Below are 247,065 nucleotides of genomic sequence, written 5' to 3' on the forward strand. Positions count from 1 at the left end.
GCTCCTCCTCTGCCGGTCCTGGGGGAGGTAGAACCAGGACAAGGAGATGGTGGTCTTCAATGCACTGTCCCCCAGGGGTAAGGCCTGGACTGGGTTTTCAGTAACTCAGTTCCTCTTCCAGCTAACTCCTGCATTCCTAGGATCTGAGAAGAAATGCTAATATTCATGGGTGTGTGGGAACCTGGGCTATTGTTCACTGAATCCCATCATCAGTTGACCCGCCCTTTCCAGCAAACTAACTCCAGAGGTATAGCCTGTGTTACCAATAAAGGGTGGCAGGAGGCATGAAGCTGGATGAAACTGCCAATGGGAACAGAGACCCTTCGCTTTAGCCCAGGAATGGATGAGGAAAGATGAAGTCCTACTAGGATCAGAGAGAGATCTAGTACCAAAGGGGTGGAATTGGAGAGAAGAGAGACCTCACCTATGACCAAATGATGGCAGAGGGAGGAGGGCGCAACAGGTGAACAGGTGCTATGCGTAGCCAGTAGGGATGGACGTAACGGTTGCCAAGAGACAGAAGAAATTGGACCACAACAATTGCTGGTGATATTTCTGGTTCTCAAAGTCACACTATTCTGTTTGTACTTCACCCTAGTCCTATACTGAAGTCCAGAGCCATAGCAGGAACTCAGCCACCCATTCTGGGTGCCCAGTGTAGGGTCTTCTCAGGGCCAGGCTTTCATGGAAGAATGAGGGCAGAGGCAGCCGATGAGGTACGGCTTCCACTCGGCTGCAGAGGAATTAAGGAATATCTGACTCTTCTGGGATTCATCTGCAAGCTCCCCTTTGTCCCCTGCTGCTTCTACTGCATTTTTTTCTGTTGCACAAGACCCCTCCCTTCTTCAGGCAGAACATCCAGGTTATGGGAAGTTAAGCAGATTAAAGTTGCTATTCTACTAAACAATGGACAGAAATAGATAACCCTTAATTATCCACAGAAAAGATACATGAGCAAGAGCAAGAGGCAGGAAGATGAACGCATAAAGTGGAGCTCGAGAGAGACAAAGGGAATGAAAGCAACAGACATATACTGATTGAAGGACAGATAGAAAGAAAAAGATTTGCTTCAGAGAAGACACAGAGACGAAGAGAGATGGAGGGCAAGACAGAATCCTTGGCAGAAATAGAGAAAGTCTGTTATAGATGCGGAGAAGAACGAAAATCATAGAATTGGTTAAATGGTCATAAACAAAGAGGACAAGCAAAATGGAAATAAAGGCTGACAGGAAGGGATCCCCAAGGTGGAAGGTACAGATAGTCTAGACAGTGAAACAGGGAGAGTGAGTGACAAGGAGGAACCACCAGACTCCCGGGAGACAGAGGTAATAGTGGCTGGTAGATTAGCACAGGGAGACGAGAGAGAGGTGGAAATAGAGATGAGGGGGATGAGTCAGGGGAGCTGAGAAGCAGAAGAACAGAAGGTGGAGGAGGCAGTCAATGGAAAGATTCATTGACAGAAAAAGCAGGCAATATGTTGAGTTGGAGACGGGCAGAAAGACAAAGGACAAACAGCTACAGTGCACAACACAGAGACGGGTTGACAGGAACTGAGAGGCAGAGACTGGTAGGACGATGAGAAGTAAGCATCGGGGATGTGAAATGACAGAAGAATAAGCAAAGGGACTGAAGAGAAGCACAGCAAACGGGGGTGGGGGAGGGCAGAATGGTGAAATAAACATCCAGAGGAAGGAACAAGGAAAAGGAGGGAGCACAGAGATGGAGAGAGGAAAAAGCATCGTAGAGACGGGATAAAAGAGAGAGAGGGGTTGTGAGATATCCCCATCAGAGAGTCATTAAGACCAAAGCACAAAGGGGGGAAATGATGAACAGAGACTGAGGAGAAACTGCGACAGTTGGAAGTAAACGCAGGCAGAAAACAAGAGCAGAGGGCTTGAATGTAATCAGACTAAAACCAGAGATGCAAAGGTGTGGAAGCTGAGGTAGAGAAACGAAGCAGAATTCTGTCAGAGTTTGTCCTTAACGGAAGTAGTATCTTCAGACCTCCATCTGCCATTTTAACCAAATGCCTTGATTAACGAAAACATTGTTTTCAGCTTTCAAAGAAAAAGAAATGTGACAAACCCGTGGGAGGAATCTGTTCCCTATGTGTTCATGTCAATATTGATTCATTCCCAGCCCTACACCTTTTCTTTTGCCACTGCCATGAATTCATGGTCCAAGTGAGTTCCCTTCTTGGGAAAACTTGGTAGTATCTATGAAGGGTGCCCAAGAACTTGACCATTAGGGAAATATGGCTATTTCTGTGGGTTAACTAGTAAAACCCATACAGGAAGGGATTAGCTACCTGTGCAGGTAGGACATAAGTGGACACTTGAAGAATTCGGGATCCCACACAAATTTCCATCGTGGAGACCCAGTGAAACTTCAGGAAGGCAGGACTGGGATCGTGATTATAATTCAGTGGACGTCTCATCAACTGGACCAGTTATAGATGGTGGACCAGATAGAGATGAGATGATGGGAATCAAAGAGCAATCGTCAACTGGGAGCCTGGAAAAGAGAAGCTCAAAACTGCAGAGGTTGGCAGATGCTGTGTTTGGTACAATGAGTTGGGTCACCATGGTGGTGCTCTGTCAGACCTCACCATGGCCCAGTGAAGTGGTCCTCAAGACTGATTCCATCCATGCCTACTGAGCTACTGGCTAATGAATTCTGTCTTCTGGCACAGGGGAGGGGCTTTCCTGGATGGGAAACGTTGGTATTTTATGGTCTCAGAACACTATCCTGATCAAAAATTAATAAATTGCTATACAAATAATAGCATCAGTCTTTTGTGAGTATGGTTACTTTGAGTCACTTTTCTTGGCTCCAGTCGTATCCTAGTTTATAATGCATGCTGGATCATGGAAGATCCAGCATTTGCTGTGAGAAGATCTCTTGGCACTAACTCTTTGACCTACAAAGCCCTAAAGTGGGGACTTCCCTCATGGCACAGTGGTTAAGAATCTGCCTGCCGATGCAGGAGACAGGGGTTCGAGCCCTTGTCCGGGAAGATCACACATGCTGCAGAGCAACTAAGCCCGTGCGCCACAACTACTGAGCCTGCGCTCTAGAGCCCATGAGCCAAAACTACTGAGCCCACGTGTCACAGCTACTGAAGCCTGTGCACCAAGAGCCCGAGCTCTGCAACAAAGAGAAGCCACCGCAATGAGAAGCCCGCACACCACAACAAAGTGTGGCCCCTTCTCGCTGCAACTAGAGAGAAAGGCCGCACGCAGCAACGAAGACCCAATGCAGCAATAAATAAATAAATAAATAAATGTATTTTTTTTTTAAAGCCCTAAGTGTTCTAAGATCCTCTACTATGAAAAGACAAATCAAATGTATTCAGTAGAATGGATTTAGAGCAAGAGAATGGATTCAGACAATTTATAGTGATTCTCAAATGCCAAGAGTTGAACCCAAAAGAAGCTTTTAGCTAAATTTATCTTGAGTTAACAAGAAAATTAGGGAATTCCCTGGCGGTCCAGTGGTTAGGACTCCGCGCTTTCAATGCCAAGGGCGAGGGCTGGATCCCTGGTCAGGGAACTAAGATTCTTGCAAGCCACGCAGTGTGGCCAGAAAAAAAAAAGAAAGTCTTTTTTCTTTTCTAAACAGAAATCTCCATAACTGAATTGTCAAAGCATTGTTGTATATCAAATCTGTGTTTGTTTGGCTGAAGATTAGGAGCCCTCACTCTACAGGAGATTACACAAGGAAAGTTATTCTTTAAAGAACTGTTCCTTTATTGAAGTAAAGTATTTGTTTAGTATCTTTAACTTCAAGTCATAGCATCCTAGGCTGAACATGTGTTGTGCTCGTACCTCACGAGGTACCTTTGGATACCTTCTCTCATTTAATCCCACACAATACAGACGCAGCCTATTTTTCAGATGAGGAAACCAAGGTAATTTCCTCAGGATTACCTAGCTAGTTAGTGACAGGGCCTGGACTTAAGCCCATATGTATGTTTATTTTCTATGATAGCACCTGTGTCCAACATCTGCTACTTTTACCTGCCTAGCTCCTCTATCACTCCCCCTTCAAAGGGCATGTGACTCAGGCGTAGCCAATCAGAACACCATATCCTCTTTCCCTGAGATGAGCTCATGACGTAAGCAAAGCTATGAGTTTCAGCACCTTGCCGTCTGCTACAACTTTTGGCTGAGATGCACTGTGTGCTAACATTGCTAGGCCAGTAGGTTGATGTAAGACAGCTTCCCTGAGCATGAAGCCAAGACAGAAAAAGAGAATTCAAATATGGAGAGAGATTTCTAGCATCATTTAAATATCTGGATCAAACTCTGCCTGAAGCAAGAACTTCCCCTGGACCATTCAGTTACACAATTCAAACAACTCCCAGATTTGGACTTCCCTGGTGGCTCAGTGGTTAAGAATCCGCCTGCCAGTGCAGAGGACACGGGTTCGAGCCCTGGTCCGGGAAGATCCCACATGCCGCGGAGCAACTAAGCCCATGTGCCACAACTAAGCTCTAGCCTGCACTCTGGAGCCCAAGAGCCACAACTACCGAAGCCTGTGCGCCTAGAGCCCGTGCTCCACAACAAGAGAAGCCACCACAATGAGAAACCCACGCACCGCAACGAAGAGTAGCTCCCACTCGCCGCAACTAGAGAAAAGCCCGCACGCAGCAACAAAGACCCAACACAGCCAAAAATAAATAAACAGCTCCCAGACTTGCTTGAGTATGAGTTAATTTTTTTCGCTTGTAACAGTGAGTCTTTATTAATACATCACCTTCGAGATTATCTTACCATTTCATTTTTTTTAATCTTTTTTTTTGGTGGGGGTTGTGCTGCTCGGCTTGCGGTATCTTAGTTCCCTGACCAGGAATCGAACCCAGACCCCAGCAGTGAAAGCGCCAAGTCCTAACCACTGGACCGCCACGGAATTCCCTTACAGAAAATTAAAGCCTAGAAAAGTTAAGTGACTTATCCAAGTACACCCAGCTAGTTTGTGGCACAGCCAGAAGTAGAATCCAGGGATCCTTCTTATACACCATTTTGCCCCTTTCTTTATGGGAAGGCTGAGGAATGGAGAAACTTCAAGGTAGAAAGTTGACAACTGAACATCAGTCAAATCAGATAAATTGCGTCTGAGGTGGTATTTATAAGTCAGGATGCTTCTTCGGTTGGAAAGCCAGACTTCTATTCACCAAGTATCGTATCGATTTCTGCACTTTTCAGGAATGCAGTAACCGTGCAGGGCAGAGGTCCGTTTCGGCATTCCCCTGCAGACGTGAACAGTGTTAATTCAGTGTTGAGAGCACATTCGTTCCCTGCCTCTAACCAGGTGGGGGACAAAACTTCCCTGGCCACACCTTCCACAGGAAGCAGACAAGGAAGTGATTCTCAGACTGAGTGAACTCTTTCAACTGAGATAAGAAGGCAGGCCACGTGGGCTGCATTTAGAAGTAGAAGAAAGGGAGTTCATTCTTGTAGTGGAAATGATGGGCCCTGCGGGGGTTCTTCCCCACCTACCACCACTCAAATCCCCCCAAAACAGGCTCTGGGGTAGTAACTGACATTCCAGGGATGGTAAATGATTCCTTTGGGTTAGACTTTGCCCCCTCGCTCTGGCCGGCCTGCCTGTGCCTTTGGAAGGATTCCTTCACCTCCTTGAACTTCACCGGTTGGCACTGCTAATCCCAGAGGCTGAGAGACTGGCACAGAGGCTCTCTCTGTCCCGGATCCCAGGTCAGGGCACTGCTAGAGGACAGAGAAGCCCAGGAACAGGGATGCCACAATTGACTGCTGCTGCACTGGCCCAGAGCAGCACCGCCAATCAGCCCTTGTCTCCCTCTCCTCGGCAGCTTGTCCAACCATCATTTTCCTCAAGCTCCTGCCCTTCCGTCCCTAACCCTGGCTCTTCCTAGAATCCAAATATTTCCACCCTGGCAGCAAGCAAGGGTGGGGGACTGGGGGGATGGAGGAAATGGCGGGGGGAGCCTAGCCTAGGGCAGCTGCATTTCCTTGACATATATTGAATTTTAAAAATTCATGTGAACTTTGCATTCTGCTTCAAAATCTTTTCCTATCTATCTCTTTTAATATAAAATAACATTTGAAATAACTTAAAAGTATAATACTTGAATTTTTTTTTAAATTTTACAAAATGTCAAGTGAAACTGTCAGTTTTATGATCCAGGAAGATGTGACATTCTATTTTGTGGCTCTAACTATTACTGGCACACTCCACCTTATTTCTCTTTTCAACAAGTATTTATGAACATCCTACTATGTGCTCGAACATAGGAGATATAATAGTGAGTAGACAAGTCAGGGACCAGGCTACAGGGAGCCTGCAATGAGGATTTTGTTAAAGTGGAAAACTGGAAAAATTGGAGTTATCCAAAGGAGGGATACCAGAGGTAAGGGATGTAGAAACGGTTCAGCCAATGACCCACAGACTAAGAATGAACTGACAACCTGGAGAGGAGGGGATTGTTGCATCCTGACATCCAAGGGATGTCCAGCATATTTCCTCCCAGACCTGTACCCTTTCCTGTATGCTCCTGGTCTGTGCACAGCACTGCCCTAAACTCACTGTATAAAACAGGAACTTAAGAATCATCCTCCAAAAAAAAAAAAAAAAAAAAAGAATCATCCTCAAGCCATGCCACTCCACCTCCCCCACCCCCCAACAAGTCCAGTTAATCACTGAGTTCAGAATGGCTTTCACATTCATTCATTCCTTTCCATTTCTTTTATCCCACCCTGGTTGTAGTCACCATCATCTCTACCCTGGGTGGCATGATGATAGCCTCATGACTATTTTCCACTTAGCGGTCCGTCTGTGATTTTTTTTTTTTTTTTGCGATACGCGGGCCTCTCACTGCTGCGGCCTCTCCCGTTGCGGAGCACGGGCTCCGGATGTGCAGGCCCAGTGGCCATGGCCCACAGGCCCAGCTGCTCCGCGGCATGTGGGATCCTCCCAGACCAGGGCACGAACCTGTGTCCCCTGCATCGGCAGGCGGACTCTTAACCACTGCGCCACCAGGGAAGCCCTGTGATTTTTTTTAAAAAAATAAATTAATTTATTTATCTTTGGCTGCGTTGGGTCTTCGTTGCTGCGCGCAGGCTTTCTCTAGTTGCAGCGAGCCGGGACTACTCTTTGTGGTGGTGAGCGGGCTTCTCATTGTGGTGGCCTCTCTTGTTGCAGAGCACAGGCTCTAGACGCACGGGCTTCAGTAGCTGTGGCACGCAGGCTCAGTAGTTGTGGCACATGGGCTCAGTAGTTGTGGCTTGCGGGCTCTAGAGCGCAGGCTCAGTAGTTGTGGTGCACGGGCTTAGTTGCTCCACGGCATGTGGGGTCTCCCCGGACCAGGGCTCAAACCTGTGTCTTCTGCACTGGCAGGTGGATTCTTAACCACTGCACCACCAGGGAAGCCCCTGTGATTGTTAAAATACAAATTGGATCATGTCATTCCCCTGCTTAATACCATCCAGTGGCTCCTCCTTTATTAGGTAGGGGCATAATTCATGATATGACCTGTAGGCTTCTTCATGGTCTCCCCTTGTCTACTCTCCAGATTCATTTCATGGTAATTTCCGTTTCACTCTTTTTTGTGTGTGTGCTACGCCACATGGCTTGCAGGATTTTAGTTCCCTGACCAGGGTTTGAACCCTGGCCACGGCAGTGAAAGCGCTGAGTCCTAACCACAGGACTGCCAGGGAATTCCCTGTTTCACTCTTTGTGTGCCTTTATTCAGTTTATAAAATATGCTATGGGGGCTTCCCTGGTGGTGCAGTGGTTAAGTATCCGCCTGCCAATGCAGGGGACACGGGTTCGAGCCCTGGTCCGGGAAGATCCCATATGCCACGGAGCAACTAAGCCTGTGTGCCACAACTACTGAGCCCATGTGCCACAACTACTGAAGCCCATGTGCCTAGAACCTGTGCTCTGCACGCAAAAAGAGAAGCCACTGCAATGAGAAGCCTGCGTACCGCAACGAAGACCCAATGCAGCCTAAATAAATAAATAAATAAATAAATAAATAAAATAAAATATGCCATGCTCCTTCCTTTCTCAGGACCTTGCACAGACAATGCCCAGTGCCTGGTAGGCTATCCATTCTCCCCTGTTTCCATCTTCCTGGCTCCCCTCCTCCTATTCCACCCCCTTTATCTTATACATTCTCACTTCTCAGTGCTCATTTCCAACATTTCTTTTCCTAAAGACATTTCCATGACCCTCCCCCTACAATTAGGTCAAATCTTTCTGTCTTCATTGGAAGTATTTATTACGAGTTTAATTGAAGGACCAATTATGAGCACTTGAGGAGAGCCTCTAACATGAAATATGTAGAATATGAAAAATGGGAAAACACAGAGAAAGCAAAGACTATTCATGGAGAATAAAACTTCAGAAAAACTCATTATTTTCCTCAGAGAGATAAGGGAATATATCATAAGCATGAAATAATATACTACCAAAATTTAAAAAAGAATTCAGACAGAACTAAACAGAGTATATGAAATTTAAAAGTGTGATATTGGAAATGAAAAATTCATGGAAGAGTTGGAAGATAAAGTTGAGAAAATCTCCCAGAAAGAAGATATTAGGGACAAAAATGAGACAATCATGGTACCAGTCCAAGAAACCCAACATCAAAATAATGGGAGTCCCAGAAAGAAAACTGAGGGAAAAAAAAGAAAAAAGAGGACTTCCCTGGTGGCGCAGTGGTTAAGAATCTGCCTGCCAGTGCAGGGGACGTGGGTTCAAGCCCTGGTCTGGGAAGATCCCACATGCCTTGGAGCAACTAAGCCCGTGCACCACAACTACTGAGCCTGCGCTCTAGAGCTCGCGAGCCACAACTACTGAGCCCACGTGCCTAGAGCCCGTGCTTCACAACAAGAGAAGCCACCACAATGAGAAGCCCACGCACCGCAACGAAGAGTAGCCCCCGCTCACCACAACTAGAGAAAGCCGACACACAGCAACAAAGACCCAACACAGCCAAAAATAAATGAATAAATAAATAAATTTATAAATAAATAAATAAAGTTGTTTCCTGAAGATGGAAATTCCTTCTTAAAAATAAAATAAAAATAAAAAGGAAATCATCAGTGAAATCATGAAAGAAAAAGTTCAAAACCAAAGAACACGAGTTGCCATATTGATGGATCCATGGAATTCCCAGAATAGTGAAAGAAAGTAGATTCACATCAAGCAACAACAGAATTAAATTTCAGAACATTGAGATTAATGCTTCAGAGCGGAGGGAAAAGTTATGTATAAACACCGGGAATCAAAATGACATCGAACTTCTAAACATCACACCAGAAGCTAAAAGGCAATGGAGTAATTTCACCAAAAATTGGAAAGAAAATTATTTAAAAGTAGAGTCTGTTACCCAGCCAAACCATCAATCAAGTATGAGGGCAGAATAAAGGTATTTTCAGACATGCAAAGTCCAAAAAACGTTATCTTCCATGTACCCTTCTCAGAAAACTGCTAGAAAATACACTCCATCAAAATGAGGGAGACAATCAAGAAAAAGGAAGAGGGAACCCTCTTGTACTGTTGGTGGGAAGTAAATTGATACAGTCACTATGGAGAACAGTATGGAGGTTCCTTAAAAAACTAAAAATAGAACTACCATATGAGCCAGTTATCCCACTACTGGGCATATACCCTGAGAAAACCATAATTCAAAAAGAGACATGTATCACAATGTTCATTGCAGCACTATTTACAATAACCAGGACATGGAAGCAACCTAAATATCCATTGACAGATGAATGGATAATGAAGCCGTGGCACATATGTACAATGGAATATTATTCAGCCATAAAAATAAATGAAAATGAGTTATTTGTAGTGAGGTGAATGGACCTAGAGTCTGTCATACAGAATGAAGTAAGTCAGAAAGAGGAAAACAAATACCATATGCTAACACATATATATGAAATCTAAAAAAAACAATGGTTCTGAAGAACATAGGGGCAGGACAGGAATAAAGACGCAGACTTAGAGAATGGACTTGAGGACACGGTGGGGCAGGGAAGGGTAAGCTGGGACGAAGTGAGAGAGTAGCATTGATATATATACGCTACCGAATGTAAAATAGATATCTAGTGGGAAGCAGCTGCATAGCACAGGGAGATCAGCTTGATGTTTTATGACAACCTAGAGGAGTGGGATAGGGAGGGTGAGAGGGAGGTGCAAGAGGGAGAGGATATGGGGACATATGTATACATAGAGCTGAATCACTTTTTTTTTTATGTTCATATTATACTTTATTTACCAAAATAGGACTCAAGCTGAATTTGGCCTGTGGGCTGTAGTTTGCTGACCTTTGCCCTAGAGCAACAAATATGTAACATTAGGTGCTGGACCCCAGTGAAAATTGTGTAGCAGCTTTAATAAGAAGCCCATTTTAAAAACTTTATTTGCTTTCCCTGGAGGCAGCCCTTGTCATCTTCTTGCATATCACTCCAGAAACATTCAGTGGCTAAACAAGTGATATCAAATATATTCTCTCCATTTTTTTTTCTTTCTTTTTGTGATAAAATATACATAACATAAAATTTACCATCTTAACCATTTTTAAATATATGTGAATCACTTTTTTGTACAGCAGAAACTACCAAAACATTGTAAAGCAATTATACTCCAATAAAGATGTAAAAAAAAGAAAAAGGAAGACCCAGATATAGAAAACAGGAGATCCAACACAGAAGAGAAGAACTTCACCGTTCGATTGGTGAAGGGGAATCCTAGGAAGAGAGCTGTACAACCAGCAGAGAGGGAAACTGATATATACTACAGCAGGTCACAAAGCTCTGGGAAAGCCTTTTTTTTGAGGAGGAAGGTGAAATTGATAGACTACCTTATATGTCTGAACATTTTAAAAGAGATTTAAAAACTAATGAAGAGCCAGAGGAGAAGTTGGCAGAATCCATAGAAAGCTAAGCAAATGCAGCTATTAACTATGGGCAAAACAAACAGTTGCATAGGAAAATAAATGTAATCATAGCTTACTACTTGAAAAAGCTGCAAATCTGTGGGTACCATCTGTATAGACAGGCATAATAAAGTTTTTTGCATGATTTTTATTTTTTTACATTTTAACTTCATGTAAATTACTGAGGACAGAGAGAAGGCAGTGGGGGTGAGGGCACTCGACAGAGGGGTGGGAGAGATAATAATTTAAGGGGGGTGGGGACTTCCCTGGTGGGTCCAGTGGTTACGACTCCGCGCTCCCAGTGCAGGGGGCCCGGGTTCGAACCCTGGTCAGGGAACTAAGATCCTGCAGGCCACAACTAAGACCCGGAGCAGCCAAAAAAAAAAAAAAAAACCAAAAACAAACAAACAAACAAAAACTTAGAGGGAAGGGTGAGGAGAGGTGCAGGTTTCCTCCCTGTAGCCTGGATCCTTAGCAAGGGGTAGGGCTGTATCTGAAGACCTGGGAAATAAATGATCATCTCAGAGGCTGGGCACGTACTCCAATACTGTGTCCTTCACAGAAAGCTGGGGAGGGTACACTAGGTCATGGCTTTTAGAGCCAGACTACTTGGATTTAAATCCCAGATTTTCCACTTATTAGCTATGTGGTCTTAGGCAAGTTACTTGACTTCTCTGTGCCCCAGTACCCTCACCTGTATAATGGAATGATAATAATAGGATTATCATGAGAAGTAAATGAATTAATGTTAATGTGCTTAGAAAAGTGCCTGGGGGGCTTCCTTGGTGGCGCAGTGGTTAAGAATCTGCCTGCCAATGCAGGGGACACGGGTTCGAGCCATGGTCCGGGAAAATCCCACATGCCAAGGAGCAACTAAGCCCGTGAGCCACAACTACTGAGCCCGCGTGCCACAACTACCGAAGCCAGCATGCCTAGAGCCTGTGTTCCACAACAAGAGAAGCTACCGCAATGAGAAGCCCACGTACCGCAAGGAAATGTAGCCCCTGCTTGTGGCAACTAGAGAAAGCCCACGTGAAGCAACGAAGACCCAAGGCAGCCAAAAATAAATATATTAATTAATTAATTTAAAAAACACAACACTGTAAATCAACTATAATTCAGTAAAAAAATAAAAATAAACATAAAAAGCATTTTAAAAAATAGTGCCTAATACAGAGTAAATGCTATATAAGGGCTAGCTATTATTACTGCATGCACAATTATGTAAATATTGAGTATTAGTCTCACCAAAAGAATAATGTAATCATACTGAGAGGGTGGGGTAGTGGAAGGGTGTACATGTGTATGAGAGGCCAAGGGGAGAGTCGGACTTCAACTTTTTTTTTTTTTTTTTTTGTCTCGCCACGCCGCTTGCGGGATCTTAGTTCCCCAACCAAGGATCGAACCCACTTCCCCTCCATTAGAAGGCGGATTCTTAACCACTGGACCACCAGAAAAGTCCCTACTCAAACTTTCTGTGTCTGGGTTTCTCATAAGTAAAATGAGGATAATAATACCTATTTTGTAAGGTTGTTTTGAGGGTTAAATTCGCTGATTTATTTATTAACTTTTTGTTTTGAAATACCTTTTAGGCTCATATGGAAGTTGCAAAAATAGCACAGAGTGCATAAAGATAAACATAAAGATCGATGGGATAGAACTGAGAGTCCAGAAACAAACAAATGGTCAGTTGATTTTTGACAGAGAGGAAAGAGTGCCTTTTTAACAAATGGTGCTGGAACAACTGAATATCCACATGCAAAAGAATGAATTTTGACTCCTATCTCACACCACACACAAAAATAAACTCAAAGGGAATCATAGACCTACAGGTAAGAACTAAAACTATAAAACTCTTAGAAGAAAACATAGGATTACATCTTTGTGACTTGGGTTAGGCAATGATTTCTAAGATTTGACACTGAAATCATAAGCAATAGAAGAGAAGATTTGATGAGTTAGACTTTATGCAAATTAAAAACTTTTTTGCTTCGAAGAATACCATCCAGAAAGTGAAAAGATAATTCAAAAAACAGGAGAAAAATTTTGCATATCATATATATGACAGGGAACTTGCATCTAAAAAATGTAAAGACAACTCAATTTTTAAATGGGCAAAGGATCTGAAAAGACATTTCTACAAAGAAAATATATATGTGTTACAACAGGGATGAACCTCAAAAACATGCTAAGTAAAAGAAGCCAGTCACAAAGTGACAAGAGTCACTATTCTATGATACCGTTTACATGAAATATCCAGATCAAGCAAATCTGTAGAGACACAAAGTAGATTAGTAGTTGCCTAGGGCTGAGGAGTAGGAGGTGGGAGGAAGTGGGGAGTGAGTGCTAAGGAGTACAAGGTTTCTTTTGGGAATGATGAGAATGTTCTGGAACTAGGTAGAGATAATTGCACAATTCTGTAAATATACTAAAAAACATTGGATTGTATACTTTAAACAGGTGAACTTTATGGAATGCAAATTATTTCTCAATAATGCTGTTTAGAAAATAGTACGGAGAGTTCCTGTGTACTCTTCACACACCTGAGAACTTCTTACATAACAATAGTAGGACAATCAAAACTAGGAAATTGACATTAGTACAACAGTATTAATGAAAACAGACAATATTAGAATTTTACCAGGTTTTAGAATAATGCCTGGCACATAGTGGACCTTATACAAGTGGTAAGGACTTCACTACAGTGACGATGATGAACATCATAAAGATGCTGCTGCACTTTCTATTGCAGCCAGGTTGATTGGCTGGCTGTTTTCCTAACATGCCATGCTTGTTTCTCTTTCTAAACTCTAACCCTAGTAGTTACCACCACCTGGGATTTCTTTTTCCTTCCTCTTTCTCTACCTCCTCAAATCCTTCATATCCCCCACCTCCATCACATTTTTAATAATGCTCCTCTCTCTTCTTTGAACTATATGAACCTCCACACCAGCCGGTATTTGCCTGGACTCTCCTTTGCATATTTCTCATTTTCTCTTTTGAGTCCCAAATTCCCAACTAGACGAAGAACCTGTATGGGTTACAAGTCCTCTGTATCCTCCACAATAAACTTGGTGTGAGTTCAAACAAACTTATCTGTTAAGTCAGATTCAAAGTTGTTATCAGAAAATAGAGCAAGAGGCATGAAAATTAAAACAAGGCAGGAGTTGGAGGGCAATTCAAGCAGCAAGACATAGACAGAGCCTGAGGGAGTCAAGAAGCATTTATAGGGTGTTCATTATACACTTCATAGGGTAGTCGTTGCCAGAGAGAGAAAATAGGAATGGAGAGGGAGGCGGAAAAACACCTGGCAATGTTGTTCCCCAAGACCTCTTTTACTTTTGTAGGTTCATTGACTAACTCCTCCTTGACATGATAGGCAGGGTTATATACCCTGGCCCCGAATTCCCATCACAGGGCATTGTGAGAGCCTGGGTTCTCGTCTACCACCCAGTTTCTTGGGGAGCTCCTTGAGGTTGGCTTCCCCCTCCCACCCCCCCGCCTCCGGCGCCCCCACCCCCTTCCCCTCTTCACCCCCCAACCCAACGCTTGATACAATAGTAGGCATTCAGTAAATGATTGTTGAATGAATGAATGAATGCATGAACAAAAGACTGATTGACTCGGAGTTAGTACTGCACCTCAAGTCTACATATATGAGACTAGACACAGAATAATGTGCAAACTTCGACAAATTTAGTAAAACTCTGGAAGCTTGGGCTTCTGTCGGACGGACGCGAGCCGCTGCTGAGGCCCCAGAGACAGCTCCAGAAACGCGGAAGGCGGGGCTTGCCCCTATTCCGACCACACCCCCTCGCGTCCAAATATTTCCGCCCATGGATCCGCCCCCTCCGGCACGAATCGCAATTCTAATTGGTGAGCTCTCTAATCCGTCTGAGCACGCCGGCGCCTATTGGGTCAACTGCTGAAACCGCGTCGCGCACTTCCGGGCTTTAGCAACGCGGAGCGGACGTCGGCTTGCCGCCATTGCCCTGCAGGGAAGCGGCTGTCTGTGTGAGGGGCTGTAGGGGTACGTGGCGGGCTTTAAGGGCCGGGCTGCGGGAGGCGCGGCTGGGGTCGAGCTGAACGGCCGGAGGGATCGGGCCGGGCTTGACGCACTCTGAGCGAGGCGGAACTGCAGGCCGTGGGTTTCGACGTGTTCCTGCTGCCCCTCTTGCGGGCCCGGGCCCTGTCGTTAATTTTTTTCTTTCGCTGCTCCCCAGATTCTCCGGGTATGGCCGGAGTATTTCCTTACCGAGGGCCGGGTAACCCGGTGCCTGGCCCTCTAGCCCCGCTGCCAGACTACATGTCGGAGGAGAAGCTTCAGGAGAAAGGTGAAGAAAGCGTGCGGGAGCGGCACCTGGGGGCGGGTGTGCGCGTGCGCGCAGCGGGTTTGGCCCCTTTCCCCGTTTTGGCAAGTGTCAAAACATTAGGTGTTAGTGCACTTATTGGCCCCCATTTATTTTTTACATCTAATCAAGTCTCTAAAACCATCTACTTAAAAAAAGTAAAAGCGTCTATTATTTGCAGGCACTGATCCAGACAATGAGGATACAATAGCGATACAGACAAAACCCCTTCCCTTACAGGGTTTAAGTTGCAGTGAGAGAGATGGACAGTAAAAAAAAACTTTAAGGGCTTCTCTGGTGGCGCAGTGGTTGAGAGTCCGCCTGCCGATGCAGGGGACACCGGTTCGTACCCCGGTCCGGGAAGATCCCACATGCCGCGGAGTGGCTGGGCCGGTGAGCCATGGCCGCTGAGCCTGCGCATCCGGAGCCTATGCTCCGCAACGGGAGAGGCCACAACAGTGAGAGAGGCCCGCGTACCGCAAAAAACAAAAACAAAAACAAAAAAAAACTTTAATTATGTTATGACAGAAATGCTAGGCAATGATAAATGTGATGAAGAAAAAAAATAAACCAGAGCGAGTAGACAAAAGAATTGTCAGGGAGTGCTTCTGCCGGGTGCCTGCCCTCTGTCATACATCCTGACAGGAGATTACCCTAGGGCAAGAAGCGGGGGTGGTTAGGCTAAGGGTGTGCAGTTCTTTAAACTGAGGTGTCCTTGTAGCCCGAAAATGGCAGCAATTGCAGGCCAAGCGCTATGCGGAAAAGCGGAAGTTTGGATTTGTGGATGCTCAAAAGGAAGACATGCCTCCAGAACATGTCAGGAAGATCATTCGAGACCATGGAGACATGACCAACAGGAAGTTTCGCCATGACAAAAGGGTGTACTTGGGGTAAGGAGCATGCTGGAAGTATTTCATTTGGAGTTTGGCCCCTTTCCCTTCTCCCTGTCTCTTACATTTCAGTCCTAGATAGCTGCTTTATCATTTTGGGACTTTAATGTTCGGTGACAGCTCATCTGAGTGGTTATCAAAGAAGGGAGAAAATCACTAGAATTTTGTCATAATTTCCAGATCTTCCAGTTTTGCTTTTTTTTTTTTTTTTTTAGGTAAATTAATCTTTATTGGAGTGTAGTTGATTTACAACGTTGTGTTCCTCCTGTACAGCAAAGTGAATCAGTTATACGTATATATATATATCCACTCTTTTTTAGATTCTTTTCCCTTATAGGTCATTACAGAGTATTAAGTGGAGTTCTGTACAGTAGATTCTTTTTTTTGTATTTTATTTTTAAATTTATTATGGTCGCGCCGGGTCTTAGTTGCAGCACACAGGATCTTTAGTTGCAGCACATGGGCTTCTTCTTAGCTGCGGCATGCAAACTCTTAGTTGCGGCATGCAAACTCTTAGTTGCGGCATGCCTGTAGGATCTATTTCCCTGACCAGGGGTCAAACCTGAGCCCCTGCGTTGGGAGCACAGTGTCTTACACACTGGACCAACAGGGGAGTCCCAACAGTAGGTTCTTATTAGTAATCTGTTTTATATATAGTAGTGTGTGTATGTCAATCCCAGTCTCCCAGTTTATCCCTCCCCCACTTCCTCTTTGGTAAGCATAAGTTTGTTTTCTACATCTGTGACTCTGTTTGTTTTGTAAATAAGTTCATTTGTACCACTATTTTTTAAGATTCTACATATAAGCGATATCATATGATATTTGTCTTTGACTTACTTCACTCAGTATGACAATCTCCATGTTGCTGCAAATGGCATTATTTCATTCTTTTTTATGGCTGAGTAATATTCCATGGTATAGATGTATCACATCTTTATCCATTCATCTGCCGATGGACATTTAGGTTGTTTCCATGTCCTGGCTATTGTAAATAGTGCAGCAGTGAGGATCAGGGTGCATGTATCTTTTCGAATTATGTTTTTCTTTGGATATATGCCCAGGAGTGGGATTGCTGGATTATATGGTAGCTCTGTTTTTAGTTTTTTAAGGAACCTCCATACTGTTTTCCATAGTGGCTGTACCAATTTACATTCCCACCAACAGTGCAGGAGAGTTCTCAGTTGTGTTCTTTATTGCCCTGATTTTTTTTCCTGATCTGGGACTGGAGCTTTTAATTTGTCCTGTTGATGCTTTGATAAGATGTCTCTATCTTTGAATAGGTTAAAGCCAAGAGCAGGACACCTGTACATTCCTGTTTCCTGTAATTCCTAAGTGACCAGAATCTTCAGGTTCGGGGGTAGTTAACTCCTGAGGTCTTTGTACTCTTGTTTTTCTGTGTCCCCAAGGTGGGTGAGTACAGCTACAAATGCCTTAGCAGATCCCTTTTCCATTTTTACACAAAAATGTTAGCCACCTGGGCTTCCCTGGTGGCGCAGTGGTTAAGAATCCACCTGCCAGTTCAGGGGACAAGGGTTCGATCCGTCGTCTGGGAAGATCCCACATGCCATGGAATAGCTAAACCCGTGCACCACAGCTACTGAGCCTGTGCTCTACAGCCCGCGAGCCGCAACTACTGAAGCCCACGTGCCTAGAACCTGTGCTCTGCAACAAGAGAAGCCACCGCAATGAGAAGCCCATGCACCTCAACGAAGAGGAGCCCCTGCTTGCTGCAACTAGAGAAAGCCCCCGCGCGGCAGCGAAGACCCAACGCAGCCAAGAATAAAATAAAATACAATAAAATAAATAAATAAATAAATAAATTAAATAATGTTAGCCACTTAATGAACTGGTCTAAGACAGCTGTGGAAGTTTTATTTCAAAAATATTTTTGAGATCTGTGCTGTGTGCCAGGAATATAGCAGTGAACAGGAAGTAATGGCCTTTCTGGAGCTTATAGCCTAGTGACATAATAGACAATGGTTAAAGTAAAGTGTGGTAAATAGTTTATTATTTTTTATGGAAAGCTACGGAGAGAATAGACTGTGAGGTAGCCTAAAAGCTGTCTGTTAAGGGAACAGCTGTTGATTTAGAGGGACTGAAACCCAGTATTGTGGGACAGTGATGTTTAAGAAGCAAAGTGGCACAGCTGGAGGTGGGGAGGCAGAGTTCCTGGTCACAGAGGGCCTGTGTACTAACTCTGGGGGTTTGGACTGTAAGACTGGTTTTCTGTGGAATGTGATACTGTGCTACCTTGTGGCTTCTCTGCATGGCACAGGTAGCAGAACACCTTGTCACTTCTAATCATCTTTCTGTTGTTGCAGTGCCCTAAAGTACATGCCCCATGCAGTCCTCAAACTCCTGGAGAACATGCCTATGCCTTGGGAGCAGATTCGGGATGTGCCTGTGCTGTACCACATCACTGGAGCCATTTCCTTTGTCAATGAGATTCCCTGGGTCATTGAACCTGTCTACATCTCCCAGTGGGGGTGAGAAGGGCTGGAACGTGGTGTGTGGTGGTGGTGGTTGTGGAGGCAGTGGGTAGAAACCGTTATGTGACATTGTCGACTTCCAGGTCAATGTGGATTATGATGCGTCGAGAAAAAAGAGACAGGAGGCATTTCAAGAGGATGCGTTTCCCCCCTTTTGATGATGAGGAGCCGCCTTTGGACTATGCTGATAACATCCTAGATGTTGAGCCACTGGAGGCAATTCAGCTAGAGCTGGACCCTGAGGAAGATGCCCCTGTGTTGGACTGGTTCTATGACCACCAGCCATTGAGGGACAGCCGGAAGTGAGTGATGGTTGGAGTTACCACTCCTGTGAGGGTTTTGGAACTCTGAGGGTTTTGGAACTCCAGAAGGGGTCCTGGGAGAGCAGTGGGTAGTATGGCTTGGCTAGCTAGTATATCTACCTGACACGGGCCTCTTTTTTCCCTAGGTATGTGAATGGTTCCACTTACCAACGCTGGCAGTTCACACTGCCTATGATGTCCACTCTCTACCGCCTGGCCAATCAGCTCCTGACAGACTTGGTAGATGACAATTACTTCTATCTGTTTGATCTGAAGGCCTTTTTTACCTCCAAGGCACTCAATATGGCCATTCCTGGAGGCCCCAAATTTGAGCCTCTTGTCCGAGACATCAACCTACAGTAAGTTGGAGAGAGTAGAGATTTTAGGCACCTTGGGTTAAACAAAATCAAGTCCTTTTTTTTTTTTAATTTACTTATTCATTCATTCATTCATTCATTCATTCATTGGCTGCATTGGGTCTTTGTTGCTGCACTGGGCTTTCTCTAATTGCGGCGAGCGGGGGCTACTCTTCGTTGCAGTGCACAGGCTTCTCACTGCGGTGGCTTCTCTTGTTGCGGAGCACGGACTCTAGGCTCACGGGCTTCAGTAGTTGCAGCCCACAGGCTCAGTAGTTGTGGCTCGTGGGCTCTAGAGCACAGGCTCAGTAGTTGTGGTGCACGGGCTTAGTTGTTCCACAGCATGTGGGATTTTCCTGGACCATGGCTCGAACCTGTGCCCCCTGCCTTGGCAGGCAGATTCTTTTTTTTTTTTTTTTTTTTTTTTTTTTTTTTTTTTTTTTTTTTTTTGCGTTACATGGGCCTCTCACTGTTGTGGCCTCTCCCGTTGCGGAGCACAGGCTCCGGACGCGCAGGCTCAATGGCCATGGCTCACGGGCCCAGCCGCTCCGCGGCATGTGGGATCTTCCCAGACCGGGGCATGAACCCGTGTCCCCTGCATCGGCAGGCGGACTCTCAACCACTGCGCCACCAGGGAAGCCCGGCAGGCAGATTCTTAACCACTGCAGCACCGGGGAAGCCCCATAAAATCTCATCTTGATCTTTAAGATCCCATTGTAGTTTCCAAACTGCCCAACTAGTCTGCTCATCTTTGATTTTGCACCCTAGGGATGAAGACTGGAATGAATTCAATGATATTAACAAGATCATCATCCGGCAGCCCATCCGCACTGAGTATAAGATTGCTTTTCCGTACTTGTACAACAACCTTCCACACCACGTCCACCTCACCTGGTGAGAGAGCTAGAACCCAGCTGGGGGGAAGGAGAGGTGGGCGTTTAGGTTGGGCCAGGGCAGGAGAACCTTGGCTGACTCTTCTTTCATTTTAGGTACCACACTCCTAATGTTGTGTTCATCAAAACAGAGGATCCTGATTTGCCAGCTTTCTACTTTGATCCTTTGATCAACCCAATTTCCCATAGGCACTCTGTCAAGGTGAGAGGAAGGGACGTTTGACCTCAGCTCTTCAAGAGAGACTTCCTGTCCAGGCAGAAGCATTACTAGATAAAAATTCAGCTAGAGGGAGACATGTTTTCCATCCTTAAGTGTTCCCCTCTAGCTGTAAGCTAACGTGAGAGTTTGGCACTTGGCTCAGACCAAGTTATTGGTATTAACTTGTTTCTATGATTATCCATTTGGGTTTTATCATTTCTCTTCTGGGACTCTTTGTGGTCTTATTCTGGTCTGTTTCCAATGTGTTCTTTTTTTTTTTTTTTTTTAATCCTTTATTGAGCTGTAATTCACTACCACACATTCACCCATTTAAAGTGGATAATTCGGTGGTTTTTCGTTTATTCACAGACTTGTGCAACCATCACCACAGTTAATTTTAGAACATTTTCATTTCCTCAAAGAGAAACCCTGCACCCATTAGTAGTCACTCTCTTTCCCTTGAATCTTCCTTGCCTAGGTAACTGCTAATCTGCTTTCTGTCACTGTAGATTTGCCTATTTTGGACATTTCATATAAATGGAATCATACAGTATGTGGTCTTTTGTGGCTGGGTCTTAACACTTAGCATAATGTTTTTGATGTTGATCCACGTTCCATTACGTTCTTAACATGAACAGATCTCTTTCCCCAAGCCCAGTTTTTGGAGCTTGGACAGGAGGTGATTGCAGTATTCACCTCTTCTGGTATTGGGGGGTCCTCTAGGAGACCTTTTGCTGGTGAGCCAGTTGGGGTGTGAGGAGTGCTGCTTGCTTTCCTGGTTGGCCCTGCCTTGTTCTCTGCTGCCTTGGCCCTTCAGGACTTCTCTTGTCAGGCACCTCAGTTTCCATGGCAGATGTAGCCACTGTACTTGGCCCCAGAGAGTTTCCCTCTGATCCCAAGTGTCTGCCCAGATCAGCGGGAGCTAAATAAACCCTCGGGGGTTCTTCTTTCAGAGTCAGGAACCATTGCCAGATGACGACGAGGAGTTTGAGCTCCCAGAGTTTGTGGAGCCCTTCTTGAAAGACACACCTCTCTACACAGACAATACAGCCAATGGCATTGCCCTGCTTTGGGCCCCACGGCCCTTCAACCTACGCTCTGGTCGCACCCGCCGGGCCCTAGACATTCCCCTTGTCAAGAACTGGTAAGGCTTCTACCTGGGGGGATAGTAGTGGATGTACAGGAGGAAAGACTCCAGCTGGGTGGGCGTGCAGCCTTTAGCAGAGCGGCTGGAAGGAGAGATGGGCTGAGCTCTGGTGGGCTTGTTTTTTCAGGTATCGGGAGCATTGTCCTGCTGGGCAGCCTGTGAAAGTGAGGGTTTCCTACCAGAAGCTGCTTAAGTACTATGTGCTGAATGCCCTGAAGCACCGGCCCCCTAAAGCACAAAAGAAGAGGTGAGGTGCCCTAGCCCCCCTACTCAGACTTTTTCCGTTCCAGAGATAATCAGGAGTCTAACTCTCACTCCTTATTCCCACCCCAGGTATCTGTTCCGTTCTTTCAAAGCCACCAAATTCTTTCAGTCTACAAAGCTGGACTGGGTGGAGGTGGGGCTACAGGTTTGCCGCCAGGGCTACAACATGCTCAACCTTCTCATTCACCGTAAGAATCTCAACTATCTGCACCTGGACTACAACTTCAACCTCAAGCCTGTCAAGACGCTCACCACCAAGGTACCTGCATTGGACCTTAGGGGTCTCCTGGGCTGAGGGATAGACTGGCTTTGCTCTGGCCTCTAAGGAGGGCATACATCCAGTCCAGACTATTGCTGACAAATGTTGTTTCTGTCCTTGGCCTCTTTTCCAGGAACGAAAGAAATCTCGTTTTGGGAATGCTTTCCATCTGTGTCGAGAGGTTCTGCGCTTAACTAAGCTGGTGGTGGACAGCCATGTGCAGTATCGGTTGGGCAATGTGGATGCCTTCCAGGTGAGGCTAGGAATTCCCAGTCCTGGCTCCAGGTGGGGAAGCTGGGTGAAGCCTGGGCTGATCGTGGATCTGGCTCTAGCTTAAAGCCTGATGGGGCAATTGTGTTGCAGCTGGCAGATGGATTGCAGTATATCTTTGCCCACGTGGGGCAGCTGACGGGCATGTACCGGTACAAATATAAGCTGATGCGGCAGATTCGCATGTGCAAGGACCTGAAGCATCTCATCTATTACCGCTTCAACACGGTAGGACCCTGCCCTCGTATATTCATGTTCTCAGATCCATCTTAATTTTTACATCTAGTCAGGACTCTTTCCAGGCACCTGTTTGGAGAGAGGCTTTGAGTGTTTCATTACTGCCCTCATCTTGTGAATCTCAACACTTCCCCTCAAAGCCCACTTTTAGGTCTAAATAGAGAATCTCAGTGACTGGTTTCTTCATTTACTCCATTTTAGATATGGAGGTCTCAAGAGTTTTCCCATTTTTTCCCTTAACTGCCACACATGTGCTCTTTGCCCCACCTCTGCCCAATTTTCTGTTGTTGTCTGAATGAATTGCTAACTTGTATTCTTGACTTCTGCTTGGAATCCTAGGGCCCTGTAGGGAAGGGCCCTGGCTGTGGTTTCTGGGCTGCTGGCTGGCGGGTCTGGCTGTTTTTCATGCGTGGCATCACCCCTTTGCTGGAGCGATGGCTGGGTAACCTCCTGGCCCGGCAGTTTGAAGGTAAGTGGTTTTCTCCGTGTCCAGCTTCTCCCATTATCACTTCAAGGGTAGATCATGTGTGTTCCTGTTCTGTCCCTTGACCTTGTTCGAGACTGAGAATCCCTTCCTGTTGGATTGCCTCTAAGACCCAGTCTCCAGTGAGTCTGACCTCATATTCTGGGTCTTGGGCTTCGCTTTGGGGCCTTGAGGCTATCGAGCATTTACAGGATGGAAATTCCTCAGAAGCGTAGTTCTGAATATCTGGCGTATCTTGTCTTGCATGTGCTGGGCTTTGTTTATACTTACTGATTTCATTATAACCATGGTAAGCAACAGCATGAAGGTAGAGACGCTTATTAGGAGCAACAAATCTTGCTTTTACTCACTTTCACTTCTAGGCCGACACTCAAAGGGGGTGGCAAAGACCGTAACCAAGCAGCGAGTGGAGTCACATTTTGACCTTGAGCTTCGGGCAGCTGTGATGCATGACATTCTGGACATGATGCCTGAGGGGATCAAACAGAACAAGGCCCGGACAATCCTGCAGCACCTCAGTGAAGCCTGGCGCTGCTGGAAGGCCAATATTCCCTGGAAGGTGGGCGTCTCCCCAACTCCGAGGAGGCATAGACATCATCTTCCTGGGCTCAGGATTACCACTTCTGGAATGTCTTAGGGGGCCATGTTGCTCCCATCACTTTCTCATTGTGCCTTTTGCACTTCTAGGTCCCTGGTTTGCCAACCCCTATAGAGAATATGATCCTTCGATACGTGAAGGCCAAGGCTGACTGGTGGACCAACACTGCGCACTACAACCGAGAACGGATCCGCCGTGGGGCCACTGTAGACAAGACTGTTTGCAAAAAGAACCTGGGACGCCTCACTCGGCTCTACCTGAAGGCAGAACAAGAGCGGCAGCACAACTACCTAAAGGTTGGGCAGAGTAGGCTGGGCTTGGTGTGTGGGGGTGGGCAGGAGGGTGGACTGCAAAGTTGGGACCATACCTTGCCCTGGTGGGATTGGGCTATGGTGGGAAGCTAATTCTCATGTCCACCTTGCAGGACGGGCCTTACATCACAGCAGAAGAAGCGGTGGCAGTGTATACCACCACTGTGCATTGGCTGGAAAGCCGTAGGTTCTCACCCATCCCATTCCCCCCACTCTCCTACAAGCACGACACCAAGTTGCTCATCTTGGCCTTGGAGCGGCTCAAGGAAGCTTACAGGTGAGAAGTAGAGTAGACAGGCTCCTGTGGGGAGGTGAAGGGGGGAGAATGGCATCATCGTCAGAGTCCAAAGAAAGAAGGCCTTTCTGGAGATGGCTTCCTCTTGGTTTTCCCTTTCACCTTTACTCTCGCCTTATTAGTGTGAAGTCTCGGTTAAACCAGTCGCAGAGGGAGGAGCTAGGTCTGATCGAGCAAGCCTATGACAACCCCCACGAGGCATTGTCCCGCATCAAGCGTCACCTCCTCACACAGAGAGCCTTTAAAGAAGTGAGTCAGATACCCCCCCCCACATTTTCCTTTGGCTTTGTGATTCATTCGTGGCACCCAGGGTGGCAGGTTGCCTCAGATGATTGGTGGGTTGGTGTGAGCCAGCTTCCTTGTCCCACAGGTGGGCATTGAGTTCATGGATCTCTATAGCCACCTGGTGCCAGTGTATGATGTGGAGCCACTGGAGAAGATAACTGATGCCTACCTGGACCAGTACCTGTGGTATGAAGCTGACAAGCGCCGCCTTTTCCCACCCTGGATCAAGCCTGCTGACACAGAACCACCTCCTCTGCTTGTTTACAAGTGGTGCCAAGGTAAAACTTTTCTGGGATTGCCCTTGAGGAAGGGAGATGAATTAAGTTCTGTGGGAAAATTCTCATCCAGTCAGCATAATTAGTTTACTCTCTTGGTGCATGGTACCCAGGAAACGGTGTTGATGTTACGTTGAGCACAGCTGACTCTCCTAGCAATACAGATGAATGAATAGAGTGGTTGTGTGATCGGGTTATGAATGTGAAAGCTCCTGCAGGCACTAGTTCTGAAAGGGAATTTCTAACCTGCTGGAGACCTGTGTTTCCTACTCCTCAGGCATCAATAACCTGCAGGACGTGTGGGAGACAAGTGAGGGCGAGTGCAACGTCATGCTGGAGTCCCGATTTGAGAAGATGTATGAGAAGATAGATTTGACCCTGCTTAATCGGCTGCTGCGCCTCATCGTGGACCACAACATAGCCGACTACATGACGGCCAAGAACAATGTCGTCATCAACTACAAGGTGTGTCTTGGGGGCAGGGTGGCAAGGAATTGGGGGATGGGTGGTTGGCCCACTGAGTTGGGATTTGCTGGGGGGAGGGCAAAAGAGGATGGGCCCCGAGAAGCCTGGGACTTGGCCATGGTTAAGAGTTGTCTTTCTTTCTAGGACATGAACCATACGAATTCGTATGGGATCATTAGAGGCCTGCAGTTTGCCTCATTCATCGTACAGTACTATGGCTTGGTTATGGATTTGCTTGTGTTGGGATTGCACCGGGCCAGTGAGATGGCTGGGCCCCCTCAGATGCCAAACGATTTTCTCAGTTTCCAAGACATAGCCACTGAGGCTGCCCACCCCATCCGTCTCTTCTGCAGATACATCGATCGCATCCATATTTTTTTCAGGTGAGGGCTTGCCTGGATTCTTATCCTTGCAGGGTGTTGAGGTATATGCCCAGCTTCTGGAAGCAGCTCTTGTACCTTAGTTGACTTGCTGCTGGGTTGGGGCTCTAAAATGGGATGAAGTCCTGTGAGTAGGGTGCAGGTTGGGGGTGGCCCCCGTCTGTGGAGCTGTAGGCCTCATGAGATCCCAGTGTACTTGGCCGTCAGCAACGCACCTTGTCTGGTGTAGGTTCACAGCAGATGAGGCTCGGGACCTGATCCAGCGTTACCTGACAGAGCACCCTGACCCCAACAATGAAAACATCGTTGGCTATAATAACAAGAAATGCTGGCCCCGAGACGCCCGCATGCGCCTCATGAAGCATGATGTCAACTTGTGAGTCTAAGTTGGGGCTGTGGGAGCTGGAATCAACCTGAGGGACCCAGAGGACAATTAGAGGGGATTTATAAGGTGGTGTCCTGGGTGGGAGGGTGTACTCTGTTGGGATATCATCAGTCTGGCCTTTGAAGGGAAGTTCCTTCTAGGAGACGGATGTGACCCTGTGTTCTCTGTGGGCAGGGGTCGGGCAGTGTTCTGGGACATCAAGAACCGTCTGCCACGCTCAGTGACTACAGTTCAGTGGGAGAACAGCTTCGTGTCCGTGTACAGTAAGGACAACCCCAACCTGCTGTTCAACATGTGTGGTTTTGAGTGCCGCATCCTGCCTAAATGCCGCACCAGCTATGAGGAGTTCACCCACAAGGATGGGGTCTGGAACCTACAGAATGAGGTACAGCCTGGAGCGGGACCAGGGGGTAGTAGGAGTAGCATTACCATGCCTGTACATCCTGCGTAGGTGGGGGTGAGGTATACTGCGCACCTTTTCATTGTCAGTCGGTTGAGCTCTGTTGGGAGGGTAGGGCTCAGTGGTGTTTCTTGTTCCTGTGGCAGTTCCAGAGATAGTTAACCTTGACCTTATGGTTTAGGTTACTAAGGAGCGAACAGCTCAGTGTTTCCTGCGTGTGGATGATGAGTCAATGCAGCGCTTCCACAACCGTGTGCGTCAAATTCTGATGGCCTCTGGCTCCACCACCTTCACCAAGGTACGTACAGCAGTAGTGTCCTTTGTCTGTCTCACATCCCTTTCAGCTCTTCCCTCCTTTGCTCTCCTTTCTTCCCAACTGTGTCCAGTGTACTAGTCTCCATGCTTTATGGTACAACAGCTTAGAGTGTCAAATCACCTCACAGTTGTTTCCTGAGAATTCCCTGTAGGAACTCTACAGCCTACTTCTGTGTAGTTGTGATGATTCTAAGTTAAGGTAAGGGTAGAAATTGGATTTTTAAATTTGAACAAAAATCACCATTTTTGCATTGTCCCCAGGCTTGTTATCCAGGTCATACAGTTCATCTTTTGACCCGTCACATAATGTGCATGTTAAAAAGCAAGTATAATGAGCTATATCTCAGTGTTTATTTCCCCTTCAGTTGTTTCCAAAGGCCCAGCCGAAGGCAGCTGGAATTGAAAAAGAGTAATCTGAGGATTTGTTAACTGTGTGTGCTTAAGTTTCTGCAAGGTTTAAAAAGTCGCCTTGCTCTTTTCCTGCTGCCTTTCCATTCCACTAATGGGGCACATGAATGTCCTGGCTGATACTCTCAAGAGCATCAGTAATGCCAAAAGGAGAGGGAAGTGCTAGGTTATTATTAGGTTGTGTTCCAAAGTCACTGTCCAGTTTCTAACTGTAATAATGAGGCAGGGTTACACGGGTGAATTTGAAATCATTGATGATCACAGAGCGGGCAAAACTGAATTTCACAGGCAAGTTAAACAAGTGTAGTGATGTGATCAGCCCCAGGTTTGCTGTGCAACTCAAAGATCTAGAAAAATGGCAGAATATTCTGCTCTTGCCCCATCAGTTTGGTTTCATTGTACTGACAACTCAGCTGGCATTGTGGACCACAAAGAAGCAAGACATAAAAATACACAGGGGGTGTTCTTTTTCTAGGAACGTAGTACATACATAGAAATAAAATGCCTCAGTGGATTAAAAAATGCGTCATCCTGGTTTCTCTTAGAATAACTCTTAGCTGTAGCATTTTCTCTCCTTCTGGCCTTCATATCCCTTTAAATATGCAGCATATAAAGAAGGTTTCCAATTTTTTAGTAATAGTTCTGTTAAGGATACATTTTTTTAATCTTAATATTCCTTACCTAAAGTCCCTCATGATACATTTTTGAGTATAGTGCAGGGAAAAAGTGTTTGTCTTTTTAGGTTGGTGTATATCGTCCAAGAGTCAGATAACAGCAATTGTGTAACTCATTCATTCCATTTGTGTTTGTTGATAGCCACTGTGTTCCAGACGCTACACACACACTACATGTGACATACAGTCTCTGCCTTCCAAGAGCTCACTACCTAGTTGGAGAGACAATGCATAGTCAAGAGAACTACAGTACAATGTGTTTATAGAGCTCTTGTGTTACTTGGGAATCTCTGAGAATCCTCAGGTTCATGACTAGCCCAGTCTGAGAGAGGAAGAGAGAAGGACTTCCTGAATGAAATAACATGTGAGAGGCAGGTGAGGGAGAGCATTCTTTCAGCCAGAGGTATGAAGAGGTAGCCAGCGTGGTACATGTGAGGCCATAAAAAGTTTGGGTTTACAGCAGTAAAACTGTGGAGGAGATGGAGGCTGGATAGGTAAGCAGAGCTAGATCATGGAGGGCATCACCTGCCTTGTTAAGAATCCCATAAGGGGGGACTTCCCTGGCAGTCCAGTGGTTAAGACTCTGCGCTCCCAATTCAGGAGACACAGGTTCGATCCCTGGTTGGGGAACTAAGATCGCGCGTGCTGCATGGCGTGGCCAAAAAAAAAAAAAAACAAAAAACCCATAAGGGTCTTGAGCATGGGAGTGACTTTTTCAGATTTCCGTTCCGTGTTAGGTGGTTCACTTGTGCAGCTGTGGGGAAGATGGATTCAGAAGAGGAGGAGGAAAGATGAGGTTTGTGGACTACTGCTGAAGTCCAGATAGAGATGATGAGATCTGTGAACGTATGCAGAGGGGAACAGATTGGATAAATAGTAGGTACAGTCAGCAGAGCTTCATTTTGGTGAAATGCCAGAGGGAAAGGAAGTCAAAATAACATTCAGTTTTTGGCATGGGTGGCTAGCCATCAACTGGAAGACTACAGGAAGAAGAGCAGGTTTAGGAGAGAAGACAAATGAATTTAGTTTAGGGTATAAAAAGTTTGACGTTCCTGAGAACATCCAGATAGAGGTTCCAGCAGGCACTTATTTATATCGTATTTCTTCAGTTCCAAAATAAATATATGTGTGTGTGTATTTAGTGGTACCTCTTAGATTTGATGAAAAGCATTATGAGTTTGAAGCTCCAGGGAGAGAAACGAGAAAGTAAGAGCGACTAGGGGCAACTTAGAGGTTCCTATAGGATGTCCAAGTGGAGATAACTTTGGGATCTGAAGCTTGGGGAAGATGTCCGGGTTGCAAATACAGATTTAGGAGTCTGTCAATATAAAGGAGATGGTTGAAAACTCAAGAGTGAGTAAAATTATCTGGGGAAAGTGTAAGGAGCGAGAAGAGCAGAGGGGTGAGTTTGGAACCGTAGGGAACACTGAGCAGCGTGGCCAGACTGGGAGAGTGCCGGGCCATGGATGCCAAGCCTGTCAGGAATTGGGATGGGCACTTAGCAGTGTCAGTTGCCTAAGTGTGTTTCAGTCAGATAAGGCCTGACAAGTATCCATTGGATTTGGCAGTCAGGATGTCATGGATGACCTTAGCAAGAGCTGTTTCAGAAATATCGGGATAAATGCCAGATTGCAGTGGGTGAGGCTTTATGGGAAGTGAGGGAGTGGAGACAGCAAAGACTGTCAGTTTGCCAGAGCAGGAGGAAGAGGAGGAGGAGGAGGAGGAGGAGGGACTTTAGACGCCACCTAGAGGGAGTTAGAAGTCAAGGCAGGTATTTTTAAATGGGAGTGATGGGAGTATGTGTACAGTAAGGAGCCAGTAGCGGTTCAGAGTGCAGCAGAGAAGCGTGGTAGGTGATGGAATGGTGTCTGCTCTGCAGGGATAGAGTAAAGGGAAAGCAGAGGGAAGCATCCTCTGAACCTAGTAGAACGAGGTCTGCATAGTTGGGAACGTAGATAAGTTTAGTGGGAAGTTATAACAAACCTTGCATTTTTCAGCTTCACCTGGGCTGGAGTGAGGGGCAGGGGGTGCTGGACGTGAGCACAGTGGTGAGGGTGTGATTCAACTGTTGAAGAAACTGCACTGAGGGTTTTAAGAGAGTGAAGACAACTGTGAGTGAGTGTGGGCTCTTCCCAGAACTACTCAGCTTCTCAAGCTCTCAGCAACGGGCTGGAGAAGGTGGATAGATTGTAGTGCTGATTTAGGACTAGGGTTTTGCCAGAGGGCTGTTGTGGAGTGGTAAGGGGTTGGATGCAGGAGAATCAAGGGTGCTGGCCCCTATTGGAATCCTGGATATTGGGAGGGAGAGAAGGAAGAGACCAGAAGAGGCCAGTGGCCTTGGGAAAAAATACAGGGATCAAAGGAACATATGTGTGAGAGGTAAGAGCCTGAGTAAAGGAGGACTGTCAGAGGTCAGGTAGGCAGTTTAATATAGTCCTTAGAGTAACGGGTTCTGGAGTCAGACTGGGTTTAGTCATAGCTCTACCACATTACTCTTGGGATCTGGGTTAAGTCACCCACCCACTCTGGGCCTTAGTTCCCTCATCCATAAAATGGGGGTACTGATACGCTAGCTAGCTCAGAGGGCTTTTGCGACAAATGATGCTTATAATAAGCTACATTACACAACAGATTTTGTAATAAATGTTTGCTGTCATTGATTAGAGGCATCTCACAGACTATGATCGGATAGTACAGTATTGGAATTTGTTTCCTGAGGTGTGTTAAGGTAAAGCAGTTCTTGTAATAAAATTTCTTGGTCCTCCAAGGTTGATAATAGAAGGGAAATCTCCAGTAGGGCTAGAGGTGGCTGGACCTTATGGCGCTATTCTTGTCCTTCCCCCCAGATTCACTTGTAATTATTACTGATGGGGGCACTTTAGGTGCTACCCCCATTCTTGCTTTATGTACATTCAGTGCAGTAGCCCAGGCTTCGAGCCAGGACTCCTTCAGTCCTAGTAGTAGCTATGAAATGAGACTGGAACATTTAAACAAGACTTTGATATGGGCCAGGAATAACAGAAGGAAAATAGAAATGTACCACATTAGATCATCTGACTTACAAGGTGCAGCCTACTTAGTTAGCTTTAGCTTATGAAGGACTGTAAGGCCACCTTCCTGCTGAGTTCCCTGTCTTCCCACAAACAGCATTCTCTCTGTCCTTCACCAGGGAATCCCTTTAAGCATGTGTAGATGACTTAAAGTCTAAAACCAAGAGGAAAAGAACATCTTTGCCTGGCAGTAGATGTATTTCTCTGTTCTTGTTTTGACTTTTATTTTACATTATTTATTTTTTGAAAACTTTGTTTTTTTTAGAGCACCTTTAGACTTATAATAAAATTGAGAGGAAGGCACAGAGATTTCCCATTAACCCCTGCCCCCACATGTGCAAAGCCTCCTCCATTATCAACATTACTCACCAGAGTGGTACATTTTTTTTTTACCAAGGATGATCCTACATCGACACATCATAACCACCCAAAGTCCTTAGTTTACCTTAGGGTTCACTCTTGGTGGTATATATTCTGTGGGTTTGGGCAAATGTAGAAGAACACATATCCATCATTAAAATATCATAGAGAGTATTTTTACTGCCCTAAAAATCCTCTGTTCTCTGCCTGTTCATCTCCCCTGCCCCAGCTATATGTTTAGTTTTAGATGGAAAAAATTTGTTGTCTAATGTACCATGGTTCAAAAGGACACAGTAAAAGTTCCCATTAATTTTTTACTAGTTATGTTTTCACTTACAGTAAAAAGAAATTAAATACTAACAGAACCCAGAAAACACCCAGAATCCCATCATCCTAACATCAGTTTTATTTTCCACATTCCCGTCCAAGTTGGTCATGTGCCATGATGGGCAGGTTATATGAATTGAATTTGGGTTTTTTTTGGTTTTTTTTTTTGTGGTACGTGGGCCTCTCACTGTTGTGGTGTCTCCCGCTGTGGAGCACAGGCTCCAGGCGCACAGGCTCAGCGGCCATGGCTCACGGGCCCAGCCACTCCGCGGCATGTGGGATCTTCCCGGACCGGGGCACGAACCCGTGTCCCCCGCATCAGCAGGCGGACTCTCAACCACTGCGCCACCAGGGAAGCCCCTGAATTTGTTTTTTTTTATGAAGACTTAATATGTGTGAAGTTCTTACCATGGTACCTAGTACATGGAATCACTCAGTGTTATTCTCTTTCTTGCCTCCCCTCATCCCCAGGAACTTAGGCTATTCTTAAAGGAATGTGATACTCCTTGGGAATTCATACTTACTCCCTAATGGGAATAAAGCACTGGTAACTGCAGCAGAACTGGAGTGTTCTGTGATACAAACCATGCAGCATGTGATTCTAGGGACCAAATACAGTCAGAGAACTTACTAAGACTCGGAGTTGTCTTACTGAAGTCTATTTGCTTTATTCCCAGATCTAGCCCATTCTGGTCCCCAGCTCTCCGCTCTCGTTGCTAGAGGTCTGTTGCCTTGGTTGTCTCATCCTGAGCACAAGCTAGATGCTCAGTTTTGCTTTTGTGATTTGATTCTGGGTGTTACCTCATCCAGGAGTCACTTCATCCTGCCTGTCTGAATATTATTTGCTCAAGGCTAATTCCTGTGATAACTCCAGCCAATGTGATCTTTCACTTCAACAATTGCCTAGCAAATGTATTCCTTACCTTAAAGTGTTGATTATATCGTTTGATATTTTGTGGTTGCTCTCTTTTTCAAAGATTGATCTTTTGGTTTCACTGATTTTTTTTTTAATTTAATTAATTTATTTTTGGCTGCGTTGGGTCTTTGTTGCTGCACGTGGGCTTTCTCTAGTTGCAGTGAGCGGGGGCTACTCTTCATTGCGGTGTGCGGGCTTCTCATTGCAGTGGCTTCTCTTGTGGACCATGGGCTCTAGGTGTGTGGGCCTCAGTAGTTGTGACGCATGGGCTTAGTTGCTCTGCAGCATGTGGGATCTTCCCGGACCAGGGCTCGAACCCGTGTCCCCTGCATTGGCAGATGGATTCTCAACCGCCACCAGGGAAGCCCAGTTTCATTGATTTTTATTTTTCTCTTTTCTATTTCATTGATTCTGCTCTTTTGCTTACTTTGGGTTTAATTTGCTGTTAGTTTTCTAGTTTGTTAAGGTAAAAGGTTAGATGATGACAATTTTGGACCTTTCATTTTAATAGAAATATTCAGTGCTGAAAAATCTCCTTTTAAGCACTGCTTTAACTGCATCCCTTAAGTTTTTTTTTAATTAATTTATTTTTTATTTATTTATTTTTGGCTGTGTTGGGTCTTCGTTGTTGTGTGCCGGCTTTCTCTAGTTGCGGCGAGTGGGGGGCTACTCTTCATTGAGGTGCCCAGGTTTCTCATTGCGGTGGCTTCTCTTGTTGCGGAGCACGGGATCTAGGCACGCGAGCTTCAGTAGTTGTGGTACAGGGGTTCAGTAGTTGTGGCTCGTGGGTTCTAGAGCGCCGGCTCAGTAGTTGTGGCACAGGGGCTTAGTTGCTCCGTGGCATGTGGGATCTTCCTGGACCAGGGCTCAAACCCGTGTCCCCTGCATTGGCAGGTGGATTCTTAACCACTGTGCCACCAGGGAAGCCCTGTATCCCTCAAATTTTGATAGGTTTTCATTTTCATTCAATTAAAAATGTTTTCTAACTGCCCTTGTGAGTTCTTTTTTTGTCGTTTTTTGTTTTTTTATTTTTACTCAAATTATATATGTTTTTTTTTAAATTTATTTATTTTTGGCTGCATTGGGTCTTCGTTGCTGCATGCAGGCTTTCTCTAGTTGTGGTGAGCAGGGGTACTCTTTGTTGCAGTGCGTGAGCTTCTCATTGCGGTGGCTTCTCTTGTTGCGGAGCACAGGCTCTAGGCACACGGGCTCAGTAGTTGTGGCACGCGGGCTCAGTAGTTGTGGTACATGGGCTTAGCTGCTCTGCGGTATGTGGGATCCTCCCGGACCAGGGCTCGAACCCGTGTCCCCTGCATTGGCAGGCGGATTCTTAACCGCTGTGCCACCAGGAAGCCCTATATATGTATTTTTAAAATTTGTTTTATTTTATTTATTTATTTGGCTGCATCAGGTCTTAGTTGCGGCACGTGGGGTCTTCAGTCATGGCATGCAGGATCTTTCAGTTGCAGCATGCGAACTCTTAGTTGTGGCATGAATGTGAGATCTAGTTCCCTGACCAGGGATCAAACCCGGGCCCCCTGCACTGGGAGCATGGAGTCCTAGCCACTGGACCACCAGGAAAGTCCCTCTCTTATGAGTTCTTATTTTACCCATAGGTTACTTAGAAGTATGTTGTTTAATTTTCAAATATTATTTGAGGGGTTTTCCAGGTATTTTTCTTTTATTAGTATCTAGTTTAATTCCATTATGGTCAGAAAACACTCTTTATGATCTTAGTTTTCTCAAGTGTATTTAGACTTGTTTTATGGTTTAGCATATATGGTGACTGTCTTCGTGTGCACTTGAGAAAGAATCTGTATTCTGCTTTGTTGGGTTTTACAAATGTCATTTAGGTTTAGTCAAGTGATTGTGTTGTTCAAGTCCTTCTATGTCTTTTTTTTTCTTGTGTCTATTTCTATCAATTACTGAGAGAAGATTGTCATAAGTCGTGGATTTATTTCCCTTTTTAGGTTCCTCTTTTTATTTTTAGCTTTAGAGACACCATTCAGTTTGTTAAAGACATCCAAGCTTATAACATGAAGACACATGACATTTTTCCAGAAATTTATATCTTTTTTGAGCACAGAAGAATGTCTGAAGTTCAGACTGCTCTGGTATCTTTTAAATATTTAGTCAAAGTTGGGCAAAGTATAATTGGCTTGGCTTACAGGTGGAAAACCAAGAAAGAGTCATCAGGAGATTAGCAGGCTTAGGGGAGTAGGGAGCCATCTCATTGAGACCAAAATGCAAACTGACAAACTTTTTGTGCAAGAACCTGCATATGGGTGATGACCAAGGAGTTGTGCCAGGTGGAATGCTGTATGATGTACCTGAAGATACAGCTAGAATTAGAAATGAACTTTACAACTGATGCACACATAAACATTTCAATAGATAGAAGCAACTCTGTTGACACCCCAGCAAGACATACGTATTGTTCATACTGTTGGGCATAATTGTATAATTTTTTTTTTGAATCTTATGCTTCAACAGGTCCATGATTTTTTGTGTCATATATTTTGAAGCTCTGTTATCAGGTGTATAATATATTTATTATTTTTTTAAAGATTTAATTTTATTTATCTCTTGCTGCGTTGGGTCTTCGTTGCTGTGCGCGGGCTTTCTCTGGTTGTGGCGAGCGGGGTTGCTCTTCGTTGCCGTGCATGGGCTTCTCTTCACAGTGGCTTCTCTTGTTGTGGAGCATGGGCTCTAGGCCTGCGGGCTTTAGTTGTGGCGTGCGGGCTCAGTAGTTGTGGCGCACGGGCTTAGTTGCTCCATGGCATGTGGGATCTTCCCGGACCAGGGATCAAACCCGTGTCCCCTGCATTGGCAGGCAGATTCTTATCCACTGCGCCACCAGGGAAGTCCCTAAGTATGTAGTATATTTAGAATTATTATATCTTCTTAATGAATTGGCTCCTTTATCATCATGAAATATTTCTCTTTATTCCTTGTAATATTCTCTGTTCTGAAGTCTACTTTGTCTGATATCAGTAGTGCCCCTCTAGCTTTGTTTTGTGTGTGCATGGATGTCTTTTTCCATCCTTATACTTTTAATCTGTTTCATTATAATTAAAGTTAACTTCTTATAGATTGCATTTAATTGGTTCTTGCTTTTTAAATTCAGTTTAACAATCTTTGCCTTACAAATAGTCTAAACACTCCAATTAAGTTTAATATGACTGTCAATGTCGTTGAGTTTAAATCTGCCATCTTGAGGGCCTCCCTGGTGGCGCAGTGGTTGAGAGTCCGCCTGCCGATGCAGGGGATACGGGTTCGTGCCCCGGTCTGGGAGGATCCCATATGCCGCGGAGCGGCTGGGCCCGTGAGCCATGGCCGCTGAGCCTGCGCATCCGGAGCCTGTGCTCCGCAACGGGAGAGGCCACAACAGTGAGAGGCCCGCGTACCGCAAAAAAAAAAAAAAAAAAAAATCTGCCATCTTGTCCTTTGTTCTTTATTCTGCTTTTTTCCTCTTTTCCTGCCTTCTTTTTTATTTATTTTTTAAACAGGAGAAAATCAAATGAAAGTTTCATAGCATATATATGTGGGAGAGACCCAGGAAAACTGAGTGACTCATTTTCCTGCCTTCTTTTGGATTGAGTGGGGTTTGGGTATGATTTTAATTTATTTCCACACTTCACTTATTAACTACACTTCTTTGTTTTTTATTGGTTGCTTAGGGTTTACAGTATATATCTCTGGCTTACTGTGACCACTAGTCTACTATCATGTTACATATTGTACGAGAACCTTTCAATAATATACTTTCATTTTCCTCCTCATTCTTTGTAGTGTTTGTGTTTTTTTGTTTTTTTTTTGGCCACGCCCCACGGCATGCAGGATCTTAGTTCCCTGACCAGGGATCAGACCCGTGCCCCCTGCAGTGGAAGTGAGAAGTCTTAACCACTGGATGGCCAGGGAAGTCCCTGTAGTGTTTTTGTCATATGTTTTAACTGTACCTGTGTTATAAACACAGTGATACTTTGTTACTGTTTTGGCTTTAAACAGCCTTTCTATCTTTTACAGAAATTACAAAATGAAAAAAAAATGTCTTTTACATTTTACCCACATACTTACTATTTCTGGTGTTCTCCATTACTTTATGTAGATCCAGGTTTCCATCTGGTATTGTTTTCCTTCTGCTTAAAGAGTTTCCATGAACATTTCTTGTAGTAAAGGTGTACTGGCAATGAATACACTCTGCTTTTGTTTGTCAGAAAAAGTGTTTATTTTGCCTTCATTATTTTTTCTGCAGCTTTACAATGTTGTTAATCCCATCTGTACATTTTAAAGTTTCAGATATTGTAATTTTTATCTCTAAAAGTTTCATTTGGATCTTTAACATCTTCTGTTTCTTTCCTCATTATGTTCATGTTTTTCTTTATATACTCAAGCATAATTATAAAATGTTTAATAGCTGTTGTAAGGTCTTTGTCTACTAATTCCATCATCTGTTGTTTCCAGGTCTGTTTGTACTGATGGATTTTTCTTCTGTTTATGGGTAATTTATTCCTACTTCTTTGTATGCATCCAATTTTTGATTGGATGCTAGAAATTGTGTAATTTATATTGATTTATGGATTTTGTTATATTCCTTTAAAGAGTGTTGGGTTGTGTTCTGGTGCACAGTTCAGTAACGTGGTTTAATTTGATCCTTTTGAGGCTTGCTTTTAATTTTAAGCTCCTTGGTTATAGTGAATCCAGAGCACCCTTTCTTCTGGGGCTAATTTATCTCCACTACTAAGTTGATAACTTTCTATGGACTATACCTAATTCCCATTTATTACGAAGTTTCTGTATGGCTCGCGGGAACACAAACTGTTGTCAACCTTATGTGAGCTGTGGGACTTGTTCAGCTTACTGATCTGGTGGTGGTTCTTTCTTTGACCTCGGAGGTTTTTTGTTTTTTGTTTTTAACATCTTTATTGGAGTATAATTGCTTTACATTGTTGTGTTAGTTGCTGCTGTATAACAAAAAAATATGAAATGCTTCACGAATTTGCATGTCATCCTTGCACGGGGGCCATGCTAATCTTCTCTGTATTGTTCCAGTTTTAGTATATGTGCTGCCGAAGCAAGCACGACCTCGGAGTTTTATAGCCTGCAAATGGATCCCTTCATGGGTCTTCAGAGATCTCTCTCTCTTTTTTTTTTTTTTTTTTTTTGTTGTGCTGTGCAGCTTTTGCAGTATCTCAGTTCCCTGACCAGGGATTAACTGGCGCCACAGCAGTGAAAGCCCAGAAGCCTAACCACTAGGCCACCAGGGAACTTGCAGATCTCTTTCTTTTTTTTGAAGTATGACTGACTTACAATATTATGTTAGTTTCAGGTAAACAATGTAGTAATTTGCTCTTTTTACACATTACAAAATGATCACCAGGATAAGTCTAGTTACTGTCTGTCACCACACAAAGTTATAATATTCCCTATACATCCCTGTGACTTACTTATTTTATAACTGTAAGTTTGTACCTCTTAGTCTCCCTCAACTATTTCACTCATTCCCCCACCCTTCCAAGTATCCATGTTGTTGCAGATGGCAAGATTTCATTCTTTTTTATGGCTGACTAATATTTCTGTGTGTGTGTGTGTGTGTGTGTGTGTGTGTATACATACCACATCTCCTTTATCCATTTATCTATCAATAGACATTTAGGTTGCTTCCATATATTGGCTATTGCAAATAATGCTGCAGTGAACATGAGGATGCACATATCTTTTCGAATTAGTGTTTTTGTTTTCTTCAGATAAATACCCAGGAGTAGAATTGCTAGATTGTATGGTTGTTTGGTTTTTAATTTTTTGAGGAACTTCCATACTGTTTTTTATAGTGTCTACACCACTTTACATTCCCATCAGTAGTACGGTAGTACACGAGGGTTCCCTTTTCTCCACATCCTTGTCAACGCTTGTTACTTGTCTTTTTGATAATAGCCATTCTGGTAAGTGTGAGGAGACAGCTCATTGTGGTTTTGATTTGCATTTCCTTTATGATTAGTGATGTTGAGCATCTTTTCATGTGTCTCTTGGACATCTTTATATCTTCTTTGGAAAAATGTTTCTTCAGCTCCTCTGCCGAATAGACATTTTAAATCAGGTTTTTGTTTTGTTTTGTTTTGTTTATGTTGAGTTGTATGAGTTCTTTGTATTGGGTTGGCCAAAAAAGTTCGTTCAGGTTTTCCCATAAGATATTATGGAAAAACCTGAACGAACTTTATTGGCCAACCCAATATTTTGCATATTAACCCCTTATCAGATAATATTGTTTGTAAATATCACCTCCTGTTCAGTGGGCTTTCTTTCTATTTTGTTGATAATTTCTTTTGCTGTGCAAAAGCTTTTATTTGTTTATTTATTTATTTATTTTTGGCCGTGTTGCGTCTTTGTTGCTGCGTGAGGGCTTTCTCTAGTTGCATCCAGCGGGGGCTACTCTTCGTTGAGGTGCACAGGCTTCTCACTGCAGTGGCTTCTCTTGTTGAGGTGCACAGGCTTCTCACTGCAGTGGCTTCTCTTGTTGAGGAGCACGGGCTCTAGGCATGCGGGCTTCAGTAGTTGTGGCTCGTGGGCTGTAGAGCACAGGCCCAGTAGTTGTGGCACACGGGCTTAGTTGCTCCAAAGCATGTGGGATCCTCCCAGGCCAGGGATCGAGCCCGCGTCCCCTGCATTGACAGGCGGATTCTTAACCACTGCGCCACCAGGGAAGCCCCTGTGCAAAACCTTTTTAGTTTGATATAGTCCCATTTCTTAATTTTTTGTTTCCCTTGCCTGAGGAGATATATCCAAAAAAATATTCCTAAGACTAAGGTCAAAGAGAGTACTGCCTGTGTTTTCTTCTAGGAGTTTGTTTTTTTTTAAAATAAATTTATTTATTTTATTTTTGGCTGCGTTGGGTCCTCATTGCGTGCTTTCTCTAGTTGTGGTGAGCGGGGGCTACTCTTCATTGCAGTGCACGGACTTTTTGTTGCAGAGCACGGGCTCTAGGCACGCGGGCTTCAGTAGTTGTGGCTCGTGGGCTCTAGAGTGCAGGCTGAGTAGTTGTGGCACACAGGCTTAGTTGCTCCGTGGCATGTGGGATTTTCCTGGACTGGGGCTCGAACCTGTGTGCTCTGCATTGGCAGGCGGATTCTTAACCACTGTGCCACCAGGGAGGTCCCTCTTCTAGGAGTTTTATAGTTTCAGGTCTTACATTTAAGTCTTTAATCCATTTTGCCTTTATTTTTTGTGTATGTTGTGAGAAAGTCCAGTTTGATTCCTTTGCATTAGCTGTCCGGTTTTCCCAGCACCATGTATTGAAGAAGCTGTCTTTTCCCCAGTGTATATTCTTGCTTTCCTTGTTGTAGATTAATTGACCATAAAAGCATGGATTTATTTCTGGGCTCTCTATTCTGATCCATTGACCTATGGGTTTGCTTTTGTGCCACTACTATAATGTTTGAGTACCGTAGCTTTGTAATATAGTTTGAAATCAGGAGGTGTGATACTTTCTACTTTGTTCTTTATCAGGATTGTTTTGGCTATTCAGGGTCTTTTGTGTTTCCATACAAATATTAAAATTACTGGTTCTAGTTCTGTGAAAAATGTCTTTGGTATTTTGATAGGGATTCCATTAAATTTGTAAATGGACTTGGGGGTGTGTGGTCATTTTAACAATGTTCTTTTTTTTTAATGTATTTATTTTTGGCTGTGTTGGGTCTTTGTTGCTGCGCACGGGCTTTCTCTAGTTGCGGCAAGCGGGGGCTACTCTTCATTGTGGTGCATGGGCTTCTCATTGTGGTGACTTCTCTTGTTGCAGATCATGGGCTCTAGGCACATGGGCTTCTGTAGTTGTGGCATGCGGGCTCAGTAGTTGTGGCTCACGGGCTTAGTTACTCCGTGGCATGTGGGATCTTCCCAGACCAGGACTCAAACCCATGTCCCCTGCAGTGGAAGTGCGGAGTCTTAACCACTGGACCGCCAGGGAAGTCCCTCACCAAGTTCTTACAGTTTTCCAAGTACAGGTCTTTTATCTCCTTGGATTGAGTTATTCCTAGTTGTTGTTTGGTTTGGTTTGGTTTGGGGGTTTTTTTGGTTTTTTGTTTTTTAGATTTTTTTTTTTCCCTTGGTTGTACCCTGCAGCGTGTGGGATCTTAGTTCCCCAACCAGGGATTGAACCTGTGCCCCTTGCATTGGAAGCGTGGAGTCTTAACCACTGGACCACCAGGGAAGTCCCTGGTTTGGTTTGTTTTTTTGATGCAATTATAAATGGGATTGTTTTCATAATTTCTCTCTCTGATAGTGTTCAGAAATGCAATAGATTTCTCTATGTTAATTTTGTATCCTGCCATGTTACTGAATTCATTGATGAGTTCTGATAGTTTTTTGGTGGTTTCTTTAGGATTTTCTGTGTATAATATCATGTCATCTGCAAACAGTGACAGTTTCACTTCTTTCCAATTTGGAATTTTTTTTTATATATATATATATAATTTTTTTTTTTTTGGCTTCATTGGGTCTTTGTTGCTGCACGTGGGCTTTCTCTGGTCGCAGTGAGCGGGAGGCTACTATTTGTTGTTGTGTGAGGGCTTCTCATTGCGGTGGCTTCTCTTGTTGTGGAGCACGGGCTCTAGGCCTGCGGGCTTCAGTAGTCGTGGCACATGGGCTTAGTTGCTCCGCGGCATGTGGGATCTTCCCAGACCACAGCTCAAACCTGTGTCCCCTGTATTGGCAGGCAGATTCTTAACCACTGCGCCACCAAGGCAGTCCCTGGATTTCTTTAATATCTTTTTCTTGTCTGGTTGCTGTGGCTAGGACTTTCAATAATATGTTGAATAAAAGTGGTGAGAGTGGGCATCCTTGTCTTGTTTCTGATCTTAAAGGAAATTCTTTCAGCTTTTTTTTTTTTTTTTTTTTTTTTTTTTTTTGGCTGTTCCGCATGGCATGTGGGATCTTCCCTGCGCCACCAGGGAAGCCCAACTTTATGTTCTTATTGAAATAAAATTCACACTTTTAAAGTATACAATTCAGTGGTTTTCATTATATGCATAAAATTATGCAGCCATCACCACTAATTCCAGAACGTTTTCATCACCCCACAAAGAAACCCTATACCCATTAGCAGTCACTCACTCCCCATGTCCCTCCCTGCCCCAGTCCTCTGGCAACCCCTAATCTACCTCCTGTCTGTATGGATTTATTTCTTCTGGACATTTCATATAAATGGATCACGTATGTGACCTTTTTCGTCTGGTTTCTTTCACTTAGTATAATGTTTTCAAGGTTTATCCATGTTGTAGCGTACGTCAGTATTTCAGTCCTTTTCATGGCTAAATAATATTCCATAATATGGCTGTACACCATTTTGTTTGTTTATTTGTCAGTTGATGGACATTTGGTTTTTTTCTACTTTTTGGCTATTACGAATAATGCTTTTGTGAACATTTGTGTACGCATTTTTGTGTGGACATATGTTTTTATTTCTCTTGGGTATATACCTAGGAGTAGAATTGTTGGGTCACATGGTAACTCTGTTTAACCTTTTGAGGAGCTGCCAGGCTGTTTCAATGTGGCTGCACTATTTCATATTTCTACCAGCAGTATATGAGAGTTCCATTTTCTCCACATCCTTGTAACTATCTTACAGCCATTGCAGTGGGTGTTAAGTAATATCTCATAGTGATTTTGATTTATACACACTCTCCTAATGACATTGAGCTCAAATCTTTCTTGAGAACTAGGGAGAATATAACTAATTATATCTGGTGGTTCCTAGACACACACCCTTTCCCTGCAATGGCTTATCTATAATTTACTTCTTTTTCACTGTCTTCAGATTGTGAATAAGTGGAACACAGCTCTTATTGGCCTTATGACATACTTTCGGGAGGCTGTGGTGAACACCCAGGAGCTCCTGGACTTGCTGGTGAAGTGTGAGAACAAGATCCAGACACGAATCAAGATTGGCCTCAACTCCAAGATGCCGAGTCGCTTCCCCCCTGTCGTGTTCTACACCCCTAAGGAGTTGGGTGGACTTGGCATGCTCTCAATGGGCCATGTGCTCATCCCCCAATCTGACCTCAGGTAGGACTTGGCTGACAATCTTGCTAGACCCTGAGGGAAGGGGATGTTTCTTTATTTTCAGTTTTTATTTTTTCTCTAATCTTGGTTGTGTCCCCAAACAGGTGGTCCAAGCAGACAGATGTAGGTATCACACACTTTCGTTCAGGAATGAGCCATGAAGAAGACCAGCTGATTCCCAACTTGTATCGCTACATACAGCCCTGGGAGAGTGAGTTCATTGATTCTCAGCGGGTCTGGGCTGAGTATGCACTCAAGAGACAAGAGGCCATTGCGCAGAACAGGTGGGCATCCAGGAGGGCATAGCAGTCCTGTTGAGGGGTGTGACCTTTGAGTCCTGCCTGGAGGTCAGAAGTAGAGCATGCCGTATTTTTATGGAGTCAAGGAAGTAGGTTGTGTGTCTGACCCTGTTTATCCTTGGCCAGGGAGGAATGCTGAACTCTTCATATGAGTATTTGTTTAACTTTGATTTCCTTGGCAGACGACTGACCCTAGAAGATCTAGAGGATTCATGGGATCGTGGCATTCCTCGAATCAACACCCTCTTCCAGAAGGACCGGCACACACTGGCTTATGATAAGGGTTGGCGCGTCCGAACTGACTTTAAGCAGTACCAGGTACGTGGAGGGGATAGTGGAGAGATTTTCCCTGAATTAGGAGAGTCTGTGGCCATGCTGGGAACCTGGGGCAGTGGGCACCCAGAAGCTTCACCGTACCTACCTTGCCATCTAGGTTTTGAAGCAGAACCCTTTTTGGTGGACACACCAGCGGCATGATGGAAAGCTCTGGAACCTGAACAACTACCGTACGGACATGATCCAGGCCCTGGGTGGTGTGGAAGGCATTCTGGAACACACTCTCTTCAAGGGCACTTACTTCCCTACCTGGGAGGGGCTTTTCTGGTGAGGATTCTGTTCTCCCCTTACAGTGACCTCTCACATGTCACAGCCCTCTGAGCTCATCCCTCATGTGCTTTTGTGTTCTACTGTGGTGTTTCCCACATAGCCGCCCCAGGAGGTCAGCAGTGCTCTGGGGGATGGCAGGACGTCACTTTACCTGGTCTCTTCTGCTTCCCAGGGAGAAGGCCAGTGGTTTTGAGGAGTCTATGAAGTGGAAGAAACTAACCAATGCTCAGCGATCAGGATTGAACCAGATTCCCAATCGTAGATTCACCCTCTGGTGGTCCCCAACCATCAACCGAGCCAATGTGAGTGTGATTGATAGACATGGGAGATGGGAAGCTAAAAACAAGTGTTTCTACTCCCTTAATTATGTCCTGAGAACGTCTCGGTCTCTAATGTCACTCTCTTTTTCCTGTCAGGTATACGTAGGCTTTCAGGTGCAGCTGGACCTGACAGGTATCTTCATGCACGGCAAGATCCCCACACTGAAGATCTCACTCATCCAGATCTTCCGAGCTCACTTGTGGCAGAAGATCCACGAGAGCATCGTTATGGACTTGTGTCAGGTGGGCTAGAATTGAGGGGAGAGGATGCCACAAAAAGTCAAGTCAGCTCTCTCTTTTGGGTATGGGAAATCCACCCTCAGAGCTTCAAGGATGAGACTTCTGTTGTGGTCCCAGGTGCCACATTATCTTAAGTTCTATAAGCCCTCATTCTAAGTGGGCTTCCATAACTAGTCATAACCTTTCCACCTTTGCCTCCAGGTGTTTGATCAGGAACTGGATGCACTGGAAATTGAGACAGTACAAAAGGAGACAATCCACCCCCGAAAGTCCTATAAGATGAACTCTTCCTGTGCAGATATCCTGCTCTTTGCCTCCTATAAGTGGAATGTCTCCCGGCCCTCATTGCTGGCAGACTCTAAGTAAGTGCCTTATGACCCAGCCCTAGGCATCTGAGAAGCTTAGTTTTACTATTCTAGCAGAACTACTTTAGAAATTGTCCCTGGCTGCCTTTCTTTTTAACTTGAAACAAGTTCTACCCCTGATTCTCTTAACACCCTCAGCCAGGTCTGCTAATTCTCTGGTGGGTCTTGCTGATCTGAAACAGGCAGAGGGGTTGGTTTTGAGATTTAGACGTAGTGATTGAGAGTTCTTGTGGTTCTGGGGATATTGGTTGTGCCATTGTCTTCCTGGAAGCCTAGATTCCTGACCCCTTTCCACCCTCAGGGATGTGATGGACAGCACCACCACTCAGAAGTATTGGATTGACATCCAGTTGCGCTGGGGGGACTATGATTCCCATGACATTGAGCGCTACGCCCGGGCCAAGTTCTTGGACTACACCACAGACAACATGAGTATCTACCCTTCGCCCACAGGTGTGCTCATTGCCATCGACCTGGCCTATAACCTGCATAGGTAAGTCGAGGCTCAGAAGCATGTATTGATATTTTTCATCAGCCCCACACTTTATTGTATTTATTTATTTATTTTTAAAAGATTTATTTATTATTTATTCTTATTTATTTTGGGGCGCATCGGGTCTTAGTCACAGCACGCGGGATCTTTGTTGAGGCATACAGGATCTTTTGTTGTGGCACATGGGCTTCTCTCTAGTTGTGGTGTGCGGGTTTTCTCTAGTTGTAGTGCGCAGGTTCTAGAGTGCGTGGGCTCTGTAGTTGTAGCATGTGGGCTCTGTAGTTTGCGGCACGCAGGCTCTCTAGTTGAGGTTCGATGTTGAAGATGGCCCCATTGAGAGGCTTGGTGGTCAAGTTCCCTTCAAAGGTCTAAGGAATGAGTGAGAGCTCAGTAGATGTGGCGCACAGGCTTAGATGCCCCGTGGCATGTGGGATCTTAGTTCCCGGATCAGGGATGGAACCTGCGTCCCCTGGATTGTAAGGCGGATTCTTTACCACTGAACCACCAGGAAGTCCCTTAATTTTTATTTTACATTGGAGTATAGTTGATTTACAATGTTGTGTTAGTTTCAGGTGTACAGCAAAGTGATTTAGTTATATGTATACATACATCTATTGTTTTTAGGATATTTTTCCCATATAGATTATTACAGAGTATTGAGTAGAGTTCCCTGTGCTATATACAGTAGGTCCTTGTTGATTATCTACTTTATATATAGTACTATGTATATGTTAATCTCACCCTCCTAATTTATCCTTCCCCCCTGCCCCGTACTTTAATATACACGTGTTTTTTTAGTTTGCCCAGGTGAGGTGAGGTTGGCCGTTTCCTCCACTGGGGTCACTGACTCTTTCTTTCCTGCCTCTACGTACATGAGCAGGCACTCATTCTCAGCCTGACCAACAGCCTTTTCTTCCTCTGTAGAGTTGCAGTTTGCCTTGTTCCTGGGACTGCCAGCCTGGTCTTAACCTTTCTTGCCTCTTCCACCCTCACAGTGCCTATGGAAACTGGTTCCCTGGCAGCAAGCCCCTCATACAGCAGGCCATGGCCAAGATCATGAAGGCAAACCCTGCCTTGTATGTGTTACGTGAACGGATCCGTAAAGGGCTGCAGCTTTATTCATCTGAGCCTACTGAGCCCTATCTGTCCTCTCAGAACTATGGTGAGCTCTTTTCCAACCAGATTATCTGGTTTGTGGATGACACGAATGTCTACAGAGTGACTATCCATAAGGTGAGAGTTAGATGCAGCATGTGGGTGTGGGGCTCTGTATATGCCTGTGGGAGGGTGGCCGGGCAAGTGTGTACATATTGCGAGGAAGGCGGGCTGGTTGTGTCTAGACTGTGCTAACTGATGTAATCATTCCTTAGACCTTTGAAGGGAACCTGACCACCAAGCCCATCAATGGGGCCATCTTCATCTTCAACCCACGCACAGGGCAGCTGTTTCTCAAGATAATTCACACATCTGTGTGGGCTGGACAGAAGCGTTTGGGGCAGGTGAGCATGTGAGAGGGTAGAGAGGCTGTAGAACTTGGCTGCCTCTTACTCTTTGGTATGTGGGGGGGTGTGTATGTGAGAGAGAGAATCTCCTGTTTCTCTCTTTGTAAGATTTAGGACATCTCATTTAAACTTTTTTCCTGAATTACTTAACTTGGGAAGTGTTCTTCTATAAGAGGTCCAAGAATATTTGAGGTCCTTCATTACCTAGGAGTTGGTGTCTCTGCTTCCTGACTCTCCCATCTCTAACCTATCTTGAAGAGGGCTATGAAAAATCATCTTTCTAAAGGGAACAAGCACTCTTAAAATGTCATTTTCACCAAATCTCATCTCCTCCTCAAAGCCTTTGGTAGCCCCTTTCTTTTTGCTGAATTAACTTTTTGGTTTCCTAGATATCTGCTTAATATCTGGTTGGCCTGTAACATGTCCAGCCACAGTTCCTCTTCCTCTGTAGCGTGTTTCCTCTGGCAGTCAGTCCAGGATCCTGATATCCCAAACCCTGATGAGCATCTCCACCTCTGTGGCTTTGCTTATAGGTCTTTGCTTCTAGAATGAACTCTTCTCTTCTGTTAATCACTGTCTTACTCATCCCTTAAGACTTCTTTATTTGCGCAGCTTTTTATGACCTTTAGCCTTAATTTCCTTTGTCCCTGACATAGCGTGTATATAATCAAATACTAGCTTGTGGTATTGTGTGAACTTTGTCTGGCCAGCTAGGTTGAGACACCCTTTGGGGCAAGGCCATTGGACGTTTTTTCTATACCTCTGAAGTACCTAACATTCAATAGCAGTGTGTGATAGAAACATAGTCTAATTGTTTTAAGACTAGAATTTTTTGTTCTAGTTGACCTGGGAGGGTGGAGACTCAGTTTCCATGTTCTTCTCTCTTGCTTTTTAGTTGGCTAAGTGGAAGACAGCTGAGGAGGTGGCTGCCCTGATCCGATCTCTGCCAGTGGAGGAGCAGCCCAAGCAGATCATTGTCACCAGGAAAGGCATGCTCGATCCATTGGAGGTGAGAGGTGGTGAATGAGGTAGAAGGAAAGAGGGCTGAGACCTGCTGGTTCTGTTTCTAAACTTGGACTTGATCTTGACTCAGGTGCACTTGCTGGACTTCCCCAATATTGTGATCAAAGGATCAGAGCTCCAGCTCCCCTTCCAGGCTTGTCTCAAGGTGGAAAAGTTTGGGGATCTCATCCTTAAAGCCACTGAGCCGCAGATGGTTCTCTTTAACCTCTATGATGACTGGCTCAAGACTATCTCATCTTACACGGTATGAAGCCACCTCACGAGGAGGGAGGGTCACTCTAAGAGGAGTGGGTTTGGGGTCACAAGAAGGTCCTGTGCCTTAGCTTTTCCCACAGGCCTCTTACGGGGCCATTTTCACATCTTCAGCCTGTGCATGGGCCAGTGACTCTGCATATCACGTTGACTCATGGTGAGGGGAGCACCGTAGGGTTTGAAATGGGTTCTTGGGTCTCCTGAAAGGACAGGGTGGAGGAGAGGGGAAGAACATCGAGCAGCTGGCCTCCTCCCATGCTGCCACATCTCTCCCCAGGCTTTCTCCCGCCTCATCCTGATTCTGCGTGCCCTGCATGTGAACAACGACCGGGCGAAGGTGATCCTGAAGCCAGACAAGACTACGATCACAGAACCACACCACATCTGGCCCACTCTGACTGACGAGGAGTGGATCAAGGTGGAGGTGCAGCTCAAGGACCTTATCTTGGCTGACTATGGCAAGAAAAACAAGTGAGCAGTGGTGGGGATACAGATGAGAGATCCAAAAAGGGTAAAATGGGTGGCTCAGTATATGCCTTCTGGGGTTTTTGCAATATTTTAAGCTCAGAAGTTTCTCAAGAAATTGTCCTAGAGATGCCTATAGAGGAGAGGTAGGTAGGCAGTGTCTTCAGATGGTATAGGAAGTGTCCATGTCTCAGGGCTCGGGCTGACACTTGGGCGCTATTCCTCAGCAGAGGCACTGTTGTCATTTTGAGCAGGGCGTTTCCTTACTGTCCATACATTACAGGAAGTTCTAACATCCCAGACCCCCAGGTACCACAGCTAATAACACACACACACACACCTTCCTTCTCTCTTCTTCCTTGTCATTTGGCAGCCAAAAATGTTCACCCAGTACGGGTGCAGACACACCAACTGTGATTGAGAACTTGTTCTAGGATTTCCGTTTTTGAGAGTTTTCCCAGTTCCAGGGCACATTTTGTTGAGGAAAAGTGGGAGGTATGGATGCTGAGCAGGTTTGAGCATGGCTGAAAGGTGTACAGGCACAGGGCCAGCCTGGGATGTGACAGATCTTATCCGTATTAGTGTATCTCCACTTCACACTTCAAGTGTCAATTGAAGATTATCTGGGGTCAGAGTGTGGGCTCCCCTGTCCCACCAAGCTGTACCTTGCCATTGGGGCATAAATGACCAAGGGGAAGGGATCCTTGTGGTGTGACCCACACTGTCCCCACAGTGTGAACGTGGCATCACTGACACAGTCAGAAATTCGAGACATCATCCTGGGTATGGAGATCTCGGCACCATCACAGCAGCGGCAGCAGATAGCTGAGATTGAGAAGCAGACCAAGGAACAGTCACAGCTGACTGCAACCCAGACTCGTACTGTCAACAAGCATGGTGACGAAATCATCACGTCTACCACCAGCAACTATGAGACCCAGACTTTCTCATCTAAAACTGAATGGAGGGTCAGGTAGTGTGAGGGGCAAGAGGGGTAGGGATGGAAAGGCCTATGGTTCTACCTGAGGCGCTCAAGTTGAGAAATGCCGACATTCCCTACCTGTGTTTAGGGCCATCTCTGCCGCCAACCTGCACCTAAGGACCAATCACATCTATGTTTCATCTGATGACATCAAGGAGACTGGTTATACCTATATTCTTCCCAAGAATGTGCTTAAGAAGTTTATCTGCATATCTGACCTTCGGGCCCAAGTGAGTATGTTTGTTCAACTAGGCCACAGTGTGTGCCAAACATTTTAGGTGCCTAAAACTTCCCCGAGATTTCCTGGAACTGGAGGTGCTGGTTTTGAAATTGATAGATGAGTAATTATACAAGGATAGCCAAAGCAGGGAGGAGGGTTTCGGCCCCCACCAGATACCAAAACATTATAAAGCTATGGCAACTGAGAAATGATGTATTTTGGGCCTAGAAGTTATTGGAAGAGGATGTATAGAAACAGATTCATGTGTATATAATAAATGTGTTGTATCACTTGAGGATCCCACTTCATCTGTGGGATTAAGCGTGCCTTATGATACTGAAACAGTCAGCAAAAGGAGGCTTGATCCCTGCCTCATAGCACTTAACAGAAGTCAAATCCAGGTGGAGTACAAATGTGAATGTAAAATACTAAACTGTAGTAGAGTATTAGAAGAAAATATTTATCATCTTAAAGTTAGGATAACCTTCTTAAACGAGACACAAAGCCATCATCAAAATTAATAATTTGTGGGCTTCCCTGGTGGCGCAGTGGTTGAGAGTCCACCTGCTGATGCAGGGGACACGGGTTCGTGCCCCAGTCCGGGAGGATCCCACATGCCGCGGAGCGGCTGGGCCAGTGAGCCATGGCCGCTGAGCCTGCGCGTCCACAGCCTGTGCTCCACAACGGGAGAGGCCACAACAGTGAGAGGCCCGCGTACCCCAAAAAAACAAAAACAACAACAAAATTAATAATTTGTGCGTGACAAAGGGTACCACAAAAGACAAACTAAAAACAGGAAGAAAATATTTGCGTAACTCTAAGATATAGTGGGTTTGGATCTAGAATAGGGAATTCTCAGAAGTTGATTTTTATAAAAGATAACCGTAGAAGAATGGGCAAAGGAGTATGAAGGTAGTTCAGAAAAGGAACTGAAGGTGGAAAATATATGAAAAGATGGTCAACTCTGCTAGTAATCAGGGAGAATCATATTTTATAAAACACCAACTTGTGGCCTCAGTTTGTGAATTTGAAGATTGTTAGTATCCTGTGTTGGGTGAGTTTATAGTAACACAAGTTTTCTTACTTTGTTCATGACAATGTAAAATTTAAAGTACTGCTGAGTGCTGGTTTTATAGATGTGTTCAGTTTGTGGAAATGCATGAGCTCTGTGCTTGTGTGCTCATTTGTTTATGGACACTGTACTTAAATACTTAAATAATCAACTGGGGAATGTGTGAGCAGTGCCGATTCCTGGACCCTACTCGAGATTCTGATGTGATAAGTCTGAGATGAGGTCCGTGTTTAACATTTTGAATAAGCACCCCCAGGCGTTTTTGATGCAGGAGATTCTGGCCACATTTTGAGAAACTCTGTCCTTGTTCTTGGAGAAGGGAATTAAACACAGGGCTCACAGCCCCAAATCTGGACTGGTACTAAGAATCTCTTTGGCTCTTGACCCCCTTGTCTCCAGATTGCAGGGTACCTCTATGGGGTGAGCCCACCAGATAACCCCCAGGTGAAGGAGATCCGCTGCATCGTGATGGTACCACAGTGGGGCACTCACCAGACTGTGCACCTGCCTGGCCAGCTGCCCCAGCATGAGTACCTCAAGGTTAGCGGGGGTGTGGGAGAACCGGGGCTTTCTGCTCTCAAGGCGGTAGAGGGAAGGCAGGGGTGTTACTCTCATGGGTGGGATTCCTGTCTGCAGACGGGGCTCTAAATAGCTTTTCACTGCTCTACCCATAGGAGATGGAACCCTTAGGTTGGATCCACACTCAGCCCAACGAGTCCCCCCAGCTGTCACCCCAGGATGTCACCACTCATGCCAAGATCATGGCTGACAACCCATCTTGGGATGGCGAGAAGACCATTATCATCACCTGCAGGTGGGGTTGGGCCGCCTTGGGAGGAAGTACGATGGGGCAGGCACTGCAGGCCAGGGCCCAGGAGTGGTGGCCTGAGCGCTGACTCTGTCCTCATTCCTCTTCCAGCTTCACACCAGGCTCCTGCACCCTGACAGCCTACAAGCTGACCCCCAGTGGCTATGAATGGGGCCGCCAGAACACAGACAAGGGCAACAACCCCAAGGGCTACCTACCCTCGCACTACGAGAGGGTCCAGATGCTACTGTCAGACCGCTTCCTTGGCTTCTTTATGGTCCCTGCCCAGTCCTCGTGGAACTACAACTTTATGGGTATGTGAGGCAGGGTGTGGGGTGGTGGCGGGGCACACAGGAAGGTGGGCTTGGGGTTAGGCCATCACCCGTAGCACTTGGGGCCGGACTCTGGTTTGGAGATGGTCCAGGACCCAGCAGGGTGAGGCAGGTGGACCTTGTCAACACTGGCCCTTTCCTTCTACTCCAAGGTGTTCGGCATGATCCCAACATGAAGTATGAGCTGCAGCTGGCGAACCCCAAAGAGTTCTACCACGAGGTGCACAGACCCTCCCACTTCCTCAACTTTGCTCTCCTGCAGGAGGGCGAGGTCTACTCTGCGGACCGAGAGGACCTCTATGCCTAGTTGTCTCCTCACCTCCTGCTTCAGACTCCCCAGAGGCTAGAGCCTTTTTACCCTCACAGACAAGCTGGTGACATTCAGCAGCTTGGCCCCTTTTCCCTCTATTTTGTGCTTATGTTGTTGACCTCGTGGTGACTGGTAATTCTGAACAAAGTATAATAAATTTTGTATAAATAGGAGTTTTTGAGGTTTTTTTTTTTCCCTCAGCTCGAATTCTGGGTGTAAGGATGGCAGAGGCCAGACTTGTTCACAGCAAGCTGCTGGACTGATCCTTGAGGCCCCCCCTGATATTCAGGAGCTATGGGGGTAAATATTCTCTAAACTCAGAGAACTGAAGGGGACTTGGGCCTTCACACTCCTTCTGCCATGACGACATTTGCCAATTTCCCTCCAGAATACTTGGAAACACTCACCGCTTTCCAACATCTCTCGGAGCAGTTTGCAGCTGTGGTGCCCAGCCTAGCCCTTTAAGCTTTGTGTCACTCTCAGTCTGTCTTGGAAACAGGCACATGGCTGGACAGTCGGCTGCCTCTGGTTGAGGCCAGTGACAGCTCTCCTACCTCTCACCTCTTGCCTGGAGAGTTGGCAGCCAAGTCAGGCCCCATGACTCCAGACACAGGGGTGGAGCCTGGTGTGGGCACTGTGGGGAGGGCTTGTCGAAAGTGACCACTTACAGCCCTGAGCCTCGGCTCCTGGACACCTGGCTGGAAGTTGGCTGTCCTGCTTCCTGTGACCTTGGGGGCTTGAACAGGACAGGGAGCAGGGCACAGACTCTCCTTCCCCAGCTTTTTTCCCTTAATCGCTCCTCCCTTGTCGCTTCTACCCCGCCCTCTACCGTCCTAAACTGCTTCCTGGGCCAGGACTGGTTGGCCTTTTCCTTCCCCAGTTGCGGGGAGGAGGGTGTCGCAGTCCTAGTCGCCTTCGGGGGACATGGAGCCCAGGAGAGTGGGGCCTGGGGCGCACTACTGGGGGCCTCGGGTGGCCGCGGGGTCGGGGACGGCTGCGGAGCTCGTGTACCACCTAGCGGGGGCCTTGGGCAATGAGCTGAAGGAGCTGGCGCGCCGCTTCGGGCCGGAGGCGGCGGCCGGGCTCGTGCCGCTGGTGGTGCAGGCGCTGGAGCTCCTGGAAAAGGCGGCCGTGGGGCCCGCCCCGGACTCGGTGAGTCACGGCGCCCTCCCTTAGCCGCCCGCGGGCTGGCGGGGCCCGGCCCTGACGGCGCGGCCTCTCCAGCTGCAGGTATCCGCGCAGCAGGCCGAATTCGAGCTGCGGCGGCTGCGGGAGGAGAACGAGCGCCTCTGCAGAGAGTTGCGCTCTGGGCCACAGGGTGAGTGCGGGCCTGCCGGGGCCCGGGGGCGGGGAGGCTCAGGGCCTCTCCCCGCGGGCCGCCGCTGAGAACGACCCTTCCTCAGAGGAGCGCGCTCTGCTGCGGCAGCTCAAGGAGGTTACCGACCGCCAGCGGGATGAACTCCGGGCGCACAACCGCGACCTGCGGCAGCGCAGCCAGGAGACGGAGGCGGTGAGGGCAGGGCGGGGCGACGTGCGGGGGCGGGGCTCTCCCGGCCCTCCGGCGCCCCGCCCACCAGCCCCCTTTGCTCCGCCCACAGTTGCAGGAGCAGCTGCAGCGCCTCCTGCTGGTGAATGCGGAGTTGCGGCACAAGCTGGCCGCAGTACAAAGCCAGCTGCGCGCCGCGCGGGACCTCGAGAGCGAATCAGAGCGGCGGCGCGAAGCGACCTTGGAGCCCGAGCCAGAGCAGGCGCAGGGCCAGGCCGCGGCGCCCGGGTGCGAGCAGAGGCAGGAGCCCGAGACGGCAGCCGCGAGCACAGGAGCCCCGGGGACCCCTGAGGACCGGGTGAGTGCCGGATGAGGTCAGAGACCGGTCCGGCACTCGGGAAAGGTTTGCTGTGCTGCGTAGTTAGGGCCACCGGGAAGTTGGAAGGTGGCACGAGTGTGCGCCCCCAGCCGGCCTCCCCCCCAGTCTCAGCCAGAGCACCGGTCTGGCATCTATTGTAGCGCCCTGGCCTCCCAAGTCTCCCTGCCAGTCACCCTCTAGCGTCCCTCTCCAGCCGAGGCGCCCCCCTGACCAAGCCTGTCCTTCCGCAGGCGGATGCCCTGCCGCCGCCAGGACGCCCCGCCAAGGTAGGGCAGTGCGGCTTCAGTCGAGAGGAGGTTGAACAGATCCTTCAGGAGAGGAATGAGCTCAAAGCCAACGTGTTCCTGCTGAAGGAGGAGTTGGCCTACTTCCAGCGGTGAGGGCGCAGGACAGGGGTCGGGAGGCTCGGGGGCACCACTTGCACCTGTTCCCAGGCCTTGGTTCACCCTCCTCATTCTTTGGGTCATCGACATATCCACGCTGTCGTGTGCCGGGCACTGTGCTGGGCACTGAAGGACGAGAATCACAAAGCCCCTGCCCTCCTGGAACTTCTTCCACATGGGGTGGGCCATTGCAAAGGGTCACAGCAGCCATCAAGGAAGTATTCCTAGGAGGGGTGACATCTAAACTAAAGTCGGCGGGTTAGCAAGGCAGAGTGTTTCCAAAAGGGGGAACAACATGCACAGGTACTTGGGACAAGACCTGCTCTTGGCATCCCCGCTGCTTTTTCTCTGCCCCTCCCCCTCCTCTGTAGGGAGCTGCTCACAGACCACCGGGTCCCCGGGCTTCTGCTCGAAGCCATGAAGGTGGCTATCAGGAAGCAACGAAAGAAGATCAAGGCCAAGATGTTAGGGACCCCAGAGGAAGCAGAGAGCAGGTAAGTCCCTGCCTCCATTCCCACTGAGCCTAGTCACCTTCTGAGCCTGTTGCCTCAGACTGTACCTGTCACCCCAATCTAGTCACACCTTGAGCCTGTCACCTAGCTTAGTCACTTCTAGAACCTAACCTGGCCTGGTCATCCCCTGAGCCTGCCGTCTTGAGCCCACCACCCTTCTCTCTGGATCGCACTGCTCCCACCTGCCATGCTCCCTGTACATCCTGCTGAAGAAACCTGCTAATTCTGCTTCTCCACAGTCAGTTTTCGGTTTCTTGTCTTGGCTGCATCTGTTTGTCCTCAGATGGGTAAGGCTGTATCTGCAGTCTTGTCAGGGGCCTGCTGTGTGTCAGGCTAGAAAATAAAAGCCTCAGGAGGGGGCTTCCCTGGCGGTCCAGTGGTTAAGACTCCGTGCTTCCACTGCAGGGGGCACGGGTTCGATCCCTGGTCGGGGAACTAAGATCCCGCATGCCGTGGGGCACAGCCAAAAAGAAAAAAATCCTCTAGTTGTCCTCCGTCTCCCCTGCTTTTCCTTCTCCCCAGCTTTGGGGGCCCTGAAGTCACATTGTCCTCCCCTGCCTGCTCCTGGGGGCTGCACAGAAGGCTGAAGGAGTCCCGCTGTCCCTCAGGGCCTTGACAAATGACCCTCACAACTCCTCTCTCCTCTGCCTCAGTGACGATGAGGATGGCTCATGGCTCCTGCTCTCCAGGGATAAGGGAGACCACCTCCAGCCCCCACCCCCTGAGTCCAGAATACAGAGTTTGTATGTTGGGGGAAGAGGAAGGACAAATGTGGTGGGAGTGGAGGGACCCCACCTTTCGCGCTCCACTGCGGCTCACCCAGCCACCTTGAGCTCTGAGCATGCCCGTCCCCTCCCGCTCCTCTGGTGGCCCCTTTACCTCCCCCTGCCTCATGCTGCCCTGTCGTCCTCTTGAGTCCCCTTTTTACAGCACCCCCTGCCTTCGGCCCGTATCCTTGACCTCCCTGGCATCCAGGCTCAAAGCACCTCTTGGCTCTCCCCCCAGCTTGGGCCTGTGGCATCGGGGTGGAACAGAGGCCCCTGAGGCTGAGGCTGAGGCCAGCATTGCAGCCACCCGCGAGACACGGGGAGGAGAGGAGGCTCCACAGCCACCCCCGTGGAGCCTGTGGGCAGCCTGACAGCCCCCAACTCCTGACCGGCCCTCTTCTGCTCTCGATGAATATCTTCGTCTGGGGTCTCAGCTGCCCCAGAGGCCTGCCTGACTTCGGAGTCTGTCTGGGGGTGGATGTGTGACCTCACATGAGGACAGGGCTCCCTCCTTCCCCGCCCTCCCCAGGCTCTTTTCGAACCCTGGCCTGAGCCAGGGTGTGACGGGGAGCTCAACCTACCTTCCTTCCTGTATGAATGTGCCAAGCCTCCGGGGCCAGATAAAAGTGCTGCTTCTGTGCGTTTCAGTCTCCCCATCCACGCAATGGAGAGTTGACTACCTCCCTCCCAGGTGTTTGTACGGATGGCCTAAGCTGATGTAATAAAGCAAGTGCCCGTGACACCCAGAAACTGCTCCATGTCTGTCTGTCAGTGGTCTGGCCCTGCCCAGCTCTGCCAGGAAGTTCCCCTTGGCTGTCACTGGCTGGGGAGGCTTCTCCCAGCGTGGACCTCCAGTGGGGAGTGTGACCTAGTGGACACCCGTGGCTCACCCCGTCGCCTATCCCAGTACCCGTAACTCACAGCCTCATCTTCCTGCCCCCTCCAGCCTGAGACCAGGCCCTGAAGCCCCCGCTCAGCCCTCGCCATTGGCCTTCCTTTTCCTTTCAGTACTCTGCTGTCTGGTCCTCTCTGCGCCTGCCCACCCTCTCAGGGAGGTGCCTCATGGCAGCCCGCCCCTCCGGCCTGGTTTCCTCAGGAAAAGCCTTGGGAGGAAGCAGGGAGGGGGTTGGGAGCTGTGGGGGCCAGACTAACCCAAGCCCTCCCACTGCACTGGCCGCCATGGGGCTGGGGCTCCTGTTCCCTCTGCTGCTGCTCTGGACTCGGGGGACCCAGGGGTCTGAGCTGGACCCCAATGGGCGGCACGTCTGCATGGCCGGCAGGTGGGTCTTCTGGGGGTCTGATGGGAGGGAGGAGGACACGAGGAAAGGGGCTAAAGCGAGAGGGGCTCGGGGACAGCCTGGAGGGTGGTGGGTAGTGGGGGCAGATGGTGGGATGGCCAGGGACAGAGCGAGAAGGGGTTGGGGACACGGGGGCTGTGACCCTTGGCCAGGCCTGCCCGATGGGGCTGAGGCAGCATCCCATGTCTCAGGGAGACAGTGATCCACCTGCGGAGCCAGGCTGCCCCCCGGCTGACCCCTCTCTGCCCCACAGCCCTTCTGCTGAGCTCCAGTGCTGCCCAGGCTGGAGGCAGAAAGATCGAGAGTGCACCACCCGTGAGTAGCCAGGATGCACCCCCCACCTGAGAAGGGAGCCCAGTGACCCTTCCTTCCTACCCTCCTGGGGTCTGTTTGCCCTCCTGAGCCCTAGAGCTAGGGTCTATGCTGTGACCCAACCCCCCAGCCCTGGGGAAACAGCTCTTGAGGGGGGCAGGCCACCGGGAGTCAGTGAGAGGGGCAGAGTGTCCCCTGGCCGCACCCCAGTCCTTCCAACCTGGGTGGGGTGTTTTTCAGCCATCTGCGAGGGGCTGGACGTCTGCCGGGAAGACGAGGTATGTGTGAAACCAGGCCTCTGTCGATGCAAACCTGGATTCTTCGGGGCCCGGTGCAACTCCCGTGAGTCCTGAGTCTCTCCTGGGGGACGAGGTTGCCGGGCAGGACTGGGGGAGAGGGGAGGCAGAGCATGTAGGAACGTAATCTTAGAACAGCAGGGCCAGAGTCCCTCCAAGCTTCGCTGAGGAGACTGAGGTCGAGACAGGAAGTGACGCACTCTAAGGGGATGTCCTGAGTCATCTGGTTTTTATCCCATCCACAGAGCCCTCCCACAGGTTCAGTTCTGGGCCATTCATCTTCCCTTTCAACTTCCGGAAAGATGCTGTGGATCCCCGTTAACTGCAGAATGGATGCATTCTTGGTCTCCCCCGCATACACCGTATGCACGTGTGGAGGGTGACTGGAATGTCCTCCCTCTCTGGCAGAAAGTGGGGCATGGGAGAGGGGTTGGTGCGCAGTTTAGCCAGAGGGCAGCCTGGCTAGGAGTCAGGGTTGAGAGGAGACACTGGGGGGAATGTGGCTTCTTCTTCGACCCGGATGGGCAGCATCCAGGCGGGGGAAGACACAACGGGGGAACCCAATGAGAGGGAGGAGGGGCATGTGAATGAAGGCACACCCACTTCTGTGTGACTCTGGGCAAGGCCCTTTGCCACTCGTGATCTTTAAGTGTGTTTTGGAATGTGGAAGTGGGAGGCTGGGCCAGTGGTAAGGATTTGTGTAGTTCAGAGTCTGGGGCAGGAAGTAAGCTGTGCCCCAGGAGGACAGGCTGTCCCCGGCTCTTGGAGGGCGGGCCCGGCCCCCCACCTCTTCCTCGTGGAAGGGGGTGCAGGGCGAGGATCCGTGGTGCCTGACCCTGAGCCCGTTGACCCCCTTTCTTTCCTCCCACCCCGCAGGCTGCCCGGGCCAGTACTGGGGCCCCGACTGCCGGGAGAGCTGCGCCTGCCACCCGCACGGCCAGTGCGAGCCAGCCACGGGCGTGTGCCACTGCCAATCCGACCGCTGGGGCGACCGCTGCGAGTTCCCGTGCGCCTGCGGCCCCCACGGGCGTTGCAACCCCGAGACCGGCGCGTGCCGCTGCGAGCCCGGCTGGTGGTCGCCCACGTGCCGCCGCCCGTGCCAGTGCAACCCGGCGGCGGCGCGCTGCGATCAGGCCACCGGCTCCTGCCTGTGCGAGCCGGGCTGGTGGGGCCGCCGTTGCAGCTTCCGCTGCGCCTGCCACGGCTCGCCGTGCGCGCAGGAGTCGGGCCGCTGCGCCTGCCGGCCCGGCTGGTGGGGCTCCGAGTGCCGGCAGCCTTGCGAGTGCGTGCGCGGCCGCTGCAGCGCCGCCTCCGGCCTGTGCACATGCCCGCCCGGCTTCCGCGGCGCGCGCTGCGAGCTGCCCTGCCCCGCAGGCCGCTACGGGCTGCAGTGCCGCGACAGGTGAGCCGGGGCGACGGGGGATGCGGGAGAAAAGGGAGGGAGGAGGGCGTGAGAAGGAAGGGGAGAGAACGGGTGGGAAAGGGGCTGAGCCGGCGGCGCAGGGAGAACGCTGCGCAGAAACAGACAAGGATGGGGTAAAAGGGGGAAAAGAGTCCCTCGACGCCCTGAAGTCCAGCCTCGCCCACCACTTTCATCCGCTTACTGTTAAACAAAATACTACTACTAGCAAGCTGTAGAAACAGATAAAGAATCAACATTGTGGCAAAAGGATTACAAGGTCCCTCTGAAACTCAATGGCTTTCAAACTGACCAGTTCCACCCACAGTAAGAAATGTTTTACCTCCCATCATATATAATATATGATGCGATATATATTAACTGAAGTAAAAACTTAACCGGACAACACACATATGTACACCGAAATGTTTTCTATTCTCTCTCTCTCTCTTTTTTAATACTGGTCAGGATCTGCTAAATTGATTTTATGAACTCCCTTCCTCACCCTACTAATGAGTCTGATCCAAGCACGTGATCCCAGATAATTAAGTCTCTGGAGGGAAAAACTTCAAGTAAGGATCAATGAGATCTTAAGACCAGATAAACCTTATTGGAAAAGTTGCTAAAAGAGTAGATCCTAAGTGTTCTCATCACGAGGAAAAAAACTTTTTTTTTCACTTTTTGGTATCCATATGAGATGATGGATGTTAACTAAACTTTTTGTGGTAATCATGTCACAATATATAGTGAGGAGGTCATTATGCTGCACACTTGAAACTTATACAGTGCTGTATGTCAATTATAACTCAATAAAACTGGGAAAAATGTAAGATAAAATTCTAGTGGTGAAAACACACTTTATGCGTTTTCATAATGCATAAAACGGCATAGAGGGTACACTACTGAGGACTGCTCATGCCAGACCTCCGAGATGGCATGGGTGGAACGGAGGAAGGGGGTAGGGGAGGAGGGGACACTGGGCAGAAGGCAAGCGGAGGCTGAGGTCGTAACTTGGCTTCCCTGGCTGGGCTGGGAGCTCCTGGTGACCCTGGGACCCAGGAAAGGGTGGGGCTCAGAACCGGGGGTTAAGAAAGGGCTGGAATCCTACTAGAGCCCACAGAGATAGTCTGCCCAGCCTCTTTGTTGTACAACATGGGGCAGCTGAGGCTCAGACCTGCCTGAGGGGCCCAGCTGGCGCTGGGAGGCTCTCTTAGCGTTGCATGTCCTCTTTCTCTTCCCAGCTGCGGCCACTGCAAGCAGAATGAGCCATGCTCTGCAGACACAGGCAGCTGCGAGTCCTGCGAGCCGGGTTGGAATGGGACTCAGTGCCACGAGCCCTGCCCTCCTGGCACCTTCGGCGAGAGCTGCAGGCAGCAGTGCCCCCACTGCCGGCTGGGGGAGGCCTGCCAGCCAGACACCGGGCACTGTCGACATTGTGACCCTGGCTGGCTGGGGCCCAGGTGAGGGGGCCAGCCTGCTCAGGGTGAGGGTATACCTTCCTTCTAGATCCTCCCCGCAGCGGCTCCCTCAGGGAGAGCTGCCTCCTCCCGCAACGCATACATTCACACAGCCCTGGGGGCTCGCCTCCTGGGGAAGACTGAGGTGCGAGAGATGGGTGCTGATGGGGCCCTGGGCACGGTTTTCCTCCAGCTCCCTCACCACTCAGGCTTCCTGCCCTCTTCTCGTCCAGGGATCTGTAGTCTGTCACCTACTGGGTCTGGCCTCAAATTCAAGGCCCTGTTTGCACCTGAGCGTCACTGCTGAAAAGTAGACAGCTGGGTCTCTGAATCTACAAGTGTGGGCACATGGGTGAGGCCCCTCTGTGGGGTCCAGGCCTGCCCTCCTCCCCATTCTGAGTCTTGCCTCACCTCAGGTGTGAAGACCCCTGCCCGACTGGCACCTTTGGGGAGGATTGTGGCTCTACCTGCCCCACCTGTGTCCGGGGTGCCTGCGATGCTGTGACTGGGGAGTGTGTCTGCAACGCCGGCTACTGGGGGCCCAGGTGAGGACTGGGGCCCTGGAAGGAGGCAGGGGCCTAGGTCAGGCCTCTGTGCAATCTGCTTCCCAAACTTCCCTCCCTGGGCTTCTCCATCTCCCAGATTCCCACCCAGCGTCCTCATAACTAAGAAGTTATTCCTCTTGTTGTGGGGTCTGCATCTTCCAAAGGAGGGTCAGAGTGACGCTTAATCTAAAAGGCCTGGCTCCTGAACTAGAAGTTACTTAGGAGGAGGGCGCCAAACCCCATTGTTGTTTCCCTAAGGTCTTCAGGTGGTAAAAACATAATCAGTGTCACTATTTCCAATGTCACGTTTTTCCCACCTGTAGGATAGAATGTAGTATCAACTGGAAGAGACCTCATGTTACAGAGGAGAGGACCGAGGCCCAGAGAGTTAGGGGCAGGGCTGGGGATGGCTCAGACCTCCAAACCCTGAGGAAGTGTCTCTGGATTCCATTGGCATCTAGTTTACTTCACATTAGTGCCAGGTGGGCAAGGGATGAGGATCATGAGAGGTGGGCCCTGACTGTGGCTTACACCCTGGGGGGCCTGGGAGCCAGGGGGCAGTTTGTGGGTGGTCTCTCTGGAAGATGGGCTTAGGGGCTAAGGGATTCTCCCAAACACTGCTAAGGGTACTTAGAATGTGGCTGAGAGGTCAGAGGAATCTGTGTGGGCATCATCCAGGGAAGTCTATATGGCAGGGGGTGGGAAGCAGTGCCCAGAAATCTACCCTCCCCTGTCCCCTGCCCACCTCCATGCCTTCTCACCCAGCCTTCAGCCTGTCTCTCCTGTCACCCCAAAGCTGCAACACTTCGTGCCCATCTGGCTTCCATGGCAACAACTGCTCTGTTCCCTGTGAATGTCCGGAGGGAAACTGCCACCCTGTCTCTGGGGCCTGCCGGCTGGGTAAGGTGGAAAGAGGGTACAGGGAGAAGTAACCGGGGAAAGAGTGGCCCTTTACATGGGCTCCGGGGCCTCATCACTTGCCAGAGAGGCTGGGCCCTCTTCAGAGATGTTCCCTTTACTTGAAATCTGTATGGGTGCTTTGGGGCCCCCTGAAGATGTGACAGAGCCTCTGTCCAGGCTAGCACCCAGGAAATGAGCGGACAGGGCTGGACACTGGGATGTCTCATCAGGCCCGAGAGCTGAGGGCAAGAGTTTGCGGAACAGGCCGTGGACCATCGGGAGAGGACAGACCAGTGGGGAGGCTGCCTGGAGGAGGGGTCCTCCAGGCTGAGCAGAGTCTACATCTCTTAGAAGAGTGGGAGGGGCCCAGAGTAGGTAATTCAGAGCTAGAGATGAGACGTGATGTATGGGAGACAACATGGCCCTGAATAGTTGCCCGTCCCTGGCTCTCCCTAGGATCTCATAGTCAGGATGCCGCCCTCATTGCGGGCATTCTTGTGCCTCTGCTGCTTCTCCTCCTGGCCATCGCCTGCTGTGCCTGCTGCTGCTGGGCTGCCCGGTTGGATCCCAAGGACAGGTGAACCCTGGCCCCTTCCTTCCCGATTCCACAGTTCAGGCCATGGGTGGAAGCAAGGTGGCATCTGGTTTCCTTTCAGGGGTGGGGATGGGCTGGCCTTGTCACACACGTAGGTCAGAGGTAACGAGGTAGCTGGCAGTGGCTGTGGCCTGGAGACACCAGGTCAGCCATCTGCCCTCCTCAGAAGCCTTCAGTGGGGGAGGTTCTGAGTCACGCGTGAGCAGGGGGCCCCGGGCACCAGGATGGCAGGAGGTAGAAGCAACGGGACAGCTCTGGGCAGGGAGGGGAAGAGACCAGGCCTCAGAAGGGAGAGTGCCATAAAAGCCTGAGCAGTGGTTTAGCAGAGAATGTGGCTTTTCGAGAAAAGGAGAGGCGAGGAGGGCTTTGAGCTTGCGGGCTGCTGTGGGGAAGCGGGGAATATTCCTTGCACAGGGCTTTGCTCCTTTACAAAATCTCTTCGTACTTCTCAGCTCCTTGGAGGCTCACAGCAGCATGGAGGTTTGGAGCAGGGCGCGTGGGGGCAGGAGGATTAGCATTCTCAATTCCCAGGAGGACACAGGCCCAAGGTGACCCAGCTAGTCACTGGCACGCGCAGAGCCCGTGGCCGGTTCTCTGGACTCTTTGTTTTGTCCTGTGTGCTCTTATTAGTTCACGCACTACCCCTTGATCATGTCCCCCTCTGTGCTGTGGGGCATCCTCAGACCAGCAGACCCAGTAGCCTCCCCGCAACCCTGGGGCATAGAGCCTGGAGGTGGGGAGAAGCCCCTCACAGGAAGACCAGGACATGTGCACAGACTGTCTGAGGAATGGTAATGATTGAAGCTGTCACTTCCAGCTTCGGGGCGGGGACAAGAGTGGGCTTCCTGGAGGTGGTGCCACTTCCAGAAAGATAGGTGAGCCGGGCTCAGCTGCGATGATAATAACACACTGCTGCATTTTGGGGCAGCCCCACCAGGTAGCTGGTGCTGTGCTGGGTCCTGAAAAAAGTTCTGATATATAGCAGTTGTCTCCATTTTATGGATGAGGAAGCTGAGGCCCAGAGAGGCAAAGTCTGAGCCACAGTTGCTGCCTCGTGACTCTGGAGCCACGCTGCCCTCTGCGACAGGCCCAGATCTCAGGGTCAGTAGTTTGGACTTTACTCTGTAGTCATAGAGAGTCACTGAAGTAGACACAGTCACTCTTGTCACACGAATCCCGGGACCAGAATGGTCCTGGCCCTTTTCTGCTGCCCCCATCCCGCCCCAACCGGGGTCTCCCTCACTGACGACTCTCCTGTGCCCTCAGGCCAGCGAGAGATGGAACTGCTATGTCCAGGATGAAGCTGCAGGTCTGGGGGGCACTGACCTCCAGCCTGGGCTCTGCGCTGCCCTGCGGTTCCCTCAGCAGCCACAAGCTTCCCTGGGTGACAGGTAAGTGGGTGCTGAGGGTCAGGGGCTGCAAGGGGACAGGGCTTCCCCGGGGGCTCTGCGCCTGACCTAGAGCCCCCCGCTCCCGCCTCAGTCTCGCACCATGATCCGGAGATCCCCTTCAACCACAGCTTCATCGAACCGCCCTCGGCCGGCTGGGCCTCGGACGACTCCTTCTCTACTGATCCTGAGTCTGGAGAAGAGGACGAGGGTCCTGCCTACTGCGTGCCACCCCAAGAAGGTAGCCCCCAAACAACCCACTCAGCCCCTGAGCAGCCCTGCTCATCACAGCCTCTCCTTTATTCCTTTAGCAAACGTGTATCAGGCGCCCGTTCCATGCCCTTCACAGCTCCTGGCAGTGGGATGCAGTAAAGAACAAGATAGATTCCTCCTCCCCAAGCCTGTCGTCTGGCGGGCAGTCATCAGACACATGTGGGACAGAGTGATACTTGCTTTCATGGAGGACATGCAAGTCGGGGCTCGGAATCCAGCCACGTCAGGGATGACTGGAGTCAGGGAGGATGTCTCGGTGTTAGTGGTATTGGAGTTGAGCCTGGCAGAATCAGTAGGAATTAGCCCTGGGAAAGTTAGGGAGAGTTGGGAATGATGTTTCAGGAAGAGTGAACAGTATACCCAAAGGCCCAGAGGTAAGAGGGACATGGCCATGTGGCACTGAAGGAGTTTTACCATGGTTAGAGTGTGACATTAGTGCAAAGTAGGGCGGGTGGTGAGAAAAGAGGGTAGAAGCAGTAGCATCTGCCTGAATAGGCCCTTCCCCTGCCTCTCTGCATCCTCACCCTCTCCCTTGCCCCATTTGGGGGGCCTCCCAGAAGATGCTGAGCTGGGTAAGCTGGATGGATTGGGGTAGCCAGCCCAGCTTTGGCCAAGCTCTTCTGTCTCCTTTGCCAGGGATGGTCCCTGCGGCCCAAGCAGAGTCACCAGAGGCCAGCCTGGCCGGAGGTCCCTTCCCTCCCCCTGAGGATGCCTCCACGCCGTTTGCCATCCCGCGCACTTCCAGCCTAGCTCGGGCCAAGCGGCCATCGGTCTCCTTTGCTGAAGGCACCAAGTTTGCACCACAGAGTTGCCGAGGCTCCGGGGAGCTCTCCAGCCCTCTCCGTAAGCCCAAGAGGCTCTCCCGGGGGGGCCAGCCAGGTCCTGAAAGCCAGGAGGCCGAGGAGTCCCCAGGCCCAGAGCAAGCTGAAATGAACGGGGCCCCTCCAGGTGCCGCCAGCCCCAGGGATTCAGCCATTGGCCGCCGCCGGCTCCCGCTTAGTGGCCGGACAGTGGCTGAACGTGTGGAAGCCATCGAGGGCAGTGTCCAGGAGAGTGCAGGCTCTGTGACCACAATCTACATGCTGGCAGGGACACCCCGGGGATCTGAGGGCCCTGTCCGGTCTGTCCTCCGCCGCTTTGGTAGCTTCCAGAAAGGCCAGGCAGAGCCCAAGGTCAAGAGTGCCATCCCCAAGCCTCCACGCCGGGCCCTGAGTCGGAACAAGGGCAGCCCCGGGCTGGCCTCTGGCTCTGCTGATCAGAGCTCCAGCTCAGCCCCAAGTGAGGAGCTGACTGGGGCCTTAGAGTCTGCAGGGCCTGGGCCAGAGGAAGTGGCCAGGGGGCTCGGGGATGGCATCAAGAGCTCAGGGAGGGGCCAGGAGCTGGTCCCTCAGGGTGGTCCCCTAGATCAGGATCCCCAGAAGCTCGCTGACGAGGAAGGGCAGGAGGAGCCCCAGTATGAGAATGTCGTACTCATCTCTGGACCACCAGAGCCCTGAGGACCTTGAATTTCGTGAGTGGGAAGACTGTGGATGGTGCTTAGGCATCCGAACTACCCCGAATTAGATTGTGTTTTGTGCTGGGAAAAGATCCCAGGGCCAGGAAAGACATGCTGGAGCCCCTGCACTTACACCGGGACATGTCAGAGCTGGAGGCCAGTTGGCTCTGGCCCTGGCCGTGCTCTGGGAGTGGGTCTGGAAGGCCTGGGCAGAGACCCCACAGGATGGGGTCAGGAAGGGGAAAGAGATGGCTGCAGGGACTTTTTCTCTGTTGTCCTGTACTCTGTTTGCCCCCAAAGGCTATTCTTTCCTTCATTTGCAAAACATTTTTCTGAAATGGGAAACAACCTAAATGTTTGATGCTAAAAGATTAATTAAAGAGCTTTTCCTTATGAAAGGTTCCTAAACAACCATAATAAATCAGGTTGTGTAAGAATATTTCATATGGGAGCATGTTCACATTATCCTGCTACGCGTAAAAAGTAAGTTTTCTTTTTACAAATTTTATTCCTTTTGGCCTCAGAATACATGTTTAGAATTCTTCCATTTTGTGTTTATTTTGTGACTGTTTTACAGACTTTTAAAAAAAAATGTATGTGCATAAAAGATATTTGAGGGAAAGGCATCAAATGGCATTTTTCTCTGGGAGATGAGATTGTGGCAGATATTTATTTTCTTCTTAAATTTTTGCATAATTTGCAAATTTTCTACAGTGAACGTTCTTTTTACTTTTCTCACTAGGTTGAATATTTAAAATTATAATAGGCAATATTCTTCGTTAAAATAAAAAGTACTAACATTATAGACGTGTCTAGAGTAAAAATGAGATTTCTCTTCTCCCCAGAGGATTCTGGGGGATGAGGGAGGGGCCAGACTTAATTTTCCCGGAATGCCTGTTGGTCTAGTTCTGAATACTTTCCTCACATACTTGTATTAGCCAGTCAGGAAATAAAAAGCAAGTCCCTCTGTCCCAGTGTGCAGAGAATCTCATGAACAGTTTAGATGCTTCCTTTCAAATGTTTTTCTGTGCGCATGAAAATAAAAGAACATACTGTTCTGCAATTTGCTTTTTTACTTAACAATATAACCTGGCTATCTTTTGATGTCAGTAAATATAAAGCTACCTCTTTTTATAAAAAATGGCTGCATGGGATTCCATCATGTGGAAATAACACAGGTTATTTAAACCGTCCCCTGCCTATGGGGATGTGGGTTGTTTCTAATTGTTTTGATACAATAAATGATGCAGTGGACAACTTGGTCTACATTTCCTTTTGCATCAGTGCTAGGTCTTCTGTAGAAGAGCTTCCTGGAGGTGGAATTGCTGGGTTATGGGGTAAGAAAATTAAACATTTGAGTATTTACTCGAATTGGCCCTCCAAAAAAAGTTGAATGGCTTTGTGTTCTCATAAATTATGTTGGCATCTATTTTCCCACACCCAATCTGATAGGTTAAAAGTGATATCTCATTATTTTAGCATGCACAAAATATAACTAAAGTAATAACATTTTTAATTCTTAAAAAGTTAAACTCTTTGTACAGATAAAAGTTTGGGTTTTTTTTTTTTTTTTGGCTGTGCCAAGCAGCTTATGGGATCTTAGTTCCCCGACCAGGGGTTGAACCTGGGCCCTCAGCAGTGAGAGCGCAGAGTCCTAACCACTGGACAGCCAGGGAATTCCCCAGATAAAAGTTTTTTGTTTGTGGGGTTTCTGTTGTTGTTAAGTATCTTCTTTTTTTTATATATAATGTTAATTTTTTTCTTTTTTCTTTTTTTTTTTATTATTCTTGGCTGTGTTGGGTTTTCATTGCTGTGTGTGGGCTTTCTCTAGTTGCGGTGAGCTGGAGCTACTCTTCCTTGTGGTGTGCAGGCTTCTCATTGTGGTGGCTTCTCTTGTTGCGGAGCATGGGCTCTAGGCACGTGGGTTTCAGTAGTTGCAGCATGCGGGCTCAGTAGTTGCAACACGTGGGCTCAGTAGTTGTGGCACACGGGCTTAGTTGCTCCGCGACATGTGGGATCTTCCCAGCCCGGGGATCGAACGTGTGTCCCCTGCATTGGCAGGCGGATTCTCAACCACTGCGCCACCAGGGAAGTCCTGTTTGTGTTTTTTAACTATCAAAAATGGTATCATTCATGCACCCAATGTTCACAGCAGCACTATTTACAATAGCCAGGACATGGAAGCAACGTCAGTATCCATCAATAGATGAATGGATAAAGAAGGTGTGGTCTAGGACTTCAGGTTCGAGCCCTGGTCCGGGAAGATCCCAAATGCCACGGAGCAACTAAGCCCACGCGCCACAACTACTGAGCCAGCACTCTAGAGCCCGTGAGCCACAACTACTGAGCCCACGTGCCACAACTACTGAAGCCCGTGTGCCTAGAGCCCGTGCTCTGCAACAAGAGAAGCCACCGCAATGAGAAGCCCGCGCACCGCAACGAAGAGTTGCCCCCTCTCACAGCAACTAGAGAAAGCCTGCGCACAGCAAGGAAGACCCAACACAGCCAAATAAATAAATTAATTAATTAATTAATTTTAAAAAAAGAAGACATGGTCTGTATACAATGGAATATTACTCAGCCATAAGAAAGAAGGAAATATTGCCATTTGCAGCAAAATGGATGGACCTAGAGATTATCATAGTAATTGAAGTAAGTCAGACAAAGAAAAATATCAAATGAGATCACTTATATGTGGAATCTAAAAAAATGATACAAATGAACTTATCTACAAAAGAGAAATAGACTCACAGACATAAAAACAAGATTAAGGTTACCAAAGGGGAGAGAGGGAAGGATAAATTAGGAGTATGGGATTAACATATATACACTACTATATATAAAATAGATAAACAACAAGGTCCTACTGAATAACACAGGGAACTATATTCAATATCTTGTAATACACTGTAGTGAAAAAGAATCTGAAAAAGAATACATATATATATTGGGAATTTTCTGGCGGCCCACTGGTTAGGGCTCCATGCTTCTACTGCCAGGCACACGGGTTCGATCCCTAGTCAGGGAAATAAGATCCCACATGCCATGATGCACGGCCAAAAAAAAAATATATATATATATATATATATATGTATATATATATAATTGAATCACTAAAAAAAATGAAAAAATAAGATCATTAAAATGTGAATTCTATGATTAGTCTAAGACTGAGCTTTTCATATCTTTAAAGTTATTTGTATTTTTCCTATGGATGATTTGGTTATATTCTTTCCCCAATTTTCTTTTTCTTTTTTTTTTCTAAATTAATTAATTAATTAATTAATTTTTGGCTGCCTTGGGTCTTCGTTGCTGTGCACGGGCTTTCTCTAGTCGCGGCGAGCGGGAGCTACTCTTTGTTGCGGTGCGCGGGCTCAGTAGTCGTGGCTTGCGGGTTCTAGAGCGCAGGCTCCGTAGTTGTGGCGCATGGGCTTAGTTGCTCCACGGCATGTGGGATCTTCCTGGACTAGGGCTCGAACCCGTGTCCCCTGCATTGCAGGTGGATTCTTAACCACTGCACCACCAGGGAAGCCCTTTCCCCAATTTTCAATTGAGGTGTTCATTTTTTTCTCATTGATTTATGTGCCTTTATATCAAGAATATTCTTTTTTATTTTTATTTAAAATTTTTAAAATTGGGATATAGTTGTTTTCTAATGTTGTGTTAGTTTCTACTGTACAGCAAAGTGGAGTTCCCTGTGCTATACAGCAGGCAGGTTCTCATTAGTTACCTATTTTATATATTTTAGTGTATATATGTCAATCCCAGTCTCCCAATTCATCCCACCCCCACTTCCCCACTTGGTGTCTATACGTTTGTTCTCTACATCTGCGTTTCTATTTCTGCTCAAGGATATTAATTCTTCGCCCAGTTTGTGATTGGTCTTTTAATGCTGTTTATAGTTTCTTTCTTCTTTTTCTCCATAGAAATTAAAAGTTTAAATTTAGACAAGTCTTTTTCTTTTTGACTTCTGGGTTTAATGTCATGCATAATGGAAAGATGGAAAGGCTTTCTCTACCTTAAAATCAGTGAAATAATATTCTACATTTTCTTTTAGTACTTTAGTGGTTTTATTTCTTTATGAATTTTTAATTGAAGTATAGTTGATGTACAATATTATATGTTACACATGTACAATATAGTGATTCACAATTTGTAAAGGTTATGCTCCATTTATAGTTATTATAAAATATTGGCTATATTCCCTGTGTTGAGCAACATATCCTTGTAGCTTATTTTATACATAATAATTCATTTCTTTATGATTTGCCAGCAGTGCTGATGTGATGCCTTTAACACTGCTGACAAAAAGACTGAAAAAAACCCCAAACCCAGGGAATTCCCTGGTGGTCCAGTAGTTAGGACTTGGCACTTTCACTGTCCTGGCCCGGGTTCAATCCCTGGTTGGGGAACTAAAATCCCACAAGCCACAAGGCTCAGCCAGAACAAACAAACAAACAAACAAAAACCCAGAATTTCATTCAAATTAGACTTGGATTCAAATCTCAGTTCTGACATACTTGTTCTGTGACTTTGGAAATGTTACTTAAAGCTTGTTTTTCATCTGAAAAATGCGGATGTGGCTATCTCCCAAGTTATGGTAGGGATTAAATGACAAAGTGTGTAAAGCACCTAGTAAATTTTTGACTCTCAATAAAGGTTCGTTATTATTGGCATTACATCATTCTCCCAGCTTTGAATCCTTTGTCCCTAGAAGCTGACACCTTTCTCCTCTTCATTTATTCATGTTTTCATTCAACAAACTCATATTGTGCATCTGCTTTGTGCTTTCTTCTGTATTAAGGGCTGGTTATACAATACAAAGCTGAATAAGACACAGTTCGTGCCTCCAAAGAGTTCATAGTCAATGGGAAAAGGGAGAGACAAACAGATGAACAGATCATTGTAAAACAAAGCAATCAGTGGACAAAGATAATGGAGAATATCGTGAGTAGTAGTGAGGGAAGGCTTCCTGGAGGAGGTGCTGTTCCAGAAGGGACTACGTTTGAGGGTCAGAGGTGAAAGAACAGCACCTGCAGGAACTACAAGCAATTCCATGTGACTGGAACATCTTAAGTCAGCCAGGATGGGGGAGGAGCCTGTGTAGGTCAGGTTGGAGAACTTGAACTTTATCCTGCAGGACAAATGGTAAAGAGTTTCTGAAGCATTTAAGCAGAGGTCAGATTTACATAGCTCACTGGGATGGAGTACGGTGGAGAGATGGATTTGAGCGGCTGAGATTGGAACCTGGATGAATAGCAGTTGCAGTCATGGACATACATGGGCAAATTAGATAAGCACTTAGGAGATATGGATTGTCTGGGTGGGGTCGGGGTGGGAGGGAGAGGGAGAATAACAGCAGGTACCGAGCAAGTATTTGTTCAAAAGATGGTTCACGGTATCTGACTTCAGTAGGTAGTGATGCTATTATCTGAAAAAGGATGGGAGGAACAGTTTTGGGGGGTGGGGGTGGAGAAAGTGAACTATTTCAGAGATGTGTTTGAAACAGTTTAGAAATGTGTATGGAACAACTGCCTGGAGACAGCCCTCAGGCAGGTGGCTCTAGGAGGGAGGGAGGGAAAGATTGAAGTTAGTCAAGAGACAGTTACAACCCTGTGAGCGGGTGAGATTAACGGGATAGGTAACCAGCCAGGATCCCCCAAGCCCACAATGTCAAGCGTGGTCTGAGCAAGGTTGCCAACGGTGGGTTCACGGCGGCAGGGGGCGCACTCGGACTCAGGGACGTGGAGCAGGAGGCTGCTGGGTCTCCCACAGCCCTGGGATGACAGGCCAGCTCCCAGAGCGTGCCAGAGAGACCAAGCTGAATCTGCGGGAGACTGAGGGCCCTGTGAGGTTGTTGGCCTAGTGCCTTCGATGGGGGAGATCCTCCAAATGGAGCTGAACCTCCAGAGCCTAGGTTCCATCTCCCTGCCCTGGCAGTTCCTCGGGGCATGTCCAAGTCGCTGATCAGAGCAGGAGCCTGGAGCCCTCCCGACCCCGCGCACTTTCCGGGAGATCTGACTTGTGCTTTGCAGTTTGGCGCTGCCCACCGCGTCAACCTGCAGGGAGAGCCCTAACCTGAAGGAGATGTCAGGGAATGGGGAGTAAGGGGGTGGAGGTGGTGCCGGGCAGTGGGAATGGGGTGGTCAACTCCAGCAGGGAGCACCAAGATGACCGGTCTGGGTAAAGGTCCCCGAGGGGACCAAGGAGAGAGGGAACGGGGTGGGGTCGGGGGGTCAGAGTCTGGATGCGGCACCCGAGGAAACAACGTTCTAGGAGGCAGACAAGCCCCAAACTCCCACTTGGGGATCCCCGAGGGACACCTTCCAGGGACCGGGCAGATGGCACCCAGAAATGGGGTCGGTGAATCAGGAGAGCAGGGAAGAGGCACACCATGCCTGGATAGAGAGGTCCGGGGATCGAGAATGCGCAGACAGCGCCTGGATGAGGGTTACTAGGGGCAGGAGAGCGAGGATTCAGGGCACAAAGCCCAAGATAGACAGGATGGCAGCGTTGCGTGGGGAGGCAATGGAAGAGGCGGGAGTGGGACGACCCATGCGGCGCCAGAGCATCGGGCGTGGTGCCCAAGGCACAGGAGAAGCTGGGGACGACGAAGCGGGCCGGAGGAGAGCGGAGTGCGGGAGCTAGGCTAGGTGCGCGAGGCGGACCGGAGTGCAGCTAGGGCAAGTCCGAGGGAGCCGGAACGCCGAGCAGGGGACCCAATCCAGAGACAGGGCTTCGGGGCAAGGCTCTGGAGAGGCAATGGGGCAATGCCTCTGGGGGTTCCCGGCCCGGCTGTGACTCCAGTTTAAAGCACCAGACCAAAAACACCGCCCAACGCAGGTCCCGGCACCCCCCCCAACTCCCTTGTTTGTCTCCTAGTCCGGCCGGAACCGGCTTCTGCTCGCCGCGGGGCGGGCGGGTGGCTGCTGATTGGATAAAGCCTGTTTCCAGCCCCCACTCAGCCAATCAGCGTGTGGCAGTGTTTTCATCTTGGGGTCGGAATAAAAGGGCTGGAATAAAAGGGGGGCAGAAAAGGCGCCGGCCGGGCCCGATACACACCAGTAAGAACCGGGTGAGCTGGATCCGGGGGACCTGGGCCCCGGGCTTGGGTGCTGGGGGGCAGAAAGCGCACGAGTAAGGGCGTAGGTTGAAGATGTGTGCATAGGAAAGGAGAGAGACTGAATGGATGAGGACCCGCCAGGAAAGAGTTGACGAATCGAGGAGGGAGCTGGGGGATGGAGGGACGGGGGTCCACTTCCATGGAAACGAGCTAATTGCCGAGGAAACGGCGCCGGATGGGGGTCGCGCGAGAGACTCGCGCCGCCGGTTTGAACCGGCTTCTCCTCTCCCATGCGGGGCTCGCGTGGCCGCAGCGCCTAGCGACCTAGACAGCGGCCAATGGCGCGGCAGTTCCTGTGCCGTCAGGCCAATGAGCGGGCCGTGGGCGGGCCGTTCTGGAACTCCGTGCGCTGATCTTGTGGTTCAGGGAGCCCAGTCGGGGAGAGGGTCCCCAGTGCCGGCGGGCGGGCGCCAGTGAGGGCCCCAGGGAGTGGCAGCCCTCAGGTATGCACCTGCCCAGGTATCCGGACCTCACGCTGCCTCCCTTGCCAACCCCCAGGCTGTGTCAATCCTTCTGGGAGCCAGGACTAAGTCCACGTCCCTGAGCAGGCGTTAGTCCCTTCTTGTTTCCATGCCTCAGTTTCCCTCCGAGTGAGCCGAGGGAGAAGTCTCCCTGTCTGGCCGGGACGGCTTTCCCGGAGCTTCGGGCAGGCGGACGAGCCAGCGGCGGAGAGGGTGGCCCAGGGCACGGGCAGGGCTGGGGCTTCCTTGCTGCGCGCACTTGCCTCCCGGGCCGCAGAGGGGTGACAAGCTCCGCGCGCTGCGGCAGCGGCCCGGGTTGGCCGACCCGGCTGCATAGTGCCGGGCGCTGACGCCGAGGTCTGTGCGCAGGCGGCTGCAGAGCCGGAGCCGGGCCGCCGCGCCTCGCCTCGCCTCGCCATGGCGCCCACCCTGGCCACTGCCCATCGGCGCCGCTGGTGGATGGCCTGCACGGCCGTGCTGGAAAACCTCCTCTTCTCGGCAGTCCTCCTGGGCTGGGGCTCGCTGCTCATCATGCTCAAGTCGGAGGGTTTTTACTCCTACCTGTGTACTGAGCCAGGTGAGCCGGGTGTTCGGACTCGGGTTGGTTCCTGGAGTGGGGGCTTTGGGAGAGGGGGGATGGCGGTGTAGACCCAGAGAGCAAGACCACCTCACTGCGCAGCACCTCCTAGTTAGCAAAAGGCCCATTTGATCCTCACCCAGTTCACACACACCCACAGTGTGTGCTGGGTACACATCACTGTCCCTGTTTTGTGGCTGAAGAAACTGAGTCTCAGATCTTCTGACTTGTCTGAGGCCGCACAGCTGTAGACTGTAATAGATCCAGAACCCCTAAGTCCAGGGTGTCCTTACCACCACCTGGGAACATGACTGGACTCTTCTCATCCCAGTGCCTGGCACATCACTTGCTTTGCAGTAAACATGTTGCTCTCTGACTGTAAGAAAGAGGAACTCCTGACTCAGTAGCTGGGGTGCAGCAAGAGAGAGGAAGTGGCTTGGCCTCCAGCCGGTGGAAGGTTCATCTAGAATCTAGATGTTTTTCTGTCAGGCCATCATGGAGTCTCTAAAGGGCTTTTCGGATACAATTTCTTGTCTGTTTTTGCTGCTTTATGATTTTCTAAAGGACATTTCCTCCCACAGGCTGTGAGAACATCTCAGTGGCCTTCTACCCCCATGGCTGGGGGGGGTGGGGGAGGAGAGAGGTAAGGAGGATATTTATGGAAAGGACACTAGGTCTGTCCTCTCTGCTACACTGTAATTGGTGTTGCTGAATGAAAGCCGAGGATGCTTGTCTACAAGAAATCTAACCCCCACCCCTATGTTCACACCCGATGACCTTGTGAAAGGATCCTGATTGCTGAAGGTCAGTGGGGTTCAGCCAATCAGTGGGACCCAAGTGCCTCTCACCCATTACCCTGCTACCCACCTTCCTAGGCAACCTTGATAGGAAATGTTTTCCTCTGCTCTCTGTCCCCAGCAGTGACTACCTAAGGGTTGAACTCAGTAATGTCTCTCCCCAGTACTTTTGTCAGCAGCCCCTGCCCAAGTTCCTTTGGATGGAGATAGCCCAAGTCTGACTCCCTGAATCACACCACTGGCATGCCTTTTTTAAAAATTTTTTTAAATTAATTTGTTATTTATTTTTGGCTGCATTGGGTCTTCATTGCTGCGTGCGGCTTTCTCTAGTTGCGGCGTGCGGGGGCTACTCTTCCTTGTGGTGCGGGCTTCTCATTGCAGTGGCTTCTCATTGTGGAGCACGGGCTCTAGGCACGTGGGCTTCAGTAGTTGTGGCATGCGGGCTCAGTAGTTGTGGCTCACAGGCTCTAGAGCGCAGGCTCAGTAGTTGTGGCGCAAGGGCTTAGTTGCTCCGCGGCATGCAGGATCTTCCCGGACCAGGGCTCAAACCCGTGTCCCCTGCATTGGCAGGTGGATTCTTAACCAGTGAGCCGCTAGGGAAGCCCAGCATGCCTTTTTTTTTTTTTTTTTTTTAGAGTTTTAACTTTGAGGGAAGAGAAAGCTTTAGACCAGCTCATGCTGCCTGTCAGCCCGTGTAGAACCCTCCCTGGTTTCCTACTCTGATCTTCCTAGAGATTCCTGAGCATTCCAAGTCACTAGGGAAGCTTCAGCTGGGAGAGGTTAAGGACAGGAGAAAGGGAGGGGATGCTGAGCCTGCCTGAGGGCAGAGAGTATATCACTTATAACCTTTAGCCTTTAGCCACTCAGAAATATTTCCTAATAACCTTAGGGTTCTTGGCAGACCTTTCCCCACATCAGCAAGAAATCTGGGGAGATGGGAGAGTCACTCAGACCTTGTTCCTTAAACAAGCTTTCTGCTTTGCCCGAGAGATGTTAGGAGATTAATGACTCTGGAAGGGAACAGATTGGAGTGTTAGGCGCCTCCTCTCCCTCCCTCTCTCCTCTCCTTGTAGATCATGACCCTTCCTGCTTGCCTCTGATGGATTCTTTCAGGCTGCACAGAGGGGTTAAAAAACAGAAAAAAGCATCATCCCCAGATGAAGCTTTTAGCATCTCATCCAGACTGGAGGACTATTGTAGTCAATTTTTTTTTTGACCTCCTGTGGTGTCAGAAGGTCAGATTCTAGGGTTTTTCCCCCCACATTGTCCACTGATTTAATTTATTTTATGGTCTTGGCGGCGCTGGGGCTGGTCACTTCATTCCTGCCTCAGCCTTGGCTTCTTCCTTCGTTGAAGTGGGAGGAGTCCCAGAGATTGTGCCGACGCAGTGCTGAGTTGGTGTTTAAGCCCTTGCCAGGCTTGCCTGGTCCCTCCTGTAAACCAAAGCGAAGGTGAAGGGTCAGGATTGTGGGTTGAACATCAACTTCTTATCCCGTGCCTTTGTTCCTGCCTCTGATTTTGGATTTTCTGACTATTTGGCAAACCCGCTGACCCAGCATCCGTGGCGGGCAGGCCTGCTGATTCCACACAGCTTATCTCTCTGGCCTCCTTGCTCCTTGTTTCTTGGAGTCTGAGTAACCTGTTGCCTTTTGGGGCCAGGAGTCCCTGTGTCTTGCCTGGCTGGGTGTGCCCGGAGGATTTAGGATCAAGATTTCTGCTTAGGCCTAATATTTTCATGCTTGGGGGACAGCTGAATTGCAGAGAAGCAGTTAGGCCATTTATTACCTTTATTGAATTAAGCTTGTGAAAAGCTGACCAGTCTACAGCTGACTGAAATGCAAATTTGTCAGCTTTTTGTTGCTTTTAGGACTGATGCTTTGGTTTGTTCTCGAAAGAAAATTTGCCTGAACCTGTTGAAAGGTTCTCAGAACTTTCTTGGGACTCCAGCCAGAATCCGGCCACAGACACGGTGTCGGGTTCCAGCATGTCGAGGTGGGAGAAAGAAAGAAAGAGCTGGGTTTTCCATTTCCCCTCAGCTCTTTATCCCTGTCTCCCGGACAGTCAGGATGGATGGCTGGGGCTGGGGACCTGGGGCTGGCACTTGGCTTTGCCTCCCCACTCCCCGCTGGAATGGACAGGAGACCGACTGGGTTCCCAGCCCCGGCTTTTCCAGAACTGTGTCCTTTTGGCCGCCGGATGGCCGCTGTCACCACCCACACCCAAACTCTTTCTTCATTTCCTCTGTCAACCAGTGGCCCACTTTGACAGGGTCAGCTCAGGGGGCTGGTGCTACCTGTGGATGTTTAATCTCCTCTTTCATCTGACCTCTTTCATCTGACCATTTTCTGAGGGGCTCTTCTGGGCGCAGAGCAATCCGGGCCCTTAGGGAGTCTGTAGTCTGCCAGCATCTAAGAGTCATCACACATAGGCCTACATGGTTCCAAGTGGTGGTCCGACCCCAGCAGAGAGCAGGGTGCCGGGGTGAGAGCCACTGCGGGGATCTGGTTCAACTTGGCTGGGGGGGGCACTCTGTGATATTTAGGCAGAAGCGTGGAGGGCCACAGGGGTGACTCAGGAAAGGAGCGGGCAGTGAGCCTCCGGGGTAAGCTGTGTGTTGAAAGAGAGGAGAGAAAGGACAGGCGGGCAGGAGATTACTGGAGATCTGGGAAGGGGCCAGGGCCCGCAGGCCCCTGGGGAGACTGGAGTTTATTCTCAAGGCAGGAAGAAGCTCCTGAGGCAGAAGAGCTGGTCAGATTCACCTGTGAGCCTCTCATGAATTGTTGAGGGCTTGCCACACGCCGGGTGCTGGGTGGGGTGGGGGTCCTGAAGGTGGGAGACGTGGCTTCTGCCCGAGGAAGCCACGGTCCAGCCCAGCCATGGACCCCAAGGCAGACCCCAGTTCTGTGCTCTTGACCACCGCAGTTACTCTGCTTGTGGTGGCCGGGGGGGTGGCACCCCTCACTGAAACAAAGCAGGAAGCTGGCCCCTGGGACCCTGAGAGAGCAGGGCCAGGCCTGGTCCCCACCAGGCCGGACCGAGGCTGCAGATGTGGACAGGAGATGGTCCGTGCCACTTGATGGCCCTCCCTTTATATGGTCTCCTCCCACCCTCAAAGGCCACTGGTGGTAGCTTTTGAAAACCCATCGTTTCACATTGTGTGTGTGTGTGTGTGTGTGTGTGTGTGTGTGTGTGTGTGTGTGGCCACGCCGTGTGGCATATGCGGGATCTTAGTTCCCTGACCGGGGATCGAACCCATGCCCCCTGCAGTGGACGCTCAGGGAGTCTTAACCACTGGAACACCAAGGAAGTCCTTTCACTTTTTTGCTGCGAATAGGACTGTTTTCACTCCCCCCAGTTTATTTTGGATTTTTTTTTTTTTAACTCGGTACTTGGGGATCGAGGTTGGGGCCTCCAGCCTCGGGAAGTGTCACAAAGGAGCTGGTGCCCTTGGCCCTCCCCACCCACCCTGCCTGCCTCCTTCCCATGACCTAATTTCCCTCCTCCACATCTGCTGGCCTTACCTGGCTTCTTGGTGTCCCATTAAGGTCCTGTCCAGCTTGGTTGGCTTTCAGGGACCTCATGGGAGCATCTTGGGGGCAGTCCCATTCTCACTAGGTGACATTAAGGGCCACCTGGCATTGCCCTGACACCAATAGCCTTGTGTGTCTTTATTCTCTCAACATTTTCTCTCTGAAATGCCTCTAACCCAGGTGATACAGCGTCAGCACAGCCTGAAGGTTAAAAGCAGGAGCTTTGAGGTCCGACCACCTGGATTCCAGTCCAACTTCCCCATATACTGTCTATGAGACCTCGGGGAAGCAACTTATCTGCTCTGACACTCCTGGTATCTGGATGTGGAATATGGGGTGAGGGTGGGATGGCGCTAGGTGACACAGGAACCACTAGCGCGGAGCACAGTGGCCAGCGCACGCCAGCACTCTGCGATCACAACGCGGGGGCTGGGCCCTGGCCTACCCGGCATGGTCCTCTGACTGTGTCCTGCCTCGGTTTGCTGTGTCTGAGGCTGACCTCTTACCTACATACCCCCTGCCAGACTGAGATGCTGCTTCCTGTTGCCGGATAGACTAAGGATTTGAGAGAGACAGGAGATCCTGGGGCAGAGACCATAGCAGGGGGTCCAGAGGCCTGCACTCTGGGGGTTGGGGGCGCAGCTCGGGTTTGCAGAGGCCTCCAACCCGGTGCCCCTTCCTCCCTTGAGCATCATACGGTCAGCTGTTCTGGTTTGTTTCCCTGGGGTCAGGGGAGCCCCCTCCTTGATCCAGGGAGGTTAGGGGAGCCTCAGGGGGACCACAGCACCCTCTTTTCTCCCCTGCTTTCTCTGTAAGGATTTCGTGTGTGAGTTCTGTGAGTGGGGCCGAACAGGGCAGGCATTGTTCTCTTCCCTGCCCCGGGTCTCCTCCTAAGCAGCCTTACGCCTGTTCTCTGCACACTCTGGACATGCCAGTTCCTTGCCTGTCTTCTTGGTTCACCTTCCCTGGCTGGGCTGGGCCGGGCCGGGCCGGAACGGGCCACTCTGGCCGCATCTGTAATAAGTCGGTGCAGGTGAGGCACAGAGCAGCCTGGACCGGGGTGAGGGCTGAGGTCTAGGCTGGGAGCAAAGGGGCACCCCAGGGGCTTGACACTTCCTGGGTGCTTATCTGTTTAGGTCTCTCTGGCCCACAGTGGCCCAGGTGGGAGCAGAGTGACAGAAGCAGCCTGGGTGTGACTGTGTTTGGGCATCTGCTGGATCTGTGATAATTCGTGTGGGCTGTTTACTGCCCACAAAGCTTCGGGCTCACAGAAGGTTTAGTTCCCTCTGGGGCGAGGGGCTCTCACGCTGCTCCCTGGGCCGATGAGAGGCCACGCGGGCGCCTCCACCCCCAGCTTATTTGTTGCTGGACATCACTGCCCGGAGCTAGGAGGGCAGAGGGCCAGGTGGCCCCGTTGGCAGGGATTTATGAGAAGGCTGGTGACCAGAAGTGTAAGGTCCCTGCTCCTGTTGTAGTGGCTCTAGGATGAAAGATGGGAGGGACAGATTCCCTTCCCTCCACTCTGACGTCTCTCCCCCTGAGCCCCCCTGTCTAGTTACAGGGTGACCAGATCTCTAAACAATTCAAGATGTTTTCGTCCCCATCTTCACTTAGAGCAAATCAGAGAGTCTGCCTTGCATATGTATGTTGCCTTGGGATTTCATCTCCTCTCTGTCTCGGGGGAATACGGTGGTCGTGTTTTTAGGTCCAGCTGTGGTCGGGGGAATACGGTCGTGGATTTAGGTCCAGCCGTGGCTCCTCTCTGGGGAAGCTAGGGGCAGAGCAGCCTGTGCCTTTACGCAGAGCCCGTGCTGCCTCGCTTCCTCTGCTGCCCATCCAACCATGGCTCCCTGCTTGTAGCAGCAGATCCCACAGCACTCCCAGCCCGGAGTGATTTCGTGTCCTCTAGCGCTCTCACAAGCCAGCGATCCCAGACCTGGGGGTGCCCCCTTCCCCCCCGTCCACTCTGTCGCACCTCTGTTGGTTTGCTTGCACCTGCACACCAACCTGGAGGTGGCCATTGCTTTGCGGACACCCTGTCCTCGCGCTTTACATTCCAGTTCCTGTTGCTGCCGGCAGAGCTGACACCCGAAACCAGTGCCAACCTGTGAAGCAGCCCTGCTTTTCCAGAAGTGGCCTCGCTGTGGACAAGCAGCTCAGGCCTGCTGGCTAAGGCAGTGTGTGTGACAGTTCTGAGCTGGATCCTAATGGGCTCAGATGACCTTGTTTGTCATGTGTTTTGGCTGCCAGCATGGTGGGGCATCTTTTGGAAAGCTGAGAGAAAGTGGTGGGGGGCGCTGAGAATCTGGCTTGTTAGGTTTTGTGTCTTTGGCTTCAGGAGGTTAACATTGGGGCTATAATCTCCTTCAATCCCCTCTGTCTTCAAGTTGGTTCCATGTGTCCTGTTTCATTTCTTCTCTCTTGATCCTTTTGGCCAATGTGATCTGATGCCACTGTTTTCATTCACTCAGTAAACAACTACTGTGTACCAGGAACAAGGGGAGGTGCTGGGGACACAGGTGACTAGAATACAGTCCCTGTCCTTCAGGGCCCCCAGCCCAGTGGGAGACTAGACATGAATTCACGCTGTGGATGAATGGTCAGTTACGAAACTCTGCTCCCAGTTAGTGTGTCCAGCTCTGCTGCCAGCCATTACCCCCATTCCGAGCCAACGAGAAGAGTAGTAATAGTAGTAATAACAACTTTCAGCTATTGTTTATTGAGCACTTTCTATGCCTATGTGAGCTCTAGAATGTTATCTGGATTTCTCTTTTATCTTCCTCAAAACTCTAGAAAGGTAGATGATTTTTTTATATTATGCCCATTTTACAGATAAAGAAACTGAGGTAGAGATGAAATCACTTCTCCAAGGTTATACAAATAGGAAGTGGAGGAACCAAAATTGGAACCCAGAGGCCAGGTCCCGGCACCCCACCCTCAACGTGCCCCCTGCAGGGCCTGTTGCGTCAGAGGCTGGCATATAGCATGATTCACCCAAGGTACATCTTTTCCCGTAACCTTGGGTCACCCCCAAGAGAGACCCGGGCAGTCCTTGCACACCTCAGATTTATAACCCTGGCGCCAGAGAGCCGCATTCAGGAGGCACGCAGTTATCTGAAGAGAGGTATTTCCTTGAGTCTCCCAGCGTGACCTCACCTCTAATCAGAGGCTGTTCCTCTCTCTGTGGGATTAGTCAGCATCTCTTAACTAGCAGTCCCCAAGACGAGAGGGTTCCTCCGCCATGTGGCGGCCTATCCTCTACCCTCCCACCGTCCGCTGCTGCAGCACTTTTTCCTCCGTCTTTTCATTGTCTTGGTGCCAGGTGGACTTTGGAGGGTATCATTAAGGACTGGGATTACAGCACAGGCGTGGCCACAGGGGACAGTGACATCATGACCCCAGCGAGAAAAAGAAGCAAGGTGCACTTCAACAAGTGAAAGCAAATTACTTGGGACTTTTCTTTTTTTTAACAAAACAAAAACCCTTCCCAAGGGATTCCATGACACAGTATATGTGGTGGTTGATGCTGTGAGAACATCGGGGAGGACTTAGCACAGGGGCTGTGTGTTTGAGAAATCTGCCGAACTGGGCAGTAAAGGAGGCCCACTCACCCTTCCCCTTGGTTGACCAAGGGCAGCGCAGTGAGACCAGCAGCTTGTCCTTCCCAGGTGGTCTAGGGTTGGCCTCCTGTATACTGGCTGCAGACTGTTTCCATGGACAGAGCTGCAGAGAAGGTTCTAGCCAGCCTTGGGTCCCACTCACAGCCCGGGCGGGGTCCCGAGGCCTACTCTTCTAGGTGTCGGTTACTCTAGAATGGGAATCCCAACCTGGGGCTCGTGGGTGCTGCAGGGGATGCCTGAAGGCCCTGAAACTGTGGACAAGACTTTGTGCATTTTCTAAAGAGCAGGAGCAGAGCTTTCTTTATTGGATTCTTGAAAGCATCTGTGACCCCCACACAGAAGTTAAGAATCTCTGCGTTATCGCTCCAGGAAGCTTGGGCCAGATAGACATCCCAGCCTGCTGGGGGGGTAGCCAGATTCAGCCCTGGCATTCCCAGTGGGCTGACTCTGGGTGGGCACCTGCCCCTCTGATCTTTGGAGATCGCTGCCACGACCCTGTGGTCAGGTTTCCCTCCCTCTACACACAGAGAATGTCACCAATGGCACAGTGGGGGGCACAGCAGAGCCGGAGCACGAAGAGGTGAGCCGAATGAATGGCTGGCTCAGCTGCAAGGCCCAGGATGAGATGCTAAACTTGGCCTTCACCGTGGGCTCCTTCCTGCTCAGTGCCATCACCCTGCCTCTGGGCATCGTCATGGACAAGTACGGCCCAAGGAAGCTCAGGCTGCTGGGCAGGTCAGTTCTAGGGGTGGGGGTGGGCAGGTGGGACCCCTGGGCTGAGATTCCCCACTGTGGGTAATCCTGGTACCTGCTCTCCGGTGCGCTGTGGAGCTCCCTAAATGCCTGCCCAGGATGGGCTTCCTACCCCATGTGCAACCAAATCAATAGCTGCTTTGCATCGTGCCGATCTGCATAAAACATCACAGGGCTCAGGCCTGCCTGGGAGGGTCTGGAATCGCTTGTCATTAAGAACACTGGTTTCCAGTCTTTCTGATCTTACACCTCCATGAGAAGAAAGAGTTTGAATACATATCTCTGATATAAGCACATGGAGCTGTCAGTAATATACACATATATCATTCTTAATGTTCTATGTGCTTTATTTTTTTCTCCCAATTCTATTGAGGTAATAATTGATGTACAGCCTTGTATAAGACATACATACAGCATAATGCTCAGACTTACATACATCATGAAATGATGACCACAGTAAGTTTAGGGAACATCCATCCTCTCATACGGTGTTTCATGTGGCTTATGATACATATACAAAAAAATATAAATTCAAGGGGCTGAGATTTAAAATTATAAAATAGAAAATTATAAAATTTCTAAAATTATAAAATTGTAAACTAGTATTTCCCTACCTCTGGTACCTTTGTGGGTCATCTTATGTACCTCCTGGGATGTGTTCCTGGGCTATAAAGCTCCAGATTGCCAGTCTCAGGGTCAGTCCACCAAGCAGCTGGCCCTCTCTGGCCAAGGTACTCCCCAAGCCAGTCCCATTGGAAATGAGCATCGTGCAGGGCAGAGGTTTGCAATGAGAGAGGCCTGTAGCCCTGAAGGGAATGAGTGGGGGACCCGTTTCATTCATTCTTTGGAGCTTAAGTAGACTCGGTCCCCAGGTTAGAGCCAAGCAGAGGGGATTTGGAAGCTGCCATTCATCGCCCCTTGCCCGGTCGGGTTCTGTCCATCCCCTTTTGCTGAGCGGGCATATGGGAGCCTGGGGAATGGATTGTGTCCTCTCTCGCTTCACAGCCTTGGCCCGCTCCAGTCTGGGGAATGGAGGGGGCAGTGCAGCGGGGTGTTTACCAGATCTGGCTTTGGGGCTTGAATTCCAGCTTAGCCACCTGCTAGCTAGGAGACCTTGGAGAATTTAGTTTTTGTGTTTGTTTTTTTCTAAGTATTTGAATACCTGTTTTTTAAAAAATGTATTTTATTGAAGTATAGTTCATTTACGATGTTGTGCTAATTTCTACTGTACAGCAAACTGATTCAATTATACATATATATACATTCTTTTTCATATTCTTTTCCATTATGGTTTATCACAGGATATTGAATATAGTTCCCTGTGCTATACAGTAGGACCTTGTTGTCTTGTTTTTGTTTTTCGAGTTTTATTTTTCTCATCAGTAAAATGGAGCCAATTATACTCCGTAGAATTGTTAAATTAAATGAAAGAATTATGTAAATTTTCTGAAAGCATCTGACACATAACAAACACCTCCAAATAAGCAATGTTAACAATAACGATAATAACAATGTACTGTTTGTTTCTTTTTAGTGCCTGCTTTGCTGTCTCCTGCTTGCTGATTGCATACGGAGCAAGTAACCCAAGCTGTGAGTAAGCTTTTCCTCTACTCTTTTTTCAGGGACTGGGGAGAGAGTGCCCAGAGGTGCTTGTAGGCCCACCTGCTCTAGAAAGCTGGGCCAGGCCTGGTGCTCACTGCTCAAATTAGAGGAACACCTGTTAGGCCTTTACCCAGTGACTTATCTCTGATGGGTGGCTGGATGACCAAATAATGGCCCCAAACAGAGGTCTGAGAGAAGCTCCCAGGGGATGAGAAACACCCATCTCATTGCCGAGCCAGGCCAGTCCCCGATGGCCTCATTGATGCCAACTGGAGAACTAGGCCAGCTGCAGGGGTGTGTGTGGAGGTCATGAGCTGAGCCCCTTGGGGCAGCCCAGGCCAGCACTTTAAAAATAACTTAGAAGCTGCCTGTTCCCTAACCCTGCTCAGGTGGAGCTGTTGCTGCAGGGACTTTTAGAACAAACACCAAAATAGGATTTGTGTTTCACCAAACTCTTATCCAGGCTCATCTCCTGATTCTTGGGTACCTGTATTTTTGGTTTCAGTGAAGCAGCTTCTCTAGGCCTCTCCCTTGCTGCTAAGGTTAGTGGAGAAAGGAGGAGGGGGATGCAGCTTTTGCAAGAGCCCAAGCTCCATAAAATAGGCAAGAGGAGGATGAGGCAGAGGCTGGGCCAGCTCCCCAGGTGTCTGGCACTAACTCCTGATGGCTCGTCAGTCACTCAGCTGCGTTTGTTCGGAGCCGGCTCCTTACCCAGCACTGGGTCAGGCCCCAGCCTCCCTGAAGCTCAGCCGTGGTTCCCCGCTTACGAGCTTTCTGTTTCATTCCAGCTCTCTCTGTGCTCATCTTCATCGCCCTGGCTCTGAATGGCTTTGGTGGGATGTGCATGACATTCACCTCATTAACAGTAAGTACCAATTTTTTTAGGAAGATCTCTAGTTCAGTCATCTTCTTGTGAATCTGAGGCAGCTTTTATTGGCTTTGATTTCCTTGCTTTCCATTTGCCTGCATCTGCCTGGGTATCCCAAGCAGTAGAGGGTCGTCGGTGGTGAAGCTGTGGCAGCAAAGCCAGCTTCGGCCTCCCAAGCTGGGGAGGTCCTGCAGGCAGAAAGGAAGGCAGCAGAGCGGGACTCGCGGAGTGGCCCGTCCCCTGCCTCCTGACCGTGACTGAGGGGCCGAGGGAGCCATGTGCCTAGAGAAGGCAGGACCGGGAGAAAAAACCTGCCACCTGCTTTCTTTTCTCATATTTTCTGTGGCAGCTCTTGCTAACAGTGCAACCTTAAAACACACCTCTCTTGGAATCACCCTGCCCCTAACTGTTGCTTTGTTCAGAACTGAATGAAAAACTCTGGGGAACACATAGGCTGCCTCTCTGCTGGGTTTTCTAAAATGCTGGGGCACAGGGAGCCCTTCTGGGGAGGGATCCCTTCTGCGCACAGGGACCCCTTCTGGGGAGGGTTTCTCAGGATGCTGAGCACCCTCTATGGTAGCACCAGAGCGCCACAGAATGTGCTTCTTTTGGAAATGGGAGAGGCTGCAGGAAGGTCCGGGTTACAAGAAAGTCAAAGAAGGAGGAAGAAGGGAGCTGTCTGCAGGCTCACCTGGTCAGGCAGGTGTGCCTTTCAGAGCTGGCCATTGGGAAAGAAGTGAGAATGCTAGGCTTTCAGAGAGATTTCTCTGTCCAACAGGAAGGTCTGGACTGTCTCAGTTTCCCCTTGAGAAAGTATTTATGAAACAATAACCTCCCATCACTATTTATTTGCAGTGCATTCACTTCTGCTTTCTCTTTCCACTAATGAGTCAGGAGTCATGCTGTTGAAGGACCCTCGTTTAGCTTTGAGGGAGCTCTGGGGACTTGCTGGTCTTCTTGTAAGGAGCTTGAAGAGCTACTGACATCTCTGTGACCCCTTCCTGCAGGCTGTGAGCCAGAGGCCAAGCCTGGCCCAGTGCCTCTTCTGTTCACCCTTACTGCATTTTGCTTTGTTAACTTTGTCCCAGTGGGAAGGATGAAGTGCCTGGGTCTGGGTCCATGGAAATGGAACCCTCAGTGGGGTCTGTGTTAGGTGAGAGAGGCTCGGCCCAGGGCCACATATGTGCTGTGCTTGAGGAGTGGGGGACACACACGTATCTGGGAACTCTGGTTGCCTTGCCCCTGGTGGTGTGAAGGAGATTGACTTTGTACTCTTTTGTACATTTTTATTTATTTATTTATTTTAAAGCCACTGTTTCTTTTCTTTTTAATTTTTTTAAAGGAACATTTATTTATTTATTTATGTATTGGCTGCGTTGGGTCTTCATTGCTGCACGTGGGCTTTCTCTAGTTGAGGCGAGCGGGGGCTACTCTTCGTTGTGGTGTGCGGGCTTCTCATCGAGGTGGCTTCTCTTGTGGAGCACGGGCTCTAGGCGCGTGGGCTTCAGTAGTTGTGACACGTGGGCTCAGTAGTTGTGGTGCACGGGCTTAGTTGCTCTATGGCATGTGGGATCTTCCTGGACCAGGGGTCAAACCCATGTCCCCTGCATTGGCAGGCGGATTCTTAACCACTGCGCCACCAGGGAAGTCCCTATTTTTATTTTTTTAACCAGGTAGATTTATAAAAAATGGATATATCTCCTTCCTTCTCAAATTCCCAGGGGAAAACAAATGTTGAAATTGTAAGAAATATGTTAGAACTGTCAAACGTACACAGATTCCGCTAAGATATATAAATTGTGAAGCAGGAGCCGTGGTTCTGTTTGTTTTTTGACAGTGTGAACACGACCACCTCTTTCATCAAAATGAAAAATAAAAATCTGGCATCACCCCCATTATTTGAGCCACACTATGCCTATGTGATGGCAGTTCTGAATTTCGGGATAAAAGAAAGAGATGGTCCTTGAGGAGTTTACGCTCTGAAATACAGAAAGGTGCTTTATTGTAATAAAGCCTAAGACAAATAGATAAGAACCACCACACCATGAATCCCCTTTAAGAAAGTCTTTAACGGGAATAAAGACAGAGACCTACTAGAGAATGGACTTGAGGATATGGGGAGGGGGAAGGGTAAGCTGGGACAAAGTGAGAGAGTGGCATGGACATATATACACTAACAAATGTAAAATGGATAGCTCGTGGGAAGCAGCCGCATAGTGCAGGGAGATCAGCTCTGAGCTTTGTGACCACCTAGAGGGGTGGGATAGGGAGGGTCGGAGGGAGGGAGATGCAAGAGGGAAGAGATATGGGGCCATATGTATATGTATAACTGATTCACTTTGTTACAAAGCAGAAACTAACACACCATTGTAAAGCAATTATACTCCAATAAAGATGTTCAAAAAAAAAAAAAAAGAAAGAAAGTCTTTAAAATGAGTTCATAGTTATTGTCCAAGAAATCTTTAGGGGAGGCTAGTAGGCTCATAAGGATTCTTTTTCTTTTCTTTTCTTTTTATGATTATAAAACAAAAAGTAAAAAGTCACTATTTTGGAAATATAAAATGTGGACTGTAAAATCCTATAAGTCTAACTTCATCAGTTTAGAATGTAACTCTTCATTATGAAAAAAATAAGAAAATCTGGATATACTAATGTTGCTCTTTTTAAAAGAAATACTGTTACAACTTGCCTTTTTCACTTAACAGTATATCTTTCATGTCTTTTCCTGCCAGTCCTTAGAAATCTACCTTATTATTTTAAACTATGGAGATTGGCCTCATTATTAAACAATTCCATGTTATTCTATAATATAGATGTGCCATAATTTATGTAACCAGCTTCCTGCTAATGGACTTTTGGGTTGGTTTCCAATTTTTCTGATTTATGATGCTGCCGAAGTGAACATCCCTGTACATGTATTTCTGTAAAATAAATTCCTGGAAGTGGGATTGCTGGGCCCCAGGATCAGCATGTTTTAAATTTTAATATAGATTGTCAAATGGTCTTCCCAAAAGGTTATACACAGATGCTCGCCTTCCAGAATGTCTGAGAGGTTTTCCTCCACACCCCTTCCAATACCCTGTTATTAATCTTGCAAACATTAGCCAGTCTAATCTGGTGAAAACTGATATACTATGATTTAAAATTTTTCTCTTTGTTAGTGAGATGGAGCATCTTTTCACCTCTTTTTTGTGATCATTTGTATTTCTTCTGTGATTGCTTCTTTGTGTCATTTGTCCTTTTTTACAGGGTTGTTTCTCTTTTTTGTGTGTGTTTTTGAGCACTCTCTCACATACAAAAAAATTAGTTCTCTTTCTGAGTGAGCAAGGAGTCTTACCCTGGGTTTTTTTAGGCCTCTAGGTGGTCCATGAATAAGCTTCAGGAGGGCTGGGCACTCCCTTGAGATTCTCAGCAAGCAAGCAAATTGTGTGTGTGTGTGTGTCTGCACGCGCACACACATGCCGTGCAGGTGCATTTTTCTAGAGGAGGGTCTGTTGCTTTCATCAGCCTCTAGTAGGTCTGTGTGAAGCCAAACTCACTGCAGCAGGAGTGTTCCTGTTAGCTCTTGGCTCTCCCAGAGGGAGGTAAAGGCTGCACAGGCCAGATAGTGACCAGGCAAGAAAGCCATCTGATCATCACCTGAAGCGTTTGGTTAGCAGGCATCTGTTTAAGGGAGGTTGGTGGCTTGTCCTCTAAGGTCCCCATTCTTGGATCTAGAGCAGAGGTCAGCAAACTGCTGCCCCCAGGACACATCCAGACCACTGCAGGTTTCTGTAAACAAAGTTTTACTGGCACAGAGCCACTCCCACTTGTTTCTTTTGTGCTGTGGCAGCAGAGTGAAGTCGTTGTACAGAGACCACATGGCCTGCAAAAGCTAAAATAGTTATTTTCTGTCCCTTTACAGAAAAAGTCCAACAACCTTTGGTCTAGAGGCACCAAGAAGCTGCTCAATCATAATTCCCTGTTGGAAAGCAGGGGCTGACACCCACCCCCAGCCCCTGCTCACTCCCCTTCTAGTTTCATGGCCCAACTCCCTAAGCACTTTTTTTTTTAAGGTTTTTTTTTTTTTAATTTATTTGTTTTTGGCTGCATTGGGTCTTTGTTGCTCTGCGCGGGCTTTCTCTAATTGTGGGGAGCGGGAGCTACTCTTCGTTGCGGTGCGTAGGATTCTCATTGTGGTGTCTTCTCTTGTTGCAGAGCATGGGCTCTAGGCGCCCGGGCTTCAGTAGTTGTGGCTCACAGGCTCTGGAGCGCAGGCTCAGTAGTTGTGGCGCACGGACTTAGTTGCTCCGCGGCATGTGGGATCTTCCTGGACCGGGGCTCGAACCTGTGTCCCCTGCATTGGCAAGCAGATTCTTAACCACTGCGCCACCAGGGAAGCCCCCTAAGCACTTTTTATGTCATCTGTTTCCTCCTCCCCACACTGCCCCTGGCCTGAGGGACCTCCTTGGGCATTCCTCCGTCCCGTGAGGCCTCAGATAAGGAGCCTCTCCAGAACAGACCCCGAAAGGGGAATGAGAAGCAGGTCAGTGAGGGCAGGGCGGGAGCTCTTGGGCAATGTTCCTGGGCTGGCCAAGGCTTCTGCTGAGCAGAGCTGAATCTCGTTCTGACACAGCCCAGGCCTTTGAGAAAGCAGAACTGTCAGGATCGGCTCCCGGAGACGCCGAGCTAGCAGCACAACGGTACTTTCAGTTTGGGTCTCCCACCCATGTTCTAATTGGGGAGACAGAGGAGCCTTCAGGGTCACCTTTAGGAGCTTCCTAAATCAGATCTCCTACAACAGCTCTGGGGCCATGGGTAATCACTCCGTAATAACTTGGGAATCTGGGGGGAATGTTGCCAGGGAAACCTTAATTGGGGGACTTTCTGAGTCCCAAGGGGTTTTGTGTTGCATGGGCTGTGGTATAAATAAACATGACCAGAGACGGTGAGCGGCTACCCCCATTGGTGAAGAGGGGGCCCCAAGTTGGCAGAATGCCTTTTCTCCACAGGCCTGTAGACCTCCCTACAGAGCCGGAGAGGTGTGTACTCATAGGTGATCCCGTCCCCTAGAGCAGAGACTGGATCCCACGCCAGGGGGGCTGCTTAATGGCTAGAACTGGCTTTCCCAGGTCCCTGCCGCAGAGGGCCCCGGGCAATGCGACACCCTCAGAGGAGGAGGGTGCGGGTCATTGGTGGTGCAGGGCACACCCCGAGGTGCCGAGCCTCAGCCTCCCCCCTGGACATCTGGACAGCACACTCTGGTCTGTTTGCTCAAGGCCTCGCATTTGCACAGGTCTTTAACTCGCTTCATTGGCTTGAGGAAAACACCAGCCGGTGGCAGAGGCGGCATCTCTGGGCTGCCATCCGACGATCCGGGGCCGGGGTTGCTTAGAGATGGGAACCAGATGCTGCCAGTGTTGTGAACACGTCATTTCCACTTCATTCCTCTGACCCCTGTCAGTGTGGGTGAGATGGGGAGTTCTGAGCTGAAACCCTCCCAGAAAAGTGATGACAAAATGTTGCCAGGGGGCTTCCCTGGTGGCGCAGTTGTTGAGGGTCCGCCTGCCGATGCAGGGGACACGGGTTCGTGCCCCAGTCCGGGAAGATCCCACATGCTGCGGAGCAGCTGGGCCCATGAGCCATGGCCGCTGAGCCTGCGTGTCCGGAGCCTGTGCTCCGCAACGGGAGAGGCCACAACAGCGAGAGGCCCGCGTACTGCAAAAAAAAAAAAAAAAAAAAAAAAAAAAAAAAAAAAAAAATGTTGCCAGGCTCCTTAATGAAAAATTTCTCTGTGGGCTTTCCCTATTTGATTCATTGAAGTCTTACTTTGAACCTGAGGAAGAAGCGATCCCACGGGAGTTGGGATCTGGGTTTGAAGAGAAATAAATATCCCTCTTCAAACACCTGAGAGAAGGGGTGGGAGAGGATTCGGGGTACAGCAGTGAAGCAAATGCCCCCTGGGGGTGTGTGTGGGAGTTTAGCATTCCTGCTCAGGCCAGGAGAGGGTCCCCAAGGCATCCTACGTGCCCCAGGTGCCAGGTGAGCAGGGCTCTCCCAATGCCCAGAGCCAGCTCTGCCTCTGGGTTTCTGTTCTGAGCCTTGAGAACCCAAAGCAGTCAGCTGATCACCATTGGCTTGGGAAAAATTCACCCATCAGAGCGCTCCACATTCTGGAGTTGCCCCAGCACGTGACTCGTTCAGGGGTGGACAACGTGTAGTGGGGACGTCGGGGATGGACCTGGCTGGGAAAGCGGATGAGGCGACTGGGGGTGTGGAGCCCCTCCTCCTCACCCCTTCAGCAGTGGAGCGGAAAGGTGAAAGGACCTTCTCCGGGTAGTGTGTGCCTGGAGCTGTTGGCTGTGAAGGGTTAGAAAAGAGCCCGGTTGGGCCGAGTCCGCTTGTCCAGACTGGCACCTGGATCCTGGCCTGTTCAGGTTGCACAGACCTCTGCGTGTGTACCGCCGCCACCTGAGGACAAGGCTCACCTCTGGAAGGGGCCTGAGGGCCAGAATGCCAGCCCCTCACCCACCCGGCGTGGCATGCGGCTGCTCTCTGAGGACCAGGGGGAGCCCCCAGCTGGTGGGCTGGGGAGATCACTGATTTGGAAAGTCGGTGCCAGGTGGCTACGCAGTGGCTCTTCTGTCCCGTCTGTCTGCCAGCAAGCCCCAGGCCTGAGTTGGGGGCCCCTGGGAAGAGAGACATCTTAAAGAGGGTCCTCCGAGGAGGACAGCCCACCCTCACCGTGCTGGAGCCTAGGCTTCTGGTGATTCTCATCCAGTAGCAGCGCTCTGTGGCCAGCACTCCAGGGGAGGGGCCATCTGCAGCTGCTGTTTTCCCCTCTGGGAAGGTCACACAGCCTGTTTACAGTGCAGCCCAGGGGCTGAGAGAATGAGTCACCACCGGCTCACGCAGGGATGGCCTCCCCATGTGAGCCAGGCCAGCACGGAGGGCCGGTTCTGCCTGGCTGAGCCCCCTCCAGCCCTAGTCCAACCCAAGGCAGCAGGGGTGGCGGTGGGAAGCACCCAGAGCCCAGGAGGGGGCCTGCGCCCCCCACCTGCAAGTGCAGTTGTGAGCCCAGGGTCAGGAAGCCGCCCCTGCTGAGTGTTTTCCCCGCATCTGTCATTGCAGTTCAGCTACAGCTTCCTACTTGGCAGAAGACATGGTTCTTCCCCCTCCGCCCGACCCTCAAGCCGGTACTAGGGCACTCTGCTCAGTACTCAGCCACCACTCACTCTATCACCAGGGCTTCTGAGTGGCCATTATGTGCAGCTGAGGTCAGGCAGAGGCAGAAGGAGAGAGGAGGGAGGGAGGGAGGGAAGGAGGGAGGGAGGGAGGGTCATGTGGAGACCAGTGGGGGAGGAGACTCAGACAAGAAGATGAAACAACAGAGAGTCTACAGCCAAATGCAAGTCCACCTGACTGTGTGGCCCTGGACTGTGGGGAGGTCGGCCAAGGAAGGTCAAGGGGAGAGAAGGAGGCAGGTAGGTCTAAAAGGAGCACTGGAAAGGATATAAGAAATCTCTAGTGGGGAGAGCAAACAGAATGCTTAATAAGGGACGCAGAGAGGTGTGAGAGGTAAGGGTAGTTGCCTTTGTCCCCCAAATCACGTGTGTACCCTTCAAGGGCCATGTGAGTTTTCCAAGACACAGAGTAATGCAGTGGCTATGCACGTAAGCTTGACCTGCTTTGAATTCCAAATTTGACCCTTACCAGCTTGGGGGAGTCCCTTGACTTTTCTAATCCTAAAGTTTTGTACCATTAAGTGAGGGTGATAAGTGACACCTGGGACTTCCCTGGTGGTACATTGGTTAAGAATCTGCCTGCCAATGCCGGGGACACGGGTTCGAGCCCTGGTCTGGGAAGATCCCACATGCTGCGGAGCAGCTAAACCCGCGTGCCACAACTACTAAAGCCTGCGCACCTAGAGCTCGTGCTCTGCAACAAAGAGAAGCCATTGCAATGAGAAGCCCACGCACTGCAATGAAGAGTAGCCCCTGCTCGCTGAAACCAGAGAAAGCCTGAGCGCAGCACCGAAGACCCAACACAGCCAAAAATAAATAAATAAATAAGTTTTTTTTTTTTAAGTGACACCTATCTGGTAAGGATGTTTTGAGGGCTTTTAGGATAATAATAGTTGCTATTATAATAATAATGCTATTATATGATTTAGTATATTAACATAACTATGTTACATCATTATATAACTTAATAACAAGGAAAAATCCTCTGACTGAGCTGCTCCTGGGCACAGCAAATGGGGGAAATTTCCTCTGGCAGGCATGACAGCTTTGGGAGGAAGGGAAGGAAGTAGCTTAAAGGATAAAACACAATTAGTATTAACATATGAAAAATAATTAATGCCCCCAGGGAAACCTTCTCGTCTCCTGTGCTTGCTATTTTGTGACCACACATTGACTACTGCCAGGATGTTTATGCTTTGGGTTTCTCTGGTCAGGGTCATCCTTGATACTGTTTTCAGAGAGATTTCATCTGACACAAATGTTAGGTAGTCCCTAAAAGCTGAAACAGACTTTGACTACCTATTTAAGCACTTATATTGGTTAAAAAAAAAAAAAAAAACCACCACGAACTAAGAAGTTAAAGGACAAACTAGGAAAACATACCTACAGTATATGGACAAACAGTGAGGGTCTTTAATATGTAAAGAGCCTATGCCAAATCAATATGAACAAATTAACATCCTCAGAGGAAGAAAGCACAATAGGAATATAAATGAGGAATATAAATGACTGATTTTAAAAACTGTAGAAAAAATGTTCAAAGTCATTAGCAATCAATAAATGTAAGTTTTTTCAATTTCAATTGGTGTAAGTTTTCTGGAAGGCAGTTTGGCACAGAGTATCACAAAAACTTAAAAATGTGTATTCTCTTTTGCCAAATGATTCTACTTTTGGGAATTTACCTTAAGGAAATCATAGCTATATGCTTGTATGTTTATCTTCAAGAATGTTCATTAAAATGTTATTTATGATAAAAATTTAAAAGGCTCTGAGAACATCAGAGAAATGGTTGCATAAATTATAGACCATCCAGAAAAGGAAATACTGGACAGTTGTTACAAATTATGTTGAAGATGAATACTAAATTACAAAATATTTATAATATATCAAGTAAAAAAGAAAAAGTTTATAAAATAATATGTAGCATATGATCCCAGTTTGGTTACAAAGCTATAGGTATTTATGGGAAAAAGATTGAAAGGAAATATATCAAAATGGTAACATGGCTATATCAGGGGAATTTTTATTTCATTCTTTATGTGTACTTTGTTCCAGATGTTTTACAATGGACACGCATTGCTCTTCTAATCAGGAAAAATAATCGTAATTTAAATACAAGATGTACATGTTGGTAAGAAAGCCACATAGTGTGGTTTGCCCTGAGGCTCTGTACACCCTAGGAATGGCCCTGCTGACTAAAATAACATGTTAGGGAGGAGAATTTTCAGGGTGTTGCAAAAACTGTTCCAGGCAGGGAGAGGCAGGGAAGCAAGGAGGGCAGCTGGAAGGTTACTGCCCTTTTCCAGGCATGAGGGCAAGTGTCTCATCCAGGACCAGATGTCAAGTCAGTCTCCTCTCCCAGCTTCCCATTCTTGCCTGTCCTGGATCCAGTTCTGGGGAGAAGGCTCCAGAAGATGAGGTCAGAGTTGCCCACTAGCCCCAAGCCCCTGTTGTTCTGTTCTAGCTTGGGTTAGGGTGGAAGGAAAAGGGCTACCTAGCAAGCAGTCTGCTCTTCAGAAGTATCCCCTCGCTCTGTCAAAAAGTTGGGGACACTCTTTTTACCCAAAGGTGACTACTCAACAAAAGCGTTTCCTGGCTTGACTGCACCGACTGGCTGTTGTCCTCCATCTGCTCTTCTGGTTGGGTTCTAAGCCCTCTTTGACCCCTTTCTTCCTCCACATGCCCTGGCTGGAGTGGCATCCCAGGCTAGAACAGTTTCCTCTTTCCATACAAGCAGAACTAATCTTTGGATTCTCCCTGGGGCAGATGTAGCCCCAGAAATGCCTGAGGCTGCCTTGCTGGAGTAGCCAGCGTGGCACAGCCCAAATATGTGAGCTCAGAAACCGAGGCATGTCCTCTGAACCACAGCATACCTGGGAGGCAGGTGTGCAAAGAGTAAGATTGTGCACCTTTAGTGCTCACTTGGATGTGCCTGGGCACCCATGAGCACATCACATTTCCTCTGTCTTTGGCTGGGGGAGTTTCCGTATGCTCCTTATCTCCCTCTGACCCTCTCTGAGAAGGCTGAGTTGACACAGGGGGCTGGAAGAAGAGCTCTTTGTGTGCTGGGGATTCTTCGGGTAGGCTGGAGAGCCACCCTGGCTTCATGCCATAGGATGGCTTTGTTGGCCATACACTATAGATTTATTCATGTTCCTTTTAAATCCTGGGATCCCAAAACATCTCAAGTCTCTTATTCATGTTTTTTTTTTCTTAAGAGTGATATTGAGACATAATTCACATACCATACAATTTACCTAAAGTATACAATTCAATGGTTTTTAGTCTATTTATAGAGTTACACAGTCATCACCGGAATCAATCATATCACCCCAAATCACATCTCTGTACCCATTAGCATTTCTTCCTATTCCTCCCAGCTTCTCCTACCCCAACCCTAGGCAACCCCTAATCTAGTCTCTGTCTCTATGGATTTGCCTATTCTGGACATTTCATATGAATGGAATCCTACAATTTTGTGCTCTTTCATGACTGGTTTCTTTCACTTAGCATAATGTTTTCAGGGTTTATCCATGTTGTATTGATAGCATGTATCGGTACTTCATTTGTTTTTGTGGCTGAGTAATATTCCATTGTGTGAATATACCACATTTTGCTTATCCAGTCATTGATGGGCATGGAGGTTGTTTCCACTTTTTGTATATTATAAAGAATGGGGACTTCCCTGGCAGGCCAGTGGTTAGGACTCTGCGCTTTCACTGCAGGGGGTGTGGGTTCAATCCCTGGTCGGGGAACTGAGATCCTGCATGCCACAAGGTGCAGCCAAAAAAAAACAAAAAACACTGCTATAAACATTCATGTACACATGGGCATATATTTTCATCCCTCTTGGGTATATATATACCTAGGAGTGAAATTTCTGGGTCATATGGTAGCTCTGTGTGTAATTGAGGAACTGCCAGAGTGTTTTCCAAAGTGGCTGTGTACCATTTTACGTTCCTACCAGTAGTGTAGGAGGGTTCTGATTCCTCTGTATCAGCACCAACATTTGTTATTATGTGTTGTGTTTTTTTTTAAATTATTATAACCACCCTGGGGGGTATGAAGCGGTATCTCATTGTAGTTTTAATTTGCATTTCCCTATGATTAATGATATTGAGTATCTTTTCATACGGTTATTGGCCATTTGTATGTCTTCTCTGGAGAAATGTCTATTCAGAAATGTCTGTTTGCCCATTTTTTTAAATAAATTTATTTATTTTATTTTATTACTATCATTATTTTTTTGGCCACTTTGGGTCTTTATTGCTGCATGCAGGCTTTCTCTAGTTGCGGCGAGCGGGGGCTACTCTTCGTTATGGTGCACGGGCTTCTCATTGCGGTGGCTTCTCTTGTTGCAGAGCACGGGCTCTAGGCGCACGGGCTTCAGTAGCTGTAGCACGCAGGTTTCAGTAGTTGTGGCTTGTGGGCTTCAGTAGTTGTGGCTCGCGGCCTCTAGAGCGCAGGCTCAGTAGTTGTGGCGCACGGGCTTTGTTGCTCCGCGGCATGTGGGATCTTCCTGGACCAGGGCTCCAACCCGTGTCCCCTGCATTGGCAGGTGGATTCTTAACCACTGTGCCACCGGGGAAGCCCTATTTGCCCATTTTAAAAATGGTTATATATGGTTTTTTTTTTTACTGAGTTGTAGGAGTTCTTTATATACTGCAGATACAGGTACCCTATCAGATAGATGATTTGTACAACTTTTCTCTCCTCTGTGCCTCTGTTTTCTTGATGGTGTCTTTGAAGCACATTTTAAATTTTGATGATGCCCCTTCTTCATTTTTAATTGTGGTCAAAACAGGCAGAAATGATGAGGGGCAGATAGATAAACACATTCAAACCGCCTCCGTTCAGCAACAGCAGATTAGCTTGCGGGCAGCCATCACGTGGTCCATGTTCAATAAAACCCCAAAATGATTCCAGACAAAGGGGGAGGGGAACGTATATTAGGTCCATATAAACACCTGAGTTCAGTGAAACAGGTTGGCAGATCCAGGGAGCGATTCTCAATGCCAGGGACCTTGTGGGTGTGGCTGGGAAGCCTTCACCACGTGGTACGAGCTCCCCTGAGGTTAGCAAGAGCAGCCAAGACTGCCGTTTGAGGAGGATGCACTTTGCCCCATGTCTGTTTGGATCCATGACCGAGTTGCCACATTATACCGTGTCTGGATTTGTATGGAATCACCGGGGGTTTCAGCTTTGCAGTCGTGTTGGATGGGCCCAGGACAAGCTGCTGTGAGATGGGAGGAGTGGCCTCACAGGGAAGACGGCCTGAGCCTTTCTTGCTGTTGCTCTTTCCAGGTGGAAAAGGGGAAAGCCCTCCTTGGACCTAGAAATTCAGACGCAGGACTTCCAGGCCAGCCCCCTCGTCCGCCCTGGGGGCTGTAGAATTGTGATTGGCACCTTCCAGAGACCTACTCTTCTCAGAACCGAAAGCAGCCTTTGCTGACATCTGGTCCTTTTGGGACACTGATATTTTTATTTATAAAATCATCTCATCCTCAAATAGATGCTTACTTCTAACAGGCTTGCTCCCTTTGAGGGTTGCCTCAGGCTCCCAGCTGTGCTTGCTGGTACCTCCTTGTGACCCTGCAAAGGTGGAAGGACCTGGCTTGTGCCGGAGAAGAGAGGAGGGATGCTTGCCAGCCAGGAAGTCTACCCGCTCTGTCCTCATGTGCAGAGTCTGAGTTCTGTATTACTCTCCTCCCCTTCCTTTATCAACCTCAGTCTGGGAAGAAAAAACTTTCAGTTAGCTGCGATTACCCCTGGACTGATGCCCCCGTGAATTACACAGGGAGGAGAGCAGATAAGAAATGGTGCCTGAGGATGCCGTGATTCTTCCCCTCCTCTTTCATCCGTCCCCTGTCTGTTCTCTCAGCAGAAGTCTCCCTTGCTTCTTATCTTTCAGCTGCCCAACATGTTTGGTGACCTTCGGTCCACGTTTATTGCCTTGATGATTGGATCCTATGCCTCCTCAGCAGTCACCTTCCCAGGAGTCAAGGTGAGCGTGTGAACTAGTGTCTGAGCAGAGGCCTCTTTTAAGACTCCTTCAGCGCTCCCAGAAGAGGGGAGTCATTGTGGGCGCTGGGGCCCCCCTTCCCCCAAGCCCCATCTGGGGGGAGGACGCACCTGGGCACCATGGGGGTAAGAAAAGAAACCTGCTGTGCCGGGGTTGGGGGAGGGGGGTGGGGGGGTTGGGAAACCCAAGCATATCACTGCAAGGTGTGACTGAAGGCTGTCTTTGCGTTTCAGGGCTGGGGACAGAAAGGGGGTGAGTGTTTGTCCCCAGTCCTGGGTCTAACTCTAGTCCCCCCACCCCCAGGTCTGTTGTTGTTGAGCTGTATTGCTCCCCATTGCCAGAGCGCAGCTCTCAGCCAAGTTGGTTCAGCTGTTTCCCTCCCAGGCAGGATTCTGAGCCCGTGGAAGTCACACAGGGTCAGGATGGAGCAAACACCTCACTGTTCATCAGTCCCAGTTCCTGCTCCAAATCCTGTTGCTCCTGAAGGGGCTTCAGAAGGGGCTTCTCCCTTCTGTGGCACCAACACCAAATAAATCCCCTTTCGTGAGAGGTCCAAGGGGGAGAGGCCATAGGGCAAGAGGAGGAGGAGTCACAGGAGGCGTGGGCCAGGGGCTTCCCTGGGGGTCCAGTGGTGAAGACTCCACGCTTCCACTGCGGGGGGCACGGGTTCGATCCCTGGTCGGGGAACTAAGATCCTGCATGCCACACAGCGCGGCCAAAAAACAAAACAAAAAGACATGGGCCGGCCACCTGGACATCGAGGTGCTTGGAGGGGCTGGGGCCAGACGTCTGTGGATTTTAGGGATCCTCGAGTTCCTGGAGTGCAGAGGTTCCCCCTCCTCCTCTTCTCCGTGTCTAACTGCTGTCCCCTCCCTGGGTAGCTGGGCTGCTGTCTACTCTGGGGACTCTTGTGTTGGAAATCAATGGCAATGATGACATTAACAGGCTTGCAGGCTTCTCACCTGTCAGGCCCTGTCCTGAGCCCTCTACCCGCTTGACCCCCACCTTGACACCATGAGAGTACATGCCAGTGTCACACCCATTTCACAGAGGAGCAAAGCGAGACTTCCAACTGTTCATTCCTTGAGTATTTTTTTGGCACCTACCGTGTGTATGCTTCAAGGTACTAGAGAAACCAGTGGACAAGGCTGGAGGTTCCTCTCAGGGAGCTGGCCTAATAACAGATGAGGAAATGAATCAAGAAGTCAAAAATCTCAGCCAGGGCTGTTCGCTGTGAGCCAGTGATGTGACAGTGCTGGATGGTCTGGGAGGGCCTCTCCCAGGAGGTGACATTTGGTCCAAGCTGGAAGCATTTGGTACAGGGCGAGCTAAGATTATTGGAATGCAGGTGCCTGACGACCAAACACCCAGGCTGATGGGGCCATGCCTCCCCTCGCAGCTGAGTGCAGGCAGAGCAGGACTGCTAGGTGCCCCTACCCACTGCCCGCTCCGGCTTCCTTCTGCTAACTCTGCCCCCTGCCCTACCCTGACTCCAACCGCTACCCCGTTGTGCCTCTCAGGTCATCTACGACTTCGGCGCCTCCTTCATCGTCATGCTCGTGGTCTGGGCCGGCTGCTCCGGGCTGGTTTTCCTCAACTGCTTCTTTAACTGGCCCCTGGAGCCCTTCCCGGGCCCAGAGGACATGGACTACACGTAAGTGGACGTGCGGTCTGCTCCCACCCCTACGCCGGCCAGGGGCCCTGGCAGCGCGGCAGACACTCTCCTGTGGCCTCTAGGGTGAAGATCAAGTTTAGCTGGCTGGGCTTTGACCACAAGATCACCGGGAAGCAGTTCTACAAGCAGGTGACCACGGTCGGGCGCCGCCTCAGCGTGGGCAGCTCCATGCGGAGCGCCAAGGAGCAGGCGGCACTGCAAGAGGGCCACAAGCTGTGCCTGTCCACCGTCGACCTGGAAGTCAAGTGCCAGCCCGATGCCACAGGTACCCGTGTGCGGCCCCCACCTCCCGAGCCTGCCTGAGCCATCAGCAGGAGCTTCTGAACCCACACCCGCACCCCAGCGGCCAGTCCAGATTTGGAAGCTGCAGCCCCCTCGGGGGGACCAGCGCCCGCTGAGGGCTTTGTGGGTACCATCTCCCTTAATCCGCATTTCATGCCCAAAGGGCCGGTGGCACCATCCAGCCTGCCTTACAGACGAAGGGTCAGCGAGGGTGAGGGACTCACCCAGCTTGTTTTGTACGGCTGGGTGACCTAATTCCTGCGTCCAGCCGTCCACCGCATCCAGCATGATTTGGTCGGCAAAGCAGGGCTCTCAGCCCCATGCTCCCAGCCCCTGGGTGGCGGGTGGGCCGTGGCCACGGCGGTACCGCCCGGTTCTCCCTGAGCACCCTCTTCTCCCCGCAGCGGCCCCCTCGTTCATGCAGAGCGTGTTCAGCCCCATCCTGCTGCTCAGCCTGGTCACCATGTGCGTCACTCAGCTGCGCCTCATCTTCTACATGGGCGCCATGAACAACATCCTCCAGTTCCTGGTCAGCGGCGACCAGGACATAGGTAGGTGGCCTCCAGGCCCCAGGGCGCAGCCCATGAGCGGTGGTCACTCCTGCCCGCCTGAGGTTAAGCCCGCTGCCTGGCTGTCTGGAGGGTGTTGGGCTGGGCTGGACCAGCAGGGCCATGTGATGGCAGAATCCAAGGGCCTGATTGTGTGTCAGAGCCATTTCATCACAGCCGGGCCCAACTGTCCTTTCATGTCCCCGTCAGGGTTTCCCGGTTTAGGAGGGAGGAGAAGACTAAAATAACTCCGTGTGTTTGGGGTGTGGGGGTGTGTTTTTTTTTGGGGGGGGGGATGTGTTTTTTGTTGCCTGAGGGGGACGGTTGACGTGTGTGTTTGTAAATGAAAACACTGCACAGAACGCGGTACTCCACCTGAGAGCTTGTTGAAAGACTATCAGTCAAACCCAAGGCCAAGAATTCTCCGGGAAACCGCAGGGGTGCCACGTGGAGAGGCTGGGGGCCGAGATGGGGGCTGGGTGACTGCGGCTGGAGACGGGCTCCTGGGCCTGCACCGGATCTGTGCCCTGAACTGGGAAGCAGAGCCAGGTGGAGCCTTCCTCGTGGGTAATCCAGTCCAGGCTTGTTACTTCTGGTAGACAGAGCTGATAACCCACCTGCCACTTTTCCAAAAGAACACACAAGCTGATTAGAGGTTTTGAGTCTACAAAGAAGGTCAGTACTTCCTCAGGGCCTGAGCTGAGTCAGCTTTAGTTATCCCTAAGCGGGACACACACATCTGATAAATCCTTTTTATTGGCTGTCTCATTGGTGTGCAACTTTTGGGTTGGTTTCCCCCCCGCCACCCCGGGAAGATCTGCCAGGCAATGTAAGTTTTTAAAGAGGATGAGAAACCCGGCCTTAACAAAAGGGGAAGGTGACAAAGAGGCACAGATAATGCAGGTTCTACTCCAAAAATGGGTGTTCGGACGTGAAGCAATGTGGAAAAACCCTATCATGCGCCCTTGCAAAAATTTGTAGCAAACGCAAAGATAGGAAGAAAAATAACCTGTTTAGCTTGGTTTCGTCCAATGATATTCCCCTATATTTCTACCACAGGAACCCTTTTATTATGTAACATTCATTAAAATCTGTGTGCCACGCTTTGGGGAGAGATGACCTATCGTGTCTATTTGCCCCCTATTGTAAACCCTGAGGCCCAGACAGGTGGAGACTCTGACGGGTACAGAGAAGGGCCCTCACTGGCCCTTGGAAGGCAAATCTCCCTGCTGCTGAGTCACGGCCTTTTACTCTCTGAGAACTCTTGCTGCCCAAGAGGCATTTTTTCCATCTGTTTCCCGCATTCAAAAAGTCAATTTCAAGAAGTAGAGGAAGTTGGGCCAGGAAATTCGGTCTGCAGCTGACAGGGCATTAGTTTTCCCCATCCTGCTCCTGTGAGCAGTAAGCCTGACATCACACACACACACACATGCACACACACATGTCTGGCTATCAGGGTCAGGGGGCCAGTAGGTGGACGGGAGACCAGCGCTGGCTCGTGAGATACTTGGGCTGGGTGTGGGGTGGATTCTTTGCCCTCGGAGGGGACAAGGGCAGTGAGGACCAGGTTCTGCCAGGTCTTCTGCACCCACGCCGCTTCCCCATCACGGTCCCCCGCGAACACCACAGGCCTGATTCACCAGCCCGCCTGTGACAAGGCACCAGCTGCACATGAGTGAGGCCCCAGCCGGCAAGAAAACGTCCGCAGACACCCGCGCTGGGCACTCTTGAGGGTCGGGGCTTGGTGGGAAATGGCGTGTGAGCTGGGCCCAGAGCTAGCCTGCCCCCGTGCCCCATCCCCCCGTAACAACCTTTGACATTTCTGCTGCTGACCTCACTCCTCTCTGCTTTTTCACTTTTGCTTTCTTGATGCAGTGATGGCTACCGGTAAGCCAGTGGGGGCGGGGGGGACGGGGGATTGTCAGGGAACACATGACATCCTCTCCTAGCCGGTCTCTGTTCAACTGAGAAACACCTCTCCTTGAACTCCAGACATCCCCCTCGGCCAGACCTGTGTTTGGGGGTGGGGCAGTCCACATTCAGCTTCTGTTTGTCTGAGAAATCCCATCGTAATTTTAAGGCTCTTTGAAGATTGAAGCCCTTACGTCAGAGCCCTTGTGAGTGGTGCCTTCCTGGTATATTTCTAGAGGCAGAAAACTGACGGCCAGTCACACACAAAACCTCAGTCCCAGGCATTGGTAATTTTGTGGTTCCCAAAGTCAGAGAGGCTTCCTGGAGCTTCTGGGGGAAGTCACTGTGACATACTGGATTTCATGAGCTGTTTCTTGGAAATAGGCGAGGACTTTGGAGAAAAGAAAAGGGTGGCCTGCCCCTCGCTCCGGCTTTGATTTCAGAGGTTAAGGCTCCCCTCATGACCCACAGTGACAAGGGGGCGGTTCTGGAGAAGATCCCAGAAGGGCTTGTGGGGTCACAGAGTCTGCCCAGCGCCCACCCCAGGCTCTGCCGGCAGCCGCCGTGACCCAGCCCGTCTTTATCCCCAGTGGGTCTCTACACCTCCATCTTCGGTGTGCTCCAGCTGCTCTGCCTGCTGACGGCCCCCGTCATTGGCTACATCATGGACTGGAGGCTGAAGGAGTGTGAAGATGCCCCTGAGGAGCCCGAGGAGAAAGACGCCAACCAGTGCGTAGGCGGAGCTCGTGGCCCGGGCCCCGGCCCCCAGAGGGAGAAGCCCACCGGTCAGGTGTTAGGCGGCATCCGGGTGGGTGGGTTAGGTTTTAAAGTTAGCAGGAGAGGCGAGAGGGGTCTGTGCTCAAAGCTGCTCTTGGCCTCGCTCAGCTCAGCACACAATTTGGTCTGTTGCTTCTGTAAGGAAAGTCTTTTGTATGCAAAACTTGGGGAAGCACGGAGCTCGAAGAGAGAAGGAGAGAAACCAGAGGAAGGTCTGTGCAGACAGCTATCCAACATCCTGCTTTTAGGGCTGCACTCCGATCCTTAGCACAAGTAGTACACCCGCAGACATCCTCAGAGCGGCCCTGTTTGCCTGCAAGGTCTGCTCCGCTGGGTGTGAGTAGTAAATGGCTATAACCTTAATACATGTTAATAGATCTGTTCATGACTGAGAATTAAGCAAGGGACCAGAGCCCTACTTTACAGAAGGGTTGGGCTCTAAGATCAGAGGATGAGTTAAATGCTGTCTTCTCTGACTCCACCTTAGTACAGTAAGCTCCTCTTTACTGTATCAGGCCCTGTGCCAAGCCCTTAATGCACAACATCTCAGGTAAGCCTCCCAACACCTCGATGAGTTAGACCCATTTTGCAGATGAGGGGACTGAAGCTAGGCGTCTGAGTGGCTTGCCTGAGGTCACATAGGGAGAAAGTGGTGGGTCCGGGCCTCCCTGCACATCTCTGAGCCCTTGGATGTCATACAGTTGTCCGTGGGGTACCTTTGTGGGTGTTGAGGCTGGAATCAGTAATAGTGAATTCACAGGGAAATAATTACAGAGAATGCTCTGTTATGTAGGTCAGGTCCTACAGCCAGAAGGCTGTTGGTGCCCATTCCAGTTCCATCTGCCGCATACTCGTTTCTCCTTCACCCCTTCCTGCCGCCCAAGGGGAAATCCACTCGCTCCCTTTTTTGGCTTATTATCTGGCTTAGTGTCAGCTCCCTGCAGGATTCAGGTGAAGTTGGAGCCAGTAGTGAAGGAGGCTTTGCCACGTCCTGACCTGGGTGCACTCCCCTCCTCCCTCCCCATCATCGGACCTCAGTCTTCACTGAAGCAGCGCAGGGTGTTGACGCCCATCTCCTCGTGTCTTCTGGCGTCCGACCTCTCCACTGAGGTTCACACTCCGCGCTCAGTCCAGGGGATGCAGTGGGGAGTGTCCCTCGTGCTGGTCTAGCCCCCACAGTCCCTAGCACATGCTTGCGGGTGGTCTCTGAGTCTTGCACTGTCCACAAGCTGTGACTCCCAGGACCTGACTTCCTGGGAGAGCCTATCCTCCAGGGAGCCCCCAGCTCCGGTGTGTGCTCTGCGTTTCCACAGAGGTGAGAAGAAGAAGAAGCGGGACCGGCAGATCCAGAAGATCACCAACGCCATGCGGGCCTTTGCCTTCACAAACCTGCTGCTCGTGGGCTTTGGGGTGACTTGCCTCATTCCCAACCTGCCTCTACAGGTGGGTATGGGGAGAGGGAGAAGCCAGGTGGGGTATGGGGTGATGAGACTGAAAGGTGCATGATGTCTCATGGAGGAGAGAACAGTGCTCTCTCAGCAGAGAACAGTGGCTTTTCATTTGTTTACAACCAACCAACCTATCAACCAGCCCGCTGTGATTTACCAAAGGGCCCCCTACCTGCCAGGCTCTGTACGTGCATGATGCTGGGAGCAAGCTGTAAATGAAACTCAGATTGCCTTTCACAGAAGACTCTTCTCTATGAAAGTATATCATTGTTCTTGGTCTTTAGGCATCTTGCATACCATGAATACCATCATCTTACCATTTCTGGAACCATGTGGTGTAGTTGTGTCGCTGCTCATTTTGCATGTGCTCAAACAGCTGAAGTCTGATGTCCAAAGAATTCTGGCTAGTCTGTGGCATTGGTGGGAACGTCTGCTCCTCCAGTACAAGGGAGCCGCAGGAAAAAGACCGACGATCCCTTGCCATCTGGGTTCAAAAGTTTAATTCCTTCTCACAAGATTTCCAGTGCCTTTGGAACCTGACTTTTGGCAGAGAGTTTGAGAAAGGTAGATTTTGTTACCAGCCTGGCTCCACCCTTAGGTCCACAGAAGTGTTCTAGTTCTAATCCCCAGATTTATGAACTTGGAAGGGACAAAAGTGATGGCGTTGCTTCCAGATGGGTGTGACCCAAGTCCAGATGGTATCTTGGACCAGGTCCAGGAGGAAAGCAAGAGTCCCTTTCTACAAGTGGCCGCACGTAGAAGTTCATTGAACACCCAGGTGTGCACCACCCACAGGTGCTACCATGTGTTTGTGCCGACACCGTGTGCAGCCAGAGTAAACCACCAGAGGCCCTACCAGTTCCAGATGGGAGTATTGCTGCATCCCTGGTGCCCTCCCGGCCTCCTGGTGGCGGCCCTCTCCGCAAGACCAGCAGACGCTTGCCCTGACCACCCTCGTCCAGTTGCGGGGCAATGCTCAGTGGGGACAGTCATCTGCTTTGTGTTTTATCCAGTTCTTATTGAAAAACAAGTTGTGAAAAGGCAGCAAGGCATTTGGAGTGGAAAGCAGAGCCTGCAGAGGGATGGGTGCACGTTCGGGCACAGACCTCTTGCAGCACCGCAGAGGGCAGCCCTCGCCGCTTCCACTGCCCATATTCCCGGAAACGGTCTTGGCTGCCGAGCCCGATGGCAGGGCTGTGTGCAAAGAGCAAACAAAGGGTCCTGGAAGCAAAGGAGACAGCTCGTGGCTCTCAGGAATCGTTAACAAGTGCTTGCTAAGCTTGCCAAGCTTGCCAGCAGTGACCTTTCCTCAGGAAAGCAGAGCTAGAGGGGAGGGGGACAGCCATCTACCAGTAGGGCCTGGTTGACCAGGCAGGGAGACCTGGGCCCAGTCCTCAGGTCCGCAAAGGCAGGAGTTGTGATTAGTGACCTCCCGCTTAGTGCTATGTCCATACGTACACTTAAGAGCAGACTCTAGATGGGGGCGGGATGGGGGGAGCCCTGGGTTTTAGTGTTTGCCAGTTTCCGCGGTGCAAGTGCTCTCGTTGTGGCTGATATCAACCAATACGGTGTCACCAACTGTGAAGTTGGAAAGAGACACAGTAACACACCATCATACGATATCGACAGTTGACTAAAAAACCTTAAGAGCGGGAATTCCCTGGTGGTCCAGTGGTTAGGACTCCGCGCTTTCACTGCTGAGGGTGCAAGTTCAATCCCTGGTTGGGGGACTAAGATCCTGCAAGCTGCGCGGTGCAGCCAAAAATAAAAAAATAAAAAAACTTTTGGAAAAAAAAAAAACCTTAAGAGCACGGCTAATGGTAAAACAGAATAAAATAATTAGGATGTGCTGGGTTTTGAGTATTCATTAACTTTGTTTTCAACGTACAGTTGACCCCTGAACAGCACAAGTTTGAATTGCGCGGGTCCACTCATACTCAGATGGTTTTCAATGGTAAATACTAAGTACCACGTGATCCGTGGGTGGTTGAATCTTAGGATACAGAACTGTGGATACAGAGGGCCGACTCTAAGTTATATGTGGATTGTTGGCTGCGTGGAGGGTCGGCACCCCTAGCCCCCCATGTTGTTTAAGGGTCAACTGTAATTTGTTGAATTGTACGTTTATTACAATTGAACTGTTAGTAGTGACTGTGTTTAACTTACAATCAGCTCAAAATTCTTGGCAGTTGAGGAGTTGGCCCTGGAAAGCTGGCACAAGCTAACTCCAGGGAGCCAATGCTCCCACTGCTCAGGACCCCAGGAGCTCTGGGGCAAGGGGACAAGGTGAGGCCCTCCATGTCTCGCTCAACACTCTGTTCTCCCTCCCTCAGATCCTCTCCTTCATCCTGCACACGATTGTGCGAGGATTCATCCACTCTGCCGTCGGGGGCCTGTATGCCGCTGTGTAAGTCCTGGGAGCTGTGGGCGGCCTGGTGGCCGAGGGTAAGGGAATGACCTGAGGGAGGTTCCTGGTGGGACCGAGGGCCTGAAGGGGGCCATCTTGCCCACTTGGGGTTCATCCTCTTGCCTTAGGTACCAGGGCTTCTGTTGGGTGTGTCAGGGGAAGGCCATACCTGGCAGGAGCAGGTCAGTGGGCAGACAGTTGGGTGCCCACAAGCCTTGGCATTTAACACGAAGTCAGTTCCCCCAGCCAAGGTGCCGCTCGTTATTGCCTCGGGGACTGCTGCTCAGCCGGGTTCTGAGGCTGCCTCTGGCTGCTCATGGGAAGGGCAGGGGGGCGGGTTCTAGCTGCCCACAGCTCAATGGTGACCTTCAAGTGGGCTTCAGCGGCAGCAGTGACGTGAATAACTGAGCCCAGTATGTGCCTGACAGATCCCACCCAGCGCCTCAAAGGGCTGGTTCTGTCCACAGCCTTCTCAGGCCTTGGCTAAAATGAAACCTGCCTCCTTTTCCAAGAGGCCACACATGCCTAAGGAACCATAGTTGTTCCTTCTCCTTGGGCCGGGCTTTGGCTCAAACACTGGAACCCAAACACCATCCACTGTCTCCCTCTGACCAAAGACTAGCCTGTTCCTCCAGCCGTTCCTTGCTGGGAGTCCTTTCTCACCTCTGGGGCCACGATGCCTGACGCGGCCCCAGAGTTGTGGCAAAATCTGGCGAAGATTTTGCCAGAACCCTCTCCCCCTCTCAACGGTATCCCATGGGGGTCATTCCAGGTCTGCCTGTTCCAGCCCCACCTACCCCCCAGGCCTGGAGGAAGTTGTGGCTGCCCTGGCAGAGTCTGAGGGACTCGTCCGAGGGCCGTGATGCTATGTTTCCGTGATTACACAACGCTTCTCTGGAAGAGGGTGCAGCCAAGCCAGGCCCAGCCTCCAGCCTGCACCCTGGGCCTGGTTCACAAGCTGCAGACTCCTGCTGGCACCACATTTTCCACTTGGCTTGGCCAGACACCCATGGGCCCCGGGGCCTCATGCTGGTCCAAAAGACAAATTCGCTTTGCAGAACTGCTCAGCAGAAAGCAATGCAAGGATGGACACCCCGCCGTTCTCTGAGGCTATTCCCACCTCTTCTCTGCCACCGGAGGTGCCGCCTGGGGCCACCAGCACCTGGGGCCAGGCTGAGAACGAGCATGTGGGAAGCCGGCGCATGGCCCCCGTGGTGACAGGTTCTCTACTGCCCTGGCAGGTACCCCTCCACGCAGTTCGGCAGCCTCACGGGCCTGCAGTCCCTGGTCAGTGCGCTCTTCGCTCTCCTGCAGCAGCCCCTGTTTCTGGCTATGATGGGTCCCCTCCAGGGAGACCCTCTGTGGGTAAGAAGGATTGCGGGGCAGAGGGTTATGGGCATCCGCCCCACTCTGCTGATCGGGAACTGGGAGGCATCACTCGGGGGCTTCTAGAACCCCGGGACAGGCAGTTTGGAACTTTGGTTAGGATCAAGTCAGGGACCCCTTGTGAACGGGCAGGAGGGACAGGAGGAGAAGAGTGTCCTTTCTGGACCTGATTTTGGGGTAAATCGAACCAAGTTGCTGTCCCTGCTCCTCCTGCCAAAGGCCCAGATTCTTAACCAGGTGCTATGAGCTTGTCCCAATCCCGGCCCCGCCCCTAGAGATTCAGATCAGTACAGTACAGTGGCCCGGCCCGTGGACAGCTGGGGAATTCTGTTGCTGGAATGTGGAACAACGGGCCCTCGACCTCTTGAAACTCCTTGTTTGTTTTTCCTCTCCTCTCCTGTGACCTTCTCCCCATTCCCAAACCTGAGAACGAGGAAGGGGCTGGAGCTGGACTCTGCAAAGACCACAGCCCCTGCCTGCTCCCTCCCTCCCTCCCCCTCCCCGCCCTTGACGGCGACTCTCGTCCCTGCCTCCCCAGGTGAACGTGGGGCTGCTTGTCCTGAGCATGCTGGGCTTCTGCCTTCCCCTCTACCTCATCTGCTACCGGCGCCAGCTGGAGAGGCAGCTGCAGCAGAAGAGGGAGGATGACAAGCTTTTCCTCAAGCTCAACGGCTCGTCCAACCGGGAGGCTTTTGTGTAGTACCCGCCACCTCGGAACTGTGGCGTCCCGCCCTTGCTTCAGTGACTCAACGGTGTCCTCCCCACCCCAGAGGACCTCCACGCACCCCTAGGATCCTGTCCTTCACCATGTTGGAGTCCTCGCTCCCTCCCAGGGCCCTGGTCCTGCCTCGGAGCTCTGCGGTGGAAGGACGGGAGAGGGCCCGGTCAGGCGCTTCTCCTGCTGGAAGCAGAGGCGCTCTGGACTGCGCTCAGCCACCCTCGAGGGGCCCTGGAGCCTCGGGGCTCCGTGGTGCCTGCAGGAGCAGCCAGGAGGACCCCGGGCGGGCAGGCCCTCTCCCCCCAGTGTGTCGAGATTCCGCCTCTTGCCAAAGCAGAGGAGTCTGCCGTCTACTGCCCACCACCTGCCCCTCGGCTGCATGTCCACCAACCACGCCTGCTGAGGACAAAGGCTTGCACTGTCTGTACCCGCCTCGCCTGGCCCCTCACCTCCTCCCCCGGCCAGTCTGAGCTGCCTGAGGAAGGAAGGACCCGCTTCCTGTTGTTGGTGCTAACTCCTTTGTGATTCCAGCCCCCTGTGGCCTGTCCTCCTGTTCGAGGCCTGTGGAGAAGGCCCCCTGGCCTAAAGCCTGGGGAGGGGATGGAGGGCTGGATGGTCACATGTGGCCCAGGAGCTGTGGTCAAGGCCGAGCAGCAGTCCCTTCCCTCCTCCCGGAGGGCCTGAGCCAGGGACACGTTTCCACTGCCACCCTCTGTCCAGACTGTGACCTGAAGGGAATTAAAGGGGCACCACACACACAAACACACGCGTGTGCACGCACACACACACACACACACACACACACACACACACAGCTGTTTTCGTGGGGGTGGAAGTCAAGATGTGGCTGACAGACGTGGAGGTCCAGGCCCGGGTGGGAAGGTGGATTTGTGAGAGACCTAGGGGTGTGTGTGCATGTGGGTTGTGTGCACGTGTCCTGTGCATGAGAGATGTGTGTGGGATGGTGGTGGGATGTGGGCGCTGGGGGTCTACCCTTACCCTCCCAGGGCTACCCCGAGTCCGACAGGCCCGCAGCAAGCCCAGCGCCCAGGAGCCAGCCCCGCTCAGGTTTGGGAGCTTGTCCCAGGCTGCAGGGCCACAGCGCCCCCTGCTGGCAGACTTTCCAAGGGCCCTGGAGCTGTTTACGTGAGCGAGGCCCCCTTTCCTCGGCCAGGCGGGCCTGGCTTTCAACCCACCCACCTTGACTGCCCTCAGAAATGTGTCTGAGGCTTCCTGGGAGCTCTGAGAGGGGTGGGTTTATATTTAGGTGAATTGTTTTGGTGGTGGTTTTTTTTTTTTCTTTTAAGTTTTATCAGACTCCTTTTTATAAAGCAATAAATCCATTTTCCTCCTGGTAGGGGATGCCCCTTCTAGCACATCAGTTAATGACTACATGTGCCTGTTTTGAGCTTGAGAAGAAAAGGCAAGAGAAGATTTTCTGCCCCAGTCGTACCCAGCGGCTCACCGTCTCTCTGGGTGTGATTGCTGTCTCGGGAGGGGCAGTGGGCCAGGAAAAGACCTTCCTCCCCCGCTCCACCCCCAAACAAATGGGGCTTGTGCAGACACCTTAGAAGTGTGGCCATCCCCTCCTCTGCTGCTTATCCCAGCCAGACAGGCTAATCCTGACCCCCTTTCATCCCTGCTCAGACTTCCTGTCACCAGTCAACCATGCTGAGGGTTCCTCCTAAGTTCAGGACACAGGGTGACCCCAGGAGAGCCGCAGGCTCAAAGAGAGCAGAGGCAGGATGTGGCGGAGGAACGGGTGGCAACAGGAAGGGGCAGGGGCGGGCCCAGGCCCGAGCCCCTTGAACGCACCTAATCTCCCTGGGCTTCACCCACTCAGATATTCAAAAGCAAGTATTTGTTTGAAACAGACTTTTTTTTTTTTGGTGGTAAGCAGGCCTCTCACTGTTGTGGCCTCTCCCGTTGCGGAGCACAGGCTCTGGACGCACAGGCTCAGCGGCCATGGCTCATGGGCCCAGCCGCTCCACGGCATGTGGGATCTTCCCAGACTGGGGCACGAACCCATGTCCCCTGCCTCAGCATGCGGACTCTCAACCACTACGCCACCAGGGAAGCCCTTAAACAGACATTTTTAAAAAAAGAGAGAGCCTGAGATCAACATTTCCCAAAGCATTCCTCAGCATGCTAGTTCTGTGAGATGTTAAGGTTATTCTCATTTTTTAGAACAGCGTTATAGTCAGATTCGGGAAATGTTAAGATGAGGTCAAGTGAGGTCGGCACTGGTGGGCTGTGCGCCTCTCCAGGGGGGTGTGGTGTGTGACTAAGGAATGGCTTTAACCGTCACAGCCATCCTCCACATGGGACCCAATGACCACGTGCAGCAGCAGCTCTCGGGTGCTGGTTAATGACATAGCCTCTGGGCCTTGCCTCTGACCTAGAGGGAAACCGAAGTCTACACCTTGCTAAGCCCCACCTGGTGGTTCTGGTGCCCCCCCCAACATTTGAGACCCACTGACAAAGGAGTGCAGTTTGGGGAAGCGCTGACTAGCATGGGCCCTTCCAGCTGGGAGAATATGTTGAGCTTGTACAGACATGGCCTGTGCTGTTCCCAGCAGTGCCCAGCCCAGCCGGAGTGGGAGCTGCGGCCTCTCTCTCCCACCCACCTGCAGGGTGTGTGCACTCTGGGGGAAGAAGCAGGCATTAAGAAACCAGAGTTCAGGGTGGGAGATAGTCTAGGGCCAATAGTGCGTGGAGACTAGAGGCATGAAAATGGGAGCAGGGTACCCGATGGGTTGGGTACTACAGGTGCGCCCCACTCCCTTGCCTGTCATTTTGCTCTGACTGTGTTGGGTTGATGGGTTATGTATTCTCCCATTACCATCACTGGATCATGCTAACAAGCCAGGAGTTCATACTACCCTCCCTAATTTTACAGCTGGAAAAATTGAGGCCCAGGGAGGTGGAGTAACTTGCTCAAGGTGAGAGCCAGGACTCACATGTGGTTCTTAAGTCATTGGAGCAGCCAAGGCCCTCTAGGTCAGGACATTCCATTCAGAGCAGCAGCCCCAGGGGCCACCAGGCCTTGAAATCAGGGCGAAACAACCTGAGGAAGGGAAGCAAACACAGGTGAGGTGTCTGTTTCTTGGAGCCAAGAGCTTCCTTGGAGAGAGTGGGGTGAGCTCTACTTAGTAGAGTCATCTTGGCCCTAGAGGCTGATGGTACTTGGGGGAGCAAGTCTCTGGTCGCCCCAACCCCTGAGAGGAGTGCCCTGGGGTGGGGCAGGGACCACATGGGCTCGGCCCTCCATCTTCCTCCTCATTCTCCAGGCTTCTGGTGGGAAGGAGCTGGAAGTCGTGTCCAGCCCTGCGGGCTCAATCAGAGTGAAGAGCGTGGCCAGGCCGGCCTCAGGAGCATGGCCCCGAGCCCCACTCCTCTCTAGCCTCCCTGCACTTGAGTCCAGGTGTTCCTTTGTGGTTAGCTTCCTCCAAGCCCTCCTGGCCTCTGCCTGTGGCTCTCGCTACCTGGGCCTGTACTAGGGAAGATTCTCACCCTCGTAAAGGCCATAGATGGGGCTGCAGGTTGTGAGTTCCCTTCTGTTTCTCTTTTTGTTCCTCTTGTACCCGGTGTCAGCCTGGTGAAAACTTCTCCTCAAACCCTCCTTGTCCTGGCCCTGGGCTGTGCAGTGTGAGGAGGGCATCCCACTGCCCTGGGCCCCAAGCACACTGAAAATGGGGAGCCATCCAGTATTGGGGGTACATGTGCAGGACTGTCCCAGACAGCGGCACAAAAAGCCCAGTGGAGTTTTTGATGCATTTGCACATCAGCCTGCATGAATTTATACAGATACACACCACCAGGGGCAGGTGAGGCTGTGGACTCCCTATGGTAAGGGGCTCCTGTCGGAGAACTCTGAGAAGTCTTCTCAGCAGAGTCAGGCTTCCGGGGCTGTTTAATACGGTGCATTCTCGTGGACTCTGGGGCAGTAGGCGCCTTATCTGTGGGGTTAGGATTAGGAGCCCCAAAGTGAGGGGATGGTTTTCCACAGGCTGCAGCGCTCCCCTGGGGTGGGGGTGGGGTCAGGGTGAGCCTGAGGGCTCTGGAAGCCTGTACCACCCAGGCCCTGACTCATGCCAAGCCCTGGGGTGAGGACCTGGTGTCTGGAAGGAGGTGCAGTGTCCTCCACGTGGGTGGCCCGCCACAGAGCAGACCTCTCCCGCCGCTGGCACACAACCACTGCCTGGGCCCTTGGTCTCTGCAGGCAGCATGTCCAGCCCCGAAGTTAGTCTTTCTCAGCCTCCCAGGCAGATCCAAGACCAAACCAGGGCCTCTGGCCGCTCCCAGCCCCTCAACCCTTCCCAGAGTGAGACCATCTCCCTGTGCTGAGGAGGCTGTGAGGGAAGGGCAGAGGTTAGAGGCCCCACCACACATACTATCTCGTGACCTGAAGCAAGTCTTGAGCCTCAGTTTCCTCATCTGTAAAATGGCAGTAATACTCTCCCTGGGAGGCTAGGTGGACATGGAAGTCATGCAGCTGCACATTATTGCACCTTGCACTTAATAGGCACTTAACAAGCGATAGCATTATTTTTATGACCCTGGAGGAATGCAGAGAGCACAGGGGATGAGGACCACCCACACCCACCCTCCCCCGCCCAGATAACAGGACAGACTTTAGGCAGCTCTGACCGGGACAGCCTTGTGGCCAAGTAAAGGAAGTGAGGTCTGTTTCTGCTGACCCCTACCCCTCTCAGAACCCCCTCTCTAAGCAAAAGCCTTAAGCAGCTGTCCCCTTGTTCACTTTTACGTCTTTCACATTTTGTTAAGAGACTTGGCCAAAGCTTCTCAAGCTAACCTCTAACTGGTGGATATTCGGGCACTCTTGACAGTTTATGTTTTGTTTTGTTTTTGCGGTACGCGGGCCTCTCACTGTTGTGGCCCCTCCTGTTGCGGAGCACAGGCTCCAGACGCGCAGGCTCAGCGGCCATAGCTCACGGGCCCAGCCGCTCCGCGGCATGTGGGATCTTCCCGGACCGGGGCACGAACCCGTGTCCCCTGCATCGGCAGGCGGACTCTCAACCACTGCGCCACCCGGGAAGCCCTCTTGACAGTTTTATGCTGAGGTAGGTGACTCAGAGCACGGCTTGTAGGCAGCACCTCCATGCCACCTCCTCGTGAAACTGCTTGGCCGTGCCTCTGTGTGTGTGCGTGTGTGCACACGTGTGTCGAAGTCTGAGGTGTATTCCAGGCACGTCGAGTGTGACTGTGTTTGGAGGAGTGTGTGGGAGCTTCTCTGTGTGCCTGTCTACCTGGACGAAGAGGGAGAGGGTCTCACGTCACTGAATCCCTTTAGGTGGCTGGAAAGGCCGAGGCAGGCCCCGTCCAAGGACCCAGCCCAGGCTCTCAGAGTGGTGCCTGGAGGGTTAACATGTTCCTATGTCAACGAGGGTCAGTGCAGTGTCACTGACAGCTCAGGAGCTGACCCTGCCTCTTCCTGGCCCTTTGCTCTTTCTAGCACCTGGCTTACTTCCTGGCACACAGTAAGCACTTAATAAATGCCTGCCGAAAATGGCTAAGAACTGCTTCCTCCTCGGCCCCTGTGTCTCTTTCTGTCACTTATCCCCTTGCCACTTGTTTCTTGCCTGTCACTTGTCTGAAACGTGCTCCGTGACCCCCACTCTCCACTAGGTTGCACTCATTGCAGCCCACCTTTGCTGGTGGGCCAGCTTTCAGCAGAGCTGGGGAGAGGACAGGGGCCTCTTGGGTGGGAAGCCCAAGGCTGCTGGAAATTCTGGTTCTAAGGTGGGCGCTCATCCTTGCCCCTTTTCTTTTGTCCTCAGTCAGTGGTCATGGGCACACCTGCTCCTCCTACAGGTTTCCCGCGAAGCTGGCCACTGCCCTGCCAGGCCAGGGCCCTGGGTAGTGGCAGCAGGAAAGAAGAGCCACTGGGCTTCCCCAGAGAAGCCCCAAGGAGATCCCCACGGCCAGGGAGGGGAGAAGATGGCCTGTTTGTCTGAGGCCTGGCTCCTGAGCCTGCCGGGCAGAGGGGGCTTGAGGCCCAGGGGAGGGAGGTGTATGGCCTCGGGGGTCACCTGGGGATGGGCGAGCAGCAGGCCCCCTGCATAGCAGGCAGGGCAGAGGTGCTGGATGGATGTGCATGAGGGCTTCTACTCATCAGGACTGCAAGCCCAAAAGCTGGGGCGCTGCCACATCCCTTTGCTGTGTCCTTCATTTTCCCACTTTTGATGGAGACACCACGGGGAAATATTTCTCTAATATAAGTAGAGCCACAGCACAAGCTCTGTGATGAGATGGGGGCAGCTAGACCTTGAGCTCTCTGCCAGACAAGAGGACTTGGTGGGCACCATGGGGACCTGGAAGCCACAGCTCCATCTAAGGACAGCCTTGACACAGCTGCAACCAATTAAGGCCCTGAGTGAGCGAGCTCGGTGTTGCCCGATCTGATTTTTACAAGAGAAGCTGGGAGTCCTGAGTTTTATAGAAAATATCCCTATTTTCAGATGCTGGCTCAAAAAACCTTTTTTAAAAAATATCACAGCTGCTCCAGTAGCTTTTCACGGTGTGCAGGCCAGAGGCGGGGAGCGGAGGGTGGAGGTAAAGCGCCGCCCCACGGCTGTTTCCTCCACCCGGGCAGACGCTATGCATGTCTGAACTGCAGCCCCACGCAGGCTGGGACCGTTCTCTTTTGTCTCCCCCAGACCAACCTTTGTCTCCCCCAGCCTGGCGCGTAATGAATGCTGTTACGTGAGCAAGTGGTTACTCATTCTAGTCTAGCTTCTAGAGTGACCCCCAGTCCCTGTTTAGGGACAGGGAATCATCAGGGCCAGCACGGGGCAGAGCCAGCTAACCTCAGAGGCCCGAGTCCCTGCCCATGGGCTGGCTGATGCACTCCTCTGGCCAGGGGGACAAGTCAGGCAGCCAGGATCACGCTTTGTCTGCTCTTCTGTCTGTCTGTCTGTCTCCCCACTAGAATGAATGCCCCCTGAGCTCTGGTACGTGCACTGCCTCGGTCACCATACCTCCAGTACCTTGAAACGTGCCTGGCATGGAACAGCTGCTCGATAAATATTTGGAGGATGAAACTTAAAAAGAGAGAGAGAGAGAAATAAACCAAAAAGAGGCTGAAACGGACTGAGACAGAGGCCGGGAGAAGAGCATGCTCTCAGCAGCCAGGAAGGTACAGAACAGAAGATGGAAACAGTGAAATGCAGTCTCTCTGAGATACACAGAGATGGGTTACAGGTGTGGCTGTGACGAGGCGGTAACAAGGGCCAGCCAGCCAGGAGCAAGTGCGGGGGTGGTCCAGAGCAGTGAGATGCGCAGACAGCGCGACAGAGGGGAGAGAGAGAGAGTCCAAGACAGAACAGAGAGAGCAGGTCATTACCCAGAGCAGACGGCAGTGATGGGGAGAGACAGAGAGAGGGAAACACGGAGGGAGGTGAGACAGGAAGAGAGGTAAAGAGAGACAGACAAGCACAGAGAGATGGAGAGAGGAGAGGTAACGAGAGATTAAAGAGAGAGAGAGCGAGAGGACAGAGTTACAGAGGAACAGAAAGAGACAGAGACAGAGACAGAGGGGCACAGAGAGGACAAAAATAAAGAGACAGGGAGAGACAGAAAGAGATACAGAGAGACTTCTTTTTTTTCGGGGGGGGCAAGTCAACATTTTATTAAAAAACACACAAACACGTACACAATGGTAACAACAGGAAAGGAGCCAAGATCTCCTATTTGGGGACAGGCTGACCGCATGGTGCTCCCATAGGCCTCACTTTAAGAAAGAAGGTACCTTCAAGACCAGATTTCCAAGAGAGATAAATTAGGAGGTGGCTGTGTTTTCACAAGAGGTGAGATAAAGAGAAAGAGAAACAGAGATACCAAGAGATGGAGAGGAGAGACAGAAGGGGGGGGTAGCTAGAGAGATGGAGAGAAGGTAGATACAAAGAGGGAGAGAGGGAGAGAGACAAAGAGGGAGAGAAGGAGAGAGACAAAGAAAGAGAGGCATGTGAGACAGACAGATCGCTGTGACACTGGAGAGTCACTTCCTTCTTGCCTGTTCAGCCTGGAGCACGTAGAAGTAGCCTCGGGGGACAGTGGTGTCCATCCCTCCTTCCTCACAGCATCATTTCCTCCAGAATGATAATACAGCAATGTGGCATGTCCTGCATGAAATTGCTTTATGCACATTGCCTCATCTACGATGCCCAGCAATCCCACATGGTAGCCACTACCATCATCCCCATTTTACAAATGAAGGAGCTGAGACTCAGAGAGGTTAAGGAACCTGCACAAGGTCACACAGTGGGAAGTGGTAGGGCTGGGACTCCAGGGCATCAGGCACCAGGGGGTCTGTTCTCACAGTGGGACTGTTGACTCACAGTGGGGCACCCTGGAGAGTGCTGTGGCCCCAACATGCAAGGCCTAACCCTTCCTTCCTTCCTTCCTTCCTTTCTTTCTTTATGGCTTCTCTGGCTGCGGAGCACGGGCTCTAGGCACACGGGCTTCAGTAGTTGTGACTCGTGGGCTCTAGAGCGCAGGCTCAGTAGTTGTGGTGCTCAGGCTTAGCTGCTCCGTGGCATGTGGAATCTTCCTGGACCAGGGCTTGAACCCGTGTCCCCTGCATTGGCAGGCAGATTCTTAACCACTGTGCCACCAGGGAAGCCCCAGGCCTAACTCTTATGCACACCTGAAGCAAAGCTTGCTAGAGTGAGAGATGTAAGAAACAGAGCAACTGAAAATAAAATGTGAAGGAAAAAAAAAATGCAGGGCTTTTTCTTGCCAATGCAGCACATGGCAATTGTTAAATAATGATTTACTGTATTGGGACTTCCCTGTGGATTCATAAGAAAATATCCATATTTCTAGAATGCACACGGAAACATGGAGGGTGGAGATGACACGATGTCTGAGATCTGCTTTAAAATGTTTCAGAAAAGAGATGAAGCAAGTGTGGCAAAACCTCGCTAACAGTTGATTCTGGATGATGAGGAGTGGGGATTCCTTAAGGCCAGATCTTGAACTTGGCACTCAAGTTCCCACACTCCGTCCCGCCTGTGTGTGTGTGTGTCTACCACATGAACCACTCATGCTCTGACCAGGGGCTCTACCCTGGTCTCCCCACCCCCCAAATTCCACCCACATAGAACCCTGCCTCTGCACTTTGCGTATGTTCCTTTCCCTCTGAAGCTGCCATTTCCCTTTTCTAACCAAATCTGCCTCAAATCCCCCTTGTCCCCAGATACTTCCTACACCTTTTCAGCCCAGGAGGCCTCTCCTTGGACCCTTCCCAGCACTGTTCTTTGTGTCACACATGGTCACCTTTATGGCCAGCTACATCAGTCACTAGGTACAGTTTTCTGCAAGTGCAAGGCCTCCTCTCCATGAGCTCCTCCAGATGGAGGCTGTTTCTCAGGTATTTTAATGATTGTTTTGCTTTTTACTTCCCCCAGTGCCCTGCATGGCCCTCCAAGCTCCCTCATCTCAGCTCATTCAGGTCTCTGTCTAAACATGGCCTCTTTTTTTTTTTTTTTTAATATTTATTTGGCTGCACTGGGTCTTAGTTGCGGCATGTGGGATCTAGTTCCCTGACCAGGGATCGAACCCGACCCCCATGCAGTGGGAGTGCAGAGTCTCAGCCACGGAACCACCAGGGAAGTCCCGTGGCCTCTTGTTTTTGGCCGAAACTCATGGCTTGTGGGATCTTAGTTCCCCCACAAGGGACTGAACCCGGCCCCCAGGCCCCCAGCAGTGAAAGCCTCGAGTCCTAACCACCGGACCGCCAGGGAATTCCCAAAACATGGCCTCTTAGAGTCTTTCTTGACCACCCAACTAATACCACCTGCACTGCCCCCAGTCACCCTGTTCAGCCCCTTCATAACATTCACCTCTACTTGAAGTTATTTCTGCATTTGTTTATATTCTGCCTCGCCCCACCGAACAAGGGAAGGACCTTGTTTTTCTTGATCACCACTATATCCTGAGTGCCTAGAGAAAGGCCCAGGACAGGGCAAGGAGTTCAATCAATATTTTATGGAGTGAATGAGTAGCTGTAGCTTTTCCAGCTAGACTGCAAGCTCCAGACGGCAGGGTTTGATTACTTCCTGGAGAGAGCCAGCACATGGCAATTGTTAAATAATGATTTACTGTATTGGGACTTCCCTGGTGGCGCAGCGGTTAAGAATCCACCTGCCAACACAGGGGACACAGGTTCGATCCCTGGTCCAGGAAGATCCCGCATGCCGCAGAGCAACTAAGCCCGTGTGCCACAACTACTGAGCCTGTGCTCTAGAGCCTGCGAGCCACAACTATTGAAGCCCATGCATAACAACTACTGAAGCCCATGTGCCACAACTACTGAAGCCTGTGCACTTAGAGCCCGTGCTCCGCAACAAGAGAAGCTACTGCAATGAGAAGCATGTGCGTTGCAACAAAGAGTAGCCCCTGCTCACCACAACTAGAGAAGGCCCAGGCACAGCAGCGAAGACCCAACACAGCCAAAAATAAATAAATTTAAAAAAAAGATTTACTGTATTGATATTACGTAGGAGAAAAACCCTATGCTGGGAGGTCAGGGGACCAGGGTCCAGGCCGCTCACTTGATCTTGGACTTTGGGTCCTAATGTCTCCTCTCTTGGTTTTTCTCCGAGGGCGTTGGGCTTGGATTTCTGGGGCAATCCATACTCCAACTCTAGGATTTGATGGCCAACATGTGCAATATTCAGGGCTGTCCTGGGGCACCAGTCATAGCTTGACGGCAATATAGCCACCTGCTCCCTCCTCCTTTCCCAGTTTTCTATCTTGTGCAGCCCACTCGCGATCACCTCGGTGCCCCTTGAGTCCAACACTGGAGTTCATGTGCCCGACGCACAGTGAGGCCAACCCATGGAGTCTGGAGCAGAGAAAGGTTTATTGCAGGACCAAGCAAGGAGAACAGGTGGCTCATGCTCAAAAACCCAGAACTCCCCGATGGTTTTCAGGGAAAACTTTTTATAGGCAAAATTTGGGGTGAGGGCTGCAGGGTGTGTGACTTTCTTTTGATTGGTTGGCGGTGAGGTAACAGGAGGGTGTTCCAGGAATCTTGCGCCCAGGCTGAAGTTAGCATCCTCCACCTGGGTGGGGGCCTTAGTTCCAGCAGAATATCAAAGATATTGTTATGGATACTGCTCCTTCTTTGTTTCTGCATTCCCTCCCTTCCCTGGTTAGCAACTGTTTGAATATGCCCTTCGGAACTCAGGGAAGGTCGTGGAGGCTGAGTGACGCCTATTTCTTTTCTTTTTTTTTTTTTTTTTGCTGTACGCGGGCCTCTCACTGTTGTGGCCTCTCCCATTGTGGAGCACAGGCTCCGGACGCGCAGGCTCAGCGGCCATGGCTCACGGGCCCAGCCGCTCCGCGACATGTGGGATCTTCCCGGACCGGGGCACGAACCTGTATCCCCTGCATCGGCAGGCGGACTCTCAACCACTGCGTCACCAGGGAAGCCCTGACACCTATTTCTTACAAACTGGAAATGAGGGACACAGAAAGGATTTGTACCTGGGAGGGCCCCACAGGGTCCTGCTCCCTTTCAGCCATTGTCTTCCCCTGTGCAAATCTGCCTTCCTTGTGTTTTCCTGAAGGCAGTGCCGTCCACCCAGTCTCCCAGACTAGAAACCTGGGAAGTTTTTGCTCTTCCCTTCTTGCCCTCACTCTCTCAGCCAATTAGTCAATAAGTCTTGTTGATTTTACCTGAGTTGCTTCTAAATCCATCTCTCTCTCTCTCTCTCTCTCTCTCTCTCTCTTTTTTAAAAAAATATTTATCTATTTATTTTAGTTTTGGCTGCGTTGGGTCTTCGTTGCTGCACGCGGGCTTTCTCTTGTTGCCACGAGCGGGGGCTACTCTTTGTTGCGGTGCGCAGGCTTCTCATTGCAGTGTCTTCTCTTGTTGTGGAGCACGGGCTCTAGGCTGGTGGGCTTCAGTAGCTGTGGTGCATGAGCTTAGTTGCTCTGCGGCATGTGGGATCTTCCCGGACCAGGGATTGAACCCGTGTCCCCTGCATTGGCCGTCGGATTCTTAACCACTGCGCCACGAGGGAAGTCCTCCATTTCTCTTTTTCTCCCCGCCTTATCCCACCACTGTCCTAGTCCAACTCTGCCTGGACTTCTGCAGAGGCCTCCTCACCAGTCTCCCTGCCTCTGTTCTATTTCCCTTAGTCCCCTTTTCACTCAGCTCTCAGAGTGAGCCTTCAAACGCCAGAGCTGCATAAAAAACTGTAGATGCCAGCCCATGCCCTGAGGATGGACTACAAACACCTTATCACCCCCAGGAGCTGTATACTCTGGCCCCAACCCTCTCCCCACTCCCATCTCCTACAGCTCCTCAGCCCCCAAACTTTATGTCCCAGTCACCTCTCTCAGTTCCCCTAGAGCACATGCTGGCCCTCTGGGCCCCAGCCTTTGCATTAACTCTGCCTGGTACCTCTTCCCCTCCCAGCCCCCTGAAGAGCTCAGCTTAGAACCTCTTCCTCCAGAATGCCTTTGCTGACTACGCTTCCTGGGTGTAATGCCACCAAACCTGTGTTTCACCTCTCACAGTCCTTTTCATCCTAACTGCCTAGCTGTCCCTCCACCTACCCCCCCCACTTGACCTTGAGTTCCCTAAGGGCTAGATGGTATCTGACTTGCTCACTCAACAAAAGCACAGATTTTTTTTTCATTTTTTCTGACTTTATTGATGAATATTTGACAAATATTGATATAATTGTATATATTTAAAGTCTACAATGAGATGAATATATATATACATATACACACACACACTCATGGAATAAAATGGAACAATTACCAAGATCAACATAATTAACACATCCATTACCTCACATAGGTAGCTCCTTTTTTTTTCTCATCTTTTTGTGATGATAATTTTTTTTAACATCTTTATCGGAGTATAATTGCTTTACAATGTTGCGTTAGTTTCTGCTGTATAACAAAGTGAATCAGCTATATGTATGCATATATCCCCATATCCCCTCCCTTTTGTGTCTCCCTCTTCTGGTTTTCTCAGGGTATATGCCCAGTAGTGGGATTGCTGGGTCGTATGGTAGTTCTATTTTTAGTTTGTTAAGGAACCTCCATACTGTTCTCCATAGTGACTGTATCAATTTACATTCCCACCAACAGGAAAGCACAGATTTTGATACACAGCAGGCACTTAGCAAATACTTTTTGGATGAAAGACATTACACTAAGGACTTCCTTGGTGGCACAGTGGTTAAGAATCCGCCTGCCAATGCAGGGGACACGGGTTTGAGCCCTGGTCCAGGAAGATCCCACATGCTGCGGAGCAACTAAGCCCACGAGCCACAACTACTGAGCCCTCATGCCACAACTACTGAAGCCCGTGTGCCTAGAGCCCTAGAGCTCCACAACAAGAGAAGATACTGCAATGAGAAGCCAGTGCACCGCAACGAAGAGTAACCCCTGCTCGCCGCAATTAGCGAAAGCCCGCACGCAGCAACGAAGAGCCCATGCAGCCAATAAATAAATAAATAAATAAATAAATAAATAAAATGAATTTAAAAAAAAAAGACATTACACTAAGACAGCAAGGTGAAAATCTCTGCCCCATCACATGCTAGCTTTGGACTTGAGCAAGTCTCTCTCTCTCTCTCTCTTTTTTTTTTCTTGAGCAAGTCTGTTAAGCTCTGCCTCCTCCTCACCTGTCACTGTGGACAGTAATAATACATTTCTGGTAGAGCTGTTGTAAGGAGTCAAGCCCTTAGAAGAGCACGTGCACGTAAACTTGGCCATTATTAATATTTTTTGACACAACCTCTTCCTAGATCTCAAACCACACCACCGGGGAGGCCCAGCTGTACAGGGGCATCTGTTCCGCCTGCAGATGAACAGTCACCCCTAGGACCCTGCTGCACACCTCGGCGTCGGCCCCACCTACTGCCCGGGTCTTGCGCACGCCCGGGACCCACCCCGGACGCGGATGTCAGCGCCGCGGCCCACTTAAGGACGAGAGAGGAGGGCCCGGGAAGGCTCCGCCTCCGCGCTTAGGTCAGCGCGCAGCGCTGCGCGTGACGCTCTGGTTGCCGCAGAGACGCCCCGCCCCCGCGCGGCGCTGCGGAACTGGAGCTCCGGGCGGCGTCGGCAGCGGCGCGGAAGGCGGCGAGGCAGGGGCGGCAGGAGCCGGCGCGGCGACTGCAGCGAGAGCGGCGGGGACAGAGCAGACAACAACGAAGGCGCACAGGCAGCCGGGCCGGGCCACGGGGAGAGCGGCCGCCGGGCAGCGGGCGGGAGGCTGGGCGGGCAGCGGGCAGCCGCCGAGCCGCGAAGCGACATGGTGCTGCTCAAGGAGTAGTGAGTGTCCAGCCGGCCGTGCGGAAGCGAGGAGGGAGGGAGAGTCGAGGATGACGAGCAGGGAGGGTGATGGCCTGGCGGAGGACGGACGGGGCCCGACGGGATGGAGAGCGCTGGATGGGCGGCCCAGCAGGGGCTGAGGGGACAGCGAGGGCCGGACAGGGCCCGAGGTGGGCCGAACGGGGATAAAGCGGGAGGGACAGCACCTGAGGTGGGGCCCAAGGGGCAGTGAGGGCCGAAGAGGCCTGAGGAGAGGCTGAGGGGACAAAGAGGGCCGGGCAGGCCTGAGATGAGGTCAAGGGGACAGTGAGAGCCGGACAGGGCATGAGGAGGGGCTGAGGGGATCGAGGGTGCTGGATGAGATGTGCGGTGGTCCTAGACTGGAGGCTAAGGGAGGAAGGCGCCAGCCAGAGCTGCAGGACTGGCTGAGAGGACCCACCGGAGAGGGAGGAGTTGTCTGAGTGGCTGAGGAGCGGTTAGACAAGGGCAGACAGGGCTGGGGAGCCGGGGAGCCAGCCGGAGTGGAGAGGGGTTTGGGGCTGAACAGTACCAAGGGGCACTGGGAGATCAGATAAGACAGCTTCAAGAATGCAGTTGGGATGATGGGGCCGAGTGTTGAGAGCAGCCTGGGGTGTGAGGAGTGGCTGCCTTAGGCATCAGGGGAAGGATCGTGATAAGTAGACACAGGAAAAGGACTAGGGAGTCAGGGTCAGGCTGAGCGACAGGGGAAGGGTATAAGGAGATAACAGAGGGGACAGGTGGTGTGACATGGTGCCCACGTGGTGGGGGCAGAGGACGAGGTATTTGGGGAAAAAGCCTTAGGAAGATTGCTTGGGACTTGGAGACACTTGGGTGAGGAGTCCAGACAATATTGGGCAGGGGCTGAAGTGATATGGGGGAGTTATGGTGAGGGAGAGAGCTAGGATGTTACCGGGGAGGAGAACAGCTTGGAAAAAGTATGTTTGTGAGTAAATATACATGTTATTGGAGTTGGGGTGGGGGACAGGGCCAGCGTGTCTCTGGGGGATTCTCAGTCTTGGTGCAAAGAGATGAGGAAATTGCTCTGAGGAATTGATATTTTCATAAAGCCATTGACTGAGGAAAAATGGTGAAGAGTGAGGGAGTTTCTGAGTAGTTAATGGGCGGTGGAGATGAGTGACTTCTGGTAGGAGTTGCAAGGAGATGGGCTTGCTCGTGAAATCCACGGGACTGGATGACAGGTGGGGATGTTCGGACTGCTGATCTTTCAAATATGAGATGACCCATTCCTGAAGCTCATGGTTCCAAGTAAACATCTTAGGACTTTTTTTTCTTCTTTTTCAAAGAGGAAAGATTGGGGGTGGGGGGAGAGGAGAGGTTGGATGTGTACGTGCAGAACTTTCAGTGAAACTGTGCTCCCCTGGAGGGGAGGGCAAGTGGGCAGCATTCGGCCAGAAGCCCAGAAAGTCCGGAAGTGGGAGGTGTCCGGGTAGAGAGCATCTGGTGGAATTCACTCGGTAGCCAGGCAGGTGTGCTGAGAGCTGTTTCCATTTTGTCAGTGAAGGGACTTTGCCCCATCCCATCTGGTTTGCTCCTTGGAGGTGTTTAGGACTTTTGGACATAGTGTGGAGCTTTGGATAGCAAAGGGAACACACCCAGGTGCCATCCCAGCTTGACACCTCATCTGAAGAGTGTTATTTCAAAGCCCCTCCACCTCTATTTCTTTCTTTCTTTTTCTCTTTTGGCCACACTGAGCGGCATGCGGGATCTTAGTTCCCCGACCAGGGATCGAACCCGTGCCCCCTGCAGTAGAAGCGTGGAGTCTTAACCACTGGACCGCCAGGGAAGTCCCCCCACCTCCATTTCTTGACATCCAATCTGATGCTGATCCAGCCAGAGTACAGAGTTTTGTGTGGTGAGGAGGAAGAATCTTGGGAATCCAACAAGAGGAGGGCATGGTGCACTTTGGATTTTAATCTTGACTGTACAGATGACAGACTTTTCCCATTCTCCTGATTCTTTTATTCTATTCCCAGTTGAATCCTAGAATCTGTAGAAACCTGTAGGTTTTGTAAAGAGGGTCAGGCAGGGAAAGGAAGGGACCTTCAGAAGAGATATGAGTGAGTTTTGAAGAGAGGTCCTCCCTTCTCAGTCTTTGTTCTCCTCCCCTTGAAGCCTGCCAGGGAAAGGTCCAAGGTGCCAGGTATGCAGAGCCTGCCTGGCATCTGCATTTCCTTTCTGCCCAATTTGTGCCCTGTGTGTGCTCGGGCGTGTGTGTGCATCCCTGGGCGGGGGACCAAGAGGAGGCATCAGACACACCTGGCTGTGGCTGCAGCGCTGCAGCTCTGGGGAGTGCAGATGAAGGTCACACTGAAGTGAGCACAGCTCCAGTCCCAGCCCCGCGCTGCCTCTGTGGCCCTGTCCTTTGGAATTGCACCCTATTGCTGCTGAAGTGGTTTTGCTCCCAAGGAGCCAGGGAGAAATGTCTGGGTGTGCATCTGTCCTATAGCAGCCTCAGGGCATCCTGTCAGGAACTGGCTGATGCCCATCTCTTTTTGAGGGAGACTTACTGCCTGCCCAGGGTCTGAAGTTTGTCCCTGTTGATTTTTCTGACACTTCCTGTAACAGGATTCTCCTTGATTTGATTTCTGCAAATTCTTGGATGTGATTTTTACTGCTGTTCTTGAAGATAAAAGGCTTATTGTTTTCTAGGAAGTTTCTCCTGAGGGTGCAGAAATTGTGGCCTCCAAGTTGGAAGTATTTTTCTGCACTGTTGGCTTTCTCTAATGGGAGGACAGCATTAGTGGCGGCATCCAGTAACCTGCAGGATTTACATTATTTGAGTCATTCTGGAGGAAGGGGAGTTAGCAGGCAGTAGAGACTTGGAGCCCATTTTGTTTTTCCTGCTACTTTTCTGCTCTGTGCCTTGCCTTGAGTGTGAAGTTTTTCTCAGATCCCTCTGGGTGTCTCTTGCTATCTGGGGACCTTTGTGGGACTAGAAACTAGTGAGCAGGCTCTTTACCAGCCTGGAGCAAGGATCCCAATTGGCAGGACCACCGCATAGGAAGGAGAGCATAGCGGCACGTGCTTCACAAAGCATGCAAGACGCAGGAGGCTCCAGGGGTTCCACCTAGGGTCTGGGAACTGAGAATCTAAGCTTGGGAGCTGACTTGATTCGTAGGAATACAACCAAGCGTTTTTGTCTCAGCTCTCTGACCTCACGGTTTTGAGCTGGGGGTTGGCCGTTGCTCTGCATTACAAATGCAAGCCCCCCCAGAGAAGGGCTGCTGGCCCTCGCACCTCTGTGTGTGGAGTTCTGACCAGTGTGGGACTTTGCTGGCCATGGCTTCTCCATCAGGTGATTGATTGGTGGTACCTCCAACCATTGGTAGTCATTGAAATGGAGAAGGAAAAGAAAGTGATCAGTTGGGGTGTCTTTGGACAGCTTCTGGAGGTCAGGACATAAGTTAGGTGTCCTCTCTTGATGGGTTTGTGGTAGTAGCTTGTATTGTAATATCTGGCCCCAGAGCAGAGATGGTTGGTGCGTGCTCTTAGGGTGATTAATTCTCCAAGGAGCTTGGCCCCTTCCTAGCCTTTCACCTTGAGGGCTGTTGTTGGGAGGTTGGGTCCACAGAGAGGTAAATCCCCAGGACCTGCTTCTTTGGGTCTGAATCTTCATCTTGGCTTCAGAGTTTGCAGGGGTGAGTCCTCCTGTGTTAACCTCCTATGTTAACGGAGAGAGGTAGACCCATGGGCGAGTTTTGTTGGGGAAGATATGAGTGGGAGAGAGGGAGAAGAAGACAGCTCCAAATGTGAGTCAGAGGCCTGGGAAGTAGCTGGTGAGGGGACAGGTTTGCACTGAATCACAGGGTTCTAAATGAAGTGCCAGAAGGGAGAAAGGGTCGTAGCCTTGAAGCACTCCGGGGGCCATTCTCTGCTGGGTTTTTGACAGTGAGTGTAGTGTCACGTGCAACGAAACATTTAACACCATTCTAAGATGATGCTTTTAGAGCAGGTTTCAGAGCCTGAAGTTGATACTCTTTTCCCTCTCTTGCAGTCGAGTCATCCTACCTGTGTCTGTAGAAGAGGTAAGTCCTTTTTCTTCTTTTTATTCATAGTTGGATATACTTGCTTGTGACCCTTAGCTCATTCGGGCTCCTGGCGGCCCACACTAGTATCATCTTGTGGTTTTCATGTTTGTTCTAGCATAGAGATAATCAGTACTCGATGTGCGATTTTCCTGGTGCAATTTTCAGTTGAAGGAGGGCGCTTATGTGTCTGACCAACTATGTGCAACCTGCCTCAAGCTGTTGACCAGCAAGATAACTTTGAATAGACACTAAACCAGCCCCTCTTACCTGCTAGAACTCAGCCTGTTTGGGGACATGTTACTGAGGGGATTAAGTACGTGCATTTCTGGGACCTCTGTGACTCATCAGGGAAGTGTCTGGCTCTCTCTGGTTGTGTGACAAACCAGCAGGACTGGAAATCTCTGAGGCCCTTCCTAGCCATACTCTAGGTGACTGCTAGGAAGACCGAGGCCCAGAACCCTTCTTTTACAGAGGGCAGGGGATGACAGATGGGCTTGGCTTGCCCTCTGTCCTTTTATGGTTCTTGGGCCTGACGTGTATAGGGATCTGGCAGGATTTGCCACAAGAAGGTTCATAGGCCGTGCTGACTCAGAGTTGGTCTCTGGGACAGCAGAAGACTGTCACAGAGCCTCCCTTGTCCCGCCCTTTCTCTGAACTTCCTTCACTCTCCTCTCCCAGCTCAGCCTTGTTCTTTGCCCCTTTTGGAATCCACAGGCCCCTCAGCTTTCAGTTAAGCTCGACTTTGGGTGAAGCTGCTCAGCCAGTATGGTGCCCTCAGTCGCTCTCTTTCCTGCAGTGTCAGCTCTTGTGATAACTTCCACCCTGTTCCAAATATGAAATGGACCTTCGAAAAATGAGATCAGGCCACCAGAGCCCGCAGCACACTTGAGATGAGACAAATGGCCCCTTGGCGCCCAAAGAGGGTGGGCAGGCATTGGCCCCCCAGAGGATTGTCTCTGGTGGTGGGCTGTACGTCTGTTAAGAGCTGTGGAGACCTGGAGGAGGGGTCACGGTGGGCCTCGAATGTGATGTGGGAGTTCTGGGAAAGGAGGATAAGAGAAATGAGACTGGGGAAGCTGGGGGAGGGGATGGCTGGGTAGATGCTGCGATCCCTGGAGGCCCCTGAGATGTACATGGGGCCTGGGAACCACGGGCTTGGGCTGAGAGCTGTTGGCTTGGGGGAGCCCTGCTAACCCATCTCCTTTGGGGTCCTTGCTCTCTTTATGAAAAAACAGCAAGTGATGATTTTCCAAACCAGGAGGCCAAGCAGGAAGGCCCAGCACGTTACTTGCCCTGAAACTTGGGGGTCCTATGCCTCTCTCTCTGCTGTACAGGAGGATCCAACACCCCAGAGAGGAAGATGTCCCCCGGGAGTTCAGGAGTACCTCAAAGTGGTGTTTAGGGGTGAAGTGGATCATTTTTACAGGGAGTTTCTTTTTTTAAAAAAATTATTTATTTATTTATTTATTTATGGCTGTGTTGGGTCTTCGCTGCTGTGCGCTGGCTTTCCCTAGCTGTGGTGAGCAGGGGCTACTCTTCGTTGTGGTGCACGGCCTTCTCATTGTGGTGGCTTCTCTTGTTGCAGAGCACGGGCTCTAGGCGTGTGGGCTTCAGTAGTTGTGGCACATGGGCTCAGTAGTTGTGGCTCACGGGCTCAGTTGCTCCGTGGCATGTGGGATCTTCCTGGACCAGGGCTCGAACCTGTGTCCCCTGCATTGGCAGGCGGATTCTCAACCACTGCGCCGCCAGGGATGCCCCTGCAGGGAGTTTCTTGATGGAATGACAGGTGGGAGTGTCTCTGAGAGGTATGGCAGACCCAGGAGGGCCAGCACTGTCCGGGGGCACCTCTTGGCTGATTGCTTATGGTGGAGCCAAGCATGGAGAGAAAGGGGAACTCACCTTGAGAGCATCCACAATTGGCGGTTTTCAGTTTGTGGTGGTTTGGTTTTGGAGCATTGAGGAAATTGTGGGGTGAACTGAGCCTGAAAGCAGAAGCTTGGGAAGTAAGCACTGGTTACGATTCATCTGTAAGCCTGGTGATGGTCAACGCATTCTCAGCCATAAACCACTGATGAGAAAGCAGTGCTTGGCCTGTGCAGGGTTGAAGCAGGAGCTGCTCTTTCGATGGCTTGAGCCTTAGTTCCAGAAGATCAGAAAATCTTGAATGCGGAAGCCAAAGAAGAAATAAGTAATGACCAACCTTCTCAGAGTCTTTATCGATAACCCATCCTAACGGTTCCCATGGGAACAGCCCAGCGTCATGTGGCTGTTGGATTCGCTTCCCAATTGGAGGCCCTCAGAGCTTTCTGATTTGGAAGGGGAATGAAAAGAGAATAGAGAAGCCCCTGTCTTTATGACCATCCTGATGGCTTGAATCAATGTTTTGGGGTAAAATCAGCTTCTGGCTGGCCAGAGCCTTTGGCCTAATACTCACTGTGCAGGGTTTCTGGACATTCTGCAGCAAAGCAAGAGAGCCCTGGCTGTTTAACGTGGTGTGTCCAACAGTGGTTCCTTGCTCAGTTCGGGCTGCCTTTTCCCCCTACCGTGGGCAGGGCTGTTTTACTTCTCATTTCCAGAGATGCATGGCACCAGGCCCCTTTGGTGCCTGGGCTGGGAGGTCCATGGGGTGGGACCAACAGCTGTGCTGTTTTTCATGACATGTTTCAGGCCCACCCACTACATCTTCCTGGGCTCCCACTCCCAGATTGCCAAAGTGGTGGAGTCTCTGTTTTCCTTAGCTGTCTTCTTTCTTGGGAACAAGGGAGCAGATCTCCAGGGCAGGGAGCACTGTCCTGGGCCAGAGGAGGCTGGAAGCCTCGTCTCCTTGGGGCTCTTTATCTGATTTAATGTTCTGATCCCCATCCCCCATCTCTACCCCATCTGAGTCTGGCTGCTTTCTGCTTTCCCAGGGTGCAGAGCCACGGTGCCAAAGGGAACCCTCTGACCTGAAAAGTGTCCCTCACTTGTAGCTTGTGGACGCTAGTCTTATTCACCCCTTAGGATTAACAAAACTGCCTTACATGTCTCATTGGGATTAAAGGATCAGAATATCAAGAGAGATTAAAAGGGGAAGATGCCAGCCCAACACACTGATCCTCTTAGAGCCTGCCCTCTGATTCCTGCAGCTGAAGAGGAACCAAATGAAGGGGATTAGTCTCTGCCGGGGGCCCCTCCCCAAGCAGCACCACCAGCCGGCCCCCCAGTCCCCTCCACCGGCCTGGTAAAACCGGCCTCCCCTTCCCTTTAGGCTTGCTGAGTCAGTGGTTAGATGTTCTTATGACTCTTCTCTGAAACAGAATTACTGCTGCCTCCTAGGAACCCCTGGCTCAGCCAAACCCTGACCCACTTGATAGGGGTTTTCATGTATGCCTCTGTTAGGGGGTGGACTTGGAAAGGCAGAGGGACAGCTTGGGGTTCCCTGGGGGCATTGAGGCAGCCCTGATGTTGCTCTGGATTAGCAAGGTCAAGGTGACTGGCTCTCACCCCGATGTTCCTCTTTACAGGATTAACCCAGCCTTGACGGTTTGCCTGGGCCTTTCCTTGGCATCCTGTACTGCGTTTTTGCTTTGGAAGTTAGGGCTCTTTCAGCTTCGTGGTGAACAGTGAATTGTCCTGGTGTGCTGCCTCACCTCCTTCCATGTTTTGCCCAGAAATGTCCCGGTGGTGCTTAGGAGGCTGCCAGGTAGAGCAGGCCTCAAAGGGAGAAAGACCTTTGTCTTTCACTCCTGAGAGTACCAGGAGCTTGGGGAGGGGGCGTGGAGGGTGAGGACAATCGATCCCCACCCCTCCCCAAACTATAATCAAGTTTCTTTTTCTCATACTGCCTGAACTGTTGTGCCTGGTGGCATTGGCCGTGATAGGGAAGATGCATCCTTTGGTATAGGCATAACTTCCTGCTTTAATGGTTGCTGTTCATTCTCTTTTCACCTCACTTTTCCCTCTAGACCGCTTCCCTCAGAGAGAAGGGAGCAGAAGGGCCAGGCCTGAGCACTGCCCAGGTCATTGGCCCTAATACTGAGTTGTCTTGAGGGATCAGAGGAGGCCAGTGATCTTGACTGGTGACTTGATAGGGTGGCATGTGACCCAAATAAAGGAAAACTAGGCTTTGGCCATCTAGTAAGTGCCAACATAGAGGGTGCACCCAGCCAGCACTGTGGGATAGGAATCTGTGCTATCTAATACGGGAAGCAGGGCGCTTGCTTCAGCCCCACCAGGAATCAGGAAAGCATCAGGACGTATGGCTGCCTGCAGGACTGCCCTCTGAGCTGCTGGCAGGGTGAGGAGGGGCCCAACGCTGGAGAAGAAACAAGTAGATGAGCCAGTTTTATAGCAGGGGTTGTGGATTTCACAGTGCACTGGGTACCTTTCTTTACAAGAAGTCATGTCTTAGGACCTGTTTAAATGAATGGGATAAAGAGATTTCTAACAACCAACCCAGATCTTGTTTGGGGATCTGGGACCAAAGGCAGGTCCAGGGCAAAAACTACCTTGGACTCTATTTTCTGGATAGCGGTGTGAGATTAAGCATATTCACCTGCCTCCTTAAGCCTTGAAGTAGGATGTGAAAATGGGAAAGATGAAATTAAACACACCTGATGGCTAAAGAGAGGCCATGGAGCAGCTTTTCTTAGCGGCTCTGGGCGGATTTGGGCAAGGCCACATGAGAAACTGTGGGATGAGCTCCCAGATCAGGGGGTCCCAGAGTGATCTAATTGGACAGTTCCTGGCAACTGGACTGTGTGCAGCCATCGAGAAGATTCTGCATTGGCAGTAACTCCCGTCTCTCTGTTTCTTCAGTATCAAGTAGGGCAGCTGTATTCTGTGGCTGAGGCCAGCAAAAATGAAACGGGTGGTGGTGAAGGCGTGGAGGTCCTGGTGAATGAGCCCTATGAAAAGGACGGCGAGAAAGGCCAGTACACGCACAAGATCTACCACTTACAGAGGTAGGTGGCTGCACGGCAGAGCGAAGGCGTCCTGGTGTCAAAGTGGAGACAGCGGATCATTTGGGGTGTGTTTTGAGTTGTTAGCTGGTTGATCAAGTTGCTTCACCTGCGAGAGTAGGTAGAGGTGGTTCTTCTTTGCTCATTTAAAGTGTTGTTTGTTTTTAAATAAAAGTAATACTCAACCCACCAGGCTCCTAGTCTTCAGAAGTGTGGGCCCTTCCATTGTCTGTGAGTACCAGAGAGAGAGAGAGAGAGAGAGAGAGAGAGAGAGAGAGAGAGAGAGAGAGAGAGAGTGTGTGTGTGTGTGTGTGTGTGTAAATGGCTGTTCATTTCCTTTGTTATCTGACAGAGATGGAATCTCTTCTTTCTTATCTTGTCATGGCTCTTTAACTGTCAGCATATTTGGCCTCATTCTTTTAAAGTACACGTCGTATCTTTAAACAAATGTGCTAGAAGTTGTTTCACCAGTCTTCTCTTGACGTATATTTACAGTCATTTCCAGATGTTTACATACAGTACTTCACTAAAACTCCTTCTGCACAAATCTTTTGATGTACTCAATGTGTGTAAATCTGTAGTAAATGTTCCTGCAAGTAGAATTGTGGGGTCAGGTAGTATTTTAAATTCTGATATTGTGAAATCAGCTACCGGAGGAATTTTGGTACCTCTCTTTGGATCAAAGGCATAAGTGTTTAAGAGTATAGCTTGAACTGATTGGTGTACCAAAATCCATTGCAAACCACACAATTGCTGAATCCCTAACCAAGACAGTAATATTTCAGTAAACTGTAAGCTGGCCCAAAGGACATTGAAAGCCATAGTAAACATAGACCAGCTTGAATGGAAATTGAATCAATCTAGTTTTAGAAACTACCCAATACTGGAAAAAATAAACCTGCTATTTTTTTTAATTGTGGTAAAATGTACATAACACAAAAGTCACCATTTTTACCATTTAAAAAATATTTATTTATTTATCTGGTTGCACTGGATCTTAGTTGCGGCAGGCAGGCTCCTTAGTTGTGGCATGCATGTGGGATTTAGTTCCCTGACCAGGGCTAGAACCTGGGCCCCCTGCATTGGGAGCACAGAGTCTTATCCATTGTGCCACCAGGGCAGTCCCACCATTTTTAAGTTCAGTGGCATTAAGTAACATTCACATTGTTGTGCAACTTAAACCTGAGTGCAGAACCTTAATCTCTAGTCAGTTAAACTGAGCAAAGCAGTTTCATTTTCATTTGGTAAAATCGCTGATTTAATGTAGTCTGCTGATCTAGGGATGTAAAAGTGCCAGCCCAGAGGGGTCCAGGATTTTGTGAGTGCCAGAGCCAGGAAGAGAACAACACTGAAGTGGGGAAAAAATCTCATCAAAGGACTTCCTAGTGGTCCAACGGTTAAGACTCCCTTCTTCCACTGCAGGGGGCACGGGTTTGATCCCTGGTCGGGGAACTAAGATCCCACATGCCACGTGGTGTGCTCAGAAAGTTAAAAAAACAAAACAAAACAACTCACCAGGATCCCATTTCCTTGACATTGTGCTCTTTTCCCTCCATGGCTTCTCCTCATCCTCCTCTGAGTTGACTGCCAACCAATCCTTACTGAGCCATTAACTGTTGATTAGAATAAGGCTTAAGACACACCTTCTGGGGCTTCCCCTGTGGCTGTGGTGCAGTGGTTAAGAATCTGCCTGCTAATTGCAGGGAACATGGGTTCGAGCCCTGGGCTGGGAAGATCCCACTTTGCCGCGGAGCGACTAAACCCTGTGCCACAACTACTGAGCCTGCGCTCTAGAACACGCAGGCCACAATTACTGAAGCCCTTGTGCCACAGCTACTGAAGCCTGCTAACCTAGAGCCCGTGGTCCGCAACAGGAGAAGCCACTGCAGTGAGAAGCCCGTGCACCACAACAAAGAGTAGCCCCCGCTCACCGCAGCTAGAGAAAGCCTGCACGCAGCAACAAAGACCCAGCGCAGCCAAAAATAATTAATTAATTTAAGAAAGACACACTTTCCCCACAGCACATTTGTATTTTTTAAAGAGGACTTTGAAAAGAGATAGTGAGGCTGGTAGTAGGGGCCAGTTGGCTCCTCAAGACTCAGCTGGTCCAACCAAAGTGGCAGAGAGGAGGTCTGTACATATGGAGGGTGGGACATGTCTCACCTTCTCCCTTATGGAGAGGGTGGAAACTTTGAACTGCTACCTACCACTACTCTTAACCCCAAAACACCCAATTGCCAAGAAAAGAAAAGAAAACCAACAGTGCTGAATGCCATGACCACCTCCCATCATGAGGACCAAAGCCGGTAGTTGTCCCAAATCGGAAACCATGGGTTCACAACACCCTCTTCCTTGTTCGTCTTATCAAGTCCTTTTTTTTTTTTTTAAGATTTATTATTTATTTATTTATTTTATTTTATTTTTGGCTGCATTGGGTCTTAGTTGGAGCACGCGGGATCTTTGTTGAGGCATGCGGGATTTTTCACTGCGGCACACGAGCTTCTCTCTAGTTGCGGCGTGCAGGTTTTTCTGTCTCTAGTTGTGGCGCATGGGTTCCAGAGCATGTGGGCTCTGTAGTTTGCCTCACACGGGCTCTCTAGCTGAGGCTCAAGAGCTCAGTAGTTGTGCGTGGGCTTAGTTGCCCCGCGGCATGTGGGATCTTAGTTCCCTGACCACAGGTCGAACCTGCGTCCCCTGCATTGTAAGGCGGATTCTTTAGCACCGGACCACCAGGGAAGTCCTTCATCAAGTCCTTTTGAGTCCATCTCCTTGGTTATCTCCAGCCTTTGCATTTCCTTCCATCATCTCTTGTCTGGATTACCACAGCAGCTCCTAACTGGTCTCCATGCTTTCCACTTCTCCGCACAGCTCCAAGCGTTCTGTCCAGAAGATCTGTTGCTCCCTAGCTTAGAAGCTATAGATGGCCCTTTGCCCTCGGGATAAAGTCCATCCTCTTTGACGCAGCTACAAGATCTTTTATGACCCAGCCTCTGCTTGTTCTCCTATATTCCCCACCTCATACCTTACACGAGCTACTCTGAACTTCTCTCTCTTCCCCCCAGCTTTTCCCACCTCACTCCCGCCCTCTTGTCTAGCTCAGTCCTACCCACTCGCTACTCCGTGTAAACCTTCCTTTTCCCTGGGGAGCCTCCCCGTGCACCGTGTTCTCACAGTGCTCTGCCTGGTTAGTTCCACTCCTCACTAGAATGGAAGCTCCCTGAGGGCAGGAGCCATGTCTGTGTGATTTCTACATGCATCGTGGTGCCTAACTCATAGAAATACTTACCTGAATGAGTGTGGCCAAGAGTGAGTGGATCTCAGTGGGCTGCTCTGCGTGTTCAGAGTTAGCTGTGTCCTGGAGGTAGCTCTTTCTCTTAGGCCTCAGGCACTAAGCTGATGAGGTTGTTGGAGCCTCTTAAGACTGCGTAGATTACCAGTTAAAAGCTGAGGCAGAGGAATACACATACCTTTTTTTAAACAAAAGAAACAAAAAGAGCTCATACGGTACCTGCTGCTCTGTAACCTGAGATAAGAATTGAATGGAAGAAAATATTTTGTCCTGGGAGGCAGATGGCCCTGAGGCCCTCCTGGCTGCCCAGAACTGACCCTAGCAGATCAAGTCATCTTGGATCCCATATTCCAGGTTAGTCAGCCAGTCAGTCTGGTCCACTCTTGAAGACATCTCATCCTTGCAATGTGTAGTACCATGCCCTGGGCCCAGTGAGCTCTGGAAGAGTGCGTAATGATAGCGTAAGGACTGATAAGCCGTGGCTGGTAGCCCGGGGCCTCACCTACTGTCCTGTTCCTGGCGGGTAGGGGGCCAAGTTGCAGGTGGATGTTAGTAGCCAGCTGAGCTGGGGTGTCGGGCTCTGACAGGTGGCTTTTCACACACAGAGTAACCTGCTGGTCTCAGGGGAACTTGCATGTCAACTCCCCACAAAGAAGCTGGAGCTGCAGCCTGGAGAATGTGCAGTAGAAGGCCATTGTCGTCGTCTTTTTTTTTTTAAATTAATTTATTTATTTTTGGCTGTGTTGCGTCTTTGTTGCTGCGCACGGGCTTTCTCTAGTTGCGGCGAACGGGGGCTACTCTTTGTCGTGGTGCGCAGGCTTCTCATTGCAGTGGCTTCTCTTATTGCAGAGCACAGCCTCTAGGTGAGCAGGCTCAGTAATTGTGGCTCACAGGCTCTAGAGCGCAGGCTCAGTAAGTTGTGGCGCACGGGCTTAGTTGCTCCGCGGCATGTGGGATCTTCCCGGACCAGGGCTCAAACCCATGTCCCCTGCCTTGGCAGGCAGATTCTTAACCTCTGTGCCACCAGGGAAGTCCCTAGCCCATTGTCTTCTAACTCTCTCCTCTGTTTCTCTTCATAACCCTTTTCTCACAACAGCAAAGTGCCCACGTTTGTTCGAATGCTGGCCCCAGAAGGAGCCCTGAATATACATGAAAAAGCGTGGAATGCCTACCCTTATTGCAGAACAGGTGAGTGCAGAGGTGGAATTTGGGCCCCACGGTGGATGGAGGGTGTGGTCAAGTAGGCCCAGGGGTGGCAGTGAATTGGGGTTTTGTGTCCCACCTTCATTTTCCATATTAAGCCAGTGGAAGGATGAGCTTGGGGCCTCCCTTCAGGCCGGTGGTGAGTGCCAGTGTTGTCTAGTGCAATTTGGCAGCCAGCTGGGTGGGAACCACCAAGTAGCCATGGCCCAAGATGGCATAGAACCAATCCCTCCTATTTGGGGATGGTATGATAATTTTGGTTTTTACTGATTACAAAAGTAATGTCCTCTGTCTTGTAGGATACATATAAACAAGAAAATAATCACCCATGATCCTTTCATTTCTAGTCACTGTTAACATTTTAGTGTCTTTCTAATCCTTTTTTAAAATGCTTTCATATACACATGTATATAAAGTCTCCAGACATGTTTTTCAGCCAAATTTTGGGTCAAATCATACTAATTATTAAATTGTTAATTTTTACTCAGTAAATGGGAAACCTTTTCTCTGTTACTACATATAGTCTATTGTTTAAAATTTATTAATAGTTGCATAGTATTCCATTGTATGAATGTACTGGGATCTTTTTAAGCTACTCCCTTATTGTTAGATACTGAAATTTCCAGTTTTAATAGGATGTATTCATGTTTGGCTTGAAAAGTAGCAGTGAGGCCCAGGGACTTTTGAGAGAGGCAGTCATAGGAAGGGGCCTTGCAGGGTGACCTTCCTGCGCTGGAGAAGGGCCAGACCTAGATACCAAGAAAACATAGCAAAGAAAACCCTGATGTTGTTGGGGAAAAGTTGAAATAAGCCCAATGTTTGATGACAAAGGATTTAGAAACGGCTAGCCCCCAAGTATGTTATATAACACCTTTAGTCTGAGCCCTGAATCAGTGGCTTCCACTAGACCAGCATGGTTTGGTGTTTTTTTTTTTTTTTTGGCTGCACCATGTTGCTTGTGGGTTCTCAGTTCCCTGACCAGGGATTGAACCCAGACCTTGGCAGTTAAAGCACGGAGTCCTAATTAGCAGACCACCAGGGAACTTCCTAGACCAGCATGTTCTATAGTTGAAGGTGAGAATAGGAGTGGAATTATTCTCTTAATCTTCCCTAGTCTCCTATCTAGAGTTCCTAGAAAGGAAAGATTTGAACCTTCACAGAGAACTTTCTATTCTAGACATTCTGGGATTCTAGCGGGGGGTCTCTAGAGGTCCCCTGGAAGTCGACCGTGAGTTAAGTGGCTTTTCCCCCAGCCAGTCTACATTTGTTGGCACAGACAGTCGGCCTGTGGGGTCCTCCTGCCAGCCTCTGCTTACACTTCTCTTATTTGTTGGGACCTGGCACTCCCTAGATTGTACCTGATGAGGAAGATACATGTGGTCCTTATCCCGTTGACTTTGGGAATGACTGAAGTCCAGATCACAGGGTCATTGCTCTCTTCAGTCCTACACAGGTTCAAGAACCTTGTATCAGGAGATGCACGGTCATTGGTGGGACCTGGGATGTGTAATGCTTAGAGTTTTATTGCTGTAGCTGAACATGCAAACATCACTATTCCCTAAGCATCAGGCAGGAAGCTGTTCAATTCTTGGAAAAGAGGCACATACACACTTTCTTAAAAGACAGTGTGAACAGTGGCTGGGTGTGTCTGGTCTAGGGCCAAAGGTGATTTCTTGATGTGTAAGAGAGTTGCATTGAGCATGTGTCATAAGAACCTTAGCCAACTTGGCATAAAGGAGGCAAATGTACAGGGTGGACGGCTGCATGCCCGGGGCGGGGCTCTGGGTACACAGCTTGTGCCAACTGAGAGATGCCACTGTCCTCTGTAATTCTGGGGGGAGTGTGCTGCAGCTGACATGGGCATTTTTCTAGACGCCACATGTTCATTCGCATCTTCTGATCCTTGGCCAAAAGAAGAAAAATGTAATTTCTAAATACTCCCTGAAGAGGAGAGGCAGGGAGTAGGGGGGAGGAGGTTGGCTTCTTCAGTGGGTGCTGACTTCACAGTCACAACCCAGTGCCATACAGAATGAATGTCTTCTTTTTTTAATATAAATTTATTTGTTTTATTTTTGGCTGCGTTGGGTCTTCGTTGCTGTGTGCGGGCTTTCTTTAGCTGCGGTGAGCAGGGGCCACTCCTCATGGTGCATGGGCTTTTCATTGCCGTGGCTCTCTTGTTGTGGAGCACGAGCTCTAGGTGCATAGGCTTCAGTAGTTGTGGCGCACGGGCTTAGTTGCTCTGCAGCATGTGGGAATCTTCCCGGACGAGGGATCGAACCCATGTCCCCTGCATTGGCAGGGGGATTCTTAACCACTGCGCCACCAGGGAAGCCCAGAATGAATGTCTTGAATCTTAGATCTGTTCAGTTAGCCATTCCTCTTTTAAAAAGAGATATAAACAAGGAAAGCTATGTCCAGTTCCCTCCGGGGGCTGGTGGGAGAAAGATTATTAGTTCAGACTGTTAGGTTGCCCTAAGTAGATCAGAGTTTGAGGTGAGATGGATAAAGGAGTGTGGAGTGAAACTCCACATGCCTTTTGGAAGGCTCTAACCTTGTTCTCACTGGAGTGAAGTTGGCTGTGGAATACTCTACTTATTATCAGCTCTTTCTATCCTCTTACCTTACTTCTCTCTGTTTCTTTTCCCCTGATGCTCATGACTTGGGACATGAGGAGGGGGTAAGATGGGACTGGGTCTGTGAGTGAAAGTAGGAAGAGACGCTTGCTTTAGCAGCACATGTACTAAAACCGGAACGATACAGAGAAGATTAGCATGGCCCCTGTGCATGGATGACACGCAAATTCATGAAGCGTTCCATAAAAAAAAAAAAGAAAGAAAGTAGGAAGAGGAAAATAAATGTTTCTCCTCCTTCCTCTTCCTGTAACCTTAACCCTGGGCTGAATACAGTCTCAATAAAGCCATAGTTTGTTTGTTTGTTTATAGCAGTGCCACACGGCATGTGGAATCTTAGTTCCCCAGCCAGGGATCGAACCCTCACCCCCTGCATTGGAAGCACGGAGTCTTAACCACTGGACCACCAGGGAAGTCCCAAAGCCATAGTTTTTAAAAAGTACCTTACTGGACTCATTGGAGAGCCCTGTTTTCCAACTGCAGAGGGTTTCCTGAGACTTTTCCAGTGTACACAGGGTTGCAGTTTGAAGAAAAGGGAAGGCTCCAAATGCAGAGGTGTTTGGAGGCTAGAGAGGTGTTTGGAGGCCTTGAGGCTAGAGAAGATTGGGAAAGATTGTTTGGTCACCCACATTGGCATTAAAAGCCAGGAGGGTGATCACCCTCCTAGGTTCACAAACCTAGTTTGTCAGAACTGAATGGATCTGTTTCTTAGGATCTCAGAAAGACCTGATATACAAAACCCCCAAATGCCAATATATTAAGTTATATTGAAATACAAAATTACTAATGAAAACCAGATATTCCTGTTTGCTGAGTAGGGCATTCTTTCCTTGTGGACTCTTCTGCATAGGAAACCAAATTATAATCAGAAAGCCAACATGTAGTGAAAACGTCCACTTGCTTAAGTGATCAGACCCTTGTGTCTGTGTTTTGTTTTGTTTTGTTTTGTTTTAACAAATTTATTTCTTTATTTTTGGCTGCATTGGGTCTTCGTTGCTGCGCGTGGGCTTTCTCTAGTTGCATTGAGCGGGGGCCACTCCTCATGGTGCACGGGCTTTTCATTGCAGTGGCTCTCTTGTTGTGGAGCACGGGCTCTAGGTGCATGGACTGCAGTAGTTGTGGCACGCGAGCTCAGTAATTGTGGCTCATGGGCTCTAGAGCGCAGGCTCAGTAGTTGTGGCGCACAGGCTTAGTTGCTCTGCAGCATGTGGGATCTTCCTGGACCAGGGCTCAAACCCATGTCCCCTGCATTGGCAAGTGGGTTCTTAACCACTGCGCCACCAGGGAAGCCCCGCCTTGTGTCTGTTGATTAGCACTTTCTGTCCCAACAGAGGCCAAACTAGGAGAAGTTTGCTCGGAGAGCATAGACTCAGAATCAGGTGGTTAGTGGGAGAACCTTGAGGGCTAGTGTCATCAAACCAGGCCAACCTGACACTCAGGATGGGGCTGCTAGATGTGCCACGTACACAGCCCAGGGCTCTTGCTCCCAGGACAGTGCTGGAGAATTTCTGCCAAACTGGTCTCTTTGGACTCGCCCTCAATGAATATTATACCCTTCATTTCCTTTTTTGTTAAACTCATAAAGGCAGTTATTTCAATAGCCCTTTTATTTATAATCTTGATCTGATGCTTTCTTGCAAGTATCTTTTGTTGGATTCAGAGAAATTACTGATAGTCTCTTGGGTCATTTCTGTACAAGGTGGATCTTATCCCCTATATTTCAAATTCTCCTCATCTCAATCTCAGAGATAACCTTAGTTTCAGTTTTGGAGTTATAGAATTTGACTGTTAGCCCCATGTACTGTCAGATGGGGCAGTGTGGCATGCATCTGAAATTGCGATAACTGCAAAAGTCAGAGGGTACAGAATGATCTGGGCTGTGGTCAGGAGGAGGGCTAGTCTGTTCCCCAGTGACATTAGAGCTGCAGTCATTTTCTCTGATAAATAATTGAACGGTGCTTTCCGAGGGGGTCTCATTACAATGATCAAGAGTGTGGAGGGTGAGAGGTTTGGTTACAGTGAGAGGAAGGATGCAGAGGGCAGATAGACAGGGCCTGGCCTACAGTGCCCTGCTCTGTGCCCCGGGAAGCGGGGGTGGGGGGACACCAGGTGACACTCCGACGGCAGAGCCACGGCTCTCCACGCTTCAGCTCATCAGAACTGCTCCCTGTCTTTGCCCAACTGGGAAGAGTCCTGAGGAGCCTGTAGTGGCATTGCTTTAATTAAATTCCATATTTGGTCTTTGAGGACTTTTGTATGAGTGAAACTTGAGAGTTGCTGCATTTGAGGTACCAGATGTACTCGCTGGGGCTTGGAGAGTGACTGTGGAGTGCCCCAGGGAGTGGAGAATTCTTTGCTTCCGTGCTCCCTGGGGGTGAGGGGTGGATATTTTATTTATCCTCATTAATCTTTTTCTTTCTTTTTTCCATGTCCTTGCCTTGGAGCAGTTATTACAGTAAGTATTTTCAGGGGGGTTGGAACTGTAGATGATTTATAAGAAAAGGAAAAATAAAAATGGAACTGCCCCGGAGACTCCTGGGTATTCCTCTTTCTCTTGGGTGACTTTTGGATCTTTTGAGGCTTAATCCTTTCAGTCCTAATGAGGAACTTGTTAATTGGCAAAATGGCCTCCTGCTTGAAGCTACATTGGCAGGTGGCTTTGTAGGTGCAGCAGTCAGGACTGTGGCACACTAGCCCTGGGTCTCACGTGTACTGAATGATGCAAGGCTCTCTCCTGCTTGCCCCAGGCTTGGCCTTCCCAGGGTTGTACAAGAAGCTTCAGTTCAGCTGGCCCGATTGTGACTTTCCCATTGGGGCGTTTGTTGACCCCAGTGAGCACTGACCCTTGGCAAAATTGAGAAATCAGCAAGGTTTCTTTTCCAGGCCCAGCCCCTCTGTCAGTGCCCCTCCTCTCCACCCTTCAGCGTCCTCATCCAGGTGCCTTGTCCCTGCTGGTAAATGTAAGAAGTTTCTGGGAACCTAATTCCCACTGAGGAGTTAGGGGTTAACGTGATCCTCCTTTGAGCAGTTCCAACTTTTTAAAGGCACTAAGGGAGGAAGCTGATAATTAGCATGAAGGGTTAAATTAGCAAAAGCCTGGCCGGGGAGAACGGGCGCGGGCAGGGAACACGTTTGGTTAGCTGGGAAGTCTCCCCGTGCTCTTCCCACGCTGCCAGTCAGCCCTTACACCCTGTGCATGAGGCAAATAGGAGAGATACATGGATTAAATACATGGATTTTGAAGCCAGACACAACTGAGTTTGAGGACCAGCTGTGTCGTTATCTGCGTGCCATTGGACAAGTCCCCTCACGCCTTTGAACGTAACTTTCCTTGACTGTAAGATGAGGGTGGTATTACTACAGCCGTCACAGGCTGGGGTGAGGATTGAACGAGAGAACACTCACCTGGCGTACTGTGGGCTCCTGGTACAGTCAGCTGTTACTATAAGGTGGAGGCTGGGGTCTTTCGACTGCCCATGAGCAAGTAGGGGGGATGGTTACTCTCCAACTTTGAGCCTGGTGACTGTAAGGTATTTTTTTTCCTCTTCCAGAATGAGTACATGAAAGAAGACTTTCTGATTAAAATTGAAACCTGGCACAAACCAGATCTTGGCACCCAGGAGAATGTAAGTAGCACTTCCCAGGAGCCCCAAGGACTTCCAGGCCCCAGGACAGGGTGTCGAGGCTCCATCCATGCCAAGGGGTCTGATCCGTGGTCCCCTTTTTCCTGGCCAGGCTGTGCCCAGATCTGTCCTACCAGGATGGGATTGCTCTGTCTCTAATCTGAAAAATATGATCTCCAAGACTCTTTATAGGACCTCTCCTAGTGCTGGGATTGGTCTAAAAATGTAACTCCTGGCACAGAGGAGGTGCATTTTTAAAACATCAAAATTAGGGAATTCCCTGGCAGTCCAGTGGTTAAGACTTGGTGCTTTCACTGCCAGGGCCGGGGTTCAATCCCTGGTTGGGGAACTAAGATCCTGTAAGCCGGGCTTCCCTGGTGGTGCAGTGATTAAGAATCCGCCTGCCAATGCAGGGGACACAGGTTCGAGCCCTGGTTCGGGAAGATCCCACATGCCACGGAGCAGCTAAGCCCGTGTGCCACAACTACTGAGCCTGCGCTCCAGAGCCCGTGAGCCACAACTACTGAGCCCATGTGCCACAACTACTGAGCCTGCGCTCTAGAGCCCACAAGCCATAGCTACTGAGCCTGCGTGCCGAAACTACTGGACCCCGTGCTCTGCAATGAGAAGCCACCACAATGAGAAGCCCGCACACTGCAACAAAGAGTAGCTGCTCACTGCAGCTACAGAAAGCCTGCTTGGAGCAACGAAGACCCAACGCAGCCAAAAATAAATAAATAAAATAAATTTATAATAAATAAATAAAATAAAATACACCTATCCTTTACCCCATCAATTCCACACCTAGGAGTTTATACTACAGTTATGTTTTCACATGTATGAAATAACTTATATACAAGGAGATTCATCTCAGCATTCTTTGTGTACCCAAAGGTTAAAAACAACGTAAGAGCCCATCAGTAGGACCCTGTTAAATAAATTGTTGTGCAGCCATATAGTGGTATATTATGCAGCCATTAAAAAGAACCAGTAGGGAACAGTCTTCAACCTACACTGTTGAGTGGAAAAAGCACAATGTGAAACAGTGTGTATACATACTACCATCTGTATTAAAAGAAAAATCTCTACACTTCATTGTTTAGCACTGGTGGTACTTGGGAGTGGACTTGAAGACAAGAGAAAGAGTTACTCTTTATCATATCCTTTTGTGCATTTTGTAAATTTATTTATTTATTTTTGGCTGCATTAGGTCTTCATTGCTGCGCGTGGGCTTTTCTCTAGTTGCGGAGAGCAGGGGCTACTCTTTGTTGTGGTGCACGGGCTTCTCATTGCAGTGGCTTCTCCTGTTGCAGCGCACGGGCTCTAGGCGTGCGGGCTTCAGTAGTTGTGGCTTGCAGGCTCTAGGGCACAGGCTCAGTAGTTGTGGCACACGGGCTTAGTTGCTCGGCAGCATGTGGGATCTTCCCGGACCAGGGCTCAAACCTGTGTCCCCTGCATTGGCAGGCGGATTCGCAACCACTGTGCCACCAGGGAAGTCCCTTTTGTACATTTTGAATTTATCAGAATTTTGTAGCATGATTTTGTATCTGGTACCACCTATTTTGAGTTAGTTAATTTTATTTATTTATTTATTTATTTTTGCGGTACACGGGCCTCTCACTGCTGTGGCCTCACCCGTTGCGGAGCACAGGCTCTGAACACGCAGGCTCAGCGGCCATGGCTCACGGGCCCAGCCGCTCCGCGGCATGTGGGATCTTCCCGGACCGGGGCACGAGCCCATGTCCCCTGCATCAGCAGGCAGACTCTCAACACTGTGCCACCAGGGAAGCCCCGAGTTAGTTAATTTTTAAGAGCATCAAAATAAGCAGTATATGGCTAACCAGGCAACATCCCCATGAGACAAGTGTATAGTCTTTACAAAGGGGGAACATATGGAAACAAAGTAGGTGCTAGGGGAGTCCTGAGAGTGTCTTGGGCTGCTGCAGTTGTACTTAGCCTGAAAAATCAAAGCATTAGTTCTCAAATGTATGTCCACTTAAAATCCATCCTCCCACTCCTTTGGATAGTTTTGCATGTGCCAGTAGGAATATCACATCTATGGCTATGGGAACAGCTGCTGCTAGGTGTCCATTTTGGGTAAAGGGTGCTTCGTAGATGATAAAAACTACACAGTGGTCCTCCTTGTTCCTGCAGGTGCATAAACTGGAGCCTGAGGCTTGGAAACATGTGGAAGCCATATATATAGACATTGCAGATCGAAGCCAAGTACTTAGCAAGGTAGGAACTGTTCAGTGATATGGGTGGCCTTTGAGATGCAGAAATGACTTTTTTTTTTTTTTTTTTTTTGGCGGTACGCGGGCCTCTCACTGTTGTGGCCTCTCCCATTGCGGAGCACAGGCTCCGGACGCACAGGCTCAGCGGCCATGGCTCACGGGCCCAGCCGCTCTGCGGCATTTGGGATCCTCCTGGACCGGGGCACGAACCCGTGTCCCCTGCATCAGCAGGTGGACCCTCAACCACTGCGCCACGAGGGAAGCCCCAGAAATGACTTCTAAGTGTCAGAGAAACCAAGGAACCATACCCAACTTGGCTCAAAGGGAAGTTCTCTCTTGGGTATTTTATTTTTTAAATGAGTGTTAAGAATTGCCTCGCCCTGACTCGGGAATACCACCAGGAAAATGGTGGCCCAGATGTATGTGTCCTGTTTGCCCTCTGGAAATTGTCACTGGATGACGCAGGTACTGTCGGTAGCCCTGGGGGTGATTTGCCCTGCTGAAGTGACACTTAGCCTGAAACTAGTTCTCTTTCTAACCTTGTGATTAAAAATAGATATTGCCTGCCTATTTTGTGTTTAGAATACTCTGTTCTGTGGGTTCTAGGTTGGGGGGTTGCCAGTTACATGAAAAGACAAGTACCCTGCCCTCAAGACGTTGGTGGTCACTTCTCAGAGTAACAGACATGGCAGCAGCCACCTGGAAAGGACAGTCCACTGCTAGACCATAAAGTTGGAGAGATGGGGGACCAGGTCTGTCCTGCTCACTGCCCAGGAGGTATTGGTTTAGGGAAGTAAAGGACTAGGTTTCCCCCATTCAGTACTCTCCCTATTTGACAGAGGCCTGTTGGAATCAGGGCACAGGAACTTGACTCTGCCCGTTGGTAGGGAATAAGTGTTTGCTCTCTGTACCCCAGGGGTGTGATACCTCTTTCCTGGAGTCACTCTTTGTGACTAAGGTATTTTGTTTTGTGCATTCCCAAATAGATATGAAAGCCATCTTGTGCTTCTTTGCCTAATATCCCCACCCTTACCCTCAAAAGATTAGTGGATTTTTCAAAAAAAATTTTTTATTGAAGTATAACATATATAGCAAAGTGAATAGATCATAAGTGTGCAGCTTGATGGATTTCCTCAAACTGAACATCGCCAGATATTTCACTTCTCAAACAGAAATACTAGCCAAAAGTATGGTGCTTTGAGTATTTTGTTGACTGTTTCATGTGAGTGGAGAGAAGCAGAGGCGGGGAAGATTTAATAAATAATCTCCTTAGCTTTGGGAAATGCTTTATGATTGTGTGTGTGTGTGTGTATGTGTGTGATTTGATAGCTTCGTTATTTTTGTTAAGTAGATGCCATAAGGAGTTTGCTTTTCGTTGCCCACATTAGTCAATGCAGAGGAACAGCCCAAAAGTAAACTTTTGTTACTGTTAATTAACACACAGCACTGACTGCATTTTAAATCAGTGAGGGGAGACTGACGATAGTACACAAGAGGATTAAGTCTGTACATTGAACATTTCCAATAATGATTTTATTAAAACAAGTCAGTTTAAAAACAAAAACAAAACAAGCCAGAGGGAGATGGGACTAGAAGATTTCAGGAATGACTGCGGCCAGTTGTTCTCAGCTCAGGCTGCCGTTTTAGAATCACCTGGGGAGTTAAAAAAAAAAAAACATGCAACCCTCCCCTGCAGATGTTCTTATTCACTGGGTTTTAGGTGGAATGACCCAGAAATCTGTACAGTTGACCCTTGAACAACATGGGTTTGAACTGCGGGGGTCTACTTAAAAGCAGTTTTTTTTTTCAGTATTAAATACAGTTCCACACGATCTGTGCTTGGTTGAATCCGAGGAAGCAGAGGAACTGCGGGTACGGAAGGCAGACTGTCAGGTGGATTTTGGACTGCGTGGAGGGTCAGCACCCCTAACCCCTGCCTTGCTCAAGGGTCAACTGTATTTTGAAAGCACCTTCCTTGGTCATATGAATGTTCACTCCAGGTTGCAAAGCCCCATCTTAAACAGTGGAAATACGTGCCTGCTCACACAGTCTGGTAAAAGTGAAAACAGGCCCCGGCAGACAAAATCACAGAGAGCTCTCCTCTGAGGCAAATGTAAACAGTTCTATATCTTGTTTATAACACCTTCCCAGATTTTCTGTGAGCCAGCAATGTCAAGAATGGTATGAACCGTACTCTGGTGGAAAATCTGATCTGTTTCTCCCTCTCTCTCTCTCTCTCTCTCTCTCTCTCCCTCCTCCTCCCTCCCCTTCCCCCTCTTTCTCCCTCCCCCCTCCAACTCCAACTCCTCTCAGGATTACAAGGCAGAGGAAGACCCAGCAAAATTTAAGTCTATCAAAACAGGCCGAGGACCCTTGGGTCCCAATTGGAAGGTGCAGTTCACACCCTCACCACCGGGGGGTGGGGGTGGACTGGGGCCAGTGTGTGTGGGCCTCCCCCATGGAGGAGGGGAATGGCCTGCCTGGGCTAAGGGGGATCCAGAGGTCTGCCCTCTTAGTTAACTGCTTGCCTGTGGGTGTGTTTCTAATACAGCAAGAACTTGTAAATCAGAAAGACTGCCCATACATGTGTGCATACAAACTGGTTACTGTCAAGTTCAAGTGGTGGGGCCTGCAGAACAAAGTGGAAAACTTTATACATAAGGTAAGTGACCAGGGTGGGAGGCCTTCCCAGTGTGTGTTGGTGGGAGGTGTTTTGCCCGACAAGAGAAGATCATACAACCCACGTGGCATATATCAACCCACGTGGCTTGATATTTTGGTTTCATTTCCCAGACCTCCCACTCCCCCTTGCACTGAACTTACAGTTTAATGCTGTCCATCCAAAGGTACCACATGTGAAAGGTAAGGAAACTGAGGCAAAAGAAGGAAACAGGAAGGGGCTTTGTTGTGATTAAATGACAAATTAAATTCAGCATCTTTTCTATTTATTTAGTTGCGCTGGGTCTTAGTTGCGGCAGGTGGGCTCCTTAGTTGTGGCTTGCGGGCTCCTTAGTTGCGACTCATGGGCTCCTTAGTTGTGGCATGTGAAGTCTTAGTTGCGGCATGCATGTGGGATCTAGTTCCCTGACCAGGGATCGAACCCGAGCCCCCTGCGTAGGGAGTGCGGCGTCTTAACCACTGCACTACCAGGGAAGCCCCTCAGCATCTTTTCTTGATGCCAAAAGGCAAGAAGCACTATGAACCAAATTCTCCAGTGCCCTGAATTACTGAACTAGACAGACCTAAGGAGTTTTTTCCTTTTTTCTTTTTTTAACAAGAGAATCTCAAACAAAAGTATAATAACATGTAAAAATGGGAGACCCAGGAAAACTGAGCAACTCGCCCAAATGACACCTAAGGAGTTTCTATAGCCTTATCTCTGATGTGTGAGTCTGGTGAAATTGGGCAACATTCATAGCTGTTGGCCAGTTTTAACCTGGCTTTAGGCTCAAGAGACAAGGAGGAAACTTGGCACAGTTGTTTTGGGACCTTGACTTGTGGACTGCCTGTCTTGGTAGCATTTTGGGCACAGAGCCTCGCAGTGAGGTAGGCACCAACCCTCTCCTGGGGGCTTCCCCTACTTGAGGCCATACCCTTCAGACACATGGAGGCAAAGGTCACTGACCTGAGGGACTGGAGGGCTGATCCAGATCAGCCAGCCAGGTATCACTCCCCCCACCCCCGTAAAGTGTGGGTACTGGCACAGAGGTCTTGGGGCGCAGGGCTGCAGCAGTGGCCTGCACCTTCCAGTTCTAACTTGGGTCCCTCCTTTTTATAGCAAGAGAGGCGTCTGTTTACAAACTTCCACAGACAGCTGTTCTGTTGGCTTGATAAGTGGGTTGACCTGACTATGGACGACATTCGAAGGATGGAAGAAGAGACGAAGAGACAGCTGGATGAGGTACGTGGGAGGCCAGACGAGACTCTGGGACTGCCACCTAGATAACCGTGAACATTACGGAGTCGTGCCAGGGCAGTTCACTGAGGGCACCGTCCTGTGGTTCTAGGAACATGTCAGCATCTACTGTGGGTAAGGTCTAATGCCAGGCGATATGGGAACTACAAGGAAGAAAGCAGCCTGTGCTCTTGAACTTGCAGTCTAGTCGAGGTCTTGGCATATCCAGAGAGACAAATATGGTGGGCTGTGCTGAATGCCAAGTGAGTAATACAGTTGCTGCAATGGTTCTTCAGAGCTGGTGGTGGGGGGGATGGTGCTGGGCTGCAGAGATGGAGGTGGCCCTGGAAGGAGGCAGGCTGGGCTGGTCCACGAATGCCACGCACGTCACCCGCAGAGGACAGCAGCGGCACACAGGACTAACCCCTCTATAAGGGTGTTAGGAGCTATTTTTAGAGTTTGGAGCCTTTGCCTTTTTTTTTTTCTTGGCTGTGGCATGGATCCCAGAAGGAGAGCTATCTGCTGTTCCATGGAAGCCTGAAGACCTAACACTCCTCTTGCCTCATTTGGGGAATTTGGGGCTGCTTCCCTGCAAGGCTCACTCTGAGGAGATGGTCAGTAAATAACATTCAGGCAGCCGCTGTGTGTGAGACACTATTCTGAGGGCCTTTCCACGTCTTGTCCCATCTCCTGTGATTCTCACAACCCCTGTGAGGATGCGCCACTGTTACCCCCACTCTCAGATGAGGAGGTAGAGGTTCTGAGAGTTCAAGGCCGTACCCAGGGTCACACAGCCTGCAGTTGATACAGTCAGGGGAAGAGCCATAGCGCTCAATCACTCCGTCTCTTCTTCTCCCTCTAAATGCCATCTGGGACTCCCTCCTGCCTCTCGGGGCTAAAATTAAGGTAGGAAGCTCTGTTTCATAGGAACTGCCATCCATTGCTCCCTCCTTGCCCTGGGAGGGTTGGCACAGAGCCTGGGTGTCTGGCAGGCATAGCTTTGCACAGCCTTGTCTGGCTCTCCAGCAGGGCCTCAGGTGAGACGCAGGCCTGGGTCCACGGTGCCCCACACTACACAGGTGCTCCCACTGCGCTGTGCTGGTCTCGGTGGAGAATGGGCCCGCAAGCTCTTCCTTCCTTGATTTTACCCTCCAGGACGACACTTCCTGGGCTGACTCACTGGTTACAGTGGTTTGCTGAGTTAGTTCCTGTTGTAGGCAGATGTTTTAGTTATTCATACAGGTACATTTGGCAGGGAAGTGGCAGGATTTTGGACACAACTCCTGATTCTTCTGCTAAGGATCTTCAGGAAGTGGTAGATTTTAATGTCCAGGGCTCTGGCGATTCTAACAATGTAAGAGGGAGGCCTGAGTCCTGTGGTCACCCGATTCTTGAGAAAAAGAAAAGAAACAGGTTACCAAATGGAAGAACATGGCGCTTTCGGGGTTTAGCCTGTAGCTTCAGCTGCCCACTGCCTGACAGGCCAGCCAGAAGTACACTGGGGTCATGGAAGTGTTTGCTGACAGCCTTTCACTCTTTGGGTCGAATTCGAATTCTTGGTGCTGGGAAAACTCTCCTGAGCATTTACTGGATCTGCCTCCCTCAGATCCAAAGTTTGAGAGCGCTTGTCCTCGGAGAGTTCTTTTTTTAATCCCCACCCCTTGTCTTTGCCTGTTTCTCCATTCTGTGGATAACTGTGCCAAAAGCTTAGATGATCTCTGTCCTCCAAGATAATTACAAAATGCAGAAAACCCTCTTTGGAATTGGAATTTTTTAAATAGTTGGCAGTGGAAGAGAAAGCAAAGCCACTGGGGGACATGTTCTGACCCCTTTAGCAACTGTATGGGACCTTTGTGTGCTGACTGTACCTCTAGCTCACTTCTCTTTCTTCTTTATTTTTCCTCTTTCTAAAAATATTTGTATCAAAGTTTTATTTTCAGAGTTTTACTTTTTTCATTTTTAATTAAAAAAACACTTTATTGAAGTCTGATTGACATACAAAGAGCTGCACCCATTTAATGTGTACATCTTGATGAGCTTGCAGATAAATAGACATCCGTGAAACCATCACCACAGTCAGTGCCAAAAGCATATCCATCACCTCCACAAGTATTTTTATAGTTTTAAAACTCAGGCAGTAGTATCCCAGGCGTATGAGGACGATGCCGTCCTCCTCTGCCCTGTCCCTGTGGTCCTGCCCCCAGAAGTAGCCCCTTGCAGTTCTCACAGTTGTTTCTTTGGTTAGTTACCTCTGAGTTTCTAAATAATAGGTTTATCCTCTTAAGTCACAGTTTTTCAACTTTAGCTGTTAATGGCTCGCTTCTTCCTGTGGAAGGTTTAGCTCTTTTACTCCACCCACCACTCACACACTCCTCCTCTCCATCCTTCAGTGTCACAATTTGGGGTTAACTGGTCATTCAGCGTTTATCATTATTATACCTTTGTCATTCTTTTTCCCAACTGAACCCTTTCATCTACTCTGATCTTCATTCCTTCCTTGGATAATTTTCTTGTTTTGTTAGGAAGTTCGAACCGTGTTCCTTCTCTTTGTTAGCTTAGTTCTCTGTGTCATTAAGTTTTTGAGTCTCAGCAGGGTGGTTGGTTGGGTTGTTTGCACAATAATGTAGTTGACGTTGGTTCACTTTCGTTCATTTTGCTCCCACCCGGTGGGCACTTTGAGCTAAAGATCTCTTTAGTTCTGGGAAATGTTTTCCTGTTACCTGTTTCATCATTTTCTCCCCTCTGTTCTCTTTGTTCTCTGTCTGGATTGTTTTTAGTTAGAAGTTGGACCTCCTGAATTGATCTTCTAATTTTCTTGTTGTGTCTCCTTTTTCGTCTCCTTCCTAGGGGAGGTTTTCCGAAGTTAACTTTTCTCTCCTCTGTTGAACTTAAGACATTTTAAAGCATTTCTTGTGCTGTGTTCTTTTTTTAAGTATTTTTTCTTTTTTTCTGCTTGCATCATTTTCCTTTTCTGAAGCTCCGGGTTTTGGTTCTTGTTTGGCTTTGAGATATCTGCCACCTGAACATTCTTTGTTTTCTCTGAGCTCCTTTTTCCTATGGGACTCTGTGTTTTCTGTTAGGGGCTTCCCTCAAATGACTGGGGGTTGGGGGTCCTTGGCTGTCCGTTCAAAGTGAAGAGTGAAGCTCCAGAAAGCAGTTGGAAGCTCTCTGAGTCAGTGGCTGGGCTTATTGAAGGGTAATCAGGTGGTTCCATTGGGGTCCCCCACTTCAGGATCCTGAGTCTGTTTTTCTTGGGCTGCTCATTTTGCCTTGAGAGGACTCCCCAGTCTTTTGCTCATGGAGATGGTCAGGGCCAGCATTCTGGGAGCTGAGCTGAAGAAGGGTCCTGGTGGGCTCACTATGCCATGGGGTGGCTCTAACTTAATCCCATTGTATTCTGCATCGTGCCTACTTCACCCCTAGCTGAGCCTGGGGTCCTGAGTTCAAGACCTCAGTGCCTCCAGAGAGTGAATCCCTGGGCTTTGCAGGAAGGGGGCGTTACTTGACTGTGAAAACTGGGGGAGGGAACACCAGGGCACGCCAGGCCCAAATGGTTCTTTATTCCCACTTTCAGTGAAGTCACCTGTTTTCACCCCTAGCTGCACTCCCACTTTTAGAGGCACCTGGTGCTGCCAGTTCCCAGGCCTCTGGGTGACCTGCAGCACCAGTGGGTCCCCTCCTCACCGGCAGCCCCTGCTGCTCTGCAGATCAGTCATTGCTCATCCATCCTTTTTCATCTTCCGGAATGCCATTTCCATCTCTTATCTGTAGTTGTCTCCTCTGTTGTCTTTATAGTTTTCTATCTTTTTTATTCCTTTACTGTCATTGTGGTAGGGTTTTGGGGAGGAATAGCAACAAATGCATGTATTCAATCTGCCATGATTAACTGCAAGTTTGTGATAGAAATTATGACTGTTAGGGAGTTCCCTGGTGGCCTAGTGGTTAGGATTCCAGGGTTTCACTGCCGTGGCCTGGGTTGAGTCCCTGGTCGGGGAACTGAGATCCTGCAAGCTGCTTGGCACGGCCAAAAAAAAAAGAAAAATCAGAGAAATTATGACTGTTATTCTTTAAACCAATGCATAGTAGTCTGGCGTGGGTGGGTTGTTTTGTGAGTTATGAGAGGTCACTGTAAGGCCACAGTCACCACTGCCATAACTCTTGTCCCTCTGTGGGGGTGGACGCACCATTCTTGGATTGAGGCTCAAGGATTTGAGAAATGAGATCAAGAGGTTAGTTCTGGGACTTCCCTGGTGGCGCAGTGGTTAAGAATCTGCCTGCCAATGCAGGGGACACGGGTTCGAGCCCTGGTCCGGGAAGATCCCACATGCCACGGAGCAACTAAGCCCGTGCGCCACAGCTACTGAGCCCACGTGCCACAACTTCCGAAGCCCGTGCACCTAGAGCCTGTGCTCCACAACAAGAGAAGCCACTGCAATGAGAAGCCCGTGCACCGCAACGAAGAGTTGCCCTGGCTCACCGCAACTAGAGAAAGCCTGCGTGCAACGAAGATCCAACACAGCCAAAAATTAATTAATTAATTAATTAATTATTTTTTAAGAAAAGAGAGATTAGTCCTTTTCCCTAAAAACAAAAATGTCAGGAAATGTGTGCCTGTAGGGGAGCAGTGGCTCTCCCTCCTTCCCTCGCTCCTGATCTTAAGAAACTCAATCTCAAAAGTGGAAGAGGGCACCTTAAAGGTCATTTAGTCCAATTATATGGCCAGTGCTTGAGTCCTCTCTGCAGCTTTCCCACCAGCTTGTGCTTGATCACCTCCTGTAATGGGGAACTCACTGTCTTATGGACATGGTGGTAATAAACATCTATATTATTTTTTTAATTGAAGTACAGTTGACTTACAATAACATATCTGTATTATTAAGAGAAGCTAACATTGAGGTCTTACCATGTGCCTGTCATGTGTGGTAAACATTTGACATGTATGGTCATGAAATGCTCATGGCTACCTGTGCCATAGGTATTACTTTCAGAGAAGTTCAGGATACCTTCTAGTTCAGAGAATAGGTACCTCCTGGGCCTTGGTCATTAACTCTAGATAATGAGACTGGGAGAAGAGGACTCATTTTAAAAACTTAAGAGAATTTGTTTCCCTCCTTACTGGACTCTCTAGAATATTTGCTGAGAAACAGCAAAGAACACACGATGAAGATCCTGCCGCATTTTCTTCCCCAGCCTTCCCTTGTGGGTCTTCCTCTCTAAATCTGTTGGCTTCTCTGATCCCTCCATAGCCCATTCCTTCTGGACTTTGTACTTTGGGATGGAGTTGAGAGGCTACATGGCGCTCTTGCTCTGCTGGCCCACCCTGGGAGCTGTCTCTGAGCCTCCGTGTAGCCGGCCTTCCTGTCTGTTCGCTTGTGTGTGAATGTGCCTGTCCCTTTCTCATCACCTGAACTTTGATGAAGAGGGCCTTTGCTCCATCCTATGGCTTTTTGACTGATGGATCACCATCAGTTTTAGATTTTAAGTCTTAAACTCTGGACCGGTTACGCAGCAATTGTATAAGTGTCCCTATGCAGTGAAGTGCCTGGCAGGACACTACATCCTAGTTTCCCGTTTGGGTTTGTGGTAGACAGAAGGTCTGAGGATAAAGAGAAACCACTCAGTGCCTAGCTCACCTGCTGGGCTGTGGGAGATTGGAATCTGAGATTCCCATAGCGCCTGCAGAGGGCAAAGCTAGGTCTTTTTTTTTTCTTCGGTACGCAGGCCTCTCACTGTTGTGGCCTCTCCCGTTGCGGAGCACAGGCTCGGGACGCGCAGGCTCAGCGGTCATGGCTCACGGGCCTAGCCGCTCCGCGGCATGTGGGATCTTCCCAGAGTGGGGCACAAACCCGTGTCCCCTGCATCGGCAGGCGGACTCTCAACCACTGCGCCACCAGGGAAGCCCAAAGCTAGGTCTTTTGAGGCCGAGGGATCCCTGTCTGTGGAGTCTGAATTCCTTTCACCCTGCCCAGAAGTGATTGATCCCAGGGCAGACCACCTGCAACATTGACCAGCATCTTGAAATATAGGAGCAGCTTTCTTTTCTTTTTAAATAGTTTCATTTTTCAATATTAAGGTAATATATAAGCCTTAAACATTTTTTGGAAAAGAGTAAAAAGTAGAAAGAAAAAAAACACTTGTACTCTATTTAAAGATAAGTACTCTATTTAAAGATAAGTACTCTATTTAAAGATAACCATTTTAAGAATTCGTACACACTTTTACTTAGCTATGATGGTATTCCATGTGCCTGGGTGGTTCTCTCACTTTTTTCTCTGAACATTGTAACAAAGCATTTCCTGCTAAAAAAAAGTTTCTTCACATACATGTTTCTAACAACAGTGTACATATTGCTCTGTACTCTGTCATCACCCTGTGTTGGATTTTCCTTCATGTTGTTGTAGGTTCTCACTGTTTTTAAATAATGCTGTGATGAAAATTTTTTATGCACTCAGTTTTTTGGGTAATTAGGATTATTTACTTAGAATAAATTCCTACAAGTGGAATTAGAGAATTTAAGACTCTTGTTACCTGTTGCCAAATTTCTTCCCCCAAAGGCTGAATCTGTTTATAGAGTGGCTTTCTAGAGAGGTTCTTTTTTTTTTTTCTTTAAGATTTTTTTTGGGGCTCCCCTGGTGGCGCAGTGGTTGAGAGTCTGCCTGCCGATGCAGGGGACACGGGTTTGTGCCCCGGTCCGGGAAGATCCCGCATGCCGCGGAGCGGCTGGGCCCGTGAGCCATGGCCGCTGAACCTGTGCGTCTGGAGCCTGTGCTCCGCAACGGGAGAGGCCACAGCAGTGAGAGGCCCACGTACCACAAAAAACAAAACAAAACAAAACAAAACAAAAAAAAAAAAAAAGATTTTTTTTGATGTGGACCATTTTTAAAGTCTTTATTGAATTTGTTACAATATTGTGTCTGTTTTATGTTTTGGTTCTTTGGCCATGAGGCATGTGGTGGGATCTTAGCTCCCAGACCAGGGATCGGACCCGCACCCCCTGCATTGGAAGGCGAAGTCTTAACCATTGGACTGCCAGGGAAGTCCCTAGAGAGGTTCTAAAAACAATTCCACATTTGCCTCATATCTGTGCACTTTCAGAACTAACTGGTTTGTGATTACTTTTCAGTGTCTTAAACTGATTGTTTTTTTGGTTTGTTTGTTTTTTACTAGCTTTATTTTTTTATTGAACTTTTTATTTTGAGATGATTATAAGATTCACATGCAGGTATAAGAAATAATACAGAGAGGAGATCCGTTTCTCCCAGTGACATCTTGCAAAACAGTAGTACAGTATCACACCCAGGAAACTGACATTGATACTTTTACAAGTTTCTTTAAGTAAAGGAGTATTTCATACTTATAGTAAAAGCAGTTTTCAAAAGATAGAGAAAAATGTTAAAAAATAAAAGTCCAAATAAATAAAGAAAATAAGTAGATGAATAAAAGTCCCTTTCTTCCAACCTTCGGCCTCATTCCCTAGAGGAAACCACTGCTAAAAACAAACAGACCAGGACTGGAGCTTCTATTTTCATGTTCCTCCACTGTATGTATATATATAGCCTGCAGTGGTTTGATCCAAGGAACACTACAAACATCAGATAAAATCTCTTGTGTCATTTAGGCCCCAGGAAACAGGAAATAAGCATTCTTAGAGCATTTCATTATAAGAATGAAATAATGCATTTTTATTTCAGTGGCACCCTCTGTGGGGGGGACCTTGTCTCTGAGAGTAAAGGAAGCTATCGTGTTTCCTGATGGGAAGTTGCATCTTATTTCAAGCAGTAGGAAAACAGGACCTGGCTTCGCGTTAGTAAATTAAAGCCAGGTGGTGGAGTCTCAGGGTATACAAGGATCTGCTTGAGGCCCAAGGAGCTTTGGTCCCATGATACTAAATCTTAGCCTCCCTGATTACTGAAAATTTACATGAATGGTCATTAGTGAGCAGACATTTAAAGAGTGCTTTTCTGTCTTTTAAAAAATTTTATTTTGAAAGAGTTTCAAACTTACTAAAAATGACAAGAAGAATACGGAGAACTCCTGTATACTCTTTTTTTTTTTTTTTTTTTTTTTGCGGTACGCAGGCCTCTCATTGTTGTGGCCTCTCCCGCTGCGGAGCACAGGCTCCGGACGTGCAGGCTCAGTGGCCATGGCTCACGGGCCCAGCCGCTCCGTGGCATGTGGGATGTTCCCCGACCGGGGCACGAACCCGTGTCCCCTGCATCGGCAGGCGGACTCTCAACCACTGCGCCACCAGGGAAGCCCCCCTCCTGTATACTCTTGAACCCGGAGAACCTGTTCCTTTAAAGGAAAGGGTACGACCCGGGATTACACACTGCACCCTTCTAGTCTCAGTCTGGTGCAGCTCCTCAGTTTTCTGGGACTTCTATGACCTTGACATTTGTGCAAGTTACAGGCTAGTCATTTTGTAGAATGTCTTTCAATTTGGGTTTGTCCAGTGATTCTGCGTGATTAGATCCAGTTTCTGTATTTTAGGCCGAAACGTCACAGACTTCGGTGTTCTTTTCATTGTATTCTGCCTTTCTGTCCAGTTCTGGTGAAGTTACCTTTGTTCACCTGAAGGACAGCAAGGTGTTCCAGGCTCGTCTTGCTCTTTCTGTGACCAGCCCTAGAATCAGCTGCATCACCTGGGAGCCCTGTTTCCTTTAGTGGAGGACGGTGTTTGGGTGCTGAACATGCTCATTACTGTTGGGGCGTTGCTGCTCCCAGACTTTCTCATAGGATGGAGCTGGGGGACTTTAACATCTGTAGTTATTTCTGTATCTAGCTGACACATTATGATCACACAGATACTTCCCATTCCAACCTAACACCACAAGGTTAACTTCTTGTCTTTTAAAAAATATGACAGTGCCCTTATCCTTAACAGATTTGTTATGTTGAAAAATCTTGAATTTGTTGAACCCTTATAAAATAGTATATTAACAGATATTAATTAATATGGATAACAGAAGTTATAGGAGCACTATTAAAGATATCATTCAGGAAAGTGAGTTTTGAGCAAAATCTACAGGGAGAGGCATTCCAGGGGGAGCTAGGAATAAGCACATACTGGCTTGGTGTCAGAAAACAGACTTTCCGGGGCTTCCCTGGTGGCGCAGTGGTTGAGAGTCCGCCTGCCGATGCAGGGGACGCGGGTTCGTGCCCCGGTCCGGGAGGATCCCGCATGCCGCAGAGCGGCTGGGCCCGTGAGCCATGGCCGCTGAAGCCTGCGTGTCCGGAGCCTGTGCTCCGCAACGGGAGAGGCCACAACAGTGAGAGGCCCGCGAACCACAAAAAAAAAAAAAAAAAAGAAAACAGACTTTCCTGTTTGGAGCAGAGGGTCTTTGCTGGGGACAATGAAAAGCGAGGCTTGTGAGACTGATTGATCTTATGACTCATTTAGGGTCCATCTCCTGTAGGTTCTGATTCATCAGGTCTGGAGCCCCAGAACCTACAAATGCCCCAGGCAATTATCTTGATCAAGGCTGAGGAAACTGTAGCCTAAAAGGCCAAGCTAAGACCTTAGGTGTAATTACAGTAATTGTTGTCAGTAAGGAGTGACTATGGGAACCTCTGGGGAGGACCAGGAGAACGTTTTTCTCATGTCCAGGTTCCACATGGACTTACTGATTATAATAGTTGGTGGGTCAAGGGGGTGCGAACAATAGACACGGGTTTGAAACGTAGCAGAGAGTGTATTTGAAGATGTTTCCCAGGGGAGAACTACTACTGCTGAGATAGGATCTCTGCACAGTGTGGCAGTATTTAAGTCAAGTGAATAAAACAAAAACTGAGGAGGCTGTAGCTTAAAAGTGCAGGTTCTTGAGAGCTGTGTACACACACATCCCCTTCACTACACTGTTTGGAACAAAGACATTAACAACACAGATAACATGTACAGAGTGCCAAGCACTCTGCTGTGCTAAGTACTCCACGTGAATATCTTAATCTTCCCCACAACCCCATGACATGTGTACTATTATCTCTATTTTATTATTACAGTAATTGAGGCTTAGCAGTGAAGTCATTTGTTCAAGGTCACACAATTTAGTGATGGAGCCAGAATGTGATCCAGGCAGTTTGATTCCAGCGCTTATGCTCTATGTGTTCAAAAGCTGTTGAATGAGTAAAGAATGAAAGTTGAGCAGAAAACTCACGGATAATGAAGACATATCTAATGGGAAGTTAAAACATACATGTTATAGACATCCTGCAATTAGAATAGAATTTTCAAGTTGGAAAGGATTTGAGAGAGATGGCCACCGCAGTATCCCCAACAAGAAGTTGTGTCCTCTGCTGCTTGGAAGGTGCCAGGTAAGGGACCACTCAGTGCTTCCAGAGAAGATCCCATGCTGTTTTCCAGCAGCCTCGCACTTCTGCCAAGCTGAGATCCACTCCCTGCACTCTCGACCCCCGTGTTCTGATGCCGAACTCTGGTGCCAAACTCTGCCCACCTGGCTGACTAGGCAAAGCCTCTAGGCAGAGCTCAGGAGAGGGAATTGCTGTTCCCTCCACCTGGAACGCTCCCTGCCCCCCACCCCCCAGAGGGCCCACGGGATTTCCCCCTTCACTTCCTTCAGGTCTCTACTCAAATGTCACTTATCGGAGAGGCCCTCCACAGCCAGCTCATAAAATAGCACTTTCCCACAGTCTCTCCGTCCCAGCAGCCCACAGCCCCACCTGGCATAGTTTGTTCCTTCTCCCCCCACCTTGTCCCAGAGTGTAAGCTCCTTGAGCAGAGACTTGGCCTGTTTTGGTTCACGGCTGAATTCAGGCTGGTTCAGGCCTGGAGCAGTTCCTTGCACAAAAAAAGATGCTTCATAAATATTTGTTGAATGAATGAGAGAAAGAGAGGAGCTTAAGAACTAAACCCCAACGGTGGGATGCAGGGGAGAGACATGGAAATCATGGATGGTGGGACCAATGACAGAGCTATAAATAGTATGGCTTTGGCTGTGTGAACACACAATTCTATTCTTCTGATTTGCTTTGTGCACAAAAAATGCTCTACCCTATCCACTGGCAGCATTGAGAAGGAGGAGGAATGTGTTTGTTGTAGAGTCCCATCAACAGCAAAAGCCTTCCATTTTTCCTGTTTTTTCTGTTCCAGATGAGACAGAAGGACCCAGTGAAAGGAATGACGGCGGATGACTAAAGCCACTCTCCCCCCCTCTGCACTGTACGTACCGCATTTCTCACTGAGCGTGACGTAGATGCCAGAATCGGTTTGGGTCCTCAAGGCTCAGCAGCTCACCCTGGAGGCAGAAGGCCTGCTTCTCTCCTCGTCCTGCCCTGTAGTATTAATGATGATTGCGATGCTTAATAGCTCTCAGGCTTCGAAAAGAGGAAGAAGTTATGCTGTTAAGACATTTCAGGGATCTATGTGATTATACAAAGAACCACTCAGAGACAAGGACAGGGTGGTGGGAAGTGCGGCTGGGGTGGGGCCAGTGGATGAGAATCAAAGCTTATCTGCACCTAATTACTCTTCCTCTCGTAACTTGAGCCATGTCAAGTTGAGGCTGGCATTCTGGGTGCTCCCTGTACCTCCCTGTGCCAGAGCTGTTCCCTGCCTCTCCCTTGGAAAATTTGCTGTCCAGACAGCTTTTCCTAGTGGTCCTTGTTGGGTCTGGTGCTTCATTTCCTTTCTCTCTATACCCTCTGATCCCAGACAGAGTAGTTCAGAGGCAGCATCTTTCAGATACTTGGAGGGTGTTTCTGCCCAGGTCATAGGACCAGGATGGGATGTCTCTTGTTTCACGTGGTCACTCTTTCCCAAGACCCTACATTGTATTACCCAGTGTCCTGCACACCTCCAGACTTGCTGTTATTCCAGCAGCTCAGAGGGGATTAGGCATGGAATGAGTAGCCTAGTCCTGCTCCCATCAGGCTCTGAGAGAAAATTATGTCATCCAATAAAGCCCGGTCGTCCTCTAGCACTACGGTGCTAAGGAGGCCTGGGCTTTCACCAGCAGTGAAGCAAACCGCTGCTCACTCTCCCTGCCCCGTGTGCTTGAGGAGAACTTCTGGGAGATAAAACGGTAGGATGAAGTGGATTGAGGAGATGCCAGCTTCTCATCACTGCTTGTACCTTAGTTTCCTCTCCCCCCCACAGCCCCCCACCACACTGCCTGGCATCCTTCCTCCTTTTGCAATTCCCCCATCAATGATTTACAGTGTGTTTCTATTTTCCTCTGTTGCTTCCTTAATAATTGTATTTCTCTTCTAGTTTTGCAAGACAGTGGTCAACAGGAAGGCCCAGCAGCTCCACCCTCCTGAGTGACAGGCCATCTTCGGACGCAGCCTTTCTGTGCCCATTCTTCAGGCAACTTTGATCCCTTACTGTAGTTAATTCTAGATGCCCTTTAACATTGTGAACAAATAGACTGTCTGGTATTACGAAGCCCGTGTGTGTGGGAGCCCGCCCCTCTGAGATATGTGGCGTGTAGGTGGCTGTATTTACAGCTCCTCCCTCTCCAACCATTGTGTTCTTGACCCATTTCTGTGTGCCCCCACCCCCTTTATTTCCAAGTGACATTTTTAGTCTTTCAAAATAGCTGCCTTTTGTGATGTGGTGATTTTAAATGATTTACTTTGTTAGTTTTCAACCTTGGGATAAACTTGAGGTATTTTGCTTCCTGGGCAGATCTTTGCAATTTGGAGTGCTCACCTGGGGAGAAGGGATGAGTTAGAAATACATATTTTTTTCCCCTCCAGTTCCACAGAACAGCAATGTGGCTTCATAACTCTGACCTCTGCTCCCAGTAACCCACTGTTAGAGTGTCTAGGCACCATGGAAGTACCCAAGGCCCAGCCAGCCTGTTTTGAACATTAAACAAATACAGATAACCCCTGCCCCAGGCATTGCATCTCTGGTCACTAGTCTTAGAAATACCTATGGTTTCTTGGCCCTTCTGTTGCCCATTCTGTATCTCCGCAGAGCCCGTAATGTGCCCGGGTCAACTCTACCTGGAGGGAACTGTCCCGTGTGGCCCTTAGAATTGAGTCTGCCCCCCGAGGAGCTCTGTATGTCCACGCTCCTCTTCCCTTTTGGGCTGGTGCTGCCACTCAGCAATAATCCCCTTTTCTCTGTGCTTTCTTAGATTCCTGTCCTCTGTCTGAGGCTGGTCAGGACACAATGGGTCTTGATCTTTTCATGCTGCACAAAACAAGCATGCAAAAAGCTTTTCCCCAGAACATGTTCCCCCATGTCTCCAGTTGCTGGAAAGGAAATTTGGGGATCAAGAACTCAGCTCGTCCTGCCCCCATGCTGAGTTCTGCCCTGGACAATCAAAAGCAAGTAGCGATCGTAGTACGGAGCTCTACCAAAGCTGGCTGGTGAGAAAGTCCAGGCTCCAGGGGAGCAGAAGCTGCCGAGTGCTTCACGGTTCCCTGTGACTTGGCAGAGCCCGAGTATGCCTTCCCAGTGGGAGAATCTGAGATAGCTGTGGTGTCACCTGACATTTCCCAAACCTTGTGAAGTTTGTTGGCCAAGTGTGCAGTGACTCAAGCCCATGCTAGCCTGGGTGCAACTGCTAATGCGAGACCAAATCTCTGTTGGGGGAGTGAGAAGTAGGATGGGATGATCTGTCCTTAGGTTTTTGTCAGTTTGTTTTGCCTTACTCATTTCTAAGTGCAATAAGGGAGTGTCACACAGGATGAAACCTGTGACTTCCTGACGGCTGCTTCCCTGTGGCCCTCCTGGGGTAAGGGTGGACAGACTCAGTGTGGTTAGCTCCCACCTTCACTGAGGCCCCCTCTGGGGCCAGGAGATATCCTGTCACAGTCTCCTCACCTTGTGGGGTCTATAGTAGTGGATCTGGGGCAATTCAGTTGGTTATTAGCATCCCAACTGCTGGTAGCATTTATTTGACTGGGAAAGTTGAATAGACATTCCTACTGGAGAAAAATATAAATGTTTTCCTACAAGCTCTGTATTAGCTATAATTATATTTGTGCTTAAAGCTTTCCCTTCTTACATTCATCAACTAAGTTAAGTCCAGATGTGGGTTAGCCTGGGAGAAACAAACGGTGATACTCTAGGCAGACTATTGTTTATGTGGTTTGAGGGTCAGCAGTTGTCAGTCTCCTTCCTTCAGCTCTTCTCTGAGATCCACACATATCACTCCAATTCTAGGGGCGGGGCTCGCTCCTTGTCGGCCTTTTCTCTGGCTCCTCCCACCTCCACCTGTTGCCCCAGTTCAGCATCCACAAGAGCTGAACTGGTGTTTCCTGCGGTCAGCTGGACTTGGGGCTCCAGCCCACATCAACATAAGAAGGGACGTGCCTGGTCTGTTCCGTCCCCATGGATAGTGTCGCTGCTGGGCAGCAGTGTTGGCTTCTTTTAAGTATCCCCCTTCCCTCCTTACCCACCCCCCAAACTGACTAGCACTCAGAGGGGCTATGATGCAAGGCTCAGCTCCAGGGGTAGTACCTGAGGATGTGCCACGCCCCTTCAGACCAGCTGCTTTCAGGGCCGCAGTCCCAGTTAGAAGCAGCAGTGCCTCTGTAGGAGGGGTGCTGGGCTCTGGCCTTCTCATGGAGAGAGGCTGGGGACAGGGTCAGTGTTGTGGACATGTGTATATCTTCCCAAATTCTCTTACAGTCCCTGCTGGGACTCCCTGACGTATTTTGGTTGGTTCCTAGTGCTACTTCTTTTACAAAATACACTTTGTAGAACTGATTAGATTACCTTGTTTATTTAATGTGAGTTTGTGCCTTTTTGTCTCAATCTTCCAATATAGGTTTATATTGGGGGAAAAAGCAGTCTAATAAAATCCTAGACAGAGCTTTCTGGAGTCCAGCTTATTGGTGATGTCCTTATGTCCATTTTACAATTTAGGTATCCTCAGACTCTTGCTGATCTCCCTAGTTTTACCAGGGAAGGATTCGAAAGATACAGGATATCTCTGAAAATTGTTGCATGTTGATTTCTGTAAACTAAAACAATCCCCTTATCATCTTACTTATGCAAATATCACATTTCTGAAAGTAATCTGGCCATCTTCTACTGGCAGCATTTCCTTTTTGCTTTTGTCTCCCCTCCTCTCCACATCGCCCTCTTTTACCCATCCTACCAAGGGAAACATTTATTTAAGGGAGTTCTTAACCCTGGCTTCTGAGTCTGTAAACCTCATGAAGCTTGTTTGTAAAGTTGTGGTGCATTTTTCTGGGGAGAGTCATGGCTCTCATCAGTTCTTCAAAGGAATCCCATGCACTGTCCTGCCCCCGCCCCCCCAAAAAAATTAAGAACCAGTGATTTGAAGGAAATCATAGTTAGTCTTTGGCACAGTAAATAATCTTTATTTCATGTTTGGTCGTAAATAGAGGCAGTGACTTATTTTTCGTTCACTGATGTATAGCTTTCTGAGTCCAGGAGCCCCCAAAAGTCCAATGTGTAATAGCTTGCATGAGTTTGAAGAGCGGAAAACACTTGAACGTGAGAGTGGAGAATGGAGGCGCTCACTGACCAAGAGGAGAGAGATTACCTGTAGTTGGGAAAGAGACTGGATTACAGGCCGGACAGTGGGTGGCTACGCCGCCTCCCCTCGCCCTCTGCCCCTCGGGACGTTGGGAACCTGGAGGGAGACAGCACCGAGGGCCGAGACCGCACGTTCTGTGCTAGTGAAACGCGACGCACCGGGGCGGAGCGAGGCGGCGGCTTCCGCCGGAAGACGGCCCCTCCAGGCCGACCTCGCGCGAGGCACGCTGGGAGCCGCCTGGGCGGTGTCTGGGCCACGGCGCGCCCCGGCCGTTGGGCGGGGCAGTGTTGTATCGGGGTTTGGTGACACGAGAACACGCCTCTCTTACGTCCCCGTCCCCTAGGCCCCTTTCCCCTCAGCCTTTCACCGTTTCGCGCTCCTTGGAGAGTTCCGCCTCTTCCCCCGAGCCCGCCACCCAGAGCCATCCGTGCGCTCAGACCCCGCCTCTTACGGAAGCCGAGGCGGAGGGTCGAAATCCGGAAGAAAAACAATCGGGAGAGGGAGCTGGTCGGTGGCACCTGCTGCCCGAGGAGGGCAGATTGGGCCAGGACAGGCTGCGGCGGGGAGACGCGAGCCGGCCAGGCCACCGCGTGGGGACGATGGCGGCCATGAACCCACAGACCGAGCTGAGAGTCAGGACGCTCAGGTGAGGAAGGCGACTGCGGGCAGGCCGGCCTGCTCGGGGCGGGATCACTGCCTCCGACCCAATCGGGGCTGCGGGGCTGGGGCAGAACCAGACTGGGAGAGAAGGGGCCAGACCTACAGGGCTGCTTCTAGTTCAGAGGCCTCCCACATCCTCCCAGGCCAGTATCGAGAGGGCTATGTTGGGCTCGAACCCCGCGCCCCCTCCAAACTCAGGCCACCAAGTTCTTTCCCACTTGGACGCCCCAAGCAGGTGGCCCAGTTGGGTTCTGGAGGAGGCAGCAGTGTTGGGCTGTTAGAAGTTAAAAACATAACGAAGCACTCTCCCCTTAGCTCTAGAGTAGAAACCTTGTTCTTACTTTGGATCAGCACATACATCATGGGGTCTTCCTGACCCCGTTGTGACCTCCTGAAACCCAAAATCAGATTTAGATAAGATCCTTTAGTGAAGTGATAATAGCCTGGTCTCATGCTTGTTCTTTAACGAGGAACAACGCTAATCACCAACTTAGTGCCGGTCACGATGCAAGGATTTTGCTGCTAATCGTGGGACCTAAAAGTGGGAACAAGAAATCCCGGCTTTGGCTCTCCATCCACTTAGAGCAGGTCCCTGGGGAAAACAAGGAGCCTTAGACTAAAAGAGCTGCCTCTTAATCCTCCGTTGGACAGCAGGGGGAGACCGTAAACAAACGAAGCACGGAACCTCTGGCTGAGTGCCTGGGAAGGTGGTTATTGTATTGTTTTGTTGACGTTCCTATGGAGGGGCAGGAAGTTGCTTTAAGCTGGCCAAGAATTTCTTCAATTTGTGCTCTTTAGAACATGGACCTCTAAGAACAGGGTCTGGTTGGTGGAGAAAAGATGTTTGAGGACATCCTGCCCTTTCCTTCCCCCCTCTGCCCCCATTCTACATCTTCCACTGTTGCAGGTCCTCCTCCTTACGGTGTGCCTAGGACTCACCTGAGGCTTGGTGGTTCTTCTTGGTCTCTGCAGGGTTTGTAGCCCCTGCCTGTTCTGTACTCAGCACAATCTGGGGGCTTCCTGGGAGCATTACTGTAACTATTCAAATGAAGAGATTTGCAAGTCTCTCCATCCCCTGAGCTGCTGATTAGATCTGTTGTTTCCCTAGGGTTTATGTGAAGCTGAGGTGGATGTTATCCAACTGATGACTTTTCCCCAAAGAGGGTAGAGTCTTGAGAGAGATGTTGAGAAACCTGTTATTCAGAATCTTCTTAGGCTCTTCTGAAATGCTTGGCAGAATTGGTTGTGCTCCAGAGATGAGTGAAGAAGGAAATGTGGTGCTGTTATCTCTGTTATTTTTGAAATTCCCCTGTCTTGCAGTACTAAGGCCTCTCGCAAGGTGAAAACTGAACCTCCAGAATCTTTCTGGTGGTTGTAGGATCCCGTGGATTGAAGAGTGGGGGTGGAAAGTTGCTGACTGAGCCATAGATGAAGGGCTGGTGGAGTTAATAAATTCCTGACAGTCCACCCCATCCACACCCCTTCCCTTGCCTGACTCTGAAACCTTCAGCCCCGCTTTGGCAGCTCTCCTAGTGTCAGCAGCACCAGTGCTGCCAGGTGTAGGGAGCTGTACGCCTGCACGGAGGAGCCAATCCAGGGTGGGAATTTCCTGCTTCGGGGACAGAGGTGAAGATGAAGGGCTTGTAGTTCAGTGGCCCTGTTCCCTCCACCGGATGCAGAAACACACGTTTCCCATTCTGACTACAGCGGATTGTGGTGCAGCCGTTAGCAGGGGCAGCCCCCTGTCTGTTACCTGGATGAGGGCTCATCCTCCTTCCTCCATGGCTTCCCTTCTCAGCATACATGTCGTGACATGGAACGTGGCCTCTGCAGCACCCCCTCCAGACCTCAGTGATCTGCTTCAGCTGAACAACCTGAACCTGAATCTGGACGTGTATGTCATTGGGTAGGTGTCTGCAGGCCCGTCACGCATCCCTATATCTGAGATCAGGTAAGCCTGACCAGTCCCAAGTTGTCCCTGTGGGGAACTGCTGTAACCTGTACACCCTCACTCTGGAGTCTGAAGGCCAGGAGCTTTCAGCCTGCATCAGGGCCAGGCAGTGTCTGTTGTCCTGGATCAGCAGTGGCAAGGGGTTGGCAGTCAACAGCCAGGGGAGGGAGAGACCATGGTCCTGAGAGCCCAAGGCTGGAAAGTCAGCTGAGGGCAGTGCTAAATGTCTGCGGCAGAGGCGGTGCCCTCCAGGCCAGGGGGAAGCCTCTGACCGGAGGTGGGCAGTTTGCAGGAAATGAACTGTGGGATCATGAGCCTCCTTTCTGACACTGCCTTTGAAGACCCATGGAGCAGTTTCTTCATGGATGTGCTTTCCCCTCTGAGCTTCGTCAAGGTAACTTACAAGTTAATGGGCAATTGGGAAATGTGTCTCATCTCTTATCACTAATCCCTAGTCCTTTGGTCTCCCACTCCAGCTTTCATGCTGTGTCCCTTTTATTTAAAGGCCCAAACCTCAGTTGCGCATGGCTCCCTGGGGCTCCTGCCTGCCTTGTGTGTTCAGAGGTAGCTGGAGCTGAGCTGGAACCCCTAGTTTAACACCTTGATATTTTTCAGGTTAGGAGAATTCCTTGGGGAGGTGCAGCGGGGCTTAGTAACACCTCAGTGCCTACCCCACCCCCTGCCTCCAACCTCTACTCTCAGGCCCAGCCTGAAATCTCGGAGCATAATAACTGCCACCATCTACCGAGTGCTTACTTGGTGTTAAGCATTATAAGCAAACTCTTTATATACGTTATTTAAAAATCTTAATTCTTTTGAAATATGGGTATTATATGGCTAAAACCAAGACTCAGAGGTTTCACAGGATATCTGGGGTTCAGATCCAGATCTTTCAAACTTAATAACCCATGTTCTTGGCTACTGTACTTTATTGCTGTACTGATGATCTCTAAGGCTGACAGGTATCCCACGACTTGCCTGCTGGTATCAGAGGGTATCCTCTGATCATAAGGGATATGCACCTCAAATTCTCAGGGGCGAAGAGGTTAGGAGAGGGGACACAGGTGTGGAGGAAAAAGGTTCTCAGTCTGTAGGGTTAGAGTTCTTTGGGGAATCTTTAGACCATAGGAGCATCTACAGGAAGGCTCTAGATTGCTGGATCTCACCTTTCTGCCCTGCACAGCCAAGGGATGAAACACACTCCCACGCAAAATGCCTCCAAGAAGCAATCCTTCCTGGAAATACCAGAATTCCTTTCTTCCCTTCCCTGGGTGACTGGATTTCTTCAGAATTAATTCTGTTACCCTAATTTGCCTAAGGGTGCTGAAGCAAGAGCTGTGAGTCCTCCCGAGGAGGGCAGAGCCAGGAGGACGGCAGACAAGGTTTGGTCCTGCTGCTGAGGCTAAAAAATGCCAGCCCCCAAGCCCTCGGCTCCCTCCACGTCACACTCGGGCCTCTTGCTGCAGACTTGGAGCTGGACCTTCTCGGAGGGCAGAACCGCTTCTCTCTCACCACCCACTGCCTTTCCAAGACTGGAGGCCTCCTTGTACCTTGGCTAACTGGCAAGGGCTTGGCAGGATGGAATTGAGCCAAGGAAGTGAGCTCATCTTGCGGCATGGACACAGCTCATTCTATCCATGCGGCCTCCTGAGGTTGGGAGAGCAGCCTGAGGGCCTGGCACCCAAATTAGATGACCTTTCTTCCCCGGGCCGAGAGTGGAGGTGAAGGGCGAGCCCTGCCTGCAGCCTATTCCTTAGCCAGAAGTTGCCAGCCACGGGTTGAGAAGCCTGGGGCTGACCCCCTTGGCCAGCTCCTAGGCTCCCAGCCACCTCCCTCTAGTCCCTTCCTTAGCTCCTCCTACTTCATTTCCTCCACTGGAACTTCCCCTCCGAGCCTCCTGCCTTTCCCCACAGCCCCACCCCCACATCCATCCTCCCTGCGCCACGCCCCCTTCCCTGCGGCTTCACGAAGCAGGCTGGTGCCTTTGTGGTAGAGACCATCGCCTCAACCCGCTCTATGGGTTCAGATTCAGCTTGAAACTCTTCCTGAATCTTTTATCAGCTCCCTGGGAATCAGTCCCTCTTAGTTCAGCCCTTCACCCACTTCCATCGTCATATTTGCATGCGAAGGGGAGAGACCGAGACGGGGCGGGGGTGGAGAGTGAGGCGGGGGACACATCTGTAGCAATCTCTGCCGAACCCTAGTTTCTCACACCTCCCTCCCTCGGTCATGGATTTGGGGTTCCCCCTGCTTTGACTCCTCCACCGTCCCAGAGCTCCTGGCCTGTGGGATCAAGTTTCATAATTCCTGGAAGGCCCCAGTACACACTCCCCACCCGGGGATTTCCTCCTTGGCCTCTGCACCTCATGCTCCGGAAATAGCTACTCGGGTGGTGGGTGTAGACAGCCTGCAGCTGAGAGAGAGGGTCACTGGCCCATTCCCACCCCACCTCCGCGGCCACAGAGAGCAGGGATTTTGGCAGTCCTGGTCCTTTGAATATCCAGGTAGTCCTACTGGTTCCTTAGTCTCCTTGAGCCTCGGTCCTTCATGTGCAGAACAGGGACGGAGCCGCCTTGAAGGGTTGGCTAGAAGATTAAATGCGCGAGGCAGTGTGTCAGTGGACGGTAGCTACTCTCCCCAATCTGTGAACACACGTCCTCTGCGCTCGCTCTCATCACCTCTACGTGGCCTTCGTACGCACCAACTGCCCACAGTCTATATTATTTTTCAGTAGCATTTTCTTAATTTTTTTGCACTGAGCTATAATGTATACAGAAATTAAGTGTACAGTTTGATGGATTTTCTTTTTTTTTTTTGGCCACGCCACGCAGCATGTGGAATCTTAGTTCCCTGACCAGGGTTGGAACCCGTGCCCCCTGCAGTGGAAGCTCAGAGTCTTAACCACTGGACCACCAGGGAAGTCCCCAGGTGGATTTTTATATGTATATGCAGAACATGTTACCACTGGTCAAATCAAGATACAGAACATTTTCAGCACCCTAGAAGGCTCTCTCATGCTTCTTCCCTGCATTTACTTTCAAGAATCCCTAAACCAAAAAAATAATAACTGCCAGTTAATCCAGCATCTTTGAGATAGATTCCTGCTTTATTAATGAGAAAATAGGCTGAGACTTGCCCAATATCAAATACTTAGAGCCCGAGCTGGGATTTGAACCCAGATCTGGCCCTTAGCCACTGTCCCATAGAGCATCTTTGAAGTTCTTTGAGCCCCAGTGCACAGTACCCATGGAAACTCAGGAGGGCACTGAGGAGAAAAGCACCTGACCGTGCCTGGGCCAGGGCCAAAGAGTCGGTGCCTTCCTGATGGCAGGGGGTCCATGGCAGCCTTGTCTTCTCTGCCCTCCACCCCCAAGCCCAGGAGCAGAAACTGGAACCCGCTTAGCTTCCAGAATGCATCATTTGGCAGCTGAGACTCCATCTGCACTGAGATGCCATAGACCCCTGGCGCAGGACATCCATGTGGATCAGGGCTCTCTAGAGCGCCCAGCACAGGGCCTGGAGGGACACGAATGACCGTTGCCCCTCTGTCCTGCAGGTCTCCAGTGTCCGCATGCAGGGGCTCCTCTTACTGATCTTTGCCAAGTATCAGCATTTGCCCTTTATCCAGATCCTCTCTACTAAATCCACCCCCACTGGCCTCTTCGGGTACTGGGTAAGGACTAAGCTGTTGTCTGAGTCAAGAGCTGGGGGGCCGTCTCACTGGGATGGGCAGGGCTGGGGGCTTTAGAGCTGGGCAAGTGAAAAAGGGGGTGAAATGAATCTTGGCACTCTGTCCAGGCCAGTGCCCTGCATAGCCGCCTTCCCGCCTCAGGGGAGCTTAGCATCCCTAGGATGGCAGGTGGATGAGCTGGGCTCTGTGGATGGAGAGGCCACTCTGGGAGCTGAGTGTCTGACTCTGGGAGACCCCACAGGAGGTGAGACCATCTGCCCTCAGGTCTAGGATGGGAAAAGAGATGTGTGTCCCCCCTAGAATGGCTTCCCACCCTCCTGCCCACCTACCAGGGGAACAAAGGGGGCGTCGACATCTTCCTGAAGTTTTACGGCTACTATGTCAGCATCATCAACTGCCACCTGCCCCCGCACATGGCCAACAATGACCAGCGGCTGGAGCACTTTGACCGGATCCTGGAGATGCAGAATTTTGAGGCACAGGATATCCCCAACATCCTGGACCACGAGTGAGCATGCCGTTGTGAACTGCCGCCCCTGCCCTCTCCCCCAGGCCAGCCCAGGCAAGCGTGCTCTGCCCGGTCACTGCTCCCCAGCCAGAGGCAGTCCGCCCCATCTCCCACCCTCTCCCAGCCTCTTTCCTGACAGCCCATCTGCTCTCCTCTGCAGCTTTGCCTACCTGAGGTCTGGAACACCTTCCCTTTCCCTGGCCCCTCTGCCCTGCCTAGAAGCTCTGGGCACTTCCGAACATCCCAGGTCAAGAACCTCGTGGTTCCCGAGGTCCCCGGGAGGGCTGGTTCTCAGCCTTGCCTGTTGCCCAGTTGAGGAGGGAGGGCTAGGGCCTGCTCCATATTTGCCACGTGCCCCTTGGGGCCCATCTGTTCGGCGTAAATGGTGGCGGGTGGGGGCCGTAAGAACAGTCCCGTTGGGCCCCGCTCTTGTCTTCACCTGATCTTCTCACCCACCCCTCGAGCTTTCTACTCTCCGGCAGCCCTGCAGTGAGTGGCCAGAACCCCTGTGGTCCTGCCTTTTCTGACCTCGTCACAAACCTTCAGGCCGCCTGCTTTCCTTTCTTTCTGAAGCCTCATTCTCTGGCTTGGAGACATGAACTTTCGGATTGAGGACTTTGGGTTGCACTTTGTTCGGGAATCCATAAAAAATCAGTGCTACAGTGACCTGTGGGAGAAGGATCAGGTATCTGATGAGGGGAGGGCCGCGAAGGGTGGTCTGAGCCCGTGGTGGGTGGAGGTCAACATGAGATGTGGGGAGGTTCTCTAGTGCCTGTTCTCCTTTCCCAGGCCGCCCGAGTCCCTGTTCCCAGGCAGGGTGGGGTCTAATAGGGCTTGACCTCTGCCGGTAGGGCAGCCAGTCCTGCTCGGCTGCCCCGGTCTCCAGCTGGAGGAGCGAGGACACAGCCACTGGGTGTGCGTGAGGTTAGGGAGCGAGAAGGGCTTCGGCCTGCTATGGCCCCGCACCATCGCCAGCCCTCTTGTGTCCCTGTTGTCTTTCCCACCCCCAGCCTGGCTTGCCTCCTAGAGGATGAGATACCACCCCTTTGGGGGACCCTGGCTACCCCAGCCTCCCTTCTGACACACGTTTGCTGGTGGCTGCCAGGGAGGTGGAATTCAGAGCCTGGTCCCTATAGTCCAAGAACTGGGAAAAGGCAGGCAGCTGCCTCCCCTGGGACCATGTGGTAATGTTTGCAAAAGGATCCAGCTGATCTCCCGGGGGTGAGGGCGCCGGGGGCTGGGGTGCCGAGGCTGCCACTGGGGCAGTGAGGAGGTGGAGTGGCCGGGTTTGACTCTTGCCCCACTGCGATGGCATGTGCCAGCCCTTGACTGGAGCGTGGTGCCGGGCCGTTGGGGCAGGACTGCTGGGAGATGGGAATGTGCCTTTCCCTCCAGCTCAGCATTGCCAAGAGACACGACCCACTGCTCCGGGAGTTCCAGGAGGGCCCCCTGCTCTTCCCGCCCACCTACAAGTTTGATAAGAACTCCAACAACTATGACACCAGGTGAGGGCGCTCCACCAGGAGAGGATCAGCCTGTCACAGGTCTGGGCCTGGGAAGCCAGATCATGCTGGCCCTAGTGGCAGTGGGAGCTGCCTCCGAATAGAAGTGTCGGGGAAGCAGGAATAGATCCAGCCATCACCTCTCAGGAGTGGCACCACCCGCCCCCCTCATGAGATGCTGCCCATGGGAGCTGTCCCAGATTGTCCGCAGGGAGAGCAGGAAGGGGAGACACAGTGCTGGCAGGAATAGGGGTTGGGGGCAGGGCAGGTAGAGCCAAAGGGGAGGGAAGACGGTTGATTGCTGACTTGAGGGGACTGTACTTCAGCATTCTGGGAACCCCTGCCCCTGAATGTTGTCTCTGTTGTCCCCGCTCCCCAGGACTTTCTGATCCTACCCAGACAGGGGGGCAGAAAGCTTGGCTCAGCCAATTACTGGTATTACATAGCCCTGCCCCAGCTGTGAGTGGGTTGGGTACTATTTAGGAAGGTGAAGTAGTAGTTGTCAGGGGGGCAGTTAATGGGGAACAATGTGGAGATAGTGCATCTGGTAGTTAGAAGCACAGCTCTGCCCTTCATCAACTGTATGACCTTGGACACGGTATTTAAGTCTCAATTTTGTCATCTATAAAATGGGGATGATAACAATACCTATTTCACGGGGCTGAAGATTAAATGAGACCTTGCATGTGCTCAGACCAGTGCCTGTCACCCGGTAAGCACTGTGATAACTGCTGTTGTTATTTTTATTTTATTTTATTATTTATTATTTATTTTTTTATAAATTTATTATTTATTTTTTGGCTGTGTTGGGTCTTCGTTGCTGCACGCGGGCTTTCTCTAGTTGCGGCGAGCCGGGGGCTACTCTTCGTTGCGGTGTGCGGGCTTCTCATTGCAGTGGCATCTCTTGTTGCAGAGCACGGGCTCTAGGCGCTCGGGCTTCAGTAGTTGTGGTACGTGGGCTCAGTAGCTGTGGCTCGTGGGCTCTAGAGCACAGGCTCAGTAGTTGTGGTGCACGGGCTTAGTTGCTCCGTGGTATGTAGGATCTTCCCGGACCGGGGCTCAAACCCATGTCCCCTGCATTGGCAGGCGGATCCTTAACCACTGCGCCACCAGGGAAGTCCCTGTTGTTATTTTTAGATTCATGTCTTCAGGTAGCAGTTTTACTGAAAACTTTTCTCAGAAGCTGAGAAAGGGCCAAGTGACCACCAAAACCTTAGGCTTAGGCAGAGGGGCAAAAGTAGCTCTGGCAAGAGGTCCCTGGCCCAATTTAGGGCAAGGATCCTCATCTCTTTGAAGAAAAAGAACCCCCTACATGTTATGAGGCTCTTTGTTTCAGCTGGAGCAGCTCCTTCATGTATTCCCCTAGCAGGACTGTCTCATGAGGGAGGCAGGAGGCACCTCCAGGGCGGCCCAGGCCTCTGGGATTTAGCAGGTGAGTAGGTATGTCCACAGCCAGCCTGGGGTGAGAGGAAGAGCTGCTGGCCCAGTGCTGGAAGCCGTGTGGCAGAGCCACAATGTCCCCACCAAGCAAGGGGGAGAGCATGAGCCATTTCAGGTGTGTGGAGCAAGGCAGAGTGGGGTCACAGCCAGGGCAGTGCACACAAGAAGAGGCCACGAACACTGGAAACAGGGTCCAGCCTGAGCTACAGTACAAGCCAGAAAGAAGGGAGGAGGGCAGGCTCCAGCTGGCCTGCTGGCCGGGTCCACAGCTGACAGTCTCCCCAGCCATCCATTGGAGATGAGGGTCCAATGGACTCACTGTGGAAATTGTCAGGCCTCAGTGGGACAGGCTGGGGCCTTGGGGGTTGGGACCCTCTACCAATTGACTTCAAAACCTCACTTGCCAGCAGGAAGAGAGCTGCTGACAGACCGTTTGGCCAGGTGTCCCTCTGCCCACACCCCTGGTTATGGGAGGGAAACCAGCAGGAGACTGGAAGTTACTGAGATGGCCTAGAGAGGCTCAGAGATGTTCAAGGTCTTACCCAGGTGGCTCAGCTAGCGATGGCAGAGCTGGGGCTCAGACCCAATTCTCTGGACTGTGTTGCCCACGATGCCTTCCTCTAGCCCACAGTGCCTCTGGGTTCACAGCCAGTCTTGCCAGCAGCAGCAGAAAGGAGGGCAGGATTGGGATAGCAAAGCCTTGCTAAGGAGAAGGCAGATGTTATTTCCACATAATAGGTATAATCCACATTGTGACTGACATTATTGAGTGCTGACCATGGGCCAGGCATCGTGCAGAGTGCTTTGCCCGCATCACTTCACTTCATTTATACTGTATCTTCATTAGGTAAATGCTGTTGATACTGACTTTTTACAAATAAGGAAACTGTGTCTCAGAAGATCTAAGTAAGGTAGTAACAGAGTAAATGACGGAGCAAGAATTTGAACTGGAGTCTGTGTGAATCCAGTTCCCCTTGCCTGGAGCCCAGGAAATGAAGGAATGTCTGGACAGGAACAGGGGCCTTATGGGGGGACCTCATAACTGAAATATTCCCAGCTGGGAGCTCCTGCGGTGGGCAGGGCCTGAGCCCCACATAGTGAACAGAAACATTCCTGTCTGCTCAGTCTGTTATTCATCCTGAAAGCCCAGTTCAGACATCATCTGAACCATCTGAAAAGCCTTTCCTGACCCTTGCCCGTTTCACTGAGAGTTCTCTCCTTCCCTTATGCTGCCTGCAAGCCTTGCACACACCATGCTTTCAGTGTTGCTTTTAAAACACAGTGTGCCTTTCTTGCTGTGCTATGAATGCCCAGTGCACAGAGACCGGATCTGATTTATGACCGTCCCTGGTGTGTAGCGTAGTGCCTGGCATATGTTTAAACTGGGAGCCTGAGAGGACAAAAGGAAAAGATAAGGCATTTAAGGAGCAACCAGTCTAGTAGAGGGACCCACCCAGAGTGAGAGAGCCAAATAAACACTCTCAAGTCCAGGAGTTGGCCCATAGAAGGTTCCAGAACTCTGTGTGGAAGTGCCGAAGGAGGGTGAAGCAAATGGTAAGGAGGCGGGCAGCTGAAGCCAGGAGGAGTCAATGAGAGTTATTGTCAGGGAGGCAAAAAGGAGCGCAGGCATTCTGATCAGTCAGCAGCGCTGGTGAGAGGCATCTTGAGTGGAGTTGACCCACTGTACAGAGGGACTGAGCTGCATGCAGGGCATGGTACGGAGCTTTGCCCAGCCTCGGCAGCATCCCGGAGCCAAGATGTAATGAGAAACGAGGTCAGCTCCATTACACGGGAGGGTGAAAGGGCTGAGGGCAGGAAATCCTATTAAAGTCAGGGATTGCAATGGTTTTGTTACAGTGGACAGGAACCCAGTCCACCTCTCTGCTAGGCAGTGAGCAGAGGATGTTATGATCAATCTATTCAAGACTCGAGTCCAGAGTTCAGCGAGACACTTAGAAGCCATCTTCGGCCATAGGGAGCCGAAAGGAAAAGTGCTCTCAGACCCCAAAATGGAACACATCACTACTTTTGGGTCAGTACACTGGCTCAAGTTTTCTAGGCTCTTAAGCCAGGAGAATCCTGCAGAGCTACTTGGTTTTAATTTTTAGAAAGTAAAGACATACTACAGGCATACCTGAGAGATATTACGGGTTTGGTTCCAGACCACCACAGTAAGGCGAATATCACAATAAAGAGAGTCACACAAATGTTTTGGTTTCCTGATACATAAAAAAGTTATGTTTACACTATACTGTAGTCTGTTGAGTGTGCAATAGCATTATGTCTAAAAAAATGTACATACCTTCATTTAAAAATACTTTATTGGTAAAAAAAATGCTAACCATCATCTGAGCCTTCAGCAAGTCATAATTTTTTTTTGCAATAGTAACATCAAAGATCACAGATCACTGTAACAGTTACAACAATAATGAAAAAGCTTGAAATATTATAAGAACTACCAAAATGGGACTCAGAGACATGAAGGGAGCAAATGCTGTTTGAAAAATTGTGCTAATGGTCTTGCTCGATGCAGGGTTGCCACAAACATTCAATTTGTAAAAATCACAATATCGGTGCAGTACAAGAAAAGCGAAGCACAAGGAAATGAGGTGCGCCTGTAAGCTCCAGAGATAATTCTTGTACTCAGTCACGACCATTCAGCCAAGAAAAGCATTAGTGATGGGACTTCCCTGGTGGTGCAGTGGTTAAGTATCCGCCTGCCAATGCAGGGGACACATGTTCTAGCCCTGGTCCAGGAAGATGCCACATGCCACGGAGCGACTAAACCTGTGCACCACAACTACTGAGCCTGTGCTCTAGAGCCCGCGAGCCACAACTACTGAAGCCCGCACGCCTATGCCTAGAGCCCATGCTCCACAACGAAGAGTAGCCCCTGCTCGCAGCAACGAAGACCCAACGTGACCAAAAATAAATAAGTAAATAAATGTATTTAAAAAAAAAAAAAAAGCATTAGTGAGACCCGGCTCTGGTGACACACTGGGAATCAGCCACTGCGGGCAAGCTGGAGGAGACGGGTGCAGTGGAAGGAGCACTGACTGTAGTCAGCAACGTGGGCAGGCACCCAGCTCCCACCTGCATAGGGTGACCCCGCTCAACTTCAGTGTCCTGGAGAAGAAGGAAAATGTGACCCGTGGCATTCTTCCAGTGTTGGAAGGATTGGAACAGTCTGATGCACAGAAGGACCCCGTGTTTAGTTATTATTAGGAATGGAGAACTGAGGGAAATGTATAATATTTAGTTGGTACATATTTATTTTGCTTATTTGTTCCTTGTCTTTTGTTTGTTAAACGAGCTCGTCAACGACTTTGTCAATCCCATTTAGCAGATCCCCAGTTGCCTGGCGTATAATAAGGGCTCAGTAAAGCTCACTGAAAGAATGAACAATACTCAGTAAAGCTCACTGAAAGAATGAACAAAAAGGTGCCCAGTGATGAGTGTGGACCAGTCCATGGAAAAGGAGGAAAGGGAGACAGGCTGAGGTCCCAAGGAGGAAGGAGAGCCAAGCTGAGGTACTGAGGGGGAAGGAGAGTCAGGCTGTGGTCAGGACTTGGGGAGGATCCTGACGGGACAGCAAGTATGGGCTCTTGACCATAATAGGGAAGTGGAGGTGGGGAGGATGCTTTGAAAGGGAGAGTGGTACATTCATGTGGTTCATTACCAAGTTTTAAGAATTGCTAGGCACTGAATGTCCAAGATTGGTTTGGAGATTGAGTGTCTGTTGTCTCTGGGATGGGAATACCACATTCCGATTATCCCCTGAACACTCCTCAGAAGAGTGAAGGATTGAAAACCCAGGAGCCCCGAGGAGAGGTGGTTTAGCCAGTTCCCACTTTTTTTTTTTTTCGCGGTACATGGGCGTCTCACTGTTGTGGCTCCAGACACGCAGGCTCAGTGGCCATGGCCCACAGGCCCAGCCGCTCCGCGGCATGTGGGATCCTCCCGGACCGGGGCACGAACCCACGTCCCCTGCATCGGCAGACGGACTCTCAACCACTGCGCCACCAGGGAAGCCCTAGTTCCCACTTCTTGACCACTCCCTCGACAATGTTTCTTTGAAGTAAGCACTGTTGTCACCCCATCTTAAGAGTGGAAGAAACTGAGGTTTGGAGTGATGAAGTCACTTGCCCAAGAGCAGAACTTTTTTTTAAACTAAGTTACTGGTTTGTTGTAAAAAGATATAACTCAGAAGCAGGCAGATGGAAGAGATGTGTAGGACAAGGTATGGGGAAGGGGAAGGAGCTTCCATGCCCTCTCCAAGGGCACCACTCCCCAGATTCACTAACCTGGAACCGCATAGCTCTTAATTAACAGGGGCAGAACCTTCCCCAACTGGTCTCTGATACTAGAGTCAGAGTTCACCACCGAGGCACCATTCTGCCTCTATTGCTGGAAAACCATATTGTTATTGAAGTGATGGAAGTATACCAGAAATGTGTGTTTAAAATAGTAAGTGAATGAAGCAGAAGACAAAAACAGAATTTCAAACTGATTATAAGCATATGAAACTGTATATGTTAAGATTAGGTGGGCAGGGCTTCCCTGATGGCGCAGTGGTTAAGAATCCGCCTGCCAGTGCAGGGGACATGGGTTCGAGCCCTGCTCCGCGAGGATCCCACATGCCGCGGAGCAGCTAAGCCCGTGCCCCACAACTACTGAGCCTGTGCTCTAGAGCCCACGAGCCACAACTACTGAAGCCCGCACGCCTAGAGCCTGTGCTCCGCAACAAGAGAAGCCACCGCAATGAGAAGCCTGCGCACCGCAACGAAGAGTAGCCCCCGCTCGCCGCAACTAGAGAAAGCCCGTGCACAGCAACGAAGACCCAATGCAGCCAACAATATATAAAAATAAAATAAATTATTTTAAAAAAATGATTAAGTGGGCATTTTTTTGCATAAGTGGGCATTTTTTAAAAATATATTTTTCACTTTTTTAAACCATTTAAGATTTAATTTTATTTATTTTTGGCTGCGTTGGATCTTTGTTGCTGCGTACAGGCTTTCTCTAGTTGCGGCAAGTGGGGGCCACTCTTCGTTGCGGTGCGCAGGCTTCTCATTGCGGTGGCTTCTCCTGTTGCGGAGCACAGGCTCTAGGCGTGCGGGCTTCAGTAGCTGTGGCTCGCAGGCTCTAGAGCACAGGCTCAGTAGTTGTGGGGCACGGGCTTAGCTGCTCCGCGGCATGTGGGATCTTCGTCAACCAGGGATCGAACCTGTGTCCCCTGCATTGGCAGGCGGATACTTATCCACTGCGCCACCAGGGAAGTCCCTAGGTGGGCATTTTTGAGGAAGGAGAATGAGCTTGGGTTTTTTTTTTTTGTTTTTTTTGTTTTTTAGTTCTTTGGGTTTCAGGAGCACTTCTTGAGTACCTACTGCATGCCAGGCTCTGTGCTAATGCTGAGGATACACAGGAGATGCCAAAAGTCCGTCCTTACCTTCCAAGCTTACACGCTAACTGATAGGCTGACTGGGAAACAGTGAACTACAATATACTGTAATAGGAGATGTACTTGTGTAGAATGCTTTGGAAGCAGAGAGGTCAGTGACGGCTTTATGACAAAAACAGCACTGGAACTGGGCCTCTCCCTGTGACAAAGGGAGTTATAGATAGCAAAAGCTGTAAGAGTAGAGGCCCAGAGGCTTGAGACATTCACCATGGTGAGGTGGGTCTGGGGCAGAGGAGGGAGATAAGGTAGCACAAGGGGTGTCAGACTCCTGCGCACCTTGAAAGCCACATTTGGAGACTTGAGCTTTATTCTGGAAGCAGTGAAGACTCTTTAAAGGTTTTAAAGCAGCGAATCATTTGACCAAGCTGTATGGTCTCTCTTATGCCCGTCAGGGAAGCTGGTGAGTAAAGAACAGGTGGGAGGTCTTTCACTTGACTCTTGAGAACAAAGCGTCACAGTAGCCGGTGTATGCAGAGAGTTTATGTTGTACGAAGCATGGTGCTAAACATTTTTTGTGTTTCATCTCATTTAATCATCTCAGCAACCCTATGACGTAACTACTATTATCTCCATTCTACAGATGAGGAAGCTGAGGCCTAAGAGGGGTTGGCCTGGTGATTAAGGGCACATGCTCTGTGGTCATGCTGGCTGGCCTTGAGTCCTGGCTCTACCACTCAGTGGCTGTGTGACTGGGAAAGTTACTTCCCCTCCAAGACTCATTTTCTCCACTTGTGAAGAGTGAAATAAATAGTTCTGGTTGCCGGCATGTAGTGAGCGTTCCCTAAATGCTTCCCTTTCCTTCCCTAAGGTCAGGTCTTTAGTATGGGGGAAGCCGAATTCCAGCTCAGGTCTGTCTCACTCCAAATTCCAAACCTCAGCTTCTTTGATGTTCTGCTGCTTTTATTCAAGAAATAATAAAGGCTTTAAATGGGATGTTTCTGAGTCACAATTTGATTGTGACCCTCTAGTCTACTGAGGGTCCTTGGCTGAGTCTGACAAAGGCCAGCATACTTTTGGTTCCATTGGACACCCTGCTGCCGTGCTGGTCTCCAGCTCTGGCCCAGAGGGGTCTCGTGACTGCTGACAGGCCCTGGTGTTAGGGCATCCAGCAAGCTCGTGGGTCCCTTCCTGCTCACCTGCCAACCCTTCTCTCCCCATTCTTCCTCTCCTCCCACCCCCAGTGAGAAAAAGCGCAAGCCCGCGTGGACCGACCGCATCCTGTGGAGGCTGAAGCGGCAGCCCCAGGCCGCCATCCACACCCCGACGCTGTCAGCCCCCCACTTCACCCTGTTTCTGAGGAGCTACGTCAGCCACATGCTGTACAGCATCAGTGACCATAAGCCTGTCACTAGCACCTTTGACCTGGAGGTAAATTTCTGGGCTGCCCGGCACTTGGCAGAGGAGCAGCCATGCTGGGCCACATCCCCAGACCCTCCCGCCCTGGGTTCTCATGTCAGCAGATGCCCCAGGGGAGACCTGTGGGAGGACATGATTGCCTTTCCTCCCGGGTCAGGTATCCCAGCTCTTCTTAGGAGCTGTTGATGGCTCTGTCTGTCAAAAATGTGTTCAAACCCTTTGTCAGTAGGTTTCCATTTCCTCTTGGTACTGTCCCTTGGGGCTCCTGAGTTCCATTATGCTTATTACCTACCATGGGAAGTAGGACTTGCTTTCATTTGTCCTGCACCTATCGGGCTCAGGTTGCAAAGGAAGCCCCCTCCATCCTTGTATCTTGCCATCTCATGACCACTCATGACCAAGGCGGTGTTCACCTCCTTTGAGCTGCTGGCTGCCCTCTTACTGTTTGTCTTTCTTTATACCACTGTGTTCCTCCACATGCCTATAGCTGTTCTCACCAGAGGCCCCCAAATTGGATTTGGGCCTTTGGATCAGGAACCGTGAAGGGCCTGTGAGCAACTCCCTGGCTTCTTTCTTCAGCCCGCCAGCGGCGCCCCTGATCTCCCCCACTCCGACGTTCCTCAGCACTTGGCTCTCTGCTTGGTTACCTAGCCGGCCCCCAGTCTCGTCCTCCTGGCAGGGCCAGCCATCCCCGATCAGCCTTTGGCCCTTCTTTCGAGCTGGCCAGCCAAGGTCTGATACTCTAAGGGCAGCCTAGTAGAGTTAACCTGTGGGTGCCCCTCCATCCCTCCCCACTGACCCTGACCGTTGCAAGGGCACAGTAAGGACGTTCGTCTCAGGGAAGGGAATGATGCTGTGGGACGTCAACCCCTTCCCGCCCCTGTGCGTAGCTGAAGCCATCGGTATCTGCCCCACTGGTCACCCTGCTGCCCGAGAGCCCGTGCGCCAAGGAGAGCGACATGCTGATCAGCTACTCCCTGACCGCAGACTTCCTCAGCAGCCCCTGGGACTGGATTGGCCTGTACAAGGTGACGTGGCAGGCGGGCAGGGAGCCCATCGGTCGCACCCCCCCCCACCGGTTTATCTATTCTGGGTGCTCAGGGGAATTGGGCACAGAGACTGCAGAGCTACCCTCATCCACCCCAAGGGTCCTTGCCCACCGAGGGGCTAGCAGTGCAGGGGAAGAGGCAGCTGGTATGACGGCCAGCCTCAGACATGACACCATCCTCTCCGTAGGACTTGACATGGGTCCCGTGTCCTCCCACACCACTGACTGCCCGTCCGATTCCCCCCTCCCACAGGTGGGGCTGCGCCACATTAATGACTACGTGTCGTATGTCTGGGTCAGGGACAACCAGGTCTCCTTCAGCGACGGGCTGAACCAGGTACCTGCCCCCTTTCCTGAGATAGGAATTCCACATCTCCAGCAGGCGGGCTTGTCTGACCTCTCCCCTGTCTTCTGGAAGGAGCTGAGAGCTGAATGGGGCCTGGGGCCGTGGAGCTGATCCACTTCCGTCTGTCCTTCCCTCCAGGTGTACATCGACATTAGTGACATCCCTGAGACTGAGGATCAGTTTCTCCTTTTTTACTATAGCAACAACCTACATTCTGTGGTGGGGATAAGCACTCCCTTCAAGGTAATGGCTGCTGGTGGGTAAGAGGAAGGGTAGCCCAGAAGACTTGAGCCCATCACCAGTTCCCTGAGGCCACGGGCCGAGGAGCCGACCCCCACCATGGAGCCGAAGCCTTTGGGGGATGGGGGAGACAGAAGGCACGGGGTGAAGCCTGCCCTCGCTCCTTCCGCTCACTGCTTGTTTTACCCCTGCAGATCCATCCTCGCTCCTTCTTGGCGGAGGGCCCCCTGGATGAAGCCCAACCACAGATCTGAGCCGGGATAGAGTGAATCCAGGGCGGAGGCTGGAGCTGGCAGCCAGCTCTGCCTACCAGTGCCAGGAGTGCGGAGGGCCCAGCCCAGCCCCCTGAGGAGGCAGCGGTATCCTCCACCTCCCAGGGGGACCTCTAGCCACACTCCTTTGCTCTCTCCAGTCCAGATCCCTGGAATCGGCCCCTTAAATACAGGTTTTTGTTGCTGAGGTGTGAGTGAAACCAGCTAGTTTGTCAACAGTGAAGATCTAGACAGTCCACTGGATGTGGGAAGGACCCTCTGGCCTGCGTCTCATTTCTTGATTTCCCCCCCACACACTTCCAGTCCCGCCCAAGCAGGCCTGCCAGGCACATGCCCCATCTGGCACAGGCCTGCATTCTTGTCACGCCACCCTGGGCCTTAGGCTGCCTGGGAGGGGGAGATGCTCCCATTTGTACAGGCTGCGGAGACTGGTTGGCCCACATGGCACTGGGTTCCAGGAGGCTTGGCATCTCGTTGCCTGTCCCCCTGAGGGGTGGGCAGAGGACCTGGGATCCCTGCTTTCAGCAGAAGCAGATGCGTAAGTTGGCAGGATGGAGGAGCCCTCCACCCAGGCTCTTCTGTAGGGGCTGTGGGCAGGCTGATGTGTGTCCTTCTGCCAGCAGCACACCCCCACCCCCAGCTCAAGGAGTCCAACTCAGGAAGTTCCAGGGTCTGAGCAGAGGATTGGACTCAGGTTCGCTTCTGCTAGTGGATCAGGCTCCATGCCCCGAGCCTGCCCTCTTATGAAGGGCTGGCAGGTGGTAGAGGACCTACGGCCACAGACTTTTCCAGGGTGGTCCTTGCCCCGTCCAGGTCGTCTTCCCCTACCCTCGCCTGCCATCGCAGGCCAGAAACTTGCCCTTTGTCTAGACCACTCTGGGACCTAGAAGTGGGGGCAGGCGGAGAGGAGAGTCAGAATCAAGATGTCCTGGAGAATCTGGCCCGGGGGTCTTCAGAGAGCATTCTCCAGCTGCTGTGTGGACACGGTTCGGCCCCACTCCCACCATTTGCCTCCAGCCGCCGTCGACTCTACAGCCTGTTTCCGAGGAGAAGACACCTCAGGGAGCCTGCTCTGTGACTATTAACGCCCAGCCTATGACCTGAGACTGAGGGACACTCCAGTTGCTCTGCATTCCTACTTCACCCTGGGAGCCATCAGGAACTGTCCCTCTGGCTTCTAGCAGGCCATGGCCATCTGTGTTCTGTGGCTGTTGCATTGGGGGATAATTAGAAACATGGCTTTTACACTTGTGACTCCTTCATGATAGTGGTGGGGACGGGCACACGCCCCTGGGCCCTTGCTAGACTCCAGGACGAGGGCCCTGTTATCCAGACTAGACCATGTCTGAGGATGACAGATGTTGCCCAGATGGGAGTGGGATGAGGTTCTGGGATGGTGGCCCTCCGAGTCCCTGGTCCAGGTGGGGCATGTCTCTTATGCTGTTGGGCACTTCGTTTCCTCTGCTGCTGAGCAGGTAGAATGGATTTCTTGGGACTGAAGTCTCAGAAAATGTGCATACTCTGCTCTCACCGATTCATCCCTCCTCACCCGGCACTCCCTCACACCTTAGTCTTGAGCCTTGGTCCTGGGTTAAGCTCTCCAAAAATGTCACCATCTCTTCTCTCTGCCCCACCTCTCCCCCAGATCCCTGTACCCCGAGGTCCCCACGATAACTTCCATCCCTGCCCCCAACACACACATACCTGAGGGACTCTGAACCCTTGAACTCGCCACCTGTTTCCTTCTCACGCACAACCATCGTGGGTGCTGCTACAGAGCACCCTTCATCTGTGGACGGGGAAACCAAAGCCCAGAGGAGTGGCGTGATCCCGCCGAACTGAGCCAGGGAGCTGTGGTGTCATGCAAGACCAGAAACACAGGAATGGGCTCAAGACCTGGGTTCGAATGACAGTTCCACCTCTACCCTACTCTAGGAGTCTCAGTTTCTGTAAAATACAAACAATGTTCCGGTTCACAAGATTATTGTGAGAGAACAATTACAAAACAAAAACAGGGCTTCCCTGGTGGCGCAGTGGTTGAGTCCGCCTGCCGATGCAGGGGACACGGGTTCGTGCCCAGGTCCGGGAAGATCCCACATGCCGCAGAGCCGCTGGGCCTGTGAGCCATGGCCGCTGAGCCTGCGCGTCCGGAGCCTGTGCTCCGCAACAGGAGAGGCCACAACAGTGAGAGGCCCGCCCGCATACTGCAAAAAACAAAAATAAAAACAAAACAGTCTATCCAGCTCTTCGTTCTGATTGATGTAGCCCTGGGGCTGGACCTCAGGGCTCCTGACTCCAGGGGTCCCCCTGTTTCTCATGTTTCTGGATCATGCTTGTCTTCTAGGTGCCCACCTCTCCCCTTTGCCCTTAAGTCTTCACACACCCCTACCCCTGCCTCCCGTTAGCACGGAGGGGTGAGTCCAGCAATGATTGAGAGGCGGGAAGGGGAAGGGGGGGTGCTCTCCCTCCTCTTGGCCCCAGTCAGGATATGGCCGCTCTGGGCCCAGCCCTGACCCGCTGGGTGGAAACAGGAAATATGTGAGACTTGGTGCGCGCTGGGTCTCTGTGCCTGGCTCCACGGCTGATAAGGGCCATTGTGTGGCTGCCGGGGATGATCCTGCCCTGGATAGATGTGCTTCCCAGAGGAAGGAAGGAAGGAAGCTTTGCTGGCCTTTCCTGGGCGGGGGAAGCTGAGGGGAGGGAAGGAAGGGTGCCCAGGGAAAGGTGCCTGCCCGAGGGGGCCGGCGGCGCAGGCCCACTGGACTCCACCCCTCCCCTGCCAGCATCTTCCTCTGGAAAGATCGCTTTCCCCATCCACTTCCCCCTTCGCACTTCCTATAAGGAATGGCCGGAGACCCGAGGGCTCAGTCCCAGGCCAGGAAAGTGTCAGCTGTGATTTAGCAACAATAAAGATAGAAAAACAGGAACATTTGGGGGTGGGGAGCACCTGAGGGTGCTGCGGAAAAGTAAGGGGCAAACAAGATTAAGGCTCCCCAACGCCAAGGCACCCAGGAACCAACCTCAAGCGTTTGAGGCTCCAGAGGAGGGTGGGACAGGGGCCTCCTCACAATGCCCTCCTGCCTCTCCAGCTAACCCCTCTGCCCAACATGGCCAGTCCCCAGCGGCCTGGCGCCTCAAACTCCAGGGGCTCACCTGCTGCTGTGGGAGGCGGACAAGCTGGGGGGGGGGGGACTGTGCCTATTCATGGATCCTCTTGGCTTAGGGAGGATGTACATTCTGAATTGGGGAGTGGTCACTGTGCTCTCCAGCTGATACCAGCGAGAGGGCAGTGGGAGAGGCCTGGCCATGGAGCTGCTGGGGAGAAAGGCCTCCTACCCTTTGACCTGGACCCCAGGGTCCCCCATGGGTGGCTGCATCAGCTCCTCTGGTTACCTGGGACAACAAGCATTTCCTCCGTCCCTCAGCCCCTCCTCTTCCTGCCCCAACCCTGCTGGGCCAAGAGGCCTCCCAATCAGACCTGGGCTGTTCCAGCTGTGTCCTGAGGCACTGGACCAGACACATCCCCCGGGGCTGGAGTTGAAGCTGAACCAAGCGGCCATCCCAGCGTGAGACTAGATTCCTGGTTCCGGGAGCAGCCAGAACCAGCGGGCGGGCAGGCAGACGGGCTTTTGCTCAGAGGCCCCAGTGCTCAGCACGCTGGCTATCCACAGACGGAATGGCCCTGCAAGTGGAGCTGATACCCACCGGGGAGATCATCCGTGTGGTTCATCCCCACAGGCCCTGCAAGCTTGTAAGCTGGGATGCTCTGGGCTGGGAGGAAGGGTGGCAGTGTCTCGCCAGGGCCCAGCAGCTTCCTCTCAGGCAAACCCCTTGGGAAAGAGGTGAGCAGTGGGGAAGCATTCTGATCCTTGGTGGGACAGGAACAGACTGGACAAGAAGGGGTAAATGGAAGGAACAGGGTAGGGTTTAAGCCCACCAGGAGCAGAGTGTTTCCAAGCGGGGATCTGGGTTTGAATTCCTTCTCCTCCAGCTCCCTGATCCTCAGTGGGCTGGCCTATGAACTGGGCTAACAACACCGAGGTGACAGGGCCGCTCTGAGATCTAAGGACCAGCGCATGCAAAGCTCCAGGTGCATATAGTACAGGCTCAGTTAATGCCGCTGCTTTCCCGTCTGGCCTGAAGAACAGACACTGGCCGGTTCAGAGCAGTAGCGTGGGTGGAGAAGGAGGGTGAATGGAGCGAGGCAGTCAGAAAAGGGGAAGAACTGACTTGGCCTGGCACGCAGGGCAGGGTCGGGTTTGCTCTGGTGATGCAAAGGCGCCCTAGGATGAGAAGGGAGAACCCCATAAGACACACGCCGCCCAGCAAGCACTACAGCGAGTGGGCCCGGTCGTCAGCCGGAGGAGGGTGCGTGTGTGCGTGTGTGTGAATGACTGTGACGCGCCTCGTCCCCGGGAGCTGGCTGCGGAGTGTGCTGCACCAAGCCCCCGCGGACACGGACGCGGGCCGGGGCCGGCACCGGGGAGGCCGGGGCGGGGCCGGAGGGTGCGCGCGCGCGCCGGGGCCTGGGCCCTGCCCGGGATGACGACAGGGAGCGGCCCGGCCCCGGGCGGGCCCTGGGCGGGGAGAGCGTGCCTGGGCCGCCGACTCCGGAGCCGGCCACGCCGACTAGCCTGGCCCCCGCCCGCGCACCCGAGAAGCCAAGCCGGTGGGTACGCGGAACTCCGGGAGGGCCGCAGCCGCGTGGCCCCGGGGTTGGGGGGGGCTCCGCTGGCGGGCGGGATGGAGGAGAGGGTAAGCGGCCGGGCGGCGAGCCAGGCCCGGAGCTACGGTTGCGGAGGCGGGGGTCGCCGTCCCAGGGATCGCTGGGGCCGAGGGTGGGCTCGGCCCGGCCCGTGCGGGGTCCCAGGACCCGGTGGCCCCGGGACTCGGCCTGTTGGAGATTTAGATTTCTTGCGGGTAACGTGAGGGCGGCGAGGAGCGACTGGGGTCGCGTGACCCAGGCGCCCTGCGCGCCCTCTGGGGCCCTCCGGCTGCCGGCTCTGCCTCCGGATTCCGGAGAAGCCGCCCGGGCCCCGCCCCTTCCCGTTCCCCGCCCCCCGGCCCAGCCGCGCCAGTGGCCCCTGCGTGTGAGTGCGGCGGCTGGGGGGCTCCGAGATGAATGAGAGAATGAATGGCTGGCCCACGGCCTATTCAACGCCCGGCACGCTCCGGCCTTCTACTCACACTCCCGGGCTCTGTGATTCATTCATTCACACAGGCGTCCACGAGGGGTTATTGAGCTCCCACTGTGTGCCGGCCTGGAGCGGGAGCAGTCTCCTGGGAGAGACTGATAAGGAAACCTTCGATCAGAGCGGAATGCGATAAGGAGGGGGCTGTGTGTTGCGGGGCGTCAGGAAGGGGTTCTGGAGGAAGTGATACCTGAGCCGAATCTTCAAGGATGACTAAGAGTCAGTCAGGTGGGGAGGGGTTTGGGTGCGAGGGCCAAGGAAGCTGCAGGTGCAAAGGCTTGAAGCTTAGAGCCACGCGGCTGGTGGCAAAGGCGGAAGCAGCTCCTCCTGGCTGTGTGTGGTGGTGAGGGAGACATGGGGAGAGAAGGAACTGGAGACGGCTGCCCCTGTAGCCACACAGGAGCTCAGGAGCAGTGGGGTAAACTGAGGATACAGGGGACTTCTGGAGTCCACATACAGGGGCCTGGCAAGAAGCAGTGAGTGTGCTTGGCATATGGACAGGTGCCCTATAAACCTTCACTCTATTAACATGAGATGTTAATTGATCGGATTTGCATTTGTAAATACCACAGGTGGCTGTGGGAAAATGGATTGGAGGGAGGAAGGCAGGGAGGCCAGTTTGGAGGCTGCTTGCTTGGTCCAGGAGCAGGGCAGTGATGCAGGAGCCAAGGGGAGGTTTTAGCAGGTAGTGACTCCTTGGTGTGAGGAGTGGAGCGAGGAGGGCGGGCTTTTTTTTTTTTTTTTTGCGCGGTACGTGGGCCTCTGACTATTGTGGCCTCTCCCGTTGCGGAGCACAGGCTCCGGACGCGCAGGCTCAGCGGCCATGGCTCACGGGCCCAGCCGCTCTGCAGCATGTGGGATCTTCCCGGACCGGGACACGAACCCATGTCCCCTGCATCGGCAGGCGAACTCTCAACCACTGTGCCACCAGGGAAGCCCGGGCGGGCCTTTTGATGCCAGGCGGTGATGACTAGCTGGAGGTGCCTGCCTCCTCTCATCTTACAGGATACTGAACAAGGAGGATAGGTTAGTGGGCAAGGCACTTTGTTTACTTCTGCTGGACCCCCAGGCAGAGGTGTCTGGCAGGCAAAAGGCCCATGGTTCTGGAGCCAGAGTATACAGCCCTTGACTGGGGCCCAGTGAGATATCAGGTAGAACCCCTAAGTCCCCACCTTTTCTTTCCATTCCCCCTCACAACACTTCCCTTCAGTCTGGAACAGTCCTTGGTGGGGCAGCCTGGGCCCAGACCTAAGATATGTTTGATAATAAAAAAGCTGAAGACCTGTTCTGTGCCCAGCATGCGCTGTGGGTGAGATAGGCTATGGTTCTTTCCACTGCCCCAACAGGCCATGAGGCTGCCTCAGTGGAAATCAGTTTCTAGCAGCAATCTGGGGGTCCTCAGAACACCCTCTCCAGACTCACATAGCCCCGAGCTGGGGGAACACCTGAGGCTGCCCACTGCCCTCCCCACTCCTCCAGAGGGCGGGCTTGGGGGCACCTGGCCCATACTAGGTAACTGGATGACCCAGGTCTGCTGGGCCTGTGCCACCTTTATGGGAAACACCTCCCCAGGTGGGAGGAGACTCAGAGGCATCCTTGGGAAATAAGTCCTGGGTCATTCAGGGGTCACAGCTGCACCCCAGCCTGCAGCCAGCCCTTAGGTCCAGGGCCATGCTGGGGGCACAGGTCATGGCCCACTCCCTAGCTGCTGTTCCTAAGGCCTACATGTCAATAGTCACACAACACCGCCAAGGGTGGGTACTGGGCACTGCGGTCACGGGTTCGCTAAGGAAGGTCACGGCCTGGCAGGTAGCATGTTAACCCTGACAGAGAAGCTGGGAAATCCTCCAGCCACTAGGCAGGCGTCTTTCCCTCAGGGTAGCCCTGCAGGAGTAGACAGTGGTAGACTTCCCGGTTCCAATCCTACCCCTCCTTTTACTAGTCCTGGGATCTTGAACACGTCATTCGCCTGCCCAGACTCAGTTTCCCCGTCTGTAGAATGGGGGTAATAATACAGACCTCATGGCTCGGCTGAGGGCATTGAAAGGAGTACAGTACCAGAAGACAGCGCTCCGAACGCAGGAAGCGCCCGGCGCTGCAGCCTTGGCCGCGGTGTCTCTCGCACGCTCTGTCCCCCGCCTCCCTACCCCCTCTCCCGGGCAGGCGCTTCCGTCCAGTGAGGCGAGGCGGCCAGTGGCGGTGGCCAGGGACTGTGGTCGGGGAGCAGGCCCTCTGGCCCGCCTGGCAGCGGAGACACCCCCTCCTTCCGCCGCCGGGCGGCGGCTGTAAGGGAGTCAGCGGGCATCCGGGGAATGCGGCGGCGGGGAGCGGGCGGGGGTGGCCGGCCGGACCCCTCCGCACGCGGATTCCCCTCATTCCTGCCGCTTGACGCGGCGGCGGCCGGAGCGGGCACTGCGGCCGCGAGGCCCCACCCCTCTGCCAGCTCCTCGCCTCGGGCCCGCGGGCGGCCGCCAGCCGAGCCAGCCTAGTCCTTGTACCGCCCCTGAGCCGTGCTCCTGGTGGGGACCGGCTGGACCCCCTTCCTCCAGTCTTCCAAGGCCCTCCCCACTCCGGGTGAGCGGGACGCTGAGTCCCCTCGCGGAGGGGGCCTCCTCCCGCCCTCAGCCCGAAGCTGGTGGCATTTAAGACCCCCACCCCCTCCGCTCCCACCCATCTCCCAGCTGCGCGCGGTGGCACCCAGTCCCCTCGCTCCCTCCAGAGGGCCCCATCTCCCAGCTGGCGCCCCCGCCGCGGGGTCCCCAGGGCCGCGGCTCCGGCCGGGCTGTTGTTCTCGAGGTAATGAGCCTTCCCCACGAGGCTATAGCCCGCACCTGCCGCAACCTCACTCCCTCCCCGGGGAGCCCAGGTCCGAGAGAGGGGCATGCTGAGGCTTTGGGTCCCAGCCCTGCCCTTTTGCCCCCTAGGTCAAGTCAGCATCCGGCGATTGCACCTCGGGTTCCTTATCTGTCAGGTGGGGCACAGGTAAAGTTCGAGAGCTCTTTGTTAACTGGCAGGCAGACACGCCTGAGGGGCTTTCCCCGCTATATAAGAAGTGTGACCTGTCTGGCCCAGGACCTGGTTCTTAGTAAGTCTGCTCGAAGCGTGTGTGCAAAGAGTGTCTGGCCGAGAGAGGGAAGTGGTGTTTACTGAAGGCCTGGGAGGTGCCTTGGCGGCTTATCTTAGCCTTCTCAACAGCCCTTTGAGACAGGTATTAGCCTCATTTTAAGGCTGAAAGAGAGGCTCCCAGAAATTAACTGACCTGCTGGCAGTCATACAGCTTGTGAGAAGAAGCCCAGCGTTTTGGAAGAAGCACTAGCCATCACACCCCCACCAGCGCTGGGACCTGAGCTAGAGTTTGCCCCCCAGGCTGCTGCCCACCGAGAGCCCAGCGAGGGCGGGGCTGCTGGGGGCCGGTTTGGGTAGAGGGAGGATGTCTTGGGCAGAAAGTATGGAGGGATCCAGAGGGACAAGAGAGGGAGACTCTCTCCAGAGGAAGGAGAGAGAAGAGCCCCTGGGCACGGGGGCCCTAGTCGGGATGTCCTCGATAGGGCAGAAAGGTATTTCCCCAAATGCTGGAAGTCGGACGTGGATTCCCCAGATGGAAAGCTGAGCCCTCCATGGAGGCCGGGCACGCACCGCGCTCGGCAAAGGTGCTCTGGCTGTCTTCGTCCCTGGGGTACGCGCTCTGTGCTGACGCGGGAAACTAAAGAGATTTTCTAGAGACTTAAAGACACGGGATCCACCCTCCAGAGAGTGTACGGGGGCGGACAGTGTCCCGCACGGAGGCTCCGCCCGCCTGGGCGCGCCGGCCGTATTTGGACATTTCGTTCTATTTTTAACTTTCCCGGGACTCGAGGTTGGAGTGGGGGGGGAGGGAAATCCTGCTTCCTCCGGGACCCACGGGCCTCTGCCTAGTGAGCCCCGCGCCTGGCCTAGTGCGTAGTATAGACACAAGCCCGGAAGTGAGTTCCGGGTCAGTGTAGACGCGGCGGCCGCGCGGGTTCCGGGCCCCACCCTGGAACCAACGAAGTCCCTCCTGGAAAACCTGACTCAGGCGGAGACCCTGCCCGGTGGGGAGCTCCGCCCCCGCCCCGCCCCCACCCCGCCCCCACCCTTGTACCCACCCACGCCGCGAGATCCCCCCTAGTTCCTGCCCCACCCCTACCAGCTGGGGAGGGACCCCCGAGTCCAAGCACCGAAGGAGGCGGGGGCTCCCGGGGAGTCCCGCGCCTCCGAGGCTCACGGAGGGGGCGGAACAGGGGGCGGGTCGGCCCCTCCCTCGTGACGCCGCCGCCGCCGCCGAGCCCCGAGGCGAGAGCACGGGCAGCGGAGCGGGGCGCCAGGCCGACCGGGCAGGATGCGCTACCGAGCGTCGGTGAGCGGGGCTGGCGAGCAGGGCGGGGGTCCCGGGCGTCCCTCCCGGCCTCGCGGCGCCGCCTCGGCCCCGCCAGGAAGCGGGCGCGGCCCAGGAATTTCGGGTGGAAAAACGTCCCGGAAAGTTGCAGGGGGAGGAGGCCGAGGCAGGGAGGGCTGTGAGGCTCTCGGACCCGGGCCGGGCGAATAGCTCCCGGGGAGGACTGAGAGCGCCGAGACCCGTCACCCAGAGGGCAAGGGGGCTGGAGCTCGGGCCAGATTTGGCAGCAGCTTCGGGGCAGTATTGGAGGGGGGAGGGGGCAGTGAGGGACAGGCCTAGGAGAGGCAGGCCCCTGGCCAGACCCTGAGGGGTTCCTGGGCCAGAGATCTGGGTGGTCTGCGGTTGGAGGAGGCCTAGTGGCCTCTTGGGGATCTACACCCCCTCCCACCACGGCGGCCACCTTGCTCTTCTCTGACCCTTGCAATTTCCTAGAGCCCTCAGACCCTTTTGAAGAGTGTGCTCTGGGGTGGGGGCCTTGTTGAACCTGTACTTCTCCCCACCCTCTGATGGGGTCCGGAGGGAGCTGGGTTTTCCGCGGTAAAATGCCCACTCCCTTGAGGCTTCTCGGGGCTCTCAGGGGAGGAGGGTGTCTGGGAACCTGGCAGCTGGAGGGGAGGGCGTGGTTCAGCTGTGGGAGGGAGGGCCCCCCTTCTGGGGTGGGTGTTGAGCCCAGCTGGGATGGGAGGTCCCCTGGGGGAATCCCTCTCCTGTGGCCTGGGGTGGCCTCTTGCTAGGTCCCTAGACACTCTCCCCCTGGCGACTTTGGGAGTGGGCGTGGGAGAGATGGCCCCACCCTGCCTGTAGAGCTCACTTTGAGCTATTTGTCCTACAAAGCACCTGTCACACGTGGCCCAGAGCTAAGGGACTTGAGGTCACCTGGTCTATCTCAACTCCTCCTTCTTGAGAAGGACACAGCCCAGAGAGAGGAGGGGTTTTGTCCAAGGTCAACAGAGCATTCTTTCTCTTATTCTCATGACCCCCCCTTTCTCTGCGCAAAACCAGCGTCTCCCTGGACTCAGTGGCCTTGCCCCCGTGTCCTCTGGGTGCTCTGTGCTCCAGTGTCCTGTGTTCAGGTCCCATGTGGTCTTTGTTCTGGGACCCGCGTCCTCAGTGTTCCATGCGCCAGCTTCCTGCCATCCAAGCCCACTGTACCCAGCCTGGTACACCCGTCTCCTGGGTGTTCCCTGTGTCGTGTGTCCAGGCCCCCTGTGTCCACGTGCCCCTGGTTGTCCTTTCAGTCCCGCAGGCTATGCTGGAGGGGAGAAGTGGCCTTCCCTTACCCTGCTGCCACTGACCCTCTCCCACGGCCCCTCCTTGCAGGCCCTGGGCAGTGACGGGGTGCGGGTGACCATGGAGAGTGCACTGACCGCCCGTGACCGGGTCGGGGTACAGGATTTCGTGCTGCTGGAGAACTTCACCAGCGAGGCAGCTTTCATCGAGAACCTGCGGCGACGCTTCCGGGAGAACCTCATCTACGTGAGGCCCGAGTGGGAAGATGCAGGGGGTGCTGGGGGCACAGATGCGGGCTGTGAGGGAAAGAGGCTCAGGGACCTCTGGGAGAAACTTCTGACCCTCCTCCCCTGACCCCCAGACCTACATTGGCCCTGTGCTGGTCTCTGTCAACCCCTACCGGGACCTACAGATCTACAGCCGGCAGCACATGGAGCGTTACCGGGGCGTCAGCTTCTATGAGGTGCCACCCCACCTGTGAGTGACCCCCCCCTCCTATGAGTGACCCCCTCATCTCCACCTGAGATGACTCCACCCGACCTCCCACTTGGAATGAATCACAATTCACATCTGTGAGGAATGCCCAGTGCCCACCCAAGGTGAATCTCTCTACTCCATCTGGGCAGGACCCCGCCAGCCTCCACCCCAACTCACACCCATGACTTATTCCCCCAGCTCTACCTGAACATAGCCCTCCAACCTCAGTGACCCTCTGACCCCCACCTCTGAGGGACCTCCCAGCCCTACCTATGAGTGACCTCAGCCTTCACCTGGATGACCTCCAATCCCCCCACCCATGAGTGATCCTCTCAATCCTCCGTCTGAATATGACTCGCATCCTCAGCTGGGAAGGATCTCCCTTGACCCACACCTTGGAGGGTTCCCCCATCCTCAAGGGTACACCCCCTTGTGAACCCCACCAGACATGGGAGCGCCCACCCGCAGTCCTACCTGTGGGACTCCCACCCCCTGCAGCCACTTGACCCCTGGCCCCCTAAGCTCCTGACGGGCCTCTGCCCTAGGTTCGCGGTGGCTGACACTGCGTACCGGGCACTGCGCACGGAGCGCCGGGACCAGGCAGTGATGATCTCTGGGGAAAGCGGGGCAGGCAAGACAGAGGCCACCAAGCGGCTGCTGCAGTTCTATGCTGAGACCTGCCCAGCCCCCGAGCGGGGCGGTGCCGTGCGTGACCGGCTGCTGCAGAGCAACCCCGTGCTGGAGGTGAGGGGACAGCAGCATCTGGGCGGCGTGAGGGGCAGAGAGAGACTGCCAGGCACGCCTCACACCCCTGTTCTCTCCTAGGCCTTCGGAAATGCCAAGACCCTCCGGAACGATAACTCCAGCAGGTTCGGGAAGTACATGGACGTGCAGTTTGACTTCAAGGTACCTGTGGGTGGGACAGGGCAGGGGGAGTGGGATTCCCATTCAGCAGGCGCCCACCGGCCAGGTCTTTGGCACCAGCAGATATTTATCAAGCACCTACTGTGTGCCAGGCGCTGTTCCAGGTGCTGGTGGTACCGCAGTAAAACAGAAATCCTGCCTCCAGGGAGATAGACAGTAAACAGAAAAATGTAATTTAGCTGACAAGTGTCACGGCAAAAAATAAAATGAGGCAAGGGGCGGGAGCAGTTGCTGTTTTAAATGAGGCAGATATAGTAGGCACTGAGAAGGTGGCATTTAGTAAAAGCTGATGGAGACAGAGGAATGAGCTGTGCAGATAGGAGAGTCCGGGCAGAGGGCACCACCAGTGCAGAGGCTGTGATGGGGAAAGTGCTTGATGTGTTCATGAACAGCAAGGAGGCCAGAGTGGCTGGAGAAGAGAGCAAGGGGCCAAGGAATAGAAGAGGGGCTAGATGCTGTGGGTCCTTTTGGGTCTTTGTAAGAACTTTTCTTAAAGCTCTGAGTGGAAGGGAGGCTAGAGAGTTGGGGTTTTTGTTTTTGTTTTGTTTTTGTTTTTTTTTGGCTATGCCCATGTGGCTTGTGGGATCTTAGTTCCCTGACCAGGGATCGAACCTGTGTCCCCTGCAGTGGAAGCACAGAGTCCTAACCACTGGACCGTCAGGGAGGTCCCGAAAGTTTGAAACAGAAGTGTGTTATGACCTCACTTTCCTCTTAAAATGATCACTCTGGCTGCTTTGTTGAGAATAGATGGTAGAGAGCCAGGCCGAGCAAGGAAACCAGTTAGGAAGCTGATGATTATTAAGTCTAGATGACAGATGATGGTGGCTGGGCCCAGTGTGGTGGCAGTGGTTGGATTCTGGAGGTTCTGAAGGTTAAGGCAGCAGGATTGGCTATCCGATTGGATGTGAGGTGTGGGAGACAAAGAGGCTTCCAGGACTGCAGACTGCTTGGCCTGAACACCTAGAAGGTTGACCAAGATGGGAAGAGGGAGCTAGTTTGAGGAGGGGAGATGAGGAGTTCAGTTTCAGGCCTGTTGAGACTGAGAAGCCTGTCAGACATCCAAGTGGAGCCGCCAGGTAGATAGGGCTGAGCGTCCTCATTTCTCAGAGGAGGAAACAGGTCAGAGGGGGCGACTTGCCTGAGCCATTGTCAGAGCTGGAATTCGGAGGGCAGGGGAGGAAGGGGAAGGTGGGCTCTGTCCCCAGTCCCCCTGAGCAGTCGCTACATCCTGCCCTGCCCACAGGGCGCCCCTGTGGGTGGCCACATCCTCAGTTACCTCCTGGAGAAGTCCCGGGTGGTGCACCAGAATCATGGGGAGAGGAACTTCCACATCTTCTACCAGCTGCTGGAGGGGGGCGAGGAGGAGACACTGCGCAGGCTGGGCCTGGAACGGAACCCCCAGAGCTACCTGTACCTGGTGAAGGTGAGTAGGGGCCAGGCAGGGCGGGTGCCACCCAGGGAGCCCAGTGCCACGGCTAGAACCCAACTCTGCCCATCCTCCAGGGCCAGTGCGCCAAAGTCTCCTCCATCAACGACAAGAATGATTGGAAGGTCGTCAGGAAGGCTCTGACGGTCATCGACTTCACCGAGGATGAGGTGGAGGTGAGGCCTCTGCTGGGACCCTCCCTTTTCTCCTGTCATACCCTGAAAATCTCTGTCTACCTTTACACCTTGTTTCTACTCTAGCCGCCTTTTCCTCTCAAATTTCCTTTACCACCTCTCCTGCCTCCTTTTTAAAATTTATTTATTTTATCTTTGGCTGCGTTGGGTCTTCATTGCTGCATGCAGGTACCATAGTCTCTGTTTATATGAAAATAAGAGGAGGCAGAAGCAGTTCCATTTCTGCCAGAGACAGTCTGTCTTTTGCTAATTTTTTGAAAGCAATGGGTTCTTTTTTTTTAATTATTATTATTTTTTTTTGGCTGCATTGGGTCTTTGTTGCTGCCCACAGGCTTTCTCTAGTTGCAGCGAGCGGGGGCCGCTCTTCGTTGCGGTGTGCAGGCTTCTCATTTCAGTGGCTTCTCTTGTTGTGGAGCACGGGCTCTAGGCGCGCAGGCTTCAGTAGTTGTGGCACATGGGCTCAGTAGTTGTGGCTCGCGGCTCTAGAGTGCAGGCTCAGTAGTTGTGCTGCGCGGGCTTAGTTGCTCCGCGGCATGTGGGATCTTCCTGAACCCGTGTCCCCTGCATTGGCAGGCGGATTCTTAACCACTGCGCCACCAGGGAAGCCCCTCTCCCGGCTCCTTCTGACCATCCACTGTGTGCCCCTGTGGGGCTCTCAGCCCCTCCTGTGACCCCCACCTACCCCTCCCTGTCCCCCCAGGACCTGCTGAGCATCGTGGCCAGTGTCCTGCATCTGGGCAACATCCACTTTGCTGCCGACGAAGAGAGCAACGCCCAGGTCACAACCGAGAACCAGCTCAAGTATCTGACCCGGGTGAGTGGGGCAAGCAGAGGGCGAGGGCAGGGCAGCTGGGGCGGGGGGAGTGCACCCTCACCAGGCCCACCCCTTCCCTTGGCAGCTCCTTGGTGTGGAAGGCTCAACGTTGCGGGAAGCCCTGACGCACAGGAAGATCATCGCCAAGGGCGAAGAGGTGAGGCCCAGCCTTTGCTTCAGGAGCTAGTGGGGGCGGGAGCAGGTATTGCACAGCAGCCCTCCTCCCATCATCCCCCTTCCTCTGATCTGCTCAGCGGGTCTTCTTAGCAATGCTGGAAGGACATAAGGCGGGTGGCTCAGGGAGGCTCAGGGAGCTGGCCAAGGTCACACAGCAAGAGGGTGAGGCTGGAAGGAAGGCTCACCTCCAGGAATGAGGCCTCTTTTTTTTTTTTTTTTTTTTTTCTTCCCAGGAATGAGGTCTCTTGTCTTATACCACCTTCCCTCTGGTGGGGCCACTGTATCCTCCCCTGGTGCCCCCCAACCCCAGACTCATTGGGGGCGGGGAGGGCAGAGTGGTCAGTTTCCTGAGTGCGAAGGGGCCCGGGGTGGGAAGGGGCTGCATTCATTTCCCCATCTCACTCTCCACCCCCAGCTCCTGAGCCCGCTAAACCTAGAGCAGGCTGCATACGCGCGAGACGCCCTCGCCAAGGCCGTGTACAGTCGCACCTTTACCTGGCTGGTCGCGAAGATCAACAGGTCGCTGGCCTCCAAGGTGAGGGCTTGGCCCCTGCTGCTCCCAAGGTGGCAGGGAGGGCAGACCAGGGGGGTCCGGGGCTGGGCGCTGGCGAACGTTGGGACCCACGCTCTCGGTCCACTGGCCCTAGGATGCTGAGAGCCCCAGCTGGCGGAGCACCACGGTCCTCGGGCTCCTGGACATTTATGGCTTCGAAGTGTTTCAGAACAACAGGTCAGCGCCCCACTGTCCCCTTCCTGTCTCTCCTCCCGTCTCCCCTGTCCTGGTGCCTCTCCTCTTCCCCGGCCTCTCACATTCCTGCCAGTGTCTTCCCAGCCACCTGGGTCCTGCTCTGTGTTTCTTCCCTTAGAGCTGTGGGGCCTCATCCCACCCCTCCCCCGCTCCTGGTCCCGTGTCCCCTGGAATTACTGAGGGCTCCTGTGTTTCCCTCATAGCTTTGAGCAGTTCTGCATCAATTACTGCAATGAGAAGCTGCAGCAGCTCTTCATTGAGCTCACCCTCAAGTCGGAGCAGGAGGAGTATGAGGCAGAGGGCATCGCGGTGAGTGCAAGCCTGCGGGCATCCCCACATGCCCTGGAAGCCCGGGCATTGGTCTCCCCAGGAGAGGTGCCAGGACCCCATGATGATGCCTTCCTCCCCTCTTGCCCCTCAGTGGGAGCCTGTCCAGTATTTCAACAACAAGATCATCTGTGACCTGGTGGAGGAGAAGTTCAAGGGCATCATCTCCATTTTGGTGAGCCGTCTGCTCCTCCAAGGGCCCGTGTTGGGGGCTGGGTGGGATGACATCACCCCTTTCCCCTTGTTCTCCGGGCCTGTCCGCAGAGAGCCAGAGTTGGAGCAGGGACAGGACAGGGCTGTCTGTGGAGGGTGAGGTGAGGTGCTGGCCAGGTCTGGGAGGCTCCCTGTGATGTGCCCCTTTCCCCTGTGTCTGCGCCTCCCATGGGGACCCCTGAGTCCCTGTGCTCTCCAGTCCCTCCCCCACACGTCCTTTGCCCTCTGCCACACCCCCCAGGATGAGGAGTGTCTGCGCCCCGGGGAGGCCACGGACCTGACCTTCCTGGAGAAGCTGGAGGACACCATCAAGCACCATCCACACTTCCTGACGTGAGTGGGCTTGTGGGGCTCCCCTGGGGCAGAGCCTGTGGAAGCCTGCAGTCCCCCCTAATCACTGAACACCAGTCACAAGGGGGTGACCAGAGGAGGCACTAAGTGAAGGACAGGCACACAGAGCCGCGGCTCGTACTGCGTCCACAGAGTCACAGGCAAGGAGCACAGCTTCCTCCTTATCCTTTTGAGAATGAAACTTCCTAAGATGTTCCTAGCTTCCTTATTTGGAAATTCCTTTATATTTAAGGAATCCCCTAAAGCGGGGTGAGGGGAGAAAAGAAACAAGCCTCTCCGTTCCAGCTCTGCCCTGTGTATTTTGAGTACATCACCTCCTCTAATCTGAAGCAACCCCTAGAGGAGGTTTTACTGAGGTTCAGAGAGGTGAAGCCGTCCCTGGTGGCGCAGTGGTTGAGAGTCCCCCTGCCGATGCAGGGGACACGGGTTCGTGCCCCGGTCCGGGAAGATCCCACATGCCGCGGAGCGGCTGGGCCCGTGAGCCATGGCCGCTGAGCCTGCGCGTCCGGAGCCTGTGCTCCACAACGGGAGAGGCCACAACAGTGAGAGGCCCGCGTACCGCAAAAAAAAAAAAAAAAAACAACAAAAAAGTTGAAGCCGTTTGCCCGAGGTTAGCTCACATCTAGTTAAGTCCAGAGCTGGGACTCAGCCCCAGGGCTGCAGATTAGTTCCCCGACTAGGAATCAAAGCCGGGCCCCAGCAGTGAAAGTGCCAAGTCCTAACCACTGGACCGCCAGGGAAGTCCTGAGCAATTTTTGCTTAAGAGAATGTTTAAAAACCCTTCTCTGGAGCGAGCAAGCAAAGGAACCTGTTGTTTGTTCTCACTCCCCGCACCTGCTGTAGCAGGGGCCCCAATAAAGCCTTGCCTGAAGAAAAAAAAAAAGAAAAAGAAAACCTTTTTCTGGCTGTAAAAATAATGTCCCTCATCAGAGAAAAGTTGGAATGTGTGCAAAAGCCACTTGTAATCCTGTCACCTAGAGGTCACCACTGTTAATAATTCGAGACATTTTCTTCCTGCCTTTTTCTATACATTTTTTTTTTCATAGTTGAGAACTTATTGTGTGTAAGGCTCAGGATGATGTTATATCCTGAGTATCTTCCTGTATCATCAAACAGAAAAATTTCCTCAAAACAATTCCTCCAGTGGCTCTAAAGCAGATACTCCACTGCTCTCACCCAGCCTCTGGGGGCCCCGTCCAGCCTCCAGGTTTCTGCTGGGAAAACAGGGCTGCCACGAATATCTATCTCTGTGCCTTAAATCTCTGCCTGGTCTCTCTGGGTAGTTGCTTGGAATTGTTCTTAAAAGTAGAAAACGGGCTAAAGGGTATAAACATGCTTAAGACATAAGTAGTCTCTTGGGGCAGATTCCAGTCTTAAAATGTAGTGGGCAGCACTCAGCCCTCTGAGCAGAGCCACGTAACAGCCAAAAGCAACGGCAAGTAACCCTCCACCCAGCATGCCCTGGCAGTGCGGAGGCCAAGGTCCCCGTCCTGGTGCTGTGTGACCCAGGACAAAGCCATCTACCTCTCTGAGCCTCTGTGGCAGCCTCTGTTCAGGGAGGTGGCCCCACCCTGCCAGCTTTTTACTGGATGCCTGGTTCCTCTCTTGAAGTCTCTTCAGCAGGCAGGGGGATGGCTCAGGCCAGCAGTCTGCAGCTTCCTCTCCCTGTCACCCCCAGGCACAAGCTGGCTGACCAGCGGACCAGGAAATCTCTGGGCCGCGGGGAGTTCCGCCTGCTGCACTATGCTGGGGAGGTGACCTACAACGTAACCGGTGAGGACCCTGGGGCTGGGTCCCCACAGTGGGCGGGGAGAGGGGCTCTCCCTCCCCTCACCTCTGCTCTCTCCTTCCAGGGTTTCTGGATAAAAACAATGACCTTCTTTTCCGGAACCTGAAGGAGGTGAGGAGGACCGGGGGGGAGGGGTCGCGGTCTGGGCTCTGTACGACCTCTGCCCCAGGAATCTTGACAGGCCTTACCCTGTGCTCCCACCATGACACCCTGCTCTGCCCTCACAGACCATGTGCAGCTCGGAAAATCCCATCATGAGCCAGTGCTTCGACCGGAGCGAGCTCAGTGACAAGAAGCGGCCAGAGACGGTGTGAAGGCGGTGGGACCCGAGGGGGTGTGTGTGTGCACGGGAGCGGGACCAGTGCCTGCATGAGCTGCGAGTTAGCAGTGGGTGTGTGAGTTCGTGTGTTCACTGGTGCCTGGCTGTGCGTCGGTGTGTGTCTGGGAGGCTGCCCGTGGGTGCATCTGTGCTTGCTTCCATGTGTACCTGTGTGTGCACTGTCTCTAAGTGTGGACGCGTATGTGTACACCTGTGTCTGTGTGGGTGCTTGCGTGCATTCACCCCCCACAGCAGACATTTGTAGTGGACATTGCTGGGCACTTTGGATACAAAAATGAATAGGTGCTTTCCTAGAAATGTGCACAGGGTGCTATGGAAACTTAGGGAGCAGCAAATTGCCTGAGGGAGTCGAAGAGGGGAGGTGGTCAGGGAGGGCTTCCTGGAGGAGGAAGCATCTGAGATAACTTGGGAATGAGTAGGTGCTTATCAGATAGACAGAGGGCCCCACACAGGTATACAGTCCAAAAAAAAAACCAGGAGGTGGACAGGAAAGTGACATTTCGAGGAGAGAGACGGGGAAAGGCAGATATGGCCAGTGGTGCCAGATGCAGGGAGAGCTCCAGTGAGCTGTGGTCAGAGGCGTGGCTGCTGGGCTTGGCAGGAGGAGTGCCAGGGCAGTCCCAAGAAGAGCAAGGTCATGGAGAGGTAGAAGCCACAGTGCTGCAGGCCAAGACATGCAGGCAGGGAGGCCATGGAGGCAGCATGTTGTCCAGAGTCTGACTCTCTGGGACCCTGCCCTCTGCTCCCCACCCCCGCCCCTTCCCTGAGCATTCTCCTCCATGGCCTCATATCCCCCTCCTTGACCCTCATGAGAACACACCCACTCCGTCCAGGCCTCTCCAGCAAGCCATAGATTCCACTGATCTCCAAGTGGCCTGCAGGCACTCCAGACCCCAGTAGTCTATAAAGGGCCCTTGACTATCCAGTGTCCCAGGCCTGCTCCTTCTGTTTCCCTAACTCAGGGCAGGGACCACCCTCCACCCAGTCCTGAAGGACAGAAACCTGGGCATCATCCCTGATTCTTCAGCCTCCACCATTGCCCTCATCCTAACAACCGTTGGATCCTGCCCGTTTCTGCTGCCTGAATACCCTTGCCTCTCGGCCTCTCTGTAACCCTTACTCCAGTTTGGTCCTCTGAGCCAGCCACAGCCTCCTCTGTGGTCTCCTGGCTTCCCATCTGTCCTTACCAACCATCCTCCACTTGTCTGCTGTAGAGCTATTCCAAAAGGCAGATCTTTTCCTGTCATTCCCTCCCTCCAAATTCCTCTTTGGCTCCCTATTTCCCTCAGGATAGAATTTAATCTCCCTAATGTGGCTCTCAAGTCCTACTGTGATACTGCCTCTCTAACACTATCTTTTTCACTCCCTCTCTGGATCCTTGCACTGCTTGTAGTTCCCTGGGCACACCAAGCCTTTGGTCACTCGGTTGCTCTGCCTGAATGCCGTCCCCTCCTGCCTGCCTTCTGGCTGTCTCCTACTTCTCCTTTAATTCTCAGCTGAAGGGTTATTTTCAGAAGACCCTTCCTGATGCCCCCTACCCCACAGACTGAAATAGTTGCCCCTTCTTGATGCTTCCAGAACCCCCAGGCATACGCCCCTGGCATTAATGGGACCGCAATGGATAGCACATCTTTGCTGAGGCATCCGCTTCTCCCACAGGCCTGAAGTCCTTGAAGGTCCTGCAGTGCAGTGTACGGGGATGAGGGTTGAACGCATCGGAGTAGGACACATCGTTTAGGAACGCGGCCCTGAAATTCTAAAAAGAGAAAGAGTGGCTGCCAAAGGAAGGCGTAGGATTGAGGTTGCCAGGAGACCTGAACAGGATTTTTAAGACGGGAATGAGGTTCTTCAACTGAGGTCTTTAGCTCGGCCAGAGGGATGCAGGTGATGTAGTCTGGCCCCTTCCTCTGTTGTGAGGGAGGGGTGATGGGAGAAGGGGATCTGGAGATTTTGTTGACCTTCATGGGTTTATAGTCTCTGTCTCTAAACAGAGTATGGAAATAGTAGAGCTTTCATTTTGCTTTCGTTTTTGTTTTGTTTTCTCCCCACTAAATAGAAATGAGGGTTCTTAGCCTGTTTCTGGCAATCTGTTAATTTATTAGGATAGTTGTCTTTCATTTGCTTTCCAATAGGCACAGTAAATTTAGTTGAAGAGCACATCTATATGCTACAACTTGATGACATCTTTTTTTCTGGCTTTTTTGCATTTTTTCTTTTACCAAGTTTCAGTTCCTGCATGTAGAATTAAATAAGAAACAAAACTTGTAAAGTTGTAACATTTCACATGGAAATGCTGCCCAGTCTTCACGAGCTTCAGAATTCTGACCTTTGCCGATGCTGGGATAAAGTGTTGTAATTAAAAAAAAAAAAAAAAAAAAAAAAAAAAAAGTAAGGGCCCACGCAGGGCAGGGGTAGTTGTGGGAACTGGTTCTGTTTTGCCCCAGGGAGGGGTCTCTGGGGGTGTTCAGGGCTCTGCCACAGGGGGCGGAATCTGCAGGGGTTAGCGGCCTCAGCCCAGCTCCAACCAACCTTCCGTTCATCTTGGCTGACCAGGTGGCCACCCAGTTCAAGATGAGCCTCCTGCAGCTGGTGGAGATCCTGAAGTCTAAGGAGCCTGCCTACGTCCGCTGCATCAAGCCCAATGACGCCAAGCAGCCCGGTAAGCCCTCTGCCCCCTGGACCAGTGCAGGCTGTGCCTCCCCTGCAGAGGCAACGGCCATCTGGCGGCAAAAGCCCTCTGACCACCCGGTTATCCCTCCCCCAGGCCGCTTTGACGAGGTGCTGATCCGGCACCAGGTGAAGTACCTGGGGCTGATGGAGAACCTGCGCGTGCGCAGAGCCGGCTTTGCCTATCGCCGCAAATACGAGGCTTTCCTGCAGAGGTGGGGGCGGGGCCTGGCTCAGCGCCAGGGGAAAAGGGTGGGAGGGTCGTCGGCGCCTCCTAGATCCCGGGAGGGAGGACAGCTGAGCGAGTCTCAGCTCAGGGACGGGGCTCTGAGCTGCTGTGGGATCCACACCAGAGGCCCCTCCATGCTGCAGGCCTAATGTGAAGCTTGGTAGGGCAAAGATCAGCCCTCCCCACCCCCCCAGGCCTTGCCCTCACAGAGCAGCTGCTTAGCGGTCCATGAAGCGTGCATCCACATGCCTATCTATCACCAGCGGAGATAGTAAAAGCCTGTGAAAAGGACAGAGTTTCCAATCAGCTCAGAAAGGATAGAGCAGCTTTGGGGTTATCCTGAGTTAGGGACCTGGGGAGTCAATCAGGTGTGAATTCTGTCTCTACCACTTTCTAGCCCCATGACTTGCAGCAGATGAGAAACGTCAGTTTCCTCATCTTTAAAGTGGGGATAGTAACAGAGCGACCTCTCAGGCTTTCTGTGAGCTGTGAGTCGGTGGGAGCACCCAGCAGATGCCTGGGAAAGCTGGTTTGGGCCCCCAGAGAAGGGTGCTGGCAGGGGTGGGGGCTGAGTGCATTTCTGCCCCTCCTGTCCCCAGGTACAAGTCACTGTGCCCAGAGACATGGCCCATATGGGCAGGACGGCCCCAGGATGGGGTGGCTGTGTTGGTCAGACACCTCGGCTACAAGCCGGAAGAGTACAAGATGGGCAGGTGAGTGGCTCCCACGCCTGGTGTTTGGGGGACACGGGGGTGGCAACCAGGGGCTGATCAGTGCTGCCTTTACAGGACCAAGATCTTCATCCGCTTCCCCAAGACCCTGTTTGCCACAGAGGATGCCTTGGAGGTCCGGCGGCAGAGCCTGGGTGAGAGAGGGACCCCACCCTTCCTATCCCAGTGGAGTGCATTCTGGGGAGCAGGAAAGAAATCACTGCATTTGGGCTCCTTCTCCAGGAAGTCCGCCACGCCCACATTCAGCTGCCCTCCTCGTCACCAGCCCCAGCACCCCCCCTCCTGCCCTTGGCTACACACTCAGCACGTTCTCACTTCTCACGTTGCTTTGCTCGCTCCCTTGCTCTTTCATTTACTCTCCCTTCACTTAATGCTCATTCAGCCACTCCCCTCACTCGTGCCGCTCAGTGAGCTCTGACAGTGCCCGGCCCCCAGCTGGGTCCCTTGCGTTCTGGCCAAGTGACTTTCTTTCCCAACTACAGCCACGAAGATCCAGGCCACCTGGAGGGGCTTTCACTGGCGGCAGAAATTCCTCCGGGTGAAGCGATCAGGTTTGGGGGCCCAGGGGTCTTCAGGAGGGCAGGGGCTAGGGTAAGGGTGGGGAGGAGATAGAGGTCAGCCGTCTGTGTTCTCCGCAGCCATCTGCATCCAGTCGTGGTGGCGAGGGACCCTGGGCCGGAGGAAGGCAGCCAAGAGGAAGTGGGCAGCACAGACCATCCGGCGGTGAGCACTGGACACCATGGGGGCGGGGTGCAGAGTGTGTGTGTGCGGGGGTCCGTTACCAGGCTTCTCACCCCCACCCACAGGCTCATCCGCGGCTTCATTCTGCGCCACGCACCCCGTTGCCCCGAGAATGCCTTCTTCCTGGATCACGTGCGCACCTCTTTTTTGCTCAACCTGCGGCGGCAGCTGCCCCGGAATATCCTGGACACTTCCTGGCCCACGCCGCCACCTGCCCTGCGTGAGGTCTGTGGGCCCTCCCTGCTGACTTGGGAACCACCAGCACGCTCAGCGGAGAGACCTAATAACCGTGTGACCAGAGAAGCCATCAGGGAAGGGAAGGGAACGGGAGCTGGGCTGCAGAGAATGAGTTCTTTTTTCATATATATATATAAATTTATTCATTTTATTTATTTATTTTTGGCTGCGTTGGGTCCTCGTTGCTGTGCGTGGGCTTTCTCTAGTTGCAGCGAGTGGGGGTTATTCTTCGTTGCGGTGCATGGGCTTCTCATTGTGGTGGCTTCTCTTGCTGCAGACCGTGGGCTCTAGCCGCGCGGGCTTCAGTAGTTGTGGCATGCGGGCTCAGTAGTTGTGGCTCACGGGCTCTAGAGCGCAGGCTCAGTAGTTGTGGCGCACGGGCTTAGTTGCTTCACGGCATGTGGGATCTTCCCGGACCAGGGCTCGAACCTGCGTCCCCTGCATTGGCAGGCGTATTCTTAACCGCTGCGCCACCTGGGAAGTCCCAAGAATGAGTTCTTTGCAAAGAAACAACTCAGGAATGGAAGAGAGGCCCAGGTTGAGGTGGTGTCACTTAGGCCAAGGCCTGATGGTAGGCACATGCCTGTTGTCTTCAGAGGGAAGGGAGCCAGGCTGCCTGGGTGCCCTGACCTCGCTCGCGCCCACAGGCCTCGGAACTGCTGCGGGAGCTGTGCCGGAAGAACATGGTGTGGAAGTACTGCCGGAGCATCAGCCCTGAGTGGAAGCAGCAGGTATGGGGCTGGGAGGCAGACATTGGGGGACTAGCCAGGGGGCCACTTGAAGAGTGCTGGCCTGGAGGACCTTCACCCCAATTTACCACGTGCCCTCAAATGGATCCCAGCCCGTTTGGCCTCATGTATGAAGCCGAGGCTGGAGTAGATTTTGCACTGCAAATAGGGTTTATCTTCTAGACCAGCTCCACTGGCCTGGTAGAGGCTGCCCAGAGCCCTGTGTTGAAAAGGCTGCAACTTGAGTCTGATAGAATAGTTCCAGAGAGACATTGGTGGCTGACGTGCCTGCATTTGCCAACTCAGTATAGGATGATGCTCAAGGACCCAGGCAGCAGAGTTAACCTGCAGTAGTGGTTTTTTTTAAAAAAAAATTTATTTTTTTATTCTTTTGGCCGCACCATGTGGCACGCAGGATCTTAGTTCCCCAACCAAGGATCGAACCTGTGCCCCCTGCAGTGGAAGCACAGGGTCTTAACCACTGCACTGCCAGGGAAATCCCAACCTGTAGTAGTTTTTTGAGTATTAGCAACCAGCCAGATCCCAGGCCAGAGCTTTATCTCAGGGGCTCCAAGGCCTGCTATGATGGGGAATTATCCCCAAAGTGGGGCCTAAACCCTGACAGTACTGTCTGTCATGACCCTTCTGAGGAGCCCTGTGCCTTGGTCAGTGGGGATGGGGGTAAGGGAGAGAAGGGGCTAAAGGGGAGTGTTGGTGGCAGGGCTTAGCCTCTGGTGCTGGGGCCAGAGAGAGGGTGAGGGAGACTGTCTTCAGTTCCTGAGGCTGGGCCTGTCCCTGCTGTGATGGTCGCCATCCCTCTGACAGCCCCCCTCCCTGCCCTTGTCTCCTCAGCTGCAGCAGAAAGCCGTGGCTAGTGAGATCTTCAAGGGCAAGAAGGACAATTACCCCCAGAGTGTCCCCAGGCTCTTCATCAGCACACGGCTTGGTGAGCCCCTGACTTTGCAGTGCGTAAGCCCTCCATCACCATCCTAGTCCCCTCTCTTCTCCTCTCACCTCCCCCTCCCCCATCTGGGTTGCAGGTGCAGATGAGATCAGCCCCAAAGTGCTGCAGGCCCTGGGCTCTGAGCCCATCCAGGTGAGACCCTGCCTGCTGGCCACCCTCAATCCCAAATAGTTCTGCTGCCCGAGGACTGGGTGGGGGAGTCAGGGCCTGGGCAGAGGGTGAAGAGGCCCCTCAGCCACCCTCCGTCCCCAGTACGCAGTGCCCGTCGTGAAATATGACCGCAAGGGCTACAAGCCCCGCTCCCGGCAGCTGCTGCTGACGCCCAACGCCGTGGTCATCGTGGAGGATGCCAAAGTCAAGCAGAGGATCGAGTACGCCAATCTGACCGGTGAGCCGGAGTCCAGGGCTGGGTGGGGGTGGGGGGCCCTGCTCTGACCCTTGATCCCTGACCTCTGCCCTTCCCCCTCAGGAATCTCCGTCAGCAGCCTGAGCGACAGCCTCTTTGTGCTCCACGTGCAGCGTGAGGACAATAAGCAGAAGGTGCCCCTCGGGGGACTGGGAGGCAGGGAGGGGGTGGCTTCTCTAGCTCTGGGCAGGGCCTGACCCCTGACCCCATCTGGGCCCCCAGGGGGACGTGGTGCTGCAGAGTGACCATGTGATTGAGACACTGACCAAGACGGCCCTCAGTGCCGACCGTGTGGACAACATCAACATCAACCAGGGCAGGTGAGGCGGGGAGGGGCGGGGAGGGGGCCGTGCGTGCATGGGGGGGTGGGCAGGCCTCACGCACCACCTTCCCTCCAGCATCTCGTTCGCAGGGGGTCCCGGCAGGGATGGCATCATCGACTTCACGACCGGCTCGGAGCTACTCATCACCAAGGCCAAGAATGGGCACCTGGCTGTGGTGAGTGGGGCCTGGCAGCAACACCCTGCCTCCCGCTGAGGGCCCTGGGGCCAGGGCAGAGCCTCTGGTGGCCAAGCCTTCCAACCTCAGCAGTGCCGGGCAGAGCCTGGGCACCTCGCCGTGGGTCCTTTAAGCTCCCACAGTGCAGAGGGTCATAAAGATGGCAGCACGGCAGGGGGGGTGGTGATCAAGGGGGTGAGGGTGTGCTGGGGGGGAGGGGAGGCCCGCTCTGGCCAGGGCAGTGGCTCCCGTGGGAATAGGGTTGGGGTCTCCAGCGCCAAGGCCTCTAGACCACTCCCGCAGCTTGCCCCGGCGCGCTGTGACGTACCTAAGCCATGAAGACAAGTGCTCGAAGCACCTCTGCTTCCCGCTCACCACCTGGGCCCCTCCCCCGTCCCACAGGTGGCCCCGCGGCTGAACTCTCGGTGATGAAGGCGCCCACTGGACCCCCTCCCGCCTCCCAGTGCTTTGCTCACCCCCTTCTCCCCTTCCCAGTCACCAAAGACTCGAGCTTCCAGACAGGGACCCAGGGACACCTTGAAGCCCACCAACAAACTCCTGCCTGCCGCTCGCCCCTCTCTCGAGGGAGCAGCAGGGACCAGGGAGCCGCCCCAGGAGTGGGCCAGGCCGGGCCACAGCAATAGGAAAGCCGGGGCCAGAGGCAGCCACGCCAGCCCCACTGCCGATGCCAACTATTTGAGAGAAGGGAACTTTTGCCGAGGTTTTCTCGGAGATTTTTTGATGCTTTATAGGAAACTATTTTTTAACAAAGCCATCTTCCCATCCCCAAGACACACTGGATGTGTTTTCCCTGACTCCAGCAGGGCAGGGAATGGAGCTGAGAGGGTGGGCGGTCTGGGCCTTGGTGCCCTCTTCCCTGCCCAGGCCACCCTCTCCTCCTCATTTCCTTGGCACCTTGTCTGTCTGCCTGCCCACCTGTAGCCCACTCCAACATCCCCCTGGGGGCTGAGACCACCTTTGCCTGCCCCCTCCTTCCTGCCTTAAAACTGCCCTAATATCATCCCAGCCTGAGGGCATCCTGGAGTAGGGACAGGACCCCTAGGGCATAGAGTTTGGACGACTCCGAGAGGTCACCTAGTCTAGTCTCCTGGTGTGACGAGCAAGAGACAGAGGCCCAGAGAGGGGAAGGGACTTGCCCAAGGTCCTCCAGCAGGTTGGGGCAAAACCAGACTGCAGCCCTGTCCTCAGCACACCTCACTGCCTCTCCCAGGGACGGGGGCCCCGTGAAACAGGCTCATGCCTTAAGGGTGCCTGTGGCTTCCTGACCAGCAACCACCTTTGGGGGCCACCAGGTGGGAGGAGCACTCCTGCCTGAGTCCATGCCTTAGGATAACAAACACCCTGCCCATAGACTTTGGCCCCAATTCAAGGACCTAGGGCCTTTACTGGCCCCTGACCCCCCCTCCCTATCCTGGGAGCCCGGGGAAGGGGCCAGCCTTGGGAGGAGCTGCAGGGGCATCACCTCTTTCTGCTGCTTCTCCCCCTCCCCCCCCACCCCCCCAGAGGGTCTGGGGGACTGCCCAGCTGCCTCTGCCCTCCTGGAGGGGGGGGGTCTCAGCCCACTGCTGACACTTCTGCAATCCAGAGCAACACTAAATAAAGCAATACGTGTTTGCCAACTCTGGGCTCCTTGTGAATGTTAGAAAAGGGAGGACTTCCCTGCTGGCGCAGTGGTTAAGAATCCGCCTGGCAGTGCAGGGGACACGGGTTCGATCCCTGGTCTGCGAAGACACCACATGCCGCGGAGCAACTAAGCCCACGAGCCACAGCTACTGAGCCCTCGTGCCTAGAGCCCGTGCTCCGCAACAAGAGAAGCCACTGCAATGAGAAGCCCGCGCACCGCAACGAAGAGTAGCCACTGCTCTCTGCAACTAGAGAAAGCCCGCATGCAGCAAACAAAGACCCAACGCGGCCAAAAATTTAAAAACCAGTTTAAGAAAAGAAAGGGAGAGGACCCCTAGAAGGCAACCAGGGGTATTGTATTATAATTTTTGCCTTATGCCCAGAAGGAAGGAGGCTGGGCTCCCTCCCTGGGGGAAAGAGTAGGAGTGACCAGTAGCTGCAACATGGCCTCCCTCTTTCATTGACTGTCCATGGAAAGGCCACTCAGCCTGGCCCAGGGCTGTGGCGGAGGGCGGATCGTCACACAGTCCCTGCCGTGTGGTCCTCAGCCTGGCAGGCAGGCCTAGTGAATGGAAACAGCCCAGTGTGGTAAGTACAGGCATCGAGGGCACAGTGACAAGAGATTGACTCAGGTGGGGGCGAGGGTTGCTGACGCTTCAGAGAAGATAACATTTGAAGTGGGTCTCAAAGGGTAATCTCCGAACTCCACTGCAAGTGACAAACCCAATTCAAACTGGCTTAAACAAAAGGACATTTATTAGCATTAGCAGCTTAACAGTTCCAGGGTAGGGCTCCTGCCAGGCCCTCACTATCAGGAATGTGTCTGGAACCATCTCTTGGCTCAGCCTTCCTGGGTGGTGGCTTCATTCTCAGGCAGGTTCTCCACTCATGTGGTGGCAGCAGCAGCCACGGCTTGCATTCGGTAATTCAGCATCGGAAGCAGAAAAAGAAAGTGCCTCTTTCCCAGTGATTCTAAAGTCTCAGCTGATTCCCAGTGGAGCAGCTTTAATGAGGTGCTCTTCCCTGAGCCGGTCCGTGTAGTGAGGGAGAAGAGCTCGTTCTGATATGTGCCTGCCGGGCCTGGGTCATATGCCTGCGCCCCCCAGGCAGAAGCATGGACCACCCCCTGACTGCGAGGACCAAGACTGGGAACAGATGATTTGCCCCCAAATCAGAGTGCTGCTGCCTGCAGAAGAAATCTGCAACCACAGAGCTCCTCGGCAGGCTAAGAGCTTTCCCAAAAGAGAAGGGCCCTTTAGGTAGAAGAAATGGCAGGTGCAAGGCTTAAAGGCAAGGGAAGGTTTAGTTTGGAGTCAGGCTACCTGCCGAGGGGTTTAGATTCATCACCTAGGACAGAAGTTCCCAAAGAACAGATGCCACGTCATGTATGACTTATCTTGGGTTTGGCACGATCCTGTGAACACACCTAGATCTGGACACCTCCCTGCGAATTAAGTTAAAGAAAAATGAAAGCACCACAATCACTTGTTCACTCTGTCAGTAGTAACTGCGGTTCCGAGAAGCTGACACCAAGAAGCCGACAGATAAGATAAGCACTGTGATAGGTGCAATTACCGGCTTTACAACTGTAACAACACGCCTTCGTCTACCAAGTTGGAGCACATGTGAGAGTGACATCCCAGACATAGCCCAGATGCAGCTGAGGACATGTCCTTTTGAGACGTAACCAAGAATGCTTTGCACCCCTTGCTCACCTCCTATGGGAAGTGCAGTGCCCTCCAGGGGATACCTGACAATTACAGGAAGCTAACTTTGAACAAGTGCCTCCACTGGACTCTCCTTTCATTCATTTCATCATTCGACCAATATTCACTTAATGCCTGTATGCCAGGCTCTCTGCCAGGCACTTGAGATACAGCAGGAGCAAAAAGACCAAAATCCTTGCTCTTACGGAGCTTGCATTCTAGAGGGGAAGAAAGGACAACGCATAAAACAGATCTGTAAAATTAGAAGGGGATAAGTGCAAGGAAAATCAAGCAGAGAAGGGGGAGTGGGAGAGTTGGGTATGCAGTTTGCAGTGTCAAATGGGCGGGTGAGGGAAGGTCTCCCTGAAGAGGCAACGTTGGAGCAGAGACCGGAAGGAGGTCTCTGAGGGAGTGACTGTGGAGATCCGGGCAGACAGAACAGCAAGTCAAAGCATGGAGGAAGAGGATGGTTAGTGGGACCAAAGAGGAGTGGGCAGGAGAAGACAGGCATACTTGCATCTCACCGCCTTCAGATGTTCTCGATTTTTCTCAGCTCCACGAGGACAGAGACAAGGAAGTTGGCACCCTCTCCTTTTTTCTTTTTTCTTTTTTTTTTGGCTGCACCGTGTGGCATGCAAGATCTTAGTTCCCCTGCAGTGGAAGTACAGAGCTCTAACCGCTGGACCACCAGGGAATTCCCAGGCACCTTCTCTTTGTTTCCTCCCTGCAAAAGGCATCTGTGTGAGCAGCTCTCCTAAAGGATGGGGCAATCAGGGGGATTTACATCGTAGCAAAGCAGACAAATGATTCTCAAAAGCCCTGCAGCATGTCGCCCCTGGGAACATCTCACTGACCTTTCTAGGAAGGTCCCATCTCCTGCCTTGGTTCCCAGCATGCTCTCCTCCCCTCCACCTGCCTTGCAATCCCCTCACTTTTCTCCCCAGAGCTTTCCCCTAGTGTCTGCCTCCAGACCCTACCTTTGTACATCTTTAGACAGGTCCTTGTCTCTGCAAAACTATGGGCTACCCACTGGGGGTGGGGCATCTCTCTTCTTCATTATCCAGAACTCCGGCAGAGACGTGGAAAATTTTCTGTCTCCTTTCTCTCTCCTCGTCTCCATCCATGGATGAAAACTGGGCAGAATTGTACTTTCCCACCAATACCAGTGGTGCCTATACACCCACCAACTTTTGTCTCTCCCTCTCTCTCTCACACACACTTTGCAAGATGTGTCAGTTTTCTCTCTAAATAGCAGTTTTTGTCATCTTCATACAAATAATCTTTTTTTTTTTTTTTAAAGGAAAAGCGAGTGTGAGTAGCCCAACTCCAGAGGGTTTCATTTACATAGTACCCTGGAGTTGTGCAGGGCATGACTTGCACAGAGGTACGAGGCAGTTTTCATCATTTTAGGAGACACAGGCAGGAAAATAGGTCCTTGAACCTCTGCTCCTTGTCCTTTGCTAAAATAAGGAGTTTGGGACTTCCCTGGTGGCACAGTGGTTAAGAATCCACCTGCCAGTGCAGGGGACATGGGTTCGAGCCCTGGTCCGGGAAGATCCCACATGCCGCGGAGCAACAAAGCCCGTGCGCCACAACTACTGAGCCTGCGCTCTAGAGCCCGTGAGCCACAACTATGGAGCCCGTGTGCCGCAACTACTGAGGCTGCACTCTAGACCCCGCGTACCACAGCTACTGAAGCCCGCGTACCTAGAGCCCGTGCTCCACAACAAGAGAAGCCACCGCAGTGAGAAGCCCGCGCACCGCAACGAAGAGTAGCTCCCACTCACCGCAATTAGAGAAAGCCCGCCTGAGCGCAGCAGCAGACCCAACTCAGCCTAAATAAATAAATAAATAAATTTATTTTAAAAATAAATAAAATAAGGAATGTCTCTTCTTCTTCTTCTTCTTCTTCTTCTTCTTCTTCTTCTTCTTCTTCTTCTTCTTCTTCTTTTTTTGCCACACCGCTTGTGGATCTTAGTTCCCCAACCAGGGATTGAACTGCCTTCGGTAGTGAAAGCGCGGGAGTCCTAACCTCTGGACCGGTAGTGAAAGCGCGGGAGTCCTAACCTCTGGACCGACGGGGAATTCCCAGGAATGCCCTTCCTTGGTTAGAGGGGAGGGAGCAGACGACTTTGATGTGTTTTTCTCTTGAGCAGCGAAGGCTTCCCTTCCTTTTCTCCTTTCATCTCTGCTTCTCCTTCAGGCAACTCCAGGAACATCTTCCTAAACAAGAAGGTCACATTCTTTACGTTCTTTGTAGGGCAGATCTCAGGCTTCTCAGGGGCCAAAAGCCACCAGTATAGCTGTAAATCCTTACGTGTGAAGGGGAGAGGAGGAGAAGAGAAAGGAGGAAGGGGCGGGGGGGCTTGCCTTCTTCTTGTCCCAAGGCCATTCCTGTTCCCACCTTGCTGGCCTCTGAATTGATAGGTTCTCTGTGCTCCAAGGAAGAGCACACTTGACTAGCTGCTTGGTGCTGGGTATCCCCTCCTTACCAATCTCCTTGCTTATTTCCCAGCTTAGTTATGATTTGTTCTCTCCTCCCTCTCTTCTGTCTTCTCTTTCTTTCTTTTCTGCCTTCCTTCCTTTCTTTCTTTCTCCCTCATCCCCTCTTTCTTTTCTTTTCTTTTAAAGTATCTTCTTCTGTCATGTCCATGTGCCCTAGAGAGGGGGCTTAGAGGCACGGTTCAGATCCCCATAGGCAGTCCCTGGTAAGGTCCTGCCTTAAAGTCCAGTCATCCTGGGGAAATGAAGAGCAGGCATGTCTCTTCCCCAAAGGACCAGAATTCACCCTGGGCTGGCTTCTTCTGCTGGCTTGTGGTGACATGCTGTGACTAAGCCAGGGTCATGATAAATCACCCACAGCAGGGAAGTTGTCCTTGCCCCCCAACCCTTTCCAGAGTAGGCCCAGGGGTGTGTGAAGTGGGTCTGGAATAGGTGTGTTATTCATATAAGACCATAAAACCCAGGGCTGACTGATTAAAAAAAAAATCTATTTCTGCCATCCTTTCCTCACCCCCATCTCTTGCCATTCCTATCCCAGAAGCCTGAGGATAGAGCAGAGTGACCATAGCTCTCTTCTCCTCCCAGGATTTGAATCCTGGCTCCCAACTCAGTGGCTATGTGTATCTGGACAAGTCACCTAACTCTGGCTTCATCTGTAAAATGGGACCAACCCATAGGTTGTTGAGAGGATTAAAAGAAATGATCTATCTAAGGGCAGTTAGCTCTATGCCTGGCAAGTAGTATTCCCTGAATAAATGTTAGCTGGTTTTTTTTTTTTTTTAATTTATTTATTTGCTTTTTTTTTTTTTTTTCTGGCTACGTTGGGCCTTCGTTGCTGTGTGCGGACTTTCTCTAGTTGCAGCGAGCGGGGGCTACTCTTTGTTGCGGTGCACGGGCTTCTCATTGTGGTGGCTTCTCTTGTTGCGGAGCACGGGCTCTAGGCGCACGGGCTTCAGTAGTTGTGGCACTCAGGCTCGGTAGTTCTGGCTCGCAGGCTCTAGAGCGCAGGTCAGTAGTTGTGGCGCACGGGCTTAGTTGCTCCACGGCATGTGGGATCTTCCTGTACCAGGGCTCGAACCCGTGTCCCCTGCACTGGCAGGCGGATTCTTAACCACTGCGCCACCAGGGAAGCCCTGTTAGCTGTCATTATGAAATGATTATGGAGTGTGTCCTACACTAGATGCCTGGCCTTTGAGGAGATCTAGCATGGAATGCAGACGTGTAAATGAAAGATTACAGTATAACAGGTAAGAACTGTAATAGAGATAATATGGACACTGTGCTGTAGATGCAGAGAGGGAGTGATGTGATGGTCAAGAAAGGGGAGGCATTTGAGTTTGAGATCCCAAAAGGAGTGAAGGGTATTCCAGAAAGAAGAAACACAAGATTCATGTAGGAGCAGTGACGATGAGACTGTGGCCTGGTTTCACACTGTGAGATAAACTGGGAGTTCTAACACGTGGAGACTGTTAAAAGTTTTACACAGGGTAGCAGCAGACTCAGAGCTATAACTTAGAAAGTGCAAACTGGCAGATGTGTGCTATGCGATTAGGGGCATCAAGAGTATAGAACACCAGTGAGCAGGCTGTCACAGGAATACAGATATAGATATGGGATGCAGAGATAGAAATGATCTTGACGGCAGGGAGAGCAGAGGATACCCATGACCACAATTAGAGTTTAGAGAATCTGGGCAGATGACTGCGAGCCTCAACGGAGAGGAGAACTCCATACTTCCACCTGGCTTGGCACACTCTGTCCCCTTTGTCTTGAATGCTCTTCTCTGATTGCCATTCAATATTCAGCTCAAGCCACCTCCTCTGGGAAGCCCTCTTGGATTCCTCTACAGAGTGGATTAGGGGGCCCTGCTCTGTATTCCTAGAGCCCCTTGTCCCTTCCCCATCGTATCACTGTTATTCCTTCGTCATTGACTGTTTCCTGGTTCCTCCTACTGTTCTGAGAATTCGGTGAGGAAAGGGCCCAGCCTTGATGACCTTTGCACCAGCAGGACAAATGTGGTCAACTGTTTGCTGAATGAATCAATGAAAACAAGAACTTTAGCAGGCCTGGAGAGAAGCTGGAGGAACCATCAGAAAAAGACTGTCTCAGGGAACTCAGGCCCTGGGGCCACATCACCTTTTTACTCTAATTTTGTCTCCTAGTCACTGCCTAGAAACCTGGGCCTTCCAGGAACTTGAAACCCGGAGGAGCAAAGAACCGTGCGGCCAACAGTAGACTGGTAGCTGAGGTCCCGCCCCTCGGCCCTAGACTCCGCCTCTCCACCCTCTGCAGTCCCGGTCCCCGCCACGCGACGACGCCCAAGAGGCCGCATGCGCAGTGCGCGCAAGAGCTGCGCCTTGCCCTTCTCCCAATGGCGGGCCGCGGTCCCCTTCCCGGCATCCTCCCAGGGGCAGGGAGCGCGTCATTTCCGGTGGGGAAGGCCCGCGGCCTCCGCCGCCATTTCGGGCGCTGCTGTGAGGCTGAGACCCGAGCCGGTCCGCTGGGCGGCGGGCGCCGGGGCTGGAGGGGCGCGCGCGGCGGCGGCGGCCCAGCGTGGAGGCGTGGAGGCGGCAATGGCGGGCAACTTCGACTCGGAGGAGCGGAGTAGCTGGTACTGGGGGCGGCTGAGTCGGCAGGAGGCGGTGGCGCTGTTGCAGGGCCAGCGGCACGGGGTGTTCCTGGTGCGGGACTCGAGCACCAGCCCCGGGGACTATGTGCTCAGCGTCTCCGAGAACTCGCGCGTCTCCCACTACATCATCAACAGCAGCGGCCCGCGCCCGCCGGTGCCACCGTCGCCCGCCCAGCCTCCGCCCGGTGAGGGACGGACGGGACGGGAGGCCCCGGGCGGGGGTGAGGGCCGCGTAACTCCCCAGCCTGGCCGGCTGCTCCTCGAGAGCTGACCCCCACGAGGGACGTAGGCAGAGGGCCGGAGTGACCGTGGCCGGGGGGACAGCCAGCTGCCGGGGCTCGCTCCCACGGACGAGCGGGAGTGTGTGGGGGAGGAGGAGCCGCTGACCCAGGCCTCTGGGTGTGACTTGGGAGGACAGCCCAGGGGAAGGGGAACTGCTTCGGCCCCAGGGTGGGGCTAGCGCCCGAGCAGGGCCGAGCAACGTGGGGACAAAAGAGCTGAGGGGGATGTTGGCACTGCGGGGGCATCACTTGGCAGCGGTGCCCGGAATGAATCCGATAATCCTACAAGTGGCTTTTTAGGCTTGAAACATTTCCTGCAGTGTTGGAGAGCCGGGTTTGGCCATACTCCCCTGGTGGCCTTTGGTAGGAAGTCACCGCATACTGGCCGGGAGGGATGGAGACACCCTCAGGAAACCGGTCAGCTTTTTCCTTTCTTGGGCATTTTTCCAAAATACTTTTACCGTCCTCTTCCCCCGCGGAGGACGAAGGTGGTGAGCTAAGTGCCTTGGTTATAAAAGAAAGGCCTCTGTGACCAGCCCAGAATAAGCTGATGACCGGCTGACTGTGTTCAAGAGATCTTAGCGTCCAGAGACTGCCCTCCACAATGAGGGGGTTCTAGTTTTCAAAGCGATTCGTGGAGGAAAGATTTTTTTTCAGGAAATAATTCAGAAATAAGACAGTGGAGACAATCCCTTCCCTGAAAATGAATGGAGCTTCATTTTTTTCTTGGACCTCAACATTGTCTGTCTTGTACTCCAGGGCCTCTCCTTGTTCAGTAACTTTGAGGGCTGTGGCCTGAGTCTTCCTAGATGTTGGGAACAGACCCTGCTGAGCTGATTCTCTGAGAATTTAAATTATCTGTACCGGATCTTCCTTACCAAAGATTGAGATGTGACTCTCTTACCCATGCCATTGGAGTTGTTTGGGGAGTGTTAAGGAGATTTGGGCACTTAGTACTTGAGATTTGTGAGGTACAGAGTAATTCTGAGGTTGCTATTATCTGCGTAACAGCACCAAGAGTCTTAGCACCTTCTCACTGTTCCCAAGTTGAAGCAGTTTCGTCCTGACCAGCTGAGACGAGATCCAGGCCAATCTGTGAATTAGGAGGCTCCTGAACCAGCCTTTGCAGACTTGCCCTTTTAGGAGAGTCCTAATTTAGATTTATACACTCTGGCCAGAAATGGGGAGATGGAGTAGTCTCTTTGTTGTTAACACGTACCAATTTTAAAAAGAGAATGGGGATATTTTTTTTTAACTTTGTTTTTCTTTTTAATAAATTTATTTATTTGTTTGTTTATTTTTGGGTGTGTTGGTTCTTCGTTGCTGTGTGCGGGCTTTCTCTAGTTGCGGTGAGCAGGGGCTACTCTTCGTTGCGGTGCACGGGCTTCTCATTGCGGTGGCTTCTCGTTGCGGAGCACCAGCTCTAGGCGTGCGGGCTTCAGTAGTTGTGGCACGCAGGCTCAGTAGTTGTGTCTCACGGGTTCTAGAGCGCAGGCTCAGTAGTTGTGGCGCACGGACTTAGCTGCTCTGCAGCATGTGAGATCTTCCCAGATCAGGGCTCAAACCCATGTCCCCTGCATTGGCAGGCGGATACTTAACCACTGCGCCACCAGGGAAGTCCCAAGCGTGGGGATATTTAAGCCCACAGTTATCTGAGGTCTTTCTCAGTCTGGTTGGTTTAATAGCATTATAACATGAGACGGGAATATTTTTGTATTTACACTAAATCAAATATGTTCTACTTTTTACCACCTTCATGGTGTCTAAGGGTTTTGCATTACTGTGCAGTGACATGATAGCAAACGGCCCCTGAAACTCAATTCTCAACATTTTGTTTGTGTATGTGTTTTGTTGGTTGCAGAATGTGGAAATAGCAGCAGGCAGTTTTATTTGAGCTTTCCCCACATCTTGGTGTTACAACTTTAATCTCAGCTCTTACCTTAATATTGAGCTCCACCTTTTCATAACAGATATGAGGTCAGATTCTTGGCCCAAGAGAGAAGGTGAGGATTGCTAAAGTTTGTGCATGGGGTGTGGAAAGTTCATGGGCGTTGTGGTCATTTTTCTTTCTGCTGTGTACCCTATTTTCCACATAGGGCAATTGATTCAGTTGCTGTCTTTATAAAAACTACTTAGTCTTTGTTCTCCCTCTCCGCATCCAGCTCTTATTCTTTTGAAACCACACAGAAGAATTTCTTGAATTTTAGAAAGGCATATACAATATTAATAGCTAACATTTATTGACTGGTTATTCTATGCCAGGCACTTTGCTGAATACTTTATGTGCCTTGTCTCATTTACTGTCTATAACAATCTAGTGAGGAAAGTACTATGATCTCCACTTATTAAAATATTTCCATTTTATAGATGAGGAAACTGAGAGTCAGAGATAAAGTAAATTGCCCAAAGTCACACAGCTAGTAAATGACTGAGCCAGAATTTGAACCTAGGAATTGTGACCTAAAGCTGACACTATTACACTGTACTCCTTTCTGTCAAAGCCAGTTTTCTTCTGAGATCCCACAGTGCACTTTGAGGACTCAACACTTTTGTCTCTGCCCTGGGTCCCAGGTTCTGTTTAAAGACCAAAAGGAAAGAATGACAAGAAGAAACTGGCTTTAGTGTTCAGAGAATACACATCTGCTATCTGAAGTTGGTGACAAAGAGGCTTTTAATAACGTTATTTAGCAGATTGAATATGGGAAATGAGCTTTTTGTTTAGGATTATATAGTGTATTTTGTAGAGATAATGTAGAGGATGAATTTGTATGGAATGGCCTAGATATAGATTTTAGAGGCATAGGGACAAAATAGACCAGGTATTCTCAACCTTTTCCAGTGAACCTGTTTGGTGTTTTTTTGTTTTGTTTTTCAAAATATTTAATTTATTTATTTCTTTGGCTGCGCTGGGTCTTGCGGCATGCAGGATCTTTAGTTGTGGCATGTGGGATCTAACCTGACCAGGGATCGAACCCGGGCCCCCTGCATTGGGAGCGTGGAGTCTTAACCACTGGACCACCAGGGAAGTCCCCACCAGTGAACCTGTTTTTAACTTAAGCGTTTAGCTCCCACAGGCTACCAGTGCTGCCATTGCGTGGAAGTGACCTGACTGTGCCCCAGGGCCATAGGACAGGGCTTGGTCATGTCTACTGGTCATACTCTGTCAGCTGTACCTCTTGGGAAGACTTTGCAATCATTGATGGATCCACTGGTTTTTTCCTCTTGGAACATGAGGTTTTACTAGACCTTGTCCAGTAGACAATCAATAAAACTGAGTAAATATGAGTAGGGAAAGTAGTTATAAGCTTGTGCTCTGAAGCCTGGGTTTGAACCTTCCTTACCTGCTGCTTACTACTCATATAACTTTGGGCAGGTTCTTTAACTTCTCTCTGCCTCAGTTTCCTTATCTGTGAAAGAGGGGAAATAGGAATACTGACCTCATAGGGTTGTTTCGAGGATTCAGTGAGCTTTAGTGTATTAGGAATGGAACTGGCATATAGTAAGTACTCAGTAAGCATTAGGTATATTAATCTATGTGGTTGAGAGGGAAGAGTTGAAGCAAGGTGGAAAACTGTTCTCAGCTTTGAGAGGCTTACAGCATGTCTGAAGGAGTAAGTGCTGGGTGGAGGGGGGTGGGGTGCATCAAGAAGCGTGAAGGAACGTTGGATCCAGTACATGGAAATAGGATGGCGCCTGCCGTCACCTTCTCGACCCAGAGCCTCCCACCTGTTGCTCTAGTGGGTGAGTGGAGCATAAAAACTTGCCTCGTTTTGGGGGTGGGGGGTAGAAGCTAGGGTGATAACTGTTTGTACTGCCTCTTCAAGGTGGTGCTGGGCCAAGCCACTTCTGGAGATCTTAGGGGACTGCCCGTTATTTACTGCAGCCTTTTTGTACCTTCAGCATCTGTTTCATTTGTTTACCTCATCTTTGTAGTTCTCAAATCTGGTCCTCATAATTTGCTCTTTAATATCAGAGTATCCCTCCATTCATTGGTTCTGGAGAAGTTCTTCAGTGAGTTACTTAAAGGTTTTAGACCAAAAAAAAAAAAAAAAAAAAAAATCCTTGGTAAAAGGAGGTGGGTTTATTTACTGCAGAACTTCTCCAAGCCTTTACTATGCTCATGTGAAATTACGACTCTAAGAGAGGCAGATATTGGATACTGGGTCTTTCAAACCAATTTGACCACGGAACTTTTTGAGAAGCATCCTGAGATTCTGTGGAAGCTTCTCTGGGAAACAGTGCAGCAGACTCTGGATTTGGGGACGAATTGAAAATTTCTAAAGGAATTCGGAGGTTTGGGGGTGTGTGTTAAACTGATTTGCTTTTTATTGGGCACCTATAATATACCAGCTGCTTTCAGGAACTTTATTAGTTAGGAACTAGGCCCTGTGAGAAGTTAAATAACAGCTAATATAGCTAAGAAATAGCAGAGATAGAATTCATCAAACCTAGTCAGTCTGAATCTGCAAAGTATACCATGCTGACATCCACCATTTTTAGGAAGTTCTATTTGCTTAGGAAACCGTACATCTTGATATGTCTTCAGTATACTTTCTTTTTTTTTTAAACATCTTTATTGGCGTATAATTGCTTTATTTATTTATTTATTTATTTTTTTGGAGCTAACTTCTTTTTTTTTTAAATTTTATTTTATTTTATTTTATTTTATTTTATTTTTTTTTTGCTGTACACGGGCCTCTCACTGTTGTGGCCTCTCCCGTTGCGGAGCACAGGCTCCGGACGCGCAGGCTCAATGGCCATGGCTCACGGGCCCAGCCGCTCCGCGGCATGTGGGATCTTCCCAGACTGGGGCATGAACCCGTGTCCCCTGCATCGGCAGGCAGACTCTCAACCACTGCGCCACCAGGGAAGCCCTAAATTTTATTTTTTTTATTAGTTTCTGCTTTATAACAAAGTGAATCAGTCATACATATACATCTGTTCCCACATCCCTTCCCTCATGCATCTCCCTCCCTCCCACCCTCCCCATCCCATCCCGTATAATTGCTTTACATTGTTGTGTTAGTTGCTGCTGTATAACAAAGTGAATCAGCTATATGTATACATATATCCCCATATCTCTTCCCTCTTGTGTCTCCCTCCCACCCTCCCTATCCCACCCCTCTAGGTGGTCACAAAGCACCGAGCTGATCTCCCTGTGCTATGCGGCTGCTTCCCACTAGCTATCTATTTTACGTTTGGTAGTGTATATATGTCCATGCCACTCTCTCACTTTGACCTAGCTTACCCTTTCCCGTCCCCGTATCCTCAAGTCCATTCTCTAGTAGGTCTGTGTCTTTATTCCCATCTTGCCCCTAGGTTCTTCATGACATTTTTTTTTTTCAGTATACTTTCTCAAATGGAAGTCAGTGGCCTTATTAGCCCTTTGTATTGGACAGGTAGTAAGAGTGCTTAAGCAGCCTCTGTAAATAGCTTAGGCAGAGGAGAAAGAGGGAATGAGAATTAAAGGGGAAAGGAAAGAAGAGGAAGTGCTGTGAGACTGAGAGGCTGGTGATGGAGCCACTGTGGTGGTGCCCATGCCAGAAGTGACCTGGCCTGTTTAGCCCACAGAGCTCTTGGGTGTTCTTCATAAAACCTCCAGAGAGTGGTCTTGTAAAAACTGATGTAACTTGAGGGCTGAAATGCTTAGAAGTAATGAGTTGAGCATGTACAACTCTTTCGGTTAAAAGATACTTCTGATTGCATTGATTTTGATATCTGATTGTGTTCATAACTGCACATTCAGAATCCAGCACAGGTTTAATGTAGAACAAGTCAGTGAGGTTTTCCAAGTCCCAGCTATGAGAACTCTGTTGTTCTGTTCTCTAGACTGACTGACTGTATCTCCTTCCTTTCCCGCCCTTCTATTTCCTGCCTTTGGCTGTTTGTGGTTGGAAGGAGATGAACTAGGGAAAAGGAACCAGAACGCATAGCTGTGGTGAGGTTTGGGCTTATCTGGGGCTTATGTATGTTCTGTTCCTCCTCCTTCTCTTCTGGATTAGTGAAGCTTGATCGCCCCATATATCTAACTCTAACTGCTGCAGCAGTATGCAAAAACAGGTATTCCTCTATGGAATAATTATAGTGTTGTTAGAATAGGAAAAGGGAATTCCTTGGCAGTCCAGTGGTTAGGACTCCATGCTTTCATTGCCCTGGGCCTGGGTTTGATCCCTGGTTGGGGAACCAAGATCCCATAAGCCTCTCGGCGTGGCCAAAAAAAAAAAAAAAAAAAAAAAAAAAAATATATATATATATATATATATATATACCTTTTTTTAAAGAAAGGAAAGGTAAAGAATTTATAGGTAAATTTTCACTTGGTGTTTTCCTTGTATTTTTGTGTGTGTTGGAATTGCCAAGCAAAAATCAAAAAAAAATAGTGGGCCCAGATCACATCATGAAGCATTTGAGCAAGAAGTGAATTGAACCAACTTGCTGCCTTTCTGGCAGATGAACTGACAGTTTTTGTTTTCAGAATTCTCATACTGATCTTTTTAAGGGACTTGGCTTAGTGGTCTTATTTGTTCTTCTAAACCCTATCCCACCCCCCCAAAAAAACCCAAAACACATTTCACTTGGGATAGTACAGTAATCGGAGAAACCATAACAGTGGATGAAAGGGAGTAGTTGCCATCTTGGAATGAAAAGAGTACCTTAGAAGCATTCGGGGACTTCCCTGACGGTCCAGTGGTTAGGACTCGGAGCTTTCACAGCTGGGGGCCTGGGTTCGATCCCTGGTGTGATCCCTGGTCGGGGAACTAAGACCCCCAAGCCGCACAGTGTGGCCAAAAAAGAAAAGAACTGTTCAGGAACAGAAAGAGCTGCTCTTTTATTGTGATTTTGTTGTATCTTAGAACATGATTTGTTGTTGCCACTATTTTTTGTAAGCATGTCTCCAGTTGGAAGTGAAAGCCAGGGGAAAAAAATAATGTCTTCCTAAGACATGCTGCTACACTCCTTGCTTACTAACCACACTGCGTATGCTTGTATCCCCAACTACACTGTGAGTTTCTCAAAGCTGGGAACAGATCTTGATTTAACTTTTCCTCACTTCAGAGTTATGTTCATTAAGAATAATATCTAACATGGGACTTCCCTGGTGGTCCAGTGGGTAAGACTCCATGCCCCCAATGCAGGGGGCCCGGGTTTGATCCCCGGTTGGGGAACTAGATCCCACATGCTGCAACTAAGATCCCGCGTGCCACAACTAAGACTCAGTGCAGCCAAAATAAATAAGTAAGTAAGTAAATAAATAAGTAAATAAAAATATTTTAAAAAAAGAATAATATCTAACACTTAATAAGCACGTACAGTCTGCCAACCACTGTCCCAAAAAGGTGACTAGTGAAAACCATATTAGCTGTTGTACCTTGGAATGTAGTTGGGTAAATTCTAGCAAGGGAGCTTTTCTTCCCAGGTGTCATCAGGACCATTTTCTAAGCCGGGGTGCTCTGCTGGTGTGAAGGTTCTCCCTACCACTTTGCCCTGGAGGCTTTCTTGACCAGGCAGTGCTAAGTAGGACTTCTTGGAGCTCACACTGACCCTGTTCTTAACATAGTTCCACAGACCTGAAAGTTCACTATAGCCTAGCGGTGATAGGTGAGATAGCCATGCATCTCGTTTACCAGACTTGAATAGGAATAATTGCCCATCAGTGATCCGCTTTAGTGAAGAGAAACTCCAGAATATAGCACCACCATGCTCTGGTATGGTCATAACCAAAATCATCTCTCCAGTCCTGAACTTGGAACTATGGGGTTGCATTATGCTGGTGTCTGATGAGTGTTTGCTGTAGATGGACAATCCTGGGTTTGGGCATGTATTTCAACATCTTGAGTTGGAGAGACAGCCAACATTATTGAATGTGGGCTATTAACTTGTTTTAGTTTACAGCCATGAATTCCACAGATGGACTTTTGCAATATAAGAAATGTGCATCTGTCCTCTCAGTGTCTTGATCTTTCTTTCATTTGGGTGAAAAGAGAAGGCACTCATCAGTACTCATTCTGTATTGAGGACTTTTGATTAACTTCCAGAGTTTTTAAATGTACTTTTTCTGGTCTTTCTGGAAGAAGTGTTTTCTTCTAACATTGAACAAAATAATTTGGTCTCATTTTTTTTAGAGTGGTGAAGTGATTTAGACAGCTGGGCTACCACAGTGTTCCTGTTTCACAGCATTAATAGCAAAGGGTTTTAGATGGGTGGGCTAGTCTTAATAGGAGCGGAGAGGGTAGATTGGCTGTTTCCCTTAACAAAGGAATCGAACAAGTAACTTTCACAAAAGAAGTACAAATAGTCAATAAACATGAAAAACATCAAACAATCAAAGATAATATTTAAGAAGAGATCCCTGCTGTTTGGCAAGGATATGGGGAAAATGGGAACTCATAAACTACTGGTGGGAGTGTAAAACTATCAAACTTCTTGGAGGACAGTTTGGCACCGTAAACCTTAGTAGTAGTATTATTATTTTTTTAAACTTTATTTATTTTGGCTGCGTTGGGTCTTCGCTGCTGCGGTGAGGCAGGCTTTCCCTAATTGCGGTGAGCGGGGGCTACTCTTCGTTGTGGTGTGTGGGCTTCTCATTGCGGTGGCTTCTCATTGAGGAGCATGGGCTCTAGGCGCACGGGCTTCAGTAGGTGCGGCCTGTGGGCTCAGTAGGTGCAGCGCGTGGGCTCTAGAGCGCAGGCTCAGTAGTTGTGGCGTGCTGGCTTAGTTGCTCCGTGGCATGTGGGATCTTCCCGGACCAGGCCTCAAACCCATGTCCCCTGCGTTGGCAGGTGGATTCTTAACCACTGTGCCACCAGGGAAGTCCAACCTTCATGTTCTTAATGTTTTGTTTTGTTTTGTTTTTTTCTTTTTGATGTGGATCAGTTTTAAAGTCTTTATTGAATTTGTTACAGTATTGCTTCTGTTTTATGTTTTGGTTTTTTGGCCTGCATGTGGGATCTTAGCTCCCCAACCTGCGATCGAACCCGAACCCCCTGCATTGGAAGGTGAAGTCTCAACCACTGGATCGCCAGGGAAGTCCCTAAACCTTAATGTTCTTACCCTTTGATCCAAAAATTGCATTTCAAGGAGTTTATCATAAGGAAGTAATAAAAATGTTCATTAGTAGACCAGAACAAAAACACTCATAACAGCATTGTTTGCAATAGTGAAAAGTTGGGACTATTTTATAGCCATTAGAAGTCATATTCTTGAAGAATATGGGGAAGTTTTTATTATATAAATATTATATAATAGAATATGGTATAAAGTAAAACATTTTTATTTTATAGTAGGAAAAGGGGCAAGGTATAAAATTATAGTAATCTAGTTATAAAAATGTATTTATGACGTGTGTATATATATACCTATATAAAAAACCTGGGGGCTTTCCTGGTGGCACAGTGGTTGAGAGTCCGCCTGCCAATGCAGGGGACACGGGTTCGTGCCCCGGTCCGGGAAGATCCCACATGCCGCGGAGCGGCTGGGCCCGTGAGCCATGGCCGCTGAGCCTGCGCGTCCGGAGCCTGTGCTCCACAGCGGGAGAGGCCACAACAGTGAGAGGCCCGCGTACCGCAAAACAAACAAACAAACAAAAAACCTGGGAGGTTGTAACTCAGTGAATTATAAGAGTATCCTGTGGCAGGGTTAAGGCTGATTAAAAAATAAACTCCAGGGCTTTCCTGATGAAGCAGTGGTTGAGAGTCCGCCTGCCGATGCAGGGGACACAGGTTCGTGCCCCGGTCCAGGAAGATCCCACATGCCGCGGAGCGGCTGGGCCCGTGAGCCATGGCCGCTGAGCCTAAGCGTTCAGAGCCTGTGCTCCGCAACGGGAGAGGCAGCAACAGTGAGAGGCCCGTGTACCGCAAAAAAAAAAAAAAATTAAAAAAAAGGTAAAAAAATAAACTCCATGAAAAGCAGTGTTCTGTAGAGCTATGCATTCCTTTATCAGGAAACCAAATAGTAAAGAATCCAATTAAGATATTGATATTTTGGGTGCTTAGCAGAGTGCAAGTTAAAGGTTTGTATTCCTCATTAGAAACTTTGTTTCTTATTTGAAGCAAAATACATTCATTTATTATCCTTCAATTCTAGAATCTCAGGATAGGGAGGGAACCAGTTTAAAGTATGCCCTGTGTCAAAGGCCTCACACATCTTTGTGTCATGTGAATTTTAAGCATTCCTAATATGTCCTTTCTCTTGGACCCTCAGTGTGTCATCAGTTTGAGGATTTTAACACTTCTTTATTTTCCTGAGCATCCTTGTTTACCTTTTTTCAAGACCTGTTTGTTTCTAAGGGAACAGTCCAGTTTCCATGTTTTATTTAAGTGAAGATCTTATAAGTTGATTTTCAAGCAGTTAGCTTCTTAGTTTTTAGTTGTCAGAAGTGAGATTGAGGTCATTAATTGTAGATTAAAAAGATAGTCTAAAACTTTATCTTATTAGGAATTATACATTCTAGATGTGAAGATACGAATGTATGATCCTGGGGTAGATACCAAGCTCTCCCCACCTCTTCCTGGGATAGCTGCTGTGACTTTTATGAAAAAGGAGAGCTTGCTACATTTCCTGAGGTTGAAAAGAAGATTGTGACACAGCCTTGAACCGTTTGTACCCTGTAAATGGAATAGCACCAGAACACTTGGGAAGAATGAACAGGAAGTCTCCATGTTGCTCTGTCTTTGATCCAGTATGAGAGCATGTCATGACTGGCATGGTTGGTCTATCATAGCCTTCTGACTCTGCTGCAGATGGTGATAGGCATCTTTCTTCCCAGGGAATGTTTGAGCTACAAAGTATGATTTTAGTTTACTATTAGGAGAAGCAGTTATTTATTCTAGACAGGTTTTTGTTTGTTTGTTTGTTTCTTTCTTTCTGATTAAATATTGACTAAACGTGTTTGGGAAATGCTTAAAATCTACATTGCATCTCCAGTATAATATATCTTTAAATAATACCCTGCTCTGTTTTTTTCCAGGGGTGAGCCCCTCCAGACTCCGAATAGGAGATCAAGAATTTGATTCATTGCCTGCTTTACTGGAATTCTACAAAATACACTATTTGGACACTACAACATTGATAGAACCAGTTTCCAGATCCAGGCAGGGTAGTGGAGTGATTCTCAGGCAGGAGGAGGCAGAGTATGTACGAGCCCTCTTTGACTTTAATGGGAATGATGAGGAAGATCTTCCCTTTAAGAAAGGAGACATCCTGAGAATCCGGGATAAGCCTGAAGAGCAGTGGTGGAATGCGGAGGACAGCGAAGGCAAGAGGGGGATGATTCCAGTCCCTTACGTCGAGAAGTATAGACCTGCCTCCGCCTCAGTATCGGCTCTGATTGGAGGTAACCAGGAGGGTTCCCACCCACAGCCACTGGGTGGGCCGGAGCCTGGGCCCTATGCCCAACCCAGCGTCAACACTCCGCTCCCTAACCTCCAGAATGGGCCCATTTATGCCAGGGTAATCCAGAAGCGAGTCCCTAATGCCTACGACAAGACAGCCTTGGCTTTGGAGGTACATAATGTGCAAAATGTAGAAAGAAGAGATCTGCTACAGGGTCTCCCTTTCAGACCTCTTAGAGCTTTGTAGGAATGCTGAATACAAGCAACAGCATTGTGATGTTGTTATAGATGTCGAATGGTACTTTACCATTAAGTACTGATTTTGGCATTTAATGTTGGGTTTTCTCTTTTTTATAGAAAACCTATTTTGGAATGAGTAAGCTTAAAACTGTATAACTGAATGTTCTGATTGATCTACTAAACCATACTTTGACTACTTTAATAATACTACCTGAATTCACAGGAATTAACCTAAAATATTTTTTCTCATCTTCTATGTTCTAATCTGTTTCTTTCTTTCTGTTTATCATTATCTAAAACAAGATGGACTCACACAGATTTGAGTACAATAAGTGGTGTCTATCAAAATACTTAAACTAATTTTCTTATAAAAATGTTTTTACTTTAGGGGGTATGGGGTTTCTTACCATTGATTGATTGTATTCATCAAGTAATTCAGGAGGAACAGTAAAGTGTATAGGTATGAAGAGATACATACCCAAAAGTATTAATTCCCAGGAGCAGCAGGTTTACTTGGTCTTTGTTATTTAATGCTTTTTTTTTTTTTGGTGGTACGCGGGCCTCTCACTGTTGTGGCCTCTCCCGTTGCGGAGCACAGCCTCCAGACGTGCAGGCTCAGCGGCCATGGCTCACGGGCCCAGTCGCTCCGCGGCATGTGGGATCTTCCTGGACCGGGGCACGAACCCGTGTCCCCTGCATCGGCAGGCGGACTCTCAATCACTGCGCCACCAGGGAAGCCCTCTGTTTAATGCATTTTATAGACAAGAAGCCAGTTCCTCCTGAGGAATAAAGTTTTGCCTTTTACGGGTGAATAGTTATCCTTGGTAGCCCACCTCCTCTCGCCAACCATTGCATTGTATTTATTCCTGTCTTTAGCACTTACAGCTTTGTCCCTTATCTCCTCTCTTTCTCCTTCCCTCCCTCCCTTCTTTTCTTCTTCCTTTCTGAGTTATGCAGAGCTAGTTCAGCATAAAAGCTAGTGTAGAAGTAGCATGCTTTCCCATCTTTCAGAGCCTTTCAGATATGGTAACTTGAACGTAAGTAGCTAAATTTCATAAGCACAGGCTGAAGTTTTGTGAGCACAAGTTAGTAGAGAAGGTGCAAAAGTATATTCTTGTAAACTGAAATCTCTAAATTTTGTTTCCTTTGGGTCATGTTTATACACTGAGGCGGGGGAGCTGCCCTTTAAGTGGGAGTATTAGCCTGTACAGTGAGCTGGAATTTATTTGAAGTAGTCTCTGATGTTACTGGATTTGAAATTTTTCTTTTACATTCTGAATAATGGATGCAAAGGAGGGTTAGTTAGGTCTTACAGGTTTGACTGAAAAATGTGTGTTTTTAAGAGATCATGTTGTGACTTAAAAGAATTGTGTCCTGGTTTTGATGAGAAATGAAATGTATGTTGTCTAGGTCACACCACTTTTTCCCACTTAGAGTTTGGAGGGTAAGGAAAAGTTTCTAGCCTCATGTTTTCATTTAAGTTCAGATGATGGCAACAACCAACACGGTGCTGTGCACATGACAGTTGTGACTCTTGACATTTATTGCAGACTCTGTTAGCACTGGGCTGGAGTGTGAAAATAGCATTCTTGGAACAAGCCAGCTGACACCCAGTAGAGAATAGTTATCACATTAATTTTGCTTTCATTTGCAATTCCTTTCTCAAAGAGAATTGTTTTGTTTTGTTTTGTCTTTTGGCTGCACTGTGTGGCTTGCAGGATCTTAGTTCCTCGACCAGGGGTTGAACCCGGGCCCACTGCAGTGAAAGCACCAAGTCCTAACCACTGGACCACGAGGGAATTACCAGAATTGTTTTTTGTTTTTTAAATTAATTAATTAATTTATTTTTTGGCTGCGTTGGGTCTTTGTTGCTGCACGCAGGCTTTCTCTAGTTGCGGCAAGCGGGGCTACTCTTTGTTGTGGTGTGCGGGCTTCTCATTGCGGTGGCTTCTCTTGTTTCAGAGCATGGGCTCTAGGTGCGTGGGCTTCAGTAGTTGTGGCACGCAGGCTGTAGAGCTCAGGCTCAGTAGTTGTGGCGCACAGGCTTAGTCACTCTGCGGCGTGTGGGATCTTCCCGGACCAGGGATCGAACCCGTGTCCCCTGCATTGTCAGGTGGATTCTTAACCACTGCACCACCAGAGAAGTCCCACCAGAATTGTTTTGAATGATACCTGCCTTGATTAGAGGCTTTAGTGCTCAAAGATGGTTGAGCTGTTCTGCTACTGTGAAACCTAAATCTTACGAAATAAAAACTAAAGTGGAAGACTAGTTTATGATTTCAGTAAGTTTTCTTTTTTTTGGACATTAGTTTTGAGCCATATATGTTGATTGATGAAGATAGCTTCTTTCAAGTTAGAACAAATACCCCAAATAATAGCTTTAAAACACTGTATGTACTTAAAAAAACATGATGTTAGTTTAGCATCATAGAAATCTAGAGCTGGAAAAGACCTTAGATATCCTTATTCGTTGTATGAAAAAACTTATGTTGAGACAAATCGAATGGGTTGTTTAAACTAGTTCGAGGTAGAGATATGAGGAACCCAGATCTACCTTGGTGCCTTTTCAACCATACCCAGATTCAATCTGTGATTCTTTTTGTTTTAGAACAGTGATGCTGCCCTCCTCAGTGTAAGTTTTGTATGGTTTCACTGACAGCATATCTTAAGTTGTATTCTCTATGCAGGGAGGCAGTTTTCCTTTCCCATCTCTGGTTTTTCATAGGAGCTGATGCCTCATCCCTATTGAGATGAGGCTAGGAGGTAAGATTAGGAGACTCTGGCTTTCTGACTGTAGCATTCTGATAAGAAAAACATTCATTGCTATATTTGACCCACTATAAATTTAGATCTGTAGATGAGCTAGGCACGTTTTAGTGGAGTCTTACAGTTAACTTGAACATGATAAATTAGAATCATTGCATTTTAGAATTGGGCAGAACCCTAGACATAATAGGGTTCAGACTGCTCCACAGTGCCCTAACATTTCGCAGGAGGTAGCTGAGGATGCAAGGTTCTGGGTTCCCTCTCTTGCTTTTAGTCAAAGCAACTCTGTTTTTTACTGTGTTATATATCAGGGCCTCTCTAAGATTTTTTAAGTACAGAGGGTTTCTGTACTTAAAAAAATAAAAAATTGTTCAAGATCTACCTGTCCTCATCTTACAGATGGATGTTTCCTGCATGGTATATTTGCTGGAACAGAGTCCTCCAGTAGAATATAAGTTAATGCCTATTTCCTCTTTTCCTACCCATCAGATTTCTCTAGTAGGAATGAAGCCTGTTGGAAAGAAGGGATTAATTCTAGCTAACAACCAAAGTAGGGGTATTCCTCTGCCCACTGTAATTCTGGGGGAATGTAACTGAACCAGGAAGACACCATCTGTTCCATCCGGAGCTTCTAATGAAGACGGATTTTAAACAAATGTAGATATGCTGAGTGTTTTGAAGGAGAAACACTGGAAGTAACACTAGAACAGTGCAGAGGCACCTTTTATCTTTTTGATCTTAGATTTGATCTAAGTTTGTTTGTTTTTTTTTTTAAGAAATGGAAGTTTATTTTTTATTTTTAATTTTTTCTGGCTACGTTGGGTCTTCGTTGCTGCTTACAGGCTTTCTCTAGTTGTGGCGAGCAGGGGCTACTCTTCATTATGGTGCACGGGCTTCTCATTGTGGTGGCTTCTCTTGTTGCAGAGCCGGGGCTCTAGGTGCATGGGCTTCAGTAGTTGCAGCACGTGGGCTCTAGAGCACAGGCTCAGTAGTTGTGGCGCACGGGCTTAGTTGCTCTGCTGCTGATCTAAGATTTTGATTTGATCGGTTTTTGTTTCATGCTTCTGGCTCCATGGGAGCTTGAATAGTGAATTTATCTTGTAAATTGCAGGTGTTAAAGTTTATTTTATGCCTCTGTAGACTGTCCAGAATAATCACATTATCTTTTTTTCTTTTTTTTAATATTTATTTATTTTTTGGCTGCATTGGGTCTTAGTTGTGGCACACGAGATCTTCGTTGAGGCGTGCGGGCTTTTCTCTAGTTGTGGCGTGTGGGCTCCAGAGCACGTGGGCTCTGTAGTTGCGGCACTCAGGCTCTCTAGTTGTGGCGCTCGGGCTTAATTGCCCTGTGGCATGTGGGATCTTAGTTCCCTGACCAGGGATCTAACTGGCGTCTCCTGCATTGCAAGGCGGATTCTTAACCACTGGACCAACAAGGAAGTCCCTCACATTGTCTTTTTTAATAAATTTATTTATTTATTTATTTTGGGCTGCATTGGGTCTTCCTTGCTGCACGTGGGCTTTCTCTGGTTGCAGTGAGCGGGGGCTACTCTTCATTGTGGTGTGCAGGCTTCTTGCGGTGGCTTCTGGCATGTGGGCTCAGTAGTTGTGGCTCACGGGCTCTAGAGCGCAGGCTCAGTAGTTGTGGCACATGGGCTTAGTTGCTCCGCGGCATGTGGGATCTTCCTGGACCAGGGATCGAACCCTGTCCCTTGCATTGGCAGGCGGATTCTTAACCACTGCTCCACTAGGGAAGCCCCCCTGACATTATCTTTATTTATTTATTTATTTATTTATTTATTTATTTTAAATATTTATTTGTTTGTTTATTTATTTATGGCTGCATTGGGTCCTCGTTGTGGTGCACAGGCTTCTCATTGTGGTGGCTTCTCTTGTTGCGGAGCATGGGCTCTAGGCACGGAGGCTTTGGTAGTTGTGGCACATGGGCTCAGTAGTTGTGGCTCATGGGCTCTAGAGCGCAGGCTCAGTAGTTGTGGCTCACAGGCTTAGTTGCTCCACGGCATGTGGGATCTTCCCAGACCAGGGCTCGAACCCGTGTCCCCTGCATTGGCAGGTGGATTCTTAACCACTGTGCCTCCAGGGAAGCCCCCCCATTATCTTTAAATGTACTAATCATGTAACTTCCATTTTCTGGCATCTTGCCTTTGGTATTATAAGACTTCTGCGTAACCAAGGAGCTTCTCAGGTGGACTTAGGCATGGACCTGTCCTTCAGGGCACAGATAAGGGACGGTGTAAAGTGCTTTGGGTCCCTGATTATATGCAGCAGTGACTACATCAACTCTACATCTCCCCATGTGGAACTCTGTGAAACCTAAGTTATTTAGGCCTTTTGACCTATGTATGGAAAAGCAGAGTGAAGACCTTAATATTCCCTGTGATCCAGAGAGAAAAAATGAGATTAGAAAGTATAAGAACCTGAGTGACAAGTCTTGGCTGTGTTCAGTTTGTCTTTTTCTGGAATTGTAGCTGTAGATTTCTGTATTGTTCATTGAGACAGTTGTCTGCTTTCCCTCTCCTTCTATCCTTTTTGGACTTCTTCATTTCAGATTACAGTATCTCAATGGGAACAGAGTTTGGAAGTAACTAATCCAGCTTCTTGGACATTGAAGGCAGGCCCTCTGGTATCCTTAGAGATAAATTAAAATAATTTTTTAAATTAAAGTATAGTTGATGTACCATATCATGTAAGTTACAGGTGTATAACATAGTGATTCACAATTTTTAAAGGTTATACTCCATTTATAGTTATTAGAAAATATTGGCTATGTTACCTGTGTTGTAAATATATCCTTGTAGCTTATTTTATTTTATTTTTTATTTTTTGATAGTTTATTTTTGTTTTTTGTTTGTTGTTTTTTTGGGTTTTTTGGCCACGCCGCATGGCATGTGAGATCTTAGCTCCCCGACCAGGGATTGAACCCACACCCACTGCCGTGGAAACGCAGAGTACCAACCACTGGACTGCCAGGGAAGTCCCCCTTGTAGCTTGTTTTGTACATAATAGTTTGTACCTTCTTAATCCCGTATCCCTATCTCTCTGCCCCTCCGCCCCCAGATGATTTTAAACATGTATTTGAATTATCTCTACTTTTGGGGAGCTCTGTATCATCCACAACAGTGTAGTCTAGAGGTTCCAAACTTTCTTGGATCATAGAACCCATAGTGTTTCAGTAATATTTTACAATGTTCCAGGCCAAATGAAATACTTAACAGTTCCATTTATTAAGTCAGTAGGTTCAAACAGCTTAAATATTTATATCTTAATAACGTAGTACCCACTTGAAAAAATAATAAAAATAATTGGAAGAAAATAATATTTTTGTTTTAATAAAATAACTTCAGTTATTTAACTAATGAGATGTGTACACCTTAGTTTCTCAAGCCTTGGGACCATATGGAACATTGCCACCTTCATTTCCTGTTCTACACTTATTTTCATGAGGTACTTGATTTTTATCATAGCAACTGCCAAAACCCAGCTCTACAAAGATATGACATCTTTGAAAGGGATGTAGTATAATCTGATGTCAAAATTTTTAACTGCCTCGAGCTGGTAGTTCACATGGCATAAGAAATGTTGCTGTGTTTCCCTCAAAAATTTAAAATACTTGGTGGCACCCCTCTGAATTTGCTGCAGTGACTCTGACACTGTACAGTTTGGGAACCTCAGGTCTAGTTCACTGGACTAGTTCTTAGAAAATTCTTTATGTTGAGCTAAAATGTACCTGCTGTATGTGGTCATCTCCCCACCTCTCACCAAGGGGATGGGGAACTTAGTTGCAGTCATTATCAGTTGTTGAACTATAGAAAATCTTTTCTGACTTGGACTAGAATCAGGGTAAGACCTGTCTTCAGTGTGGTGCTTTTGCTCTACACCAGGAAGCCTACCTACCAGTTAAATCTCAAAGACCTGCAACTTTCCACCAATATGAGCCATGCCCATTTCAGTCCATCTCTGAGGCAAGTGAATCATTAAGACTGAATTGTTGTCATTTTGTCTTCACTGATTTGAAAGATTTTAGATGGACCCTAAATATCACCTATTCCTTAGATCAGGGGTCTGCAGACTTTTTCTTTCTGTAAAGGACTTTATGGGCCATCTGGCCTCTGTCATTTTGCCATTGCAGCTAGAAAGCAGTCGTAGAAAAACAACAAATGAGCTTGCTGTGTTCCAATAAAACTATTTACAGAGGGGGCAGCAAGCTGGTTGTGGCTTATGGACCATAGTTTGCTGACCCCTGTCTTAGATTGCTGTAGTTTTCTTACCTTTTTTTCCTCCTTCAGTCAAATCTTGAAATATTTACTAAATGTGTTCTTGGTATGTATGAAAATATTTGAAAACAAGGTCCCTGTACTCCATCTCTGTACTTGGTTTCCCTGGTTTTATTTATATGAAGTTATGTGTGTTTCCTGCCCTGAGCTCACTGGAATCATGCAGCAAATCCGGATCAAAGGAACGTTGGCAACTGTTGATGCCTTTCATGTTAGAAGGCAAACTAGAAAAGCAGTCACCTGGGGTTACACCAGCTGACTAGGTCACACAGCTCCCTGATGTCTCCTGTTTAATGCCATTTGGGCTCCAGTTTCTTTTTCATTATCACTGGAACTCACTGGTGAAGGTGAACTGGGTAATCTTTTGCTCCTAGATCAATTCTTTTTTTTTTTTTTTTTTTGGCTTGTAGATCAATTCTAGGTTTGACTAATCTGTACCAAGATCATGATTGACCTTGGGAACTACACAGAGCTAGGGAAGGAAACCAGTGTGCTCCTCAAGTTACCTGGGAGTGAAGAAACTGAAGTAACCACATTCAGTCCTCTTTACAGATGGTGCCATAATTTACTTGCGCACTTGCTCCTGAGGATGTGGTATATGGTTGAGAGGCTAGGAACTGACTGGACACTAAAATAGTACCTTGGTGGCGAAAGAATCATCACTGTCTCTCCTTTACAAGGTGTTAGTGAGGTCTGCCTCATGAAAGGAAAGGTTAACTGCTTCATAGTGCTTTAGGTCCTTTATAAGTTCTTTCTTTTTCATTAGCATGCAGATGAGGATTTTTTTTTCCATCTATAACTTGAATTTTGAAATCAGTAGTGTTAGAACTAAGTTATTACTGCGCTCACTGATTAGTACATTCCTTTGTGTCTTAAAATTGTAACATTTCTGGGGCAAGTATTCAGTTTTGCTTTCTTTGTCCTTGAAGTAGTACACCAAGCTTCAAACCTATATGCATCCCCTGGTCTGGCATTGGGGAATTCTGCTTCAGAGTGTTGTTGCTTAACGGGAAGAGGAGCACAAATTATGGTGTCACGTCTGACTTGGAGAAAGACCTGGACTTAGTGGAGCACCATGTGCCTAGACTGCCCCATCGCCTCCTGCACTCAGCCCCAGGCTCGACAGCTACCCTTTCTTCCACCCTGTTGGAGCTCGAGGGCCTCATGTGTTCTAAAGGAGAGTCATGTTGCCTTTGGGACTTGTCTGTTCTTGACCCCAAGAGTCCCCATGTGCTTTGAGTATTTTGGAAGAAAGAACGCATAGGGTATTATACATAGGGTATTTAATTTTAATCAGGTCTTCCTCAAAGTACTTGTACTTCAGGGCCGCTTTGGGCAGGTTAGTTAGCCTCTTAACCACTTACAGCTTTCTTCTTTTATCCATTTAAAAATCAGAATCGTTTCAGAGTCATGACACAGCTTTTTTTTCCCACCCTGTGGTGGTTGGACTTCTCTGCCAAGAACCTAAGCAACTGTAAAAAAAGATTTTGGATTCTAGAAGATGGTGTGCTTTTCCTGAGCCCTTCTCTGTAGGGTAGAACCAAGAGAGTGTATACATCAGAGATGTTGTATGATGTCAGACTCTGATGTTGTCCAAAGGACTAATTTGCACTTCATTCATCCCCCCAGTAACATCTTGCCGTATGGGAACCCCGACTCGTTTCTCCCTTCGAACTCTGAAGGAAGAAAGGCCAGAGGGCAGATCAGCAGGTTTTGCCCTGTTTGTGGAGAAGCTGGTGTGGTTTTGTGGTACTGATTAACAGCAAGGTGGTCCACATTTCTACCTACCCGTCACTTAGAGCTCTTTGGGATGTGATTTGAGACAACACTTTGAATGCTTAAGAATAACGGCAATCTTACAGTAAAAGAGAGGTGTTTAAACCTAGATTTTGGTATCAAGTATAATGGTGGGCTTAAGGATGTATCCTGAAGAACCATCTTTTACAAAATACCTAGAAAAGCTGGATAAAACATAACAAACATTCTTTTCTTTTCACTTTTTTATTTAGATATGAAATCATTTGGTAGAACGTACCAATCCTAAGTATATAAGTATATAGCTCAGTGAGTTTACATGTATATATACCTATGTGACAACCACCCAGATGAAAGTATAGAACATTTTCAGCACTCCAGAATGTTCCCTCATGTCCCTTGGGTGTGTTTTTAATATCAGTAAAATGATGGATTCACATATGACAGCTGGGATGTCATTAAACCAGCTTCTTGAAAGAAACTGACCCTTTCATCCATCCCCATCTGGAGGGGAATCTAACATGAGTGGCAATTTAGATTTTTGACATGAGCAAACACATCCCCTCAAATGTTTTTTTTCTTTCTTAAGGTCAGGGACTTGTATTATTCTGGGTCCAGCTACCTGAATAGCACTTTAGTATGACGTGAGTGTTTTAACGCATAGTACAAATAAATAACAAAAACAGCGGTGGGAGTGCTGCACTTGATATAATTTACTGTATCATAGCAAGGGGCTAGCAGCACACGGGCAATTATTCCAGTAACGTGTTGTGTGTGTGGATGTGTGAAGAGTGGGGAGTCAAAGGTAGTTGACAGTTCAGAAACAAGGAAAATTCACTAAGGAATAGTCACATTATGGAGTTTATGTAGAGGCTAACTTCTTGCAACACTGCAAGAATTTTACTTTATTATTATTTTTTTTCATATTCTTTCCCTCGCACTTTTTTAAAAAAAAATTTATTTGGCTGCATTGGGTCTCAGTTGCAGCACTCGGGCTCTTTCATTGCGGCACGCGGTGTCTTAATTGCAGCGTGGAGGCTTCTCTCTAGTTGTGGCCTGTGGGCTCAGTATTTGTGGCGCGCGGGCTTAGTTGCCCTGCGGCATATGGGATCTTAGTTCCCCAGTCAGCGATCGAACCCGCATCCCTTGCACTGGAAGGCGGATTCTTAACCACTGGACCACCAGGGAAGTCCCAAGGATTTTAAAAAGAAGAGAACAAGTGAGATAGTCTGAGAACTAGAATTGGGGATATAGGAAGAAATCTTTTAGATTGTTTTTACTACCAAGGAAATTTTCACTTGATGCTCCGGGCTTCCTCTCTTCAAAGACTGTTTGAAAATTTTTGCTTGTCATAGTTGGCCTGCTCAGATGTCAGGAACTGAATTGGAAGATTGCTGGGAATAAACAGAACCTGGTGCTAGCAGCCTATAGGAACTGGATCTGTTTGGAAAGATGTACATGCAATATCATTTTCCCCTCTCCTCCCCTTATGCCATTGGCCTTCACTATCAACAAATCAAGCTGCTGCTTTTTCTCACACTTGTGTCTTATCCCTTGTCTCTCTAATATCCGATGGTTTCCGTCTTCCTTTTCTCAGCATCTTATGACCCCCACAACCACTTTAGGCCTCTACGGTTTTCAGATAATTCTTTAGGAAATTGTAGACTGGCCAGTAGGCAACGTGTTTCCTCTGTGAGTGAGATCAAGCTGGTTTTAGAGAAGGCCCCAGCCTAGACTTGGGTTGGCTTTGGCCAGTAGTTGGCCTGCATTCTTAGGGAAGGAACCCCCGGGGCTGTGGGAGCATAATTTGAACGTTCTTGGTATAGCAGAAAAAACATAAATGGGCTTGGGAGCCAGGTATTTCTGGCCTCAAATCTCAGCCCTGTCATTGGCTTTGTGACCTCAGGTATAATATGTAATTGCTCTGAACCTCAGTTTCTCGTATGTAAAATGAAAACAATTCCTGTCTTATAGGGGTATAATGATTATTAGAAAATAACTTACATAAAATGCTCTCTATAGTACTATATGAAAGTTAAATATGTAGTAGTTATTAATTTAATAAAACCAAATGTACAGTAATGTTTAGAAACAACTTGCCTGCTCAAAACTCAGATGTTCATAATTAAAGGATAGTCATAAAGTTCTTTAGTCCAGTGACATTTGGGGACTTACCTCACCATTGTTAAATACTTTGCTACAGGATGAATCCATTCATCAGACTGACCTTGTCTTAAGATTCATAATAAGATAGAGGTATATCCTAGATTGTCAAAAATATCTGATGTTGCAACAGGAAGCTTTTTGTAACAGCAAAAACGTGATGTCCCCTTATTGTTAATGAACAAGTACCAAGTGGCATTGAGGGAGCAACAAGGTCTGTCAGTACATGGTGGGGTGGGAGTGGGGGGACTGGCCGGCAGTGGCCTCTGCCAAGTAAAACTTGCTGAAGAAGGTGGGGTCTTTCAGGGAGCTGATGGAATTTGGAGTTTTGGCCTGTACTTGCTCAAGTGGGAAAAGCCTTGCCTTGGTAGGAAGGTGATGAGAACTTCATTTTCTGGGACCAAATGAAGTATGCTTCCCATGATTGCCTTCTGCTCTACAAGCAGCAGCAGGCCAGGATATGTGTACGAGAGTGGGCTGGGGGTTTGTGCTGCTATATGCCAGGGATGGGAGCGCCAGTGTGGGTCAGGCAGGAAGCTAAGAGTAGTGGGTACAAAGATAAGGAATACTAGATCATTCTAGGTAGGGTTGCTCCTCCAGAGACACTTGAGATTTCTAATCATGTTTTAAGATCCCTTCTATCTTCTGTACTCTGTGTTTTTCTGCACTGCTAAAATCACTTCTTCCTCCTGCCTGCATTAACCACAAGTAATCGGTCTGGTGGCTGGGGCTTGGGAGGCAGTGAATAGCCATTTCTGTGATATCAGCCCTAGAGCAATCACGTGGGCAGGGTATGGCTAACCAGGAATGGAGTTTTTCAGCTTGCATTCATAACTGGAAATAAAGTGTTGTCCTTATTCTCCTCCTGCAGGTCGGTGAGCTGGTAAAGGTTACGAAGATTAATGTGAGTGGTCAGTGGGAAGGGGAGTGTAATGGCAAACGAGGTCACTTCCCATTCACACATGTCCGTCTGCTGGATCAACAGAATCCCGATGAGGACTTCAGCTGAGTATAGCTCAACAAACAGTTTTGCTCACAGATGGGAACAATCTTTTTTTTTTTTCCAATTGCCATCTATACAATTTTCTTACAGATGTCAAAGCAGTCTAGTTTATATAAGCATTCTGTTACCTGTGATCTCTTTTAGACTGAACTACTCCATCCCTAGTCTTATTTACCATATTCAGGGTACGAAACTGGAGGGCTAGTGTGTTAACTTTTGAAATGACAATTTTAGATGGTAGCAACGTTTCCTGAGTGTATCTGAAGGGATAGGTATCTTGCCTTCTTTCTCTCAGGCAATACAAATCAACCTGTGGAAAACTGATGGACAGGAGAGAAGTGTTGCACACTGCTTACCCTGATGTATCCAATGGTTTTATTTTCATTCTGAAATCATGCTATCAAATGGCAATAGACTGTTCCCTTCCATCCCCATGAAGTCATCCTGCACCGTGTGATAGTACCCAGTGGGAATGCATTTTCATTTATACAACATGACCACTGTATGACTCATTCTGACAGTTCAAATCCTGAGAATCCTGAGGACACTACAAGAGGCATTTGTCTTCCTTCCCAGTCAGTGCTTCATACTTTTTCTTGGGGTTCTTTCAAGCCTTGTAATTCTTTTTCCCCAAACCTACACATAGGTTGATCCTCAAGACGAGTGTTGTTTTCATTCCAGATGATAAGCAGGGTATGCAGAGCACGTTATTCAGTGCATAGCTTTAAGCCAGTGTTGGAGTCACTGCGTGGACAGCCAAACTCCCAGCTCTCTGCCGTCCCTCAAGGGGTCATAGTGGGTTCACATTGCTACCACGGCGAAATAGACTCCTGGCTCATGGGATCCAGCAGGGCCATTCTCCTGAGGGCCAGTATCCTATCAGGGGACTCTGGAATTCGTCGCTTGTGTGTAGAGTGGAAGGACCAATCACTTAGAATATTCCGTAGACGGTTGGGGGGGCCAAATTCTGCCCTTTGCTTTATGTACAACTTGTATAAAAGTCAAGTTAAAATGACATGAGTTTGGGGATAGGGTTAGTGGTTTGAGAAATGTTTGAACCAATCATGAATTACTTATGTATTATTAATTTCATATGGCCAGAATAGTGCTTGAAGTACATTACATTATAAACTGCCTTCATTTGGGGCTCTTTTTCTTTGTGTTCAAGTTTAGTTTACAAACCCTTTTAAGTATGGAATGGTTTATATGGGGTCAGGTGCTCCAAAGAATTGACTTTTAAGACCAGAAATAATCTAGGCTATTTAGACGACAGTATGAAACTTTCAAAGTTAGTTTGCAGTCTAGAGGCACTTACTGGTCTGTGGTGTGATATGACCAATAGAAACACCTTGTTTTTTGCTTTGGGCCTCATTTTAGAAAAGTAATGTAGCTTTCCAATTGTTTTGCATAGGTTAAGATTAATTTGCGTTCATTGAACATATGCCAAATCATGGTATCCCAGTGACTAGCACAATGCCTGGCACAGTTGGTGTACAGATACTTGTGTGAGTGAATGAGGGTTGTGCAGAAGCTCATCATATGGCACAGGGAAGCCAGCTGGCACAGGATTACATACATTACCACAAGGAAACTAATGAGTTGACGCTAATTTAATATATTTTTACCTCACACTAAGGTAATGCTTGATAAGGACCTTAATACTCGACTTTTAAAATGTTAGCACAGTGCTATGCACATAGTGGGTGCTCAATAATGTTGAATGGACAGATTTGCAATACTAGACTTAATTCCATCTGACTACTCTGTTAAATTTTCAGTTAGAGCATAGACACTGTAAAATCCAAATACACATTAAATCTTGGTTTCCTAAAAGTATGACATTTAAAATATTTGTAGAAAAGCTTTGTCACAACTGATTTGAATATTTGTATTTTCTTTTGCTTCAATTTTGATATTGGCTTGTAATGTCTCTTTTCATCATATGTAATATTGGTGGAACATGCAACTCTACCCAAATCATAAGAATTTCTCAATGATCGGTTGTCCAAAGCCATTACATGAACTGTTGGATTAGATTTGGCTGGGTGTGGCGGTTGTTGGACCTTAAGAAATCAAAGGACTTGTTAAAAGTATCTTCCAAAAGCAAATGCTAGAATCCTATTTAAGTGCATATGTACATTATCATAGAGCAAAATAAACTGAAATTGGCTGCTATATTTTATATAATAATTTCTGCAAAAGCCCGTTTTTTGGATACTAATATTTGACATGATTAATTCTTATTAATTTGTTGGAATTGTTTATTGTTAATAATGCAAATAGATAATTTTTAATTATCCTTAAGTAACATTTCACTGTTAATGGTTTGAAATGGGTGATAAGCAAACCAATTTGAAATAAAATATGAACATGTGCCGTTGTATTATAACACTATACACTTTCTTGACAGTTAAATTTAAAAAAAAATTTTTTTTTTGTAGCATGTATTGTATATGTTTATAGTATATGTAGTAAATAAAAATATGGCCAAATGTTTGGCTTGGTGATCTTTTGAAGAAAGTAATCTTTGAATATTTTTCACAAAAGAGCTAAATCTTTTATGCTTAGGGAATAAGAGATAAAGAAACAATTATACACACTCTGTGGGTACTCATAGAAGATGGGATCAATCATTGGTGTTATTTTGAAAAGTCTCCAGAAGTCATGAAATAATGATTTGAGGGGAATCTAAGAAGAATGATTATGTAATGATTGGAAAGCTGGAATGATGTGGACAGATAACATCAGACTTGTCCAGAAATGGTTATATGTGGGTATAAAGAAAATATGGATGTGGTAGGGACTTTGTAAAGCAGATGAGAAGTGTGGATGTTATACATTAGGTTTTTACAATGTTAGGGTAGATATTCAGTGTAATTCCTTCTTTTTTATGTAAGCACTTTTTTCAGGATAGATAATTTAGGAAATTTAAAAGAGTTAAACATTATGTTCTTCCCATCCTTTCTCAAAGCACATGTATATTTAGATGCATACACACCAGTGTGTGAATATATATACCTAAAAGGTTGATTTTATACTCCATAGTCTTATGTCCTGTGGGTAGTGAAGTTTTAAAATGAAAAGGACACGCTTTGCCAGTCATTGATAGAGTATCCTGCCTTGGACCCAAAACAAACGTCTGGTTACTGCTGTATACAGAGCAGAGTATCAACCCAGAGTTAAAGGAAGCTCTTGCAAGGGGGCCATCTTTGCCGTACACACACTTAACAGCAAGGTGATTTAAGTATGTTTCCACTTTTTATTAATAAGAAGCTGCCAAATCTTGTGATAGGTTGAGTGCTGGGTTCCTTTATATAGCCTGGAGTGCTCATAACAGCTCTTAAATTTTGTGACCCTTATCTTCAGATTAAAGTCTGTTCCTCTTACAGATGCGCAGAGAGAAGTGGCCCTGTCCACAGATGAAAATATGAAAATGGTCTTCCAAAGTTTGGCAGGAGGAAGCTAAGAATTTGGAACTCTGCTGCCACACATATCATGAAGAAAAAGAAATGGGGAGATAAGGTAGGGGACCAAGAAGAGCTAGCTGTTAAGAAGTGACGTTCAAAAAGAGCAGGGCTTAAGGATCCTCTAGGGATACAGGTCGAAGCGAGCTTAACTGGCCTCCCCCTCTGGCTTAAATGTCGCTTTATCAGAGATATCTTCCCTGAACCCCTAAATCCCGTTTATAATCATCACATCATTCACCTTCACAGAGTTCCTCTCAGATTGTAATTATTTCTGTGATTTCATTCTACCTCCTCCATTAGACTGTAAATCAGTTCCATCAGGGCAGGAGCCATATCTAATTTGTTCATTATTCTATTGCCCGAGCCCAGCACAGAGCTTGGCTCACAGTCGGCAGTACATATTTGTTGATCAAATAATGTTTTCCTTAGCAGGGTTTGAGTCTGGGGAATAGGGACCCGACCGGTTACCTCTCAGCTGCTGTCCCCAGTATCCCTGGTCTTGTGTATGCTCGAAGGCTGTAGGTTCGTTTTAATATCAGAATAACACCCATTTCTGAAGGTCTTTCTGTTGTAGAAACATGAAATGCTTGACAAAGCCTAGTCTCAAGGGTTCTCGTGCTTTCCTGTTCTTTCTTTTTCCATAGAAAAGGAGGTGACTGGATTATTTAGAGGGGAGCTATATTCATACAATAAAGATTATTCACTGGTTGGTATTTTAATTTCTGGTTTTGACAATATTTTCAAAAAGGCTGAATTTCATTAACAAAAGTGTCAAGATTATGTCTAAATTATCTTGTTCTAAAATACCAAGTGTAATGGAAGTAGCTTCATATAGCCTAAACAATATTCAAAGTAGTTATTCCTTATCCTGTTGTCATTTAGGTCTTTCAATAACAGACCTCAGAGGCAGCAACTCAAGAAAGCACCTAAGAGGGGCAGGTAAATTCTCTCTGTGCATTATGGTAAAGGGCATGAACCCATTCTAATGTGAAAGTAGGTAGGAAGTAAAGACAAAATTGGCCTGAGTCTGAGGCCCAAGTCCTTCCGGGAGCCTTGTGATATAACAAGAGAAAAGGAGAAAGCCAGATCCCATCCCCAAAAAAGAAGGTAACAGAGGAAGTGGTTTATGTAAATTCTTTGGCCACATCTTTTCTCCCACTAGAATCAAGTTCTTCCTCTACTTTCACTTTTTCTTTTGAATAAGAAATTGCCCCAGTTTCTTATTTCCCTTGTTAAACACGCCTGAGGGGTTAGGGTTATGGCTGAACCAGCTAGTTGTTTCTTGTTCCTTAGCAAGCTCTGCCATTTGATCAAGGGCAGTCTTTTTTGTTGTCATGGCAACCAACATTTACATAAGCAAGAATTAGGGGAAAACATTTGTTGTTTGGAATGATTTGTGGTAAATTTCATCATAATGGAAAGATAAAACCAACTTGGTGGGCTAGCAGCTAGAATTGGGAACAACAGGATGAACTTCTCCGGTTCTCTTTAGTCAGATCTATTTGATAGGTACCACTTTTGGCTATCAGAAAAACCCTGATGTCTAGGAAAAAAGGAATGCATGTAATGATCTTTAGTTCTGTCCTTGATCACATTTTTAATAGCAGTTAGGATATGGTGTATGTGTGGGTGCCTGTTCTTCTAAAGCAGAGGTTATTGATCCAGAATCTTGATCCCTGGGGAATCCACAGATAGACTCATAAAGGGTGTGGCAGAGATTGCTCACTCAAAGCCATGTTCTTTTCTTCCTGTGCATCCTACATTTTCCAGGCTTCCTTGTATTACATATGACCATGTGATTGAGTTCAGCCAATGGAGTGTACAGAAGTGCCTTTACCACTTTCAGGCCTGGCCTATAGAAACCTCCCACAGGTGCTCCTCCATGCTCTTCCTTTCCATCAGGTGGGAATGGAGGTGACTCCCAGGGCAAATCCTTCATCCACCTGAGCCCAAAGTAACTACACAGAGAAGGGCATCTTTGCCTTGGTGACTGGCTTAATTAGCAAGAAATAAACTTGTTCAACCATATGTTTTAAAGTCAAATAGTTACATTAGTTAGCCTACTCCGACTAATACAAGGGAGTTGAATTGAATAGGTGAGAGGTTGACCAACTGGCAGGTTGTTAGGACCACATGATGCCAAACCTTTGTTGAAATCAATAAGATGCTTCAGGCACCTCAGATAAATAATTTTTTACTGTATGTCTATGTAGTACCTGAAATTGAAATTTTACTG

General features: G+C 50.0%; 8 protein-coding genes across 12 annotated transcripts; all 8 read left to right on the forward strand.

The window, feature by feature from the left end:
* Positions 1-14,946: 14,946 nt before the first annotated feature.
* Positions 14,947-52,028, forward strand: PRPF8 (pre-mRNA processing factor 8). Its single transcript, XM_079724981.1, has 43 exons — positions 14,947-14,960; positions 15,154-15,264; positions 16,001-16,169; positions 18,491-18,655; positions 18,742-18,960; positions 19,107-19,319; positions 20,085-20,210; positions 20,306-20,411; positions 21,362-21,552; positions 21,683-21,802; positions 21,889-22,078; positions 22,212-22,331; positions 22,442-22,576; positions 22,925-23,054; positions 23,432-23,628; positions 23,757-23,963; positions 24,092-24,255; positions 24,396-24,522; positions 24,644-24,836; positions 25,111-25,298; positions 25,443-25,681; positions 25,908-26,054; positions 26,238-26,448; positions 26,645-26,761; positions 42,322-42,569; positions 42,671-42,850; positions 43,048-43,183; positions 43,299-43,468; positions 43,644-43,773; positions 43,888-44,034; positions 44,233-44,393; positions 44,698-44,889; positions 45,885-46,122; positions 46,260-46,388; positions 47,287-47,400; positions 47,485-47,658; positions 47,944-48,137; positions 48,865-49,104; positions 49,202-49,343; positions 50,805-50,945; positions 51,080-51,219; positions 51,325-51,527; positions 51,698-52,028. The coding sequence occupies exons 2-43, from the start codon at positions 15,165-15,167 to the stop codon at positions 51,850-51,852; spliced, it is 7,008 nt and encodes a 2,335-aa protein (XP_079581107.1). The 5' UTR covers positions 14,947-14,960; positions 15,154-15,164; the 3' UTR covers positions 51,853-52,028.
* Positions 52,029-52,779: 751 nt separating this feature from the next.
* On the forward strand, positions 52,780-56,120 carry RILP (Rab interacting lysosomal protein; the record flags this gene model as incomplete). 2 transcript variants are annotated; one of them, XM_079725085.1, is made up of 8 exons in its annotated part: positions 52,780-53,007; positions 53,080-53,173; positions 53,259-53,365; positions 53,454-53,699; positions 53,951-54,096; positions 54,475-54,597; positions 55,269-55,358; positions 55,621-56,120. In XM_079725085.1, 8 exons carry the CDS (start codon positions 52,780-52,782, stop codon positions 55,751-55,753), a joined length of 1,167 nt encoding a protein of 388 aa, XP_079581211.1. The 2 variants fall into 2 exon arrangements, with proteins under 2 accessions (XP_079581211.1, XP_079581210.1); XM_079725084.1 differs by lacking the exon at positions 55,621-56,120 and having other exon boundaries at positions 55,269-55,530.
* A 194-nt stretch (positions 56,121-56,314) lies between these two features.
* Positions 56,315-65,341, forward strand: SCARF1 (scavenger receptor class F member 1; the record flags this gene model as incomplete). Of its 2 annotated transcripts, none has more annotated exons than XM_079725190.1 (11): positions 56,315-56,662; positions 56,934-56,995; positions 57,233-57,334; positions 58,165-58,690; positions 59,929-60,147; positions 60,561-60,689; positions 61,486-61,589; positions 62,046-62,166; positions 63,451-63,575; positions 63,667-63,813; positions 64,482-65,341. In XM_079725190.1, the coding sequence occupies 11 exons, from the start codon at positions 56,445-56,447 to the stop codon at positions 65,339-65,341; spliced, it is 2,613 nt and encodes an 870-aa protein (XP_079581316.1). The 2 variants fall into 2 exon arrangements, with proteins under 2 accessions (XP_079581316.1, XP_079581317.1); XM_079725191.1 differs by having other exon boundaries at positions 56,562-56,662; positions 63,704-63,813; positions 64,482-64,595.
* A 6,948-nt stretch (positions 65,342-72,289) lies between these two features.
* SLC43A2 (solute carrier family 43 member 2) lies at positions 72,290-109,050 on the forward strand (the record flags this gene model as incomplete). 2 transcript variants are annotated; one of them, XM_079725453.1, is made up of 14 exons in its annotated part: positions 72,290-72,404; positions 73,294-73,501; positions 81,976-82,183; positions 83,736-83,791; positions 84,592-84,668; positions 97,806-97,898; positions 99,437-99,570; positions 99,654-99,856; positions 100,278-100,424; positions 102,923-103,061; positions 104,423-104,552; positions 106,891-106,964; positions 108,206-108,329; positions 108,889-109,050. In XM_079725453.1, the coding sequence occupies exons 2-14, from the start codon at positions 73,342-73,344 to the stop codon at positions 109,048-109,050; spliced, it is 1,707 nt and encodes a 568-aa protein (XP_079581579.1). In that variant the 5' UTR covers positions 72,290-72,404; positions 73,294-73,341. The 2 variants fall into 2 exon arrangements, with proteins under 2 accessions (XP_079581579.1, XP_079581580.1); XM_079725454.1 differs by lacking the exon at positions 72,290-72,404 and adding an exon at positions 72,980-73,013 and having other exon boundaries at positions 100,278-100,428; positions 102,906-103,061.
* A 14,323-nt stretch (positions 109,051-123,373) lies between these two features.
* Positions 123,374-161,908, forward strand: PITPNA (phosphatidylinositol transfer protein alpha; the record flags this gene model as incomplete). The annotated part of the gene is made up of 12 exons (XM_079724982.1): positions 123,374-123,393; positions 127,430-127,460; positions 132,261-132,406; positions 136,789-136,880; positions 141,973-141,980; positions 143,077-143,151; positions 145,303-145,386; positions 147,696-147,773; positions 147,934-148,044; positions 149,161-149,283; positions 160,385-160,453; positions 161,504-161,908. The coding sequence occupies 11 exons, from the start codon at positions 123,374-123,376 to the stop codon at positions 160,427-160,429; spliced, it is 813 nt and encodes a 270-aa protein (XP_079581108.1). The 3' UTR covers positions 160,430-160,453; positions 161,504-161,908.
* Positions 161,909-167,089: 5,181 nt separating this feature from the next.
* INPP5K (inositol polyphosphate-5-phosphatase K) lies at positions 167,090-183,418 on the forward strand (the record flags this gene model as incomplete). Its single annotated transcript, XM_079725192.1, has 11 exons — positions 167,090-167,322; positions 167,653-167,761; positions 170,924-171,040; positions 171,391-171,566; positions 172,140-172,251; positions 172,962-173,071; positions 181,151-181,337; positions 182,216-182,353; positions 182,627-182,710; positions 182,858-182,962; positions 183,154-183,418. 11 exons carry the CDS (start codon positions 167,090-167,092, stop codon positions 183,211-183,213), a joined length of 1,431 nt encoding a protein of 476 aa, XP_079581318.1. The 3' UTR covers positions 183,214-183,418.
* A 3,489-nt stretch (positions 183,419-186,907) lies between these two features.
* On the forward strand, positions 186,908-210,688 carry MYO1C (myosin IC; the record flags this gene model as incomplete). Of its 2 annotated transcripts, none has more annotated exons than XM_079725455.1 (32): positions 186,908-186,982; positions 194,158-194,313; positions 194,429-194,544; positions 195,090-195,288; positions 195,370-195,450; positions 196,712-196,891; positions 196,972-197,070; positions 197,789-197,902; positions 197,988-198,059; positions 198,495-198,614; positions 198,727-198,809; positions 199,031-199,136; positions 199,249-199,329; positions 199,609-199,700; positions 201,397-201,491; positions 201,572-201,618; positions 201,735-201,815; positions 204,401-204,506; positions 204,612-204,729; positions 205,343-205,456; positions 205,532-205,608; positions 205,957-206,025; positions 206,113-206,197; positions 206,281-206,440; positions 207,100-207,183; positions 208,033-208,126; positions 208,221-208,276; positions 208,397-208,532; positions 208,614-208,684; positions 208,773-208,870; positions 208,949-209,048; positions 209,451-210,688. In XM_079725455.1, 32 exons carry the CDS (start codon positions 186,908-186,910, stop codon positions 209,475-209,477), a joined length of 3,192 nt encoding a protein of 1,063 aa, XP_079581581.1. In that variant the 3' UTR covers positions 209,478-210,688. The 2 variants fall into 2 exon arrangements, with proteins under 2 accessions (XP_079581581.1, XP_079581582.1); XM_079725456.1 differs by lacking the exon at positions 186,908-186,982 and adding an exon at positions 192,781-192,798.
* Positions 210,689-217,473: 6,785 nt separating this feature from the next.
* Positions 217,474-241,368, forward strand: CRK (CRK proto-oncogene, adaptor protein; the record flags this gene model as incomplete). The annotated part of the gene is made up of 3 exons (XM_079726095.1): positions 217,474-217,714; positions 228,777-229,312; positions 241,231-241,368. The coding sequence occupies 3 exons, from the start codon at positions 217,474-217,476 to the stop codon at positions 241,366-241,368; spliced, it is 915 nt and encodes a 304-aa protein (XP_079582221.1).
* Between the last annotated feature and the right edge of the window lie 5,697 nt (positions 241,369-247,065).

The sequence above is a fragment of the Hyperoodon ampullatus genome (assembly GCF_949752795.1).
Source record: "Hyperoodon ampullatus genome assembly, chromosome: 19".
In the NCBI taxonomy this organism is placed as follows: Eukaryota; Metazoa; Chordata; class Mammalia; order Artiodactyla; family Ziphiidae; genus Hyperoodon; species Hyperoodon ampullatus.

Bases quoted from the DNA above. Each gene is read 5' to 3' on its own strand.
- PRPF8 (XM_079724981.1), top strand. From the start codon at position 15,165: ATGGCCGGAGTATTTCCTTACCGAGGGCCGGGTAACCCGGTGCCTGGC. The intron at 42,570-42,670 runs GTAGGACTTGGC...GTCCCCAAACAG, and splicing joins ATCCCCCAATCTGACCTCAG to GTGGTCCAAGCAGACAGATG. The intron at 46,389-47,286 runs GTGAGCATGTGA...CTTGCTTTTTAG, and splicing joins GACAGAAGCGTTTGGGGCAG to TTGGCTAAGTGGAAGACAGC.